The sequence below is a fragment of the Esox lucius genome, chromosome 1 (genome assembly GCF_011004845.1).
Source record: "Esox lucius isolate fEsoLuc1 chromosome 1, fEsoLuc1.pri, whole genome shotgun sequence".
Lineage (NCBI taxonomy): Eukaryota > Metazoa > Chordata > Actinopteri > Esociformes > Esocidae > Esox > Esox lucius.
Genome location: NC_047569.1, coordinates 31,066,335 through 31,354,692, shown reverse-complemented (window position 1 = coordinate 31,354,692; position 288,358 = coordinate 31,066,335). Strand labels below are relative to the sequence as shown.

General features: G+C 41.9%; 5 protein-coding genes across 17 annotated transcripts; 2 read left to right on the top strand and 3 right to left on the bottom strand.

Moving 5' to 3' along the window:
- The first annotated feature begins 54,159 nt into the window (after window positions 1-54,159).
- si:cabz01090165.1 (LRR and FN3 domain-containing protein) lies at window positions 54,160-188,747 on the top strand. Of its 7 annotated transcripts, XM_020051223.2 has the most exons (8): window positions 54,160-54,994; window positions 98,781-98,921; window positions 121,310-121,479; window positions 164,221-165,594; window positions 173,277-174,148; window positions 181,626-181,724; window positions 187,409-187,458; window positions 187,706-187,730. In XM_020051223.2, the coding sequence occupies exons 3-5, from the start codon at window positions 121,415-121,417 to the stop codon at window positions 173,833-173,835; spliced, it is 1,998 nt and encodes a 665-aa protein (XP_019906782.1). In that variant the 5' UTR covers window positions 54,160-54,994; window positions 98,781-98,921; window positions 121,310-121,414; the 3' UTR covers window positions 173,836-174,148; window positions 181,626-181,724; window positions 187,409-187,458; window positions 187,706-187,730. The 7 variants fall into 7 exon arrangements, with proteins under 7 accessions (XP_019906782.1, XP_019906738.1, XP_019906635.1 ...); XM_020051179.2 differs by lacking the exon at window positions 181,626-181,724 and having other exon boundaries at window positions 187,706-188,747; XM_020051076.2 differs by lacking the exon at window positions 181,626-181,724 and having other exon boundaries at window positions 173,277-173,926; window positions 187,706-187,741.
- A 28,545-nt stretch (window positions 188,748-217,292) lies between these two features.
- LOC105023076 (mRNA decay activator protein ZFP36L1) lies at window positions 217,293-220,295 on the top strand. The gene is made up of 2 exons (XM_010891975.3): window positions 217,293-217,416; window positions 217,795-220,295. Exons 1-2 carry the CDS (start codon window positions 217,363-217,365, stop codon window positions 218,941-218,943), a joined length of 1,203 nt encoding a protein of 400 aa, XP_010890277.2. The 5' UTR covers window positions 217,293-217,362; the 3' UTR covers window positions 218,944-220,295.
- An 8,905-nt stretch (window positions 220,296-229,200) lies between these two features.
- On the bottom strand, window positions 229,201-236,198 carry yif1b (Yip1 interacting factor homolog B (S. cerevisiae)). 4 transcript variants are annotated; one of them, XM_010891974.3, is made up of 8 exons: window positions 236,098-236,198; window positions 233,146-233,372; window positions 232,946-233,050; window positions 231,397-231,475; window positions 231,214-231,271; window positions 230,967-231,122; window positions 230,733-230,826; window positions 229,201-230,605 (listed from the first exon to the last, which is right to left on the bottom strand). In XM_010891974.3, the coding sequence occupies exons 2-8, from the start codon at window positions 233,362-233,364 to the stop codon at window positions 230,450-230,452; spliced, it is 867 nt and encodes a 288-aa protein (XP_010890276.1). In that variant the 5' UTR covers window positions 233,365-233,372; window positions 236,098-236,198; the 3' UTR covers window positions 229,201-230,449. The 4 variants fall into 4 exon arrangements, with proteins under 4 accessions (XP_010890276.1, XP_019906382.1, XP_010890273.1 ...); XM_020050823.2 differs by lacking the exon at window positions 236,098-236,198 and adding an exon at window positions 235,908-236,091; XM_010891971.3 differs by lacking the exon at window positions 236,098-236,198 and adding an exon at window positions 235,927-236,091.
- A 2,881-nt stretch (window positions 236,199-239,079) lies between these two features.
- si:ch211-136a13.1 (HHIP-like protein 1) lies at window positions 239,080-253,284 on the bottom strand. Its single transcript, XM_010891970.4, has 9 exons — window positions 252,755-253,284; window positions 247,710-248,356; window positions 247,319-247,462; window positions 242,956-243,284; window positions 242,659-242,785; window positions 242,313-242,458; window positions 241,878-241,959; window positions 241,061-241,143; window positions 239,080-240,926 (listed from the first exon to the last, which is right to left on the bottom strand). The coding sequence occupies exons 1-9, from the start codon at window positions 253,028-253,030 to the stop codon at window positions 239,758-239,760; spliced, it is 3,003 nt and encodes a 1,000-aa protein (XP_010890272.3). The 5' UTR covers window positions 253,031-253,284; the 3' UTR covers window positions 239,080-239,757.
- An 8,229-nt stretch (window positions 253,285-261,513) lies between these two features.
- LOC106023936 lies at window positions 261,514-280,413 on the bottom strand. Of its 4 annotated transcripts, none has more exons than XR_002195655.2 (3): window positions 279,802-279,947; window positions 265,365-268,392; window positions 261,514-263,670 (listed from the first exon to the last, which is right to left on the bottom strand). XR_002195655.2 is itself a non-coding variant. In XM_020040531.2 (3 exons), exons 1-3 carry the CDS (start codon window positions 280,160-280,162, stop codon window positions 263,585-263,587), a joined length of 237 nt encoding a protein of 78 aa, XP_019896090.1. In that variant the 5' UTR covers window positions 280,163-280,413; the 3' UTR covers window positions 261,514-263,584. The 4 variants fall into 4 exon arrangements, 1 of the variants encoding a protein (XP_019896090.1); XR_002195653.2 differs by lacking the exon at window positions 279,802-279,947 and adding an exon at window positions 273,342-273,449; XR_004575662.1 differs by lacking the exon at window positions 279,802-279,947 and adding an exon at window positions 273,338-273,438.
- Window positions 280,414-288,358: the final 7,945 nt, after the last annotated feature.

The following is a 288,358-nucleotide window of genomic DNA, read 5'->3' as shown; positions in this document are numbered from 1 at the left end:
CAAATCATGAGGCTGCCACCACCATGTAGATGTATTTTGCACTCATTAGACCAGGTAGCTCTATTTTGCTCTCATCAGACCACTGTCTCCCAAATGCCTTCTGGCAAACTCTAGCTGAGATTACATTTATTTACTGGATTTATTTTCCAGTCTCCCATAAAGGCCACTTTTGTGAAGCAAGGCTATTGCTGCAGTATGCACAATGTCTCACCCGTGGAAGACTGTAACTCCTCCTCAAACTTATGCAGTCGTGCAACGCAAGTTTGTGTGCAACAAAATAATTGAGATGGTGATTGACTACATGAAATGTACAGGTCAGTAACCTGAGCCTAAACTGTGGGACTTTAACATTGATGGAACTGGATTTTGACCTCTTTGATAGATTGTTCCAAGGAGTGAATTAATTAATGTAACAGCTGCATTTAATAAGAGGGTACCAAAGATTGAAGTTCTCTGGAGAAAAGATGCAAAGATGCATGCAGAGAGTCTGAGGAAAAAGCAAAAGAGACCATTTCCACAGTCCAGTCTGGCTTATATCCTAAAAACCTCAAGTTGTTGCAGCTGGATAGCAAACCTAAGGAAGGATCATGAGACTAGTTCTGAAGGATAATTCCCCTTATTAACTAGGGGAAACCAATATTCACTATTGAAATTGAGCATTTGGTACATTAAGGAAACTCTATGTGAGAAGAAAATTACAAAGTCTTGATTGAAGGGTTGATTCATATATTTCTTAGTTTACAGATCGGGGTCATTCTAGAAATGCCAGTGATCTCAGATTGCTCAGAACGGACAAAGGAACAGAAGAGAGTCAGGACATTTGTAGTATTACCCCGTTTCCAAACAAGTTATGACGCTGCGTAAAATGCAAATAAAAATAGAATGCACTGATTCATATTAGTGTCATAGCAAAGGTTCTAATACTGTTTTTTTGGTTCTTTAATACATTTGCTAAGACTTCTACACATTTGTTTTAGCTGTGTCATTAGCGTGTACCGTGTGAAGATTGACGAGCAAAAATAATTAGAATAAGGCAGTAAAATAAAAATATATGAAAAAAGTGGAGGTGTCTGAATGCTTTAAAATGCACTGTATACCCTAAATGCTTGTTTCCCATCATCTCATATTCTCACCACCCATGTAAAGTTTATACATGTATGTCAGTTCTATGTAGCATATCGTCACCTTACTAAAATAATGGCCCAAGTAATCTTTTCAGATCTTTTTGAAAATACAAAAATCTGAACCAAAGACTGACACACTCTTGAAGAATACATGAGTGTTGTCACATGTGCACACAGCCAGTACTTGCCAGAAATTCCTGCAGTTCCTTTAATGTTCGCTTTGGGCCTCTTGGAAGCCTCCCTGACCAGTTTTCGTCTCGTCTTTTCATCATTTTTGGAGGGACGTCTAGTTCGTAATAATGTCTCTGTTGTGCCATATTTTCTCCACTTGATGATGACTGTCTTCACTGTGTTCCATGGTATATCTAATGCTTTGGAAATTCTTTTGCACCCTTTTCCTGACTGATATCTTTCAACAATGAGATCCCTCTGATGCTTTGGAAGCTCTCTGCGCACCATGGCTTTTGCTCTGAGATGCAACTAAGAAAATGTCATGAAAATCCTACTAGAAAAGCTGAACTTTATTTGTGATTAATCAGTCACTTTAAATGATGGCAGGTGTGTAATGACTTCTATTTAACATGGGTTTGAATGTGATTGGTTAATTCTGAACACAGCCACATCCCCAGTTATAAGAGGGTGTGCACACTTATGCAACTAGTTTATTTTATGGTTTTTATTTGTAATTTTTCCCCCTCAGTTTGTTTTTCAATTGAATTGTTCACATTATAGGTCACATTAAAAGTGGAAAAGTTCTGACATGATTTATCTTTGTCTCATTCTTTTACATCACAAAAATCTGGCATTTTAAAAGGGGTGTGAAGACTTTTTTTATCCACTGTATGTCGTCTACCACTAGCAGTATCTGTAAATGTACTGTACTTTGAATAAAGGTGTTTCTGATTCTATCACCTCCCCTCTGTCTTTTTCTCTCTTTCCCTGTATCTCTCTTTCTCGCCCTCTCTAACTGTCACGCCCCCGGCCAGTCCCCTGTTCATTTCTGATGAATTACCAGCTAGATGGTGAACCTGCTGTTGTGAGTGAGAATACATTGTACTCCTGAATTTCCTTCACTAGAATGGCATACACTTGTCTTATTCCACCAAATATAGATAGTCTCTTATTGATAGCGAAGACTGTCTCATCCTGCTGGATAGCATAGACTACCTTATGTCTGCAGATAGCATAGACTGTCTGGTGTCTGTGTATGGCATTGACTACCTTGTGTCTGTGGATAGCATATACTGCCTGGTGCCTGTGGATGGCATAGACAACCTTATATCTGTGGATAGCATAGACTACGTTATATCTGTGTTTAGCATAGACTGCCTCATGCTTGTGGATGGTATAGACTACCTTATGTCTGTGGATAGCAACCAACGTTTGCTGTTTTTTGTTGCTGAGAAAAAAACAGCAACTTGCAATAGGGATTCATAAAAAATAAGATGTTATTACAAACATTTTGCTAAATAAGATTTTGGACTCTGTTCAGAGGTGCAGTGTTTTGGATGTTAGAGGTCTCATTGTCACGGTTGAGTAGAAAGCAGGGCACAGGTGCAGATGTATAAACAATAAACTCACGTTTTATCGCAGGGTTCAGAGTGTGGAGACACACAGCAACAATGACATCAAATAATGATTGACAAGAAACACTACGACAAAAGGAACTTAAGTAGGGACTTAAAAAGGGGTTAACGAAACACAGGGGAAACCAATCAGAATGACCAGACTAAACATAGAAACAGGAAAACTAGAATTAAAACACACAGAACACAGAACTGCACCGACCAGCACGGCACAGGCCATGAGCGGCCCGTTATACTCATCACCTCAATTGTAACATTTTTAGAAACACGCTTGTGCGTGTGTGTAAGAGCGAGTTGCAACATAAGAAAAAAGGAGTTGCTACTCATTAGTACGAGGGAGATAAATAATTAATCAAAGTAATGTAACTTCAAATGTGATTAATACAGTTCTTCATATACTCTGGCATGACACATTCTTGTGAGAAATAGCTAAGTCATCAGTCAGGTGCCTCGTGCTGTATATTCATAGTGGCAGATGCTGATCCCAGACAAGCTGGACAGGACATATTCTATCAAAGTTCCAGCAGAACCTATCATAGCTTTTGTCAGGTCACACAGGCTCACATAACAAGCTTGCAACATGCCTCAGCATAAATTGCACACACAGCAGTTGAATCTCTGTCCTCACTGAGTTGAAGCCCTTATCCACGTATGAATGTGGTCCTTTTGATATTATCGGACTGCTCAACAATTCCATTCATGTAATTTTGTATATGTAATATTGATCACCCATGGGAATCAAACCCACAACATCGGTATTTCAAGCATCATGCAACAATCTGAGCTACTTGGGATCAGCTCTGAAAACGATAGGATATGAAAGATCTGAAGTGATCGGGCCAAAAAATACATAGCACTCCTCAGCTGCGTCCAATTTTGATCTTTTGCACAATTATTCAGAAAACCTGTAACTGTCCGTGATTGTTTGCCACTGGTTGTGAAAGTGAAACTGTTGAGCCAAAAAACCTCCCCGAATGTTGTGTTCTAGGTCATATATGTGCAGATTTGTATCCTATACATTTATTTTGGAATGTCATTATGAGTGAATATCATAATGAGCCACATACCATCTCTAAAAATATTCCATTCACCCATGATCCATTTTCACACATACATTTGAGTCTGGGTTTGGGTCTGCATCTGCTATTGCAATGCATTGTAGGGTCCACAGACAGGTGCATTTGCCCTCTATCAATTTCCTACATGACTCCAGGTCAAGGAAGTGTGCAGCCAAAATCATTGCTGAACCTTGCCCACCTTGTCATTATCCTCTGGAAGGCACTTTACAAAAATATAAGGCAACCACATGACACAATTTAATTGAGTAGACAGACTTCTTATATCATAGATCTTTTTATTTTTCATGTGATACAATTAATTGAATGTAACATCACTAAAGCAGAGCTTAATATTTGGAACAGAAACCTTTGTTTGCAATTACAGAGATCATGTTTCCTGTAGTTCTTGACCAGGTATGCACAAACTGTAGCAGGCATTTTGGCCCACTCCTCCATACAGACCTTCTCCAGATCCTTCAGGTTTCGGGGCTGTCGCTGGGCAATACAGACTTTAAGCTCCCTCCAAAGATTTTCTATTGGGTTCAGGTCTGGAGACTGGCTAGGCCACTCCAGGACCTTGAGATGCTTCTTACGGAGCCACTCCTTAGTTGCCCTGGCTGTGTTTTTTGGACCTTGCGAGTGCTGCAGGATTTTAATCCATGACGGCGTAGTGTGTTACTAATGGTTTCCTTTGAGACTGTGGTCCCAGCTCTCTTCAGGTCATTGACCAGGTCCTGCCGTGTAGTTCTGGGCTGATCCCTCACCTTCCTCATGATCATTTATGCCCCACGAGGTGAGATCTTGCATGGAGCCCCAGACCGAGGGAGATTGACCATCATCTTGAACTTCTTCTAACAAGTTCAAACATGTGCAGTTAATACAGGTAATGAGTGGAGAACAAGAGGGCTTCTTAAAGGCAAACTAACATGTCTGTGAGAGCTGGAATTCTTACTGGTTAGTAGGTGATCAAATACTTATTTCATTAATTATATAAAAATCATACAATGGGATTTTCCAGATTTTTGTTTTAGATTCCGTCACTCATAGTTCAAGTGTACCTATGATATAAATGACAGACCTCTACATGCTATGTAAGCAGGAAAACTTGCAAAATCAGCAGTGTATCAAATACTTGTTCTCCCCACTGTACACACACACACACACACAAACACAGTGTATATACAAAATATAACTTTCTCTGGTTTTACTATTCATACAGTGAGTATAAAAAGTCTACACACCCCTGTTAAAATGTCAGGGTTTTGTGTTAAATAATTTTTCCACTTTTAATGTGACCTATAATGTGAATAATTCAATAGAAAAACTAACAAATCTTGAAGAGGGAAACATTTTAAATAAAATCCTTCCAATAACCTGGTTGCTTAAGTGTGCATACCCTCTTATAACTGGGTCTGTGTTCAGAATTAACTGGTCAAAATAACCCCAAAAAATGCATTGTTTTCAGACCTCAAATAATGCAAAGAAAACAAATTAATAATAATTTTTCAACAACAAAATACTAATCTTTTTACTTGGGAAGAGTTCAGAAATCAATATTTGGTGGGAAAACCCTGATTTTTAATCACAGCTTTCATGCACCTTGGCATGCTCTCCACCAGTCTGTCACATTGCTGTTGTGTGACTTTATGACACTCCTGGCAAAAAATTCAAGTAGCTCGGCTTTGTTTCATGGCTTGTGACTATCCATCTTCCTCTTGATCAAACTCCAGAGGTTTTGAATGGGGTTCAGGTCTGGAGATTGGGCTGGCCATGACAGGGCCTTGATCTGGTGGTCCTCCATCCTTGATTGACCTGGCTGTGTGGCATGGAGCATTGTCCTGCTGGAAGAACAAAAAAAATATCAGATTTGGGGTACATCAGAGCAGAAGGAAGCAGGTGTTCTTCCAGGATAACCTTGTACTTTGCTTGATTCATGCTTCCTTCACAAAAACAAATCTGCCCGATTCCAGCCTTGCTGAAGCATCCCCAGATCATCACAGATCCTCCATCAAATTTCACAGTGTGGCAAGACACTGTGGCATGTAGGCCTCTCCAGGTATTCGTCTAACCGTTAGACGACCAGGAGTTGGTCCAATCCTTATGGTCTTTTGCCAACTTCAGCCTAGCTCTTCTTTGCTTCTCATTGATGAAGGGCATTTTTCTAGCTTTGCACGACTTCAGCCCTGCCCCTAAGAGCCTGTTTCGAACCGTCCTCGCCGTTCACTTCACCCCAGCTGTTGTTTGCCATTCTTTTTGTAGGTCACTTGATTTCATCCTACGGTTGTTGAGTGACATTCGAATGAGTTGACGTCATCTCGGTCAGTGGATAGTCCTTTTCACCCTCTGCCAGTCTGTAGCTTTGTTGTCTCCAATGTCTGTTGCGTGACCTTTCTCTTATGAACCGCTGTCTTTGAAATTTTCAGTATGGAAGCAACTTGATCCCTCTGCCAGAAAAGCTAGAATGTATCCCTTCTTTTCCTCATTCAAAGCTTTTCTTTTCAACTCTTTTGTCATTTTGAATAGTAATTTTTTAAATTCAAATTACCTTTGAAGTACTACTTGCACTGTTTCTGCCATCCAGCTGGTCCTATTGCAAGAGGATATTGATGACCACAGCAGTGGTTTTCATACTTTTCCTTAGATTTGGTTCAGGTACTCACCTAATTAGTACCTCATTCAGTAAGATGAGGTGTGCCTATGTTGGCATTTTACAGACACTGGAATGGAATGGCTGCAATACACGTAGAGATGCTGATTTAAGAAAAATTAGGAGTGGTCTCTTAATTATTTCCAGAGCTTTATATATATATATACTGTATTCTTTTATGTAATTGTACAGTAACTTTTGTGTAATTTGTGTATTTCATCCTTATGTTGTCTACCACTACCAGCAACTTTATACCATGTAAAATTTGAAATACATGTACATGTATTTAGGTGTATTATTATTATTACTTCCAATGGGTGTTGATATTGCTTAAGAGCCAAATTCTGGCTCTTAAGCAAGGTGTTGATATTGCTTAAGAGCCAAATACTAGTAAATATGTGTTCCAACCAAATCGATGATTCGGTTCCACATGTTTGTAAATACCCTGGTAGTTTGATAGACAACCTGAATCAGATTGCAGGCATCTGTTATGGTTTGAAATGTCTTTTTGAGTGGACAATTTGATGACAGCCAGCATTCAAGTTTCCCAGTAAAAAATACAGTTCTGTTGGTATTACATGCATTATCCAGCATTACACAAATATAATCCAAATACTGTCTTATGGCACTAAGGTTTATAGCAACTCAAAGAAAGGCTTTAGCTGAGGCAAGTGAACCTGTACATCCACTGCCATAACATCCTCTCTCAGCCTAACTGGAATGTGCATCTGTAAGCCAATAGCAACAATTTGCATTCCTTTCCTTTTTTCTCTCCATTTGCATTGCTATCTTTTCTGCATGAGCTGTAAACATGTTACTACAGTGTCATGAAACGAATTATCCAAATGTGTTTTGGATATGGCCGAAATATTAATGTTTTCTGATGTCTTCACTTTTTGCTTGCTTTTTTCCTGACTGTTATTGGTGGCTGAGCAGAAAAATACATGCAATTTACGTTTAAAGAGTAGGCTACGGAGCTCAAGTTCATTGGCACACAGTCATTAATGCACGATAGCCCAAGCCTGCGTCCTTGTTTTCTACTGATGTCTGTTGCAGAGTTTGGAGTCAGAGGCAGACCTCCACAGCTAACTGCACTAATGGAGTGATGCTGCTCAATGGGAATTCGATTACAGAGTTGTATCTAGCAGCCCCCTCTTTATAGTGCTTTTGAGGTATTATGCATCTTTCCAGAGAAGAACATTTTAAGCTCTGGAATTACGGGGTTGGGGGGGCTGTGGATTTATTATTATAATTGTTATTATGCTAAAAAGGTAGGGTTTCCAAAGTTCTAGCTTCAACAGAAAGCAGGTTCCAAACAGGGTAACCAGCGCAAAAGAGAGCATTGACTGGGCTGTGCGGCACCTGGCTTCCCGTGTAGGTCGGAAGGCCAACAGACTGATGGTAGTGGAACAAAGAGCCTGGGCAGAGATGTAGGGATCGAGCACAGCCTGAAGGTAGGAAGGGGCAGTTCACCTTACTGGTATTGTCCAGGTTCACATTAAGGCTTTTTCACTATGGAAGACAGGGTAGAGATGACAAACGTGACGGAGAGGTCTCAAAGTAATAGCTGCCCTGCCTTGTCGAAGTCTACAGTTGCTCGAGGTTTCAAGAAGAGACGTCTATTAGACACATAGGAATGAGTGTTGCCACCTGGATATCAGAGGATTAGGAAAGCAGTGTGTGATCTGCATGGCAACGATTATAGAGACAGAGGGTGGATCTTTTCTACCTATATTATGTATCATTTAATTCCCTGAACCTCATTTGGCCTCTGAAATGCTCAGTGTTATCGTTTGGACATTAGGAAGACAATTTCAAGAATCCACCCCATTACCTAGCAGTGGAGTCTATTAGTCTACTGGTCTATCCCAGCCTGTCTGAAACTATGGGTTGTAACTAAATGTGGGTCACGACATGTCAGGGAAAATGTATAATGAATAAAACATTTTATTTATTAAGGGGAGAGACATGCATGTGTGCTTTGTGCCTCAACTAATATTTTTAACCTATGTGTTGCAACAACCCCGTTCAGAAACGAATGATGCACGTTGCCACTCGAATTCATCATTCTCGCTGATCGTCACTCACTGCTGTTACCAAATGGGCTCAGTCTATAGCCCTGCCAAAGGTTTTGACCGAAGTCAGACTTGCCACAAGATCTGTACCGTGGTCTTAGAACTGAAATGCAGCAATGTGTTCCTTTCTCTCGGTTTCAGATATTTGAATTAACGAGGAGCGTCCGCTGTGCCCACTATGTGGTAGCCTATCCTCAGGTTTAGGACCGTAACGAGGAGACCGGTGGTTTTCCATTTTGCACAAGGCATCTAGTGCATCTTCGGATATGAAACAGCAATGTTTCCTTAAGGTGTGCCAAGGTAAGAATAAAGGTCAATATGCATCATTTCTAGAAAATCAATACCTTCACGATAGCACAGTTCTGTTATCATTACAATAAATGGGGGATACTAATACAATAAACACTGTTAAATGATTTTTCTGCCATTTAACCAGGTAAATTGATTAGGAGCCAACTCGTATTTAACAGCAACAACCTGCGGGGAGGAGCCATTAGGGTTTCTCGTCTTTCTCAGAACATAGCTCTCCCATTAGCAGTCTGGGAATAAGAACGAAATGTTTCAGATGCTAGTCAGATGACCTAAACCACCAGGCCATCCAAAAAACTGCATTCTTGATAAACAGGCAAAGCTGTAATCACATGTCAACCAAAATGCTCTCCTTCAACTTTTCCTGGTTAATGAACTGAACACATATAGTTAAACAGAATGGTTATCCACACCAGTGTACACTATGCCACATCGATATTGAAATGCATTCCCATCATTGACTACCATAAATATTTATTTTATAAAATAATTCTGTGTTGCATCTTATAATGTTTCCCAAGACATTTAGAGCCTTCAATTTTATATGTATTTTTTTAATAAAAGAAATCCCCTTTGGCAAGGAAACCAATTATATTTTGAGACTTCATACTTTATAACTGCTGCTGATTAATTACATTCATGCACACAATAAGGCATTCCATTGAAAGTATTTAAAACTGTCCTGCCAAAATCTCCCATCAGAAGGTGATATTGCAGACAGAAAGATATATTCAGTATATCAGTATCACAAAGGCCATATTTCAAACCAATTTTACTCACAGACTGACATAACCCTCTTAATTTCAATGTATTCCCCCTCTGCCTCTGGCAAGTCACCTACATACAAGTACAGTCAAATAGTCCCATTCCCTCTGTCTTTTTTAACCTGAAGTGGGTCTACTCAAGTTACCACCGGGGGGGCTGCTTCAGTTCACAAGGCACTCGCTTGTGGCCAGATGAGTTGTGACAGTGCGCCGAGCAGAGGAGGCAAAGCTAGCGGCGGTAGGCATGCAATCTGTGGATTCTGAGTGTAGACCTTGACAGGCAGGAAATGTCACAGGCCGCTCCACACTACAGTCCCGCTCCACTGCCCCTGGGAACTCTTTCAATCTACTGCTAGCCCAACCCAGCCCTGGGTGATAGAACAGACCACTGCTCAGGACAGACCACTGCTCAGAACACCTGACATATCAACAAGGGAGCCAGACCTGGCTAGGGAGTCAAATCTAGAAATATAAACAGAGCAGCCTGACAAAGTTGCAATATAAAACTGTAGATGCAATATTTAACTAGGGATAATATTAACTGGATAGGAGTGTGGGTCTAAACAACGGCTATGTCCCCCTCTTCACGGGCACTCGTCAAAGTATTAGCAGTCTGGTAGTTTTCATGAGCTCTGCTCTCATGACACCAGAGACCCTGCAACCTAACCCTCCTTGTCACCTTGCTGCGTCTTTCCTGCCCCTTTAAATATCAGAAGAGGAAATGCACAGGTTTGTCTGCCTTGGTATTTGCAAAGGGCTTAAAGTGGCTTTTATAACAGCATTAGTGATGTTGTCTGGCTCCCAGGGAGAGTATAGACAGTGGAGAAATGTCAGATCATTTCAAAATGGGGCTCAGGCTTTCAAAATGAAGGGTGACTGACAAACGTGTGTTTTATCTGGCTAAGTGCAGCAACAAATGGGATACATCATACAGGCTATATCAACCTATTTCAATGGTGGTGTTGTAGTTTGATTACATTTACAGCAAAGTCGAAGAAAGGCCAATGGCAAGGTTTGTTTCAGTTCAGAATATTTCAAACTGATAATGGAATCCACAGGACATGTAATTTTAATTAAAGTTTTGCATGACAAATAAAATTCAGTATTCTTTGCATTTAAAATTCAGTTTTCTTTGCAATTAAATAACATATTCTGAGTCATATATAGCCCTGGATTAAGTTACTTACACTATTGCATGTCAGTAACTCACTTTCCTGTCTCTAAATATATGTTAACATTCACCAAAGTATTTACACAATTCTTTATTTCACTCTTAACATTACAGAACCTTTGTTACCTACTGTAATATACCATTTAAATCTGAAAATAATCAGAAATGCTTGACTCAATATTTTGTAGCTCAGACTTTGGCCATAAAACTGGAACGAAGTTCATCCTATATTCATGGATGAGCTTCCTGCAACTTTGTGCTGGTAGTTTGGCCACTCTTCCTGTGCAAAATGCTCCAGTTCTCCAAAATTTGAATGATGCCTCCCAACTGCTGTTTTCAGAACTCCGTTTTGAAGTATGATTTTGATCTGGACTCATTGCCAGCTTCTTTAAAACAGTCCAGCATTTTGTCTGGAAACATTCATGGGTGCTTTTTCAAGTTATGTTTTGCACTTCCTTCAACGGATGAACCCGGGAAGGTTGCAAACAGTTAAAAACATTATTCCACACAAAATCATTTTTTGCAGACTATTTTAACCTGTGTTTAGATAGATTTATATTTCCACCAAATGTTTTATTGTTTGGCTAGTTTTTAAGGCATCAATAAATAAATTCTGTCCTCATACGTATTGGTTCATGCCCTCCCAAGGCCTTGCCTAGTCACAGCCACTCCTGGCACATTCACTGGACAACCACAAAAATTGAGCTTGAAGGTACACATTTTTTATTGTATTGGCAGGTAAGGAGTCGGCACACAGACCAACTCAGGTTGACGTTGTTGCAGAGAAGAATTTGTCCTGATGTCAGTTGGGTTTGGGAATTAATAATGCCGGCTACTGTCAGAATAATTTACTCCATTGCGCTCTGTCTAGCTCTGCCTGCAGCAAACTCACAGACTCGATCTTGCAGAGTTTGTGTTTGTTGCACTGAAAATGGGCCAACCACAGAGAAAACCCTCGTCTCTATATAACAAAAGAATAGGGGGAACTCAGTAAAGTTTCATGTTGTGCACGGATGGTGTCTTTTGAAAGGTGTTAACGATGTACATTCCTACTAGATTTTTTCATACCACCTGGTTGAAATGTAATCATCAACATCATGATCAAGAACACCTGCTCATCACGTGGAAGATATATCAGAAAACAATGATCAGAGAAAAAACATGCCATAATCCACCTGTTTAGTAGATTTAGAACAGAGATAGCACTGGTGAGCTCAGTAAAGGTAAAGAACCTGGTAGATCAAGGAGACCTCTACAGTGGATAAAAAAATAAATAAAGATTCAAGCAAGTGATTAAAAAAACTGAAATGTGACCGACAGATCAAGAACACTCTCCAGGAGGTAGGCGTGGATGTGTCAGCAACTTCTGCAGAAGACTTCAGCTGAACTCCAGAGGCTGGACAGCAAGGTTCAAAAATACTTGTTTAAAATATTAAAAACAGAATGGCCTAAAAAGTACCTACAAGAGCGTTCAGAGTTGTGAAAAGGGGTTATAGCCAGATAAAATTGTTGATTCTGTGAACTTTGTTGAAAATTGTGATATTCTTTGCTTGGTATCGGTGCCACTGGAACTGGCTTTATTGTCTTAATTGCAGTGTTGTAGTCAAGACAATATGAAGTGATACTGATTCATGACCAAATCGAATTTGAGTCAAGACCAAGACAGTGGGAAATCGGGACCGATTCAAGACCAAAACCGTGGGGGGTAGAGACCAAGTCAAGACCAGGACCATGGGGAGTAGAGACCGAGTCAAGACCAAAACCATGGGGGGTAGAGACAAAATCAAGACCAGGGGCTGTGTTCACAAAATATTGTAAGACTAAAAGTAGCTCAGAACTTTCTAATTGAGAAGTAACTCCTAAAAAGAATTGGTGTGTCAGTCAATTTTAGGACTTTTTTGGTCAAAGAGTATTTCACAAAGTGTTTAGTGCTAAAAACAGCTCGTAAATCTGTAAAAAGTTAGTAGTAATCGAGAGAACTCCTAAGTCACTAAGACCAAATCTCAAACAATCCTAAAAGGGCTGCTGCAGGCAATACGCCTCGTAATCAGGTAGACGTTTTAGAAACATTTAATGATACTGAGCTTTTAACAAGGTATCACCTTAATCGTAAGGGTATTATGATTATAGTAGAGCTAGTCAGGGATGTTGTCACTTAACTAACAAACAGAAACAACCGAATAACATTGGAGATCCAGGTTGTGGCAACTCTACGTTAATTGGCCACAGGGAAAATGCAGCTATGCAGCGCAGACGAACTACGTATAACTCAGTCATCTGTCAGTAGAATATTACATCAAACAATAAACTTCAAATATTCGCCGACTTCAAAGAAACAATGTCGACATCATGGCCATAGCTCGACCACACGGTGTAGTTGCTGCTATAGATGGGACACATGACTGCAAAAACTATTGCAGCATCAAAAGATGAATGTGCATTTCTTTATGAGCTGCCATGCATATAAGAGGCAGAAAATTTGCTGAACATATCTTGACTAGTCAGTATATCATTCTTGGTTTCATGTTTAATCAGTGGACTACATTTTTATTAGAATGTATTTCAATATGGCAACATGACACATGATGAATTCACTGACAGAGACCCCTCCCCTATCAGCCAATCACTGTGGGCATAGTAAGTAAACTTGTTTGTGGAACACATCATATTTACATCATCATCCCTTTCTCATAGCTTAAGACTTCTCATTCCTTAGTAAAAGTTGGTCATAGCAGCTTTGTGAATAGGTTTTAAGAGGAAACTCTTAGCTAGGAACTTTTAGTTTTAGGATTTTCGGTTTAGGAGTCCTAGTGGTAAGATTTATTTTTTGTGAATGCGGCACCAGGACCGTGGGGGGTAGAGACCGAGTCAAGACCAAGACCAGGGTAATGTGAGTTTCCCCCCTATATACCAGTACTATTTCACAAGAACATAATGGCGTCTTCAGATATATTTTGGGTTAGTAACAGAAACATTAAGCTGGTCCTAAACTAAAATGCATTGTCAATCTCCATATAGTCTGTTTTTTAATCTAGGACTGAAATCCAGTGGCACCCTTGAAGATTTCAGTTTGTTTTTCAGTTGAATTGTTCACATTATAGGTCACATTAAAGGTGGAAAAAGTTCTGACATGATTTATCTTTGTCTCATTCTTTCACATCACAAAAACCTGACATTTTCATATGGGTGTGTAGACTTTATATCCACTGTATTTTTAATTAATGTCTTAAAATCCAAACAAAAGTAAATTGTATCCATAATTTACCTCAAAAGTGGTAGTAAAAAAAAAATCTGTTAATTGTTAGAATTATTGATACTGAGCAATACATATGACATGTTTCATAAAGAGAGGATGTTGATGCAAAAAGAAAATACACGTCACTGTTTATTTTAATACAGTATTTCTGCAAATACCCCAAAAGTAAATGGTGACATTGTGTTTTGTCAGATTTCAAATACAAAGCTTAGATAAAACTAAATAGAGCCAAAATAAGTTTGGCTGCACAGTCATAATAATTACAGCGGTGCTGTTTACATGATGTAAAACAAGGACTTAGATTACAGACACAATGCACATTCAACACATTAAATGTGGTTTGGCAAAATCTTGAGTTCGGTAGTACTATCCAAAAGGTTAGATAAATCACAAACCATCTACAATGCTTCAGTTAGCTAACTAGCAAGGAACAAAGCGGACACCTGTTCACATAATGTAGCAAAATCTAGCTAGAACCACAGTAAGTCGCCAGCAAGGTTTCTGAACTTCTTAATGTTAGCAAGCTAACAGCTAGCTAATGTCAACTTACCTTTCCTTGTGTTTTCTTTCCAGGTGACGATAGAAATTGGATGTTGTCCCTGCTGTCTCAGTTATTTTAATTTTGCATAACTTGCAAATGCCACTGTGCCCATTTTTATTTTGTTTTTGCACAAAATGTCTGTGTGCTTCTGGAAGGCCAACAGGACAATTGCTGACTTCGCTGACCGGACTGGATTTCTCATGCCACTTCGCTTGCATTTGAATTTACTGGTCACTTGGACAGTTGTATAGGAGGGAACAGTTGTGCCTTTCCCCGAATCATCTCACAGCTGTAGCGGACCAGGAAAAAAAACCTACTGCAATCATCGCTAGACAAAAACATGTAGTGGTCTTTATTGTGGAACTAAACATATTTCCTTATTTTACTAGCCTCAATGACCGAGACCAAGTCAAGACTAAGGATAAATGGGAGTTCGAGTTCGACACCAAGACCCATGATATCTGGTCTCGAGACCGGACTTTTCTAACCAAAACACAAAGCAGTAAGATTAGGATGGTATGGAAGCCGCAGTTCACCAAGTTTAAGAGTGCACACAGGGCAACAGGTAAGCAATACTTCCATCTATTAAGTAGAAAGCTACAGTAGCTGGCTGTCTACCACTTCGCCCGGTGACACTTAGGATACGTACTGTATAAAGCAATACACCTTCCGCCAGAAAGTCTATTAGCATAGGTCTTCCAAAGTGTACCATGTACGAAGCCTGCTAGATATTTTCTTGTTACTTGGTAAGGCTACAGTCATTAGCAAATTGTTTCTGCTATTCCCTTTGTACAGTAGATGCTAGAAGGCTTAAATTACAAATCTTTACATTAAGGCAAAAAGGCCTCCAAACATACCAAAACTGAGATCGCTGCATTTAAGGCCTGGCAGATACCCAGTATCTGGTGAGGTCAATCGTACACTTCAGGCTGTTACTGCATGCAAAGGATATATAACCAAATCTTAAATATACGTGCTTAATTTGGACATTATATTAAACTGCGCTAATAGTTTTATAGTTTTATACTTTTCATGCATATTCTACCTATTGAAGTGTTATCTTTGGTGCACAAAAACGCTAAAATACAAGCTGAGCATCTATACTTTAACCTTGGTAATTATTTGATTACAAATCCAAACTTTTGAAGTGTAGAGCCTGAAGAAAAAAAAATATTGCTGTCCACTGCATTCTGAGGGCACCTACATTACAGCTTGGGCCAGATGTGTGGTCAGATTTTCAGTTGTTTATGGTAGATCTGTTGAAAGAGTTGTTCATGGTAGAGCTGTTTTGTTTATTGTTTGAAAACAAAAAAGTGTTAATATTGTATTTTTCACCCAGCCAGCTGAGTGCTATTAGAGTAAATCTGCTCTCAGCAGAAATGGTGAATAACCAATTTGACAAAAATATTTTTTAAAGGAATCAGTGATTCAAAAGATCAGTGTATTTTAAAAGGAATTGCAATGAATGATTCAGGCAGTTTTTGGTGTTTTGGATTTCCAGTAGGTTTTGTGTGCAGTTGTAGGATTGAGTGATTAGTGCATATTTTGTTTCCCTTGATCAATTATTTGAATGTTTCAACAATATGCTATGTTTTTATTTAACCATATTGGATATTGTTAGCTGGATGGTATATTTGTATAGCTAATAGAAATTCAATTTCATTGAATTTCAGTAAATGTAATTATATTACCTGTAATTCAAATATAAATAGCAATTTAAACTGTTTCAGTTAAATTCAAGGATTCATATGTCAGTCAGAATTGATTGCTGGCCAATGGACCATTACTGCACGTTAGATGTCCAGGCAATAGGAGACGTAGAAGAAATAAAAGCGAGAAAGACTCAGGGTCTCTTCTGGCTTCCGTGGAGATGAGCTGGTGAAGCCAATAAAGGAAAAACAGCCAAAGGCACTTGAGGCTCTTGTGACACACAGCATTCCCTATATCCCATTCCCTTGATCCCCATGGAGTCGTTCACTGCTCCCTCATGAGTGGCAGCTTGCCAGGATGAAGGCAGCCATATTACAGCCTATTTCCACTTCGCTACCCTACTGCAAAGCAGATCTAGCTGCCTGCTAGCCAAACATAGTGTTATGAAGTCAGTTCCTCTGTATGCCAGTTTTCTCCACTGATAAGGACAACTCTAAATGAGGCTTGGGTTTTTTAAAAGGAGCAGCAGGGTTGGATATTGAAATGATCTGGTGATTATACATTGTGCATTTCCTCATGAGCAGCCTTTGCTGAAACGTCAGTAACCTGACCTGAGTCTCCAGACATTCAATATGACTGCAGTTCTGTTAATAGGCTCTGATCACTGATGTTTGAAAGCTGTGTAGAGTGGATTGAATCCCCAATTGAGAATTTAGCAAAGATTGAGAGTAAGCCACCAGATGACAAAGATCTTTCTCCACCACTGCTCAGCACACACAAAAGAATGCCCTGGCAAAAAAAAAGGTTCCATGATGCGTAAATGGGTAATAATACAATAATACACATCTCCCAAAGAAATGATGTGGCATGATGTTGCTCGTGACTAAATGAAAATTCGAATGATCCCGAATTCGCAGACTCTGGCGGGACACTGGCCTTCATCAGCATATAAGAAAGCAGTGTGAATTGGGTATTGGTTGAAATGGCTTCCCAACCGCCAGTCGCTACATTGTAATGTTGCTGCGGGACGTCTTTGTGAGCATACAGACCAGTCGGGCTGTCCCACTAGCCCTTAATTCATAGCCTAACAAGGCAGTTTTGACGTATTTTAACTCACTCATTACGATAGTGTCAGAAATGGCACTCCATTTGATGCTTCACCTTGCTGTGTTTTGATTGGTTTAAGTCAAATGATGACAAATGCTTTACACCCCCTTAGAATTATACAGCCTCTCCCTAAAAGCCAATTTCAAATGGTGGGTGTTCCTGGCTCAAAATAAATCTTATTGTTCTAACTGCATTATTAACCTGTACATAACACCAAGAAAGCATCTCGTAGGGTTTGTGGCGTATGGCCAAAATACCATGGCTGAGTGTTGTATCCAGGAACTCTGCGTTGTGTCATGCTTGATGTTCTTAGCCATGGTAATTGGCCATATTCCACACCCAATCGTGCCTTATTGTTTAAGTAGAATGCACTCTCTATGCACACTAGCTTCCCAATCGTGTGAAATTGAGAGCGACAGAATATTCTGTTTGCATGTTACCCAGAAAGGCATTAGATGGATGCACCAAGATAACTAGACTTACTGTCAGATGTGCAGTGAAAATTTAGATCAATGCTTTCAGCAGGGAGACTCTGGATTTCAATCCTAAAGTGTGGTTTGTAGATAGTTTTCAACGTACATTATTTAATCTGTTTGGGTAAAGGCTGCACCATCTTTTAGTTTAACACAGTTGCAGATTTCCCTTGGGACTCCTCTGCTCCGCGAGCACTGCCCTACTTTACTTAGCCTTGAAACAATAGCGTCTGAGCCGTGTCGACGCAGGCTGTGGGAAAATGCAGTCTAAAGCATACAGTTGGAAATCAGAGTCTGAAAATGTGATCAGAAGTGGTTAGATTTGTCAGGATGTATGTCACACTGCAATTCTCTCATCTGATAAGGATGTCTTTCTGCCAGGATTCAAGGGTCCAATTGGACCAACATTTCTGCAGTTACAAGGCACCAAATATGAGCTCTCTCAATGACAAAGGAATTCAGTAGCTTGACGTTTTGGGATGTCCTCAGATAGTAATTCTACGGAATTCTACGGAATTCTACGGAATAACTGTTCCGATGATGTCAAAGCACACGGCCTAGTATGACAGATCAGAATTGCTTTTATTCCCCAAATAGATTCAACAGAGTTGTAATTTATTAGAACTCCACTAATGTGTTTAATTATATTGCTATCGTCCTCCTGGAATCATATATATCAAATTCTACAATGGAAATATGACTATGCTGTTTTTGCTCCTTTAGCGCGTACTGTGTTGTGAGGGATGGTTGAAAATTAGTGTGCCTAACTAATGACACACAACTTCCTCAGAAGTTGAGTGCCCTTGGTAGGTCCAATCCTTGGGGATAGTGGGTTTGTTCTAAGAAGTCAACTGTGTCTGATCTAATGCTATCTCCCAATGACAAGAGGGGGCTGTAAGCTCTCCAGTGACTTTCTCCAGAGTGCAGAGGAAAGGATAGCGTTTGAATCATCCTCCTCATCTTGCAGTAAAGAGAAGTTGGCACAGGGCCAAGGTTAAATGAATACAGCAGAACTGTGGCTTGGACTGCAGCAGGTTGCACAAGTCTTTGTGACCAATAGATTGCCTTTTGAAATTGCACGTGGTAATCCTGTGTTGAGGAACTCTTGATAGAAGCCCAGAATTGCTTCACAATATTGGACCACATAATGTCATGTAGAAAAGGAGAGGTATCTTCCCACTGCATCATTCAGAAACATCAGCATATTATGGTAACTAAAGTGAAAAAGTGGTTGTGAAGCAAAGGATACCTGGTTGGCTGCGGTGGGAGTTTAAAAAGCAAAGACAAGTAAATGTTCAAAGAATTTGGTGCTCAGTTACCATGGGCAATCATGTCTTACCTTCCTACTCTTCACTACTATTACTACACCCTGTTGTGTTGTCATGACAACTGCAAACGTTGAACCAAGTGGTAATGGAAGGTGACTAAAGCAGTGGTACCGAGAAGGATTTCCTTTTTTTGTCCATATGAGAACTCTTTTCTCCCATCATTCCATCAACACCCTGATCTCCTCCCTGCGGACAACGTAAAACCCTTAGCAACCTTCCAATGCAATGTATTTAAAGCCACAATCAGCAGTTGTAACAATAACGAAGTGTTCCACCAACCCCTTGGTAACTGCACAGAGCTCAGCTTTTAGTACTTTTTCAGCCAACACGAACCAAATCTGAATCCTGTAAAAATGTCTATGTTTGGACAAGTAAAGGCTAATGTAGTTTTGGTTTTAATCCGAACCAACTACACATATCTATGTATAGTCCAAATCTTTGTCTGGAAAGACCAGACCAAACCTGAGATTGTAATGGATGTCTATATTTCCATGGAAAATAAAATCGTCCATGGACATTTCCATGCTCCAGAAAAATAGGCACCTGGCCATGCAAAAAGGCTGTGACCGGACCCTATTGCAAAGATGTCAAACTGATTCCCCAGAGGGCTAGTGTATTCTGGCTTTTGTTTTGGCCTTTCAGTTGGTGCCCAACTGAGACCAATTCAACGAGGTAGGTAATAACTAATTAGTGAAATATTCAGTCAATAAAGTAAAGGGAAGATCAAAAACTCATCCTGGAACCAGTTTAACACCAGAGCAAGATTGGAAGGACACCAAGTTCTTGGGCCTGTCAGGGCCAGGAGTTGACCAGCCATAGTTAATGGAGGGTACTGTACATGTACCTTTTTCATGAATATTCAAGTAAAACATGCATATATGTTATATGCTTTATATGTTTCGGGATCTAGAGAAAAACGCTCCTGAAGACTTTATATCATTTTGTTCCTATAGCAATCATCACATACCAATATAACCCAGAAATTGCTGTTACAACTAAAGATTGACCCCTTGATGGATTGCTGCCCTATGCATTATTTGGCCAACTGAAACCACCAAATGTAATTGGGAAACCTTTATAAACATTTGTCCTCTTCTCCATCCAACTCTTTATTTCCTGCCTCTTCTTGCAAATCCGTTTAACTCCGATGAACCCCGACGATCTCCAACATTGACAGGGCTTGTAAACTGGACAGAGATTTAATATCAAACGGGATATCAGCTTGGCTCCTTGGCCCGTGGTGTGCCGTATCCAGCTTGTTTGGCAGGGCCCTTCTAATCCGTGAACGTCATCTATCACTTAGCCACGGCCTTCATGCCTGTCAGGAGCCCAAAGTGAAGAGTCAATAGACAGTCCTTGGTGATGTGAATAACATCCAATACCTCAGGAAATAAACCACCTGGAAAACATCTTGAGAAAATATGACAAGCTCAATTTCACGCACCATTCCCAAAATGAACACACAGTTTGGGTAAATTATAATTAACCTGCTTTTATACGTCAGCAGTTGGAAATGTATGAACAATAACAGAGCATAATCCTTACGTGGATACATGGAGCAGTAGTCTAATAAGACCCACATGATCTTGGCAATATGTACATTGGTAAATGTAAAACCCGATTTCATTACATTAACTAAGAGTAATAGAGCTGTTAATGTGTGTGGCATAGCTTGTTGGTACCTTGTCACTTAATAGCCTTTCAAAGAGAAACTGGAAAATTACCATGCCAAGGTATGCAATTTCTCTATTTAAATCTGCACTTTTTAGGTAAATCTGACATGGCAGGTGGCAGAAACACACCTTTTCAAGAAAATCCGTAATTGCAGGCTATCTGTGCTAACTAAGCAAGTCATGAACAACGCAACACTACAAGAAACTTTTTGAAGGTGATAGAAAGCATAGGTTATGGATACAGAAAGAGTTGAAATAGAAAAGACTTAGATGTAGTGCAGTTTTAACTATTAATAGGATGTTTTTTTTTTTCTAGTCCATGGTGAATGCTTCCCTTCACAGTGCTATTAGTTACCAGCCAGCTTTTAATTAACTCATGGGGTTCTCACAGGATACTTATCTAAATTAACGTGCATGAGAAATATAGAGTAAATGTACCCACAATGCATCAACAAGGATCATACTACTCCTGCTCACTGGCGCTGATTGATCTTTGTCATACGATGTACGCATTCCCTGGACCCCCTCTGAAACCTCTTTTGAATCCCGTTCACACTATAGCTTTGAAGCATTTTGCAACAATTACTGGAGTCCATTGTGTTTGTCTTTCAAAGATAATTACTTCATGTAGCCATAGTCACAAATAATGAAGGTTTTGTCACCTAGCAAAGATCGACTTCACTGCAGGAATTTGCCTCAAGGTCTCCCCCGTCAACCCCATCAATAGGTATTCAGAGGACTTACCAAGGCAGTTGCTAATTACTATTTTTCAGTGGTACATTTGGAAACAGTTCAAAAAGTGTGAATAATCATTGCAGTGTCAAACAAAACTCATTGTACAAACTAAGGACTTGTAATTTCCCAAAAAATGAATACACTAATTAAATAGCCATAATAGTGAGCCAGGTTCAGTGGGCAGGAAAAGACTAGTGTCTGAAACTCACCAAAATGAACATTATTGTTTTTTGTTACAAAACATGTTGCTATATTTTGAAGACTATTCATGTACATTTTGCTCTCTTCATTTTTATTAATTTTCATTATATGTATCATATTTGAATCACAAAATAACAGGCATTATTCAAATAACAGGCATTTAATCTACTAGGCATATTGATAATACACGTCGTAATCCACAGACACCTGGAATGGAGAATAAACTGCTTTGGAGGGTCTTGACAAACACCATGCATTAGTACAGTACATAATGTCATGTCAGGCCCCTGAGAGGAGACAATTACAAGCGGGGAATCCTCAGGGCAGCTTAAAGAACTTCACGTCTGGGCAGTGGACTAAGGGATTCCCAGTGGACACTACTTAAGGGTGTTTTCAAACTTGGTCCCTTTAAGCCAACACAGTGCTGTTCGCGTTCATTTTTGGTACATTTTGAATGAACATTAAAGCCCTCAAATGACCACCTGAAACTTTCAAAATGTATGTATGGTTTGTAAGTTGTGTAAGGTGGTCTGCTATCTATTCGTTTCAAGTCCTTAATATGTTTTCGTTTAAAGTGCAATATGAACACAAAGCCTACCACCTTCACTTATCAGTTCCCACAAGAAAAACTGTGCTACTGGAACACAGTTTTGGTAGATTTGTGGCGCAGTAATATTCTACCAAGTATCAGTTAACCAATAAAGTACCTGTCCAGTCACATGATCATCCTACTGAAATTGCTGACCTCCCCAAAAACACATTATTTTTACAAATGTGGTCTCGTCTTGTGCAAAAGTAACCTAATCTCATTTTAGCAATATTTCCACCAAATACAATCTCAATGAAAATGTGTTTTATTGGGATGGAACCAGTTGTGACTCTTATTTTGTCTTCTACACCAATTATTTCCTTGCAAGGCAGGACTTTTTTACAGTCAGAAGGACATTTTTGTATGATGGTCATGTGACTGAAGTGCTCCTTTAATATTTATTATTTATTATTATTATTATTATCATTTATTTTAATAAATCCAAAAGGAAGTTATTTTCCTGAACAAGAACTGAAGACAAGGCTTCTCCTGCACTGTACATTTGCCCAGAGTGCAAAGGCCTAGGTCCCCTTCACAACATAGCAATGTTAATGAAAAAAATACAAAGAAACATTTTGAAGTTACCTGTCAAGAAAGGAGAGTTATTTGGCTTTTCTTTACCCAACAGTTCACATTTAAAAGGACTGAGATCAGGTAGTGGACTTCTTGAGTTTAGTAAATAGTTCCAGTACAGGGCAATGCATGTCAAGGCTTCATGCTTTTACTACTGAGTTAATGATGGACTGCCCGTACGTACATATTGAACAACATTTTTAGATCATGCAGAATGTCTGATTACAAGCGTGTTCACGACAAAAGCGGATGAGCATGCAATCGACAGCTATTGCAACCGACAGCTTCGTCAACCCTTGTGGACCACTGAACAACAGTGGGATGGGCAACAGACTGCAGGTGTGTGAGAAACATCCAAACATGTGCGGTCCAATTTATATGGACACTGTGGCAATAAGGGAGGCAGAACAAGGCTCAAGACATATTCAAGGTTAATGAGTGGGTAGCAATATAGTTAATTTCATGTGCCACCTTAATCATCACTAGCAAGACAAATTAGCATTGTGTTGAATCATTTGGTAATACTGCACTAATCCACTTCTTATTTGAACAAAAATGCTAAACAACAAACAGCATAGGGTCATGAAGTACCATCCTTTATTCCCATTGTTCAAATCCATTCGCGTTGATCCCTGGAGCCAATGAGATTGTTGCTGGCAGCTCCCCCCAGCAGCAGAAACCTTCTAAAGACTGTGCTGTTATCAAAGCTCTCCACTGCAAGGAAGAAAGATGTTCACATGGCCCTCCACAAAGAAAATAACTCTGGTAAAGACGGTCTGTGTGTGGGACAAGAGAGATAAAGAGAAAAGAGACTGAGAGAAAGAGTTAACGAGACAGAGATCCTAACTGACATGACTAGGGGCGTTGCAAAACTGGCATGTTGATTTCATCCATATCCTTGATTTACATTTGAGTAATTTAGCTGGCAGTCTCATCCAGAGTGGCTTGTATACATTATTGACTGTGAACATTTGTGTGTATGCAATTTGTGTAGTAAGCATGGCACTAGCATTGTCAGGATTGTGGATTGAATTGAATTGCACCTTTTAACATAGTTCCTAGGAAACCAAATATTACAATAATTGCCATGGGATGCTGACTGACCACTGGCAGTCAGGATATCCATTTAACGTCCCTTCCCATTTCCAATGCTTCCTCAATATATGTTAGCCGACAGGGGAGATTGTGCGTCCATTTTCATAGACAAGAAGTTTAGATGAGTTGGAACATATGGTATGTTGACAGACACATTAACCAATTAGCTGACCATTGCATTGCTGCGGGGCTGTATGTTTGTTTTGGCACGTTTGACATCCAGCTGTGTTACTGTTCACTCTTTTGTCCTGGGAACCCCATCGGTCTGATTCATCCCTTCTGTCCCAGAACGATGGGCTTTTTTCGGGAATGTATACTGTACATATAACTCCCAGGTTCTGACTCATTATTTCCTCCAGCTCCGCAGTAGTAAGGTGTTTCTAAGACTGAATCTTTCACAAATATTTACATACCTTTTCAACTTTTTTGGAAAGGAAAGAAAAAGGTGCAGTGGTCTCTTCATTTTTTCCGGAGTACATAGCCAGTATGGTATTTCTGTGAAGTATTAGATTTAACTATTGTAGCAAGATGATGCATGAGGGTCAATCCTATCCATCACTTATTGAGATGCTTGACAGCAGTCCCAAATAATTATTTCCTTACATGAATTCTTCGAGTCATCATCACTCTGCACAATACCAGCTGTGCTGTATAACATTGGTTCTTCACTGTCAATAAGGGTATGGTAGAGGAGCTGACTATCACAGCTATGCTATACTATGTCTGTTCTTCTCTGTAAATCAAAGTATGTAAGCGGAAGTACGTGTTCAGAAATCACACTCATCGCTCACAAAGAGGTGTTTGCACTTTGCTTCAGTAACTCGTGGGCATTTTTCTGCCCTGCTAAAATTGCTCCATGTACAAAACTACTGCTCCTTCTTGCTCCAATAATTGTTTTGCTTGTTTAAATAATGTAACTGCCAAGCCATCTACTTTTGCCATTATGTACATAACTATTTGTTTCTAAAGTAAGTCAAGCACTCTAAAATAAAAAAATGGCTGATGAAGGAAAAGTATAATGCAGGCCAGAGGATGCCTGAAGCCTGTAGCTGAGTGGAACTGGAGCAAAACTACAGCAGAATGTTTGGCCACCACTACAAACCTTAGAAACCCTGCCCGCGCACAAGCCAAATTACACGCCAAATTTTGTGCAATCCGCTCCTCTTCAGCTCCACTCTGCCCCACTCCGCTCTGATAGGCCAATAGGAGACCCATGCTGACAGGTCGCATAAACAGTATGTCACTGCTGTCCCCTGTAGGGAAAAAATAGAATAACTGATTGGATACACACACAAAAAAACTGTACACCAGAATCACATTATGACAAATGTATTATGCATTCAGAATGGACTGCTTAAAAGTGCCAGTCTGGTGTGGTAATCTGAGCTCCATATGGCACATGCCCCAGTGACAAGGCTTCGATCCCTGGTTCAGCCAAATGTCTTCGGTCCTCCTCTGTGTACTCTATCCCTAGCTTCTCCTCTCTGCTGTCTTGTCATTAAAATGCAAAAAACGATATATTAAAATGGACTGCTCCATTAAATTTGGGAAATGAGCCAAAACATTACAACCACTTGCAAGAACAGCGCAGACCCTCTGAGGCATGCACTCTGTAAGACCCCTAAAGGTGTCTTGTGGTATCTGAACTCAAGAAATTTGTGACGGATCCTTCAGGTCCTATAAGTTTCAATGTGGAGCCGCTGTGGATCAGACTTGTTGGTCCACACATGCTCAAATGGATTGAGATCTGGGGGATTTGGAGGCCAGGGGAACACCCTGAACTCTTCCTCACGTTCCTCAACCTATTCCCGAACAATGTGTGCAGTGTAGCAAGGCGCATTATCCTGTTGAAAGAGGCCACAGCCATCAGGGAATACTGTTGCCATGATGGGGTTACCTGGTCTGCAACGATGTTTAGATAGGTGGCACGTGTCAAATTGACATTCACAGAAATGCTCTGACCCATAACAATGTCTGGCCATAACAATGTGGCCCTTGTCAAAGTTCCTCAGGTGTTTAATCCTGCCCATTTCTCCTGCTTCCAACACGCTGACTGTGAGAACTGATTGTTCGTTTACCATCTAATCTACTCATACCTTGACATGTGCCCTTGATAGATGTTCTGCATTATTCGCTTCACCTGTGAGTGGTCATAACATTGTGGCACATCAGTGTAAGTCATCCGACAACAAGCTACAGTTTTGTACAAATTACGAATTATTCATAATAGTTTTTTGCTTGGCCTATATATATATTTATAGGCCAAGCAAAAAACTAGGCATGCAGCTTGGTGAGAAGGCAACAACTGTTGGCGCAATTATTAGAAAATGGAAGAAGTTCAAGATGACGGTCAATCTCCCTCGGTCTGGGGCTCCATGCAAGATCTCACCTCATGGGGCATCAATGATCATGAGGAAGGTAAGGGAACATCCCAGAACTACACAGCAGGGCCTGGTCAATGACTTGAAGAGAGCTGGGACCACAGTCTCAAAGAAAACCATTAGTAACACACTACGCCGTCATGGATTAAAATCCTGCAGCACACGCAAGGTCCCCCTGCTCAAGCCAGCACATGTCCAGGCCTGTCTGATGTTTGCCAATGACCATCTGGATGATCCAGAGGAGGAATGGGAGAAGGTCATGTGGTCTGATGAAACAAAAATAGAGCTTTTTGGTCTAAACTCCACTCGCCGTGTTTGGAGGAAGAAGATGGATGAGTACAACCCCAAGAACACCATCGCAACCATGAAGCTAGGGAGGTGGAAACATAATTATTTGGGGATGCTTTGCAGCAATGACTGCACCGTATTGAGGGGAGGATGGATGGGGCCATGTATCATGAGATCTTGGCCAACAACTTCTTTCCCTCAGTAAGTGTTTTGAAGATGGGTCATGGCTGGGTCTTCTAGCATGACAACGACCCGAAACACACAGCCAGGGCAACTAAGGAGTGGCTCTGTAAGAAGCATCTCAAGGTCCTGGAGTGGCCTAGCCAGTCTCTAGACCTGAACCCAATAGAACATTTTTGGAGGGAGCTGAAAGTCCGTATTGCCCAGCGACAGCCCCGAAACCTGAAGGATCTGGAGAAGGTCTGTATGGAGGAGTGGGCCAAAATCCCTACTGCTGTGTGTGAAAACCTGGTCAAGAACTACAGAAAACGTATGATCTCTGTAATTGCAAGGTTTCTGTACCAAATATTAAGTTCTGCTTTTCTGATGTATCCAATACTTATGTAATGCAATCAAATGCAAATTAATTACTTAAAAATCATACAATGTGATTTTCTGGATTTTTTTTTTGAAATTACAGACCTCTACCTGCTTTGTAAGTAGGAAAACCTGCAAAATCGGCAGTGTATCAAATACTTGTTCTATATATATTCTGTATATATATATATATATATATATATATATATATATTTATACATATATTAGTGCAGTTAGAATAGGTTATCATTACCCCTCTATTAAAGGTGCAAGAATTCAACAAAAACCTTGTCTTGATGAGGAAAATATATCTGCGCACAATAGTTTCATGTTCAACTAAAGCCTCCTTACTAAGATCACGAATCATCACAACAAAAGAAAAAAATGTGGCAAATTGCGGGGTAGCCTACAGTTAACAAAGAAATATATTTTGCTGTCGAATGCAGTTAACTGTATTACTCCACTGCTGTTACAAAGAAAATAACATCCTGTTGGAGTAGACTGAGGGATGATAACGGTGCTGTTGTGATATTACCATTCATCTCTTTTGGTAGCGCAACTGCGGAATGAGTTACCAAAACATGATTTCTTTGTAACACAGCAATAAACAATTAGTTTGATACATCCCAAAAAGAAAATAATCTACACAGTGGCAGCCCAAGAAGAGATTGGTCTACCTGGTGCTGTGAGACCAGGCTTACTGGAAGAAACACCAAATGTCTCACAATGGGGGTCCGCCAAACCAAGCGGGGGGCCACCCCATCAGCTCTCCTTCCTGCGGCTATGATGTGTGTATGTGTACGCGTACAGTAGGCAGTCAGTCACTGGTTAAATACAACGACAATACAATTACATTGTCAAAAATAGCCTTTAGGTAAGATAAATTAGAGTTGGATGTTTATTTTTTTCAATATTTAGCAGCAGCTGATATTAAGTAGTCTGTGCTTTTAATGATTATTTCATGCTACAGGGACAGCCAAAGAAACCTTTTGGAAACTTCTAAGCCTGTAAACTATATTTTAGAAGGATGTGACACCAACAATGTTGACTGGGTATATTTCTGTTGAACAGTGAACATTCATGGGTATGTAATCAACATCTTCCTGGTTCTTTCTGTTTGTGGTGCTGTGTGCTGCTTGCTATTAGCTGCTTAAATTGAGCAACTTGGACGTCTGCCAATTTTTTTGCCTTTACTTTTCACAACCTCGGTTACATTCTATACTCACAAGCTTAAAAATTAAAAATTTTTCATTACACCTTTTCCCACCAGGGCCCTATCAGGACATAAATGGAGCTACTCAACCTTGACCAGTCAAAGATATGTACACTTGAAAATGTGGTTCTAAAGACACTCAACACCGCACACTTGTGACGACTGTGTGGCGTGGCCCGCTCTCTCTCTTTCCAGCGCTCCACCTCTCTGGCATACTAACCCCCGGCAGGAGATGATGGCAGCAGCGCACCCCATGGACACACCTGCTCCTCATCACCAATTATGTTGTGTATACTGTTGTGCTCAAAAGTTTGCATAATATATGTACCATTTGTAAAGAAAACATGAGTGAGCAGACAAAACACGTCTTTAATTTCTTATGGGATTCACACATTCAACTCTAGGTCATGACAGAATGGCACAATCATAAAACAAAACATGGCAACAAAGAAAAAAATTAACTGACCCCTGTTCGAAAGTCTGCAAACCCTTAGTTCTTAATACTGTGTATTGACCCCTTTAGCATCAATGACAGCATGCAGTCTTTGTAATAGTGGTCTATGAGGCCCCAAATTCTTGCTGGTGGTATAGCTGCCCATTCGTCTTGGCAAAATGCCTCCAGGTCATGCAGTCTTTGGTCGTCTTGCATGAACCGCCCTTTTGAGATCTCCCCAGAGTGGCTCGATGATAGTGTAACCACTGTAGGGTGAACTTGGCCTTGTGCTTTAGGGTCATTGTCGTGCTGGAAAATCCAAGAACGTCCCATGCGCAGCTTTTGTGCAGAAGAATGCAAATTGTATGATGACATGTTGCATTCATCTTGCCATACATTTTCACAAGATTCCCCGTGCCTTTAGAGCTCACACATCCACAAAACATCACTGATCCACCACCATGCTTCACAGTGGGGATAGTATTCTGTTCACTATGGATCTTGTTGAGCTCTCTCCAAACAGCGCTCATGGTTGTGACCACAAAGCTATATTTTGGTCTCGTCACTCCAAATTACAGTGTGCCAGAAGCTGTGAGGCTTGTCAAGGTGTTGTCGGGGACATATTGTAACCAGGCTTTTTTGTGGAATTGGCACAGTAAAAGATTCTTTCTGGCAACTTGACCATGACGCTCATTTTTGTTCAATTATCGTCGTATTGTGCTCCTTGAAACAACCACATTGTCTTTTTCCAGAACAGCCTGTATTTCTCCTGAAGTTACCTGCGGGTTTTTCATGGAATCCTGAACAATTCTTCTGGCAGTTTTTGCTGAAATATTTATTGTTCTACCTGATCAAGAGATCCCTCAATTTTCCACTTCTTAATAAGTGATTGAACAGTATTGATTGGCATTTGCAAGGCTTTGGAGATCTTTTTATATACTTTTCCATCTTTATAAAGTTCCATGACCTTGTTGCGCAGGTCTTTTGACAGTTATTTTCTGATCCCAATGGCCCAGTATCTAGACTGCTCAGTGCAGAGCTTACAAACTCATTGACTATTTATACACAGACACTAATTGCAATTTAAAAAGCCACAGGTGTGGGAAATTCACCTTTAATTGCCATATTCACCTGGGTGTGTCACCTTGTTTGTCTGTGACAGGTATGTAAACTTTTGATCAGGGCCATTTGAGTGATTTCTGTTATCATTATGATTCAAAAAGGAGCCAAACAACTATGTGATAATAAATGGCTTCATATGATCACTATCCTTAAATAAAAGACAGTTTTTTTGCATGATCAGTCATTTTTCCTAAATCAATGCCAAAATGTCACAATTTCTGCCAGGATATGCAAATTTAAGAGCACAGCTGTATGCATGCCTTGTTTTCACCTGCACCTCACGGGTTATTGTGCCCTGTTATGTTTTGACAGTGTGGTGCTGCTGTCCTGCTTTCAAATAGATATTTAAAAGAAGTTAACCGTCTCTACATGTCCTATCCACTATGAATCAGTTTCTTGTTGTTGCTGTCTATTTGGGGTTTTAGGCTGGGTATCTTGATATGCACTCTGTGATAAAAGCTGATGTAAAAAGGGCTTTATAAAATGAATGATTTGAAGGTCTATTGAGCATACTCTAGGCCATAATCTCCCTGACATCCAGCACAAACAGGGAAGAGTACTTTAGTCATGGGTGTTAATTAATTGTTTGCAGCTTATAAAAAAAACTTTTAGCCAATCGTTAATGCACACATGAATGATGTATGAATAATATTTTTTGCGCTTTACAGTCACATCTATTTTGCCATTCATAGAGCATGTATTGCTAAGCGCTTCAGGGTAATTAACTGTGAAGTTTGCCACTTTCATTTACATCACCAACATTAAAGGCCTAATTACAATATCTATGCAATCAAGGTAAAGTTGTTTATATTTATTAATCCATTAATCCAATTCAGTTTAACTAGCATTTCTTTTCACTGCCAATTTTCGTCATTTCACCAAACCCCATACATCCCACTGTAACAGGAGTTATCATAGTCATGCAGTTCCCTGAAAAATCTAGTAATTCAGTCAGATCGTCAAGCCTAAATTCTGAACAATCCCATGTTGTTATCAGGCTCTATGCACCTGCAAAAGTTACCATACCAGTGTAACTAGGTAATTAAACTTGCAAAAGATAAAGAAGTTAATCTCGTAATGTTAGGTTAGTACCAGCTCATTTTACAAATCGGTCAATAAACTTGAAATGTTTCATTGAACATATAGCTAAATACAAGATGGTAAAGCAAGCATTTTCCCCTTATTCACTAATAAAAGAAATGTGCCTGCCAAATATCTAACAACAATAATTTCATGAAATTATTTGTAAAACCCTAAAATTAAGCTTTTATACATATGAAAGTAGGGTGCATATGTAGCTGTTTCTTTATACCTGTGACATTCACTCTAAATGTGAGATTGTGTCAATACAACACTTTTCTCCCATTTATTTGTTATCATAATTTCACACATTAGTAAGTAGTGTAGGTAAGGTAGTAGTGATCTCACAAGTAAAATAGTAAGGTTTAGTGATGACACAAATTAAAACCTGGTCAGTTTAGTTCGCTTATTCTATTTCAGTGAAGGACAGACTAAGGATGAACCATTTGTAGAGCAGCAATTATCAGCTCACTATTAAGGCAAACCTAAGTGAGTGAATCGGTGTGTGGTAGTGTAATCTTGTGTCCTTTTAGAAATCCGATTAATATTTCTAGTCTGACTTTTCCTATTATTTATCTATTTATCATTCAGGACATTGGACATCACAGTTGCCAAATGGAAAACTGTCAAGGTATTATTAGAGGATGGAATGACAGTGTGACACTGGGACTGGAGAAAGCTATATAGCTGTCATGCCTTTCCACGTATTTAAAGATTTTTTTGACATTTAAAGATTTGTCGTGGCTTTAAAGTTAAAAGATCATTCATTTCTCTTCTCTTTTTGTATCCATTATTTCCTACCCACAGAACAAATTTAGCCAGGAATCCATGTGAAAGTCATGTAGCTCGTTGTCAGCCCTCCTGGGGAAGTTGCCGTTCAGAGTTCACTACTGGACCTTAGTAGTTGTAAGGGTGTGATGTAATAGGTTGGATGACGGCACTAGGAGGTGTCGTCTTCATGGAGTTCAACCAATGAACGGCAAAACCTCTGAGGTCAGTATTTTTGACAGAAATGATACGATGGGCTAAGGGATGGTCCGCTAGCAAACGCAGATGTTCTGACTGGTGTCTATGATGAAACAAAATGGTCCAACTGGTCTTTAATGTACACATGAATGATATATGAATAATATTTAGGCTCTTTAAAGTCACATCTATTTTCCCATTCATAAAGTGTGTATTGCTAAGCGCTTCTGGGTAATTAACTGTGAATTTTCCCACTGTGATTTACAACACCGCCATTAAAGGCCTATTTATAATATATACGCAATCAAGGTAAAGTTGTTCATAGTTTTTCATGCATTGATCCAATTCAGTGTAACTAACTTTTCTTGGAGAGAAGACTGGTGTCTATAATGAAGGGGAACACAGGCAGATAATAGACAAACAGGCCATGGAGCCAAGAACACAAGAACTTACTTAGAACAATCAGAAAGGCATGATGGCCTAAAATCGCTAACCAGTGCAAAATAAAGACACAAACAAGACACAGGCACGAGAAGAACATCCAATTGTTTGAACCAAAAAGAAAACTAGAACATCTGAAAAAAAAGAATACTTTCAACAGAAAAAAAAAACTTTCAAAAAAAAAGAAGACTGTATCACGGTACCTTAACAAAACCAAATCATGAACCTCGGCTGCTCTGAAAAACCAATGGAGCAAGATACAGCCTAGTTCTAGAGACATTTAGATCTGCACTATCCCCTGTCTATGTGGTCTGAATCAGACACATCTTGTTGCGACTGACTGTTCTCCACTTCAAGCCCACCTACACTGGGTCCACAGCCCATTGGCTCCTGAGGGAGTTGTGCCTCCCATCTGGAAAGGTCACAGCCACATCACCAATGTATCTCAATTAAACAGCTTGGCCCCATAGCCTCCCTTAGCAATGCAAAACATGGTTGAGCGTGTTCATGTCGCATCAAGCATATCTTAAATATTCACAGGCTTTCATATTGTGCTTTGCATAAAATGTACAGTTGAATTAACTTTGCATACAAATATGTAGACACTGGTATGGTTGCACACTCTAATTGATACATTCAAGCACATGGATTGTTCAATTCAACACTTGTCCACATCGGGCCCAGTCTGGTGGATTATATTGAAGGATGTTGGCACAATGTTAGCACTATATATGACTCATATCTCTCAGGTACGCAAGTGCTAGTCTTCAGTGAGTTAGATTTCCTGTGATGCTGGCAGAAACACTAGAGACCTGGTATAAAATCTCTAGTCAGCCATTGAGACAATGGGAAGAGTTGGGAATAATAGTTTTGTTAGTGGGTGGTGAATACTTAGAGAGGACTACAAAGGTCTCTGTGTGCTGGGACTAATGCCTCTCCGAGGCAACACTAGGATGGGAGATTGTTCCAGATTGTTGTCCTGTTAGCCCTGTGTCTTCTTACGTGCGCTCGCACTCCTGTGCTGTGATGTTTCCTCGGGGTGACAGCAGCCCTATCTCATGTCTCGAAGAGAATCACAGATTAGGCTCTATCGGACGGCACCAGGCCCCTAGCATGTCTTTTAATGACTGGAGAGGTGAATAAGCTGTGGACAAAGGCTGGCGCTGCTTTGTTTTGGTTTTAATCATTAGCAGCCACTGGGTCATTCTTTTTTCATGCAGGGGAAAAACCCAACCCTCCCTCTTTTTGTCCCTCTGGTAGAGATGAGACTGCATGTTCTTGTGTGCTTGTCTATCTCTGGGTGTGCATTCTCCTAATTCTCTTGTACTGAAGTTCCAATGGAAAAGCTGTTATAATAAGATATAAATAAGTATGTGATCTGTGTGAAAACCCAATGAGCTTCGCCCAGAAATCTGATAATGCAGCCCTTTTCTCAAGATGCCTCAGCTACTCAGCTTTAAAATGAACCGAGTTGCCTTGGATTTCAAAATGCATTCGTAATGTTATTTGTTCATCCCTTTCAGTCCTAGCCACCCAGACATTGACCTCCTTGGGCATAGCCTTTGATGCTAGCTGTTGACTGAAGTCTTCACCACTTTTCAACCCAACCCATGGTATTGATATTGTCTGCAAAATAACTTCGATAAATGTATCTCCGCTAATCTGTATGTGTGAGCATGCTCCACTTCCTGGTGAGCAATGATGTGTAATTACTGCTGAAGGCAATGGCAGGTGAAACACAACACAGCTGCAGATGGAACCCACTATTGAATTAATTTAATTGGCCCCCAGACCTTGGTTTAAACAGGTGAGTTCACAGTCAGGCACCAATTATTAGACAAATGACAACAGTCAGATGGAAGTAGCCACTGATGGCGAGATCATTTCAATGGCACCTGTTCTGTGGAAGTTGTAACAGATTTTAATCAAAAGGACGTTATAGAGCGATGGTAGGCAACTTTGGTACTCACTTGGTCTCCCAGCTCTCAATTAATCACTGATTAGAAAGAAAGGAAGGAAACCAGCAGTGTTTCAGCCCTCCAGGACCAGAGTTGCCTACCTCTGTAGAGGACAGTAATAAGCTCACTATGGATCATTATTCCCATACACATTGTGACAGTTGGTGGTAATAATATATGTAGTGGCCTAGAGTGGCCCAGTGTTCTAGACCAGTGCCTCCAGTCTAAATGTCTCATTGCAGCATGGGTAAGAAACCAGCCTACTGTTCTTTCTTTCCAAATGCCAGAAAATATTTATTTAAAAAATATATAAGATTTTCTAATAACATAATTTCCTTAACATTTCCCAAGCTCTGAACTCTTCATTGGGAATTACTGAACATCAGCTAATTCAAACCGCAGTATGTCATAAATTGTTATTTAAGTCTAAAGTTGAGACTGGACTTCTCTGGAATACTTGCTGGAAAGCCATTGTTCAGATAATAAAACTCAATTCCAGGGTATTAGAAGAATGAGGAGAGAATTCCTCAAATGGTTTATCTGAGCTTTGTCCTTTCATATAAATTTAAACGAACTGCTGTGCAAGAAAGACCTTTGTATTTATCTTGTATTCACTGCAGACATGTTCTCTGTTTCCTTTCATTTAGAAAAGGTGGAATTTTCTGTGTTTATGTAGAAAAAATGTAATATAATCCCTTTTTAGATGTCATTTTAAAGCAGCAAAATGTGAAGGCGTGTGCAATGGGTGTGTAGATTTTTACTTGGCAATGTATATATATACTTTATGCATTTTCTTTATCTCATTCTCAACAGGACGAACGCAGCAATTCACCCAAAAGCAAAATCTTCTCCATGAAAAGGTAATGGACTGACTGTCATGGTTAGTTGGCACAACTTTCAATGCTCTCTTTGAGAATGGCAATGGAAAATGGCTAAACACAGAAAATTCAGATTAGACATATTTTTTTTCAAATTAGTCCTGTAGTCCAAATCAGAGTGACAAGCATTCCAATACCATGGTGATCTGGCTTTTCATGCAAAGTGCTGCTTGGTGGAATACAAAATAAAAATGTTTAGGTATTCCCAAAACCGGAATCATTGGAAAACATTAAAGTTGGATGGGAAATGGTGTGCAGTTGTGAGAAGATTACGATTCCTTTTTTCCAAAGAGCTATAATATGATTACAATTTAGAATTACTCTCTATGTGAGCATATGTTTGGCAGCAAACAATTTTGTTTTGGTGTTTTTCAAACACGCTTTGATTTGAAAGGAAGCACATTAATCACTAAAGATGATGACAAAGCAAAAGAAACTTCAGCACAAGAAATATTGAGAAACTAAGGAAATCTCTTGGGGCTTAACCGCCCCAAAAACGCGCTAAAATTCGTCAATGTCTGTCTTTCTGTGCCTATTTTATTTATTCACGACTTAATCTATGGGGTATTGTGGCTGTGGCACCAGTTAATGGGGTAAGAAAGGATGAATCAATGAACAATAAATCTCTGTTGGAAGCTGGTTCACATGAAAAATGTTGAACCCACGAACAAACATTGTGCTCCACTTCATAGAGAATTTTCCCATTATGGGGGTTATCCCATTAAGTGCAGTGATATCCAAAAAATTCTGCCTCAAACATGGTTTACTGGGAAAACAGATTCAAATTAGACTGCTGCCACAGCAGGAAGCAGAGTACACTGTTTGCTTACTGCTCAGCATTTTTATTCCATCATGTTAGGAAGGGAAGCAGTGCTCTCCGTGTGACTGTCCGTGTCAACAGACTGCACCTTGCATAAATTGACTTCACCTCATATTTAACATTTTTGTCAGTCTTGTTTTATGCATTTATAACTATATTGTCCCTTACTGTAGTAGTGCTCTCATACACTGTACCGACATTTTACTTAGTATACAGTGGGGAGAACAAGTATTTGATACATTGCCGATTTTACAGGTTTTCCCACTTACAAAGCATGTAGAGGTCTGTAATTTTTATCATAGGTACTCTTCAACTGTGAGAGACGGAATCTGAAACAAAAATCCAGAAAATCACATTGTATGATTTTTAATTAATTAATTAGCATTTTATTGCATGACATAAGTATTTGATACATATTTGATACACAAAGTATTTGGTACAGAAATCTTTGTTTGCAATTACAGAGATCATACGTTTCCTGTAGTTCTTGACCAGGTTTGCACACACTACAGCAGGGATTTTGGCCCACTCCTCCATACTGACCTTCTCCAGATCCTTCAGGTTTCAGGGCTGTCGCTGGGGAATACAGACTTTCAGCTCCCTCCAAAGATTTTCTATTGGGTTCAGGTCTGGAGACTGGCTAGGCCACTCCAGGACTCCAGGATGCTTCTTACGGAGCCACTCCTTAGTTGCCCTGGCTGTGTGTTTCAGGTCGTTGTCATGCTGGAAGACCCAGCCACGACCCATCTTCAATGCTCTTACTGAGGGAAGGATGTTGTTGGCCAAGATCTCACGATACATGGCCCTATCCATCCTCCCCTCAATATGGTGCAGTAGTCCTGTCCCCTTTGCAGAAAAGCATCCCCAAAGAATTATGTTTCAAACTCCATGCTTCACGGTTGGGATGGTGTTCTTGGGGTTGTACTCATCCTTCTTCTTCCTCCAAACACGGCGAGTGTAGTTTAGACCAAAAAGCTCTATTTTTGTCTCATCAGACCACATGACCTTCTCCCATTCCTCCTCTGGATCATCCAGATGGTCATTGGCAAACTTCAGACGGGCCTGGACATGCGCTGGCTTGAGCAGGGGGACCTTGCGTGCGCTGCAGGATTTTAATCCATGACGGCGTAGTGTGTTACTCCTGCTTTGTTATTCTTGGCTGATTCCTCACCTTCCTCATGATCACTGATGCCCCACGAGGTGAGATCTTGCATGGAGCCCCAGACCGAGGGAGAGCTCCTTGCCTATTGTCCTGTAGCCCATCCCAGCCTTGTGCAGGTCTACAATTTCATCCCTGATGTCCTTACACAGCTCTCTGGTCTTGGCCATTGCGGAGAGGTTGGAATCTGATTGAGTGTGTGGACAGGTGTCTTTTATACAGGTAACGAGTTCAAACAGGTGCAGTTAATACAGGTAATGAGTGGAGAACAGGAGGGCTTCTTAAAGAAAAACTAACAGGTCTGTGAGAGCAGGAATTCTTACTGGTTAGTAGGTGATCACATACTTAAGTCATGCAACAAAATGCAAATTAATTATTTAAAAATCATACAATGTGATTTTCTGGATTTTTGTTTTAGATTCCGTCTCTCACAGCTGAAGTGTACCTATGATAAAAAATCCAGACCTCTACATGCTTTGTAAGTAGGAAAACTTGCAAATACTTGTTCTGCCCACTGTATCTGGCATACTACAGTATACATTTTTTATACTCTATTCCTGGTACTGAATGTAATTTGACAAATATACTAATACTAATATAATTAGGTCCAGTAATATTTAGACACTGACACAATTTTCATAATTTTGGCTCTGTATGCCACCACAAAGTATTTGAAATGAAACAACTGAGATGCAATTGAAGTGCAAACATTCAGCTTTAATTCAAGGGCTTGGACACATACATGAAACGTTTAGGAATTATAACCATTTTCATAGTCAGTCCCCATATTTCAGGGGCTCAAATGTAATTGGACACATTAACACAATCATAAATACAATTTTCATTTTTAATACTTTGTCAAGAATCTTTTGCAGGCCATGACTGCTTTAAATCTGGACTGCATGGACATCACCAAACACTGGGTTTCCTCCTTTGTGATGCTTTGCCAAGCCTTTACTGCACCTGATTTCAGTTGTTGTTCGTGGGTCTTTCTGCCTTAAGCTTGGTCTTCAGCAAGTGAAATGCATGCTCGATCGGGTTCAGATCAGGTGATTGACTCTGCCATTGCAGAATATTTCAGAATGTTCTTGAGGCTTATGAATGGTTTGCCCCTTGTGGCGAACCCTCTCTATTTGCTCTCATGTTTTCTCTTTATGGTAGACTTGGATAAGTCCCGGTGGAGAGTGTTCTTCACTTGGCTGGATGTTGTGGAGGGGTTTTTCTTTACCATGGAAAGGATCCTATGATCATCCAACACTGTTGTCTTCTGTGGACGTCCCGGCCTTTATGTGATTATTCAAAGTTATTTTAGGTTTATAGAATTTTAATTATGATATAATCCAAGGGTGTAATAACAATATATATTGGGGGACACATCCCCCCAGGATTCAAATATGCTCAATATGCTCTCCCCCAATGTATTGATATATAAATTATGAATAAAATAAAAATGTGCTATGCTACAACAGGCTACAATGCATGCCGTCCAAAATAATATTTAGCAAAGATAAACATAATCATAACTAAACTTGCAATTAGTATTAATTCAGGTTCTAGTTTTATGGTTTCCTGCAGTTCTGCGAGTGGTTTGTCCAAATCGGTCCAAATGGTGTTGCCATACCTCAGTCTCTTGGATAGATAGGGCAACCAAGAGAACTTATTATGAAATAATTATAAGATTAGCAAAACCCTAAACTAATAGACCCAACTGGAGATGTTCTAACTGCAGGTCCAACAATAAAGAACATTGCTGGCCAGGTTACAATCATGGGAAGGGATACAGTTCATGTTAAAGGGATGTCAGATTCTCACCCTGGACTCAGACTTTCCACCAAAAGCTAAGCTAGCTGGCTTGTGTTATGTTAACTTGGAATATTGGTCACCATCTGGATGTCATAGTGACAATTAGCCAATTAGTTCTTCTTAATGCCCCTGGGATGCATAATGACAAGCCGGTGTGAGCGACCAGAGCACTGGTGTTCAATCAAGATGCTTGCTGACAGTGAGCTGGTTCCCGCTGGGGAGCCAAAGATGTTTGTGGGGCATGTTGCCAGAGGTAGCTAACATGGCCAACAATTTTCCTTTTAATACTGATTTCGGCTCAGATACCAGCTTACAGTTGGTTGTGTAATATAATTGGTTGTACCCATCTGGGTGTCAGTGGTACGGTCTATTCTGCAGGGAGTCGCAGTGTCCTTCGCTCCCATGTCCTGCAGCACTGCTGTCTGCAGTACCATAAGGGAAGTGACTAACTTTTTAGTTTGTCCAATATCTGGGTGACACGATGTGTTCAGTGAATCCTATTCTGTCAAATCCACTAACACGCAACTAGCTTGACCAGCAATTTTTGGTTCTTCTGAATATAATTGGTATTATTAGCAGATTTACTTAACTTGCACCTAGGCTAGTGTTCACTTTCCAGGATGATCTTCTCTATTGTAATGTGTCCTGACAAACTTTTCTGTGACAAGCAAAGTCATGTGTCATCAAGTCTTTCTATCAGATGTAGATAATGTAACAGGGAAAGTCGCAGGAAATAGACATTCGTTTTCAGGGCCCTGAAGGGCGTTAATTAACAGAAGTGAAAGAGGAGAGGGGAAAATCCCCTGGGATGGCTGTATTGTCCCTGAGGAGGCCTCACGCTGGCAGTTCAGTTGGAATGGGTGCACGCGGTCAAAACCTGGTCGTCCTCTGAACCCTCTGTCTCCCGGCTGTCTGCCTCCTGAGTATCCCACAAAGCTGCGGTATGAAGGGAGACTGGGATCACCGCCGTGCGGCTGATGCATCCTCATCAAATTCTTTATCATCTCCTTCTGCCTAGAGCTGATCTGCCTGGGCCTCGATATATCCGCCCTTACCGGGTCCTGATTTGAGGCAGCTGGGCAGGGGAGGGGCTGATCCTGTTAGCTGGCCCTGGAATGTTACAGAATCTGCCAGCTTTTTCCCTTTTTCGGGCATTGTTGCGATGTTGATTCAGGAGAAGGAACATTCGTGCCACAGTATTGAATAGGATAGAAAAAAGTAAGCAGCTTAAGGTAATGCAATACAGATACATTTCTGGCTACAGAGGTTGACCTCACTGTGCTACAGTGGCTCTCAAAAGTATTCAGACCCCTTGGACTTTTTATTTAACAAAAAAAATCAACAGGTAAAAAGTCAGTCATGTTAAAAGTGAAAAATAAAATCTGCAAATTGTTCTGAATTAATTAGAAATATAAAAAGAATATAATTGATTGCATAAATATTCACCCGCTTCACTATGACACACCTGAATGAGCTGTGGTGCAACCAACTGTCTTTAAAAGTCACGTAATTAGTTGAATGGAGTTCAACACCCTCCATACAGTGGGAATGTCTGTAAGTCCCAAAGGCATGTATGAAAAACTATGTAATGAACCCATCTGGGGAAACCACTGTAGATCAATCGAGTAGAGCTGGATTTCTTAATGATTTCTGTGCACGAACAACAGAAAATGAGCTTGTTTCATTGTTCGTAATGAAGTCAGGCCCCCGTTTGTAGGAATATCAGTGAGCACTTTGTTATACAAAGCAGATGAAGAAGTGCAAAAGGATTTTAATCTTGTTATTGGTGGAATAATCAAGCTCTTCTGCTAATGAGGTCTACATTTCAAAGCCAGTTTGTTAGGCCATTGTTAAAAATCTATGTCTACGACTTCCACATCTCTGTAGGAATTGATATTTTAATAAAGAAATGTTTGCACCATTCATTGATCTTTCACTTTAGCTTGTAATGTATGTGCCCTATCCTCGTATTCCTCACCCATCAAACACCAAACAAATAGGCCTCCCTGCTTTTTACAGAGGCCTTAGCAGTTGAGGATTCTTCAAAAGTTGAACACGATGCCTCACTTCTGGCTAATGTCCAGCTTAAGCGCTATAGCTAAGCCAGATGGGCAAAGCATGTATTGCAGTTATCAAGCAGAGTGGGCTGCTATTGATGAGCTGATCATTAATCACACACTTCCCGCTGCCCCACGTATTTAAATTAGGCTTAATCTTTACAACACTGGATTATTTTCGAAGCCATCAACACTCTTGTTTATTAATGCCCTTCTTGCCAGAATGCTATGCAAGGTTTTCGCAGATATCCTGCGTGCGCACACACATCCTGAGCATATTACTGTCACCAACAACAATTGACCACAGAGGCAAATGTGAGTTCGTCATTTGTCTCGCTCTACGCTGAAGTTGGAACTTATTACCTGGTCCAGATGTAAGCTGTGTCTGCTCTCTTACATATACCAATGTCATTTTCAATGCCAAAGGTGAGTCCCACATTCCTCTGTGATGCAACAAAATGTAATGTGAATCTCAAAGAAAAAAACACACAGGAAACCTTCTTCACATACAGACACATAATGATTAATAAGATCACAGTCATCCCTATCCTATGCCATCATTAAACAAAAAGACACAAACTTGAAACTTGGCAATGTGGGTGGATTGATTTCCTACCTGTTGGGCCCTGTCCGGGGCCTCCCCCAGGTAGGGCCACAGTGTCACCGGACCCCTCCGTCTCAGTTCCAAGGTCTTACGCTGCTATACTATTGTGCTGGGGGATTGGGTCAGTTCTCCTTTCCCACTAAGTTCTCCTTCTCCAGTATAAATCGTTGTTGATATGAGGAAAGCATTTTCAGAATTTTCCCAGTCTCCTCCTATTTTAATCTTTAGGAGGACATGAGGTCCTGGTCCACACCTGCGGAGTACCTGGTCTGGGGGGCCTGTTGCTGTCCCTGTCCTTGTCCATCTGGTCATACTTCTGACCTAGTCTAAATTTAAATAGATTTAGTCCACATGCATTTATTAATTATTCCAATTGGACTCTTAATATCTCACCCGGCACAGCCAGAAGAGGACTAGTTACCCCTCTGAGCCTGGGTCCTCTCTAGGTTTCTTCCTAAAATTTGGCCTTCTTAGGGAGTTTTTCCTAGCCACTGAAATTCAACACTACTGTTGTTTGCTCCTTGGGGTTTAAGGCCGGGTGTTTCTGTAAAAGCACTTTGTGAAAACATCTGTTGTAAAAAGGGCTTTATAAATAAGTTTGATTGATTGATTGAACGTTGTCAATAATGTTGTCAGTGAATTAAGAGAATGACAGGTGAATGTAAGGAATCTGTCAGTTACAGGCAGAGTAGGAACACAGGAGACACTGGTGATGAAGTCTGTCGATCTGTGAGGACAGAGGCTGTGAGAGTCAATAGAGAGTGGGCATTGCTATCCCACCATTCTGCTCTGCATCAACAGCAAAGAAACAGGGGCTCTCAAAAAATGTCGAGATGCCCAACAATATGCCATTAGAGGGGGGCACTAGTAAGGCTTGCTATTGTCCAATGGCATCAGTCACAGGCCAAATGTTCCTGACAAAGCTTTTCTGCCTCTCTTTGTTACTGACAAACAGCAGAGAGGAGAACAACAATTTAGTCTTGCTTTAATTAAAACCACTCAGCGGAACAATATTGTCTTCTAAGTTAAGACGTATTGTGCTTCTGTAATGAAATAATCTTGGAAAACACAACTTTTGCCTTTAAACAAGCGATTATTCTGAGTTCTGAGATAAAAAAGGGAACTTAGAAAAATGCGGAGTGCATTTGGGCGTGGTGCATTAAGGAGTAATGCTGATCTGAACTGCTAATGAGAATTGGGTGTGTGAATGTTTGCATATGCATGTGTGGAAATAGGCGTGCATGCACGTGTTTGTGTGTATGTGTGTGGAAAGGTTTACCACCTTGGTGGAGACAAAAATGCCACTAAAGATAGTACAATGGAAATTTGACCTTGTGTGGGGATTTTGCCGGCCCCCATTAGGATGAAGGTCATTTATGGCTTCGGGGGTTAGGTTAAAGGTAAAGGTTACAGTTTAGGGTTAGAATTGGGATTCACGTTAGAGTTAAGGAGAGTAGGATTTTGATTGGGAATCATGTTTGAGCTACCACTACTAATTGTGAAACATAAAATGCATGTCTGTTTGAGTGTGGATCTTACTGACTTAAGTATTTAACAGGGACAAAAGGTCCTCAAACTGTGGTTGAAAAAGAAAAATGGGACAAATGCATAATTTTCTCCTGTTCACATTATGGAAAAGGCTTGAGGTTTTGGCTTCATTGTGTGTGTGTGTGTGTGTGTGTACGTGAAAGCGTGAAAGCGTGGCCTATTCCCAGTTAAATGGTGCTGCTAAATAAATGCTAGAGGGGCGTCGATGGCGCAGGACATGGTCCCACCCGTTCTTCAGTCTGGACGATCTCTCCCTCTCTCCAGTAAATCTCATCCCTCTCTCCACTCCAGTGGCTCAGACCTAACAGCAAGAGCACATCCAATCCTCATGGATCCTGGGAGGTCAGAGGGAATGCCCACTGCCATCAGAGCAGCTAATCCTCTCACCCTCCTCAGGGGCTGCTGGAATACGTGGGTATTTATACTAAATCAACTGGAGCCTCTGGCCCACACGCCACCGACGTAGGGATTTATAGTTTGGGAACATAGACATTGTTATTGGCGTGCAGTTTGCCTCTAAGGTATGCGTGTCTAGCTCTGGTGTCATATGGAAACCAATACTGTATCTGAAGCTGATTTTTGTGACTCTGCACCTTGGCATACTAAATGTTTCAGGTGCGTCCTTATAATGTATCACGCATGCTGGTAACAAAGGACATGATTCTCCATTATGCTAATGATTCCTATTTAGAGTTTGGGATCATGACAGGAATATATTCAATGAAACTCCAGTGGGAGCAGAAAAAGCCTGCACCAGAATTGAAAATTTGTACTGAGGCGAGACAAAATAATTCTGCGTTTAACTTCAACTTGAATTACCCAAGGGTCTGGTTACAGATTCCCGTCGCAATATGCTCTATGAGTTTTCTTTACTTTGAGACAGAAAGTAACTCTGACTAAAGATCAGTTCCTAACCCTAACATCACTCAGTGTATAGAAAGGGATAGTTGGTTTTAAATGTCCTAAACCTTGGGAAACAAGAAACAATTATTTAACTGTGGAAACATAACTATAACATATAACATTCCAATAGAAATTTCCCCTTCTGCAGAATTTCCAATACTGCTAACTTGGCCTGAACCACCAAGCATCCTGCATACAGAACTCTAGGCTACACTAATTTACTCAGTGTGTCATGGCAGGAAGCTCTAAGAGGTACCATCCCAGACGGCACCAAGACTTTGGCACCAGTCAGTGTGTAGTGACACTGACTCGACCAGGCCTACTTTCCCTCGTCAATGGTCCCAATCCAACTCATTTGGAAGAACCATTCCCCCCCCCCCATCTGTCAGGCCAAGGAAAGTCACTTGGCACAAATATTCAGGCGATGAGTGACAGCCGCTTTCCACTGAGCAGGGATCAACATTCTTCTAACCTCCATTTGACCTCCCAAAAACCTCTTAACTCTGCCTTGTCACTGCAAAGTGGGCCATGGTCACACTCACTATCACTCTTATTTTGCTCACCGCCATCTCGCCTAGTGCCAAAGTGGGTCCTTTTAAAAGACAGACTCAATCTTGCTACAGCTATGGAGACAAATCCAACTCAACCATGTGGGCATATGGAATTTATATTATTATATTTCCAGGTTGGGAGGTGGTTCTATTAATACAAAAAATCAAATCAGGCTAGACAGAAGGCCCAGTCAAGACCCCAAATCTGCTTTTGTTGTAACTTTTGTGGCTGGGTATAAATGTCAATGAATAACTTATGTTTGTACCATAAAATCGCCTAGGTTTTAACAAAGAGTTGAGGGATCTCCACATAACACTCTTAATATAGGCTTCACCGGTTTGGAAGAACACAGGAGAAGGTTCAGAGGCATTTTAAATGTTATTCCGTAAACCATCTTACCACAGAGAACGGATATCAAATCAAGTACAAACAATGAAATGAATCAATGAAAAGAAGCATTGCAGTTGGAGAAGGCATCGCTGGCTTCACCTTAAACTCACCTTCATCTCATCAAGGTTACGGTTCCCTTAGCTAAACCTAAGACTCTGTTACAGCATCAAACATCTGTCTGTTTCAACAACTTAACTTCCCTCCGACCTGCGCCTTTCCCTGGAAACACATCTCAAACAAACGGAGCAAGAATTAGAAATGGGGAAGGGAAACATTGGGAGACGGTCACAATACTCAGTTGCTCAAAGAGTTAACACTCAGCTGGGAGCACCTGGGCCAAAGCATGCGCAGCAGTTAAGGGCATTTGGTCACGCCTGTGACAAACACTGGGGAGTCGACACACTCACTCTTGTCATCTGCGTGATTCCGGCTCCGCCAGTCACCGCGACCCTCTCTCTCGTCACATTTAATTTAGAAAGTGAACAGTGGTTGCTCCGCTTGTTCTTGGATTTCCTTAGCAAATCTGGTCCCATTCATGTCCTGATACAGCCTGTACACCCTGGCAGTGACAGAAACGAACAGGAGATTAGCGAACCATATCTAGGGACGGCATAATTAACTATAATCTTAGCTGTAATATTTTCTTTATCGCCCTGATCCTTGGCATTCCTGTGAAGCAGCGGTTTTGTAACTTGACGTGTGTCTGGCTGCAACATTTCAAGAGGAGGAAGCGAGAGGAAAAGCTAAATACAAAATGGATGAGGTTACACTTATCCTTTCACCGTAGTTCATTCTCCATAATTGTGCGAGAGCACATTACATTTTTGCAGTGTTCCTAAGTGAAGTGATATTCAGCATTAGCCAGCCTTATAAATCATTACAATGTTAAGAGGACTGTGTCAACCCAGGGTCATACAGGTCCAGTATGCTTTCTTGACCCATTGGAGACCTAACTAATGGGGTGTCAACTAAGACATACATATAGTGTATAATGAAGTCCCCTGAAGCGATTGGATTCAGTTGACCGTTAGTAAGGTATTGTGTGGGTCTAGACTCGAATGGCTACAGCATATAATATAGGCTCACCATACAGAACATTTCTGAATTGAACAATAAGTCACTTAACCCAGTAGGCTACAATTTGCATGGGGCTTGGACTGTAGAAAAGCATCACAGACTTCCTCTTCATACATATTTTCACGTTGCATAAAAACAGTCAGAGACTATATTTGAAAAATAGTCACCTCTTCTTTTTGGTTTTCGGGCCTTGTCCCTTGCACACTGAGATTTCTCTGGATTCTCTGAATCTTTTAATGATATTATTTTCCGTAGATGAAGAGATCCCCAAACATTATTCTTAAGTTGTTGCACTATTTGCCTGCAGTCTTTCACAGAGTGGTGAACCCCTCTCCATCTGTACTTCTAAAAGACTCATCCTCCAAGGGATGTTCTTTTTATACCCAATCATGTTACTGACCTGTTGCCAATTAACCTGTTTAGTTGTGAAACATTCCACCAGGTTTTTCTTCCAGTCTATTTCAGTCTGCTCTTGCCTCTGTCCCAGCTTTTGTTTTTTTTATATGTTACTGGCATCAACTTCAAAGTGGGCATACATTTATTTTTCAAGAAGCAATGATATTTCTCAGTTTCAACATTTCATAGGTTGTCTTTGTAATATTTTCTATCGAATATAGGGTTTAAATGATTTGCAAATCATTGCATTCTGTTTTTCTTTACAATTTACGCAGCAACCCAACTTTTTGGAAACTGGGTTTTAGTTAAGAGACATGGATATTGTGCCAAATCAAAGTTTATTGAACTAGACATTTACCAGTAAAAAACTGGACTACATTTTGTTCAGTGTGAGGTGTACAGCACCCTATACGTTTCAATAATAAAGACCTGTGTTTGTTAAATTTGCTGTTGCAATACATGCAGAATGTGGTTTGGCATTGTCTTGCTGAAATAAGCAAGGCCTTCCCTGAAAAATATTTTTTTCTGGATGGCAGCATATGTTGCTCCAAAACCTGTATATATTGTTCAGCATTAATGGTGCCTTTACAGATGTGGAAGTCACCCAAGCAATGTCCATTAATGCACCCCCATACCATCACGGATGCTGGCTTTTGAACTGTGGACTGATAAGCCGGATGGTCCCTCTCCCTTTTAGCCTGGAGGACGCGGCATCCATGAATCCGTATCTGTTTTTAATGCAGTGCTGCCTGAGGGCCTAAAGATTACAGACATCCTATATTGGTTTATATCTTTGTCTTTTGAAAACAGAGACTTTTCTGGATTCTCTGAATATTTTAATGATGTAATCTACCATAGACGATGAGAGGTCCAAATGCTTTGCAATTTTACGCTGAGAAACATTATTCTTAAATTGTTGCACTATTTGCCCACACAGTCTTTCACAGAGTAGTGAACCCCTCTGCATCTCAAATTCTGAAAGCCTCATCCTCTCTACAATGCAGTTGTTGTACCCAATGATGTTACTGACATGTTGCCAATTAACCTAATTAGCTGAGAGATGTTCCACCAGAATATTGTTGTGGCATTTTAAATGATTACCACATTGTTGCATTCTGTTTTTATTTCCATTCTACAGTGTCCTAACTTCTTTGGAAATGTGGGTTATAATTGCATTAATGATTTCAAAGTTATATTTGTGTGATTTATTAAATCAATACATATGGTTGGGATTTAGCTCAAATATACATGTGTTCAAGTATACAAAAAACAGAGGTTGTACTGTGGTTCTACTTTTTCACATGCCTGTACTGTAGGTAGGTGGGAAAACCACCCAGCCTAATCATATTAAATTAACCTTACTCAATGCAATAGCAAACAGCAAACTCAGTATTAAAAGACAGAAAAACTGAAATAGAAATTGCAGACCAGTGGACTCAATAGGCTTAGTGAATGAGGTGCACATGTCATCAACCTTTTTTTCAAAGTTGCTGAAGTAATCTGCCCCAAGAGGGAGGAAGGAGGAGGTGTCGGATTAAGGAGGCAAAGAGTTTCCAGAGGTTAGAAGACAAACTTGTCATTTGGAGAGATATGAATTGGTTTTAGTTTTCCTCCACTTTCACTCAGCTTCCTCCAAGACTGATCTTGGGGCTCACACTTAGGCACCCGAAGCAGGAGAGCTGAGTTGGCCCAGGAAGACAGTGGGGGACAGTGAGAGTCATAGGATGTAGAGAGGGAGGAAAGGGAGAAGGATTTAGCAGATTGGGAGAGAGTAGCAGATAGGATAGAGGTGTACTGAGTAATAGATGAGACAGAACTGGGATTGGGACAGCGCATGACCATACTGGAGCTGAGTTGGTAGGGTTGCAGAAAATCAGTACGAGATAGGGAGACAAAGCAGTGACAAATGAGCTGGTGGTTGCAGTGATAAGTTGACAACAGACTACTAATAAAAATGAGTTTACCGGCATTACCTGCCATGGAAGTGGGAGGGGACTGGTCAGTAGGAAAGGAAAGGAAAAAGTTGAAAAGAAATGTTTCAAAGGCAGATTGCAAGTCACAAGGTTGAAGTCACCCAGTAATATTATCAGTGAGCTGTTGTCACGAGTTCATCAAGGTGTCAGGTTAATTGAGGACATCTTCAATGCCATCTGGAGGACAACGCATGACAATAAGTCTACAGAACAACTCAGCGTTTCTTTTCTTCAGCACCATTCTTTGTTTTGGGCGCCAGTGCCGCCGCTTGACAGAATGTTGTTTAAATTGACCACTGAAAGAACTTGGAAAGGCTAACATTAACTGTTGATGCCTAGATAAGGTGATGCTAGTTTGGGAGATTAGAAATGCCTGTGAGCTCAACTGAGGTAGAAGGCCGGAAGAGTGGTATACTCTGAAGGCCCGTATAATCAGGAAATACCACTGCCATGAAGGGGTGGACCTGGACCGCGACAATATTTAGGTAGGTGCCACATGTCAAATTGACATCCACATGAATGTCAAGGCCCAGGGTTTCCCAGGAGAACATTGTCCAGCGCATCACACTCCCTACACCAACTTGTCATTTTCCCGCAGCGTATCCTGGTGCCATCACTTCGCCAGGTAAGTGGCACACACGTCCGCGGGCATCCAAGTGATGTTACAGAAAATGGGACTCATTGGACTAGGCCTTCTTCCACTGCTCCAAGGTCCAGTTCTGACGCTTGCATGCCCATTGTAGGCGCTTTCGACAGTGGGCAGGGGGCATCATGGTTACTCTGACCAGTCTGCAGCTATGCAGCCCCATACACAGCAGGGTGTGATGCACTGTGTGTTGTGACACATTCCTCCTGTAACCATCATTAAAATGCAGCCCTTGTCAAAGTTGCTCAGGTCTTTACTCCTGCCCATTTCACCTGCTTCCAACACGTTGACTACGAGAACTGATTGTTCGCTTACCATCTACCCAGACCTTGACATGTGCCCTTGTTAGGAGATGCTCAATGTTATTTGCTTCACCTGTGAGTGGTCATAATTTTTTGGCTCATCAGTGTCTATATATCTTATTTTGGAGTTGCTCTCTCTCTAATGGGAAATACAGAAGTTGTGGTTTAACCATAATATTTGTTTTTTTAGCAGGGTTTTCCTCATACAGTATAGCAATGTCCAATAGGAAAAATCCAAGCTGATAACTTTAGGTCCGAAATGTCAGACCTCTAGTATAATAACAGTGCTTATGGCTAGCCTTATACTGAGTTCCCAATTTTCTTGAATGGATGGCAAATGTTTGAGAGTTACTTTGCAATTGTGATAGCCCACTAGATTACTAACTAATCTTGGAAAAAGCAAAATATCAATTTATTTCATAACAAAGAACTTTAGACATATAATGAATGCTTTATGAAAATAGAAAATTACCAAAATGTACTAATTAGCATTGAATTCATCAAACCAAATTACATCTCATTTATTTTATACAAAACAGTATTACCATGGTCCAATAGAGAGAAGTTTAACTAATCATCTATTTTCTTTTGGCGAAGGAGAAACAAGCTTTGTGCCTATAAGAAAATCCAATATGCAGCTTGAGTTTGCCGAAGGTTCTCTATATGGGTTCTCTACAACTTCTCATCCATCTAAACCCTGGATATTTGTGGGTTTTGACATGCTCTATGGAGTGTCCTTGTAAGGTAGCAATAATGTTTTAAAAGTATTCCGTATTAAAAAATACCATGGATTTTAGAGGAATTCAGAACACACTTCAAATCGAATGATGTTATTAAAAGCTTTTTGAGGTTTTTCAAAAGCGATCAACCGATGAGCAGTATTAAATTCAGGGCAACAAGAATATGCCTCTGGGATCAAAATCTTAGTTGTCAGTTCAGGGTTGAACAATTAAATTTATTACAAAATGTTTCTACGTAAAAATAAAAAAAAACATTATTAAAAACATATATTGATTTTTTAGCACTTACATGCATTAGTCTTTGACATATAGAGTTAGGTACGGAAATATTTGGACACTGACACAATTTTCATAATTTAGCCTCCGTACGCCACTACATTGGATTTGAACTGAAACAACCAAGATGCAATTGAAGTGCAGACTTTCGGCGATAATTCAAGAGGTTGAACAAAAATGTTGTATGAAATGTTTAGGAATTGCAACCATTTTCATACACAGTCTAGGGGTTCAAATGTAATTGAACAAATTAACACAATCATAAATAAAATGTCAAGAACCCTTTGCAGGCAATGACTACTTTAAGTCTGGAGCACATGGACATCATCAAACGCTGGATTTCCTCCTTTGTGATGCTTTGCCAGGCCTTTACTGCAGCTGACTTCATTTGTTGTTTGTTTGTGGGTCTTTCTGACGTAAGTTTTGTCTTCAGCATGTGAAATGCATGCTCAATCAGGTTGAGATCAGGTGATTGACTCGGCCATTGCATAATATTTCACTTCTTTCCCTTAAAAGAAGTCCTGGGTTGCTTTCGCAGTATGTTTTGGGTCATTATCCATCTGTAAAGTGAAGCGCCGTCCAATCAACTTCACTGAATTTGGCTGAATCTGAGCAAACAATATATCCATTTACACTTCAGAATTAATCTGGCTGCTTCTGTCTTATCATCAATACACACTGGTGACCCAGTGCCATTGGCACATCCAGCCCTTTTTATGTTGCAGAGTCACCAGTGAGCTCACCAATGTACCAAACTGTTGTTTTGGCTCTTAATGTTCCTGCTATCTCTCTGATGGATTGATTTTTTTGTCACCTAAGGATGGCCTGTTTCTCTTGCATTGAGAGCTCCTTTGACCACATGTTGTGGGTTCACAGGAACAGCTTCCAAATGCAAATGCCACACCTGGAATCAACTCCAGACCTTTTACCTGCTTAATTAATGAAGAAATAACGAAGGAATAGCCCACACATGTCCATGAAACAGCTTTTGAATCAATTGTACAATTACTTTTGGTCCCTTGAAAAAGTGGGGGCTACATATTAAAGAGCTGTAATTCCTAAACACTTCCTCCAATTTGGATGTGAAACCCCTTAAACTTTAAGCCCATATTCATTATTTAACTGCACCTTGAATATATTTTGGTAAGCAGACAAAATAATAAAACTTGTGTCAGTATCCAATTATTTCCAGACCTAACTGTATAAGGTATTATTTTAAATGTCCACGTACAAAAAAATATACTGTATGCAATGTACACCTCTGTTTCCAGTACACATATTAATACCTCACATGGACTGCCCTCTTCAGTTGAAACCACATGTCTTCGATGGGTTTTAAGTCTGGAGACTTAAGGGGGTAGTTGATTTTGAGGCCAATTAAAAATGTCTTTTCAAGTGCACTTTGGGTTATTGTCTTACTGGAAGATGCATTTATAGACAAGTGTTAGCCTTCTGGCAGGGGAAGCCAGGTTCTAATACATTCTAGTGGGGCTTACTGGATAAAGATAATGATACTACTGACCTTAAAAAAAGGCCCATGACCAATGAAAACAACCAACCACATTTGACAGAAGGCATTAAGTCATTTTCTGCTTGTGCATTTTTCCTTCTGACGGCAACCCACCACTGGCTTAAACCCCACTAGCCTCAAAATGTTTTCAGACCCCTTCACTTTCTCCCAATTTTTTTGCCATCAATCCACACACAATACCCGATAATGACAATCAAAAAGCAACCATCGCTTCCTTAATAACTGACTCCACAATCTTCATTTATCAGAGGATTGACTAGTTGGGTTTATAAAATGATTGGTCTGAAAGCGTACATTGTGTATACTCTGAGGGCAAGTGGTCCCCTGCTTGGGCAGTTTCTTTTGGTGTCCCTCAAGGTTTGATTCTTGGGCCAACACAATTCTCTGTTTATGTTAATGACGATGCCCTTGCTGCCGGTAACACCCCCATCCACCTTTCTGCAGATAACACACTCATATACAACTGGCCCCTCGGTGAACATTGCCTACTGGCCGTGTAGACATCCTTTCTCTCCTGCCAGTCCTCAACTGCAGTCACATAGTCTTTAGGTTTCCCGAGAAAAAGCTCCTTCATAAGTTCGATGTAATTCAACACTCTGCCATCCACTTTGTTACCTCTGTTACCTTCAACACTCAATGTTGTGACCTTTACACCCTGGTTAATTGGCCCTCCCTTCACACGTGACACCAGACTCTATGGTACCAACTTATTTCTAATTCACTTTTAGATAAATGCTCCCTCCACCTTAGCTCTTATCTGATATTCTAATGGCAACCTGTGCCCCGAAAGATACTAATCTCTTGTTATTCCTAAAGCATATTTTCCTATGGCCGAAACTGTATTGCTACCAATGACTAGAATGAGTTGCAAAAGACTCTGGAGCTGGATGTGCTCATCTCACCTTACTTCTTAAAAAGAATAATTGAACTGGCTGCTGATTCTCCTGTTCCTATCTGCACATGTGGTCCCCGGTCCCACTGTATTTATTTGAAATCTGATGGATCGACTGATCTTCCTTGTCGATTCATTGCCCCAATCCAGGTAAAGCTAGTAGAAGCTTTGAAGTGGTGATCGCTGCCAAATCTTCTTCTACAAAGTACTGAATAAATGGTCTGAATATTTATTTTGATGAGCGATTTTTATTTTTCAACAAATTGACAAGAAAAAACTTGTTTTTGCTTAGTCATTATGTGTGTAGATTTTATGGCAAATAATACATGTAATAATTTATTAATTACGTCTATAACACAACCAACTGTGAAGAAAGTGATGGGGTCTGAATACATTCCGATGCCACTGAATGTTCCATCAGCCTTTTCCTCTGCCTTATGTTCTCTCTGCCATCTTCCTTATCCTAACAGAATATTTAGCTGAGGGAACATATTGCCGAGGGGAGCACAGGGCACAGCGAAAATATGGTTGAGAGAACATAGGGTTGAGGGGTTACACAGGGCTCCTCGGAGGAGACCAACATTGGTGCGTGTCCAAATGTATCTACATTCATGTCATCAGACCAAAGCGTCGTTTCCAATCCAAATGCCAATGCAATTTAACAAACCCCCATGGGTTTACATGTGTTGCACGGCGGAGGAACTCAGTACCCGTGTAATGATCTACAGTGGGAAGAGCATGCCTTGTATTCGCACGGGACTGTGATAGTAGGCTACTCCGTAAAAAGCTCAACACGCGAGGCGTATTTTGTGGTAATTAAAATTCACAGGCGCATAGCCATCTACATCAATTTATCGCCCAATCTCTCACGCGCGCAATTCTTTACTTCTATTACGTATTTAAGGGAAAAGACGCAAATTCTTCATACTTGTTTAACTAAACCGGTCCACGAATAAAGACATGGGATACGGAGGGGTGCGACAAGTTTCTCTCTGCAAACTACAAGTAGTGGTCAGCAAGCAGTGAGCCACGTGGAAAAGGCTCGCCTGAGGGAATGAGGACTGTGGAGGTAGGATATTGGACTGGGCGTGTCTGCCCCTGCAAGTTCAGAGTTGGGATTGCGTCTGTCACCCCACCAGCTCTCTTACCTAGGGTGATACACAGAAACCCTCTGGGCGAGTTGTTACGTAGCGTAAATCATTCACGCAGTCATTTGTGATTCGCCTAGTTGGCCTACCCACATTGACACGAATAGGATATCAAGCGACAGCGCTCCATTTCCTTATTAGGACATTCCTTCACTTGATAGGCTATTGCTTTATTTTGACTGGATGGATTAACAAACAGTGGTGGGTTTGTTGGTGGTTGTAGGAGTAGGAACCCTTCGTGGATTTTGGAGCACCGCGACATGACTGTACCTTGTATTTTGGACAAAGTTCAAGGTTACCGCATCATTTTTCCCCAAATGCATTTGTGATTGTTTTTGGATAATAGTCCCGTTATTTATATTCAATGGAATGTGTTTCTAACCATTGTTTGATTTATTTGATCTATTTGGGAACGGAGAACACATTTCTAAAGAACGTCGTAGCACGGGATAACATGTATTAATGCGATCAGCTTGTTAGTCAAGGACATCGTGCATCAGCTTGTTCGTCAGTGCGACGGAGGTGGAGAGGCATTGCCGCCCAACACAGTGGAAAACGAACAGGTTGAAGACCTCCCAGAGTAGCATTCGAGCATTAAAATTACATGTAGCTTTGTTATTCTTGTGTGCTTGATTTCCAGACCCGTGGCCAGTGTGCGTCCAGTGAGTTTGCAAGACCTCTTGTCTGGGTGTGCGTCTTTTCGCGCTCAGCCATTTCCCTGCGCTGCCCACTCAGTATTGAGTTCCTGACTGGCGCTGCTACGGAGCAACCCCTCCGCCCGCCGCCTCGGTTTCACCCTGGGCACTAGCGGATTCCTCGGTGTGAGGACAGAAGCGCAAAGTTTGACACTGATCGCTAGTCATCGGGCATTCTAGAGCTGCGTCTATTTCCTTTGTGGGACAGGAGAGGTCTGAAACCGACGAAGGTAGGCTAACTGATAACGTGTAAATCATGTTTTACATATGTTCAGAAATTAGATGTCGGTTTCTGCGACTTGGTAGACAATATCTCATCAGAAAAACCCGTACTCTGCAGCATACTTATAAGTTGAAGACACGAACAAATGATAACAGCCTGGAAGGCAATGGTTTTGCCAAAGTATGCAATCTAAGATTTACAATAATTGAATTACCTAATTTCGCTCGAAGGAGAAGATATGTTTTACATTCGAGGAAATAATGTAGGAGCGTGTGTATTTCAGTTATTTTTTAACTGGTTTACATTATCATATAACGTCTTTAATGCATTCTCAATAATGAAGAGACATGAGTGAAAAGCTATAACATGTTTAGCTGGTGTCACTTACTAAATGTGCTTAGTGGTTGTTAGTTGCCTTCTGACTGTCTTCATGGCATTAGAATGATTTAAGGGCGAAAGAGACAGCAAGGGATGTGGCAGATAACGTAGGCTACACTGAAATCAGATCTAGCACTGATTTCCCTGACCGACGTGGGTAGATGTTTTTTTTTAGCACCATGGACAGGGAATTCACTGGACGAGCCGCATGATTCTCCAATACAATGGACAGCTGCCGAGACCATATCCTTTAAACTTCACAGTTGTGGTGTCGCTGGGCGCTGACCTGATGTTTTTTTTTTTTTTTTTTTTACGCAGCAGCGTGATCAAATGAATAGTAATGCATGTATAGGTTATCTGCTTCACAAGAGATACCATTCGACTCACGCGACGTGCATCGATAACGTTCCTGTGGAGGATTACAAGGTGTTCTACTTTATCACTCGCACGTCACACCCACACATTCATTCTCACTCGCAAATAGACGGTCTCTCTTTCCCTCTCTCTCTCTCTCTCTCACAGACACACATTCACACACACACACACACACACACACACACACACACACACACACACACACACACACACACACACACACACACACCCCACCTAGTAATATACTCTCAAAGTACTTATGTTCTAATCTACAATGTAATTAAAACACAATCTAAGTCACTAATCTTTATGCATCAGTGATTGGGGCGTCTCTCTTTTTGAAGGTCATATCTGACACAAATCTGATAGCCTTTCAAAAATGATGACAGGTCTGAAACGTGCACTGATTATCATTTTGGTCCGCATTGTGGCAGCCTCGTCTCTAGACTAGCCAGCACCTATGGTGGCATATTGCAGTGCCAAACAGGGACTGATGTACATGCATGGCTGGTGCAGACAAAAGGGATTGGTCCTGCTTCCCCAGGGCTGCATGTTGTCCCTACCTAAAGCAAGCAGTCAGTCACCCACCAAGATGAGGAGTAGAACAGGATAGACCATTACTGTGGAAGAGAGGACCACAGGTTTACAAATCCTCTTTTGTTTTTCTTTATTCCCTCCCCATTTTAGACCGCCCCTCCCCAGCTCAGCTCCACAGCGGCTCATGCCCTTGGCTCTTCCACGATTTGCTAAGTGAGAGCTATGCGGTCCTGTTGTGTCTGTTAACATTTGAGGAAACTATGGAGTTTGGAGATAGTGAGCAGAGACCTGACAGGGCCCTGGTTTTGTGTTTTCTGAGACAGGATGTATTGGATCAGCTCCACTGCTAAAGCCTGCTTGATCCACAGAGTCTGACATCCAGCAGGCAGCCTTGTCTGTGGACTGCCCCATTTAACTCCACCTATAGTCTAGTCACACACTGGCATAGAACCAGAGACTTGTTGTAGGTTTAGCAGGTGGTTTTATCATAGTGCAGGTGCATTGTTGTGAATTGCCTGTGAGTATATATCAAGTGTATCTGTGGTGTATCTGTGTCGCAGCTCAAATGAGATACAACACACATGCAGTCACAGCTCAAAGGAGATACAACATACATGCAGTCACAGCTCAAAGGAGATGCAACACACATGCAGATGTAGCTCAAAGGAGATACAACACACATGCAGTCGTAACTCAAAGGAGATACAACCCACATGCAGTCGTGGCTCAAGTGAGATACACCACACATGCAGACGTAGCTCAAAGGAGATACAACATACATGGATTGTGGCTCAAAGATACAACACACATGCAGACGTAGCTCAAAGGAGATACAACACACATGCAGTCGTGGCTCAAAGGAGATACAACACACATGCAGTCGTGGCTCAAAGGAGATACAACACACATGCAGTCTTGGCTCAAAGGAGTTTCTACTTCATCTCAGCCTTCCCTTATTCCCATCAAAGATGAAGTCTAGGTACAGGTTAAGAAAACTTAAGAAAACGGGTACAGGTTAAGAAAACGTTGCATGGAAATACACCCTAAAATAGTCACTCATTTCAGTCTCCTCCCTGCTTTCAGGGAATGTAAATAGTGCCCTCTTATTCAACTCTTTTATAGACTGAACCCATGCCGAGGAAATATATAGATCTAAAAGAAGGACTTACGAGGTGAGGAATGAATTAAATGCAGGCTGTTTCTACCAACGTTGCACCATGAGGCATCATGAGGAATACGTCTTAAGCTTTCAGAGAGACCGCGGATAAATGGCACCCAATTATCTCGATCACCGTTGTGTGAACAGTGGGATGTTTGCTGTCACCATTAAGATAAAAATAGACTGTGTGGACTGAAATTCTGCAGCGTTGCAGCTGCAACCTAAACCGTATTGGTTCAGTTGGCTGGAGCTGGTTTCATTGTTTTGTGCCGGAGTAATCCTGGGTTTGGACACTTCTTGGGAAAATGAACAGTCTTCTGAACACTCAGTAATAAGGATGAAGAACTTTTCTGTTATTTTCTTTGTTGTTTTGTTCTTGGCAACATGTTGGCAGCTGTGTTTCTAACTGGGGAAGGGGTTATGTTTTGATCCTGTTTAATAATGAGTGAGTTAATTTTGTGTGATAAATTGTATGGGGATTTAACTTAAGGGCCAAAGGAATAGTCTAAAATATATAAACTTTGATTACACCGGTCCAGGCAAAACTAACTGGCACAAGATCTTGTGAAGGTGGCAGCCGATCAGAAGACCGGAGGTAAGGTTTACTAGGCTTTAAGGTCATTATTTCTGACCATCTGTTGGAACTGTCATGTTCATATTGTTTGTTTGGTAAACAGAAGTCTATTATGTACTCAAATATGAGTTTACATGAAGTCCTGGTTGATCCCTGGATGAGAGACCAGATGCTGCTAAAAGGGATGAGGCCCAGTAGTGGGAACTGGTTCCTCTGGTCTAAACATGAAATCCCAACAACCCAGGACAGTGAAAGGATTAGTGCAATGCGTAAGACCACCGTGAATGCGTTTCCTGGCTCTTTGATCGGTGAAGATTCCATTGCAGTTGTTCTAAGAGTAGGAGTGTTAACCCCGGTTCCCCGACTACATGGTTACTTCACACCCAGCTTCTAATTAGCTCATTCCTCCCCTTTTCTCCCCCCATAACACAAATAAATGAACATGTTAGGTGCTGTAGTACCACATGTATGTATGTAACTATTTCAATCTTGGGATCTGCACAGGCTCTTGGGAAACTCATTCAATCCTGACTGAAGCTACAGTACAAAATGCTCAGTGTCCAACCTCAACATGTGTCAATATCTAGACTCTTGCTGCAATCTTTTGCTACTTTGAAACATTGAATGTTCCTCCTGAAACATTGAAGGTCCTTAACTGACCTAACGTGCAAAATATGAACATTTTGTTGTGGAATTCCCTGGGGTTCCTTGAGCATGTCCAGGATTCCCAGAGTCACCACTCATGTTGAGTGTTGGCAAGACTCATGCAGAAAATGTTCCATTTTACATCTGTGGTTAGTGTGAAAGCTCTATCATGTGCCCATACACAATTTGATGCATTAACTAGTAATGATGTGTGTGGGGTTAATTCGCTGGAAATACCAATGCGGATGGAAACAAATACTGCAGAGAAGGACTGTGAGATTTATTTTCATTGAATGCTTATTCAGTAAATTAATGATTGCCTAGTGCGTGTTGGAGATGAGAGATGTACTCTTTAATGGGAACACATGATCATTGAATTATACAAACATATAAATCTTGTTACTTTTAGATATTCCCGGATATCCTTAAAAGTGGCTTGAATGTCTCTGTCCGTGGAACCATTGGGATTGAACTGTTGGTCCATCCGATATACAGTCATTGGTCTCTCTGCGTGAGTGATTGTATATGGCCATCACAACCACTGAGTTGGACCTAATTTACCCTTCTGATGAAAGTTTTTTTAAAACTGTGCAGCTATGCCTTGCTAGCCCTTTTCAGTTCTGAGCTAGCTGCTCGCTGACCCTCATCATTCTCCTCAACCCTTTACCCCCGTTCTGAACGTCACTGAGCATGGCTACCAAGCTCTGCCTTTCCCTACTAGTTCCACTGTCCTCATCTTCCACCATGTCTTCCCCTTTCTCCTCTCATTGACCACACCGGATAGAATGATGACTTTGGTCTTATCGTAAACAAACAAATGGTCAGAAAAGCTTTAAACGTTACATATATGTTCTTCACAAATATTTCTTCTGGTTATACTGACAAAACTATAATTTCCCATGTTTGTTCCTACTCTAATACCGTCATAAACTGTTGTTTGTTTAAAGCGGGACATAGCTTCTCTTTTTTTAAACTACGTTCCACTGTGCTACAATACACACACATCCTCTCACGTACTGCAGGTTACGACCCACATTAGTCAGTGCCTGCAGGCGACAAGCTTAGTTTTATGGATTTCAAACTAGACCGTGGTTGACATCATTACAGGAAATAATGTTGTTGTCTCCATAACAAGGCTGCGTGTGCAGTGATATGAGCTGGCAACAGTGGAAAGAGCCCGCTCCGTAAATGTCTTTCTAAGGATGAAATACAGTGGCTTGTTGGCCACCCCTGGTCAGAGGAGATACTCATTGGTGAAATCATAACAATAACACTGTCGTGGCTGGCATTGTACATCAGAGCGTAGATTGTAATCAGCCAGTAGAAAATACTCTGTGTTGAGATGAGAGGTCATGATTACCTTCCCCTCAAGCACATAAATCACTCCAGTGGGCGCAACCCGGCAGATCATATTTCCACCGGAGGCAATAGAGGTGTCTAAGATCTGCAAAGAGGAGATTGAAGTGGGGTATAATACCTCTTTGTTGTTTTCCCTTATTGCCGGCTAACAGGCTTTTTATCCATTAGAAATGATTAATAAACAGTACCGTGATGCCCTTGTTATCCAATCTGGTCTCTAACATGCTTGCATACATGGAAATGCACAGTGTCAGCTCCCTGCTGGTTTGTAAGTGAAATTTTAACGTGCCTTTCAATCTTAAATGCTTGAGTCCCTTTTTGCACCATTACTCAGTAAATTGATCAGGGATCGTGATGTCAAATCAATACAGCATTTTCCACTTATCATGTAGATGTGTTATATTTAAGATTTCCTTATGTCAATGCATCTACGAGCGGAGGTTAATAAAATTGACCTGGGCGTGTACATGCCTCTCCCATGCTTTGTTGATCAGCCATATACCGCTGGCCTCCGCATGCTGCTCGTCTTCTCACGCAAAGCACTCCTAACAGTTTTCATTAGTCAAACATCTTCTGAGGGTCGGAAAGAATTGGGATTGGTTCATGCGAACCCCCCTTCGAAATGAAAAGGAGGCGGTGCTCATGAACATTTCAAGCCAGATGGAAAGACCAATTGAATGTTATCTAGACCAAGCATTCACCACTGAATGTTAGCTACATTACATCACATTTAGCTGGTAATCAAGTGATGTTCATTATAAAAGCCGGCAAACGTACGCTTTCACAGACATTAGCAGAATTGCTCTCTGACGTAATGTGTTCCATGAGCGCCGCCACCTCTCCATTTCGATCGTGCGTTCATCTGTACCAATCGCATTTCTCTATGCCCTCAGAAGATGTTTGAGTAAGTAAAACTGGCATGTGCACTCAGCGCCAGGTTGATGGCAGAGGAAACAGATGGTTACTGGGGCCAAAGCAGGGCCGTATCTGGGATGTCAGCCTTTATCGGGCTGGTGGGTGGATGATGAGGCCATGATAGGGTTCTATGGACGATTGATGCCTGCATCCTCAAGCGCCTCCATCTATCAGCACGCCTTCAGCAGATAAAGGCTGACGGCCTGACGGTAGTCCCACTATTACCACAGGACGTGGACAGATTGCGGCCTTGGGTCATGAATTACAAGCAACCCGATTTTCTTGTTTTAATCTGCCCCCCCTGTGAGAGCCTGCATGATGGGTGCTCCTCCAGCAACCCTCACCCCGCCACAGCACCCTCTCATAGCCACCATCTGCTGCTGACACAGGCGAGGGTCTAGACCAGGGATTTTCAAACCACTACTCGCGCGGACCCCTTCTATGATTTTGACTACATCCAGCTAGCATACGTGATTGAACTTGTCATGTTATCAGCGAGCCCTCGATTAGTGAATCGGGCGTACCTCAAAGGTCCCTTAAAGTTGTGTGTGTGGGTCTGGGGAGGAATCTCTTTTTTTAGAGATGGTTAACATGCTCTCTCTGTCAGATCAACACCCACAAATCCAGGTGCTTAGCCGATGTGCGAGTTTCCGTAAAAGGACGTTGAGCCATCATCTAGCGCCAAGATGCATTCTATGAAAGGCCTACTTGAATTCCAGTGAGGGCACTCTTCAAGTGTTGCTCATCAAGATCTATTGTCTGTGCCTAATAGTCGTACAGCCTGTTCTCATCGCTTGCAATTATCAGGCATATTCCAAGTTAATGATCACTTCTCACAAAGGTATTCATTTAGTTGCCTAAAGAGAGAACAAAGCTGAATCGGTCCTGTATGTTCATCACATAGTTGTAATGGCTAATTTGTATTTTACCATTACCAAAGAACCAACAATAATGTTGCGGGTCTATTCACATGTAAAATATGATCAATCCTTCACAGGGTTGATGGCCCATTTTGAATGCCTACCTTGGTGTTTGCAGTTACTAAACATTTCAAATATTCCTGAGCCAATAGGAGGTTTGTAGGCATATGTTGCAATAATGATAGGCCTGTTCAAAGGGCTACGGATGTCAAACCTTTGTTGAAAAATAATGTAATTAGAACCAAGGAAATGCACTCTCTCACCTACAAAAATAGCACTACGCCCTTGGTCCCAGAGGAGAGGATTCAAACCCACCAGTCTAGACTAGACATTGACTGCAGGGGCATTACACAGAGATTCCTATTGCTGCGATGTAGTGCCAGCCTGGGACTCTAGCTAGGCAAATTGACTCCTCTCTCAAATCAATGGCTTTCATCAACTTGGACCCGTGAAACCGGAGAGGTCCACTGCATCCGCTGTTGACATTAGAAGATGGCCGCATGATTCCACCCCCGCAGCCTCACCTGATCACGAGGTTTTACTCTGGAGTGCACGGCTGCCGAGGACGTTCGGGAACCATAGCCGTGCTTCGCCGTTCTGCTGTGAGCACAGCGTTTCGTTTTTTAAGCACGAATGTGAGTGTCCCGTGTGAGGGTCCGACTGCCGTGGCCCTGCCTGCTACTATAGTCTCTGGTCTAGAGAGGAGCAGCCCAAGGCGTTCAGGTCCAGGTAGACACGGGATTGAAACATCAGTGAAGTTTTAATTAGCCTGTTCATGAGCACTGTGGCCCAGTCACATACGCAGATGCTGCTGCGTATTCATTGGAGTCAGTCAAATAATTCTGCGGTAAGAGGAAGTATGAACGACTTTGTGGTTTGAAATTAGTGGCGTTTGTTTGCAGGGGGCCGATACGTTGATCCTTGGTTTATGAATGTGGGGGGGAAAATGTAAACGCTACACGGCCGTGACAGCAGGATGAACAAGTTTAGACATGGCATCTGTACGAGCAGACGTCCGGCCACATCCCCATTTCAATTGGATGAAAATGTGACCACGCAACTGGAATTCTGACTGTCACATTTCCCCTGTGTGGTTGCGTGTGAGGATGTATTTAGTTTGCCGGCTACCATAAGTAACCAAAGATTATGAACTAGATTTTAATACCGAATTCTTTTTTGTATTGCAACAACCTTGGCATTGAAAGGAACATGTATTGGTTTTTTAGCAGCTTCATTGGACTGTGATAACATAAATCTGGACTCAATGATTTTATTTCTGCCCTAGACCTTGTGGTTCTTCGTTTGTACAAATTGAAGCATAATAGTAAATGGATATCTCCCCTTTCCCCACTTTTGTCACGAAATTCTCATCACATTTGAATTGAATGTTAGTAGCAATCACGTCATCCTAGCTTTGCTTCAGGGTGTGTCATAGTCTTCCTGCGTGTGTTGGAATGCAGTTTTCAATCTAATCTCAGTGACAAAGGATTGTAGCGGCATATCCATTGCTCACCCGTGCTTCAATATCCAAAGGCACAATGCACTCAAATAGCTTGAGATGGAGGACGACGGAGAGAGAGAGACTGAGGATTTGGAGCTTCTTGCTCAGATCTCTGAAACCATTAATTTTCTTACTTCACTTTGTCAGCACTTTGATATGACCTGCAGGCTTTCAAGTGCTAATCACTAATTTATGTCTCTACCTCTGGACATGCGACAAGGACTGATATCGCTCCATTCTTGAGATTCTCAGATCCAATACAAGAGGATAAAGAGGATTGGAGGAGATGATGGGAGATTCCTTGCCAAAGCTCTGGGTTTTGTGGCTTTAAAGCGTAAATTATGTTTTATACCAAACCCTCATACACAAAAACATGTTATCTTATTCATATCTTGCAGACCTGCACAAAAAACTTTTTCTGAAATAATGTGACCAGCATGAAATCATCATTGATTTAATACCTACTATATCAATTTACTCTTTTGGCTAATTAGTCTGGATAATTTGATTACCCCTCAGAACAGTGGACCAGTGAAATATGCCCACGATAATTAAAATCGACTTTTTATAGATCCACTAGTTTAACGAAAAAGATTACCTGAATAAAGACCGGCACACACACACACACACACACACACACACACACATACATACATGTGCCTTCTTCTATATGTCCTTTTATCTCATTAACCTATATATAACCTATGGCATTCTCATGTCCCTGTATTTCTAATAGGACCAAAGAGTAACCCATGTCTCAGAGTGCAAAAACTTGCCAGTGAATATGAGCCTTTTGAGTGTTGAGAGCTGCATCCCAGTTGAAATACTACACTTCACGTATTCCCCATGAAAGGTATCCTCATGAATTTTTCAAAGGAGGCTCTGCAATGCATTGTGGGTCAAACGCTCTAGGGAGAGAATAATGGTGGCTCAGCAAATTTACTTCAACCATTAATTGCTTCAATTGATCATCTGATCAATACCTCATGGCGAATATATTTTAGTTGGAAACCTCACATTCCTGTGATCCCGTGCTCCGCATCTTCTCAGCGTAGCCCCAAGCTCCCCATGTCACGAACAAGCGTGATATAAGCAGACGTGTCTCTGTAGATTGATGCAGTAACTACTTTCACGTGAGTAGATAACCGACACGGCTGTGGAGGCATGCATGGGGGCGGGGTCAATAAGGGGAATCAATCAGATGTCTTCTACTCTTAATTACATGTCTCTAATTCATTAGGACACGTCCAATGGGAATTTAAGTCATCCAGCATTTACTACGCATGTGCATTGGAGTACATTACATTTACGTTTCTGGGGTATTTATCCTGGAGCCAAACTGACGATAAGTTACTTTCTGAATGTATATAGTAAATGTTAAAGCCTAAATCAAGAATATCAGCAGATCTGGTCGCTTTGAAACAGCATGAGAGCATCTCACGGCGGATTACAATGCAGCGCTGGCAGATACGATGTAGGGCTCTGTTTAGACAGAGGCAAGGTCAAGATAATACATTTTTGTTGATCTTCTCCCAAAGTGCACAAATTGATTTCTGATGTCTCAACTGAAGAATTTTTCTGCTGCATCACTGGTCTCCAATTGTTAACATAGCTCAGGAAAAGACTGATTTGAAAACGTGCTTATAGAAAGAAAAGTAAAAGATGGAGAAAACTACTAGGACTAGTCTATAAACCATTAGAAGGGAAATGAGAGATTGGTTGCGAGAGGAGTAAACAACTTAACATTCGATCTACTCTTGCAAATTGCTAAACTGCCTGCCAAAGCTATCCCCCTTTAGTCAAACATTTTCATACCCCCCCCCACACACACACACACACACACAACCTCCTCCCCCCTCCTCTATAAGACTCACTTCCCACATAGCCTCAAATAAAGAAACAACCCTAGTGGCCTGCATTGTCATGGCTACAATTCTGCTCTGACTGACCCTCCAGTGTGGAATTTCAGAGGGGGCCAATTGGAATAAAACCTCAATACCTTTTCAAGTCCACCACCGTCCTTCATTCCGGCCTCCTCCATTTATCCCTTCTCCTTTTTCTCGCCATCTCCTTTTTTTTGAACACAACTCATTCTCTTTCACTGCATCCCCCATATCAGGAAAGCATCCACTTTTGTTTCCCTTTCAAGATGTAAATAACACATTCAATCAGATTATTGTGAGACTGAATAATATTGCTGGCTGACAGGTGGCATTTTTCTCTTTTTTCTGTCATCTTCCCTTGTTTGGTTTCATTGTTCCTCATGTCAAATCTGTCAACACTCCCACCCTCTCTTTCTCCCAACCTCGTTGCCATCACATGCAAAATTGTAGTGAGAGTGAGACGACTCAGGCGCAACGACACACAAGTCAACCAACACGGAGTCACTATATATTCATGTGGGCTAATAAGTAGCATAGGAAAGATGGGAAGAAAGAGAGAGAAAGGGTGACAAATTGGTATCAGTTTGCCCCACAGGAAGGGAAGCCAAGCAGTTTTAAGCTGATCTGTGTCAGGCATGTGGTAGACTGCACAAAATAAAGCTGAGAAACATGCTGTGGTGATTAATGGTGCGGTATGATAGTGCTGTATACTCTGTGATGGTCCGCAATACTGTGTGATGGTCCTGAATATTATATGATGGCCCTGTATACTGTTGGTGGTCCTGGATACTGTATGACGGTCCACAATACTGTATGATAGTCCTGTATACTGTTGGTGGTCCTGTATACTGTATGATTGTTCGCAATACTGTATTATGGTCTTGTACACTGTATGATGGTCCTCTACACTGTATTATGGTCCTCTATATTTTATGATGGTCATCTATACTGTATGATGGTCCTCTATATTGTATCATGGTCCTGTGTATTGTATGATGGTCCTCTATATTGTATGATGGTCCTCTATACTGTATGTTGGTCCTATATACTGTATAATGGTCATCTATACTGTATGATGGTCCTTTCTGATGTGTTGTGAAGGACAGAAAGCAGGAGGAGTAGGGTAACCTAGTTTCTGCATTTTCTTTTTTGAGCTCACCTTGCTTTCAGTTCAGGGTCCTAAAAGGTATCTTCTAAATGACGCTCTCTCTCAAGGTGACATGACTTTGGCTTTAGAGAGGTACTGTAGTAACTGATTTGGTTGGTCTAATATCAGCAAGCAGTCCGGAAGACATAGTATATTTCTGTGGCTTTTTCTTCCTCTTGGGATTGGTTGAGAAATCGCTTATCTGCAAGTAATCCCGCACGCTGCTCGTGTTATTTGGCATGCATAGGACTTTGAGTCTGTGTGTAATGAAACGGGCCCTTTATACCAATCAGATATGGCAGTAGCTCTGCTGATAAGACTGAGGTCATTACTTGCAATGGATTTTCTGCCCTGCGAAGTGGATTTTATCGAAGCTCAGGGACACCTTCCTACTCATTTATGGTGACAAATGCACCGCAGCACGCCAACTTGGCATGTGCCAGTTCCAGACATTCAAAATACCAGCTTAAGAGACAATTCTGTTTTCTGACACTTTAAAAGAATTGATGGAAAATCACCACAATATCAATCCGGTACACCTCTGTAGTTAAGAAGTCTTGATTTTCCATCCTTGCACTGTCTGTCTTCTAGAGTAAATGTAACATTTATTTCCCCTCCAATAAATGCATCTCCTACGTCGCCTCCATGCAGGTAGAGATTGAAAGAGCTGAACAGACCTAGTGGTGACAAGAGAAGTTCATTATGTCATGCAATAAAATGCAAATTAATTACTTAGAAATCAAACAATGTGATTTTCTGGATTTTTGTTTTTGATTCCGTCACTCACAGTTGAAGAGTATCTATGATAAAATGTACAGACTTCTAAAAGGTTTGTAAGTGGGAAAACCTGCAAAACTGGCAGTGTATCAAATACCACTGTACATACATGCATACATGTATAAATTCACATGTACATACATACATACATACATATGTATATACATTTACCTACATGCATAATATACATATATATGTACAGTACCTATATACATACATACAAACATACATACATACAACCATCTGTCATACCCTGTCAGTTGTTTTTCAGTCACTCAGTTTTCTTTGCAATCTGTATTACTTGTTCAAGTGGAAAGCTTTTGCTCATACAATCATTCAGTTGTTTATACTTTGATTTAGATGGATTACTTTTGAATGTATCATTATTTATGCTTATTTTAAATGTCATGTAATCAGGACACAAGTAATGAGGCAAATAGCAGTAAAAGCAATAAGGTAAAAAGCAAGAATAAGCAAAGCATTGGGTCTACTTTGACAGTGATAAATTAAGCAATTGTAGTGCTAAGAAATTAGTTGTTGCAAACTCCCGAGATGGTCTTGATATTGACTTAAATTATTCTCTTCACCTGGGTGCAAACATAACACAGCAAAGCCAATGCATTTGCCCAAAGATATGAAATATAATTTGTCGCACATTTGTGAGGAATTAAAATGACCAAATATTAATCATTAAGAGACATTACAACCAGGCTTTACAAGAACACAATTGTTACAATTCATGTTCATACTTTAAGGATGTCTTGAACAAACGTAAGCAAGCACATTGACTTTGTGGCCAGTCCACCCAGAATAGAAGGTCCACAACTGTTTTTTAGGTGCTACAGATGTAATGATGAATCATGGTTCCTGTGGACAGTTTCTGTAACACTTTTAAATGCTAAGCCATTCTACCTCTGGAAGGATCAGCACTTTACTCGTTTACTACTTATTAAAATAAGGCAGTAACTGTGAACATTGACCTTTTTATACGTTCCATTGACATCAGCATAAAAACTAGCCACGAAGTGTCATTTAATACATTGAAAATAATTACAGTAGGTTAATCCTTGATCCAAAATAATTTCCTTTCTCTGATCATGGTACTTAAGATGTGATTATAACATTGCATGGTAGAGTACATGTTACTTTACTTTTCTGCTTATTTCAGAAATGATTATGAACATATTATAGAAATACTTGGTATGGCCTAAAATGGCATTAATGCTCTATCCAGCAAGATCTGTATCCCATACAATGACAATGCAAACGAGGTCACTTCTTACAGGTAACAGGATGCAGTTCCATGAGCCAGACTGCACTGGAGAAATCTGATAGACCTTAGAGGAATGTGAAAGAGCCAAGCAAAATCAAAGCTTGTTCGGCTCAACTTTTAAAGCTACATTTCTGGGGTAGGCAGGAGGAAGGCATTCCTTTGATGAAGTGCAATGTCTCAAAGATTGTTGGTGCTGTGAGTTGTGTACAGGGATGCAGATGTCACTTCCATGCATGAAAAACAGACACGCGAAAGTGGAGCAAGTCAATCTATTCAGTAGTTTATTGAATGAGTTTCAGTCATTATATGTGCAACTTAACCAAGAAACGTTTTGAAACATGTTCTGTACTAGAATACATTTCAGTATGGTTGATTGGGTTAGAAGATGAGTGATGAAGATCCATGTTATTGGATGGACAGTGGTTGCGTGGGTTAGAGTGTGTTTGCTAAAGATTTAGGTTTGAGGTAATGACTTATCAAAGATGAATGTGAGCAACAAAGCAGCCTGCGTCCCACTGCTGACCCTATTCTGCTAGGCAGAGTTGGTCCTCGTCCGTCCATCAGTTGGAAATGGTGTTAGTGGGCAACTAGTGGGCACTCTTCCCTCAGGTCGTTAGCAGGTCAACATCCCAGGGTAGTGAACATCACTGTGCGTAGGTTGGTCTCGTGCTAACTCAACCCTGATCTTCCTGATTGATAGGGCTGTATGCTTGGAGAGAGACAGTCCAACAATTACTTAAAGTGTTTTACATAAGTTACCCTTTAAATTTGGATCGTGACCACATGTTCAGTGTTTGGATATTCCCAAAATCTTTTTTATATGTATTATATTATGCTAGCACTGTCAAAAGATTCAACTAATTTATTGTGATTAACTTCAAAATTGTCTGTAGTTAATCATGTCTAATTGCAGTTTTAGAATATGTTCAAATTTGGCTGAATATGAACAGTCTTCTGTTTTAAAGCAATGCATTAAGTTAAAGACATACTGTTTTTTCACTGTAAACTCCAGACAGTGCTTGACTTGGAATTAAATATGTGCTGGAGCTGTTTTCCAAATTACCACAATAACTATCTACTTGTTGCCAATGCAAATCTAACTTTTGTAGATGCGACTGTAGTCTCTGATCTGATAGTTCTACCATTTCCTACAATCGCTTTCTTAAATATTTTCAATGCATCATCATTTTGTTTCCAATAAATAGTAATTTAGAGAAAGTATAGTTGGCACATGTTTAAAATGTGTATCTAAAAACATGAGAAAATATCAATTAACACAATATGAAATCTGGCAGATATATGGCATTTTAGTTTAACCCAAGCCACCCCTTAATGATCTTAAATGCATTTGTCCTCTCATTACAGGACATAAGACAGGGTCCTAACCATCAATGGTCTGTATCCATGGTCTGTATCCTGCACAATGACAATGTAAATGAGGTCACTTCTTACAAGAAAAATTATTAAATACCACACGTTAGGTGACTGTGCTGGGGAATATAATTGAGGTATGTTGATTGTAGGATCTATGAATCAATTTTAGTATGGTTGACTGGGTTAGGAGATGAATATGGATTCAGCTAAAGGGAACCGTGAAAATGTCCAGGATGGCCTTGCAAGTGGCCTTATACTATTGGATGGATGGCGGTTGGTTGATTACAGTGTGTTTGCTAAACGTTAAGATAAAAGGCAATTACTGTTATCAAAGATGGATGATTGTCACAGCCCTCCAGTCAAGGCTGACCTTTTCTGCCCTGTGGCTTATTTCAATGCAGCGTTTATTCTTTTCAATCCATGCTAAGTCTTCAGTGGTTATTTGAAATTTAATGTGGCATTTACTCATCTCTTCTTGCCTTGGAATCTAAATGGAACCCAATTGTAAAATACATTTCCCACAGTTATTCCGAAGGCTAATCTTGTGCAACGTCAAAATAACTTATTTAGTCAGTGTTGTGGCAGGGCCAGCAATGCTAAATTGTATTATACATTCGTTCCCACCTGGCACCCCAGTCGACAGGGAAGTCAAACCACAGTTGCAATGAAAGGCGCTGGCAACAGCCTTTATCCAGCTGACACCTTACATTAATAGAAGATCACTATTCTTGGCCAACGAATTGGGACAGCTTGGTACATACTGGCGACGGTAAACTCAACAGACCTCGAAAGGCACTTGATTCCCCTGAAACCCTGGGCACATACAAAATAGATTATTTTTATTTTCACTCGGTTTAATACTTACAGCCGTCCTTTAGAGGAAGCATTATTGACATAGAATTGACAGTTGTATTGAAAATATAGTTTTGAAATAGACCATTTACAGCTTGATTTGTACAACCGTTCCAAAAAAGTTGGGACGCTGCGTAAAATGCAAATAAAGACAGAATGCAATGATGTGCAAATCATTTAATCCCTAAATGTAATTGAAAATAGTACAAAGACAAAATATCAAATCTTGAACCAGAATTTTTTTCTTGTTTTGGAAATATTTATATGTCCATTTTGAATTTGATGTCAGTAAAAGATTTTAAAAAAATTAGAACAGGGGCATGTTTATTACAGTGTTGCATCCCCTCTTTTAACAACACTCTATAAGTGTTTGGGAACTGAGGAGACCAATTGCTGTAGTTTTGGGAAATTTAATGTTTTCCTATTCATGCTGGATTTCAGCTGCTCAAAAGTTCAGGGTCTTTGTCATATATTTCGTTTCATAATGCGCCAAATGTTTTCAATGGGTGATAGATCTGGACTGCAGGCAGGCCAGTTTAGCACCCAGACTCTTTTACTACAGAGCCATGCTGTTGTAATACGTGCTGAATACAGTTTGGTATAGTCTTGCTGAAATAAACAAGGCCTTGCCTGAAAAAGATGTCTGGATGGCAGCATATGTTGCTCGAAAACCTGTATATATTGTTCAGCATTAATGATGCCTTCAGAGATGTGCAAGTCACCCATGCCATGTGCTCTAACGCACCCCCATACCATCACAGATTTTGTCTTTTGAATTGTGCACTGAATACAAGCCGGATGGTCCCTCTCCTCTTTAGTCTGGAGGACGTGCTGTCCATGATTCCCAAAAATCAGTTCAAATTCGTCACACCACAGGACAGTTTTCCACTTTGCCTCAGTCCGTCTTAAATGAGCTTTGGCCCAGAGAATGCAGCAGTGTTTCTGGATCTTGTTTATACCTGTATGTGGTTTCTTCTTTGCATGATAAAGTTTTAACTTGCATTTGTGGATGCAGCGACAAACTGTGTTCACAGACAGTGGTTTTTGGAAGTGTTCTTGAGTCCATGCAGTGATTTACACTCCAGAATTGTGTCTGTTTTTAATGCTGTGCTGTCTGAGGGGCCAAAGACCATGGACGTACAATATTGATTTTCGGACTTGTCCCTTGCGTATAGAGATTTTTCCAGATTCTCAAAATCTTTTGACAATATTATGTACCGTTGGCGATGAGATCCCCAAACTCTTTGCAATTTTATGTTGAGAAATGTTATTCTTAAATTCTTGCACTACTTGCCCGTGCAGTCTTTCAGTGGTGAACTCCTTGCCATTTTTACTTCTGAAGGACTCCTCTCTGGTATTCTCTTTTTATACCAAATCGTGTTATTGACCTGTTGCCAATTAACCTAATTAATTGTGAGATGTTCCATCAGGTTTCACCCCTTTGCCAGTCTGTCCCAACATTTTTGAGACATTTTGCTGGTATCAAATTCAACATGATCATATATACATGGTTATAAGGAACAATTAAAAAATTCTGTTTCAAGATTTGATATGTTGTCTTTGTAGTATTTTCTTATGAATATAAGGTTTAAATGATTTGCATTCTTTGCATTCTGTTTTTATTTCCATTGTACACAGCCTTTTTTGGAAACAGTCTTGTAATATAAAGTGTTTTGATGTCCACTTTCATCAATTTATTCATGATAACTTGAAAGAATATCTCTCTCTCTCTCTCTCTCTCTCTCTCTCTCTCTCTCTCTCTCTCTGTATATATATATATATATATATATATATATATATATATAGCAATAATATTGACAAGAACAAATGTTGGATTTGGCTGATATCTTTTGAACATACTTACTGATACTGATCTACTTCATGTACAAATGCTAAAGTTTCACAGTGGGATCTCCACTTGTTTTAATGTTATGTTGCATTTTATGCTGATGAATTGGCATTGTATTCAATGTAACCAATCACTTGCCTCAGGAATAAAATGTACAACCGGTGGTGGGAAACATTACTTTTAGCTTTTACTCAAAGCATTTACTTTACATGTGGCTTACTAGGTAAAAGCATAAACTAAATAGTATAACTACAGCTAAGAGGTATGTGTTCATACTTGTGATGTTACAATATAGTTCTGAAAGATGCATTTACTGTTATGCAAAATGTCACAGAACTCGGCTTTGTTGTGAAAAACCTTTAGAGAGTTTCTACGTTATTTAAAGACTGAAAATATACCAGATTTAACAAACAATTCATCAATTATGCTTCATACACAAATTTCAAATACATGTCAACAATACTTCCATTAAAGGATTATTCAGTGGATTAACTGATGTGAAAATCCGTCAGAACTCGGTGCGCATACATTACAGGTTTCCATGAGGGACCACTCAAATGCATGTTCAAAAAGGGCTGAGTCAAGCGTTGTTCCTCTCTCTGCCTCTGTCTCCCGTATTCTCTCTCCTAATAATAGCACAAGCAGCCTGCCATTTTTATGAGAGATAAAAGTAATGGCGAGTGGAGAGATAGGAGTATATTTAATGGAAGACACTGAGATGACCTTGATTTCCCATCTCTCTGCTTGCTACCGAAGTGCCCTTCAACTTCTGGAGGTTGAACACCCAAATAAATGAGCGTTGGGCTCCGAAATTAGCTAGGGGTTTTTCCAACCCTGCTCTTGAGTTATAACCCATCTATAAGGATACTACCACGGATGCCGTCTAGCCTTTATGAAACAATTAAAGTAGCCCTGTTTTTGCACATGTTGTCTGTTGTGTTGTGAATAGGTTTACAACTAGCTTAATGTTAACTCTCTTTTTAGCTAGAAATCATTTCTGCATACGTCACTATCATTAACAATACATATGGAAAATGGCACAATTATGCTAGTTGACAGACAGAGCCTACAATTAATTGAAAATGAACCTTAACCAAACATAACGTGCAGGTAAAGGACCAGATTCATTTTCTTTCTCTAAAATATCTAATTAAAGGCTGGCTGCTATTGATTCATAGAGGTGTATTCCAGTTGTGGTTTGTGCTGTAATTCATTGGAGAGGGCTGAACACTTGCCCCAGGCTGGGAATGAAATGTCTGAAAAAGACGTTATTGAAAACAACCCAGAATGACCCTGGAATATCCTAGAATGTGTAATGAATTCTTAAATTATGCTTTTAAAAACCTACTATTCAGTTTTTTCCTCAAACCTACTACTCTGTATTTTGAAGTTAACAATGTGTCACACTATTCACACCCATTTCAACTTTTGATGGATTGGTTGCAATGCAGAAGAAAACACCCTTAGTGTTTCTTTCATGCCTAATACCTTAGGTTAAATAATGAGGTCTCTTACCTAAAATGAATGAATGCACATTTTAACTGGAAATGGACCTTATTCAAGTGTTGTGCTGACTGTATTCGGGCCACAACTATAAATAACACAGATTAATGTTGTGTGCCTTAAGAAGAAACATAAAACTGATTTGGGTGCTGCAATGTCATTCCAGCAAAAAATTCCACATTGAAATTGTCTGGCCTTTCTGAAATCGAAAAACAGCTAGATGTGATCCAGACATACTGGAATATGCTGGCATTCTAAACCTGGGGTTTAGGGTGTTAAAATGGCAATGTATTATTGCTGGATAATTGCCAGGCCATGCTGAAGAAACTCCTTTGGTTGGCCCTACTTCTAATTTCCATCACTGTCACCCATTCCATTTGTGTGATAATACATCATTCAATTTATGAGAAGCCATTTACTTCGCCATGTTTCAGATTCACAACTGATAGGTCCTGATAATGCCTGACAGTTCTACCCTGTGCTCCTTAATTTATATCTAACACACCTCAACCCAGAGCAGGTGGGTTAATAGGTCTATTACCCAGTTGTTGTCAGACCTTGCCCCACAGATATTTAACAATTTTGTTTTAGCCCTGGCTCATCTGATTCACCTAGTCAAGGGCTTAATAATTAGTAGTTGAGTCAGGTGTTCCAGCTCTAGAATAGTTAAAATGCATGGAACAGCTAGGGGGTCCTCGAGAAGAGGTTTGAGAACCTCTGTTATACCAGACCCCAGATGGATTGCATGCACTGCACACCCACTCCAATATCATCTCTGCAATGGTATAAAAATAAATGGAATGGATAGCTAGGCTGGTGGTGGGGGCAAGAGTTTCATTTCTCTCTTCCACATACACTGGACGTCTTTCAAAGGAATTGGGAACACTTAGGATGAGTTGTGTACGGGACCAGAGCTAACGCAAGTTGTAGCCATTTCAACAAGAAAAAAAGCGTCCGTATCACCCGTGCTGCAACAAGCAAGCAAGCTGAACTGAGGCAGAAATATTGTTTGACACAAATATTTGTTTGGAAAAATCATATCATTTGTTGACTGCCAAAGACCTGAGCAGTTTGCCTGTATTGGAAGGTAATAGAAGATGGCACGGCCTGGACTGTAAGCAGGAAAAGGATGGCATAACCACCATATTTAACCAGAAGAGAGTGGAAGCAATTCTTGGACAATTCAGTTGATGTATATATATATATGTATCAGCTGCTCAGTAACAACAGAAAAACTGTTAGTGAATCATGATTTATCAATCTCTGCTTGGTTGCAGTTCTTTTTCAGGTAATTTATTTGCTAACTTACCTGTAGCTTTCTAAATTTTGAGCCTTTTTTTCTTTTTGATTCAGTTGTTATCATCTTGAATTTTTTGGTCGGAAGCACGATTACCGCAGCTAATTGTAAAATAATTTGGTTTCAATGGTTGGAGACTACAAAGCACATTTTCAACTAATGAGGTATGCTATATCAACATATGTGGATCGCTAATCTGCCGCTAATTGCCACAAAACACATTTATTTGTTTATTTGGATCCCCATTAGCCGACAACATGGTGACTTCCCGCCGGTCTTCCTGGTGTCTGACACTGCCAAAATGTCCAAGTACACATTACGGACACGAGAATGTAACGACAAGATTATATGATTTTTCTATTACTTCTCTTGACTGGGTGTTGCCTGCGGGTCACAAATGGAGCTGAATTGTTTATCCCGCATATTTATGCTGTTTGTAGCAGCAGGCGTTGCGGCAGACATCGAGCAGTTAAAAGAGCACATCTAATCTCTCCCACATTTAATTGGGTAAATAAGTCTTTGTCTTTCCACTCCAGGCACTGGTGTGTGAAGGGTAGCCCGGTGCCGAATAGCCTCCATACATCACCCAGATGGAAGTTACACATGGGTGGTGAAAAGAAAATGATCCCCTTAGAAGTGGAAGGGTTTCATGAAAAGTGACTGCCGTGCGAATGTGCTCCATGCACGGGGATCCTGCGTCGGCCTCCTCGGTGGCGGTCGCAGTGGAGCCGCCGCGGCCATGTCGTCGCTGATCTGCGGCCGTGAGCGCCGTTTTGATGTCTGCTCCATGCCGGCTGTACCATGAATACGCAGCCTCTACGAATTGTAAGGCCCGTGCAATTTGGACGAGCGATGGAACGTTTTCATGACGTTGTTGTTGTGTCCTGTGATGGGCGATGTGTTCCCTGTCGTCCTTTGCTCTTTATATGCCGACATCTGCATTGTCTACATGTTGGTTACGTGCGTCCAACCCCCATCGTGTCATTCGAAAAACGTCGGGACTTTTCAGCAGTTGTACTGTGGCCGTCACCTGATACTTACGCACGTAGGTATGTCACTCTAATAAAAACACAAAACTTCAAACACGGGGGGTAACATTAGGCGGGACGTGGACGTACACTTGTAAATGTTAAAGGGTTGAATTTGTCCTGTCTGTCCAGAGGGCTGAGTGAGGCCTTTAAAACGGGGGCCATTAATTAGAACCTGGGTCAGCAGTGACAGGCACTCTGTCTGAGGAGTCCGTGGCAAATCAGGACACTTTACCAGTTGACACACTTCACTGTTAAGGTCAAACGTGCCGGCGTCTGTTTAGATGATCCATGGACAGCCTTCCTTCTGACAATGTGCCTCTTAACATAACAGAACCCGGTGCACTTCAACGCCTTTATGTGCCACACCAGCACTCACATTCTAAAAGCCAATTAAAACCCCCGGCACAGAACAGGAACTGAGTGTTCTCTCAGTGTGTGCAGTCAATCAGCAGGAAGTGCTTATTTGGAAGAAATACAACTTCTGCACCCTTTCGGTTCACGTGGGGGACACGCCTTGGCGCCTTGGCGAGGAACCCACTGCCCTGTCACATGCAACGTGACGCTAGAAGGATGCAGCGGAAAACGCAGCGTCGGATTCTTCTGTGAAAGGGAGTGGAGTGTGTAGAGAAAACGAGGGATAATGGAGTTCAAACTGTGACTGTTGACTTAATACCGCATATTGTGACTTTTAATACGGGCCAACGTCTTATGAGGATTTACGGTAGGCATCGTCTGGAAGCTTAGGATAATGGGAGGCCAAAAGGTGGCGCTATGACAGTCCATAACTTCCTCTGGTGGTGTTTGAGGGGTATTATGACCCACCCTAATTACCCTACGCGGCTTTCTCTGCTAAATGTTACCATGAGTCAGATTTAGGATAGGATAATCCCATTGTTAATTTGTCAATGACAAGGCGGCTCTCACGTCATGTGTGTGAAAGTGACATGACAGTTTAAGGCTCTCTGAGTGAATATAACATTCTGTTGGATCAGTTACAAAGCAGCCATGCATAGGATATGATCCTCTCTCAAAAAGACTGGGTTGTCTCCCATTATCCAATTTGCATGAGCTACTGCACAGGCACCATTTTATTTTATAGGGGCTTTACTTAGCGCCGTTCAGAGGACTATTCTGCTTCAATCTGTTTTTAGCCCTGCCTCCAAACAGCACAATGAAGCCTGTCGGATGGGTGCAGTTAAATTGTTCATCCTGCAAAAGCCCCTTTGTGTCAGCTTGTGCTTGGGTGGCCCCATCTGGGACTTCAGACGTGCCACCATGCAAATGCTTTTCCACAACGCACCCTGCTATCACGTATTAGTTAATGATTAGTGCAAAATCCAATAAAGGGTTAATTAAAACCAGTGAAAGGATGGTACACTAGGTACTCTTTATGCATTTTTGGTGCATTAGTAAATGATGATCTTTGACCTGGTGGTGTCGGAGACAAGAAAAGTGTGTAGGGGTTGGTTGTCAGTGAGGGACCTGGACTGAGTCCTGTAGGGAGTGTTATACTCTGCCTGAGAACCAGTGAAGTGAAACAGTGTTTACTTTCAGTCCCAAAGCCTATGTACTCCAAAGGTTGGAGGAAAAGAGCACACCTTAAAACCCCTAAATAATTCACAACCATTGTGAATGCACGTGTTTCTCAATCCCTTCATCTAAAAATACATCCTTTGTCTCTGGGAAGAAAAGAAGCTGGGAAAGTGAAGGAAGATAACGATCAACGTTCTATAAAACTTTAATACCCGTTGTACCGTTGTTCGCTTTTGACGCAACTAAATCTGTGTTAAGCTTCGTCATTGTCCACGTCAAAAAACTAATTTGTCACCACCCGTCCCTACATTCTGCATTGTATTGATTTGTTTACTGGCAGTGCATTGAGATTTGCCAATTTGCAATGAGACACGCAGACTCCACACCCACATTTCATGAAAGAGTGATGAAGAAAAGATGCCGAATGCCCTTAATACCAAGATAGATTTTTATTCAAATCCTACCTACCTTTATTTAGAACAGGTTTTCAATTATTATTCTTCAATATTAAAAGATAGAAGTCAGCATTGAAAAGCTAAAGTAAGCTAAAGTAAAATATAAGACATACTTTAAGCCTACATCTGTAATTAAATTTCTTTCCACAGTTGGTTTGCTTGAAAACATGATTACAGTTAAATGGAAAATTCAGACCAGGTAATATAGCCAGGATTTTTACAGTGTAGTCAGCATATCGGTAACCTGTGCGAGGATGCTCTGTAATCTTGTGTGAAACCCCAACTTATAGATTTCAAACATGGCATAGATTTAGCCTGCGATTATGTGATGGATGAAAGACAAACTGCATACATACTGATTGGAAGACCAAAGGAAAACTGTGCATTTGGTGTGTGCTCTGTTTTTGATCCAAAGAGTTTTTGTCATTTTACATTAAAGGTGGCAGTGTGCTGAATAAACGGTACTGAGAGTGATTTCGAAAAGGAGTCCTTGAGTTGTTATTCGGAGAGTAAGGCTATTATTGTATTATCCACAGTGGACAACACAGCTTCCAGTTGATTTCTCCATTACTCCAAATGATATGTTATTGTGGTATAACATGTGGTCATTTCTCCCCTGAGGTGTATTGATAATCTAATGTTCAATAATCCATTCACACCACAATAGGTCAAGCTTTAAGGAAGATATATTGGCCCACCAGGTCCACCTTTCCTGAAGCATAGAGGTCCACCATATAGCAGCACTTTCCTAGTCCTAAAACGTGAAAGACACTGTTTCCCCGCTAAGTTTCCCTTGCACAGTTGAGGCGCATAAAGCTTTCACCTTCAAAATGATTGCCACTCTTTAGAAAGATTAGCAAAATGTCTGTTACAAAATTAAACAGATAAGCAATTATGTAATTGTCCCAACATATACAATGTTCTGTACATCATTAATGATTCAGCGGTATTAACCAAAATGATCCCATACAGAATGCTCCCAGATCCTTTAGATATGGAATGTGATTATGGACAGCGTTTTTAATTACATTTAAAGCATAGGATTTAAATGAAATTCAAGACTGACATGGACATTGGAAAACAACATTTCATCTTGTTTGATTTATAAAGCCTTTGTTTTCTCATGGGTGCCAGTTTCTCTGGAGGTGACTATACTGTAAATGTGTGTTAAAAATCCAGTTGTATGTTTAAAATCCAATCCTTCCTCTGGTTTTGTTGTAGAACATATACAATTTGGAACAGCACTGTAGTTTACAAATGCTACAAACATTAGGGTGATTTATACATCTAAGCAGAAGGATGAGACACAAGATACATTTTATTCAATATATAGAAGAAGCTCTGACATTAATTAATATTGTACATTAAGTATTTTGATAGCATGCTGTAATTCAATGCTGAAAACTTCTTCATGGAACTTCAATGGAGTCAGATTCTTCTTTGAATGTAGCTAGAATCATTCAGAGGATTACCTTGGGCTTTTATTTGCTTTGATAGGCAGACGCAATATAGGCAATGCCTTCAGCCAAACTAATAAATACACTAGACGTTCTGATCAATAACAGCTTATGGCAAACCTCTTTTTCACCGCCATGTTTATACTGCTGGCTTATTGTTGTACACCATTGACCTTCCCAAACAGAATGTCATGAGACGCTGTCACTCAGACACTGAGCAAAATGTTTGCAAGCATTTATCTCCTCAATATTCTGGCTTGCATGTGTATCTATTTGCCAATTAATCCGTGGCTGATGGTGTATTTGAACTGGTTTCTGTTTGACCTTAAGTGTTTGCGTGTGTTCTAAATGTGCATCCATAGCATGACCAGTCAATTTAATGGCTACAACTCTCCCTAACGATTGCTCTGCCAATCAATAAGGTGACATGTTAAAGAACTGAGGGGAGTAAGTATAGAGTAAACAAATAATAGTAGTGGCATTGCCAAGAGAAATAGAGCAAAACATAAATCGAAAAGTATTGACAGCAAATGTGTATGTGCCGTATGTATTTCAAATAAATAATTGTTGAATTTGAGAACAAATCATTTTTTGGCAAAACAGTTTTCAGATATGTTGTATGAAGTTCAATGATCACTACGCATAGCTATGCATATAGTGCCAGTTACAACATCATCAGGGAATGTTTGTTGGTCAAACATTTTGAAAAGGAGAAGATCAACATACCATTGGCCATAAAGGTCCTTGACTAATTTCTTGGTCAAGCAGTTTAAAGCTTGAATCTGGGCATATTTTGCTTTGCCAATATCTCTTTCAGTCTTGAAAGTCAGTATTTAGCGGAAAACATATAGCTCATACCATACTGAAATGCATAGACCATGTTCTGCCTTTTTGAATCAGTTGATTTGTACTCTAGGAGTTTTGAATAAGGATTTTTGAATAAGGTTGTTCTAATGGAAGATTTTAACAACAGTTTGGAAGACAAGTCTTGTAGGAAAACCCTTAAATGGATAACTGATATATTCAGCCCCAAACATCTAGGTGAAGTGTAATCAAGGGCGACTTCTATGAAAATGATTGACCTGGTATTCAGCAATAAACCAGAGAGACTAAATAATTCAGTATGTTTACGGAGCAGTCTGACCAGAATCATACCCTCATCCAGAAAAGCTTTGAAATAACAGGTTTCACTTCTCGCTGTTTAGAAAGCCTGAACAGCTTAGAATTCCTGTGGGTGAATTAAATGATAAAAGAAAATGCAATTAAGAGAATTAAATGGAACAATCTCATGTCCAGTGCAAATTTGGAAGCTGTCAGTCAAGTGTCCATCCATATTATAATAAGTAGTCTAATAAACTTGGCCAAAAGAGCACTTTTCCTTGGCTAAATGGAAATTTCTTTCTCAACATTATTGGTGAGGCTAAGGGATACAGGAATTTATCTGGCAGGATTTGAATCACTCACCATGGCAAGGAGTATAAAGGTAGAAACCTAAGAAGAAATCTACAGAGGATTCTGGCTCCGGGGGAGTCTATTTTGTCTAGTCCTCTATTGGCTGTGCCAGGTAGAGATTAGAAGATTACATGATATTTTAAATATGCTTCATGAAGATGTTCAACTGTTCAGCTGGATGGGTCAAAACTACTGTTGAGAGCAGATGAGGTGTGAACAGGTGACCTGTGACCAATGAAATCAGGAGTCTTCGAGACAGGAAGTCCTGAGGCGTGTTTCATGGCCTCGGGCCTTCCTAAGTTCCCAGAAGACACCAGACAAATTAGAGGGAGCGTACCTATGATCCGACTGGATAAAATACACCAGACAGACCCTACCTGCCCTGCACATGGACCGCTGCGGTGTAGATATGAACTTAAAGGGGTTAACAGGGAAAAGTCATAGTAACAACGCTAACTGCTAGTGAATGGCAGCCTAAAACAGGATGACGTTTGTATAACGTGGGTTGTGAACCCATACTGTGTTGACTCTGTCAAGGGACTGTCAGAAACCTTCCACGGTGGGCTCAGCGCCCAGCGCTTCTCTAGGGTTCTTTCTAGCTTTCAACTTTCTGTGATTTTTCCTAGTGATCTTATTGTTTTCTCTTTGACGTTTTATATTGGATTGATTTGTTGAATAACACTTATCTTGTGTTCGCCATAAAAGAGGATGCGAAAAGGTGAAGGTGATTATCTCACTAAAGAACCATCAAGAAAAATATGTTATTCATGATCATAAGCATGCCTTTTGGTGACAGCTTTTGAGATGTTTGAAATGCAAGACCTTTTCCTAATACAGCAACACAAAGCATTTGAGCACAGGTTTGCTTAATTCTGTTACAGCAATAGCCACATGCCAAACATGTGGCAAGTTCTGCATCTATGTCATTTCACTAAGACTGATGAACTTGCACATTGAACCCACACTAAACTTACCTTGCATGAGTGAGTAGTGTCACCCAATCTCAGCTATGATCTGGGCATGCCCCAAGGGTTGATTCCAGTGCCCCTACTTTGCAGTCTGTAGATTAATAATACTTCTTACGGCTGTACTCTCTGACGTTCAACTTTACACCAATGGAGGTGTTTTATGTGTATGTAAACCGCAAAAAAGCTCCAGATAAACTCACTGCAGTAATGATCCATGTTGTAAAGCGCCTCTGTTACTCAAGCTTACACCTCACTGTGAAATTCACTGCATGCTCTTCACAAAGAGGCCAACCAATGATTCTGAGCCAGACATCGACGTGTCAGGAGAGAAGCTCCAAGTGGTGTCCTATTTTAACCACCTTCAGCATCGTGCTCGTTTCCAATCTCTTTTTAAATAGCCGGTGAAAATGACAACAATAACTCTGCTACTTAAAATGCTGCTTGACTAGATGGGCCCAGGCTTGCCGCTCTACTTTAAACCCCATGCAGTCCGTCTACAAACAGACTCTCAAGGTGATGGAATTTGAAGCCCATGATCCACCATCACGGCAACATTCTCAGAAAGCGTTAGTTCCTGAGCTGTGAAAATGTGTGTCTTGTGTTCCAGATCAATGTGTGTCTTGTATTCCAGATCCTACACAGCCTGGCTCCCCTCCCACTCAGTAACTTCATCAGGCAGGAAACCTGTGGGCAGCAGATCCACGAGTTCTTTGTTTGTAAGAGCTTCCCAAGTCTGGAATGCGGTGCCTTCAGACTCACGTTAGTGCTCTGTACATGACCTAAAGACATGGCTGAAGGAGCATCAAATGGGTCGGCAGAAAAAAGCTCTGTGAAGCTGTTTGGAGTGGAGACATAGATGGTTGCTTGTCGTATGTTGCCACAGGACTGATGTTGAAAATGTGTCTCTTGGATAGAATTTCTCTATAAAAATATAGGTGATTGAGTAATCAGTCCATATACTTTTCATGTCTATCCCTTAACAACCAATGTGCACAATTGAACATCCCAAATTACTTTTACATTTTCATGAAATTAACGATATAATTATTATACACTTGGAGACAAGTGATAGAGACACAGTTGCTTTTCTTGACGTTGAAACTTCCAGTTTTCAACACGTTTGTCAAACTATTTCTAAATTATAATTATATTCACAGAATACCTTATTGATAACTCATGTGTGTAATCAGTGCTATGCAGAGACCTTTCGAAGGGCGTGTAAACAAAACTGAAATGACTTTTATTCGCTCAGACGGACAACGCGCGGCCCCTGGAGAAAATGACGTACGTTGTCAGGAAGTACAGGCAGTATAGATCAAAGGGCATATGCTCTGATCAGGTTTAGCCCTACCTGTGTTTGTCCCCGAGACTAGTGGTGTTAAAGAGACACTGTCAGTTTGACAGGACACAGTTCAGAGACAATCGATACGTCTCCCTTCCACTTCCTCATATAGTTACAGACATTAGTAGTTGCTGTGGAGACAGGTCATCATCTTGAAAGCAGCCCAGTGTTGAGTATTCAAAATAATTACAATGGATGAAAACCTAACACAGCAAATTAGCTTCATTACACTTGTCTTAACAATGACATTTAGTTTAAGTCAACTGCACATTCAGTAGTGAAATACTTCCTATGTGCATGTTTTAATGTGTCAGCTGAAGCAAGGGGTTTTTAGATTAATAAAGAATGGTATTCCATACTGTAAGCCGATCCCATTTGATATCATAATTGTATTATTTACTTCTTTCTAGCATCGACTTTGCTGATACTTTAGCTGCTTCTTTGAGTAAAGTGCATTTACTGCAACCGGGTTGTGTAATTGTCCTACCTAGCTATCTTTAGATGCATGTGCTGACTGTAAGTTGCTTTGGAATAGAGCGTCAGCTAAATGACTGAAATATAAATGTAAAATGGCACTCCAGATATATTTCTAAAACATTGTGACAGGGAAAGTGGTGACATCATGTCATTTTTATGTTGACATTTTTTTATTTATTAAAAAATGACAACATTCAAGTCATTTTAGTACTGGGGATTTATTTAACAAAAGGGTGGGGGCCGGTTTATACAGTGCATTTGGAAAGTACTCAGACCTCTTCACTTTTTCCATGTTTTGTTTTGTTACAGCCTAATTCTAAAATAGATTCAATTGATTAATTGTTTTTTACGTCAACCCACAAACAATAGCCCATAATGCCAAAGCAAAGTTTTGGGGGATTTTTTAGCAAATAAAAAAAAAAAGTAAATATCACATTTGCAAAATAATTCAGACCCTTTGCTATGACATTCAAAATTCAGCTCAGGTGGATCCTGTTTCCATTGATTATTGGACTTGATTTGGAAAGGCACACACCTGTCTACACTGTATAACGTCTTTCACAGTGCATGTCAGAGCACAAACCAGGCCATGAGTTTAAAGAAATGGTCTGAGGAAAATTAAGAGGGATCCAGACAGATTTTTAAAGCCATAGTGCTGAATAGTAATATTTCAAGTTTGGCAAAAGAAATGGAACCCGTATTTTGGAATGAATAGAAAGACACATTTTAGGAAGTTTCCATACATTCGTTTAACTCTAGTGTAATGACATAGAAGCCAAATGTAAGAGACAGAGACACATAACAAGAAAGAGAAAGTTACAGAGAGAGGGTACGCGAGTGAGAAAGAGTGAGAACGTTTATTTGACAAAGATCCACATTCTGGTGGGAAGGTCATCTTCTCTTAGTGACCGATTGCCGCCATACGGTCTTGGTTCTGCCGCGTACTACCTGCCCACCAAGGAACGAAAACGAGAAACAAGAGTGGATAAAACAATATATCTCTCCTGTTCTGTTTTGTCTTTTGTGTGTTAAGGCTTCTGTGCTAGGCTACCGTTTAGACATGCTTTTCTGACAGTTCCTCAGAAAAAGCACAATGTCTGCTCTGTCTCCAAAGGCTGTCTCCGACCCATCTTCTCCCTAATATCCTTCACCTCAGATGGCGCTTGCTGCTTGTGTTATTGTCAGTGCACCATTGATTGATGGCAGAGAATGCTGCCATTTTCCTTTTGCCCTGCAACGCTGAACAGTTGATGTTGTTGCAGGGGGCTGGAGTCCTAAAAGGAGCCATGTTTGCTCTACTGAATTAGGAAAATAATGCTGTGAAATACTATTTGCCATCTTTCTGATTTCTTCTGTTGTGGAGTATTTTCGACACTGAATGTTATATTATATAATGGGATCCTGACTGAACAAATACAACAAAATGTGTATTCTTATTTACTTAGTAAACAAAAGAACGTGACTTACACTAAAATGGTTTGTTACACTTTTCATTGTAATTACTGCTACCAAATGCTTCCAGTATGTTAATCGGTTTCTCTCGTGGAGTCATACTGGCCCAAGCTTCTATGCATAACTCAGGCAACATACAGTATTTGGTTTTTCAAGCATCCATTGCTCGCTTCACGTCCTGCCATAACATTTCAGCTGAATTTAGGTCTGGTCTTTAACTAGGCCATTCCAAAACTTCAAAGTGATTCTTTTCAGCCATGCTGATGTGGACTTTCTATTGTGATTTGGATCATTGTCTTGCTGTGTGACCCAGATGCATTTCAGCTTCAGCTCACGAACAGATGGCTTGACATTCACCTGTCAGAGTCTCAGATTCCAAGCAGAACCCATCCCACTGTCACCACCATGCCCGACCGTAGCTGCTGCTTAAGTGTCTTACTGTGGAACACATTTTCTTCCACAACAAAAACAAAACAGGCCAATTTTTGGCCAATATGGCTGAAAAACAAAACATTTAACATTTTAGAGTGGCCGAGTCCGGGCGTCTCTGTCTAAGGCCAACAGCCTAATAAACATTTCATACAATAATATAAACCCTGCTCTGAAAAAACATGGATGAATTTTAGGTTCGAGCTATGGTTACGTTCTCTCAAAGTCAACAAAACGTCTTCGTTCCAGATAAACCCAATGCTGTGTAGCCTTGTATTTGGTCCCTTAAGGTTGGTTGGTGATTTGTTGTGATTGGGACCGTGCCTCTGAGGTTGGCTTTTAAAACGAGCACTCATTTTGATAAATCAATGTCAGACCCCTGCTACTTTATATCTTATTCGATAGGCCAATTCTGGGAAATGTTAAACTGAAGTGAGTGTTAATTTACCATTAGTTTAGTTAGCTCACCTTGTTGCAGAACAATATGACCACCAAAATAAATGAATGACGCTGTCAGAGCGCAGCCCTTTCTGACAGCCACGCCACCAACTCAGAACGGTGCTGAGGCAAAACACACCGCCCCATGGCGAGATTCCCAGACATTGGTGATATGCTGTTACCTACAGTAATAACACAGCAGCTATTGTACTGCCAAAATTAATTAAATAGGCTATCAACCCCAGACTCTGCAAGAAACATAATAATACATAAATACACAATGCAAACAATTATATTGCTTTAACTAAAAACTGAAAAGAACAACAGATGCACAGCACGATATAGCCTCGATGCACGGAAGTCAAAAATGCACGTAAAGTTCATGGCCTTCTAAGCCAGCATTACTTAACTGGAATAGCTCAGTTAATATGCTCCTTTTCTGTGCATGATAAATCTTCGGCAAGGAGACGGTATAACACCAAACACCAAGTTTTTTGACATTTGTTTGTACAGTGAGTACCCCGGGAAATGGATAGACTCTCTCCGACAGTTTGGTGTGACTTAATGACCCCCAGCCAAATTGCTTCCTGGAATCCCTGCACATCGGAGGCTTAAGACAGCAATGAATTGTATCATATTCATCCCATATGGGAAACGAGAGGGTTTTTAACTGTGTTTCCGAGGGATCGGACCGATCCAACCATCCCCAATTCACCTCGTTATCCACACCCCTGCGTGTCCCGGGAGCCTCTCTCTCTCTCTCACTCCTCTTCCTCACTTTACCCTCACTTCACTTTCTATTCAAACCTCTCTCTTTGCATTTCTTTCTTCTGTCTTACTCAGAGACAGATTGAGGTGTGTACAGAGATAGTGACGGAGTAGCAGCTCTTATCTCTTGGCTGCTTAATCTAGACCTCAGAAGACAAATGGATCGATGGAGACTTTGTGATCACACAGTTGAGGAGCAGTGCATTGTTGAGGAGTGCCATGGATGTGTGCTGATTGAGGTATGCACCGACTGGGTTTTCAGGCAATGTGCTGAGGGTGTATCTGTCTGGATAACACAATACTCACCTTGGCGACGCGGCGATCACCTATTCCAGCACAGCTGGAAGAGTGTCATCGCCACTTTCACTAGTGCGCGTGCATGGAGATTACATGTTGGTTAGGCCATGTATGTTTTTTCTTTTTTCAGAGCTTTGCTTTTGTTCAGGTTTGATGGTGTCAGTGTGCGAGACTCAGGGACAATTACCGGAAGGAAAGAGCTCAGCCTGGCTGTGATGGAGCAAGTGTTTGCCAGATAAAACAGGGCTCTTAGCATAGAACATCAACCAGATTAACATACTGAAACAGGATTTGCAATGTGAACTTTAGATGGGTTTCTTTGTAAGTGTTAAATTAGTTGAGGTGAGAGACGAGGCTATAGGCAATTCCAGAGACATCTATTAAGAGAGTTTAGCCAGGTTTTAAAATTAAACTGAATTAATGTTTAAACTGTTGCAATGTTTAGCAGCACTAATCTGTCTTTGCTGTTGTGGTGCCAGCTAATTGCATTTCTGCTTTCTTTGGACATCTTCATAGGTTCTGAAATCGATGCAAACATTAAGAGCACGGTGCAAAAGATTGAATCATCACTTAGGAGAAAATGGCAAAGGGAAGAAAGTGGCACTCTTGCAATGTTTAGATAGAAAGCGCCCTGTCCAAACTGGTTCAGTACAGCTCAGTACTCTGGACCTGGGCAGGAGGTCGTGAGAGATGAGCCTGATGGCTGCTGTGGCTGAAGTCATGTGAATTTCCAGTCAAACACTCCACACTGACACTTACAGATGAAACTGAATCACAGCCAACACAACGTGTTCCACTGTTTTCTATGCACCTCGTTTCTGGGGTTTTGCCTTTTGGAAACCGTTCTCTGTTTGCAGCCATTTGGGGCAAGAATAGAGGGGGTTGTGGGGCTTTTTTAGCAGTTGGTAACATGTAACAAGGCTTAACCGTTACAGAGCTGACACCTTGAAAGGCAGAGGTCAACTATCATATGAGGCTGATCTGAATGGAGCGATGGAGACGGTCGGCACCATGACAGGTGCCATGTGATTTATGGGAGCGGCACAACGTCCACTCACTAATTGCTATTAGTCTGATAAAGGGTCTTACTGTTAGTCGCTCTGGATAAGATTATTTGCTAAATGACTAAAATGTCAATCTGGTCAAAAGTTGTGAGCTTTTGGCATGGAAGAAGGGAGACAAGACACAGGACGATGGGAGAACTGAGGAATTTAATAAGAAGCTTAAAGGACTCAAGAATCAGCGTAAAAAAAAAACAGGATACCAACCACAACAAGCAAACTCAATGGCAAGGAACGAATGTAAATAGGGAAGGTGACCAGGAACGCCTTTGAGAACGTGATGACTAACTGAGGGTTAAAGAAATATTTTGCAGTATGTAATGTATGTATTTTGCAGTATGTAATGCAAAGGTCCATGGATGGACCTTTGCATTACAGTCCACTGATATCTACGGTTTGGGAAATGTGTTTCGGTAACTTTAAAGTGTATGTCAACAGGGTTGACGTGCAGTAGGATTAGGATTTTATTCCATGTAAAAACTTGAACTTCTTAAAGGTAAACATCATGGTACCGTCTTCACATTTTCTCTCATGTTAGAAAGATAGTACCTTCAAGCAAAAAGATAATTACAAAATGAGAATGTCATTAAATTTGGATGTCATGATAGAAAGGCACAATGTTAGCTTAATCGTACTCCCTACAGAGTGAGCAGTGAAGAAACCAGCAAGGTTTGAAAGGCAAACAGTGTATGAGTAATTTATGTTGGATGAATGCTACCATTAGTGGTTGGATCAGCTCACTTACATCCTAAGATGTTCTCTGCCTCAGGAGAAGATTCTCAATGCAAAGCCTGGCATGCTAGCCAATGAAATTATGCAGACTAACCACTGGCTTTTTATGCATTAGAACTATTGCTTTTTTACAATTGTAATTCCCCCAAATCCTCAAAATGCATGCCGTATGTGGGTTGGTGTGTGTGGATGTCAGTGATGAGAAGATACGGGAGCTCTGATGCACTGTTCAGTTCTCAAAGCACTACTAAAACCGACATCAGTTTTCAACATTTGTAACTTCAGTGCTGGCATAGCAGGTGAGTAGTTACATTTGGGCCATGTGGTCAAATCCTGTTTGGGTTTAGAAATGATGTTGTTCAAATCATGTGTTTTATTTAGAGTATACTATGAAACTCTTGCCATTATCATGCAAAACAGCTGTGCCACTAAGTTGTATAAAAAATGACAGGGAAAAGACGACTTAATGAATATTAAACGTTAGATTTATTTCTGACCAGCAGATGTCACTGCTGGCCACTTTTTTAATAGCTGTGAGCAATGAAGCGCTTTTCAGTGCTTCATTTCATAGGCATCACACGGCATCCTGTTAGGCAGCACACGGCATCCTGTTAGGCAGCACATGTCAATCTGCTAGGCAGCATACGTAATCCTGCTAGGCAGCACACGGCATCCTGCTAGCCAGCACACGTCAATCCGCTAGACTGCATACGGAATCCTGCTAGGCAGCACACGGCATCCTGCTAGCCAGCACACGTCAATCCGCTAGACAGCATACGGAATGCTGCTAGGCAGCACACGTCAATCTGCTAGGCAGCATATGGAATCCTGCTAGGAACCACACGTCAATCTGCTAGGCAGCATATGGAATCCTGCTAGGCAGCACACGTCAATCCGCTAGACAGCATACGGAATGCTGCTAGGCAGCACACGTCAATCTGCTAGGCAGCATACGTAATCCTGCTAGGCAGCACACGGCATCCTGCTAGCCAGCCCACGTCAATCCGCTAGACTGCATACGGAATCCTGCTAGCCAGCACACGTCAATCTGCTAGGCAGCATATGGAATCCTGCTAGGCAGCACACGTCAATCTGCTAGGCAGCATATGGAATCCTGCTAGGCAGCACACGTCAATCTGCTAGGCAGCATATGGAATCCTGCTAGGCAGCACACGTCAATCCACTAGGCAGCATATGGTATCCCTCTAGGCAGTACACATAATCCCACTAGGCAGCAGACAGAATCCCACTAGGCAGCACACAGCATCCCGCTCTTTCCTCTTCCTTCTTCTGCCCAGATCTGCTTTTTTGGGGCCCTTTCATCATTCCCTGACAAGGCCTTATTCGGGGCAGGTGAGTTTTGTCAAGGATTGGCAAGTAGGTAGTCTGCGTTCAAGGGCCTTGGGGCATTGTGTATATATATTTGTGTAGATGGGGCCATATGTTTATCTGTGTGTTTATCTGGTGGTGGCATGTTTATTTTCGATATATGTGTTGTCCATTTGGTCCAGTTTTAAGCAGACTAGGTCAAACTGGTACTGAAGGTGATAGCCCATGTCGTGTTACTGGTGATGGTCTGGTACAGGGGGGTTGGTATTTAAGGTGATATCCCATGTCTTGTTATTGGTGATGGTCTGGTACAGGGGGGTTGGTATTTAAGGTGATATCCCATGTCTTGTTATTGGTGATGGTCCGGTACAGGGGGGTTGGTAATACACAGAGCGTTTGGAAAGTATTCACAGTCCTTTCTTCTTCTCCAGCATTATTTGAATTTTTTGCTAATCTTGGTGGGAAGAATAGATCCACATTCATACCATAAACCAAATTATTTATTTAAATAAAAACACAGCCCCTTTTTTCTTTTCTATATTTTGAAATTCGATCTGCCATTTTCTTCCACAGTAAACTATAATAGGGACTCTGAAGTCAGTGTAGGGGAAGAGAGAATGTAAGAACTATTTGGAATGCTAAAGAAATGTGATGCAATGTATTGACATATTTTATTCTCATTCCTTCCATAACCTTTGATGCTTTTTAAAAAGGATCAAACTTAAACAAAGAGGTTGTTGAGAAGAAGTTTCTACACAGTCATCACTGAAACCACACTGTGGGTAAAAAGGTACTAACATTAATATTTTACTGTACCAACACAACAACAGTGACAGCCTTTTCACTGTCATATTGACCTACGAGTCTTGGTTGACTGAGTTTGAGTGGCCCTAGGCCTGCCGGTGTCATGTTGAATTTGAAAAAAAACACTCTGAGGGGAGAACACTCCAAATTGCAAACCTTATGTAGTAGCAGTTGGGCTACTTTCCATGAAGTGGTATACTCTATGGCCCTTTACCACACAATCCCTGGATGTTAGTAGCTGAAGTGACAAGATTTACTGCTGACTCATGCATCTATAATAGCAACATCCTTTATATTCATTGTGTTATGACAGACAGTTTACCCAGAAAGCATTGAACTGAGATACACATGATTGCAATCTTGTTAATGTCTACCTGACTGCCTGTGAGAGAACAGAATACTAAAAAGGAACAAAACAGAGAAACTACACACTGAGTGAAAATATCAATAAAATTTCAGAAGTCAAAAGGGGCGGATGTCCAAAGAGACATATCCCAAACTGCCAGGACCTCCTTCACCTATTATTCTGATCCCAGTTCTCAGAATTGACAGACTGTCCAGCCCCAGACACACCCCTTTCCCCACTCCACTCCCCCCAAACACACACACACACACACACCCCACTGCAGAGTTGTCACCTATCACAAAGATGCCAGACACTGCTCGGGATAGATTAAGTCTTATCAAAGGGGACTGAAAGGAAGCCCGTTACCGTATGCCTGTCCCGGTGGTATCAGCAGAACGGGGAGTGCTCAGGGGAATCTGTTTTTAACATAGATCACTCAGTAGTTAGCATTGCTCCAGGGGGACTCAGACCCAGACCACCATCTTCTCCTCACTTCCTGTTAGTCACCGACGTGTCCGAGGAGAAACACCAAGTTTGAGAGGTTCCCGTCGAGAAAACCCAAATGCAAATGAGCTGTTGACTCACTCTGCGCCTCACGTAGCTCCTCCCATTCCAATCTGGTTCTGTAATGAAGCGTTTTCCATCACTCGGAGCGGGGTAAGAGTCTGAATCGAGTTCCCGCTCTTTTAAGTGGGGAGATCGATGAAATCACTAGAGCAGCGGCACACTGAGGCATATCCTCGGATCCAGGCCTTCTGTAAAACTATATTTAACCCCTTGGAGATCAAATCCGAGCTGGCTTCCATGAAATGGATTTCAAGGTTTAGGGACCATCCTAACATGAAAGTTGCCTAACAAAACAGTCTCCGTTTTTAAACTTGTCTTTCTCATCACTTCTACTCAGAAGCGGTGGGCCCTTTCCTCTGGGATGTCTTCATGTCCTGCGTCCTCCTCTCTATGGCTTCTCACTCTGCTCTCTGTGGATGTTCTGAGTGCTTAAGATGTAGGCCTCCTCCTCGCTGTACTGCACCAGCAACGTGGTCCCTGTTTTATGATCAAAGGGCTATGCTGAAGAATCACAAGGAAATTACTCCAATGAGGTGTTTCAGAGCTTGAAATAGTATTCCCATTGTTCTGTATGTCAAAGAATAGGCACAACAACACAATGGAAGACACAGCAAAGCCCTCGCAGGCCTTCTTCTTGTCCTGTGCACACAAACAAGTGTTCCTTGTTGACATATTTCTATGGAAAGTGCATTGAGATTTTCGTAACGATTGATGAATGTGACCGAGCTAGTACAGTATCAGTTGTGAAATGGTGGCAAACATCTGAAAAAGCTAATCATTGAAATACACGTCAACCACTTCTACAAAATTATGCCAAAAATATTAGATACCAACAAGTAATCTCAAAGAACAGAGAAAACATTATTGTCAGCTGTGTACCATTCAATATAATTGGTGTATTTTTGGATTGGCTAGGGATCTGCTTTTATTATGAAGCACTGGGGGAAGAATTTACCCACTATGCATGATGTGATTTCCCTTCCACAGCAGTGCAGGTATGTAAACTGCAGAGAGGTTTGAAGGAAATGCTTATTTTCTTTTATTTTTGCCAGACAGCGTAAGCGGAGCTGGCTAAGAAGAGTGAATGTCTCTTACTGAGTGACTGACTGACTGACTACCCCTTGTTAAATAGCGTAGTCTCACTAGCAATTGCTTAATTCTTATTATTATTCCTAAGAAGTTAGTAGGTACTAGTAAGCCTATTACTGGCTAATTAGCTGTTAAAACAGCCAATAGCAAAAGCCATACAGTTCATAGACACTATGGTGGATGTAAACTTAATAAGAAACGTTAGTCAGTTTAACACAATCCTCAATGGAGTCTAGCGACTGCGGAAATGTGTAATGCTGTGGTGTAGTTGTTAAAGACAGTACCTCTTATGTGGAGGACCTAAGTTCGAATCTATTGAGAGCAACGACATTTATTAATTATTTCTTGTAGATTCCACGATCCTCTTGTCTTTTCACTTGATGAAAAGTTATCGTCACCTTTATTGATTGTTATTGTATCAATGTCATTCACGAATGGAAGAAAAAAGTATGTTGTTTTGCCATGAAAGAAAAAAATACGTTCTTGTGCCATTAAATGAAATAGCTTTGGCAGACTTGCTAGCAATTGCTCAATTCTTGCTCAATTCAATTCTTATGAATGTAAACTTAGTAAGAAACGTTAGTCAGTTTAACTGTATCAATGTCATTCACGAATGACCAATTAACTTTAAAAATGGCCAGTGGGAAAAGAGGATTTGTTCAGGCTAGATACAAGAGGCTATACTGACACCCAGCAAATGTACAGCTCCATAGTGTAGTGGTTAATGACACAGCCTTTTATGTGGGCGACCCTGGTTTGAATCTCGTGGTAGCAACATTTTCTATTGCAGGCCGGCTGAACTAGGCTTACCTGGTTTCTTGTTTCTGCAGAGCCTCTAATCTCCATTTAACACTAGAAATGTCTGGTCTTGTTTTGAGTGTTACAGAATTTATATTTTTTGACTGATACTGAAAACAAATACAGTATATTACAAATTATGATTATATTATAATTTGGTTTGTTTATGAAGGTCTTGGGTATAAAGTAAAAAAAAACAAAAATATGAAAATGTTAAGTGTTTTCAAACCTCAGAATCAGATTGTTCTTATTCTATATAGTAAACATTGACCTCACTTTGAAAATGGCAGATATGTTTCAATACTGAATTTAGTTTGAGTCTAAATGAAACTCCCTATTGTTAATGAGATCTGTATGCCCTCTAGATGGGGAGTCTTTTATACCATTCGAGATTACTTCTGCTGGTTTTGAAAGCTCATTCCCTATATTTTGTATTATACTTATCAAGCAGTGGTTGAGTCGGTGCCAGCATGTACTGTAAAATGTATCTTGTTATCACTTGGGGCCATTTGTACCCTATCAATTGATGCACAGTCATTCTCTGTGACATCAATTTGAGTGATGCATGGCGAAACCACTCCTCTGATTGACTTCCGACGAATGTTCTTTTTATCTTGGAGTAATGTGGATCTTTTTTCCCCCTTTCTATGCAATATGTCAACTATTTTGAGAAACAAGCCCTCAACTTAAGTCTATATTCTCAGCTGATTGGTCTCAGTGAGAATGTGTCACTGTTTTGCTTTGAATGTAAAGCGAGGGCCAGAATGAAGAGATCACAAAGGAAGCATATTAGCTTTAAGAAAGTAGACATTTGGTCTTTATATGGTGTTATTCAGAGATCAGACATTGTTCATTTTCTGCATAAAAAACTCTAGCAAGATTTGGGTATTCACTGAGACATATAGGGACTGATAGAGCCATTTGCCTTTTGGATGGTTTTCACATCTTTGTGTTCTAACATGAGTTTTCATCTGTCAATGCAGCGTGGGTGTATTTCCATATCCATGTTCGTAAATTAGAGTTCCAATAATTCCTATATCAGCTTAATATGGGTATAAAGTAATGCAGGAATACAGGACATGCATACATACACTACTCAGTGATGAGTGAGTGGTACGTTTACCCAGTTAATGTACAAAGCTTTATAGTTTTGCAAAAACTGGGTGGGTTAAAATAACTACAGTTGGGAATAAACCATTGTGCTGAAGATCAGCATTTTGCAAGTCAATCCAATTTCATTAGGCTGTTGATGGCCTCCGAATTAGATTCAAATAATCAATAACTTGCTAAACCTCTATAACCTGTCTGTTTCCCTCGATGCGCCCCGAGATAAGCAATGCCACTCAATGCCCACGTTAAAGCCCTGTGCTACCAGCAATGCTGAAATCCAGGAAATGATCCCATCGCTAATTAGTCCATTATAACCACACTTTCCCCCCAGTTAGTCGCTCATTTAGATCTGCCGTGTGCTCATGCATGTAAATGGCTGTGTTTCGTCTGTATGTGTTTGTGTAAACATACAGAGAAGGAGAGAGACAGGGGGGGTGGGGGGTGTATAGGGGGTGGCTGAGAGAGCTAGGTGGTGGTAGAGAACATATCTTGGAGTTCAAGACCACATCTATTTAAAAATTCCTTTGTTATAAAGAGATAATATAAATACTAGCTTTTGTATCGGATACATTGCTGTGGGAAATCTGCCTGTGAGTTCCATCAAAGGGATCCTCAGTGATTAGCCCAGAGTGGAATGTGAGTGTTTACAGTGCAGAGCAGCACCGCTGTATATTTAGACACTGTAAATAGGTCATGCTCAGTGGCACTCTCCAATGTCTTCCAGCTAATATGGCTGTTTTGGCCAAGAAAATCAATCGATAGCCTGCTGCAAATACTTCTGAGGTTGAAAAAACACGCACCCTTTACTGTTCCAAAGAGCGCAAGGTTTTGTCTGTTTTTTTCCCCTCCCCAATTACATTTGCACGCCCACTCTTCACAACACGCTACAGCAATTGGCGTGAATTATCGATGTGCCTGTTGTAGAAGCTTGATGAAATTACAGACGGGAGCCTGTCGGTGGATTTGACCAGAAAGACTGACCTATTATTACTGCGCTTTAGACCTGGATAACAATAAAACATACATACTCCAAGTTGAGATAAAGACTTGATCCGGGTTTATTGATTTGAGCACTTATGAACGTAGCCTACGTCTTGCCGCAGTTGTTTGGATTTGCGTATGAATTGGTTCCACGGTTTAGTCCCATAAAGTATGAAATACAGACCCGCAGACAGAGTGAATGGCTGAGCTGGTCTGACAGGAAAGACCAGTCAGCTTGGGGCAGGTTGAACTGTGTTGGGGGGGGGGGGGGCTTGCTAGATGAGGCAAATGAAGCTACTTAATTAAGCAAGGAAACAGCCATGGCTTTAATTATTCAACACTTGCCGAACCTTAACTCAATACAATACTTACAGCCACGGGCAATATGGGCCCAGGAACACATCACAGCAAACTGCTGTGTTGTCTGTGTCTCCGTCCTCTCGCTAGTGTTCACGCTCTAAACAGAGGTTTGACTTCTACGTCAGACTGCACAGGTTAAAACAGTCCTTCCATTCCGGGCCAACAATGATTATTTTGTCGATTTCCTATACTCTCGGCTTCATGGTCATTATCTTGGTTGAAAGTTGTATAGGTAACTCCTTTTCATTAGTAAAACACGCACCTGGCTATCCGGTTGAATTGGGTAGCCCGTCCTTCGATTTCTCAGATCAACACACTTCTCACTTAATCGGTGAACCAAAAAAAAAAAAGCAGAAGAGATGTTACTTACCCTTGAAGTGGTCGACTCTTCTTCATCAGTTTATTTGAAACCACAACTAGCCATGCAGGAGGGTTCAGCGGGAGTCAGACCCAGCAGGGGGAGAAAAAAAATGACCAACGTCTGGAGAGGGCCCCTTAATTGAGCTGTAGACTAATTCCAGCCATGTCACTGTAAGGTGTGAGGGGAATATCAATTGTGTCTGCCTGCCTGGCTGGCCACTGGTGAAGAACAGAAAGGTGATAACGGATGAGCCTCGGAGACTGGGCCACACAGCTGTATTCAAATCACATTATCCCTGCTGAGCGAGTGTGCAAGGCTCTGTGCGTGTGAATGAGCATGCAGATGTGTCCGCATGTTGTAAACATACTACCGTGTCTCTGGCTGTGCGTGCTCACAGGGGAAACCTCGCATAGTTTCTGGGACCGCATGGGGCCCCTACGCGCGGTACATTATTTGGGCCCTTTTGCCGGAAATAGACAGGGGGCCCACAGGATGTACTCTATGAACCTGGAGCATCAGCTCGCCATTGGCCCCACGGATTGTGGACGGGCAGTGGAAGCCTGTGGAGCGAGATGGAACTCGGCCAGCGCTCTGATGATTTCCTCATTGATTAAACATCAGATATCAGGACTGTTTTTTGTTCCCAAAAGTTGATTATATAGTGTATACAGAATCAGGTGGAAGAGGCCAATATAGCCAAATGGGAACTTGCAAGCTCAGTGTTGCCTCAGTCAGCTTTCTACTGACTCAGCTTCCCTGTTTTCCCATTAGAAATGACAGCTTGTGGGCTATTTTGGTTTAATAATTCATAATAAAAATAATGTGTGCGATCTCCCTGCTATGTTCTCTTGACCTTACAATGACATTACCATACATCTTCTCAATCTGTCTCTGCTACATCACCCTACTACATCACACAATCCTCTCTTTACTCTTTCACCCTACAGTACATCCACTAATCCTGTCTCTGCTATGTCATCCTACATCCACTAATCACCTCTGAGACGTCACCCTGCATCCACTAATCCTCAATGCTACATCACCCTACGTCCATTAATCCCCTCTGCTGCGTCATCTTACGTCCCCTATTTCTTTTTCTGCTACGTAATCCTACAACCACTAATCCTCTCATTTTCATGACCCCACATCCACTAATCCTCTCACTGCTACGTCACCCTACATCCCTCTGCTATGTCACTCTACATCCTGTAATCCTCCCCCTTTTACGTAACCCAACATCCACTAATCCTCTCACTGCTACGTCACCCAACATCCACTAATCCTCTCACTGCTACGTCACCCAACATCCACTAATCCTCTCACTGCTACGTCACCCAACATCCACTAATCCTCTCACTGCTACGTCACCCAACATCCACTAATCCTCTCACTGCTACGTCACCCAACATCCACTAATCCTTTCACTGCTATGTCACCCAACATCCACTAATCCTCTCACTGCAACGTCACCCAACATCCACTAATCCCCTCTCTGTGTGGCGCTGCAGGGAGTGGACACTGAGAGAATAATTGATAGAGTTCAGAAACCAACAAACTGATAATTGCACTGCAGGCCATTATTGGCAGTACGACTGAAGAGCTGCAGCGGCTTGATGCCAAGTGTTTGTATTTTGGGGTGGCATTAGCCCAAGAAAAACAGCTCTGGTTCATCATTAGAGTACAGAGATGAATATGAGCACACACACACACTGAGTTAACCTCATGTTGCTTATCAACCAACTCCTTATCACAATGAGGAGGTGCACAATATAAGATTTGGAGAGCAAGGCGGTAAATCGTGATCTTTCGTTGAGTATGTTGATTTCCTTTTGCTCTAGTCATCCTCGTGGTGATACACCAGGGACGGGCAGCTGGAGCCCTTGAGGGGTCAGACTGGTTTCACTCTATCACCACCCCCCCAGCCGGCACATCTGAGGAAATTCATTGAATTTGATCGACTACAGGTGCCCATGTGGATGGTAAGATTGTCGCCATTATCTCACCAGAAACATGAAAAGTATTCAAATTCTATTGTTTCTAAAACTGTGGCAACACAGTGAAAATAAACAATGTTCCCACATTACCTAGATTACTGTGGTCAGCGAAGATCTGTGAACGCAAAGATTAATTGGATTACAGTCAATGTGTTCCGAGTTGGATTGTATGTAGATCAGTTAGAAAGGAAGACCTGATGGGGTTTGCGATTAGTCTAGATAGACATTTCTTTTTTAAACCATGTTCCTAGAACACAGGGGAAGAGGGGGATGATTGGGAAAGAGAGGAAGATAGAAAGGGACAGTGGCGAGAAGGGGAATGAGAGAACTGGGCAGGACATAAATGAGTTAAGATAAACATTTACACCATGCAACATTCAAAAACAACAATTTGGCTTATTTGAGGAAGCTGATCCTTTAATACATTTTTTTGAAACATTTTTGAAATATTCTAAATTCAGGGCCTGAACACATTGGCACAGTTCATATGCCAGCCCCTCAATGGTCCAGTTTACATCTGGACGTGATATTTCAAATTCCTCAGAATTTCATAAGCATTGCTTAATTCATATGATTGTGCCAACCTCAGCATGAAGTGTGAAAATACTGTGCTCTTCACTAACTACTAACTAACTTCCTTGCGTGTTGGTTTTATTGTGGAAATTTGCAGACTTGTATACCCCTTTCTCACAGAGTTTTCAACTTGAAAGAGAATAAGTATTGGACATATTTACTAATAGACTGACTTTGTTCCTCCAAAGTAACAAACTCAGCATCCTAGGGAGGCGGGGGGGCGACGGTAATGAGACATATTCTCCCACTGTAACCAGGGACAGGCGGTGTAAAGAGAAAAGCTCCCTCTACATTTCTACAATTGTTTGTGTCTCAACTTCTTTTTTTTTTTTTTACATTTCACAGCATTTATTATAGTTTCCCCACTGAGCTGGGGACCTCTAAGCAATGGCTTGTGAAATGGAAGCATGTTGCAAAACCAAGCAGGAAATGTCGCCGTAATTTAGCATTTACACACCAAATGAACTGAGAATTCATTCTCCATCTTAATAGGAGTGCCAACCATTGATGCTTAATAACTGCATTTCAAAAGGCCAGACTATAATATTGAATTTGCAGATGTGGACATTTGAATGCAGTAATTAAAATGTGCTCATTCTTTGCAGTCAAATGATAGAACCACACGATCCTTTTATGTCACACAATAATGAACTGTAGAACACTTACCCAAGAAGTACATATTTAATATAATTGAGGAAGTATTGTATGTGTAATCATTTATTGTCACACTGTACCAAATATGCGTAAGTGGTGGTCAATTTAGACTGTAATTAGAGGAGTATCCACACATCCTTTCCGGCACCTTCCTGCTAGGGCAGATCCGTATTGGATGAGTGTATAATACCATGATAGTACAGTTTTCGGTTTTGCGTGCGTATGTGCGTGTTTTGACAGTAAGCAGCTTGGGGCAGTACACAGATGTAGCTTTAAACTAGGTAAACTTTTTTCAGGGAATCGTGGTCAGGGATGGTGGCCGATCATAAACGCCACCGACTTGTTCTCCAATGCTTGCGAATTCAGAGACACGCAAACAAATCTAACCTCACCCCTAACCATAATCCTAACCTCAACCACAAAGGAAGCCATATCTAACCTTAACTGTTTTTGTTATCTAACTTTACTCCTAACCTAAATCCTAACCTTATAGAGGAAGCCATATCTAACCTTAATCAATCAAATTTATTTATTTTTCAATCAAATTTATTTATAAAGCCCTTTTTACAACAGCAGTTGTCACAAAGTGCTTTACAGAGACACCCGGCCTCAAACTCCAAGGAGCAGACAACAGTAGTGTTGAATTTCAGTGGCTAGGAAAAACTCCCTAAGAAGGTCGAATTTTAGGAAGAAACCTAGAGAGGACCCAGGCTCAGAGGGGTGACCAGTCCTCTTCTGGCTGTAACCTTAACTGTTTTTGTTATCTAACTTTACTCCTAACCTAAATCCTAACCTTAACTATACAGGAAGCTTTACCTAACCTTAGCTGTTTTTGTTGTCAAACACAACTAAATCAAGTTGACTCAATTAAGAGAGTGTTAGTTTCACTCAGTAATGAAGTATATGGGATTTTCACAAAGGTTGTTGTGAGTAATGAATTATGTAGTACTCAATAATTACTGTGTGGTAGACAATATTTACTTTGTATGTAGTAGACCAAACTAATTAGTTTGTAGTAGAAAATAATTACTTAGTAAGTAGTACACATTTCTTTCTTAGTATTTGGCACACATTAATTACTTTGTATGTAATACACATGAATTATTTAGCATGTAGTAGACATTCATTACTTAGAATGTAGCAGACATTAATTACTTTGTACAGTATGTAGTACACATCAATGACTTAGTATGTAGTATACAATAATGAATTAGTATGTATACACAATAATTAATTAGCATATAGTACACATTAATTACATTCAAACAGATGGGGTTTTATCAGTGGTATTATAGATGTTTCTGTGTCTGTTGTTTTCCGGAACGTATTTTAATCGGTCACTGCTCTCCACTATTCAACGCAGTACATTATTGGCATGTCATGACAGATTTTTCAGATCCAGATGTACATAGTAAAAACTGTCTATAATCAACCCCTCACTGCAGGCAAACTGAACCAGTTCTGCTGATTTGAACCCACAATTCACACTTCATATCCCATTACTTCATATGCCCACTGCCAATTTTGTGTAATTGTACGTCAATTGTATGTATTTTGTGTATTCAGTCTTTACATACAGTCCATCACTAACAGCATAATTACATCAAATACAATTCTGAGTGTGTGTAGTTTTAATTCAAGGTGTTTGTGATAGTCCAGAATACCTTCATACTGAATTGGAAACATTTGAGAAAACTGTTACATTGCTCAGTGAACGGAGTGAAGGAGCTTATACAGTGGATTAATTTAATTTTATTTACAATAGAAAATTGTTGCGATTAATATAGACTTTAATTCAGTGTTCAGTGCCTCTGTTGGACGCCCTCTAATAATATGAAAGGCCTGATATGAACATTTTTGTTTTCTTTCTTCTTATGCCACTTCACACCCATCCACATTCATAAAATGTAGATCAATGTTAAACCTTGGTGCAGAGACAGTTTTGTAATAACGGGGAAATCATGTCAAGAACTGTGCTATAAACTAATTATATTTTTCAACAGAGGTTGAAGATGTAGGGAGCATAGTCGCAGATTAGATAATGCCTCTAGAAATGAGCTGGGGGGTGATGGATTAGGGATTCTGAATGCGTATCATTATCTTTTCACAATGGGCATAGGGGTGGAGGCTGTTAGAGAGCTAGGGCTAAATTAGTTGGTCAGATAGGGCCAAATTGGTTGAGGTTAGATTACTAATGCATTGCATTTACATTTGAATCATTTAGTATGTGCTCCTATCCAGAGCGACTTACAGTAGCGTGTGCATACATTTCCGTACAGCCCACAACTCTGCGGTTTTCAGGCGTCCGGCTCTACCAAGTGAGCCACACGAGAAGAGCTGACAAGAACGCAGCACGGCAGTCCAGAACACATGCAAAGTCAAGTCAGCTGTGGGATTATTCAGTGAGTAGAATAGCTCTAGAAACAGAACTTATCTGAGTGAATAATTCGGCAAAGCCACACGAATAAAAACAGGCGTTTGATTTAGGAGAGCAATTGACCACGGTGAACATCACATTTTTAGCAGTAGTGATCGGTTTTAAAAGGCCTATTCCAGCGAGGCAGGGTTTCTCCATTGCCATTTGCTTCACTACTTATTGGCCGGTGTTCCAGAGGCAGATCAACGTTCTGAACCGAGGGGTGTGGCCTGGTTTAGTTGCATGTAATCATCTGTCAGGGCTCTGTCAAGCACAGCAAATCAATAGTTCCATCAACATTGAAATCAGCCTGAAAAGGTGCTTTCTCGCTGAGCAACCTTCTGTAGTTGGACTGTCTATGATGTTCCACTGTCTGGATATTCCCCCTGCTGGAGGATGGGAGCCACTGCAGGTGTCTGGAGCAGCCTCTCTGAAGGGAGGCCCGAGGAACAAGCAAAGCCTTCTTGGTGTGGCTCCAGCTGCAGAGATGAGCCTGTTATGGAGGGCAGATGTGGGCCTGGTCTGTCTTGGGGAAGAGAGTAAATGAGGCCTGGGGGATGTTGTAGAGGGAATTCAGGAGGCTGGTGTGGAAACTCAGCCTAACTGGATGTAGCCCAGTCAGTGGAGCATGGTGTGTGTCTGTGAGCGGTGGGGGTGTTTCTGGCTGTTCTCCAGTATCTGTGAGGTTCCCCTGGATATGGCAGTTGGGACTGTCTGTGGACATTGTCGTTAAGACAATCCAGGCTAAGAGTGGGATGTTGGGGAGGTGACTCTCCTGTTTGACATGTAGGTCCTGTCATTGGTCCCCTAATCAATGGAGGTGAAAGGGGTCAGGGTGGTTGGTTGCTATTTAGGTGATTGGGGAGGTTATTTAGGTGGTGGGGGTGGTTATTTAGGTGGTGGGGGTGGTTATTTAGGTGGTGGGGGTGGTTATTTAGGTGGTGGGGGTGGTTATTTAGATGGTGGGTGCGGTTATTTAGGTGCTGTGTGTGGTTATTTTGTTGGTGTGCATGGGTATTCAGGTGGTGTGGGTGGGTATTCAGGTGGTGTGGGTGGGTATTTAAGTGGTGTGCGTGGGTATTCAGAAGGTGTGGGTTGGTATTCAGGTGGGGTGGGTGGTTATTCAGGTGGTGTGGGTGGGTATTCAGGTGGTGGGGGGATTTATTTAGATGGTGGGGGTGGTTTTTTAAGTGGTGGGGTGGTTATTTAGGTGGTGGGGGTGGTTATTTAGGTAGTGGGGGTGGTTATTTTGATCGTGGGGTGGTTATTTAGGTGCTGTGGGTGGTTATTTTGGTGGTGTGGGGGTTATTTAGGTGGTGGGGGTGGTTATTTAAGTGGTGTGCATGGGGAATTTCCATATTCACCTGTTCATGTTTATTTGTACCAAGAAATTCCAGCCTTGCAACTCCTTTTCCAGGTCCTGGTTGGGGTTGATGTCAATTGGAAGACAGTTTCGTTCTTTAGTCTGTGCTCTTCTGTCCTCAGAGCCTTTTTGCCCTCCTCAACAATTGTTATTTTACACTATAGTGGCAGCTGCCATTTCTTTTCCATGATACAGTGATGGCGTTTGATGTAGGCGTGCTTAAGTTTATACTCCTGGCAAGGGAGGGCAAATGACATGGAGTACTGGATCCTGGGGAGCAGAAGAAGTGTGAAGGCTGCTGTTTGTTTTTTTTATCTCCAGCCAGAGGTTTGATTTGATCAAAGGTACAGACTGTATGCTCCAGAATTACCTCCAAAACTCTGTCACTGTGCTGCTATTATAATTATTGATATCACATTTAGGGATGGAATCAATATACATTTGCCTCATTGCTTGGCTTGTGTTTTCATCGTGTGTTTTTCATAGATAAGTCTATATTAATACATTTCTTATATTCTTATATTTTCTGCAAATCAAACTATTTCCACAAAATACACATATATTAACATTCCTCAAAAAAATTCACCAATGAAAAATTATACAATTTAAACAAAAATCTGCAATGGGAAGAGGAACTATTCTTAAGTGCTGAGGCTCATGGAATTTAAGTGTTAGATTTTGGCTTTAATTTTGACGTACCCACCCTTTTCCAACAAATGACTCCACAAACTCAGCTGGTGGAGAGATAGTGTCAGCAGTCCTACAAATGAGGAACATATCCTTGGCTTTATGCTGTCGCATACAGGCAGTTCAAACACTGCTTTGACTGCTGCTTGTGTTTCTCTGGGTAGCTTGCCAACAAACCACTCTGTGATTGTGAGGTCATCAGCATTAATAAAGCCTTGTTGTGAGGACTTTATGACTCAAGCTGTTTTTTTCTTCGATATCTCACCTAGAAACCCCTTAAGAGTTCTCCTACAGAACTGAGGTGAGAGATTTTGGGACATCTTTAGGTTGGTCAAGGCTAGTGGGACCAATGGGTTTGGTGCCTAATAAGTACTCTTTCATAACCCTTCTGGACACACTTCAAGAAACAAAATATAATAATAATAATAAACTTGTGAATATATTGGATACTTCATTACTTGAAATACCTCTGCAATTCCAGTAGTTAGAGTATATGTTGTTACTATTTCAGTGACTTAACTAGTTACACTATAATACGAACATCAGAAAAACATGGTCCCAGTTACAGTGGGGAAAACATGTATTTGATACACTGCCAATTTTGCAGGTTTTCCCACTTATAAAGCATGTAAAAGTCTGTAATTTTTATCATATGTACTCTTCAACTGTGAGTGACGGAATCTAAAACAAATATCCAGAAAATCACATTGTATTATTTTTAAGTAATTAATTTGCATTTTATTGCAAGACATAAGTATTTCATACATCAGAAAAGCAGAACTTAATATTTGGTACAGAAACCTTTGTTTGCAATTACAGAGATCATACGTTTCCTGTAGTTCTTGACCAGGTTTGCACACACTGCAGCAGGGATTCTGGCCCACTCCTCCATACAGACCTTCTCCAGATCCTTCAGGTTTCGGGGCTGTCACTGAGCAATACAGACTTTCAGCTCCCTCCAAAGGTTTTCTATTGGGTTCAGGTCTGGACACTCCAGGACCTTGAGATGCTTCTTACGGAGCCACTCCTTAGTTGCCCTGGCTGTGTGTTTCGGGTCGTTGTCATGTTGGAAGACCCAGCCACGACCCGTCCTCAATGCTCTTACTGAGAGAAGGAGGTTGTTGGCCAAGATCTGGCGATACATGGCCCCATCCATCCTCCCCTCAATACGGTGCAGTCGTCCTGTCCCCTTTGCAGAAAAGCATCCCCAAAGAATGATGTTTCCACCTCCATGCTTCACGGTTGGGATGGTGTTCTTGGGGTTGTACTCATCCATCTTCTTCCTCCAAACACGGCGAGTGGAGTTTAGACCAAAAAGCTCTATTTTTGTCTCACATGATCTTCTCCCATTCCTCCTCTGGATCATCCAGATGGTCATTGGCAAACTTCAGGCCGGCATGGACATGCGCTGGCTTAAGCATGGGGACCTTGCGTGTACCAATGATAACTTTACAGACCTCTACATGCTTTGTATGTAGGAAAACCTGCAAAATCGGCAGTGTATCAAATACTTGTTCTCCCCACTGTATTTCACCAGCAGGACTTTAATTAATCCGTGCTATAGAACATCTACATATTTTCAGTGGTTGCTTAACCCCTTAGAAATGCCGCACTGAAGTTCTTCTAATTTGGCACTCTATTATTACAATATTATAACATGTCCATGCAGATGTCATTCTCCTTAGGGGCATTTTTACTCTAACTTGTTATATCTGAATGAACAAGGCCTGCATCTTTACAGTTACTAGGTCTCTCGCTCTTTCTCTGTCTCCTCAGCAGCAGACACAAAAGATCACGCACAAGTAGTTTAGAATAACGCTGAAAGGCAAAACCGTGGTGTTCAAACTGCAGCCCCGGACAGTTTGGCCCGCTGCAATTTTATTAATCTGATTTTAATAAATTGTATCCATCAAAAGCCAACAATAACCGGCTAAAGAAAACTCTGCTGTTTGAGGGTGTGGTGTGTATGTGTGTGTACGTGGTTGTGTGTGAGACTGAGATACAAATATAGTGCACTGTGTAAGCAAGTTTGTGTGTGTGTGTGTCTGTTGTTGTGTTTAATTAATTAATACTCCTCTGTTTGCCCTTATATGCAGTACCAATCAAATGTTTGGACTTACCTACTCATCTGAAGGTAGGTGTTTTTAGCCAATACAAAGTGTGCGAAGTATGTGCAAAGCTGTAATCAATGCAGAGGGTGTCTACTTTGAAGAATCTACAATATGAAATGTCTTTTGATCTGTTGAACACATTTTAGGTTTTTGATTCCATGTGTAATTTCATAGTTTTGATGTCTTCACTATAATTCTACAATGTGGACAATAGTAAAAAGAAAGAAATCCCCTTGAATGAGTAGCTGTGTTCAAACCTTTGACTCATACTGTATCTCAGTGTCTTCCCTTCTGAGCTCATGGGCTCAGCACTATAAAATACATGATTAATATTTAATTAGTCTTAATATGATCTGATACAGGGGGTTGGAATTGGAGTATGTGTATGTATGTATCTATACATAGAACCAATGATTGATGACACTCGCTAGACCCTATTCTCTGGAGACGGCAGACAACTGATGCAGGTTTTTGGCTGCATTGATGCCCAAATTACTTATGTACATTAGATCAGATACAGTGTGTGACTATTTGACTAATGGCTTTAAAATGAATTAGGTTTCCCAATAATCACTGTGATAAACCAATTGCATATGGAGACTACTACAACATGTTATTAATATCATTCAACACTGCCTGATTTAGTATGGATAGCTTTGTCTCTCTGGTTTTGGAATGCTTTGTAACATGACGTGCTGATCTATATTTATGGCTACATTAATATTGGATTCACCATGGCTATGCATCATCCAAAGCAGAATCATCCATTTGGATGATACACAAACAGTAATGTACACTAGAATGAATCATTATCATCCTACTGGCTGCCCCGTTCAAATGGTGTCCTAGGGCATTTACATCAAAATACCTACTAAATGTCCTCATTCGTTATATCAGCTTTTGGCTTTTGTCATTTTAGCTAACTCAGACATGGTAATTTACCACAGCAAGATTTTTCTCCCGCCTTCCTGTCCTGAGAAATGCAAATACAACTTTCTTCCTGTGTCCTGTGTTCAGTATAAAGGTAGCTAGTTACACCAACAGCTATGGGACAAGATAATGGGATACATTTCAAGAAGCGTTGTTCTCTCTCTCTCTCTCTCTCTCTCTTTCTCTCCCTCTCAATTCAATTCAACTTTATTAGCATGACAGTTATTACAACCATATTGCCAAAGTTATAAGTACAGTAAGAAGGAGTCTACACGGTAGCAGCCCCTCTCTCTCTTTCTCTCTCTCTCTCTCTCTCTCTCTCTCTCTCTTTAGAAGTATTGTAGGGCCTCCAGGTTACCATCTCTCTCTTCTTGAATAAATATATATATTTTTTTTTTTTTTATATATTAACACATGGCTATCACTGTCCTCTTCCATTTTCAATGCTACAAACAGTAGTTTTTGTTATAATCTGTAAAATGTATCATTTAATTACAAAAAACCACTGGAGACAGGTAGCCTAGAGGCCCTATCATATAGCAATACCTAAAAAAAAAAGAGAGAATTATAGTTTTTTTTCAGTCTTTGACGGATCATAACTAGCTAGTAATAAGATTGTTCTCTCTCATTCTCTCCATGGTAATTTGTTTTTGTCTCAAACGGGGTGAAATAAGGTCGGTAGATTGCATGATTGTATATCCATCTGATGTTGGAAGACAGTTTGCAAAGGTAGATAAGAAATGTTCATGACCTGATGCTGTCAGACATTTCTAACTTTGCCAGCATGTTCCTTAGAACTCTCCTGTTAGTTGCATGCAGTTTTTTACGATGTTATGTCATTTATTTTGGGATTTATGATCATTTCAAACTATACGTTGTAGGTAGCACAGAGGCCCTATTCGATGGACCAATAATTTTATTATAACACTTCATCTGTTGTGGGAATTGATTAACTTATTATAGGAAATGATTAGATACAATCCATATTCATTACAAACAACTGTAGATATTTGTTATATTATTAAAAATATAGCGAAAATAACTACATTTAGTAAAAGAGGGCATCTTGGAGACCATACCCCTAACGCTGTTTTACAAAATGTACTAAAACTATGTCTAAACTGTGTTTTCTCTAAATTAGATTTAATGTTTTCTGTAGAATTTAGCTATTATGCACAATTTGTAGTCTGAATGAAAGTTACCTTTTTATTTTTTTGGTCCGATAATCATCCGTTTAAATCCCAATAGGGCCTCTTTGAGACCTCTCTAAATTCTAACCCTAACTCTATTTCACAAAATTATCTAAAACATATCTTAACTCTATTTTTCCAGCTGTATATTGATAGATGATTTAGAACATGCTATGACATAGCATGAGAAGTGTAAATGTAAACAACATCATTTTAATGTTCTCAGATAATAATACCTTTACAACCCAATAGGGCCTCTAGGAGACCTCTCTTAACCCACACCATAAATGTCCCTAAATGCACAAAGCAGACAATGCAGCAAAAACAACAATAGGTAACATTCCCAACCTGGTAACCTATTTACTAGACACTTGTATCTACAGTATGAATTTTGATGTTATTGATCCTGCAAATTACCCTTAAAATTGTTCATTTCATTTATATTGAACAACACCTGACCTCTGAAAAATATGAAAACTTAACAGTTGAGACAAGTGCTTTGGATATGTCAACAGTGGGCTATGTCTGAAGAAATGGGTGAAGTGGCTAAGCTAAAATGTCATTAAATAGTTATCAAGATGTATATACAATGAGACCGCACTAAACATGCAACCATACCAAAATAACAATAGGTAACAGTTTGGAACTTTTAAATTGTCAACTACATAGTTGTATTTATAGGTTGTAACAAGATGAGACAATTTTACTGTGGAATTCTTCAGTTATTGATCCTGCAATTTACCCTTTTAAATGCACAATTTATCCTTACGGAACGACCCCTGACCTCTTTGAAAAATATGAAAGCTTAACAATTGAGACTGGTGCTTTGGATGTGTCAACTGGGGGCTAAGTCTGAAGGAGTAGCTGAAGTAGCTTGCCTGTATCTTTATCTAAGGCCAGGATATGGCCAAAAATCAATAAAATTATTGTCAAAATCGCCATACAATTTTGACTGTTTGTGACTGCACTAAACATGCAACCATACCAAAATAACAATAGGTGACATTTTGGGAGGATTAAATCTAGCAACTCCACTGTTATCTGTAGGTTGGAACCAGATCAGACAATTCTTTAGTTAATGATCCTGAAAAGTAACCCGTAAAGCATTCAATTCATCCTTATGGAACGACCCCTGACCTCTGTGTAAAATATGAAAGCTTAGGAGTTGAGACTTTTGCTTAGAATATGTCTCCTGGAAACTAGTCTTGAAGTTGCTGAAGTAGCTTGCCTGTACCAAGATGCCGTTACTCTCTCTCTCTCTCTCTCTCTCTCTCTATTTCCATATTCAGTCTTTAATATTCTTATGTGGCCTGTATATTGGCTAACTTCATTTTGGGTTTCATTCGCCCTTCCAATGATGGGAGTTATCTTCAAAACAATCACGGTAATATAGATTTGCAAGGGGACCTTCTCTTCCCATCATATACCCAGACTGTAAAGCATTATCATGGAGAGTGGTGTGACTCACTATGCATGTTTATTTCTAAGGACATAATTAGTGTAAATACTGAATCCTTTGTTTTATATTTAAAATGTAGATCAATTGTTGTTTATTTCACACTTTAACATTTTGGACTTGCATATGTCCAAGAGGGTAAATACTTTTGGGAGTCCTTGAATAATATACATAGAGAATGGCCCTAGTAGGAGTTGAACCCACAACCTTTGACTTAGCTCATGCAATGCTTTAACACCTGAGCCACAATACATATACGCAAGCAGGTAGCCTACCAGTTAGAGCATCTGACCAGTGACTGACAGGTTGCTTGGTTGAATACAGTCATTAAGATGAGAAATCTGTCATTCTGGAGCGAGATATTTCATCCTAATTGTTCCCCTGGCACAATGTTGCAGGTTATGACTGGAAATAACATTTCAATCAGACATTGTTTACAGTTGATGACTAGAATTATTATTAAATACCATCCTGTCCATGGTGGGGGAAGCAATGTCAAGTCCGGCATTGAGAATATTGGTTATAACACCAGGTTTGTGGGTTTGATTCTGCTTCTCTGGATAAAATTGTCTGCCAAATGACAACATATTTCTTAGTTATTCCAAGCTGTGATTCTGTTTGTGAACGTTGTGGAACTGCTGTTCTAAACTTACAGTATAGTATATACGTATTTTATAACCTGTATTTAACTGCTTAGCTTAAGTAAAACATTTTAATTAAATGGTATTTTGTTACAATAAATATTTTTCTTAAGGGCAACTTCCACAGTTTTACTTCATGTAAACTAATTAGAGTCCCTTTATGGTTGTTGGGTGGGCTTGACAGGCTTTTTAGCAGGGTTGTCAACCCCCCCAAAGGCTACATTCAGACATCAACATTTTCTAAAACAGTCCTTAATCCATGGTTTACAGATGTGTCGATGCTCCCTTAATGTCAGCCTTCTATTGATTGGACACAGTTTGAAAGTAGATCCCTTATAATTTTTACCCACCCTCCCTTGTCTGAAATATAAGAGACAAAAAAGCACCAAGGCATCAATCTTTAGAACCCCGCTGTGATCAAAGCTTCCTCCCTGTTAGTGCATGGCGACTGGAGGGATGGAGGTCCCATCTCAAGGAGGAAGACATTTTCACAGCAAATAATTGGTAGAGTGGGAAAGAGGTCTTAGAGGGGGCCTGGTTGGTGTTCTGCAGGTGAGCGTTGCGTGTGTGACCCAGGCTGTGGGAGGTTGTCATCTGTGTTGAGGAGCAGTGGCGGACGAGAGCTCTCGAGAACGGCCATTTGGATTAAATGACTGTTCTTGAGAATCTGGAGTTTTCCCAACTCTACAAACCAGCACTTGTTCAAGATTACATGAAATGAATCACTCTTCTGGGTCTCTTAAATAAATAAAAAAAGTCAGGACTGCTTGCCTGTGAATCATCTTTCAGGGAGAGGCAGCCATGTCCATGCAGACAGTCCTTTTCTCTGCAATTTCCACTGAAGGTTAGGTTCAGTTCAGATTTGAGATCCAGCCAGTCTCAGTCTGAACTGACTACACAATGCAACATTATCGGGCTCTGTTCCCAATGCCATCCAACAACTAAAGCCAATCTATAGCTACACTTGTGTATTCATCCTCACCAGAGTCATTCATAATGCTAACCTCTTATTGAGAGTCCCTTCGTTATTTAAATGCTGGTATATATTGTAAGTATTCGTGAAGTCACGCCGTCCGTATAATTTCACAGTTATGCAAAATCCAATAACTGGCAGGAGACATTGGAGAGCATGTTGAGTCTTGAATGACAAGCAATCTCCGGTGATAAGCAATATGAGAGAACGGGCACGTTGGCTCCAGTTCAGAGGATATCTCATTACCAGGCCGAACCTTATCAACCGCACCTTGGAAACACCTCTGTATGCAGGGCACATCTTCGCTAGCTGGGATTTCAGCCTTGTTCTTTTCCCAAAGTTCGAATAATAATACTACTAATATTAATGATAGTAATAAACATGTAGCCTGTAAAAATGTCATGTTTAGTCACAGCAGAAGTAGTTTTGTTTTTTTGCTAGTGTTCAAAAAGGAGTATAACATAAAACTGGATGTCTGTTATACTGAGAAATTGCCTTCCTGTGTTCCAGGTCACATGTTTCACAAAAGGGTTTTTCTTAAAGGTAAATATCCCTTTTAAATGGTGTTAATGGCCCCTAATAAAGTCAGCTCTTTCCTTTCCACGGATACTGAATCTGTATTTCAGTGGTCCGTTTGAAATCCTTTACAAGGAAACCATCTGTCAGCTCAGTAGATGTCACATACACCTACTGTATGATAGCGTTATTTTTCACTGGATTTCCAATTGTACGTTGCCCAACATATTGACTGCATGGAATTCTGCCATGGCCAAGGAATTGCAGCCCTCTTTTCCAATGTCTCCAGATCTTATGACGGGCAGAGAGACGGCCCTGCTAAGAATGTCAAATTGGGTTTGTCTTTCTCCCTCCTACCCATTTCCTCTTCCCCTAGACATGGTAATGGCGCCACGCTACATCATCCTCAAGCAGACTGAACATGCACCTTGGAAGCAGCTGGGGCTGAGAAGAAGTGCAATACAATCTCTTCCACTGACTAGACTGTCCGGATGTGGCCGCACTTTTCAAAATGACTGCCAGAGATTTAGAGGATGATAACATTTTAACAAGGGATTGTGGTTTTTCTATCCCTAATGTTCTACATGTAGTCTGTTATTTTTTTTTTCTTCCATGTAGCAATACACCATCACTCTACCAGACAAATTAATGGGTGTACATTGTTAGGAAGGCAATTAACTAAAGAATGTATGACAGTATTTCAATTAAGTGCTCTTAGATGGGACTCTTTGGCAGCTGTATAAATCTCTCAGTGTCTGTCAGGTCAGATTGGAGAAATCAATTAATGCATATGGGGGGGGGGGCTTCAGCCCATACCTACCTCCTGTCAGTTAGATATTGGAGGTTTTGGGTGTCAGCTTCTTTAGTGGAGCTGACATTGATCACAATGAGCTCCCTCTGAAGATTGGAGGAAAAGAAGATTTTATTACTTAGTGTCTTTAGATTTTTTTGGTCAAATATGAGACACTATTCTCATAGCTGCAGCTTGATTCAGTGATATCATGAATAACAAGGAACTAGAGTGGTGCTTATTGAAAATGCTATGTGAATGACATGGTAGTCAAAGCACCTAACTTTGAGTGACATATCTTCATCCGTCACATTGTTACAGTATATTTTCATGTACATTTTCTCCTATGAATAATGAATTTGAAGATGTAATATATGGAAACGAGGGAAGCAGCATAGTGCACTAGGGAATGTTTAATTTATTTTCCTTGAAAAAGGTCTTCTTTTCAAAATGGGTTGGTAGAGATTACTCCTCCCTGGGTCCGTTTGGCGGCCACAGCTTGTTTCTGTTGTTACCAAATCTGCAGTCAAGGAGTGACTGTGTGATAAACCTCCCACCTTTTTTTCTCACGCCTCACTCCCATCTGCACCTCACTCTAAAAAAATAGGAACTACCAGGTCTCTGTTTGACAAGGCTTAACCCACACCCGTTATACCGAGAACGAACAGACATCACACTGCTTTGTCTGTCCTCTTTTCTACCTTTTCTGTTTCCGTTCTTCTCTTTTCCCTCTGAAGTACCGCATTGCTTCATGTTCAAACATCTCTTGCTTTGAGCTCAAGGTCACCTGCCTCCAGCCCACTTCACAGAGCAGAGGCTGTTGTGGCTCGACTAGGGCGACACCATTGTGAATCATCATATTAATTAATATTGCTGTGGTTGAAAGACAGTTTCAAGGTCTAACGCCTGCCTTATATAATGAGGGTCTTTGGCCCTGCCATTCAATGCCAATAGAAAGCTGTTATTGGCTATTTATGATATTAGATAAGCTAGGACGTATTTATATCCATTTACACATTTATATCCAAATATATCCATATTTTGTGGGACAGTCCTGTCGGGTCCGTTTGTGCAGCGTAGTTTGTTTTCGTCGTTGTGTACTTTTTCTTTCACCAGGCCATCCACCCACATGCATAGCTATCTAAATGAGGATATCAAAACTATTTACCGTTATTCTTTTAGTTAACTTTAACCCCAAAACCTAACCTAGCATTAATGGGAAAATCCATCATTACACACTATGTGGGGTGTGTCTCCCAAGATAGTTATGAGTGATTGGAGGTGAGTGATGACAGATTTTAGAATTCAACCAATCATTGGTTGTAGATTTCTACCAGTGAAACAATAGTACTTGCATTGCTTGTGGAAATTAACAATGTTAATTGCAGATATGATATGTTAATACCATATAAATGTATATATATATGTAAATAGAACAGCAGTGACAGTTCCCTTTTCCTATAAACGTATCCTTAACCAATAATAACAATAATACCTATACCAACTAACCAAATACTTACCCAAATGTTAAATTTCACCTTAAGCCTAATGCTTTGGATCATATCCTAACATGGATCATATTAATATCTCTTCAAAGGGCCACAGACACACATACAAACTCACTAACACAAACTGTCTGTATTCACTCTTTAGAAATGCAAGGCTGAGCTGAGGCGGCAATTTAGAGTATAAGGAAAACCAGGCATGCTGGCGGTTCTTGATGTCTGGATTGTAATTGAATAGAAATGATTGAATTACTTAACTCTAACTCGTCTAGTCTAGGCAGCTTTCCAAAGAACAGCTTGGGGTCCCAGGATTCCACAAAAAAAACACACTAAGAAACCAACACGATTACTATTAAACCTCTCTACATGTATTAAACCTCTCTACATTAAACATGAAATGGAACTACTTGGCCATGACTAGCTAGAATAAGTGAAGTGAAGGATGAATGTAAACCTAGATAGGTGGCAAGTCAATGCTGTGCTGGTTATAAGAATTCAGGTTTATTTTATTTACCATTTCCCATTGGCAAACATTTGTAGGATTTCTATGCAAATAAGAAAACATATTTAATTTGCATTTCAAGTGCAACGGTGCCTTTATTTTTACCTTGACTGAATAGACTAGCTGAGTTCACATCACTAATAAATGTTAGTTCATTGGTTCTTTGAGGCTGGCCACCGCACCTCTGTCACACAGGTAGAATTCCTATCCAAGGTAAAGACATGCTTCTTTCTTTACTGCTACTACTACTATTACTACTACTACTTCATAATAATCATAACATAATAATGATGAGTTATATTTGGAAAACTCCTTTTCACCACACAATAATAATCTCAATATGCTTAAACTGAAGAAGAGAAATGTCATAACAGATCTCCCCACTCGCCTAAGGCGCTCATTCGTAGCGCCAGGCTGTTGGAGCTTAAACTGAGCCGCTAGCTGACGAGCGGCTGGGAAGCCCCATGGGTGATTCAAATAAACCTGCATTGCTAGCACTGCACCAAGGCATCATTAGCAGTCATTTCCTGGTCTTTTCACACTCTATCGACACTCTCAGTTGTCCCAGGCAACTACAGAAGCTAACTGAGGTCGTCGGGTGAGTAAGCATTCGGTCACATGCGTTGACTTCTGTGACTTCCTGGTTGGAAAAAGTGGTAAAAGGCTAAATTAATTGGTATTGATGACCAGAAGGGCTCTTCAACCCTTCTAAAGCCATTGGTAGTGGTTACGATGAGACAGGGCCACAGAGACTTTAGGATGCGACAAAACTGGGGAACAAAGACAAAGGGGGTACAAAATGGGGGATTAAATGTACACATTTTAAGCACAAAATGCATAAACAAATACAAATGTAAAACCATATAGTAAAAGCAAAAATGTATGTACAGGAGAAAGAGTAGACCAGCTAATCAAAATGTGTCTTTTTCAGCAGGTGCTGCTTTAAATGCCCCAACATGGCGGTATGAGCCGTGTCAGAATATCCAAAGGCGTTGTCCGGGAATGAAAAGCCAGTCCTCCACTGCCGGGTCGTTTGTGCATGGAGCAGTTTGGTGTGGCTTGGCCATGGGCAAGTGGAGGTTCAAAGGAGGAGAGTAGATCAGACAGGTAGGCAGGTCTGATGCCATTTAGGGCTTTGTGAAGGAGAATTCTGTCTGATAGACAAGTAGTCAATACAGGTCAGCTGGGACGGGGGTGATGTGGCCAGCCTTATCTTTTGGTGTCAGGCAAGGGCGTAACAGTATTCTAAAGATGTGGACGCCTTTCCGTGTCACAACTGGATCCTATTCGACCAAGAAGAGTCTTTAAATGAAGCAATGACGTTTTACCGGCAGACTAATGCGGGCAATACAGGAGAGAAAGAGGGTTGAGTTTCACATCCAGGCTAGCGATGGCCGAGGAGAGGGCAATGAGGTGAAGGTTTACCTCAGGACAGATGCTGCAGGAGGTGGCGATCGGCTATGGGTGTGCCTGTCCGCATTGACAGTGTCGTTGGGGCAGACGTTGTGTCAGGCTTGGCTGTTTTATGTCCACCCGCGTGTCGCCTGTGTGGCAGTGGAATAGGACCATGCGCTCGGAATATCTAGCCCAACGGGATTGTGGGCCCTGGCACCGACCCTTGTGGGACTCCTCGGTTTACGGTGGGCACCTCTGATCTTGCCTCAGCGAGAGTGACACACTGCTTGCATTTTGAGTGGGAGGAGGTGAACCGGTTTAGGGCCGTCCCACAGATGGCGGCGCGCTCCCTCTCCAGGAGAACAGCGTGATCTATTGCGTGTTGAAAGCGGCACTGAGGTCCAGCCGAATCAGGATGGTGGGGGATCCTATATGCAGCCGCGAGCAGGTTATTTACAGCGTTAACCAAGGCTCTCGGTACTGTGCACAGGCCTTAAGACAGACCGCAGAGCATCATAAAGCTGGTTAGTGAGGTGTGAGTCGAGTTGCCTCTATCATCTCCAGGCCATTAGGAAGAAATGGAAGGTTGTAAATAGGCATACGGCAGTAAAGGGCAGACAGTGTACATAATTGTGTAAAAGTTGTTCTCTGGATTGAGGGCCAGGCAGATGGGAGTCCTTTTTCTCCACACAAAACTCTGAGATACCTATTGGGTTTCCCTATTTGTCTCCCACACCCTCTGTTTCTCATCTCGGATTGTTGATTTTGGAGTGGCATGCATAGGATTTGAGCCACATAGCTTGCAGGGAATGTTTTCCCCCTCTTTCTTTATCTCTCTCTCTTGCTTGCTCCCTCGCTTTCACACTCCTCTGCTTTTCCCTCTCTGTCTGTCTCTCTTTCCCTGTCAGTCTCTCTCTTTCTCGTCTCGCGCTTTTTCTCTGTCCATCGTTCTCTGTCTCTCTCTCCCTATCTGTCTCCCTCTTTCAGTCTCTGTCTCTTTACCATACATAAACATTTTCAGTCTTGTTTTCTCCTGAGTTAGCAAAACAATTTATGGGAGGTAAGGATGGAGGGTTACGGAGTTGGCTTGGACAAGGCTTGACTGGATTCGAAGACTGACAGAGTGCAATATAAGTACTTAAGTGAAGCTCTCTCTTTTTCCGTTCATGCCTTTGGATTTGAACGGGGGGGGGGAGCATCTTGAGAATTGTCCACTGAAGACTGATAACATTTCGATTGCCCTGAAGTCAGTGGGTTTCTTCTATCAGAGAGAGCACTGCAACACTGGACTTTTTTGACTTACTCCATTTTTATCGAGACCAATGTTTTTGTTCAGATACATTCTCAATGTTACCACATTCTTAAATGATTGTGTTTTCAATGCAGATGGACTAGCTAATTGGCCTAAATATCCTGAATGTCTTTTTAGGCTTTGGCTTGTCCATATTCTGTGGTGTTATAGGGTGAATTTGATACTGTGAAAAAAAATATATAAGGGTATTCAGACTCTTTATTCAGTACTTTATAGAAGGGCATTTCGCAGCGATCACAGCTTACTGTATTCTGCTTTGCACACCCAGATTTGGGCAGTTTCTCCAATTCTTTCTTGCAGATCCTCTCCAGCTTTGGCAGATTGGATGGGGAGCATCAGCTAACTGTGATCTTCATGTCAGGAAATTTACAGACTTGCCCTGAAGCCACTCCAATGTTGTGTTGGACTAGTGCTATATTTAGTTTTTGTGCTGAAAGATGAACGTTCTGTGCACTCTGGATCAGGTCCACTGTGCTCCATTCATCTGTCTCTCAATCATAACCAGTCTCTGCTTCAAGCTGGCCCTTCTTTTATCAATTATAAAATCTGTCTGTTACACAGCATAGTGTGTAGAAAGCGAGGGGGTCTGAATAATTTTTTAAGTACATAAAATGTAGGGATAAATACTTGCCTCTGGCTGGCAGCTGTAACAGTGGTGGCCGGGGACAGTGGGGCGCGTGACTGAGGACGGGGGCGCGTGGCCAGGGACGGGGGCGCATGGCGGGTGGTGTGACCGGGCACGGGGGTCTGCGTGGCCGGGGACGGGGGCGCGTGACGGGGGCGCGTGGCCAGGGACCAGGGACGGGGTGGTGTGACCGGGCACGGGGGACTGCGTGGCCGGGGACGGGGGCAGTGTAGGCCGGGCGTTGACACGCACACTGCATGTGTATGGCTGGGGTCACATTTTCAGCGTTACAAAACAGCCTATCACATGCTCAACACAAGAATGCTGATGGACAGAGCAGCTGTTAAACCGCTGCATCGCTCTGGAGGGCTGTTGGTGTGCAGTTTACTCATTGCTAGATGGAAGAGTGATTATTGCTTAGCCAGACGGCTGAGGGCAGCCATTGGGGAAAGCATTTCTGTGTGGTTGCAATTTTCCACTGCGCCAATCGATCTGCATCCATATCAGCCCTTTTGTTTTGGCATGATGTCTAAACCCTGGAGGCCTTCAACCCCTGGAACACACCACATTGGATTAGAAGCTCGGCCCATAATATAGTCCCGGATGGGTTAACGCAGCATTCTGCAAAACGTTCATCTAACATTTCTAATTCAATATTTTCAGAATGAATACTGAATCCTGTTGTATTGAGCTTAGAGATTAACATGGACAGGTTGAAATTCCTTTGTTGAACAAATAACAGCTGTGTCATCCACATTAACTGTGCAATCAAAAGGTCAAGTTACTGGGTCCTTGTATTTGTCCTATGCTGTGCAGAAGTATCTAATTTTGTGTAGGAGTAAAATGGATATGGGTTTTTGTTTTTGCCTCTCCTGACTATGACACCCTCCAGAGAGTAGTGGGATATTATCCATGGTAACTGGGGCGACCCAATCCCGAAACCACAACCAGTCTTCTAAAGATTTTGTTCCCGCCTCATCCTGACAGGGTTGTTGGTTATCAGGCGTCAATGTCCACTGACCAACCATCTGCTGCTGTCACCCGGCTTGTGGCTAGCTCAGGCCCTGAGACAATCAGGACCCAGTCATCAGGTGAATAAGGATGCCCCTACCCTCCCCTGCCCCCTGGTGGCGTGGCTCAACCTGTCACTGGGCCAAACTCCGTCTCCATACCTCGGTTACAGAGCGGACTGACATGGTGTCTGGCGCACGCCCCCACGCCCCCAGACACGCCTAAGAGGACGACCCTAGTGACGGTCATTGATTTGAGCCGACCTTGAAAATCTTTGCCGCGATGAAGACGCTAAGATACCAAATGAGAGGAAGAGGAGACGGTTCGAGTGTTATTACTGAGCAAACCGTTTTTGACCTTTCAGTGGTTAGCGATGTCAGAGGGCTGAAAAGCAACAGCATGGCGGGCTCGAATGCCTAAAGCTGTGACACGAGATAGAAGAGCTGTTCCGGGCGGACGTGAAGGCGCGATGGAGCGATAACAACAACTGTAGTACAAAAAAAAACGGTGATACTGTCTGGTGCTTGCCTTACCTGATCTGCTAGTGGAGCCGCACTCCTGCTTCGCTGGCCAGATGGAGCTGATTGGAGGCCGTGCAAGGCAGGCTGTTACCAGAGTGGAAATATTTCATTTGAAGGCAAAACCTCAGAGTAGGTCTGAGAGAGCAACAGGGAGTGGTGTGTGCACATACGGCTCGTCGGTCCGTGTTTGGAGTATGAAGTGCGTGCATGCGTATGAGTGCGTTCCCCGTTCCTGTTTTCATCTCTGACATTTGGTCTGATGCTGTCTCTGATTGATAGATAACAGAACTCACGAAAGTGACTAATTCACAACCCAGTCGATGCCTTTAGGGATGCAGGCAAAGGCTAAACAAACACGCATCCAGCCAACAGAGCTGAACATGCTTCAATATTCATGGATGAATAGGTTTAATCAAGTGTTGCTTTGTTTGTTTATTTGAATAGCAACATTTGCATGTACATGTGTCAGTTTAGACAATCGTACCAGGTTTGTTAGTTGCACACTGAAGGGGGTCTGTCATATTGTAGTGATCAGTTTAGATTTCCAGTTCAGGTCCTGTGCAGTGTAGCTGTCGGATGTTCTCCATAGGGTTTCCATGGCAGGCATAGAACATGCTAATAGTAGCATTTGTGAGCCCTCCTGAAGTCTGTTTGAAATATTCGAGCCCTGAAGAGCTGCAAGAAAAATTATGATGCAACAATGAGCTGCCAGAAATGTCAAACGAGCGCTTGATCTCACAGGATTTCTAAATGCAACCATTAACCAAATCCCCTGTAGCAAACCAAATATCCCCCCCGAAAAAGCTCCCAGAATCTCCTGTGTGGGAGAACAGCCTTATTGCAAAGCTCTGTCCACACCGTGTCATGTTTTGTCATTGTCTCCTGTGAATAAACAAAGCTACTACAGTCAAATCATTCAAATCCCTAGTGATTTTTCATTTCTAGTCAACAGAATGTTATAGGATAATTAATCTCCCACGTTGCTCACGCCTGCCGTATTGATGAATGAAAAGGAATGTGCACTCTGCTCAGCGCCGGCGGAAAACAAGCTTGTCTTGTTCTTGTGTATTTCCGTCTGTTCTTAGATGCACTCACCTGTCTGCCTTTGTCAGCTAGACCTTTTTAAGTAGACGTGTCTGTGCCAGTTGGTATTGGGTTTTTCTTTTCCTCATCTGTTTGTTTTTTTTCCCTGTCACTCACAGGCAGATTGGAAGTGGACCGAGATGAGCCAATGACAGAGCTCAAGGAGTCCTAACGCCGACAGACCTGAGTCCAGCCAAGTGGAGGCGACCCATTCGGACACTTGGATGAGAGCCCATGCAGTAGGCTTGTGTACGACAGCAAGTGGTGGCTTCTTCTCCGCCTACCTAAGGTAAGTGTAGCATCTTAGTCATGGCAGAGGTAATGCTCTACTCTCGGGTACAAAAACTGATGCGGCCGTGTTTATGTATATTTAGGTAATTCAGCCAACAACTATCCAGAATCCAATACCTTTGAAGGCATTCTATTCCCAATTGGTATGCTAGCATGCTAGTGTGACGATCGGAGCATACCTGACGTCTGCGCGGTCCCTGAACATTTGGACCCTGTGCCCCGACTTAACTGACCGACTAGCTTAGGAAACGTTAATGAAATAAAAAGCAACCATGATTTCCCTCCTTTAAACGAGTGAATGTGATAAATGACGTGCTAAGTTCCGCTTGTTACATGTGTATGGTGCAGCAAGGCTGTTGGTAATGGACCTGCCTAATGGACATTCTGGAAAAAGCTTAGCATATTACCCTCCACACACAGCCAGGTAAACACACTCATTAGTTGGATAGTAACACTGCGTGGGGATGCCGGTGATGAGTGTGTGCTTCTTCGGAAAATAATTTGTCACAAATGCAAGTGGCAGGAAGACTAATACACCTAATGAGAGAGTTGAGGCTAGATATTAGGTACTGTAGTGTCTGAATTCCTCTTGACTGGTGAGGAATTGTCACTGAAGTACACAGTGTGGTTAAGAACAGGGGTACTTGAACTTTCTTTTTCAGAGTGAACTCTTTATATTTTGTTTTTTTGAAAATCTCTTGCACTAGTTTTTTGCCACCAACAATACTTCTTTGCATTGACTAATAACTTCAAATTATTACCTTAAACTGCAATTCAGGAAGAAATGTAATCGATAAAATTAACATTTTCTATTGATCTTTCTCACAACCCTTTTTCTTTTTTTTTTTGTGCTGTCTCACTAAATAATCTGCACTCTCAACCTGTGTCTGGGAGCGTCCATATTCCCACCCCTGTATCCTAGCCTTGAGAGAACCAAGGGCATCTTCACCTCTGCTGGACCTGGGCAGTGCAGAGCTGGGCTCTGCTGTTCCCCTCCCAGCGGGAGATACTGGCCTGTTTTTAGAGAGGACCCATCTGACCCAATTCATATCGATTAGAATCAAGTTCGATGGCAGAGATGAAGAGACAGCTTGGGATGAAAACGTTAACTCCCCAGTCTAACAGATCCCAGGCTCTACAGAGAGACACTGTACTTGAACCCTTGCCAGATAATTTCTTTGCCACTTTCCCCCAGTGTTACTAGGTAAGATTCCCAGTCTGGGGAGAATGGAAAGACCCTAGAAAGTCAATATTGAGTTGATCTGGAAATGACTGTGGGTCCTTGAAAATCACTAGCTATATAAATCCCATGAATTCTGATTGATATTATTTGTAGTATTATTACGAATAGTAATAATAATAATAATAATAATAATTGATTATCTTAATTTGGCACACCAATGGGAAACTATACATTAATCCATTTCAATCTAACATATAATAATAATAATGATCTATTTAATCTGTCATTGTGTTTTCCCGTTCAAGCTAAGAAATCTTATTTGCCACTAATTCTTTTTTTAGTTTCTTACAGTTCTAATGCATTCCGCTTGCATTCTGAATATGCCTTTAAGATAGATGTGACTCAGTAAACTTGTTTTGACTGTCACTGCAATATTTTGTGATTTTGTGAATTATTGTGTGTGTGCATTTGTGCATTTGTGTGTATGTGTTTAGGTTGTACCGAGAATCTTAATGTTGTCTGTCCCTACTAGGAACAAGGCCATATTCCGTTTAGGTTCACGGTACACAAGGATTCAGATTCCTAATATGTGTGAGTGTGTGTGTGTGTGTGTGTGTGTAAAACATTTCAAGTAAACGTTATTCACCTGATTATCTCACCAATCAAAAGCGTACCAGTCTAAAGTTTGGACACACTTATGGGTGTGTGTGCAAACGTTTGGCTGGTACTCGATGTATAACAACTAAACCCATATCATAATAGTTCAACAATATTTGTTCCCTCATTTAAATGTGCTCACAAGCCATCGTTAGATACATAGTCACAGGCATTTGCCTAAGGCTTACACATTAATTACAATGGATAGGAATAAAATAAAATTGTTGGCCTCTGTTTGATTAATGCATTAATTCCGTAATGGGTGCAACAGCATAAATATTAGGGGCTCAGAGAAATCTAATAAGGAGTAAGAGCCATGAAATGTTGTAGCGGAAGGGTGGAATTATCATATTATGGAATTACTTAGTCTGAGGGCAAAGTAAATAGCAAGTGTTTACCGACTCCACTGTAAGAAAACAACAAAGCTGAGAAAAAAAAAAAAAACTGAAATCATTTAATCTTTCTCCGTACTGGCAAATCCACCGCTAGGCTGGATTAAAGGAGGTTGAACTCAATATTTGTCTGTGGTTCCAAGTAATAGGACCGTTTATATTCAATATCCGGCTTTTTACCGGTGGCGATAATGGCACCGGCTACAAGGGCTCGTTGCTGCGGTCGGCTGGGCAGCTGGCTGGCAAGGCGGTGGTGTGGTGTGAGGGCATGAGGCCGAGTAGGAGGCAGACCAAGAGCACCAGGCAGGCGGGTTGGAAGGGCAACCCAGAGGTGCCAGCTGTAGCCAACCAACCAAATGGCCAGCCGGCCCTCAGGGCCTTCCAAGGGACCCGACGCAGAGGCCCAGCGGTAATTAGGTGCTGGACATTCACAGATAATCCCTGACAAATGCGTCCGGCTGGAATCATAATGAAGCCCAATGCACATCATTTTTTCCTCCTCCATTGGCGTAGCAGCTGCCGTCTATGGAAATTGGATGGTTAGGAGGGTTTTAAATCCTCTTAATTTTCAATGAATTATTGCTGCCTTTTGATTTTCTATTCATTTATGCATTAAAGAGAAACACGGTCTAGAGGAAGAACGATTTCTGAAGGTGAAGATAAAACAGTAGATATCAATTAATTGTCATTTGTGACAGAGCTCGTACACATTGTGTAAAGATGTCAGTCCATCTCGTTCTACTTTCCAGAAAATGACCGGACCATAGTCACTCAAAATGGCTTCCAACTCAGTAGTTGTCTATTCAGTTATTCTAACCACATCGCCTGGTAAACGCACCTATATGTCGGTGTGGACCAGAGTGGCTCTTGTCCGAGGCCAACTAAAATTAATTGTTCGCAAAAAAAAAAGGGATTGTTCACAGTTCATCTTTGAGCTGATTGCTGCTTCATGACACCCACAGCCTTGTGGAGGAGAAGTGTTTGGGTTTCTGTGCACATCCACACTAGCTTATTGGAGTGAGTTTTTTCTTTTTTTTTCTTCTCCTCCATCTCTGATAATGGACTCACTCTATTGGTTAATGTTCATGCCTGTGTAATCTCTGGGGCCCCATCAGCGCTTATTGCAGTCTAGGGAATGCTGAAGGGAACAGGACAGGATGTAAAAGTGCACACTGGGAAACTAGGCTATCTATTGAAGAGTACACAGAAGGCAGAGCTCTGATTATACACTGTCCCCATCACGTATGGATTTCATCTCTAGGTGAATTATATGGAAATGAGACATCCTTTTCAAAGGCATGTTTATGGTTTCTAACATATTCACTTTAAATCATATTTTAATTTTACAGTGATAACTTCCCACCGAGAACGGAATGTGCCACTATATGAAAGGGCTGATCCCATTTCATTGACTGGTGTGCTACGAGCACATGCTTAAGATTTTAGTTGTCAACCGGTCATGATTGTAGACATTATTTGGAGACTCCTGTCTTATTCTAATTCTTATATATTATTTCATTGCAACTCTGCCACAGTATTTTACTCCAGGCCAGTGGTTCTCAATGTAGTCATGCCACGAGACGGTATGTGTGACATTTATTATTATTGTGATAATAATAAAATAATAATACAAATATTATAGACTGTTATGTGTTTGTTCAGAACCCCAAAAATGTCACGTCTTGACCACTCAGCAGCATTTCGATAAAAACACAGTTGCACATATCCAAATTAATTACCATAAAATTATTTATTACATTTTGACCAGTTTGGCAAAAACTAAAAAGATTATTCCTGTAGATATGGTATGTGTATACACCTACACTCATACAGTTTATTACTTTGTACTAAATACATTCAGGATTGTAACAGCAGAATATATGAAGGCGTAGGTCTTGTTGTCTTGATCTCTATGTCATAATATAATAATACTCATTGTTATATTATTACAGACAAGCTTTGGTTATAGTATATTGTTGAAGAGGCTCTCGTCACATTATTATACATCTGAAATCTCATTCCAGCTGAAAAGTCCCACCTTGCAAACCTATCATTGGTTCAAATGACAAAACCAGAGTGGCAACAGAGTTCAACCTATTAAAACAGACAGAGAAGTGCTGCACCTCAACCTCATTCTGAATGGAAATGTGATTTGTGGTGGGACATGGGGAGGTCCCTTTTGGACACAGTGTGATCCGAGTTTTTCAAGGAGCTTGGCCATTTCAAATTGGATGAGCATGTGACTGCATAGATTTAATAAAACATAGTGTAGTTGGTTGTGTTCATTGTAAGAGGAAAAAAACGTTTGCCAATTGGTTGAACGAACTGTATACAGTATTTCTGTCTCAGTCAATATAATGCAATATAATGTTTCAGGCCAGAGGTAGGAATAAGAGTGGGGCTTTTGAGAGTTTGAATTGGATGGTGATGATTTAATGGTGATGATGAGAGGGGATTGTATTGCAGAATAGAACTGGTAAGTGCTTATAGCCTGGACTTGGATGACATGTAGGCCTTCATTTAAATACTCGTCAAAGCATCAGAATATGAAATTGGCTGTGAATTGGCTTTGGCTTTGAAGAATAAAGTTCATCATTTAGAACAGACAGACTTAACAATGCACTTTCTAAACACGTTCGTGAATGCTTTTGAACAGTACTACTACACATTAGACTGGGGTTTCATTTGGGATATGTTGAGGGTATGATGCTTTTTCGCACCGTTCATTTGGGAGGATTCGGGGATATATGGTTTACCGTGATTCCTTTGTCTTGTGTTTGGTTTTGTAGGTAATGCATTTCAAATAGCCAAGCAACTTTTATTGCAGAAACCGTCACAAAATGATTGGTTAACAAATGCAATGCAGAATTTTTATGGATTTCCCTCCCACTAGTTTTTACATGAATATTACTTCAGAGACACCACCAACATCTTTGAAGGCTTTTCATCTACTGTCAGCCCATTCATTTGGTGTATGAGATATTGAGGGATTCTGCTTAGAGAAGACGGATTTTGAGCCCCCCCCCCGCCCCCAATCTCTTTCAATATCAGTTCTGTAGTAAGTGTGCATCTCTTATTATGGTTTCTATGTTCTAAAATCGTTACTTTGTTTTTGTGCAACCCGATGGCACCATCTCACCTTCGTTTACCCTCTATTTGTAAATAGAAAAGATAAGTGATTACACCAGTGACAGGTGATACGTTTGGCAGAACATTCAAAACATTCGTGTGAATGGTGTAGATTGCAACGTCACAACTGGCCATTTCAACTTGGTGTGATTATTGGAGATCGTGAACAAAGAGCCAAGGGTTTGCGTTTGCTCTTCTGTAGCCTACAGTGGAGACTGTCAGCTTCAGGTACAGTACACACACACACACACACACACACAGTCATGTGCTGCTCAGATTGGTCCTGTGTGTCTCTGTCACCAGTGCTGCTCTAGTTGGGCGTACAGACAGTAGTCTGAGGATCCCAGACGCTGGCTCCGTCTGTTGAGCCTGATTGCCCTGCTGGTGAGGGCATCCTCCATCTTCCACGCGCCAGGCCTCGCAAACCTGGGAGCTGTGATAGGAGCACCTCCCTCCTCTCCCTTGCACCCCTCTCTCTCTCTCCTTCCTCCTCCTGTGACGTGTGAGTGTCAAGGCAGGCCTTGACGAGGTGTCAAAACGTTCACTCGCCTTGCCAACCACGTCCCTCACAGCCAGAGCTTCTGTCGGCTCAGCCTCTCTCTCCTCCCTCCTTGCTCTCAGGCTTCTCAAACCCCACATACATCCTCTCTCCCTGTGTCTCTGACATTTGCCTCTCTGTCTGTTATGGGTTTATGTTGCTCTTACTTTTCCTTTGTTCATGTGCTGCTTTTGTTATTCTGGGCCAACCTTTATTTGCCTGTTTTTAACACGTTTGTGGTTACTCTACACCCATAGCTACTGTGCTGTGAGAAAATAAGTGCTTGTATTCGCAACAACACAAACGGCACTAGGCTCCATGGCAAAATAGTTTTTTTGAGCAGAGCATTTGAAAGACCTTCCACCTTGAGAGGTTTTCCCAGAAATCAGGTGAAAGTATTCTTGATGATGTACCTGTGTGTCAGGCACTGGCTGGGGGGCCTCTAGGCATCTCTATGTGCCTGGGGGTCACAGTCAGGTCCTGACCGCAGAGGTGCCTCTCTGCGCTGCAGTTTTTGTTCTCCCCAATTAGAGGCAGCTGCACTGCGTTGCCTCTAATTGGGGACCCTATTTAAGTTGCCCTTTTCGTATTTTGTAACATTGTTTGCTCTGTGTGCCTCAGTTTGCGGTTGCGCCATTTGTTGTTTTATTTTAGTGAGAACATTAAAAGGATGTTTCTCTTCAGTTCTGCTGCTTGTGTCTTGCCTGCCCTTGACCTTGACACTGGGTAGGAGAATAGCTTGGCTTTGAATATAATTTTATGAATCGAGAGATACCAAGCATTTCTTCCCATCAGAGAGACAGGCAGGCCACCAAATTGTGGACAAGTGATTTTAAAATAGGGAGAATGGTGCAAAGCAGAGAACATGTTATTCCGTAACAGTGGAGTTGTAATATAATGGACAGATGGAGAAAAGAGAGAAATAAACATAGCAAACATTTACCTTGGTTGTGGACTGAGAGACTGAGATGTAAACTAAACACACTCTGGTCACAAACACCAGGATTCTCTCATAGAAAACTGAATAATAATTCTTATTTCTGTGGTCCTCACAAAGAGAACAAGAACAAGTCATGCAATAAAGTGAAAATGAATTACTTAAAAATCATACAATGTGATTTTCTGGATTTTTGTAAAAATAATAAAAATTACAGACTTCTACATGCTTTGTAAGTGGGAAAACCTGCAAAATCAGCAGTGTGTCAAATACTTGTTCTCCCCACTCTATATCTCAGACACCACTGACACGATTTTAACAAACCTTGGTTGAATGATCCATCTTGGCGTAAATATCCAGAATTTACAAATTTACACTTATTGGCCCGAAGGGGCACTATGGTAATCAAATGCCCATAATTGCAGAACAAATGTGCCTCTGAAAAACTCACAGCATTCCACTATTGCAAATTATCTGAATAATACTAAAACTCTTATCTGCTTGTAGCCTTGAATTGTTGCTTGCAGCTTTATTTTCTCTGTCTGCCAGTATTCTGTGTGGTAGTCCTGTCCAATGTGCAGCTGGTACCATTATGTATTCAGTCAATTTGTTTATCTCTCTATACCAGTATGTTCATGACTGCAAAGTTTAGTTTTCCTGCATACATTTGCACATTAATGGAAGGAAAGTCTTCCTTTAGCCCGGATTTTTCTGCCCAAAATGACTTCTCAATGGAAAATGTCCTAAATTGTTGTGCGTATTTAGGACACCAAGACTTATTTGGTACATCATTAACCATATTTACTCTATGTCGTTCGCTGTTCCCCAAACCTCAGTTGTCTCAAGTGGCATAGAAGGACCACAGTGACTTAACCACCCAGAACATCCACCACTCCACACTCTTTTCTCCCAGTTCTTTTTCTTTTCTCTGACGGTTTCCAAGGCAATCTGTGAGTGAGGCTCTCACAGCCGCCGGGCCCATCTGTTTAAACACTCCGTGAAGCAGGCTAGGATTAGTCCCCGAATCCCTGCCGTACTGAGGCAGGGCTGCTCAGAAAGGCGCCGTCCATGTACATGGAAAAGGGATGATAATATTTCTATGGTCTGTGTTACCGTCAAACCTACCTCCCTCTTGGACTCTTGTGCTGTCACAACAACTTCACTCTAACCTTCATCTCCATCCCTCTACATTACCATGGTGTTGCCTTAGAGCTATCCCATAGAGTTCTAGTGTGGTTTTGTCCCACATTGTTTCCACACTGGGATTCCTTCCACCCAAATTCTGAACTTCGTGTGTGTGTGTGTGTCTGTAAACGTTCTCTACCATTTTGGTCCCCCTTGGGTATCAAACCCCCAACTCTGGTGTTGCAAGAGCCATGTGCTCTATCAACTGATCTAAACAGTGCATTTCAGTGAAGTCCATCACGAACTTATGTTAGAACACTTATGTTAGAATAATAAAGCCCAGTCATAAGGTTTTTGCACGATACACATCAAATTCATAATTCATTATTGTTATGTAATTGATGTTTTGTCACCAAGCAGATGGCTCTATTTACTGTGGATTACACTGTATTGCACACAGTGGGATTTTTCTTTTAATATAAATATCAAATACTGCAGGCCCTCATAAGGCTAGGCGAACAAAGTCAGTTAACTGATAGCCTACATCTGCAGAATGGCTTGTAATGGTGATTATAATCAGCCGATAAGGAGACGCTCTCCTCTTGAGTATAATTTCTCAAATCCTCAATTTGAGTTGAGAAAGAGCTGCGTACTTTTACAAGCTGCCACATCAGAGTAAAAAGCTATCTGTAAATCAATTTCCGACTGAAAAGCTAGTCGTAACAGCTGTAGGAACTTTCACGCACCACAAAATCTATCTGCTTGAGATAAGGATTTAGTTTGTAAGGTCTGACAAAAGACGTTTTGTCATGTTTAGGTTGTTGCAAATGTATTGATCTGAGTGGTGGCAGTGCAGAAACTTTGGGAAAAAGGTGGTAAATATTGTTCACATCGTATCTGCTCTCTTAAGGGCTGGAAAGGTCTCGTCTGATCTCACTGCCTCCTGCCTGGGCTTCCAGGGTAATTCAAAGTTTCCTAGTTCCAACTACCACATCAGTGCAGAAAACAGTCACACCATTTTACGTATAGAAGAAGAGTTATGTGCTTCAATAAGCTGTATTTCTGAATATTGATTCAGCTGCTGCTGAGCTCAGCTGAGCCAACATGATAATGTAGTGACCGCAGAAAAGAAGCTGATCTAAAAACTGATTTCTGATAACACTCCTTCTTTCCTCTGAAACAGCTTGAAACAACTTCAGGGACAAAGTTAAAAGACTCAACTCCATAGTAGATATTGATAAATCAAAGATCTATTCCCAACTGACTAAGCATATCGTAGCTGTCAAACATTTTGTCTTTAAATTAAACTGATACATTTGATGATTTATATTTGTCAACCTGTGCCATACTAGCATATGACTGTTTGCAGACCGATTAGTTAAATCTAGTTGGAATAGTCATTTCCAGTTGTGTGGGTAAGCTGATGATTGGATCATAGTATTGCATTGTGCCGGCACCTTACACAGTACATGTAGTCGATGAAGTTACATTCCCATATGGTTGGATAAACAAATCAGTTATGAAATGTAATCATTTTTGTAACAGGATTGGAAGTTGCATGCAATTTCGATCGCGCTTGAATAGCTCAGTGTATCAGCAAATTTGCATGAGATTGTCACTTGCAATTTGAATCAGCAAAATACATTGTGTGTGAATTGACACAGAATTAAGAGACAAATGATTAAGATCAATTCTGCCGTTTTTCACAGACACATTCAGGGGAACGCCTTTTAAAGCTACACAGAAGCAAGAATTGGATTAAATGATAAGAGGACAATGTTTTCGGCAGAAGGTTTCGTACTACTGTACCTCCAGGCCAACAATATCCCTTCGACAAATTAGAATGAAGTGTCATTCACTCTTTCCCCCTCTCACTTGATCTGTCTCTTGGTCTCTATCTCCTGCCATCTTCCTCCATCTTGCTTCCTCTCTATCCTTTGTTTCTCTCTCTCTCTCTCGTGCTCTCTCAGGTGCCTCCAGGATCCTCTGACTTATGGATCGAACCAGAGGTGGTGGGAAAAGAGCCTGCTGGCTTGTGTGCTGTTACTCTGGCCTCGCCTGCCGTTTTTTTGTTTCTCTCCGATCCAAGAATTAGTGATCATTGAAGGATCTTCTGAGCGTTAGACCCAGGAGACTATTGATCAGCCCTTAAGTTGCATCCGCCGTTGCTCTTCTCAGTTGGTGGAGTGACAGGGTAGTGTGTTGGCTAAGAGCAATGGGCCAGTAAACGAATCTGCCGTCTAGGCTTGACATTTAGGCTTGACGTTTGATCAAAATGACATGGATGGAGGGTAGCTAGACTCTGGAGCATTCTAACTTGTTTTAGACCACTTGGTGAAGGATGAATATGCCGATTGTTTACAACCCCAGAAAAACTTGGCAACTTAAATCTAATCTTTCACCACGATCCAGGGTTTTGACACAACCACTTTATTGACCACAGATCATGTCGAGTTGAAGAAATGTCTTGATTGATGTTCCAAACGGTTCTTTTGAAGTGAACTGTGACAACAAGCACAATATATGATTCACTTTTTCTTGCCTGATTCAAAGGGAGTAAACGTCACAGCATGCGTGGAAAAAAAAGTTGAGTAAATCAAAGGGACTGGCATTCTTATCTAGAGGAGTCACTTCAAGGGATCCACTGTTGTTCAGCAAAGGTCTACAGTTGAGCCCAGTTGGTTCTGAGGTGAACGTCATTATAATCACGTTGACACCATGCTGGGGGGAGGTAGCCCTCATTTTGAGGGATAGTAGCAGTGGTTTCTCATTTGAAGTGCTTGTGTCATGGTAACCCTGCATCTAGGACCCTCTGCACAGCGCATGTGAGCCTGGAACAACAACCAATATAAGTTGACCGTTAGGCAGTGACCCTGTTATTCTACCTGCTCAACCTTACTGAGTAAATGTTTGTCCTCTTTTCGTTTAAGGAAATCAAAACACTGGGAGGCGTGCAACGTTTGATCGTGTGAATGAAACACTTTGACTAAATCCAGCCTAGCCTAAGTCAGCTCAATTCATAATACAAGATAAAGGCTAATTAGCTAATATCCTACATTAATTAGCTGTGATGAAGCAGAAAAAGCATACAGTTTTGGTATCTCGTCAGCGCAGTATACAACCTAACAATTGTTTGGAAAAGTTCAAGTTTATGTTTAGCGATCAGCTGAAATGAGTATACTGAAATGAGTAATGTATTATGACAAATCCCCAGGTTTTGCATGTCTTGCTCTACTTCAATATGCAATTACCTGGAATGTGTTAAGGATGTCTACACAATATAAAACTGTATCTTGCCAAAAAATTTGTTGTAGTCTGAGCCTAGTCTGAGACACGGTCAAATAAGTAGCAAGACCCCACACATCAAGTTAATGAGGAAAAATGCTTCATGTATTTTGGTTTACTGCTGATATATTTGTTGGTTTATAAGTGGGTGATAACACAGGTCTTCAAGTTGTGTGGGTAAGGTGATGATTGGATCATAGTTTCTTCATTTTCAAAATGTTAGCTGTAGCTTACATTTCTTTTCAAAACCCCAAAAAACTATGTATGCCCTAAAAAAAAAAAAAGGAAGATTTGATCCTTTGCCAGAATGTGTAACAATTTCGCAGCGCTGTAGGCACTCCACACAGAGAGAAATTTGACCAGTCAGTCAAAGACAGTGTGGCCCCTCTGAGTCTTTCTGATGTAATTCCTGCATGGATTTTGACTCACATTCAATCAGGGTCTGGTCCATTCCGCTGGCATATTGGCTGGATTGACTGAAGTCTGATTCTTTAGAGGAACTGGGGAACCTTAGTAGAATAAGTACTTAAGAAGCTAGAAGACCCAGCTATGCCTTGAAGAACTTAACTGTCCGCTACCGTGTGAGAGTCCTATCGGAGTTATAGAACACAAAGGGATTGAGACATCAGTGACCTAATCAGTTATCTACCACTCGTCTGAAAGTAGAATTACATTAAAAAGAAAATTCTGTCAAAGGTGACTGACACCAACAATGGAATATTTGTCACTGAGTCAGATTTCTTTTATTGGTGCAGAAAGGAAAGTTACACATCCATGATGTTAAATATATCACATTATTATTAAGGAGATTCTGATATGATTTTGAGATGGATGAAAACATCAGGATTTTTATTACCAAAAACATGTGTCCTTTGAGAAACCATAATATATGCCTGGAATATGTTGACCTTAACTAGTATACTGCGGTATGGACAGAAGGAATATGTTATCATTAATTTGACACCAGTTACATTTGAGCTCTTATTGCCAACCAAAGATAAGATTGATACTGTGCAAAATGTCCACATAGTATCAGTTAGAGCAGTTTTAAGTATATGATGAATGTTTCTGATACTAAAGTGAATCGTGGATACTCTGCGATTAAAATGTCTATTTGCATGTAAGTGTCAAACACTGTCCCTACCCAATCATTTGCATTTTTCAAGAACAGATGCTGCAAGAAATAAATCATATTTCTCCACATCTGTTCCTGAGACAAAATTAACATTTGGTTTATCCTTCTACTGCACAAGATTTTCATTTTTATTATACTGGGCTACAAGTTATAGGGTTAGTTAGTGTCAGTTAATATACCATTTAACTGTTTATTTTACACATTTGGCATTTATCAATTAAAACAAAGCATTATAGCAGGCATTATAGTCATGTGAGCTATTGATCAAAACCCTGTGCCCGTTAACATGTGGTCACGGAGTTCCTCACGCTAATTATTCTGCCATCTGAAGGGCTAATTGGATGATTAACTTAGTCTCAACCAATTGCTTTTGGGTAGATTCATCAGTTTGATCAAATAACAGCTCCACACTGGTTGCTATTAGCCAATGTTTTGTGTACATCCATCGAAAGATTTAGCGATGGTATCATAATGTACACAGTTCTAAACAATCTCTTTTTTGATTGAGAGAGCTCGGAGATACTAGGCTGTAGTTTTGAACGAAGAGAGCCATCAAAAGGCGTCTCCTTGCCTCCGGTAGCCCAACATGAGACACTTTAGACTGGCTTACAGGCAGTAAGATAATTTCTCCTGCCTGGCAGTACCAAGGAAACCATAGGGAACAAGGAATCAGCACAGTCCATCTGCCACTACAGCCGCCCTGCCAAGACAACATGATACTCCAGCCCTCTCACAATTATTGGTATGTGGATCTGTGTGTGTGTGTGTGTGTGTGTAAGAGAGAGCACACATGTAATCAAGCAAGCAAATATTCAATGCTGGGAACTTGGACAGAGCATGCTCAGAGTGTACCTTCTGGGTGCCTTTTTCCACACTGATGTGCTCATTCCCATATCGTGAACAACAACAACAAAGGCACCATGGGAATTGCTTTGCTCCCCACCCAAGAGGATGAATTATATTTAAATATAGTTAAAATTATGTAAATAAAGACAGAAAAAAATGTCAGCTTTATTACTGCTTTATTATAATTTAAGTACATAAACTTTATTTCGAATTCTCTGAAGTAGGCACACGTAATTTTCACTTTTCATGTTTGAATTTTTTTTGTAGTGTTTTAGCATACCTATACAAGAAAAAATAGTTGGTGTTAAATATATAAAATCGTTGACTTTATCACCAAATTCAGATAATGTAAAGTGCATCTTTGCGTGTCTTTTGGCTGAGGCACTGTTCCCCCCTGTTCATCCCCCCTCCTTCCCCATCCTCCCACTGGTTCATGGGCTGGCAGGGTTCAGGGCTCTTGCTGCGTGGCTGTAGTGTTGTGGAGGGAGTGTGGATGAGCTACTCTTCAGATTGACAGCAGGTGGGCGAGCAGGGGCAGGCCACTCTACAGGCAAAGCCAGTATCATCTCAGCCCATCAGGCTTGGTTTTCCCTTCATTGATCCGTCCAGCACTCTGCCACAGTGAAGTCTTAATGAGTAGTTTACAGAGACACTTGGTGAGGGGGTAGGTGAGAGAGGGCCATCGTATCCAATTGCATCGCAGCAGGGGTTTGTTTTATGATGCTTTAATCAGAACAAAATGGAGAAGATAAACATTGCCGATAACCAGGGACTGCAATAAAAAATTAGATGGCAACTCTCTCTCTCTCCTTCCCGTACCGCCTCCCTCGCTCCCGTCCCGCCTCCCTCCCTCCCTCCCGTCCCGCCTCCTTCCCTCCCTCCTGTCAGTAATATATCATTGGTGTAGCTCTGTGGCCAGTCTGAGGGTTACAAACATGGGTTAAAAACATAAGAGGAAAGAAAGCAGTAAAGGTTGTCAGTAAAGCGAGACCAAAGCAGAGAGTTGTAGAGTCAAATGAATAATGTGTAAGTCTTATATAATAGCAAAGCCTAAGCCGAACCTGTTCAACAATATACCATCATTTAAGAAGATCGTCCATTTGTCAACTTATTCTCCTGCTCTTATTTCTTTCAAAATCGGAACTGACAATATTCAAAATATGCAAACCACAATTTCTCCTGGACTTACTATCAACAAAATCTGAAAAGATGTCTGAAAAGAACAGGGGTTTTAGTTATGAATAAGGCAAGAGACAGGGTGGTCTTGTACCATGTACCACATGTGAAGGCTGTTCTTAAGTGAGATGAATAGCAGATTAACTGAATTCAGAATCAGATTTGTTTGCTGAGTACGTTAGGGTAACAGTAAACATTGTAGAGTATGCAGCATACATTAATGCAATGAGTGGAAGTTACTGAGATTTAAACACCGGGTACATCCTTAACATTACCTTTCTGTTGCTGTACAGATAGAAATGTTTACAGTTCCAGTATACAATATGCATCATTTAAGTAATGTCACTACTCAGTGTCAACCTCAGTGATAAGGTGAACCAGTAAATATTGTGCTGCGGGTTGCTCAGGCAATCAGGTCAGGACAGCAGGATTTAGGCAGTATAGTGATGACCTCACACCAGTTTTGGTTAAGATAAGAACACACTCCACCAGCCTTAGATACCTTAGATATAGCCCTTCAGCATGGTATGAATGCCATAAACCACAGCCCACCAGGGTGCCTTTTTTATAATCTGGTTGCCAATTAAATTTTTTTATTTATCAATACAATTAGAATAGCATAAATACATGTGGAATGAGGTTTCTTATGAATGAGGTTCTGAGATATCTGCAGCTGGAATTGAGTTCCAACATTTTGACAAATCCCTTTTTACCTCAATTACTCACTGAAATGAATTCTGAAAAAAGCTAACTACAGGATTTGAGTAATCCTAACGTTTTTTTATATATAACAGCTCAGCTTGCCTGTTTAAACTGAAAATGATAGCTATCTTAAGTAGACATCTGGAGTGAAGTACAAGTACATTGAATGAATCATTTTATAGATATGAGCCAGTTAATTAGTCTAGATCTTCAAAACCTACATAGGCAATGTTAAATTTCATCAAGAAACACACAGTGGAAAATCCAAACTTTTTCAGCCGAAATTATCTTTAAACTCACAAGTCCAAAAACAGTTAAATTCTGTCAAATTACATTTTCCCCAAAATAGTTAAATCCACAGAAAAGAAAAGATTATCCAATTAGCATGTTTTGTTTGAAAGTCAGTAATCCTTTCCTCGCAAATAATCCATTGGAACTGGTATAAACTATAAAATAACTGTTCGTCTAACTGTCAAATAAACACTTTTTCATTATTCCACACATCACAGAAATAATACTGTCTCTCTCCAACCCACATTACCCCTTATTTAAAGGCAAGTTTTGATTATCATCAAACTTTTTAACAAAATGTTAATCTCCTTTAAACTTTGTCGTGGTTTTCTATAATGATAAGGCATCTTCACAAATGTTTTTGAAATGCTATTTGAACCTAGGCCTATAATTCATACATAACACTGTTCATTTAGATGATGTACTGAGATCAGAGTGGCAAACTACACAGCTCATTTCCACAAAGTGCCTTGCTTTATGAATGGGGAAATCGATTCGACCTTACAAAATAAAATTATTATTCTTATGATAGCCTCAACTACACAATTTGATGCTTACATTTACCCAGAGGACTCAGCCCTGTGGGAATTCTTCATCCATTGCTAAATCCATTGTCACTCCTTACTCCAAAACAAATTGCCTGCGCAGCTATATCGGATCAGTTTAACTCATCCATTTGAATACGTTACTGTATGTATGACTTAAAATTGTGTGATTTGTCCACCTCTATTCCCTTGAATATAGTGTTTTGACTGTGTTCATGTGTAACAGAGTGTTGTCTTTCAATCTTTATGCCTTGGGCCAGGTCTTCATTTCATATGAGAATTAGATCTCAATTCCCTTGGTTTTTCATCTACTTAACTAGGTAAGCAAAGGAGGAAAAACAAAGGGAAAACATTTTGTTCAAACAAAATTCTGATTTTTTAAAAGTTTTTGGCCTACATTATAACATGTAGGTCACAGTTTCACAATATGTTTTTTTTTATATTATCATATTCAAATAAATAGCAGGCCAGGGGTGAAAGTTAGACGATTTTTGGTCCAGTTTTGCATCCCAGCAAAATAAATGAAAACGATGGGCAATTTCAGTACAGGTGTTGTATTTTCTAGCGCATTAACACCACGAACATATGCACATTGAATGTTAAAAATAAGGCTGGAGGTAGACGCAGACAAAATGGCGGACGGTTGCTTGGCTAAAGCACAACATACAGCAGCAGTAAGCCCGTCAATTTAACCCAGGTGTCAGTTAAACCCAGGTGACAATTAAACCCAGGTATCAATTACACCATTTTGTTTGTCAGGTGTCTCTTTCTATTTATTACATTTGTGTTGCACAGTGCCTTGTTGGGCTGAACCAGTTAAATTATTAACAAACATATTGTGTGTGGGTAGCCAACATCCTTTTGAAGTGATTGTTTGACAATCAGATGAAAACATAATTACTGATTGTGTTTACTCAACTAAACAAGTTAATTGGATGAAAGTTACATAGAACTACAAGGAGATACTGAATCAAATGGGATTCTATATTAGGCAAGTTGATGTGCTGTTATTTTTTTATCCATGTATAATATCAATAAAAATCTTTTCACAGCACATTTCTACACATATTGTCTATTAGGAAACGTGTACATTAATCTAAAAGTCTGATCCATTTCAAAGGTTTTGTTGTGTCAAAAGGTGGAAATTTAATGCAACAGTCCAAAGATTTTAGTGCTGTGAAATGTAATTCATAAGAAAACTCATTTAAGAAAAATATTTAACTTAAGTGTATGTGATGACAAGTGTTAACTCTTTACCTAGGAAGGAAACTTTTTTTTATATACCTTTGTCTACACATTTCAAAAACAGGAGTAACATTTGTTGCAATTACAAAGTTTTTCTCCATCTGTCATATGACATTAAAGCCTACACTGTAGTGGGGCCTCCGGATCCGCAACAAGACAATTCAGCCTCCCACACGTTCACAAATGCAACATTTGTATAATATGTCATGAAAAGGGATCACAGTTAATGTCATAAGGCTCAACCTTTAATTACATGTTTGTGAAATTAAAACAATTAGAAAAATGTTAATATACATTTTACTAAACAAGAATATCGTACATATACAGTTTTCTATTTAAATGTTGCTTCATGACAATCTTTGAAATATGATTTAAAAGCCACTTAGTGTCCATTCTGTCTGTTAGCCACCAGAAGAGGGGACAAGGTAACTGGCAGTGACAGACTGACTGAGGGGCAGTATAGGCAAATGTAGACAACACGTCATGATAGCTAGGCTTATCCTGGACAGGTTGCTGTGAAGAAAATTCCTAGTTTTTGCTAGCGAGATATTTTGATGAAGCATATTTGCTATAGCTAGCTTGCATATTAGCTATTCATCTCTTAATTACAGAAGTAAAATAGTGTGTTATTTGGTCAACTGCACTAAAAATATGTCCATGCTTTAATAGTTATGTTATATAAACGGATGTTAAATTGCTTTCTACTGGCTATTGTCAGTTTTTGAAATGATCCAGAACCACAGTTTTCCAAACTCATCAGTGCTTGGGGCTACACATGAAAAAAAGCATTAGATTGAACCTATTGCTACTCTTTTCTTATAAGTAAGCCCAAATGCTGTTTGTAGGTAGCAGCTAGATGGCATGTTGAGTAATCTGCAATGACATAAAATAAAAACAGAAAAGAAACCAGGCAAGCCTAGTTCAGCTGGCCTGTGATTAGACAGAACAAAGGTTGATAATAATTGACAGAAATTGGAACATCTGAGAGGGGAATCAAACCGGGATCAAAACATTGTAGGGCAGGGATAACCCCACAAGACCACAAGGCTGGTAGTTGGCCCACCTCCATATAGTCTCCAAATACAACTTTTATTACAGCCATAACATTTTTGCTGAAATGATGTGAGCAACATAATGTTTATTAATGGAACTAAAGTGTACTTTTGTACAAAGATTACTGTAGATGGTCATCCATACAATAACAGTTGAATAGCTAACCACTACGCTATATGCACTACAAGGAAATTGAAAGCATTGTCTGAATCTCAGATTGCGTACTACATATTATGTACAAGTATGTACTTTGCAGATGACGGTGAAGTACATACTGAATAACTTCCACCACGAATAGCATCTATGAACTGTATGGCTTTTTGTAGCCAGTAATAATCCTACTGCTGTCTACTTATTACTTGGAATAGTCATAAGAATTGAGCAATTGCTAGCAAGACTGAAGATGGACTTTGCACTGCCAAAGCTATTTTATTTCATGGCACAAAGTGAATTTTTCTTTTATTCGTGAATTATATTGTTACAATTAACTATCAATATAGGTAAAAATAACTGCTTATTTTGTCAAGTGAAAAGAGAGAATTGAGGAAACCTTTCCTCTTTTCCTGGGCAAGGGGTTGAGATCACCCCAAAAAGCATGCACAGATGCGTATTTCGTAAATCAACCAGAAATAGTTGAAGTATAACCATAAAAAAGTTTTATTCTAGGCTTACTATAACATAGTAAATGAAAGTTGTAGCCAGCAAAGTTTTTGTCTATCCTGAACAAATCCTAATGCATAATGTGTTATGTCTGTGGCTCCGTTTGCTGGCGTGGAAGGCCGCATCTCTAATCATGATGTTATTTAACATGGGGTAGTCAGTCAGTCAGTCACGCACTCACTCACTGACTCACTCAAAAGGAGAAATTTGCTTTTCCTGGCCAGCTCTGCTTACGCGGACCTTCAAAAATTGTTCACCTGCATCAAATGATGGTTACAGTTACATATAAGGTGAACTAAACTTAATTTACATAGTGAAAATCTTTTTAAATGTAAAATATTTCAATAGCTTTCAAAGACTCAAATGTGCTCTCTGGAATTACAGAGGTAATGTGGATTTGGTACAGAAATTAAATCCTTTTGATCACTCAGTCTATGACTTTGAGACAAATTACATTTCTGCATCTGCTGCCAATAGCTGCTTCCTAAAAATGTGCTTCCTTACTATTCATTGAATCACAGATTGTCCCTTTAAACCTCGTGTCATAGCATTTCAGATGAAATTAGGTAACTTCTATTATGCATTCCCTAATTCTTGTAGTTAAATATAGTTTTCCACGAAAACATACTACAGCGGTCTCATTAAATGTCATTATGTATACATTTTTTTACTGACTTCTTTCCCAATTCCACAAATTGAGAACAATATAATGAATTACAATTCTCTAAGTTGTGTGTCCACCTGATTTTGATATATAATATAAAAATATATTTTGGGAAACATTTTGAGAAAATAACATAATTAGATAACAAATAATAACAAATTAGATAGTTTATTGCACATTTTCACAGCACTAAACAATTTTGTTAAAGGGCATTAAGCACATCATTTAAGATTTAAAGTGACATCAATTTGTATACAAACAAATTGGGAAGGCTTTTAAATAACATCCTTTTTAGTCAGGAAAACAACAAGAAGTAAGAAAGAAGTTAATAACTGTAATTAGTTTATCTGCATCACAGCCAGCACAGAACACCATGCACTCTCCTCATATGTGTGCCCCTGCAGCTGACAGTGAGATGAGACATGAGGTGTGCCTTTCACAAAGATAAGCACTGAACTACGGCCCGAAACTCAGGCTCAGAACAGCCAAAAGAACACAGGCTCAGCCCAGCCCAGCCAAAAGAACACAGGCTCAGCCCAGCCCAGCCAAAACCTTTCAGGTCCTGTCACCACTGTACCAGGACTCGACCCTGTCATTCCCTTTAGATGTCAGTCAATTCACTGTTGATGATTGAGTTGTAGCAGACTTGATGATTGAGTTGTAGTCATATACTGTATGGACATCAATGAACAGGGGGTACAGGAAGTGCATGAGAATACACCTGTGTTTAGGGTGGTATAGGGGATGTTGACCACCTTCACCGCCTGGGCACAGTCTGTCCTTAAGGGCACCACGCCATATAAAGATGAGCTCTAGTGGATAAACAGCATCATCTGTGGGGCTACTGGGTCGGCATGCAAATTGCATTGGGTCCAGGTTGGCGAGAGAGGAAAGAGTGTGAATGTGGAAAGAGTATGGAAGAGGCAAGTAGACTTATGGGATATAAATGGAGAGCACTGGTGCAATTATTCTGATGGAGAGAAAGCCCGGGAACAGAGGAGATTGTTGGGAGCATATTACATTGAAGTTATTTAGCAGGTGCTCTCATCCAGAGTGACTTGCGGTAGTGCTTACATTGTCGTACGTTTTCAAAATTGGCATCCATATTAATGAAACGCACTGGCGTTGCAAGCACCACGCTCTGCCAACTGAGCTGCACAGAAGCTAATCTGGCAGTTGGGATTTTTCCACTGGGCTCAGAGGGGCATGTGACTGCAGGCAACGTAAGGCCTATGTGTTGACATTCTCTCACTATGAGTTAGTTTTTTGAATATGTATTATGTTTGCGCTAAATCAGCTCTATAGCTGTGAATAGCAAGTAGCAGAAAATGTTTCAGGCATTATTTCTAATCTACTATTCTCGCTCGATTGTACAGCGTCCATAGTTGCTCAATTCCAGCCTTCTGACATCCAGAGATCATTTTTCACAGAATTTTATCTATGCGTTTTACAATACACCCCTTCATTCCACTGTGATGTCTCAGAAGGGTCTTAAACCTTCCCGTCTGTGTCGTGTCTGACAAAACTACTCCCGAAATAAACACTTAACCTAAGAGCACAATTCTATTTCCTGTTGACTGACCGTGGTCGTTTAGGTCTCCCAACAGTTATAGTCTGCGGGTCCAAGAGGGGCCTGATATTGTCCTCTAACAACCATTCCCGGGCCTGACTCCGGAAACCGCTATGTGACAGTGTTAGACCTCCTCACACCCCCTGCCATCAGCCGTCTTATCACCCGCACACCCACCGATGCTATGCCGGCGTCGTTGTCATTGACAACGCTATTTTCAGACCTTGGGCGGGTGCCATGTGCAAATTATCTCCACGTCGAGGAGACATAGAGTGTTTTAATATTATCATTACAATCACACCGACAGAGAGAGGGAGGGATGAGTCACTGAGCCCACCGTCTGTCAGCGCGGAAAAAATGGATGCTTAAATAAAACACATGCCAAATCGGCCAATGAGGTGAGAAAGTTATGCCTGGAACCAGAGCGAATATTCGGGGAAGAAATTCTAACAAATTCAGTTCAGCCACAACTAGATTCTTAGTCGCATAACAGGAAAAGCAGGCTCTTCAGATTAGTCCTTCTGTCTGAATTTGAGCTTGTTTTCAGTATTTTCAGTTTTGTCCCCGCATTGGCAAAATTTGTCCCCCCGTTGGCAATTTTCTTTAGCTTAATTCACGCAAGTTCTCTTTTACTTATTTCTGGAATTTTTTTTAATAATTTGCATTGAGGACAGAAGCCGTTATGTGGATCCCAAGGAGATTGTAGGACGCTTTGTGGTATTTAATGGACCATCTGCAAGGTTAGACAACATGCCGCTAGTGGTTGAATCAAACAGAAAAATGCAGAAATACAAACGTTTTCAGACGCCCCAGGTGAGACACTGACTGAGGCGTCGATCACCCTTTAACTTGGCGTAGCGACACTGTATCCACGACTGGCTGAGGCCAGTGCTGTTGTCCTGCCAAGAACAACGGGACTTTTAATAGACTTTCCTTTTGATTATTTCTCTCTGTTCATGTCGTTCGTGCTGTAGGTAGTTCCTGGCTGTGCTCCAGTGCAGTATGTCATCATTACAGCACAGTGTTCCAGGCCTGCCCAGATTCCATCGTGGCACTCCCAATGGGGGCACAGATCTTCGTAATTACAGCCTTTTACCCCGACTCCTCCCCCCACGCCACCCCGCTCCTCCTACGTGTCTCATCCTCTAATCTGAGGCCTGCAGACCAGTCCTAACCCCCTGCCAGCTCCAAAGTCACACAAACAGACTTTGCCAGGGAAATCAGAGAATAAACTCTGTTGAGATATGCGGAATGTACACTTTGGGCAGCCAAGAAGAGAAAGAAGGCCAACGTCTCATTTCCATAATTTAATTAATATCTTATCTTTTATTGTCCCCTCATTATTGGCAATCCCCTTCGAGGCAATGTATTTTCACCATGGGGGATTTCCTCCACAAGATGATTGTGTGAACATTGTTCTGGCATCCAGAGACTTGGACCTCAGGGCCTACCAGCCAATGAAACAGCCTTGCTGCTGTAGTATGTGTCTTTCTACTAAAGTGGTGTAAATCCATGTTCGGGGGAAAAAAGTGTATTTTTTAAATATGTTTCCAAACTTTCAGCGCACATATACAGTATTTTTGATTGGCAGATTTGAAATATTCACTTAAAAGCATACCAAGCCACTGAAAGTCAGTACTGAACTACAGTGAAAGATTTGCAATAAAGACACAACCTTGTGCAGAAGGGAGCATTTTCATGAACCTTCTATTACATATCTGTTTTAGAAAGAATGTCAGTGTTTCGATTCGGTATTGTACACTTTCTTCCTGAAGCACATTGACATTGAAGTTTATTTCCTGAAGCACACTGAAGTTTTCATTTTTATTACTAGTGTTTCGTTCATTATGCATCCATTAAATGGCCTCACTGTTCTGCTCAAACTGTCACAGACACCACAATGGCACACAAACCAATACGTTGTCAGTAGTTCTTTTTGTTGTTGTGACTGTATTGGTTTGGACACTTTGATGTATGTTGGAGTTTAAATACCTAGCATATAGCTGGTTGTACCTCATTTGCATATAAGGATTTTCTCCACAATGTTTGCATAGTCTACACACCATATGGTCCTGCTGGAGTCGAGTGCCATCCCATCATCCGGTGATATTTAGATGTGGCTTAAGGCACATTCATTTTACATTTAAACATATGTTTGTGTGCTTCTGTAGTGGCGTCAAAGTGGGACAGTATTTTTCTTTTAGGAAGATATTTACAAAGAAATAAAATGATTCATTTGATCAGTGTCTTTTCCGATCTAACAGTAGAACAATGTGCTCCATTGAAACTACTGTGTTAACATTTTCTTTAAAATGCTTAATGTCTATATATTAGGACATTACGTTAAGGAGTAAGGGACAGCCAAATTAAAACCACTTCTGTAGAATCAGCCATACTTTAATTTTACAATTTGCCTGGATTAATAATTGTCATAATCTGCCCAGAAGAACATGTCTAAGCTTAGTCTAAAGGGAGATTCTAAAATGTAGTCAGCGCTTTGTCCTAGACATTGTTTACAGCGCCTGCTACGGTTTTCTTCTGTTTGTTTTTAGCCCAACCATCCTCCTACAAAAAAGCTTCATGAGCTGCAGCAGGATACATTAATTACTTAAACACTTACTAATATCCTTGTTCTGTCCACCCTCAAACAGCCATTCATTGAACAAGTTAAGTAGCATAGCTACTTGTTAAATGTTATTGTGTGATATCATCGATAACATACTAGAAAGTGTGTATAGTCTTTCCATAATTGAAAGAAAAATACAGAGTCGGTTTTATCTTTTGTTCTGCTCTCAGAAATCACTGAGTGACTCACCAAATGTTCATTATGTCGACATTTAAAGCAGACAACTGGATACGATTTGATCTCCATTTCCTCATTGTCATAATCTCTTGGAGCCTACTTAATTTGTCTGTGCTTTCTGCAGCTGTGGCCACCCCTTGGGCAGACTAGTAATTTCCAACATTCAATTATGTCCTGGAATTTGAGATAAGTCTCCGCCTTCCCCCCAATCCACAAGCATAGATGGGAATGGCAGACATACTGGGTGTGAAGGGGCCAATCACCGATACAGAGGACTGATTCTCTCTCTCTCTCTCTCCCCCCCTTGATAATTTTGCATGAAGGTGGACATTTTAGGCCGCTCCTCTGTCTCCGCTCAATAAACATTGAACGGCCTCCTTGTGAAGGTGCCACAGTGTCATGCTTCACAACCCAGCCATAACTCAGCTCACAGGCTGGTGCTGGGTGGACAAACAGGTTGGTGCATCTCATGTACAGGCAGTGTAGTTTATGGTTCGGTGCTGGGCTGGCTGCTTCCCGTGCTCATGACTTGCTGGCCAGAGACACTCATACTCAGTACAAAGTGACATGTCAAAGTGACTGTCAGAAATCTTATCGCCAAGGTCGTGCAGCTTGTAAAAACATCAGAGTCAATTGACAATGCAAAGTTATGGTAGACGCCTGTAGATCCAAAATTGGGACATTTAGAAAGTGACTGCGGCGCTTGTAAAATATAATAGATGGCCTAAAAAAAATTATAATAGTTCTCATAAGACCTATTAACTCACTAGCAAATTGTCATCTTTACGTACACATTAGAATATACTGTAGGTAGAATGTCTCATAAAGGGCACTTTGCTTTATGAAGAATTAAACCCCTTTCTTAATGAAACATTGTCTCACACATCAGATAAAGCATAAGAGATAAGTGTAAGCTTAATATTAAATAAATAATGTGCTATGGTGGAAGCGTGGCCACCCAAGGTTGTCTGGCGCCAAGTATTTTTATAGCATTGGATAATTTGGATTAATGAAAGAAGATAATTTATTTAATGAGGGGGTTAGGGTAAAGGGGACAAAAGCCAAAGGACAATGGCACAGGGCTCAGACCCTTTAATGCGATGATGTGATGGGAGCAGCCCGGCAGCACTGTTACATAGAAGCTGAGAGTTTCACACGTTGAACGGCCTTCTGGGTCGTCTGGTTCCCTTTCTGGCACAACCTCCCAGTCCCCGGAGAAGGCAGCACTGCCTAGCCCTGGACCTATTACTGTGGAAAGCTAATCAAATCAGCCTTTTGCTGGGCAAGACACATTTTGAATGGATCGAAGGAGGGGAAAAAAAGTGTATTTCCATTTCCTTGCTGCATTTTGAAAGTAATCTGTGCTCAGCTTAAATGGACTGGAGTTGGAATGGAAATTGCAGACATCGGAGGGTCCGATGTTTTGAATGGGAAAATTTCAACTTAAAACTCCAGAAAACTTTTTTCCAAGTCAGCAGAAAACCGCCAGGAGTCCCAAAATGGCATCAGCGTAATTACCAGCTGCTCGAGGGCACCAGACACACTGCACCTGAGCAAGACAGAAACGGTTTGCTGCAGGAAAGACCTCTGCCCATGTCAGTGTCCTGCTCCGCAAATCATGTTCAGCTGCCAGCCATCCAACTGTACGTACACACACACACACACCACACTGTTTAAGGTGTGTGTCAATTATTCACAATCACCAGGACAACATCTGTTTACTTCAGTGTGGCAAAGGCCTGGGACCAGTTACTAAACACATTTTACGAGGTAATGAGATTCAACAACAACGACCAAACTTAAACTTCCAGCCTCTTTTCAGATCGACCCCGAAAAAAAAAACGACAATTGTCTTCGGGTGCTTTTTCGCACGTTTTCCAATCTAGGAATGCATGTACCGTGTCATACCCGATTGGACCGTATGCGTTCTCGACATGCGTGCGAGTGCAGGGAAAACAAAACAAGGTGTTATACCTGGCTGCGTGACACCTGTCAGCAACGTGGGCCTCCTGCAGCAGAGCCAGCCTGCCAGCCAGCCAGCCTGGCAGCCAGCCTGTTTTTCCAAGGTCAAAGCCTCCGCGTCATGCTGTTGTTTGTTCCACACACATATGTTCTCCTACCTCCACGCTGTCGTGTCTGGAGAAAGCAGGCCAGCCGAAATCTTCACCGCCGCTTCCACTTCCACCGCGTCTTCTGGATCCAGCAGAACGGCAGCACACGACACACAGAAGCCACTGTACCGCTGCAGATTTATCCCACCTGCCCGGGTGCCTCCGTGCTCTCTCTCTGCCAACCCTCTCTCTAGGTGGCGGAAGGGAAATGGAAGTGATTTTCTGAGAATTTACCGCAAATGTGGAGGACCACTTCTGGAATATAATGTGGGAGGGAGATCCCTATCAGTGCTCCTGCCTGCAGGGGAGAAACCCCTCTGGCATCAACGCCTCACTCGTCCCTGATGAGGCTCTGCTGTGTGAGGAAAGGATTAGCCAGTTTCAAGTGTCCCCCATTAATATCACATGTCTGTCATCTCCGTGATCTAAAATCAGGTGGAATGTGGGAGCCTGAAACTGAAAAGGCCCAGGGGCCTTGGTAGAAAAGCCCTCATCAAACATGTGTTCAAACATTTGTCCAAAAGGCCCCATGTTGTGTACATTGACCACATGCCATGTGTGGAGGGGCAGGTTCTTTGCGGACATGAATACCTACTGTTGGTGTTGTGTGAAGATGCCTAACTTAGCTTCCATTATGTGAGGAAATGTGAATGTGATCCACTGAACATCTGTGTGATGGAGCCGGTTCATTACAAGTAACATGCTACTGCGTAAACCTGTCGTGATATTATTTATGGACTAATTTTCCAAAACAAATTGCACTAGAAAGAGAACCACAGAGCATTGCTACTGTTATAACCTTGCTGTTATGACACAGATCCAAGCAAATCTTTACAAAATGTTAACTATTGCTTATTTAAAAAAGGAGGGCGCGTAATTTAATCATGTACATCTATAGCTGAATCGATAATGGCAACTAACATGTCAGTGGGATGAAACTCCCACTAGAGATTGTCATCTGTTTACCAGCCATAGAACTCAGCGGGATGGAGTTGTACATGTCTCCAACATGCTTGCATTACTCACTTATGCTGCTGACATTTTGTATAATTGCTTTGTTTGTTTTGATATCCATCAGCTCCTGTCCAAGTAACAGCTTTTTACTGGAGTCCACAGATAATGACCATAGAGTCCATAGACCGGAACAGTCTCACAAATGTAAATTACATCAACACAATCTAAAGGAAATTATATGGATTGTTTATAACTATACTCACTTACTTTTTGCTTTAGTAATTGAGGCTGGATTGGAGTTCAATCGTATTAAGACTCAATACAACAATGTGCGTTCTGTGAGCAGTGCTGGCAGTGACAACCTTTGTTCAATTTCTGTCCACCAAACAATACAATTACAATTGTGTAACTATTTAAAATACATTTATATAGCTGAATATATAGTAATAGCTGGGCACAGTTTATCAAAAGGTTAACGTTGTTTTACCGTTCACCAAAAAGTTAAATTCGATTACAGTTAATCAGTTATACAGTGTTGGGGTAAGGGTTACCAATTAGCGTTTCAGTAGTCAGGTAACGAGTAACTCAACTCGTTACCTGACTACTAACGCGTTAGTTATTTAAGTAATCCTTTACTAGTTGATGTTTTTTTCAAATAAATAACGCGTAACTCAATTCCCTGGGTGCAACCTACGAAGCTTTACGTAGTATTACATTTCTCTCGTATCAAGCGGCAACAAAGGACGCAAAGATGGCAGCACCAACTCTTCTAGATAAATGACATCTACATCGTTGTTACCCTCGCATACAGTATACCCAATCACCACGGTTGCTGTTATGTTTTGCTGTGATCAACTTGCCTGTTGGGAACTTGCCTGTTGGACAACCAAAGTTCGTTCAGAAATCATCCTCTGTTGGACAACCACTGTTGATCCCAAAACATTATTTCCAGGCAAACGATTGTTCAATCCAAATGAACAATAGCTGCCCCTTCAGAGCTATTAACAACAAATGATTAAGGAGGGCACTTAAATAAAAGTAATAGGGCAGCAGGGCTTGTTTGGGATTCACAAGAGTACGCTTTCATTCCGTTAATAAACGTTATGTAACCCACATTGTATTTGTATATGGGAGGTGTTAATAGTCGTCGTTTATATAAGAAGGTAATCATGTTCTTTTAGTTTATAGTTAACTAACATCTAAATACATGTTCTGTTTCTAAACGCGATTTTTCTGAAACATTTCAAAAACAGATTTAGTAACCAACCTCTGAATAACGTAATGAAACATGGATTATGCACATTATTGCAAAGAGATTTCAAAAAGGTATGTTTATCAATGTACAATGCTACAGTTGGTACTTTTGTTCCATTTGTTTACCATAATGGATCTATCTAATTTTTAACAGTCTGCACATAGGCTGCATAATAAGCCTGGCCTGAAAATGCAGAGGCACAAATTTATTGATTTAAGAGATTCTTGATAAAAGAACTAAACGCACATATTTTGGGGCATTATGTATTTATGATCAAGATAAGATTGGTCACTCTTGCTGTATATGATTGTCAGTATAAACGTTAACGTTAACTTTTATTATACAATTTTTTGTTGTTGCTCTAAAACACTTAAAAAGTACGACAAACAAAAAAAAATGTAATATTTGTTGCAATAATTTGAACTGTACGCGCTTGTCCCTGTTTTTCACTTTGATTCTTGACTTATTTTCCATCAAGGCGAGGCAACGTAAAGTGACTATTCGTTTTTTCGCCCCCAGTTCAACAATGATAGCCAATCCATTTCACAGAGAGAGCCATCCTTTGTTGTCCGATCACAGCTATTTGTGTGCTGTATTTGTTTACAACATACGAATAGCTGCTCGCCAGTAATACAAATGTCACAAGTGTACTGCAGGGAAATAAATGTTTGACTTTGAAAATAGCATAGATATTTAGCATCTAAATGTTTGGTCTTGTTCCACGCTCCGGTCTGATGCGAACATTTGCTTAGACTCTAGAGTGTTTTAAAATTATATGTATGACGTTTTTAGTTTTGCAGACTCAAGTTAACGGAATTTAAATGTAACAGACGTGAAATACTCTGATAAAGATTGTCACTAACTTTGTTAATTAATGATTACATGATGAATGGTTTGGTGCCCAATATAATATATAATATACGTATGTACATACGAAACTCAAAGAGACCTGGACAGCAACCAAACCCTGCAGATTAGGCTCCTGAATATATCTTTGTTTTTTTGTTTGTTTTGCCTTGATGATGGTAGATAAGTTATTTTGCATGTTATTTTTTCACAGTTATTTTCAGCAACCAACCCACGACCAAGGGTAAGCATGATTCTGCATTTCTATTTTGGAGCACAAAGCATCAGGTGGCTCTGTCGGAGGGCTTTGTGGTTCTTGTTTACACGCTGAAGGCCAGTAGTAGGCACTCTGGGAGAGAGGTATCCAAATCAGGCTACTGTGTTGCATCTCCTCCCACACACACAATGTCAAAGAAACCCTGGGAAAATAACCATGCTTGCTTGTAATCCAAAGGCCGCCAAAAGGTGGGCCAATATCCTACATTTTTCCGTATAAGAGAGCCTCTCGAGCTTCACGTTGAGTCTAAACACACATCTGTTCTATGGCAGGTGAGATTACTGTGCTGTCTGTGTGTTGTGTGTCCGTGCCTGTGTGCCTAGGCGTGTGTGTGTGTGTGTGTGTGTAGGTTTTTTGTTCTCCTGAGTGTGTGGGTGGAGAGGTAACGAACTGCCTTGTTGTGAGAGGGGCAGCAAGGGGGGAAAGAGAGGCTGTGTGGGGGAGGAAGAGTCTGTGTGGGTGAAGGGAGAGGCAGTGGGGGGGGGGGTAGAGAGGCAGTGTGGAGGGAGAGGCAGTGTGGGGATGGAGAGGCAGTGCGGGTGGAGGGAGAGACAGTGCGGGGGGGGCAGTGTGTGGGGAGGGAGAGGCAGTGTGGGGGGAGGGAGAGGCAATGTCGGGGGAGGGAAAGGCAGTGTGGGGGAGGGAGAGGCAGGGGGAGGCGGGGGGCATACATTAATTGACTGGACCGTGAGTCACCTCAATCTATTAGCAGTGAGTTCCTCAGACTACACTGGATCCAGTCCAGGGGGCCCTTAACCAGTCCTGCTTTTAACTCAAACCTTACGGAGTCTAAAACCAGTCCAATATAAAGACAAAAATGGGCCTGTGTGCTAGCACATAAGAAGGTAATTTGGTAACAAAATATTAACAAGGTTCAGTATTGATACCACATTGTTTTGTTTTTGTCCCTTCTCCAGTTCTGCGTACGCTACATGTCATTAAAATACAAGTGATCCTACAGGAAAACCACAGATACTTTTCAATTATAAAGGAGGGGAGTGGAAAGGAAGATGTAATGTCTGCCAAGAGGGGATAGAGAGAGTGTGAGATGGCAGAGACATTGCTTCCGTCTCAGCTGCGGCTCCCTGAGCTGTGCCGTTCCTCTCTCTGATAGACTCCAGGGCTAGCCACACATTAGCATTCCCATCCACACGAAACACAGCGCAGCAGTAGTCTTTGAAGGCACAGGATGTCAACAGATAGCAGCCGTTCTCTTCCTGGCTGAGGGGCGCTCGTCCATGAGATGACTGCCCAAACTGCAGAGAACAATCCTCTGCCCCATGATGAAAATAGCGCTGACAGGAGACTTGCACTGCCGCCTCTTAAAAGGTAATATTTCCAGCTGTCCCGGCTTCACGTTCCTACTTCTTTTTTGTCAAGCGGGGGGTTAGGCTGTAGGATGCAGAGGATGTGCTCTTTGAAAAAACGGGACAAACCTCACACAATAACAAAAGCACTTAGACCCTTGGAGCATTGATTTCACCCAGCACCTTGCTGTCAGCAAAAGATAAACGCTAAGTAGGATCGGGTTAGGCTGGTGGTGGGATGGGATACGTTCGGTACACTGTGCTTGGGAACCTGTCTCCGAGGACCACTATGGAGATTTCTCCGGAAGGTCCGTAGTCCCGATGCAGTCGTTTGGGACACGTATCATTGCTGGGATTTACGTTGGTGCTTCCAGAACCGACGTCCTTGATATATTCTGGGGTCATGAAGATCCCATGGCACTTCTACAGCCTGGGTTTTTACCCAGCTGTCATGGCCGCCTTCCCAGAGTATAATTCCAGTCCTTCTCCTCTCTGCTGCCATGACTGGTGAGTGGTGTGTGTTCTGGCAGAGACTGGCTGCCAGCGCGCACAGAATTGGACTATGCAGCCCCAGCATGGTGATACATCATACTGTATCTTATACAGCTCCGCACTGTGTTGTGTTCTCGACCTGAAGATTCGTCCGGTTTCTGTTGTCCTCCCTCTGAATGTGTATCGTACTGCAGTTATCGTGTCAGACGTTAAAGTGGTAACTTCACAGGTGGCCCAGTGATGACAAGCTCTGCAACTCCGTCCTCGCACGCCGATGCATTTAAAAAACACCTCTAAGTGGCTTCTGTCATCTTGATGATTTAACTTGAGGATGCAAAGTGCGATTTAAGCTTAGTAAAATTCACTCCGGGCTACGTTGTTCCATCCCTGTGCTTTTCCTGTCTGTGTTTTCACAGCCACTGGAATAACAGCCTTTGGCCCTTTTCTTCTACAAAGCAGTGTGTTTCAACCGGCAGCTACTACCCTGGCTGATGTTGTCCTGGGGGCACTTCAGGTCTGCAGACCTCGCTATCACGATAACATCAACAACAGCAACAACAAGATCTAAATCACGGCAGGTCTACAAAGCTCAGGGAGTTCAGCAGACTAGTCTGGTTTCTAATAAGTTCGGTGGGTTGCAGGCACTTAGCTGTTTACATGCGTACACTCTGACAGGCTTTAGTGTCACAAGAGACTGGAGCTTCTAACCACTGGGGTGATGGATAGCCTAGTGCAGGGTTTCTCAAACCCTGGTCCACGGACTGGTGCCGGCCTGTGGCATGTTCCTATTGTATTGATGTTTCCTTCATAGTACCTGAGGTACACGCGTTGCCACCGCGATGTCCGCTCGTTTGGGTTTGGCACGTATCGATCAATCACATTTATTTTATAATAAGCCCTTTTTCCACAGCGGTCGTCACAAAGTGCTTTTACTAACACCCAGCCTAAATCCCTAAAGAGTAAGCAACAACAACTGTGTTGATGCACAGTGGTTAGGAAAAAACTCTATAAGAGGTCAGAACATAGGAAGAAACCTTAAGAGGAATCAGACTTTTAGGGGTGGCCAGTCCTCTTCCGGCTGTGCTGGGTGAACATTTTCAGACTACAGATTGTAATAATTAATAAATGCATTGTGGGCTGTGTCCAGAGTCTATACAACATAATCCAAGTCATATGCATGAGCAGGTGGACAAGTCGGGGGGGTGGGGGTTCAGCAGAGTGGCAGCCAGAAACGCCAGGTATCGTCAGCTACTTGATCTGCAACCCAACCAGGAGGAATTTGGGCAGGGACAGCTTCGAGTCCTTTGGGCCCAGTAGTCCTGATGGGTCCAAGGGCTCACATCCTCCTAAGTTTTAACAGAACAGAACACAAGGAAAGTTAAACACCCTATTCTCTGACTCCGGCACAATAATAGAGCAGCTTAAAACTGCACTCACTGAATTCTATTTCACCCACAATAATTAGACTCGAGCACAGGAACGGTTTGAGCTATCAGATATTATGACCTATTCATTTAAAGGTATGAGTCTCAGGAATGCGTCGTCTGTTTCTCTGCAACATTTACAAGGTTTGTGGGACACGTTAAAAGAGACTGTGGCAAAATCGCTAATGAAAGCAATGCATGCCTTCCCTAACGATTCCCAATATATGATGCATTAACTACAACACGAAGATGTAAATTCATAACATTTGAATTTGGCATACCCACTTAAAAAAAACAGATTTTCTTTTTAGGTGAGATTATTATAAATCCTTTCCCAGGTACTGTGCATCAATATTCCTATTGCTTGCTCTTTGGAGTTTTATGCTGGGTGACCAATGCTGATGTGAAAAGTGCTTAATAAAATACATTAAATTTAATCAATAAAGCCAACTACACATTTTTATGCAATCACATAATTATTTCCAGTAGCTCCAATGTGAAATTGCCTGATGGACCATGTTATGACTACTGTGTGTTTCAAAAAACTCCATGTGTCTGGGCAATAGGTATCACAGAGAAACTGTAAAAAAAAAAATTAGAATAACGGCCAAAATTCAAAGGTGATGGCCAGTAGTTTTTCATATTCAAGCCGTGGGTTAAGACCATGCTTTGCCGACCCCTGGCCGTTCTCTGACACAAAAACAGGTTGAGAAAGTGTTGCCTGGTGGTCAGAGCATTCGACCAGTAACCAGAAGGGGACTCTTGAGGAAGACACTTAACCCGGGTTGCTCTGGGTAACAGTGTCTGGTCAAATGTACTGGTGTGTATGATGTGTGCATACCCGTATGTGAATGCATCAGTATGTGCCAGTTCAATTCCTGAATACTTCATTTGACAGGAAATAGAAGATTGACAGACGAGGGAGCTCCTAGTGAGAAGGGGGCGGGAGATGGGTGGCGATGGAGATCTCTGGAGGGAGACGCAGGGAGGGAGAGGTGGAGGACGGGAAGGAGGGAAAGGTTGTTTCTGTAGCTTCCTCACGGAAAGGCCAAAGCTGCTGAAATGTATGGCAGGAGGGCCACGGCCCCGTTATGAGTCCTAACGCTGTAAACAGTTACGGGACATAGCGGATAACCGCGCGACAGCTAGCCTTAAAAAACCACAGACCACTCTTGACTATCTGTTGCAAGAACGGGGGGGGGGGTCCAGTGACGGGAGCCGGGGGACAGGGGGGAGGACAGCAGGAGGGAGGAGGCAGGGTGCATTTGCCTGCCCGGTTAATCGGAGTGACAGAGGCGCCCCGGCAGCCATCGCGCAGTTGTCTGGAAGGGAGACGACGCCGAAGCTTCTGTCAGCTACACAAGATGTCCACATTGTGACTGGCACTTGTCTTCCTCCTGACAGACCTGTCCCCAGACCACCACCTAGTGCCCCCCCCCCCGTATATGTTATGACTGTGTGTTTGTGTGTGTGTGCAAGGGGGGGGGGGGGATGTTGCCGGCATGAACCCCCTGTTGTAGACATTTTGGCGGTGGGGAATTCAACCACCACTGCACTGCAAGGCAAAAACTACCGGTCCAGTACATTCACTGTATAGAGTAAAAATGGATGTCATTCTGCCTGGTTGTATGAATGTTATATTGTGTATAGGGACACAGGGGTGAAATGGGCACAGTTTTTTCTTATTTATGTTGACATGTTTGTTTTGGCTTGAAAGCAAAAGACTTTACCCTAAATTGATAATGATTGCTAAGAATCTGTCAAGCAGTAAGAGGGACTTAATAACTTGGTACCAGTCTGGCCGTAGGTATGTAGCACTGGTCCATTAACCGGGCAGTAAATGTCACTGTGATTACTGTAGATGCAACCTACATGTAATTTATTGGGCATGTTTTTTGTGGCACGGCTGTTAACTATGCACCTTAGTCCAGGATCACTGGAAAGGTCCTTTCTACAAAGGTTTCCTTGGCATTGTGGGTGACATACACCTTATTGCTGAAAAACAAAAGTTGGATGATGTCAGTATGGGTTGAATAAAAGCAGTCCATCCCTTTCCTAAAGTGTTTGTAGTGAGAGCATATCAATTTGAGGATGTATTGTAGTTTGAGGTAGGTTATGAATGAAAAGCATATGTTTTGGGGAGGGTGGGTGTATTGAGGAATTGGTGAAGTTCAAACAAGGCAAACAAGTAATATGTCGAATATTATTTAACCTACATTTGAGAGGACACGGCACATGAATCAGTGAGGAGGCAGTTGTACACAGGATAGTGTCGTCAGCATTTAGATAGATGAGGGAATTAACAGCTACATTTTTAAGGTGAACACAAAACAGGGTCAGCCCAAGAATCAAAGTATTGTAGATTCAGCTCGAGTTTTAGACAGGCACATTGGGCACAGTCAGAGGAATAATCCTTTGGGAAACTTAGATTGTTAATTATACTAATTGGGATGAGATGATTGATGGGATCAAAGTCTTCCACCATATCTTTTAAAACGAACCACTCCAAACGGAAAACCGTGGCCTGCTCTGAAGCCTGATAGAACACTGTGTGAACACTGATAGAACACTGTGTGAACACTGATAGAACACTGTGTGAACACTAATAGAACACTGTGTGAACACTGATAGAACACTGTGTGGAGAAAAAAAAAAGGTGGGTTTACGGTTTAACGGACATTCAGAGCAAGATTGCGATAGGCTTATTGCAGTTGGTGTCTAGCTTGTTACCCCTTTGACAAGTGGAATGACGGCAGCACCTTCCCAAATCTGCAGTATTTCACCCACTTGTGATGAGAGGTTGAAGAGGCGGGCTTACAGCTTTAGGATAAAAGGGCTCCAGATCAGTGAGGCCCACTGATTTGTAGGGGTCAAGATTTTGCGCCTCGTTCACCTGTACTGACTGAAAGGAGAAACGGGTGTGCTCTGAGGTGAAATTCACCAGGGAACGAGGGCAGCAAGACTGAGAGTGGGAGTGGGTAGTGCAGAGATAAATGCTTGGCCAGAACTGACAAAGGGTTTATAGAAGCTTTCGATCATTCTAACTTTGTCAGAATTTGAGTGCCTCAGGAAGTTCCGAAGAATAGGTTGTGCGTTATTTCCCAAGGATTTAGTGTGCAGAACATTTTAAAATGAAGACAAAGATTATGCTCCCTTGAAATGTTTTTTTAAAAATGTTTTTTCTTCAATTGGTTATGCAAGACACTGGTAATGTACAAGGGGGGGGGGGGGGGGGCTTGGCCTCACAGTTCTCAAAAGGACAACTACAAATAAATATAATGGCGAAGGAACATCAGAATGCTTTTCCAAAATTATTTTATTGTCCCTGTGGGGTCCAATCTCAGTCCTGACTTAAATCCGCTATAGATTCAGAGAGAAGGTTTGAATATATGATGTCTTGTATGATGTCGTTCTTCATGTGATAAGGTCATGGCTGTAATAATTGTGTGTGACCGCATAAGAGTTTGTTTAGAGATATCGAGTTATCGTCCACCGCCCCATACAGGTCTCTATGCAGGTGTGGAAGTGTGGGAGCTTGTGTCTGAAATGGTGAATGGTTTTTATCCTTATACAGCCACTCCCACCTCTGTCATAAACACTGTTTACTAGATAGGTTTCTTAAGATGTCTCTGGTAAACCCACAGAGGACACATCACCCGGTAATGGAACAGCTGTCCCACTGAACAAGCCCCTGGGGAAAGTTCAACCACCATGCTCACTCATAAAATGTCCCCGAAATGAAACGGAACACACACAATCTCATGAAAGGGATTACTTATGCAAATCAAAATGGCCAATTACATTTATGGCCAACAGCAATGAGTAAGAAACCAAACAACAAAATAAAATGTTTCCCGTTCACAAAAAGATAGGTGCGCACCTCATTAATTGTTTGCTTTCATTTGCACTTAGCAATTACACTGCAGTCAAAGACAATAGGAAGTCATGATTGTAAATTGTGTAGGAGGTTTCAATGGGTCCAGGTGGGCTTCCATGCAAGCCACATAGCTTGTGGTAATCACTATGCATTAAGAGCACAACCTGCCGGGCACCAGACAAATGCACGCTGACCCCTTAGAGACGCTCCAACACATTCCCAAAGCAAGTAATTGGGACTTATTTTATCTCCGCACTGCGGAGATCTCCATGGACGAGAAGCCCCCCACGCCGAGACGATTGGAGATCTGTTATAAATTAATTGGGCTGCCGCCCAGCTAGAGCAACGCCCGCAGCACGGCCCCTTAGATCTGGGGTCCACGGCCACTGCAGGGCCGCACAACGCACCGGAGTAACATTCCCTCCCCCCCGATCCCCACTAAGCCAGCCGGTTAAGTCACAAATGAGGGTCGGACATGACCCCCCCCCCCCACTAAATCTGTTGTAGTATTAACCGGAGAATGCCGGCCCGGTTAATGTGGACGACTCGTGTCCGTCCCCCGAGGCCGTGGTGCCGGACGGCATGGATACGTGCCTGTGTTTGCGTGGCTGTGAGGTGTGGGCACACAGACTTAATCTCTGGCCGTCCCCCTCCACGCCAGGCAGCCAGCCCCACGCGGTTGGCCTTCAGTCTGTCGGCTGAGCCTTGTTCAGTGACTCATGTCCTCCCGTAGCTCCCGGTAAACCCCGGTGACAGCAGCCTCTGTCCCCAGGAGGACGCCGGGAAAACACTGCGGGCCCTTGTTGTTCAAACACAGCTGCCCTACTTACTTTCTATTTGCAGTGCGGATCACAGGGGCGGTGTTGCCCACGCACTCAGCCCTGGGAAAAGCGCTCTGCCTTTTGTTTTCATGGGCTGTTTGCCGTGATCTCCGGCTGGCGCCTGAGAGAGCGGTGCTTTTAAAGGGGCGGAAGCTGGAAGGGACCGGTGGCGAGAGCAGCCTCTAACCCTCGGGTGCCGCGTGTGGTATCTCTCGGACCGCTCCCTTTGTCTTAGGAGAGGAGGTGCTGTGCAGGAGGAGTGGTGGGCCGATGCCTCCTCAGACATGTTATATGTTGTGCTGAGAAGAGGGGTGAATTCTGTAGGTGTCGGCGTTCGCTCCTCCTTATCTCAGTCTCTTCTAGCTGTCTGCCTTCTCTTTCTCGCCCTCTCTCCAACTCTCACTCACTCGTTCTCTGTGTCACTTTTCATTCGCTCTCCCAATCTTTTCTTTGTTCTTGTCTCGTTTCTCACACATGTACACACACACATAAATACATGCAGCGTTACGTCTTCTTCCAGGAGATTGTGTTGATTAGTGTTGATTGAGAAGGAAGCCTTTTATGAGAGTAGCATTTCCTCTAGCCAGCAGTTGTTGTGTGCAGCGTCTTTGCATCACCTCTGGTTATCTAATTCACAAACCAGTCTGAAGGTCTATAGAAAGAGTAGACTAAACCAGGTTTTAATTGGCTGATCTCTCCGTCGGTCCCCATCGACTGTAACCCTTAGAACCGCCCCTCAACATTATATTGTAGACTTCAAAGCGTGACTTCCTCAAGTGATTTAAAAAAGGGGATTTCTTTAAAAACATCACAGACTTACTTTACGTCCAAACTCGGCATCATTTTGGCGTGCCAGAAATAATATGGTCAGTGTTAACATTTATTTTGATTGGCGATTTTCACAATTTACAGCAGGCAACCTTCCTGTCTCCGCAAGACAGTCTTTCCTAATTGCTCCCTCGAGTGTGCAGTGTGGATGCCTCCTACACCTCTCCAATTTAGAAGGGTTGTGTTAAAAGTGGAAGTTCATTTTCAGTTTGCCCTTTGTATCCAATTGACTAGCTAAAATGCATTTTTTCCCTAAGATAATGTAGTCCTTAAATCATGGGCATCTTTATCAAGTAGCATGCATTTTGGTGACTCTTTACGTAGCATTCACACAGCATGTCTGGCTAGATCTCTAGTTAATGCAAAACCTCCATATGACATATGCAATATATTTACAAATGTCTAATGAAATGCCTAACAGTGCAAGAGGTTACCCACTCTGCTCCTTCTGTCAAGTCCTCATGCAGTAATCCCTCCATTAAATATTGATGGCGCTGGTCAATACTATGTGTTCAATGCTGTAGAATGGATTGAAAGGTGTTAAACTATGTACACAATTAATATTTTACCACAGGGTTTCGACCAGCATGCCCTTCTGTGACGGATTTCTGTCTATCACTGCTTTTCTCTGATGTGCCCAGATGTACTGGGCTGATACAATATTTACAGTGTTCATCGATTACTCATTTCCAATTTCTATAATTTCACTGCAGGATTTACAGTAAAGAAATCCTCATGCAATGTAATGTAATTCAACAGGGCAGACGTACTGTATGCAAGGCTTTCAAATCCCTCGAGACAAAACATTAACGTTATTATTTTCCTCCAAACAAAGTCTGTAATTACAATATGAGCCAACCAGAAGCACGAGTGCCTTCACAGTGATGGTTTGCATATCCTTTTAACAAACTACACATGATGCACTTCTGCTAGGACATTTAGCTGCGTGTCGCCTCGGGTTGAACTTATTAGGTATTTAAATGGCACTTGGCATCTCATTAATATGTATGCCACGACTCAAGTATACTTCACTTTCAAGTCGAGTGCTGTGGGCCTGTATGTCTAACGTGCCTGTGTGATGTACATAGTCCACCATTGTCATGCACCGATGCGGTACCTATTCTCTTAGTGCTTTCCTTAGTTAGTTGTTGGAGGTAATGGCTCTCTCTCCGGGGGTACTGTGACTTCTCATCCTCCCTATAATGGAGCGTGGGGAGCTTAGCCCTGGCTGGGCGCGTCACTGAAACACGGCACAGCCTTTTTCCTCTTCCTCTGATATATGCCACGCTTTAGCAGAGCACAGAGAAGCTCCCCCTTTCTCTCTCGGTCCCTGCGTCTCTCGCTGTGTGCGGCTCAATATCTCCCCCATCTGGCGGAGGGAGGTAAATGCATTTTTATGTCTTTCTTCCCCCTACCCTCTTGACAGTGCCTCTCTTTCATCTGCCTGCAGAGTAGCTCCTTGATATTCAGACTGGGTTCCCTGGCAGTGGGAAATAATTACTTTCATGTATTTCTATAAAAGCGTTATGAGAATGGCGTGGCGTGCACAAACAAACAAAGGATCTGTTATCAGATAGCTATTAGCTATTCTGGTGCATTTTGACATGTACGTTATTGCCTTGTGAAAACCTATTTGATTGTGTGCTATAGACGCATTGGGTGTCAGAGATCCATGTTTGGAGGTGGGGGGTGTTGTTAAGAGTGTTAAGAGAGCAGCGACTGAACTAGCGTTAGGTGTGCTTGTTTTCATACCTGAGCACACTTTCAGGAAACCTATCTTGGAATGGACTAGGTAACCTTCTTTGGATGAATGAGTCTGTTGTAGGAGGAGTTTCCTGATAAAGATGTAAGCATTTAGTTTTTTTAATTTGTTACATTTACTGCTGTATTCGCAGAAATGTTACAGTTTGTCCATAACAATGATGACAGTGTTTTTTCATATTAAATAAAAATTGTGAAACAAGGCATTTCATTTAACTGCCCTTTAACATAGACCAGATAGGAATCTAAGTGACCAATTCAATGTTTTTTCAGCATTATCTGTTAATACATTGTGAGGTTCAATCAATGTATTATATTAATCCATTATTTGGATTTGAAAAGGTAATCAATCAGTACTTTTTCCATCCCATTTAAAATTATATAAATACATGTAAAATTAAATAAAAAATAAACATGTCAACCAGATGATTGTTATTGTTGGAACAAATTTTCAACATAGACTAACTTTGAAAGGAATTTGTAACACAAATATTTAGTGTGATATCCACTACCAGACATAAAACAATTCCTTGTGGACAGCTCCTCCTGAGCTATCCATTTGTTTTGCCATTCAGCTTTTTAATCAAGCAAATGTTTGATATTTGTCAGCTTTTTAACCAAGCAAATGTTTGATATTTCTCACAAGTTAGATATTAAAATCATTTTAAGTATGATGACATTATCTCATCAGTGGGGTTTCTACCAAACAGAATAATTTTGGATGAAAAGCAGGGAACAGAAATTCACCTTTTCGCTAAATAAAATGGACTTAATAAATAGGTAAATTTACCTATTTCAGAATATCCCCATATACTCATCTGCATGGAGTTTTTTGTTGTTGAGCACTAGGCTTAATTTCTGGGCCCATAGAAGAGACAGAAATCACCCATGTTAGTGTAAACTTGAGGCAAAGCCAAAACGTTGTTTTTATGCCTAATGACGTCCAAGCATTGTCTAGCTGGCTTCCAATGGAGCTTGAAGATTGACAGGCCTGTTCTTTTATTCTTTTAGTGCTGTCTTAGTGTCCCCTATCCACCTTCAGAAGTATTGTAATAGTTCCATCATCCCTAACACAATCCACATGGGGAAGCAAGTTAAGAATTTGCTTCCCTTTGATCTTAGACCACTGTTCTACCTGCACTTGATAGCTTGGGACCCCTCCTTTCCTTCTCCTAACCTAGATATTGTTTTGATCGCTGGGAAGAAGTGGAGATCCAAACCAGAAGGGATCTTTATGTTGAAGGGACGTTTTGCCTACTTTGATCCACTGAGGGAAAACAATGACCTTCCCGGAAACGACGTCTTCAGATATATTCAGTGTAGGGACTACGGCGTGTATATAAACAATTCCACACTTTAGACAAAGCTCAACCATCTGTGTTTGATAGGTGCTTCAAAATGAGCCCAACATCAATCAAGCAAATCACTCAACCCGTCCTCCACAGAACCTTTTGAAGATAAATGGGAGAAAAAAACTGGACTCTGAAACGCCATTGTGGGATTAAGAGTATTGCTTGGAATACAGTTGCACATGCTTGATGAAGTCTAGACACTGTCTCTTGTAATTTATATAGACTGCACTACTCAAGGGCTAAGCTCCATAACATATTCCCTGACACCTCTTCCATGTGTGACAGGTTTTAAACCTCAGAGGGCACACTGCTTCACAGCGTTTTGCTATGCCCTACATGGGGAAAGACGGTATGTTACTCGTGGTGTCTGCATTTTATTTAACTTTGTTCTTTTATTTAAAAAAATATTTTTATAAGCATGTTTACATACACATGTATATTCGAGCAATAAAGGAACGAAAGGTGTGGTATATGGCGTATATAGCATGGCTAAGAGCTGATCTTAGGCGCATTGCATCAAGGAGTGTATTGACAATATACCACGAACCCCAAGGATGCCTCATTGCTTTTATGAACCAGTTACCATAAGAACCAGTTACCAATGCAATTTGACCAGTAAAAGTGATGTGATGTCTCAGGTCTCATATTCTATAGCTATCATCCAGTCAACATTCAGGATTTAACACACACACACACATATAACTGGTTTCTGTGTCATTACAGATTAAATTATCCAAGCATTAGAAAGATAATCTTTGAATGTTGATAACGGGCTGCACATTCAACCAAATCCTATCCACTAATACCTTGGTAATATATTGACTTATAAACCTGAGATCTAATAAACGAAAGTTAATGGCCACCCTTTGAGGTTATTGTAACTATAGACGCTTTGCCATGTAATCATAGAAAGTGTTCATAGTTGCAGATTTTCTAAATTATAATAATATGAACATAATCTCAAACAGCGTAAACCACTTGCCATATGTACTTTTAATGTAACCTCAACTGTAATTCAGGTAATTTTGCTGTGCTGTAAAATAAAACGTCCTGGCTATAGGAAATGCTACTCTCATAAAAGGCTTCCTTCTCAATCAACACAAAATGTCCTGAATTAAACTGTTTTGCTGTTAAATGGTTTCAAAATCAGCGTGTTCATAACACATTGTTTCATAACATGTATTTGTACTTGCATTCAATTACTATTCCCCACTGCACATAACATGCTTCCTTTCCTGCTTTCAAAGGGAGATTTTAGAAAATGTTGTTGCCCCAGTTACTTTATTCAGGACATTAGAGGAACTATATTGTGCTTTTTTATTTTACCTCTTTTGATTTGAAACCGTGTTTTTAAATTGTTAATAACACGGTTGCTCGTTATGAGCAAATGTTTTTAGTTGAAATCTATTGCATTAATTGTTCTAGATTTCATATAAAACACAGCGAACTTGTGAGGTTGTTGTATGCTCACAGTGTTTTCCTTCCTGTTGTCTTCCAGGAGCGTTGCCATGGAGAGTCTACTCCTCTGCCTGGCCCTCCTGGGTGTGCCCACCACTGCCATGCTGTGCCCCAAGCGCTGCACCTGCCAGAACCTCATGCCCTCCTACACTGTCCTCTGCGCCAAGACGGGCCTGCTCTTTGTGCCGCCCAACATTGACCGGCAGACCGCCGAGCTGCGCCTCATGGACAACTTCATCACCACCCTCCGCCACCGGGACTTTGCCAACATGAGCAGCCTCATTCATCTAACGCTGTCACGCAACACCATCAGCCAGATCAAGCCTTACGCCTTCGCCGACCTGCAGGACCTACACGCCCTGCACCTGGACGCCAACCGCCTCACCGTGCTGGACGACACCCACTTCCAGGGCCTGGTCAATCTCAGGCACCTAATCCTGGCCAACAACCAACTGCACAGCATCTCGGAGGGCTCCTTCCAGGACTTCTTAGAGACCCTGGAGGATCTGGATCTGTCCTACAACAACCTGGTGGACATTCCCTGGGAGACCATCGGCCTGCTGGCCAGTGTCAACACCCTCAGTCTGGACCACAACCTCATAGAGATGGTCCCCGAGGGCATCTTCTCCAACCTGCACAAGCTGGCGCGCCTGGACATGACTTCAAACAAGCTGAAGAAGATTCCTCCAGATCCTCTGTTCTTGAGGATCCCAGTCTACGCCAAGCTGAAGGGGTCTCCCCTAATGGCCCTGGTACTGAGCTTTGGTGGGAACCCGCTCCACTGTAACTGTGAGCTGGTGTGGCTGAGGAGGCTGACAAGGGAAGACGACCTGGAGACCTGCGCCTCTCCGCGGGAACTTGCCGGCAAGTACTTCTGGACGATCCGCGAGGAGGAGTTTGTGTGCGAGCCACCCATGATCACACGGCACACCTCCAAGATGTTTGTGATGGAAGGTCAGGAGGTGAGCCTGCGCTGTAAGTCTGTTGGGGACCCAGAACCTTCTACCCACTGGGTCAGCCCTGATGGAAAGCTCATAGGGAACACATCCCGCACTATCTGCTATGAAAACGGTTCCCTGGATATCCTCACGACCACTGTAAAGGACTCGGGAAAATTCACCTGTATTGCCTCAAATGCTGCCGGCGAGGCCACAGCGCCCGTGGAGCTGGTAGTGAACCCTTCACCACACTTTGACCCGAAGCTGGAGCCCGAGCCCGGCCCGTCGGACATCCCCACATCCATCAAGTCCAACGTCAGTGGAGGCCACGCCCGCACCGACCACCAGAGGGTCAGCGTGTCGGATCTCAGCTCGACCTCGGCCACGATCCGCTGGCCCCCTCAGAACCACATCCCTGGAGTTCGTATGTACCAGATCCAGTACAACAGCTCCTCTGACGACATTCTCATATACAGGTGAGCCGGGAAGCATCTCTGTGAGAGGTGATTCATGGACTAAAACGGTACCTAGACACAATGAAGATGACCAGTGTCTCTCTGTGGAAGGTGGTCTTCACATTACGTTGCATTACCCTGTAGGTATCTTTCCGATCGACAGTTCAGGGCTCCAAATGTCTCTTTGTCAAGTGCGTTTTTCAGAGAAGTACTCTGTCGCATTGATAATGAATTTAGTGCCTGATGACAACAAGAGTGCACTGTAAGTCGTGCCTTTATAAGTCCCAGAGAGCAGCGGAAACACTAAAGTATGATCCCTTCGGGGAAAAAGATTGACATAATGGGTCGGAATCAGTGCACGTATGTACCTCTTTCACCACACTAACCTAAAGCTGCCTTGCTGTTTTGTGTCTGTTATCTGTAATGGGTCTGGCGGTGGTTACATAGAGTGAGGAAAAACCCTTAAGAAGGGAACCTGTTGCCATCAATACAGTTCCATATTGACCTTACTAATATCAGACTAGTATCAAAGGACCAGCATACAAAGATATAGTGGACAGAAAGTTGCAATGCCTCAGTAACACTTTACCATTTACTGAATGGTTCAGAAATACCAAAGCACTTTGGAGACTTGTAATTGATTGTGTTTATGTATAATCCATGGACAATAGAGGTATTACCTTCAGTGAGAAAAAATATTACGTTTCCATGCTCCCAAAGGAAACCTAGTCAGCAGTGGAACTGGTGTAAACACATTACTCCACTGGAGTCCAATGCGTTCCAGAAGGCATTTGTTTGACAGATGATTTTCAATGAGGCCCAGCTGAGTTGTACTCTTCACCCCCCTGACTTTAGAAAAGAAAAGAATTGGTACATATTGGGAGTGGTGGTTTTTGAGCCTCCTCCATTTCAAAGATTCCAGAGGATGACTGACGCAGTGAGCATAAAACACCTGAAACATTCTGATTTACATCAAGAAGAAAGACAGCTTATTCAGACAGTTGCAACAGCCCTCTCTTTGTCTCGGTAAAAAAATGTATTAGAACACAACCCCCCCCCCCCCCCCCACACACACACACACATTCTACTCATTCTACTCAAAGTAAAAACCACAGAAATCGGTGGCCATTAAATTCACTTAGAGATGACTGCAAATCGCTTTCTTCTCTGAGGGCAATATTCTCCTCTTGAGCTTTCACAAGAGTTCTTTTAGCTCTCCATTCAGTGGCTTATTAGGTTTTTTGATAGGAGGTGCAGGGGGAAATTTCACTGAGTTTTGGAGACTTGACTGCAGCCCAAGACCATGTTATTACAGAAACATAGAAGCAAGAAAAAAACTGTACTGCCTTAGAAGCGTGGAGGATGGGCTTTTATTTTGCCCTGCCTAATGGCAGAAATAGCCAGTAAGCAAAGTTCCGTCCCTTACCTGTTTGTTGAAGCACTTCCCAGCACTTAAAAGATGGAAATTAATCTATTGATTCAGGTTGTTTTGTTTTTCATTCCATGGCCTTTTGACATTGCGCTGTGGAGTGATTCTCTGTTGAAATAGCCCTGTTAGCAACTAATTACCTTCAGGCTTATCCCAAAGGATGGATTAACAGGAAAAAAAGACAAGTATGAGAAGCAATTTGCTGTTAATTATGCAAAAAGCACAGGGAGGCCTTTGGTTTATGGTGGCACGGAGTAATCAGAATGTTTCTGAATGAATTTAACACACACAAGTTCTGCTCCTTGTGGACTGACGGTTGTATTCAGTTTGGGATCTGGAGGTGGATGGATTGCAGAAGGGATGCAGTAGCAAAGCATGGCTAATACACCCTCAGACACATTAACTTTGTGTTGAGAATGGTAATGGATTGTGAAGGTGTAAGCTTCTCTCTTGGCTTGGTTATTATCTCTACCTCCCTTACATCAGTTATCCACAAATCATTCTATTATTCTCTCTCACGCTTTTTCACTACAACACAATGGCTAAAAGTGAAGCACATTTATTTTCATACTTTTTTTTCATACTAATTTTTCTGTGCCTCTTGTAGTACCAAACCCATAAACAACACCAGAAAAAAAAATTTCAACCACCCAGAATGCCAACTATCAGATGGCTTAAAACCAACTTTTTGATAGTGCCAAATGGACTAAGATGGCGCAGATTCTTTTTTCAATGTAATCTGCTCACTGTTTCAATGTAAACTGCTCACAGTTTCATGGACACTGCCTTATTAACTAGTTCCCGTTTCACAAGCCCATTTCCACCTAAATGTAGTACATGTGCATTTACGTGCACTAGCACTGGAGTCCAGCCGAGCCCAGCGTGAAGGCACAAGAGCCCGCGCGAGCCAAGCCTAGTAAATGTTTATTTAATAGCTCAATTTTGCTGGACCGCATAAGCGGAACCTGCCTAGAAGAGCAAATGTCTCTTACTGACTGACTGAGTGGGTGAGTGACTGACTGACTGACTACCCTCTGTTAAAAAGCATAGTGGTTAGAGACGCGGACTGCAGAACGACAGATCCCGCGTTCAACTCCCGCCACAGTCTAAACAAATAATGCCTCAGGATTTGTTTAGGACAGACAAAAGCTTCGCTAGCTACAACTTTCAGTAGCTATGTAATAGGAAACCTAAAATAAAACAATTCTGCTGGATATTAGGATTTGTTCAGAATAGACAAACATTTTGCTTGCTACACGATTCTCTCGTCTTTTCACTGTTATCTCACCTATATTGATAGATACTGTATCAGTGTCATTCACGATTTGTTCAGGATAGACTAACTTTTCTGGCTACAAACCTCAGTAGTTACATTACAGGAAGTTTAAAATGAAACTGTTGACTGTTATATTGTGACTATTTCTGGTAGATTTTCAAATTATGTCTTAGGATTTGTTCAGTTTTATACAATGCTTAATGGCGTCTAGTGACATATTACTAGCTAATAAGTGTTTAAAACAGCCAGTGGCAAAAGTCAAACAGTTCACTGATGCTATTTGTGGTGGAGGTAAACTTAATAAGAAACGTTACTCAGTTTAACACAACAGTTAATGATGTCTAACGAAATATTCAAACTTGGCGTGATGTTAATGCATGACAACATTATATAATGTCAAGAGGTTATACTGACACCTGGCAAATGTATAGCTCTGTGGCATAGTGGTTAAAGACAGAGCCATTTACATGGGTGACCTGGTTTCGAATCTCGGGGAGGGCAACAACGATCAATGCTTTTTATTGCGGGCCGGCTGAACTAGGCTTGCCTGGTTTTGTCATGGTGCGGTGAGCAGCAGCGCCACCGTGCCATATATTCTCAAGTTCCCATATCACACAAACACATCCCGGACTGTCACAGGTCTCCAATCTTTCACACCAGGTCCCAATTTGTATCGTTTGTATGTGTTTAAATGTTTCCCCTCTACTCCCCACATTGTGGATCATTGTTGCTGCTGTGTCTGTTTGTATGCTGGTGAGTGTTGTTTGTGCTACTGTTTGAATGTTAGTTGTTAAGTTGAGTTGTCGTGCACTTTATTTTCATTCAGTCCTTTCATTCTGTATTGTTTTCCGTTCGTGTTTGGTTGCTTGTTTGTTTTGATTAAAACCCACGAACGAGAACTGCCTGCGCCTGGTTCCCTTGCCAACACTACACCACAACTAGAAGTGTTAACGGTTTCTTGTTTAACGAGCCATTGTCAATTACATATCATCATTGACATTAATATGGGATAACAATGTTAATTACAGCAAGTCAAAAAGCAAATTGTCAGCATTATAATTATTTTTAAAGCTATAAATCCCTTCTATAGAAAGTTATGGTTTTAGGAATGTGTTTATATCTCGACTACTTTCTATGCAGAATGCATAGGAAGTTAGGATAGTAAAGCAGCAGGTCTTTATTTAGATGTTCAAACTAGCTGATGTTCCTAGTAGGCTACTCTATTGCACAATATCTTGCATTTCAATACATTTCTCGATCAACAGGTGTCTTAGAAAAATCATGTGTCGAACACAAAATCCTAACACAATGAATATGAATTTTCCATAATCTGCAGTATTGTTGATGACTTAGATGATCATTTTGATTTTATGGTGTAGTTAGCCAGGCCTATCTGTGGATTGGTTGCAATGCTTGAATTATAATAAGTGATGAGTTTGGTTGTCGTGACCAGTTTTGGCAGTGATGACCCCTATGGATATGTTAAGACACTGTGCTCATTTTTGCAGATATTTCAGCACTGTACTGCTGTTACAGCTTGTTTGATCCGGCACCTCATTCCTTCTTTTACAGGATCCGCCTTCACTTTGGAATCCAGGACATGCATATTAACAAATTACTTCTAACACTACCATATTTACAAAAACATAATACATTTTTATGATCATAGAATTTAATAGTTATCCCTGTGAGCTGTTAAAGAAATCACTGAACCATTAAAATCATTATCTTAAAGAAATAATTAAATCATAGAGAGGTTCTACAGAGGATAGTTTTTTTCTGAAAGCAAAGTAAGACAAATATGGGCCATACTACAGAATTACACGTCAACAGGAGGCAGCAGCTTAGACCCCTAGACACCAAAACACGTTGCTCCCTGATACAACTCATACCTTTTACAAATGGGAGCCATTTCGAATGAATACAACAGCTCGATACGCTTCCATGGGACATTTTTGGATGTGCCTCTGTAATGGATCAGTTTCAGCTATATTCTCAGTTTTAAAATGAGCCGAATGCCTAAACGTTAATGGCTTGGACACAAAGACCACCATTCCACATTTTGAAGTAATAAAGTCTGTTGTGTCCCCTATTTAGTTGAATGACAGATTTCTGGCTTGGACATTCTAAGCTGAAATCACTAGCACACACTTCAGTGTTTCATGCTAAAACATTGTATGACACAGCCCAGTATAGACCTATTATGACCATTACTTCTACTGCCTCTATTACTACCATTTCACAGTCTTAAAATACTTGGGCTTAATATATCACAACCCCCTGAGCTGTTTACTACTGGAAACCAGTTACCAGTAAAATTAGAACAGTAACAATATATATATATTTCTTTTTTTGTGATGCCACTCGGAATCATGATCACATATACAGTATCTCACAAAAGTGAGTACACCCAGGGACAGCCCCACCTGTTGTCAACAGAAAGAACTGCAACAAAATTATTTTATTTTTATTTCTCGAAGATTACTTCCTATAATTTATTATCTATGAATATAGCATCTTCCTAAATTGCATATCATTTGTGTTAGGATTTTATTTCATGTTCATTGGTCCCTGCCTTGCTGCTTCAGACTGCGTTCTGCCGATTCGAGTTTGCAGTAGTGGGCCATAGGCTAAGCGTGAATGTGGGGCTAGCCCCTCTCTCACAATGCAATGTACATTGTACATGTGAAAATATTAATAGGCATTGCTCAGAATGTTAGTGTGATCAATGTAGATCACACAAATTTGATGCCAAGTGGGGCTGACAGCCGGTAGCCCCACTACAGCGTCATTTCGTATTTCACACCTGATTGGCTGTCAGCAGGCTTTCTTGTGCATCATCTTTAGAAGAGGCTTCCTTCTGGAACGACAGTTATGCAGACCAATTTGATGCAGTGTGTGGCGTATGGTCTGAGCACTTACAGGCTGACCCCCCCACCCCTTTTACCTCTGCAGCAATGCTGGCAGCACTCATATGTCTATTTCCCAAAGACAACCTCTGGACGCTGAGCACGTGCACTCAACTTCTTTGGTTGACCATGGCGAGGCCTGTTCTGAGTGGAACCTGTCCTGTTAAACTGCTGTATGGTCTTGGCTACCGTGCTGCAGCTCATTTTCAGGGTCTTGGCAATGTTCTTATAGCCTATGCCATCTTTATGTAGAGCAACAATTATTTCTTTCAGATCCTCAGATAGTTCTTTGCCATGTTCAACTTCCAGAGACCAGTATTAGGGAGAGTTAGAGCAATAAAACACAAAATGTAACACACCTGCCTCCATTTACACCTGAGACATTGTAACACTAATGAGTCACATGACACCGGGGAGGGAAAATGGCTAATTGGGCCCAATTTGGACATTTTCACTTAAGGGTGTACTCACTTTTGTTGCCTGCGGTTTAGACATTAATGGCTGTGTGGTGAGTTATTTTGAGGGGACAGCAAATTTACACTGTTATACAAGCTGTACACTTGCATTGTAGCAAAGTGTCATTTCTTCAGTGTTGAAAAGATGTAATCAAATATTAGCAAAAATGAGAGGGGTGTACTCACTTTTGTGAGATACTGTACATGCACAGGATTGCGTGCAAACACACACACACACACACACAGTGTCCTCCATACGGCCCTAACCCCTCTTGGCCTTCTGCTTGTAACATCCATATTCCCACCTCTAATGTGACAGAGTGACGGAGTGGTGACAGGAGCTGTGGCAAGGTCAGGTCTGACTGTGTAATAGAAGGGCTCCATTCCTGCCCCCAACACCTCCTTCCCATGGCCTGCGGAAGACCAAGCATTCCCCTCCATGTCCATCAAAGCCCCACCTGAGGATGTGGACGATGACATCTGAAGACTTTATATATGGGGCCTATTATTTTTTGACCTGGGCGACCTGCCTTTTTTCTACCCAGACAGTGTGTTAGGCCTAGGGCTAATGAAGTGGTCCAATCCTTCTGTGACTTCCACTAGTCCAGAACATGCACTAATGATGAGCGCATATGCACCGGGGCACAAAGAGCGTCAAAACTGCGCCCCCTGATTGGTGAGATTTCACCTTTCATAGTATTTTCTTCTCCAACTCTTTCTGTTTTTTTTTTCTTTCCAGGAAATGTTCACAGAATTAAGATTCACATTTAACATCATGAAACTTTTAGTTCAAAGCAAAGCGACGGACCGGAATGTGACCCAGACTTTATCTGAGGGGCGTATCCCTTATTCTCCATAAACGCATTATAATGTCTGAAAGAGGATTCAGAGCTCAACCAGGGCCAAGATAGGTAGCCGAGTAATGCTAGCAAGGGGGCTTCATTGAAACCGTAACCTATGGATAAGACTGGGCTGAGGGAGGGAACTCTTGGGCAGTTTGAATTCCGCCGTGCTAGCAGAAGGATTCACCCCACTGCGTGACCCCACTGCGTAATCCCACGGGAGCCTGCGTTTAAAAGAGAAATGTTGAATTCAGTCACCCATGCGGTCGCCCCGCGGGCATGCCGCGCATTGGAATTCCACTCCGTGTCTCGTCACCTTGGAGGCCGGGAGCCCCTGTGTCTCCGTTGATAAATGGAACAGATTTGCACGCTAGCCTTTAGTGTATAAGCAAGCAGCAGTGTGGGGGGTGGGGGCGCAAATAATACATACCCCCATCCCACCACACAAACACACAGACACAAACACAATGAGACGTACACACGCATACACACACACACACACACACCTTAGTGTGCGGTTTGGTGGTTCTTTCTAAGACTGAAACAAAAAAGGAGGAGAGGGGAGTGTAGCAGATTTGGGAGGTGTGTGTGTCTGTGTGTAGTCGGGGCAGTCGGGTTAAATGTAATCTCTAGATACTGAAAGTACGTTGTTGACTTCATTCCTTCCACAGGGGCTCTCAATCTTCTGCATTTTCTCGTATTATGGCAAGAATGTTCTCACGATCAATAACCTTGTTTTCTCTCTTCTGTTTTTCTCTCCTTTTCTCTCTCTCTCTCTCTCTCTCTCTCTAGGATGATCCCTGCATCTCATAAATTCTTCCAGCTCAGTGACCTGGCCTCCCAACGGGATTATGACCTGTGCGTGCTGGCTGTGTACGACGACGGCGTCACGGCCCTGACCGGCACCCGCTTGGTTGGCTGCGTGGCCTTCACCACCGAGAGGGAGTACCGCCAGTGCCGCTCCCTCCACGACCAGTTCCTGGGCGGCACCATGATCATCGTAATCGGCGGCATCATCGTGGCCTCTGTACTGGTCTTCATCTTCATCCTCCTCATGAAGTACAAGCTGCACAGCAACCATTACAAGCAGAAGGTGGCGCGCGTCAGCAACGTGTGCTCCCAGACCAACGGGGGTCAGGCGGCAGGCGGGGGAGGTCCCCCCGTGCCAGCGTCGTCCTCGGCCTCGGCCTCAGCCAATAAGCCTCCTGGACCTGTGGACAGGGTGGGGCAAGAGGGACCCAATCAGGCTTCTGAAGGGGGCTTTGGAGGACCCCTGAAAGGGACCACCGTGGTGGACTTGAACCCGGGGTACGGGAAGTCTGTGAAGGACGAGGACGCTATATCCCAATAACACAGGACCTTGGCCTGTCCCCACCCCTCCCCCTTTTTATTTCCTGGTGCCGAGGTTCCTCTGCCTTACCAAGGATTATCTTGTGTCCAAGGTAGGTGACTCCTGTCGGCCCAGGTTGCTCAACCAGTCCGGGGCTCACTTCTGTTCACTGACATTTTTAAAAGAGCTCGCGTCTGTGCGGCAGACGCAGTATTCGACCCGGTGACCACCTCCAGTCTCACTGTTCTGTTGCATACCAAGATCGGGCACACCTTAACGCCAATGAAGGCCTTGATGGTTACCAGCCAAGTCAAGTTTGCAAGCTCTGGAATAGGTAAAAATACATGGAGAGGCTGGAGGTCCCTGAGGAGAGGGTTGAAGTCCTCTAGTGTATCATGCAGATTTTGTGCATGTATAAGTGTGCCTCTCTCTGCGTGCTTTGCATGTGTCTCTGTAAACATATGGTCGCTGTGAGTCTACTCGCTGCGGTCACCCCTGCGCTTCCAGGCGCATCGCCGTGCAGCGTCCATTTCAAAGGGCGTGTCTATACAAAGAGCAGGACTCATGTTGTATAATATGCAGTTCCTCTCCAGATAGAGCACAGTCCTTGGTACAGCCGATCCAGTGCCGTTGAATTCCTGGTGGGCCATGCCAGACACATGAGCCTAATGGGGACCGGCAGTCGTCATGAAATCACACCGCATATAAACGCTAAAAGACAGCAGGCCATGTTCACGCGCTCCCCGCCTCCTCATCTCTCACTCTTCCTTACCCCCCGCCCACACACACACACACACACACCACACATACTCTCCTCTCTCTGAAACCAATCATATCTGCCTCTGTTGGCCCTGAGGTATTTGTTAATATCCACAGTATAGTGCAATCTTCTCCACATCTGCTCTCTACAAATACAAAATGAACTGAGCTGGGCCTGGGGCAGCTCTGCGCCGTTTTAAACACCATCATCAGTGTCTCTTCCGCCCACCCAACTGCATCCTGTCGTCTCGCGTATTAGCACAGTCAAAGTACCAGCGAGAGTTTGAGGTAATCTTTTGGGCTATTTGGGTTTTGTTATTTTGATTACTTTTTTTTGTCTGGCACACGGCAGACTCTGGCAGCGGCAGTCGGTTACGTTAAAACCAGGGTAGCGATTGTGTCTGGTTGGAAGGGGCAAGTGGCCGGCGCGTGCGTAATGGTGACCCATTGGGGAATTACTGGCAGTGCTGACTTAGTAGGCTGAGAACTGATCTACATTACGGACACTGTCTTCATTGACCCCATTGCAATTTGACCATTATCGACTGGTAAGGCAGTGAAGCAATCCGTGCAGCTTTCATTTGGATCAATGTTACAGTTGTTGAGTGGTTTATTAGTTCTGATTGCATTACTTTGCTTTAGCCATTTAGAAACACGCGTTATTTGTCTCAGATACCCAAGTTATTATACCTTGGCTACATCCGGTTTACAACCTCAGGGGCAGATTGGTTGCCTAGCGAATGCCAGATGGGCATGAACGTGTTTTTGGTGGGAGAGCTGGTTAAATCGAAAAAAGATATACTGTATCTCACAAAAGTGAGTACACCCCTTACATTTTTGTAAACATTTGATTATATATTTTCTTGTGACTCGTTAGTGTTACAAGGTCTCAGGTATGAATGTGGGGGAGGTGTGTTAAATTTGTTGTCATCGCTCTCGCACTCCCTCTTACTGGTCACTGGAAGTTCAACATGGCACCTCATGGCAAAGAACTCTCTGAGGATCTATTAAGCATCTGTGGGGGATCCTCAAATGGAAGATGGAGGAGCGCAAGGTCTCTAACATCCACCAGATTTGTGATGTCATCATAGAGGAGTGGCAACCTGTGAAGCTCCGGTGAACTCCATGCCCAAGAGGGTTAAGGCAGTGCTGGAAAATGGCCACACAAAATGTTGACACTTTGGGCCCAATTTGGACATTTTCACTTAGGTGTGTACTCACTTTTGTTGCCAGCGGTTTAGACATTAATGGCTGTGTATTGTATTATTTTGAGGGACAGCAAATGTACACTGTTATACAAGCTGTACACTCACTACTTTACATTGTAGCAAAGTGTCATTTCTTCAGTATTTACAAAACTGTGAGGGGTGTACTCACTTTTGTGAGATACTGTATATATATTTATTTTGGGGTAAATGACAGCCACGTTGCCAGCTGACTTTGCAATACCGTAGTCTACCACTAGCTGCACTGTTCCAACAAGTTCAATTCTGAGCATGTGTTAATATACTCACCACAAAAAGGTGGAGCTCTACTTCTTCCCTTGTGCCAAGATCACTAACCCGGTTAAGTTCTAAGTCAAATGCTCACAGGGACAGCCTATATTCCTACCGGCGTTGCCACCATGACTGGTTAACCTTTGAACTGTTTTTGTTCTTCATTTAACCCATACTTTAGTTGACTGAGAACACGTTACGATTTACAGCAAAGACCCTGGGAATGATTACAGGGGGCCATGTTATCACAGCAGGAGAGGTGATCAATGAGCCAATTGGAAGCTGGGGATGATTAGGTGGCCATGTTGTTGTGAGCGCAAGACTGCACCAGCATTATCACCGCTGCTCCTGCGATATGTGTCATGGGATCGGTAGTGACAACAGGCAAACAAAGGCAAAAACAATGCAAGTTGAGGTCTTAAGGCAAGACATCGGCTCTGAAAGTAGAAGACAGAGCTGTGTTTTGTTAAACTACGGCAGAGATTGCAAGGGAGTGGCCACTAATGCCAAATATGTATGATGACATCTGAGAACGGGATTCAAAGCACACATAAAGTTCAACTGTAGCCAAAGGAGCAAAGAAACAAAGACAGAAAAAATAAATAACTTGTGGATAATAAACAATTTGCCAAATATGCATTTGCTACTAATACATCACGCAAAAAGTTTGGAGAGCCGGAGAAAAGGCTAAGCTATAAATCAGTTGTTGCAGACATAGATTCTTAATGACTATGATTTTTCAGATTACTGTGAGTTAATAGAAAGTCTTTAAATGTTTTATGTTTTTATTCTCATTTACACTGTATAGGTCTACTGGTGCAGTGTTGTCTGCTGGGAACAGGTAGAGAAGTGTGAAATGTCAATTTGTGTGTTCTAGAGGCAGCTACTACCACTATTTAACCTTCTGCAGCTGTCATATCTCTCAGTAGCACGTAATGCTTTCCTTTGGAAGCATTAATCAATAACGGCAAGGTGCTGATAGTGTTATTGTCATTATTTGAGGAAAGAGGGGATGCTGAAGCTGGTGTGAAACAGCAGTATTGGGCTGGTTCAGCTGAAACCCAGAGTAATGTTAGTTTCTTTATCAACTATGATCAACTATATGAAAAGCCTTTGACAGGTCAATAAATAAACCAGCACATTTCAATTTCTCATCTAAGGCTCTGGCCTTTAAAATAATGTAGTACCTATAATACTACCGTGCCCAGGTCTAAAATCAGATTGATATTTATTCAAGTGCTGTTGCCTGATAAAATTTGTATGTTTACCAATGACTCCAGAGTATTAGCAAGACCAGACAAATTAGAGATGGGACGATAATTATCAAGGTCAGTAGTATTCCCACACTTATGTATTTGCCGCACATGGGCAGTTATACATAATTTCGAAAATAGTTTTAGATTAAAAATAAGCGTAAGAGCTTCTGTGCCCCTGTGGCATTTCTCAGCTAGCAGAACACCAAGGATTTATTTTCCTGTGATCAAACTCAGCGGAAAACCTTGGCTATTAATATCAGTGTACTCCTGCTTAGTTCCATAATGATCATCCGTTCCTCTTTGAGTTGTAGTAAGCGTGGATGTGTTTTCAAAGAGATTGAGCTTGTTACAATAAAATGGCAATTGAAGGCATCAACAGTTGCATTTTTACCAATAACAGGACAACAGTTCATCTGTCGAGGCAGTGAGGTGGCACTGTTCTTAAGTGTTTTTACAGTTTAACAGAACGTGTGTTTTTGAAAACATGTGGATTGTCAATATATACTTGTATGCTACAAACAGGTTTGCAATTCATGTCTGAAGATTGCCAGGCAATTGCGGTTAGATTGCCTGAAACTCCAATACACATTGAGTGAGACATGGTCTTTAGACATCAGCAGCTTCAGGGAGTATCTGTCAGGAAAGTGTTCCACGTAACTTGGGGAAGGTGGTGAAGATTTGCACCTGTTTACACAGCAAAAACAGTGTCTGAAATCTGGCCACACATCTCATTGATTTAGAAAAAACAAAGGTAGTTATAAAAAGGTGAGGAGAATTAGATGAGCAAGACGTATGGTTATGCGCAGGGTTGGGTAGGTTACTCTTTAAATGTAATCCGTTACAGTTACAAGTTACCTGTCCACGGTAACATAACTTTTTGATTACTCAATCTCAGTAACGTAATCGGATTACTTTTAATTACTTTTAGATTACTTTCATATTAAGAGGCATTGGAAAACAAATAGGAATAGCCTATAACCAACTGAACACCTTTTGCGGGATCAATCAATGTTAGAGTTTACATAGCTGACCAAAAGCTGAATTCACATTTTACTTTATGGGTTGTGTATACTACAGTGCCTTTGGAAATGGGTTTCTAAACCATTGCTTTTTACTTCACTACACTACTACGCTATCTAACAAATATTTGCCTAATCTATTAAACAATTCCTTTAAAAGTTATTCGGTGCAACTCGTCCTGGCTCGGTGGACAAGTGTTTTTCAGTGCATTTGACAAATAAACCTTGAAACTTGAAAAAGACATAACACCAGGTAGGCCTATTGCCTATCAACTGGCGCTTCCTCCGTTACTAACTGGTTAACAACAGGTTATGCGCGTCCACCTTTGCCCGCATGATGATCACACACACAACTGAGGCGCTCAATTCATCTTTTGGTTCAAATAACGATGTTTTTGTAAAATGAAATAATAAACTCAAACATACAACGTGTCATTATTATTTCGCGCAACTATTTTTTTTCAATTGAAGTAATCCAAAAGTAATAATACATTTCTTTCAAAAGTATCTCTAATCCGATTACAATATTTTAGTTGGTAACATAACGGATTACAGTTACTTTATTCTGTAATCTGTTACAGAAAAAGAAGAAGAGAGGCTGGTATAGTAGTATTTACAGCATACGTGTGACAACCATTCCAATGTGAGCTGAGCGAATTGTTACTATGAAATGACATGATCATCTTTAGAAGCAGAGATGGAACAGTGGAGCTGAAAATTAAAGTCAGCGGTTCCCTTTGCAGGGCTCAGACTGTTAAGTCAATTTCTTAAGGCTGCCTTTTAGTGGTGAGATAAAATCCAAGCTCCCAGAGGATTTGGGTGAATACCTTCCTCTTTATAAAATATACTTAGCTTCCAGAGAGTGTCAAAATGGTCTATAAAAGTTACATTTGCAGTAATCCAGTGGCCTGTTGTGAAATACAAGGAGCTTGATGAAACGTTCATGATCAAAGGAGGCCAGAGGGTCATTTTAGTAACTAGTACAGACTGATGCCTAATGTCTGGACTAATGTCCTCTACTCTGGCCCCAAGACAACACAGAGTTTGCTCCAGACAACACAATATTTCTAACAATGGTGCTGCCCAAAATAATGTCAGACACAGAGGAAAACCTCCTATTCCTCCACTTGTCAACTTTTCTCCTGGCCAATTATGTGTGAAACACATCTCACTGCCCTATATATCTCTGAGACATGATACACGCTACCTAAGTTGAGGTGTCCCTTTAAAATCCTCATTGTCCAGAACTAGCCCTGTGGACATGCGTTCTTAACTCATAGGTTAACCTCTTTGCGGGATAGAGAATTAACAGTGGTAATAAAATAAATAGACACGTTGAATAAAAAAAGTTCAGAAATCAAACAAGCAAAAATGCAGATTTCAGTGTCCTCAGTGCAGTGAGTCTTCTAACAACTTTAGATCAGTTTTCTAGGTAAATATTTAAAATGAGTGTCATTTGAAAGCGCAGAAGGCAGACTGCTTTATCAGCACCGGATTACTGGAGGATTCGGGTTCCTAAATTCCATATCATAGCAGAATATGAAGAATTGCAGGAAATTAGTTTGAAAACTGCAGTTTATGGCGGAAATATGGCAAAATGTTTATGTAGCAGGATTGGCTTTAACATGTCTGTTTCCTCATCCTCATGGCACAATGCGAACAATATCGACATCAGATGACCCATAAAACAGCAACTGTTTTCCTTTGCCCCATGGCTAACTGTGTATCACTGAAGAACGTTTTATATAAAACTGCTAAATGTGAAGAATAGCATTTTAAACTCTTTAAATTGTTCTCTCTGCACCATGGCAAATGCACAAGTTACCTGCAAGAAATATTCTTCCTGGGTCAAATTGACCCCAGTCATAAGTTAGAGGGTTAACTGATTGATTGTCCCTCTGTCCCTGTTGTATTCTGGGTATTTGTAGGTGTAGGTAGCAGCAGGCAGTTGTCTCTCTTTCTCTCTCTGTGACAGACCTGAAAGAGGTAGATGAGGAAACACCAGCCTTTAGACCCCTGTGCTCAGCATTCAGCTGTGAAATACCTGCAATGTCTGTGCATCCATAATTCATCTAGGAGCCAGCGAGAAGAGGACAGATCAGTCCCATGAGACCCTGTGTTTCTCACAGCTACACAATGCAGCTGACAGAGCTAACCGAAAAGAGGAGGAAAGAGTGGCGAAGGAAGAGACAGACAGAAGTTTCATAGACGACAGCAGTCAAAGAGCACAAAGAAAAGTATAGAGAGATTGCAGATATAAGATGTGGTATAGAGGGACCCCCACCACCCCAAAAAAAAAAGGTTTGTTGGATTTTGCTAAATACTTTTCATATTTCAGAGCAAGCAGGAAAGCTACATACTACTTCAGTTGTAGCTTTGTGAAACATACAGATTTAACATTATCCTTTTTTTCCAAAATGCCATGAATAACCTTCTTTGATTAATTATTTCTCAGTTATCAGGTATGAAATACAGGTGTCACATTTATATCAACAATCTTACATCTAAATAAACATTCAATGGATTATTAATTGTATACAACATTTTTGGTTTCATAAGTTTACATAACACCAGCAAGTCAGTGGTTTTAACCTAGAAAGAGTAACCTACTGTGCAGAACAGGACATGTTTTCTTTTCTTTTATTCAGCTAGCTAAGCACGGATCCAGGTTTGTCTGTCTGGAACTTAAACATTCAAGCCATGCCTTTCTGTTCATAAATTCTGCAGCTAGTTTAGGCAGACGGGAACATGAATCTAGCTAGTCTGGTCAGATTGGAACGTAAACCTATGTCGTAGCTAGAATCTTTTGGATAAAATACTGTAAAACAGTGATGTCGCCATCGGTATAAACATTATTGTACTTGCAAGCAATGTTCATGTTCATCCTACAAAACCTTGATAATTAACAACCGAATTTAACAGTTGTACAGCAATGTTTATAAAAAAAGATGACTGCAGTAAAATAGTGTATCATGCTAGCCAGCTAAACCTGTTGTCCCAAAGCTAACTAGCTAATATCGATTGCATCTATAGCCTGTGTATTAGTTGAACGGTCCAACATGACCAACAAAGAAATCGTTAACACATATTACAAATACTGAAATGATGACACCTTGCTACTTAGCTGTCTAAATGAAACAGATGGTGTTGTTTTTGTTATTGTTGAGGAGAACAATGTTGCCACCAGTTAGCTTTTTCTGGCCAGCTATCCCAGTAAAAAAAAAAAAAGATTTTGTATCGTTAGCTATATGTTCGTAAGGGTATAATTGTTTTTTCTTCAGGCCAGCAGTCATAGTTACCTTGAGGAAGAGAATGAGGGTTTTATCCCTTCCTTCTAGCCATGACCGAAGAACTGTAGGCTGCTTATTCTGCAACGACAGGTGTGCAATAAAATTCATCATTACATACAGTACTTACCAATGAATCACTGTGATATATGCATCACGAATAATAGTGTAATCCCTATGTGTAATACATTACGTACACGTAAAGATTGAAGTCACAGTAATCCATATTCAAGTGCTGATTGGTCAATAGGCTTAATTAATTTGTTAAATGGTGTTATTGTTAATTCTGCAGTGTAAAGACTCGAACAGCATTCCATAATGGTGGATTTTAGCGCTGTATTTCAAATTTTCCTCTTCTGGTGAATTTTCCTCCCACAATCACCTCCAGGCTGGCCCACCATGTCCACAGACCCCTGAACCTGAATTCAGACCTACCAATCAATCAAATCAAATATATTTTATAAAGCCCTTTTTGCATCAGCAATTGTCACAAAGTGCTTTTACAAATACCCAGCCTAAAACCCCAAAGAGCAAGCAACAACAGGGTTGATGCACAGAGGCTAGGAAAAACTGCCTAATAGGGTGGAAACTTAGGAAGAAACCTAGAGAGGAACCAGGCTCTCAGGGGTAGCCAGTCCCCTTCTGGATGTGAAAATGTTAAGAGTAAAATCGTGGATACTGTATAAAAAAGAGTGAAAGGACAGCCTTTTCCTGACAACTTTGATCCATGCGCACCAGAGGCTGGATGTTAGGTATCAGCCCATGTATTGTGCACCACAGGAGGTCAGCTATCCACTTATCAATTGGCAGTTTGTATATCAATCAATCAAAATTTATTTATAAAGCGCTTTTTACAACAGCAGTTGTCACAAAGTGCTTTACAGAGACACCCGGCCTTAAACCCCAAGGAGCAAACAACAGTAGTGTTGAATTTCAGTGGCTAGGAAAAACTCCCTAAGAAGGTCGAATTTTAGGAAGAAACCTAGAGAGGACCCAGGCTCAGAGGGGTGACCAGTCCTCTTCTGGCTGTGCCGGGTGAGATATTAAGAGTCCAATTGGAATAATAAATAAATTTCTCTTGGCTAAATCCAGAGTATATTTGATTTTAGACTAGGTCAGAAGTATGACCAGGTGGACAAGGACAGGAACAGCAACGGTCCCCCCAAACCAGGTAATCCGCAGGTGTGGACCAGGACCTCATCTCTTTCTAAAATTTAAAATTGGAGGAAACTGAGAAAAGTTAGTAGTACATCCCTCATGTCCCCCAGCACAATAATATAGCAGCGTAACACCTTGGAAACTGAGACGGGGGGGTCCGGTGACACTGGGGCCCTACCCGGGGGAGGCCCCGGACAGGGCCCAACAGGCAGGAAATCAATCCAACCACATTGCCAGGCATCAACCAAAGGGACACCCACCAACCGCAACCCCCCTGAATGAGGGCCGAGTATTGCTAGTAGCGTACAGCCCAACTGCACAAGTGCGCAATAGAGAATCAACAACAAGCCAGTGACTCTTCCCCCGAAGGGCATTGGAGGGAGGGCATCCCAGTGGCGACGAGAGCCCACCTGGCAAGACAGCAAGGGTGGACAGTATCAAGCCTACTGGTCACCTTCACGCCCCCGGGCCAGGCTACACCTAATTATAAACCGTGCTGTAGAGATGAGTTTTTAGTAGACACTTGAAAGTTTGCACTGAGTTTGCATTTCTAACCTTAATTGGCAGATCATTCCACAGGAGTGGAGCTCTATGAGAAAAGGCCTTGCCGCCAATTGTTTGTTTAGAAATTCTAGGTACAATTAAAAGGCCTGCGTCTTGCGATCTAAGGTTACGTGTAGGTATATATGGCTGGATCATTTCAGCAAGGTAAGTAGGAGCAAGTCCATGTATTGATTTATAGGTTAAGAGTAAAACCTTAAAATCAGCCCTAACCCTAACAGGCAGCCAATGTAAGGATGCCAGGACAGGAGTAATGTGTTCAAATTTTTTTGTTCTAGTTAGGATTCTAGCAGCTGTGTGCAGCACTAATTGAAGTTTATTTATTAATTTGTCTGGATAACCAGAGATAAGAGCATTGCAGTAATCTAATCTAGAAGTAACGAAAGCATGGATTAATTTTTCTGCATCAGTTTTTGATAGGAAGTTTCTAATTTTTGCGATGTTTCGAAGATGAAAATAAGCTACTCTTGAGACATATTTTATATGTTCTTCAAAGGAGAGGTCAGGGTCAAGGGTAACGCCAAGGTTTTTTACAGTTTTTTGGGATACGACCATGCAGCCGTCGAGGTTCACAGTGAGATCTGCTAACAACGCTCTTTGTTTTTTGGGTCCTAAAAGGAGCATTTCTGTTTTATTTGAGTTTAAGAGCAAGAAATTCTCTGTCATCCACTTCCTAATATCTGAAACGCATGCTTCCAAAATAGCTAATTTAGGGGCTTCTCCATGCTTCATTGAAATATATAACTGTGTGTCATCAGCATAACAGTGAAAGTTAATATTGTGATTTCGGATTACATCGCCCAGAGGGAGCATGTATAGTGAGAAAAGTAATGGGCCCAGAACCGAGCCTTGAGGAACTCCAAAGCATACCTTTGACTTGTCAGAGGATATGCCATCCACACTAACGAACTGATATCTTTCAGATAAATAAGATTTAAACCAGGCTAGAACATGTCCACGTAGCCCAATATTGGTTTCCAGTCTCTCTAAGAGAAGGGAGTGATCAATAGTGTCAAAAGCAGCACTAAGATCAAGAAGCAACAGGACGGATGCGGAACCTTTGTCTGAGGCCATTAGAAGGTCATTTGTTACCTTCACGAGTGCAGTCTCAGTACTATGATGGGATCTAAAACCAGACTGGAATATTTCATAAATGTTTTTTGTCTTTAGGAAGGCATTCAGTTGTTGGGAAACACATTTTTCTAAGATTTTTGAGAGGAACGGGAGGTTCGATATTGGCCTATAATTGTTTAATATGTCGGGATCTAGATTAGATTTTTTTAGAAGAGGCTTAATTTCCGCAATTTTTAGTGAGTTTGGTACGCATCCGGAGGAAAGGGAGCAATTTATTATGTTCAGCATTGGCTGACCTAGCACAGGAAATAACTCCTTAAGTAATTTTGTAGGAATCGGGTCTAGCTGAGAGTTTGTGGGTTTAGAACTCATTACAAATTTTGTAAATGTGTCGAGCGATACGGTATCAAAAAACTCAAGTGTCCCCATTGACACCTGATCAGGGAGGCTCCGGAAATTTTCCGGACAACCGAGATTTTTAGGACCATAACTATTTAGGGATTCAGTTATTTGTTTTCTAATGGTGACGATCTTTTCATCAAAGTAGTTCATGTATTCATTACAACTAAAGTGAAGACCCACTTCACATGCTAAGCTTTGCTTTTTTGTTAACTTTGCAACTGTATCAAAGAGAAATTTTGGATTGTTTTTGTTCGCCTCAATCAGGTTGGAGAAATAAGCTGATCGAGCAGACGTGAGTGATTTTCGGTATTGTACTGTACTGTCTATCCAGGCTAGTCTACATACTTCCAACTTGGTGGAGCGCCACTTTCGCTCCAATTTTCTGGAGGCTTGCTTAAGTGCTCTAGTATTGTCGGTGTACCAAGGAGCAAGTTTCTTGTTGCGTATTTCTTTAGTTTTTAGTGGTGCAACTATGTCTAATGTATTTCGCAGTATTGAGTTTAGATCCTCGATTTGATCGTTTACAGATTTATTTACTCTGTCATTTAAGAGCGAACTAGTAAGAATATCAAGGAATTTATTTGTAATCCGAGAATTTATAGTACGGCTTTTGAAACTCATTGTTTGGGGGGCAAGTGAATTTCTTGTTTTAACGGTAAATGTAATAAGACAGTGATCCGATAATCCAGGATTTTGGGGGTAAATTATTAGATCTACAATATCTATTTCTCGTGACAGGACTAAATCTAAGGTATGATTGTGGCAATGTGTTGGACCTGAGACATGTTGGATGAAACCCATTGAGTCGATTATGGCTTGAAAGGCTTTTTGAAGAGGATCATGGGGGTTTTCCATATGGATATTGAAATCGCCAAAAATTAGAATACTATCTGCCATGACTACAAGGTTAGACAAGAATTCTGGAAACTCATTGAGGAACAATGTGTATGGCCCGGGGGGCCTATAAATAGTAGCTATGTAAAATGATTTATCGGCCTGGTTAACTTTCATGAGTAAAACTTCGAAAGAATGAAACTCTGTGATATGTTTGAGAGTAAGTTTATATTTACTGTCATAAATATTAGCGACACCCCCTCCTTTTCGGGATGCACGAGGGATATGATCACTAGTATAGCCAGGAGGAGAGGCCTCATTTAAGGCAGTGAATTCTTTAGGCTTTAGCCACGTTTCACATAAACCAATAGCATCTAGTTTATGATCAGAGATTAATTCATTTACCGCAACTGCCTTTGGAGCAAGAGATCTAATATTTAGGAGTCCCATTTTGAGATGCGAAGTGATACAATTATTTTTATTTTTGACCGAGGTGGAGGAAGGCTTTATCTTAATAAGGTTGTTTTTGTTAGCACTACCTTGTTTAACTTTTCTCAGCCTGGAACGAGTCACAGTGGCAATAGGTAAAGCTGTACTAACTACTCTGGCTATGCTATTGACAGACTCCACTATGCTAGCAGGCTGGCTAACAGCCTGCAGCCTGACCTGCACCCTATCTCATGTTAAAGCTATAGGAGTGAGACTCCTGTCAATGTTCCTAGACAAAAGAAGAGCACCACTCCAGCTAGGATGGAGTCCGTCGCTCCTCAGCAGATCAGGCCTGGCCCTATTTCTGGGAGAGTCCCAAAAAGAAGGCCAGTTATCTACAAACTCTACCTCCTGCGACGGGCAGAACTCCGTTTTCAGCCAGCGATTGAGTTGCGCAAGTCTGCTGTAGAGCTCGTCACCACCCCTAGCTGGGAGGGGGCCAGAGACAATTACTCGATGCCGACACATCTTTCTAGCTAATTTACACGCTGATGCTATGTTCTGCTTCGTAACCTCTGACTGTTTCATCCTAACTTTTCTGGGATCTAAATGACCTAGCCCACCTTCTGGATTTCACCGCTTTCATGGAGCATGCAGACTCAGGAGCCCGGCACCATCAGCCAGGCTATTAAAATGGGCTGTGTGCATTGTATAACTGGGGCATCCCCCGACTGTAGTGCTGCAATCTTTTACAAATTATTATTTTGTTGGCCTCAAAGAATTTCTTGGCATAGCGCGCCGGAGGACTGTTACTATTAACATCAGCTAAGCGGTTTCCTCAGTAGCTGTGTGGTGGCCCTGGCATTGATCTTGTTGTTGTGTGGCCTGGGGTGGTCTGGGTGGGCAGCAGGTAGTGGTTTGGAGCGTTGGCCCAGGAACTGACATGTGACAAGATCTAATCCCTGAGCCAAAAATGGAAGAGAGAAAGCATTTGTGTTATTAGTCACATTACATTTCGGTTGGCATAAATGTAAAACTTTAATAATTTAACCCTATCTTGTAATCTAGAGTTGTTTTCCATAGTTTGGTGGGTTTGAGTCCAGCCAAGCCTTTTCGGCGTCTCTCCTTTTTACTTTCCTGTGTTTTTTTTACTGTTGAAAATAGCCTGTTGGGGCAGCCACATTGCCCAAAGTCACAATAATGTCTGCAGAATACTTGAGCCCCCCTTAGGTCAAGTGTTTTAATAAAGACTTGGAAGCTTAAAAGGTATATTCAGCTGCGAGGATGGCACTCTGATTCCTGTGTCCTTTCTCTTCCAGATTCACACAACACTCATGCTGGTCCAATGAGGTGGACGGACAGAACAAAGGTGAGTGTGGGGAAAGAAAGCTAAGAAAATAAGTCTACATGAAATTGTAATTATGCTTTAAAGTGCAAATTAAAAGGAAGAAGTGACCACACAATTGCCGTTTTACTCAGCTTGCTGAAATGCAATTGATTTTCCAACATTGTGATTCCCATTGTATTTCCATTGCATTAAATTGCAATTCCATTCTAAAGCAGGCATTGTCACTACTTCCTAAAGCTGACTCTCCATCTCTAATTGTCTCCCACAGGTACACCTCCCTGGTTCAAGAAAGTTTGAAAACAAGCTCACAAAATTATATATTTGAGGGACTGAAGCCAGGACCATTTTTGGGACTCGAGATAAATCGGTGCCAGTCTGTGCTCTTATGCAATTCGATTCAGAAACGGGGATGTAATCCGTCTCTGTGGAGTTGAAGGAAATAATGGATTCTAGAACGGGTTGTTTCTTTCAGGACTGTGTTGACTTAAAACTGGAAGGCTCACACTTGTCGTGGAATACTTTTTGGGAACTTCTCATTTGAATTGCCTATTACAGAGGATATCCATGGATGGTTTTCATGATGTGTTTTGGGTTTTGTAATGAAGCTCCACCCTCCTTTAATGGTCATATGCCAAAGGAATACAATAAAAGGAGAAGCTGATTTAGTATTTGTTCTCCTCCCCTTAGGGCCTTGGAAGTATTCTAACACCAATATGAAACTGCTGTTCAGTGAACTCTAGGGCACTTTATAATCTTTATAACCCTCTCTATTTCTCTCTCTATCTCTCTCTCTCTCTCTCTCTCACTCTGTCTCTCAAAACTATATGGACAACTGAATAGTATATTCAAAAATTATTAAATGAAATACATCCATTTTGGATGGTGGTGGGGGGAAAAAATAAATATGAATTTGGCCATGGATATCACAACCTGGCATGGGCTCTCAAGATGAGGTCAAAAGAAGCACCTGGATTGGTTTGGTTTTATTACATGAACTTCTAGCACAAGTACTGCATTGTGGTTTAATGAGATAAGTTTCATTCTGACACAAATGTTACAGAGAAGAAACTGACCCTGGTTTTGCCAATTGAAAAGATGGTCACACAAATCAAATACTCTTTTCCCTTCTTGTTGGTTGTGTATGTATTTGTATGTGAGATAAACCTTCACTCTTCTCTGATTTGATACCCATATTTCCTTTGAATTATGAAACAGTAAGAAAAAAACATGAGACAAGATTTTATGCTTTCATAGGTACAATATGTGGATTTATAAAGAAATAAAGTATTTTTCTTGAAGATGTGAAGCAACGTTATTCACATGATTTCTGAAAATAATAATTTCATAGAGTTATAATTGCATTCTTTACTTCACGAAAATGTTATACATTAGTTTTTTTATGATAATGTAATGACATTTAGGGCATTATCATTTTACCACTAAGGGTCGCCAGAGACTTTCGTAGTGACATTAAACCCCTCAACTCAATCCATAGAGATGGATAGATGACTTATTACACAGAGGTAATGCGTTTCAGCATGGACCGTGCCACTGAGGGCTTCCACCACTTCTAATAGTAAGCTAGGTGAGACTTCTAATGTGTAAAGTAGTAAAAGAAGGATCACTGGTTCATCCAACCAGCTCATCTGGAGGGATCAGTCAATGAATAATAATTAAAAAAATAAATGGAGAAGGTGTCAATAATGCTGTCAAGCCTCACAGAAGACACAATCAGACAGATACAGAGATTGTATGGCTGTCTGTGTCGATGACCCAGGCATGGATCAGTAGTGAGCCAGTTTAGGTAAGAAATATGTAGAAAGGTTGTAGTGGGCCTGTGGTGCTTTATTCTCACTTGAACCTGACAGTTTGGGGTAAGCTTCTGTTGTGACATGACAAGGGGTTATGCTGAATGAGCCTGTAAGTCTTCACCAGCTCCCTTCTTGTCCATGACAATAACATTTCTTCAAGCTGGATTTGGTGAACAGGCTGATCTGTAGCTACCAGCTTTTATCCCTAAACCAAGAATTTAAGATAATGTACTTGTACTTTCCACTGACTCTGTTTACATGTGACCTACTGTAAGTCACACTTCTGCTTTCCAGCCTGTTTTTAGACAGTGGACATGTTATTGTTAAAATTTGTTGTGTCTTCATGGGGTACTCTATGGAAATGTAGCTTTTTATTGACCAATAATATACCACAAAAAGAAAGTAGGTGTAGTACTTCAGAGAATTAGGAAGCGTGTCACATTAACAAGATTACATTGGAAAATTTGCAGAAATGTTTGTGCATCCCCTTGTTAGCATGTGTTTTACAGTTCATAAGATCATTTTCAAGCTAACAAGTGAACTGGTTCCAATGTCACGCATGGTTGTCTGCTTTGCTTCCATTATAGTAAATCTTAACAATTATTTATTTGTCATTTATCGATTCCAGTGCTTTTACAGCAGATTCCTATTTACCCTAGAGCAGATTTACTCATGAGATTACTTACTACATCTGTTTGTCTAAGAAAATGTTTGAATAGATTTAGAGCTTGTGAAAAAGACTGAAATTGATTATATTCTAGACAAAGTTCTAGATAACCTTTCACACTCTGAATCTCCCTTTCCCTCAACTAACGCAAACTTTTTTTTGACCTTTTGAATTGTCAACCTCAAATGAAATGACACAAGTGCTCCTGGTACAACTCTATCTCCTACATTATTGATTTCAAACAAATTACATTTGCAATTTGTGGTGCTGATCCATCCCATTTGAAGAGAAAAAGGGTTAGAAGACAATCTAACAACCATGAGAAAAACATACAACCTGAGGTAAGAACATAACCCTACATCTGAATTCCTCTACGTTTATAAAGGTAGGGCTATTTTGGTGAATTTAGCAAAATTGAGGAACAATGATAATGCAATATTGCAAGATGGGTAGAAATCTAACATCCCTGGTCTTTGAAGCTCCAAAAAAGGACAATGCAGAATACTAAACACCCAGACAGAAAGATCTGTTGGGTGTCCGTCTCTGCAATTTGCCAGTTCCACTACTAACATAAAAATGACAACAGTAACTCAGGCAGACAGCTCACATTGGGAATAGTAATACATTTTTAATATGAATCTAATCTAATATATGTATGTATGAATGTTTATTTTGGCCTAGCCCTGTGATCGTCTGTCCCTGAAAGTGAATGTACTATCACTTACTGATAGTATATGTCGGCTACTCAAGTCAAATGGTGGAGATTTTCTGATGATTTTAGTGATGACAATGTTCAGGCAAAGTCTTCAGATTGTATGATGCAAGATGCTTTTGTTGGATGTGGCTGAAGGCAGTTTTAGAATGCACTGGATTTCTCTGTGGTCTCTGAGTATCATCTGTCTTCCGTAAGCCATTTGAAATGTGTGGCTCAATGCCCACGGTCGCCCCTAAGCCCCCCAAAACCGAAGCAACAGACAGCAGGAGGTCTGTTCAATGACCAAACAGAAAGCTCTGATACTCCCCCAGAAAAGTTGCCTCTTACCATGTATTTGAAGTAGTATCTGAGGTCACCTAAAATGAGAACTCTAGTGGATGACCACAGAAATCCCTGTGACCCTACACTCAGTCTTGTCTGAGGAAGAATAAACAATGGAGTGTAACATCCAGGAAACCTCCTGAAGTAATAAAGACTTCCTGTGAGCAGATGAAAGCAGCAGTGATGTTGTTGAGTTGACACACTGGGAGGACTAGTAGGGAGCATGGATGAAAGACCCCCACTGTCAGATGCCAAGAAGCAGCCGTCGCCAGGGAAACACCAGAGAAGAGAACTACAAGGTTGACACTTGGTACATCCGTGATTCAACTTCCACCTCTACATCTGACTTAAATGCATATTCATCTAGGAAAGAAAGGCTGAGCAGTCAGTGTCAGGTATCTGGGGAAGGGATGTTGTTTAATTTGACAATGTGCTACATTTTTCTCCTGTCATGTTTGTCAGACAAGGTTCCTTGGGTATTCTGGCAGATAATTATTTCTTCAAAGTTTCCCTACCTCACATCCTATTTTTTCTATTATTGTCACAGAATATTGCAAGTGGCATATTAGAAACCTCTGTAGCATAACCTGGGTTTGTCAAACTCAGCAAAGACTCAGGCAATTACTACCTGGGTGCTTGACTTTCTGTTCTGCCCTCTAAATCTGGGTGAAGGGCCCGAAGGGAAGCTGTCGCTTAACTCTGTTGGGCACCAAATTAGTGTGTGCCAATTTTTTTTCTGTCTACTCACCTTGATCCATTAGTGAATTCTTCAGTTATTACAATGACAATTATTACATAAGACAGACTCATAAGACAGTTTTTGGGTAGCTTGTGGGTGTCTGTGTGTGTGTGTGTGTGTGTGTGCGTGCCTGCACGCATGCACTTGGTCCTATGCATTTGTGTACATTCATGCAAGGCATTTGTGCTTGAGGGCATGTTAGCAAACGCGTTGATCTTCGGACAATTGACATTTCAGCGGAAGAATCCACGCATGAATACATGCGGGCACTAATTTATCTCCATTGTGAGCGTCAGCATTTCTCAGGGTCTGTATCTGGAGGTGTTTAACCGGGCCTTCCTTTGATGCCGTCCCCTCGAAGTCCCGACGGCGAGTTTACGAGCTCAATGGTCCTTTCACACCAGCCAACATCTGTTGCCTTCTCCACAGACCCAGGAAGGACATTAGTGGCAATAATGAGCTGAGTCGGAATCTGTATAGTGCCGGGTGAGAGGGGCTGGGGGAGGGGCCGAGGGGAGGGGGATGTGAAGGGAGGCCGTCCCATCACACTTCATTACACCCACCCTGCTTTACTCCACTTCAAGGGGAACTTCATCCCCAAAAGCAAGACCCCTACCTGGCTCGGGACAAAAGAGAGATTAGGCTGTTGTCCCCTAGGAGCAGAGCAGGCCCCTGCACATCATGTGTTTCCCCTCGCTTTCTCACTCATCCATTGAGGTGTGCAGTATTCAAGGTTTTGAACTACACTGGAATTTGTTTTGTTTATTGTCATCTGTATATTACCCATTTTGACATACACCACTATTGTCCTTTAAGAACTCCCTCTGATCGCGAAATGAATTGAGTAGGAACTAAAGTGGAAGAGGCAATAGTTAGGAAACATATCTGTCCTGCTTGTTGACCTACTACTGATGCAAAATAATATTTCATGTCCAAACCTATTTATTTGATTATTTTCATGAAATGAATATACTCAAACTGAAATCCATCAAAAGAAAAGTACAGATTAATATGCAACTTAAATTAAGCCAAAAAAAGAGGCAAGAGGGAAGTGACAAATCTTCCCATTATTTTGGATTGCACATTGAAGTATATGACCACTGATTCCTATTATTCGCATTAGGCGCTCCAATTGTCCAAGCTAATTCGTCATTCATTTCTGTGTTTTTTTAACACATATTTTGCTTTTGTGACATGTGCCCAGTGGGCTTGCTAGTGACTTGCAGAAACATTCATGTCTTTGGAGGTTAAGGACATTGTTTTTGAGGAGTTATACCCGCAACTGTTTAACGTGTCTAACTTCATCACAATATGCTGGCAATTTGTACCTCCAATTCTTCTAATTTTCAATATGTTGCGGAATTATTTTAGAAAACAAGATACGGAACACATTTTGTGAAATCATGTTCTTTCACACAATATGAAACAAAGAGAAGGGTAACAAAATGTATTAATTGCTTCTAATTGCTATGCAAAAAACTCAGTGATAATTATGGTCACAACCTACCATTGACTCCAAAGATAATACCAGTGTTGAAACCATCTTGATCGAGTCATTGAAACATCTATGGACCATGTATCCTTAACAACGACAATGTTAATACATTTCACTTCATCCTGTAGACCCTATGAGCCAGGTAAGTACAAGGAAAACACTGAAAACAACCAGAGGTAATGACAAAGTGTGCCTTTTCACAATTCCAGTTGCCACATCTCAGCCCAAATCATTACATCGAGATGCTTTCAAACCTGGTAGCACCAGTGAACTCGGCATAGCAGCCCCATGTTGTCACGTGTGACACAGTCATGTTTCAGTGATTAACATGTAGAACGCCATTCAGCAAGTGAATGTGCAATTACAGATTCCTTGTAACGGTGGTGTAATATCTGATTCAAAATAACCTCTACTATGTTGTAACTTAGTAATTAGGCTAAATTAATTTCAATGTTACCAGGAATGGTCTAAAAGGAGATATTTAAAGTTGCAGTCCATAAAACAAGCCAACCACAAAACACAGCACAAAAGAGAAGAAACAAGTGATAGTTAGTAATCAGGTGAATTAGGTAAATCTGCAGTGTCTGCGAGCCCACACAATGGAAGAGGGACATTGGCCCAGTGTGTGAGCGTTGTCTCTTGGCTCCTCAGTCTAATTAGTGTTGTTGTGGGACCCAGCCTCAAACACCAGGGATGATGGATGCCCTGGCCCCAGGGCCGGGAGGCTGACCCCTCTGTTGGCAGGGGCCGTGTGGGGGCCAACTGCCAGCTGAAAAAAACTGAAAGCAGGACTTAGTCTAGAGCCCCCCCCCACACCAGACTCACAACCACAGTAGTTATGCACACATGAAGGGACGAACTGTCAACAGGATCTCATAGTCTTATTTCAGTTTTCGGTGTTCATCTGGGTGAGGGGCGGCGGGGGGGGTTGTTGTTAATGTCTAGGGGTGGAGTGAAATTAAAGCACTATGGGTTTTTGGTCTTCGATGGATACGAACCCATAACCTTTGGAGTCAGAGTCTGATGCTGAATGACCCATCCACCATTGCCTAGTAAACCATTGGATTGTTTTAGATGAATAGCCTCCAATGTGGGGCTCGGTCACCATATACAATGGAGATTTTACCAACAAAATGCTCTCTATGCGGGAAGCCTGGTCTGAGAACAGTGAAGAACGTATACAACAGGTGTGATGAGGGATGTTGCTTCCGGGAGCCAGAAGTGCATTCAAACCCTCTTAGGCTAAACGAAAGTGATTCAGACATCTATGGGTGGCATGATTATGGCAGTATTGAGGTGCACTGTGACATACAAGAGAGACACATTCACATCTTTCATTCTTGAAACACAGCAAAGTCACTGATGTCAGTGTACCCTGGGGCTTTTACAAACAGAAAGTGAACATGAGAGAGAGATATTCAAACAGAAAGACAGACACACAAAACAAGAACATGGCTGTTAAAGGGAATAAATATGGGCCTATTTAAAGGGCTTGGCCAGAGGGTATATCTTTCGCAGTAAATGAGCAAGATAATAGACTATAAGGTCTTCCAACATTCAGCTGGCTTTAAATGATCTTTTACAATTCCTCTATTGGGATCCTAGGAGTAAAGTATTTTCTAAGAGACTATTTACACTATATTTTCCAAGGTATCTGAGATCTCAAGCTGCTAAATTATTTAGTTGTGTTAACTTGCTTTTATCACTCACTTGAGACACAACCTTCTGAGGTAGCTATTTTTCCAAATGAAATCCCCTCGGGAGTTTTTCAGACTAGAGAAAATGTCTGAGGTGCTGCTATCGTTCAAGCAAGACATCTATCACTGATTAAAAAATGAATGTTTAAAGTGGACTGAAAGTAAAGTAACTGCTTTTCTAAAAAACAGTATTTTAACAATTAAATCACACCAAATAAATCAATGAAAAAACACTGTCAATTAAACAATTTCTGTTAGATAATAGATCATAAAAATGAGGGATCCTAATGTCTGAAAAGAATTGGCCCTCTTGCACTTCAAATAACTCAAGGTCTCTGAAAATAAATTGATATAGATCAAAGTATTTGGGCTCCACAATTTTCTTTTTCACTGTTAATATTACAGAACTTTTGTTTTTGATTCGAAAATGATATTTCTTTTTAAATCAGAACAGAAATGGCATGACAAATTATTGCTCCCTAGTGCCAAAATCACTGTAATCGGGTGCTTATGTCCATAGATGAGTGTCCTCTACCCAGCGCAATTTCTTAAGATCTGTGTCCCGTATGCACGCAAATGCATACTACGTACACGTCAATACTTATACGCATTAGTCAACACACGTTTGGCGCTGCTAGCGTGGACCTGGAGGGGGCGCTGCTGGGGTGGACCCGAGCGAGTCTCTTGTCCCCAGCAATTTTACCCTTTTCCCTCGAACCCGACCAAAATAAATTCACCCTCTTGTTTACATGACATGTTGTGTTTGAAAAATAGAACTTCCATATTAAGGTAACTACAGCAGTATACATCTACTGTATTTTAAATCGTTCATCCTCTCTAGGGTATGTTTCAAGTATGACAAACAAAATATTGATCTTTTTAATAAATGTGAATAAATAATGATAAGAAATGTGTTAAATAAGGTTGTAGGCCTATATAAACAAGCAGATCAATTCCTAGTTTAGTCAGAATTACTAGGAAAAGGTCCAGAAAACGGAATAAAATGTATTGAATTGGGAGTCGGATATTCGGATGAATTTGTAGATGTGTCAGGATAACTACGAAAAGGTACGGCGAACAGAATTAAATGTATTGACTTGGGCGTTGGATAACCGACACATTACCCACATGCAATTGCATCACAATATGACATAACTCTATGAGATCATATACAGTGGATATAAAAAGTCTACACACCCCTGGTAAAATGCCAGGTTTGTTTTTCAATTGAATTATTCACATTATAGGTCACATTAAAAGTGGAAGAACTTCTGACATGATTTATCTTTGTCTCATTCTTTTACATCACAAAAACCTGGCATTTTAAACTGGTGTGTAGACTTTTTATATCCACTGTAGGAGCACCTGTACTGGTAGTTCGGCCCAATCTACTCATGCAAAATGCTCCAGTTCTATCTGGTTTGAAGCTGCCTCCCAACTGCTGTTTTCAGATCTGTCCACAAGATCTGAATAGTATTTAGCTCTGGACTCAGAGCAGTCCAGTGTTTTGTTTTGAACCTGGGATTCCTGGGTGTGTTGTGAAGTGTGAAGTTTGTGATTTTTTGACAGAGCCCCAGCTTTGTGACAGTTCATTTAGCACTGTGCCCCAAGATGCCTTGCTATTCTTCTGATTTCATGATGACTTGCACACGTTCAAGGCACCCAGTGCAAGAGCCAGCAAAGCAACCCCAGAATATCACTTAACGTCCTCCATGTTTGACTGTTGGGAAGGTTTTCTTTTCTCTGTCCACAGAGGATCTTTTGGATAGGAGATCCACATTAATCCTTTGCTCTTCCATTATGGTTTCTCTTGTGGCAACATCCAGGGAGGTTGGCTACAGAGGCATGAGGCTTAAACTTCTTGATGACAATATTTACAGTGGAAACAGGTACATCAAGTTCTCTGGGGATGGACTTGTAGATTGTCCAGGCTTGGTTACAATTTTGTGTTTGGCCTTCTTGAGACAATTCTCTGGTTTTCTTTCTTTTTTCATGCTTTTTGCTAACACACAAGGACACAAAACAGGAGTATGAGTCCTTTTCTATATTCAAACCGGTTGAATGAGCGATTTTTATTTTGCAGCCAACTACAACTTAACATTGGGAAGGTCAGGTCCAAAGTAAAGATGCATCACCTGTTAGATGTAGACATGCTTTGTGGTAGAGGATAGCATAAGCTGATGACAAAAGCATGGCCAAAAATGTAGAATGTACAATGTAGAAGTATAATGGAATTATTTCTAACTACTACCAGAAGGTTCCAAAAATTTTGTCTGGGATATATTAGGATTCCTTTATGGAATAAGCTAAGTTTTAGCAAATTGTTCAACTGCACACCAAAGAAATACGTGGATACAAACAGTTTTTTGAATTTCAACAGGTTTCTCTTCAAGTTAGTGTCCAGGGTACCAATACTTTTGTCCACAAAAGTATTGGCAGTGGTAAGCCAAATTGTGGTAAGCCAAATTTCTGGATGAAACTTGGCCATAAATAGTTTGCAAAAGGAGTGGGTTTGGTAATGGGAATGTTTCACAAAATATTCTGAATAATTTCTATATTTTTAATTTAATTTAATCTCATCCATATGTGCAATAGCTGTAATTTGTTGCAAATCACAGTATTTGTAATTTGACTATTCAGCATGATTGAGGTGGAGGAAGAAATGAAAAATCAGCTACTATTCAGCTCTGAGTAGTAAAGTGTATTTTATACGAACACGTCTGATTAATAAACATTTCTATGTGCATGACGAAGCCCATCAATACGCTGTGGAAATGATTACGTAACATAAGAAGTGTTTCTCTCGTTTACTCTTTCTCTCGTTGTGTAGAAGTGCTCCATGAAGGGAGGATATTGTTGTTGCGAAACAGGTGTCAACCAGGAGGGATGTTCCTAGCCGGCCCCCTACCCCAGCAGCACAGAGACACTGACTGACAGCCTATAATTATTGACATTTCAATTGCTGAGTCAAGGCAAAGCCTTCATAGGTCGTTGTCCAGTCATACTGAAAATGTTACCCCAGCACACACACACACACACAAACACACACATACCCACACCCAACCTAATTCAGAGGGGAGTGACTAAGCACCCTCCATTTTAAGAGCGTTCATCTGCAAGGCTGGCATTGACAACCACTCCTCTGTAATTATCGTTAGTGGCTTGAAGAGAGGATGCCTGGACCTCAGGCTAATGGTAGCTAACGAGTAAGAACCTAAAAGTGTTCAACCAAAGGGGGAACTGTAGCCACAAATGAAACTCTTCTGTTGGCCCAATTATAGGAGAGTTGTATATAGCACATGAAGGCAATGCAAAATGCTTGTTTTCATTAAAAAAAGCTGCATTTGTGGGTGTAAGTGTACATGTTAAAATGTTATTGAGCGTGCAGAACATGTCATCTTGATATCACGATGATCTGTTATCAGAGTGCATTCAAAGGGACAATAACATGGTAATAGTCAACTAGTAAAATTGTATCTATATAGACATAATTGACTAATGAAAATACAGTATGTTTGTTTAACTCTGAAAGCAGTTATTGAGCCGTCAAAGAGCAGACTGCTTTTAAATTCCTCAGAACCATGAAGGAAAACCACTTTTGACTCACAGCCATCCTGTCTGGGTGAGAAATTGTTTTTAATGAACTGTATAACCATCCAGCATCGTGCTGATCCCCACTTCCTGCATTCAGCACACAAACAAAGAGACAACAGACAGAGAACAAGCTGGCTTTAAAGTCAAATGAAGTGGGAAGCTTTGCCAGCTCTGGTCCTGACCCAAGTCCTTCCTGTCAAGTCCTCTGCAGATAACAGGAGCTCAGTTTATGGAAACACAAAGGGATTTAACTCACAGCCTGACTGAAGCAGATGCTCAAGGAAGACTGCAAGAGAGACATAGACTGCAGGTGGAAAGGAAAAAGAGAGAGACTACAGGTTGAAAGGAAAAGAGAGAGACTACAGGTGGAAAGGAAAAGGAGAGGGACTGCAGGTGGAAAGGAAAAAGAGAGAGACTGCAGGTGGAGACTACAGGTGGAGAGGAAAAAGAGAGACTGCAGGTGGAGAGGAAAAAGTGAGAGACTACAGGTGGAAAGGAAAAGAGAGAGACTACAGGTGGAAAGGAAAAAGAGAGGGACTACAGGTGGAGAGGAAAAAAAGAGAGACTGTAGGTGGAAAGGAAAAAGAGAGAGACTGCAGGTGTAAAGGAAAAAGAGAGACTGCAGGTGGAGAGGAACAAGAGAGAGACTGCAGGTGGAAAGGAAAAAGAGAGAGACTGCAGGTGGAAAGGAAAAAGAGAGAGACTACAGGTGGAAAGGAAAAGAGAGAGACTACAGGTGGAAAGGAAAAAGAGAGACTACAGGTGGAAAGGAAAAGAGAGAGACTACAGGTGGAAAGGAAAAAGAGAGAAACTACAGGTGGAAAAGAAAAAGAGATCAAATACAGGTGGAAAGGGGAAAGAGAGCATTACGATGGAGGGAAGAGAACTATAGAAGAGAGAGCGACATGGCAGTGGGGATTGATAGAGCATTGGGGAGTGATAGAGCAGTGGGGAGTAATATAACAATGGGGAGAGATAGAGCAGTGGGGAGTGATAGAGCAGTGGGTAGTGACAGAACAGTGGGGAATGATAGAGCAATGGGGAGTGATAGAGCAATGGTGAGTGATAGAGCAATGGGGAGTGATAGAGCAGTGGGGAGAGAAAGAGCAGTGCGGAGTGATAGAGAAGTGGGGAGTGACAGAGCAGTGATAGAGCAGTGGGGAGTGATAGAGCAATGGGGAGAGAAAGAGCAGTGGGGAGTGATAGAGCAGTGGGGAGTGATAGAGCAATGGGGAGAGAAAGAGCAGTGGGGAGTGATAGAGCAGTGGGGAGTGAGTGTTTGCGATGGAGACAGTAGAGGGAAGTGTGATGATGAAGAGTATGGGACTTAATGGGGAGAGGGAGTGAAAGATGGATGGGCGGTGGGAGTGGGTGAGAGGGGGGCAATTGGGGAGGGTGAGTAGATGTTATCATTATTCTATAAACCAATCAGAGAATATGCTGCAGATTTAGAAAAGACCAAATTGAGTTGTTTAAAACTTGCGGAGGGGTAGGTATTCAGAAGGCAGGTTTTGAAGCCTGTTAATGAGATCACGCAGAGCAACGATTGGCAGTCAGGGACACAGGGGTTAAAACTCTGTTAGTATCGGCTGTATTGATTAGCCTTTCTAATCCCTGGTCCTTTACCACGGCATTATGGGAATGTGGCACTCCAGTCTGACTCTACACATCTGTTCCTCTAACTGACACTGCCTGGTGCCGTATCAGTGTGAAAGTGTGTGTGTGTTTGCGTGTGTGGGTGGGTGTGTGTATGAGAATAGTTGGGGGTATTTAGAGCAAAAATAAATAAATGACACAACGTAACTTAAATAACATTTTATTTGTGCTTAATTATCAACAGGTGTAAACTAACAGTGAAATGTTGATATTAAATAAAAAATATGATACAGTAAGAATGAATATATATAAATGAATAGCAATGTGAAAAATAAGAATATGAACCAAAAGGGGCTGAAGGAGGAGATGGTTGTGTAGTGGTGTAGTTGTGTGTATGTGTGTTATTCCACGATCACAGGGCTGGGTGAGGGGGCCGTATTTACCAATCATCACTATTGGATGGCAGGCTTCAAGCAGCGTGAGAATCTTCTGACCTGCTTTGTTGTGGAAATGAAATTGAAATGTGTGTGTCTCAGTGTGTGTGTGTGTGTGTTTGGGCAGAGAGGGGGGGCACACTCTGGGGACAGTCTGTTACACTGTAGCAGGGGGCTGTTGCATTGTCTCTGTCCCTTTAGTGCTAGTGTTAGGGTTGGGGGGGGGGGCAGATAGGGTCAGCACTGTTCCCGCAACATCCACTGTTCAGAGCTCAGACCCGTATTGGACAGAGGAATTAGTTCTACATGTTGATTGAAAGGGTTATACACCAGAGAGAATACAGTGGGAAAAAAAAACAGAAATAGAAAGAGGATTATCAGAGGAAGACAAAACCGATATAATGTTAACTGAATAACACCATCAGCATTAATACAACATTCATGAGGGGAAAGACATGCACCGTGGTAGAGAATATCAGATGCTGACGACAACAGCTTGGCCCAAAAAAAGATGCACAACTATAATTGCAAACTCAGCAACAAAAAAAGAAAAACACGACAAAAGACAACAAAGGCGTAATGTATTTTGATCATGGGTCGTGGGGAGGCAATTAAGAGTGGGAACAGGATTACAGGTGACTCATTGTTTCATGAGAGATAGCTATAAAAAGGGGGGAAGGAGAAAATGAAGGAATGATCAATATTAATCAGAGATCGTTTGTCTGTAATTACTAAACAGATGCACCAAATGAGCTTCACAGGGAAAAATTCCCTTTTTAACAAAGAATTCAACAAGAAATGGCCACACACTTCTAACGCTGCGAAGTGAAAGTACACCTGTGAGGATGGTCTTACTGCTAATAGTCAGATACTGACAATATTTCCCCGGGCAACGAGGTTAACGAGTCTCACATTGATCACATTTTCATTTCCGCAATGATAGGACAACGCCGTAACAGATTTTAACTAAAAAAAGCAAATATCGGCAGTAGACATTTAATGGAAGTAGAAAGCTCTTGCTATGGGCAGAGTCAAAGTTTGAATGGAAGAGGAACTTTGAAAAGAGATGGCCGTTAAACCTTCCATCCTACCCAGCGGTCAAAGGTGCCTCTTCTGCCTGACTGTTCCTTGCCTGGGAGATTATTTGGCACAGAATATCAGCTTTTCAGCATTCACACGCCTGCTATGAAGACTCAGCTCCTTGTTCTCCCCTTTTGTGACCCTCGACCCTGGAGTGAGAAAAGGGGGGATTGTGGGATAGGTGCTGGTGCAGAAAAGCAGCTGTGAGAGGTCAGAGGTCGTCGCCTCCAAGGACTGCAGCGTTGCCGTGGCTCCCGGCTTTGTGCCGCCAAATCAATGCGCTGATGGACCATGAAACTCGGAGAGAGGACGAGAGGCGGGGAGGTGGGGTGGAGAGAGAGAGGGGATCGAGAGGGGTGTTAAAGGGGGGAGGGATGGGTGGAGGGGGAGGGGGTAGAGAGACAGGAGAGACAGAGAAAGAGGAAGGGATGGAGGGCAAGTGAAAGGGAGGATATAGTGAAAGAGAGAGAGAAAGCAATATACAGAAGCAATAAAAAGGCCAGGATAGAGGGATAGAGGGATAGAGGGATAGAGGGATAGAGGGATAGAGGGATAGGAATGGATTTAAAGAAGGAGGGAGGGATAGAAGGAGCTGCTAGAGAGGATGTTGAATGGAACTGTTACTCTAATTTAAACAGGAGTAAACCAATTGAGACCCAATCATTCATCTTTAATATGACCTGTAGATCAATCGAAGAATGTTGGGGCATGAAAAACCTTAGGAGAACAGAACCAATGTACCAACATTTGCCATTGGCCTCAAATCCCCTAAATGTTACTTGGCATCCAAACAGTAAACAAAAACATCCAGCGCGTAACATGTCCTTCATGCTCTGTAGCTATCTCAAGACACATTTCTCACGGCCTTCCCAGGTCATAGTCCAGTTTCCACAAAGTGATGGGTCCTGAAGTCCATAAGCTATAGTCCTCCTGGCACGCGGGTTAGGGAGCGACAAAATGCTCCATTGTGTGGGCAGAGCCAGCGAGACCGGCGGGGGAGAATGGGCCGGGGGGGAGGAGGCAAAGAGGGGGTCGCTGGTGGAAGTGAAGGATATTTAAAAAAAATGAGATGCAGAATCATTGGAAGAAGCCGACCAAGTGAAAGGCAAACTAAGGCTGCAAGTCGGTTGCTAGGGAGTAGGAGCACATGCCACCGAACGCCCAATGCTCACACACACACACACACACACACACCAATTGTCCCCAACGGAGCCTTGTAACGTAGTATTGGCCAGAGGGGCAGTGCAGAGGCTGCTGGGAAACAGACGAGTTCTGGGGCGGGTTCCTGATCACAACAAACAAAGAGGGGGGTCTTGGAGAACCCCGCTGCCATAAAAACATCATTGTATGAAGCTCCCCAGAGGACACAGCTAAATGGCTGCTTTTCACTGTGCAGAATACCCCACTGGGAGAGAAGGCTTGTTGTATGGGGTTGTTGTTTTTAGAGATTTATGTCATTTTTTTCTCTCTCCCCAGGACACCCCATGCCAGTGTGCAAAGACCCTGGGGGCAATTAAGCAACAGATAATTAACTTCATTGAAAATGAGTGGTGAATGGCAGCGTTCTTGTAGCCGTGCTCTGGTCTTGAGGAGCTCCCCCAGACCGGCGAATGGAGGAAATGTGGAAAGAGGAGCCCAGGCGGAGAAGACGGACAAACGCCCCTCCGATGCCATAAACGTCGGCAGAAATGTCAGACTGCGACGCACTTCATGAGATTATATGGTCAGGAGATTTTACATATTGCACTGTAAGACAGAATCAATATTGATTATTATCTATAAAAAAAAATTGGTATTCATATCTTTCCTCTGGATTTTTATTTTTAAATAAATGGCTGATTACATGTTTCCTGCTTAAATATAACATAGGATGTAAACAAAATACGATGAAATAAAAGTGCCTCAATAGAATATGGATATCTATAGTGGATATCTTTAGTGGATATCTATAGTGGATATCTATAGTGGATATCATAGTGGATATCTATAGTGGATATCATAGTGGATATCTATAGTGGATATCTATAGTGGATATGATAGTGGATATCTATAGTGGATATCATAGTGGATATCATAGTGGATATCATAGTGGATATCATAGTGGATATCTATAGTGGATATCTATAGTGGATATCTATAGTGGATATCTATCGTGGATATCTATAGTGGATATCATAGTGGATATCATAGTGGATATCATAGTGGATATCTATAGTGGATATCATAGTGGATATCATAGTGGATATATCTATAGTGGATATCTATAGTGGATATCTATAGTGGATATCATAGTGGATATCATAGTGGATATCTATAGTGGATATCTATAGTGGATATCATAGTGGATATCATAGTGGATATCTATTCAGGGAACCATTATTGCTTTTCTACTAGCATCAACGTAATTAGACCAGGACTTCACTTCCCAAAGCCTACGTGGCATTTTCTGCCTTTTCCCCACCCGTTTATATCTATACAAAAAGAATCGCATTCAGTAGAAAATGAAACAGAATTGTTCATAACTGAGTGCTACAGGGATACGCTCCATTTCCACCAGTCTCAAATCTCACTGGGAAAAGAGATGGCTTCCCATGCAGCGGCTGCCCCATTTAGTTTGCCAGTTTAGCCACTTTGTCACTGGATTTAGCACGCCTTCAGACCTTCCTGCAACTTTTATTGGAAAAACAGTTTAGCTACATTTTAAAGCTACCCCTGAGACTTCAGGTTGTTTTAGCAACTTCCCTGTTTGTGTCTAGCACTAAGCTGAGCTCCGCTTTGCTGCTCCTCTGTCCCCTTCAATTTCACAAGGCTGCTGTGGTGTGAACCCTCCAAATAAAAAGAACATTTTCTTTAGCAGTTCCAAAAATTACTGTCTGGCAACTTTTAGTAAGAAAGTTGGATTTAATAAAACACAGGACAATAACTGTATCAAACAGGTTGTTGCAGTCTTGTGAGTCCTCAGGCATGTAGTCTGGCAGTTCGAGCATCTGACCAGAGACCGAACGTTATTAGATCAAATCCCTGAACTGGCAAGGTGAAAAATATATGTCCCTGGGCAAGGTAGTGACCCTAGTTGCTCCCAGGTCATTGCTGAAAATGAGCAAGCTTTTAAAGTCATACTAACCTTGTAACAAATCTGTTGTTTTGGGGTAAGAGGGCTAAAGAGTTGTTTAGTGCGCTTTTCATGCCTTGAAATTTGATTTCAATGAAACAACTAGTGACTAGTTACACATGGATTGCTAAACAAATTGCATGAATATCAAAAATGACTGAAGATTCTGGTAATTTTTAGTTCAGGCTGATTGCTTTGCAATTTCATGGTGCTAGATCAATACCAAGCCAATGGTAACCGATGCTAATCCCAAACTCAACACACATGACAATGTCTTCTATTATTGGTGTTTCAAATAGTGGCAGATTCAGAACAGCCTGACCAAAGATTGCAGAAAATGAAAATAGAGTGAAGATTGATCAAAGGCATGCCTTCCATATGTATTGTTTTGCCAGGAAAAAAAACATATACACTTACATACATATGTTGTAGTAATGACCTTTTTGGGTCATTGGCACAAATGTTACCTTAAGATTTTGAGAGGACATATGTTTCTTTTTTCCCATTGATTTGGAAGTTCCCAGATGTATTGCTCCAGTGGGCCTGAACCCTCTGGGAAGTGATAGTGAGAAACAAAAACCCTGCCTTACTAGCCTCTTAGCAGCCCTTGCTCACTAGGACAAACTCATCATAAGCACTATGGAATGATTCTAATGTCGACAAAATATACTTTTCCTAAGACTCAGTATCTACATTTTTGCTTATATATTTTTCTTCTAAATTCTCGCTCTGTAGTTGTCGGGTGGCATGTCACAAGAATCTCATTGTGCAGGGTGACACTGTGTTGTTCGGTGCATTTGACATAATAAACCCTGAAACTTGAAACTTTACATGGTCCAACCACACAGGACACTTTATTTCTTCTGCTTGTTGGAAAAACATTTTAAATACGACTTGTCTACTACAATACATCCCATATGGTTAGCGTAATGATTAAGTTACATTGAATCTGGGAAGTGACAGCCAGATGCGTCCAGCATGGAAGCTATCCTTGACACCGTTTTCCAACCTTAGACATCAAATTTAAACATACTCTTGTCAATCTGCAGCTTTTGTTTTGTTCCAGTCTGAAGTAAGACATTCAGTTCTCTCTTGGGTCTTGCCAGATAGGAAAGGTCCACAGTAAAGCTAACACACAGACTTCATAGCCTTTTCTGGGCCCTAGATAAGATATGGTGGAGCCCCCCCCCCCCACACACACTCTTTTTGCAGTGTTTAAGTTAAAATGATGAAATTCTACTTAGCTTGCCTTAGGGTTTCTTCCATTCTTCAAATACATAATTACAATGACATAGTCTAGCGTTGTAGGTCCCCTGGGGGCAGTAAAACCCTACCTGCAGTCTGTGTAAAGGCAGACATAGAACTGGGACAATGGTTAGTTCAGGAAAGTAAAAAAGAACTAACCTGGACCAGCAAATCATATGGCATAATATTTAGCTGTTGGACACTATTTGGGGTGTTTTTTCAGTCCTATACATAATTAAAACTTGGGCAGTCACAGTTTTAACAGATCCTCTTGAGCTCACTAGCAAGTTAGTTTCTTCACTGACGATTTGTTGTTGAAAGGAGAGCTGGACTTCGCTGTGATGTCTGGATATCGAGGTTTGTTTGCAAAAAGGAAATGTAGACGGGCCATTTCAACGAATTCAATCTTGTGAGGATCTTGAATCTTGTTAGGAAATTCCCTTTCTTTTAGCACATATGATATGTTAATACCATATCAGTGAACATGTGGAAATGCCTGCAGCCGAACATGTACCAGAAACTCTCCACCATACCACTGGAAGAAGCTTTGTTAAATCACTTGTAAATCCTCACAGGATTTTCATTTTGAAACCTCCTTTCAGAGCTCTGTAACAGTATTTATTTTCCCATTGATTCTCTTTCCTTTTCTCATCAAGTGACTCCCCTGTTTGCTGACAGCTGGCGTTTGGAAATCCCGCCAATACTGGCAGCAGCTGTCCACTCCACTCTGGAGCTATGTAAGGCGGAAGAGAGGAGGTTGGCGCGCCACAGTTATCAGGCCGTTACATGCAGACCACACATAGAGGAAGTTGGTGGAACACAGCACTAATAAAAGCAGATCTCCTTCGGCAACTGTGGGAAGGGAAGGCCTGCGTGGAACCCAGAACACGTGGACTGGAGCGTAACATGATTAGGATAAGGGCCATGAACTTGGCTGGAGGCATGTTGAGTGTCAGAACAAAACCAGTCTTTACTGAAGCAGCCGCTGGCTGAGAGACAGATCTTCTTGCTCTGCACAACAGTCATCATTCAGTCCCAGTAGGTTAGGACGTCCACAGCCACCTTCCACAACAGTCATCGTTCAGTCCCAGTAAGTCAGGACGTCCACAGCCACCTTCCACAACAGTCATTCACTGAGTGGTCTATTTAGATGGTAAATTCTCCTCTTACATCCCTCCATTGATCCCATCTTTTTCCAACTCAGTTATCTGTCCTACATCTGAATCCCGGCAGGCGTTGTTCTGTCATGTGTGTCTTTATCGGGCAAACAAACGGGAGTCAAAATGATAAAAAAAACTAAAACAAATGTTCCATCAAAAGACAATTGTCTTGTGGTGTCTGATGCTTTTTTTGGCGTAGCCGTCATTAAATCACATCTTCATGTTTATCTGGAACCCCGCATGTGATTCAAGCTGGGATTAATTCGAAAAGCAGTGTGTTTACAGTGTTCTTACTGTGCCCACAAACTTGCCCTATTGCCCAAATGAGGGTGAAACCTGCAGCGCGGGTCACCCCGGTGGCATTTTGAGGATTGCTAACAGGGACACGACGACCAGTCGATTTGGCCGTGCAACAAACAGCAACTGCATAAACACTCCGTTACAGGTTTGACTGAACCTGAACCCTGATCTGTTTATAGTCTCTTCAGTCTACAGCAGCACAGACGGAGGTTACCCCACACCCAGCGATGTCGTTGTTCAGCTAACTGACAGTGGTTGGAGCCGTTAGCCCCGAGGCACTCACCCGTTACGGCTGGGCTAACCGCAACATCTTGCATAGTGGATATCATCATTTGAGCGAATGGAAGTGGGCATGGAGGGTAGAATGTTATCAGGACCGTAAACCTACACACAATGTAACCCCACTATGCTACCACATCCACACAACACAATTCATAATAGGCAACAGAAGTTCTCCATTTATGACAGGTTAACAGTCACATGATCTGTGTGTGTGCGTGCGTGTGTGTGTGTGTGCGCACGTGCATGCGCGTATGTGGGTGTGTGTTTGTGTGTCTCTGTGTGCGTGCGTGCGTGTGTATGTTCATGAGCACATGCATTTTGGCTTTAACTTTGCTCTATTTGCCAGTATGTTTCCACAAAGTTAAATCATACAAAGCTATATCATACAAAGCTATTTCATAGCACGGCAGTCAGACAAAATGATAACAGGTCTTGTGTCCTCAATAATGTCGGTCTGCATGTCCAGACGATGCAGAGATGAGCCAAGGCAACCCAACCAGCTCCAGCCCAGAACCTGTCCCATCGGCCCGGGTCCAGCCCCCTGGGGCTCAAATCACCAGACGACGGTGGCTGCAAACCTGCCAATGGTGGGCACATGTTGCACAAACGGACCACCATCCCCTGTTCACCCACAGGACATGTCCACAAACCCTTCCCGCCACACAGAATACCCAACAGCCAGCCGCTTCATGATTTCACCAGCCTGTTAATCTCAAGTGCTGAGCTCATTTAAAAGGGTTGGAGAACCTCCCTGGCCGTCCACAGGGCCTCACTTTAAAGTCTCTACACAGCGACGGGCGCTGAGTTACGATGTGCCTGCATCTACCTCTCCACTGCGGGACAGTAACGACAACATTAACAGTAAAAAGGCCTGCGTTGAGTTTTCACTGTACACCTCCTGGGTCCTCGGGGGCCGGATCAGTGAAATGGATGAGGGCATGTGTTGACCTTGGCCCTAGCCAGCGCTGCCAGGTCTCCGGGAGAGAGAGCAAGACCCGAAGTCAAATACTCTCAATCCCACCTGGGGCAGAAAAGTTAAAAGGATAGCCATTTAGTCTGAAGGTCTGGAACATTTCCAGAGTCTGCCTTCACTAACCCCACACATTTTACCCTGTGTTTTCTCACTTTGGATCTAGGCCTAATGTTGACATTCCAAACATTCGGAACAAGTGCCAAGCAATGGGCCGGGCGACCGGGGGGACTTTCAAAGAAAATACATATTGGGGGGGATATATTTTAAACCAAATATGAAGTCACCTCGTCCGAAGCCAGAGAACATAATATCAACAGTGCATACATTGTTTGTTTTCGTGTAATGTGTCCAGGTGCACTCTCATTAGTTTCATATAGAATAATAACGACACCATGTCCACGGGTGAAATCCCCACAGTGAAGCTTTTCAACCATGTCCTCGTTCATGGAAAAGGGCCCAGACATTCCTGACAGACTCAAAGATGAAACAGTCCTCAAGTCATGTGTTACATTTAGTATATGAGTGGTGATTTACATTGCTCTATAATGTTCAGAGTTTATTATTAAAATGTATTCAGTAGCATTCCGATATTCCGAATGGTCCGGATTCATTAGTCACATTTGTTAATCCCGCTGTTAAGAAATGCCCTGTGTGGACATCGGGAGGCATGACGAAAACCGAGCAGGAACAGTAGACGGGAAAAAGAATAATGCTCTGGAACGCCGGATTAGCCTAACGACATACATGATTTATGTTTAGCACACAGGAAAAAGGGGTCAGGAATTCTCACAGGCGACCATGCATTAATTAACGTGATTTAGGCCAAACATGTTTACTCCGATGTTCTGACAGTCATGGTTGGCTTCTTAGCACGGCGCTGGCCATCCGCCGTGACACCAAAGTTACACCAACGGCACACAGACACGAGGTTGGTAGCCTGTGAACACAGATGGGCCACTCCCACCTGCTACAGTATTGTAGGTGTGTGCTGTTTCTGAGGTGAGCATTTCCTTCGATAATACAGGCTGCTTCCTTGCCACCATTGCTGAAATAGAGTCAGTGCAAAACCACACGGGGGCAGTTATGCTGGTGTGTTGTATTTTATGTGGCCTTTGGATTACTTTCCTTCAGACCTAAATTATGCTGTATTTTTTCTTGCCTCCATTAGTGTATGTAGAACAGCAGAAATACTGAAACATCAAACAGTTTCAGTATTACTGTGAATCCTCAATGATATGAAATACCAAACTTTTCTCAGGGCTTGTTTACGTTACGCCACATTTTCACGATGCTAGATCTTTTTGTGGTGTAAACTTTTTGTGGTGTAAGCACCACATTTTCAATGTGAGAGACCCCCAGGAGGATTGTTCATTTTCAATGTGAGAGACCCCCAGGAGGATTGTTCATTTTCAATGTGAGAGACCCCCAGGAGGATTGTTAATTTTCAATGTGAGAGACCCCCAGGAGGATTGTTCATTTTCAATGTGAGAGACCCCCAGGAGGATTGTTCATTTTCAATGTGAGAGACCCCCGGGAGGATTGTTCATTTTCAATGTGAGAGACCCGCGGGAGGTTTGTTCATTTTCAATGTGAGAGACCCGCGGGAGGTTTGTTCATTTTCAATGTGAGAGACCCGCGGGAGGTTTGTTCATTTTCAATGTGAGAGACCCGCAGGGGTTTTGTTCATTTTCAACGTGAGAGACCCGCGGGAGGTTTGCGGGTGTGAAGACAAGTTTCTGCGCAGTGCGCACGCATATCGCTGGATGTTCCCACAATTAACGTCCTCAATCCCACACCACATGCATCAAACATGCTGTCTCGTAATGTAAACAGGCCCTCAGTCTCGTGTGTGCAGTTTGTTACCCAAAAGCACATGGCGGTGTACCAAACTGACTGTTGGCCTGTAAATCTGGGGGCCTTAACAGGAAGAAGAATGTGTTGTCAACAGCTGACAATGATGGGAGTACAGACAGACGCAGACAGACAGACAGCACGCAGACAGACAGACAGGGTAAAAAAAAAAAGAAAAACACAGCAACAGCTGCTCAGGAGAGGATGACTGGCGAGTCTGGTCTCCTAACCACTAAAAAACACCTCATGCATTCCCATACCCAGGGAACCAGGCGGTCTTGTACGTGTGCGTGCGTGTCTGTGCACGTGATTCCTGAAGTGCTTGTATGATCCGTGTGTATGGTTGTGTACAGGTACAGCAGTTGCTTAGTGGATTGATGTGGTATTGATGTGTAGATTGACATTGGCTGGTATACTTATATGGGATTGAGCGACGCTAAGTTCGACCTGTTGCTGTTAACCTACATTTTTTCAGGGCTAACTGTTACGTTGATGATTTGTCCCACATTGCTTCAACAACTTTGACATACTGAAAGCCAATTGGCTATGTAGTGTTTTTTTTAGACATTATTTTTTTTATATATACAAATCTAGATTCTGGCAGTAGAAACTGCTCTGCTGATGAAATAACTAGGGCTGACAACACCGTAGTAAATCAAACTGTGTCGATTCTCCATGGACAGCCCTGGTGTGTCACATGAGCAGTTGGCAGGATACGGCAGGGAAGCCCAGGAACTGAGTCCAGCCATATTGGAGCTGTTTCCTGGAAACCAGTCTAGGGAGTAAAGGGAGTGGAGAGAACGAGGGGGTGGCACTTTAGTGTCTATACGCTTCTGTAAAATCTGTGTGTGTGTGTGTGTGTGTAGGGGGGGTGTTTTTGTCAACTCTGCTCTTACAGACTCACATTCCACAGTGTCTCGTCACTCTTACTGGAAAGAGGAGCTGCATGGGCCACTGTGTCCAGAGGGACTTCCCTCCATGAACGGGCTGTCATTATTCCTTATGTGGGAGAGGGGATTTTGGAAAACCTTTAGGAAGTGGAGCAGAAGAAGGAGTCTCCAAGTAAAGAGTCTAGGTCACTATGAAACAAGGCTTAGTGAAAATGGCAAATTAAACGGGAGTTGTGTGTAACAAAAGACAAAGGATTTGTGTGAGGCCAGCCACTGAATGTTTGTTATACACAACGTTTGACTGAGGCCTGTGATCTATTCAGTTTAGTCATGTGAATCAGTTCTCCCATGTGTACAAAATGCTGTTTGTGCTGTATTGAGCACAACAATATTCATCAAGGTATTCGATTTCCTTAACTGCATTTGTCGTCATCAATATTGGAAAAACGTGTGCTATCACAAAATGCCGGACTTGGTGAAACAAACCCGCATCCCCAGAAGCCGTGCAGTACCGTAGTGACTCAATGTAAAGGCTCAAACCCACATGAAACATTATGTTTGACCCCTCAATTCATTAGGTCACTAAAAGCACATCTGAACTTAGACACAATCTAACACATCTAACACACAGAACTGAATGGCGCACCCAATCGACTATGCAACTCTTTGGCTCAAGACGAACCACTAACAAATGCACATATTGGTGTTTATCTTGGGAATTAGGCCTCTATGCTTATGTTTACATACAGTGCATCTAGGTGAGATAGTCCTCTGTGATCCCCCTATGAACACAATGCAAACCCTGTGTAACAACAGAAGGCATTGAGTATGCAAACAGGGCCATTGACATCCATTCAAGCGAACCCATATGGAAATGCCCAAATTGATAGCCAATCCATGAGAATGATCAGGCAGGGAGGGCTTGGGAAGTGTGTTTTAAAAAAACGAATTGTCAGTGTCCTTTAATCTCCTGCCTGATTTACATGTATTTTGGGGAATGCCGAGCCCATGACTGCATCTCAGTAGGGTTTGCGGGTGGAGTGCATTGTCATTTCATGTGGCGGTGTCTTCCTAGCAGTGGGGCTCGTCAGCATCATTCATTTGTTCGTATCATTAGTGGAGGCTTTTATTTGAAGGGACGCTTGGGGCACGGCCGATGACCGGCGGTTAATCACGTCGAGTGGAGCAACAGACAAGCTTTTGTCCCGACTGCAGTGTGTCTTGCCGAAGTGATCACAGGGCAAGGCTGCGGTATACCTGCTCTGTTGACAATGTAAAATCAATGCATGCATTATAATAAACGGAATAGTGTGATATTAATTCATTAAGTGGCCTATTAAGGAAGTAAATGTATTGACTAAACAGGGACTTTGGACTTTGAATGTACTGTGTTTCAAGTTGACTTCGCTCTGTAATATTACACTTTAATCCACGTTAAGCCAACTAATCAAGTCTGGATTATCATTCTATAACACGTATGTAGATGTGGGTGAGTATTCAGCATTGCTCAGGATACATGTTCACTTGGGAAAACATAAAGCCTAAAGTCCAAACATGGTCCTACGTTAGTAATGAAGCTAGACATTTAACATGACGCTTGTGCTCGTCTCTATAACTCAACGTGCCCAAATCTGAACTTTGAAAACAATCAAATTATTTTCAAAAGAGAAATAGGTACAGAAACCGGAAGCATGTGTATTCCACCTGCATTGTTTTAGGAGCTAAAACACAAACATTTCCTTAATACAATGCGTATGTTAACAACAAAAAAAAAAGGTCCAAACATCACAGGCATTTGTTCAACAAAGAACCGGTGACTACGTGTGGGTGTTTTACAATGTTCCCGCTCTGTTGACACTCTAATCCTACACCTGTGCGTGAATGTACAACAGTTTACCGTGACACTGTACCTTCATGTTAAATGAGGGGGTTTGTTTGTCCTTGTGACTGTGGGAACCCCACGTGGCCCTGTCCCCCAGAACGACAGACTGAGACGAGACTCTGAGGACTTTAAACACAAGACAGAGGCCCATTCCCACATGTATATGCGCCTGTTGCTGTAGCAGTTGACTGCTGATCCATTGACTCCCCCCCCCCTTGTCTGGGCTCTGACGTGGTCCTCATCTCATCCCCCTCATGGCTGGCCCTCCAGACCACCAGACATGTCTACTGCCAGGCCACGGCCAAGAACGTGTTAATCTGAGCCTCAGAGCGCAATTTCGGCCTGGCATATGGAGGGTCACAACAAAGGACCTCTTGTGAGGGGCACACAAAGAGGGCAGCCCAAGCTTGTATGGGGGGCGAATGCTTTGGGGCGGGGTTTGGAGCTCCAACCAGGGCTCGGTCCCTGTGACAGGGGTACTGGTAACTCCAGTGAAAAGGGAAAGAGAAGTGGGGAGAAGAAGAAGGAAGGGGTCACAAGGACAGTTGGTGTGATACTAAAAAATGACACCGTGCAGGCCATTTCAGACACAAGCAGCAGAATGGCTTCCTTCTCAACAACAGGAAAGCCAGCGAGAAATTGCACACAGCGGCATGGAATGATTGTGTTTTCTTTCAATTCTTTAACTACATTAACCATTTGTTCTTTGTTGTAATTTATGCATTTTAGCATGTAATAAATTACGAAGTAACGTCAAGACACTGTTTATTTCTAAAGACAAAAAAAAACATGTTGACACAATGCTTGTCAAGGTTTCTCTCCCGTCAAATAACTCACATTGACAGTTTCAACAGTTTCCCCTTGTTCCCCGTGACAGTCTGTCAACCACAATGGCTACATTAAACATCCATTCACAGAATCAGTTAACTGTACTGGTTGTGTGAAAACACCCTGTCTAACATTTCATGATTGCAGACTAGCCCGACCACCAGTTTTCGCCCACTTGTTTTACTCTCCTGTGGGTAGTGTGGCCTGAACAAGGCCAAAACCTCACTCTTACCGTTTATGCTTCCAATGCCCCGATAGCCGGGCCGTTATCATGTGTTATGTAACAGCCACCACACAACGGAATCAGTTGCTGTGTCACTCCTTCCTGCAAGAAGAACAATTCATCTACCAGCAATGATTTGGTCAGATAAGCGCTGAGACCAGACTGCTACAGCAGCCGACCACAAAGGCTGTACGGCAACCGCTAAGTACCACAGTTATTTAACCATGCCCACACCTTGACTTCCATGAAACACTTGATGTTTCTTTTTTTCCTTCACTGAGACAAAAAAGGGGCCTAGGTATTCAGACGCCGTAAAGACAGACTGACCCAGTGACGGTCAATCGCAAACATGAGAGATTGGGCGATGGTTACTAAAAACAGCCACCCTTTGTGTGAAGGGCCTGCCATTGTAACCACATTGTCTAATGAGTAACTAGCACCTCACCCTCGAGCCTCAACTATAGATTTGTGCACAGGAATCTGTGACCGAGACCTGCTGGAATGGAAGACATTCAGCAGGGCCACTCTGAGGCAGAAGACCAAAGCTGTCATCTGCATAATCCCACTGTCGGCCAGCTGAGCACCATCGCTCAGGCGTAATTGGTGGAACCACACCAGGCTTCGGGGGGGGGGGTGATTGTGCCCTTATTAGTGCCTCTTTTCGGAGTTGGGCCATCCATCCCTATGTGCTTTAACTCTCTCTCTGCCGGGGGAGGCCACAGCACGGAGGGCCCTTCCATCTTCTCGCCACTTCCGCAGCCTTTTGGAAAACCAACCAGAGAGAAGTGAAACATTTTTAGGAGAATGACACACGTGCACACTGTCTAACAGGCAGATAGTGACATGACATGAAGCTTTGAAAGAACGTTTAATTAGAGTCTCTGAAGCAGTGAATAAGACTCCTGCAACGAGACCTCATCTAAACTGAAACGATACCAAGTGTCACAGGGCAGGCTGGTTTCTCGCTGTTGTCATTAAAGACAACCGACACTGTTTCCAGCCATTGTGTAGATAGACTTTAATCTGGTTTACTGACACTGTGACTTGACAAACAGCCACCCTGGTTAAAGTTGTCTCTTCGGGCTCTAATTAAACAACCATTCTCCTTATCTTCTTCAAAACAACCAGTGTCATTCTGGGATAGCAGGCTGTTTGTCGGGCCCTATCTCTGTTCTAACAGAATGGTAAGTGTTGACTCTACTGTTGACGATAAGGGATCATAGTGGTTTAAAGGGACGGTGCTTTCTGTTGACTACAAGGCTCTATGTAAATGTTTGCAAAGAAGTGCTTTGACCCAGGCAATAGTCATAATGAAATAGGTCTTAGGGGCTGTTTTCGGGATCCATGTCATTACACGTCAGGTACAGGGTGGACGATTGGTTGGCAGGTTTCATGTACATGCAGATGGGCCACGGTTTAGTCAGTTCGATTTTTACATCCTTTGTAAGCACAGGTAAGAGGAAAAGCGCAATGCATTGTATCGTCCGTAGAAGGGGTCATTGACTGCAACATGGCCACCCTCAATGTCCTACATGACAAGGAGGTGTGCAAATAAGATCAAAAAAAAGTTTCTCCGGTAGGCAGAGAGGGTCACTGATGACCGAAGAATCTCGCCACCTGAACTGTTTATTTCCACACACACACTCAAAAAAAAAAACTATGCCCGCCACATCAAGTCCACACTGTTAAGTAGATGGCTGCGCTGAACTGCAAACAGAAATCTGCTAATTTCCCTGCACCTAGAGATCACTGAATATACAGATGCAGGAAAGGTTCAACTGGTAATCTGTAGGTATGATTATACTAATTTCCCATTTGAAATTCTGTGTTCACTGGATTCTTCTGGATTCTGTCCCTGTATGTTGTCCAACAACAACAACACCATAACAATAGTACAATTCTGATTAACACATATTCTGATTTGCATATGTGTGAGTATTCTGTGTGAAATACAAAGCCCTGTGAACATAAAAACTAAATTATTAGTTGGACTTTTCTACGAGGCCTCAGGTAGACTGTTTCTGTTCTTTACATTATAGCTTATAAAACATAGGATATTAAGCTTTTAGTCTGTCAGCCGATTTGTACTTGGGGAACCTGTTGCTGTAATTTCACTCCGTAGTTTCCTCAGATAGGTGAATATGTAATCAGCCCTCTGTTTTCCTGTAAACACTCAAAACAACAGGTACTACCATCCCTTCATCTCAAAAAATACCAACAGTTAAACTGCCTCCTATACTACACCCCATACCAACCCACTTCAATCCACACAAACAGCGCAGGCCTTTGAGCTGAGGGCGGGGCTCTTGTTGTGGTTTGTGCTGGTGTTGTAGTGGACATTTACAACTCAATACCTCTAAACACAATCACAGTTCAAGGGCATTTTGTCATCCCGCAGAAATGCTTTCGTATTCAAAAAAAAAAAGTGGACTTGTGTATTAGACTATCGTAGCTCTCAGTACAACAGGCCAAAGAGATGAACGTGCTCACAGTTGCATGTGGATTACTTTGACTGTTAATTTAGCTGGAGTACATGCTACCACAGGAAAACAGCAATTGTATTTAATACATTTATGGCTTACATATACTGTTTCACTTTCACATAGGCAACTTCTACAACAATGCCCGTTAAATTACCAAAAAGTAGACCTATTTCTTAATATGTCAAATGTAAACTATTTCTTCTAACTACACCAACATAATCCAAATGCTGTAAAGGTTGCTGTTTGTAATTATGTTTTAACTATGAGGTAGTAGGCTATAGGCATAGGGATGGATAAAGTTGGCGTAAACAGATTTGTTTAGTTATGGGGAAATCAACGTGAGGGGGAAGAGATAGAACTTAAGAGGCGTCGTCGACGCAAGACACGCCTTGTATTCGAAATGTAGGCGGAGCTAGGCCTACTGAACTATTTATCGGGATTCCAGCAGAAAGTTGAGCAACTTCAGAAGCGCTTTATTTGAGTGTCCTTCTGCAGCAGCACAGAACACACTCAAGAAGTTGGATAACCTGCCCGAGGCATTAGCACAATGCCATCCGACTTCCTAACACCATTTTTGGAACTGGATGATGAGTTCTGCAAGGTAATTACACCCAGGATATAAGATAGTGCTACGTGAGACGTAATATATGAGGCCTGTGTAGACTTAAAATATAAGTTGAACTTTTATTGTATTCTAGATGTATCACAGACACAAAAGTATCATTTATCAACGTTTTTCCTGAAAATGTAAAAAACGCCAACTTAATTTAATCCCAACAAATTTACCGTATCCCAATTATGGTTCATTGCTTGAAAAACAAGTATTATAGTTATTTTCTGGATTTTGACATGGACCACTGTGTTTACCTTCAGTTTAGGCTACAGCTTATTTGGTTTGGCATATTCATTTCATTTATTATTTTAATTGTATTTCACTTAATATATTGGAATGTGACTTTATTCATCTCTTGTGTAATAGAATTTCCGTGGGCTGGACATGACAGATGTCTCACCAGCCACCACGCAGATGCAGCGCGTCGTGGGATTTCAGCGTAGACACTCGCTGTGCCCTGTTACCCTGCGCAACTCAAAATTCAACAGCTGTAGTGTGGACCCAGTCGGAGAGCCTGCCTGCTGGGCTCTTAGCAACACTACTACCCAGCAGTGGGGCCTGAAACACCAGCAACAGTTGCCCCGCTCGTCTCTCAACCACATCCCGTTCCGCGTGGACCGTTCAGTCAGCATGATAGAGAGCCATGTTAGTAACTTCGGGTCTTGCGAGCAGCAGCTCCTGAACACCCCTCCTCTGATGCCCCCACCTGGCCTAAGTATCAGCACCAGCTCGATGTCATCTCCAAAGTCCCTCGTCCTATCCCCTCCCATCTCAACCCGGTACAAAACCGAAATGTGCCGCACTTACGAGGAGAGTGGCACCTGCAAATACGGAGCCAAGTGTCAGTTTGCTCACGGCATGGATGAGGTGCGGGGCTTGAGCAGGCACCCGAAGTACAAAACCGAGCCTTGTCGCACATTCCACACCATAGGATTCTGTCCATATGGTGCGCGCTGTCACTTCATCCACAACGCGGACGAGCAACTCGGGCCCGACGGTGGACCGCCGCCTCAGCGACAAAAAATGAGAGAACGCCCACAGCTGCTGCGTCACAGCATTAGTTTTACTGGCTTTCCCTCAACTCAGGGGATGAGCGGATTCCACCCAGTTCCAGAGACAATGCATTTCGCTAGGGCTTCCTCTGTATCACCCCCGCCCTGCACAGATAGCCCAGAACTCCTGTCCCCATTGATTCCCGAGCCTGCGACACTGAAAAACAGCTATCCGTTCTCTGCCGATTTCGGAAACGACCTAATCAATAACAACCCTCATTTTTACGCAATCACTGACTCAAAGTACCAACCTGTCTGTGCGCAAAAGTCAGCCCCACAGAACTCCCACCGCAACGCCTTCACATTCACTGGCCTGCCTGCTCTGCGGCGGTGCGCTTCACCTGACTCTCTCTCCGACCAGGAAGGCTACACCAGCTCGAGCAGCCTCAGCGGATGTGAGTCCCCTGGCCTTGAGGGCAGACGTCTTCCCATCTTTAGCCGCCTGTCTGTCTCAGACGACTGAACTTTAAATGTGTGCATATTGCATTATCATCCAAGCAGAGGTAGTTCTGCTCTATGTTGTAAAGTTATAGCCGACATATTTTTGTTATCATAACGTCCATGTATACTGTTGTATACCCGTTTTAGCTATTATGGGTAACTCGCCTAAGCTTTACGTTATCTGTGGTGTCCTCGCTGACATATTCTGTTGAGGAATTGTCTGTGCCCCTTTAAAAAAAATAGGTTTACTTTGAGCTTGCTTGAAGGACACAGCTATTGTGCACGTGTGCTTCTTACAATTTCAACGGTCTTCCCTAGACTTGCCTTTTAGCATGTAACCAAAGCATAGTATATTCTCCAGTAGGCCGAGATAATGTTGAAACCTATCCCAAGATGTACTGTAAAGAAAATATAGCCTTTAGTAAAGGCATTTAATTGACAGTATTATGAAGTAGTCTAACCATAGGGCTTTTGGGGTATTTATTTATTGTTTTCTGTATGTTTTGCAGAGTTTGTTTATTAAGATTGTTATGCATTTGTATATGATGCAGAACATGCTTTATGTCTGCCTTGTTTAAGCTACTATATCGCTTTAGAACTTTCAATTGCTGAAGTGTAGACCTAGCCAGGATCATTTTGAATACTATCTAGTTATGCCAATGAGAGCAATACTTGTATTACCAAGTTACCTTATTCAATCAGTTAATACGCTTATTGTGCTCACTAGTCATAGACAGTTAAAATAATGTGTTAGGTTTTTCGTATTTACGTACCCATCAATGTGAGAAATTATATTGGGTTCATTATTTGAAGACTTCTTTCAAAGCCCCTGAAATATTAATCTAGTCTTGCTCAGTAAGACAGAATTCCCATTGTATGATTGACATGATCTTTGGTGTTATGTGAGGTAATACCATAAACAACCAGGTGTATTCAATTACCATTATGACAATGCATGTGAATATGAATTACGTCAACATCTTAGTTTCTTGCACACATTTATTAGACAAATAGTTAGAGATTTAAGATCGATGAATTACTATGTGTATTTTATCTTAAAATGAACTTTTCTTTTGTGAACCAAGGGCTTATGTTTCTGCTCGTTTTCAGTAAGAAAGGACCGTGATTGTCTTTATGTTTCGGCCTGAAGTGTGACAGAAAAACAAACAAGGCTTTGCATTTGTTAACTTAACTTATTTATTTTTGTTTTTCAAAACAAAAAACTATATTGTGTTGGTTTTATATTGTGTTGGTTTTATATTGTGTTGGTTTCTATAATTTAAGTGCATTGTTTACATTCCGTGGGACCTGAAGCCCTGTTCCTATCTTAATATATTTTACATGCTTGGTTCAAAATAAAACTCTTGGAAATGACTCTTACTGACTTGTTGTACTTAGAGGCACACTTCAGTTGCCATTACACTTACGCAATGAAGTCATATTTCACCCCTTGAAAAAGCGACAATAACACATGCATTTGTATACCGTATGATGCTTCCTAAGGAGATAATGGTAGGAGAAAATGTTTGTAATGGAGATCGAACAATAATAGCTCACTCCAAAACATCCCAACATGTTACAAAATGATCCTTTGGTCACACACGCACACAAAAGACAGAAAGGAACAGAAGTTGGGGTTTGGTATTGTTTGTCTTTGTTCCGGCATTCTGGCGCTGGCAGACTAAGAACATCCCACTGCTGAATAATCTCAGACAATAGCGATTGGCTATTCTATTGAAAAGCGAGGGGGGGGGGGTATTGAATGAAATAAAAAGGCATGGGGCTTTCCTTTAGAGTGCAGCCCTTTTGTAAGGCTGCTCTCCCTTTCTTAGCAACATCTGTATGCTAATTCTAGCTCATGGAAATGGGCTGAAGCAGAGGAGGGCGATTTGCAAGTCCATTGAGGAGTCATAGGTCCAGGGAGCAGATTTATTGCGGACTAGTGGAAGGGGGTGTACAGGCTTTCAGTTCATTGTCCTAACGGTTTACCAGAAAGAAGAGGGTTGTGTGTGTGTGTGTGTGTGTGTGTAATAAGCCAAGATCATTCAAGCAATACTTTCAAAACATGGAAGAGACTGAAACAATACTGTTCAATAGCCCAACCATAATTAATGAGGACTTTAATGCACTCGTAATATTCTACAGATTTGTATTTGTGTTCATTGATAACACACTGACCTACTTTTGTTTAGAAAACTCTTTTAGTGACATAGTTGCCAATAGTGGTGATATCATAACTTTAAAGTGAAGATATTCTTTGAGGCTTATGTCGTTTGCCTTTACTCCAGGCCCCTGGTTTATTGCACTGGTGCTGCTCTCTAGTGGTAAAGGGAATAAAACATTGTGCCTTTGGTCATTGTCAGCGGTTGTGGGCAATTCTGTATACACTTTCAAGTTTTCACTGGACGCAACCTTTACAATAAAATAAAGTTATTTTAATACACTTGAATATATTAAGGAGTAGTGGACATCGTTTTTATGGATCCATAGTACAGAACTTATATAAACTAGCTCAGTGGCATTAGGATCCGAAAAGTGTGTCAAAGATGAAGTCATTTTCATACAAGGATCATATAACATGGGGAAATGTCGATGTTGGCAATGTATTTACCATTGACGAATTTCGCCCATAATTGATGATGCTCGGATAAAAATGACGCATTAATTCTCATCTTCAGTTCGCCTATTCATTGCATATACACTCACCTAAAGGATTATTAGGAACACCTGTTCAATTTCTCATTAATGCAATTATCTAATCAACCAATCACATGGCAGTTGCTTCAATGCATTTAGGGGTGTGGTCCTGGTCAAGACAATCTCCTGAACTCCAAACTGAATGTCAGAATGGGAAAGAAAGGTGATTTAAACCATTTTGAGCGTGGCATGGTTGTTGGTGCCAGACGGGCCGGTCTGAGTATTTCACAATCTGCTCAGTTACTGGGATTTTCACGCACAACCATTTCTAGGGTTTACAAAGAATGGTGTGAAAAGGGAAAAACATCCAGTATGCGGCAGTCCTGTGGGCGAAAATGCCTTGTTGATGCTAGAGGTCAGAGGAGAATGGGCCGACTGATTCAAGCTGATAGAAGAGCAACTTTGACTGAAATAACCACTCGTTACAACCGAGGTATGCAGCAAAGCATTTGTGAAGCCACAACACGCACAACCTTGAGACGGATGGGCTACAACAGCAGAAGACCCCACCGGGTACCACTCATCTCCACTACAAATAGGAAAAAGAGGCTACAATTTGCACAAGCTCACCAAAATTGGACAGTTGAAGACTGGAAGAATGTTGCCTGGTCGGATGAGTCTCGATTTCTGTTGAGACATTCAGATGGTAGAGTCAGAATTTGGCGTAAACAGAATGAGAACATGGATCCATCATGCCTTGTTACCACTGTGTAGGCTGGTGGTGGTGGTGTAATGGTGTGGGGGATGTTTTCTTGGCACACTTTAGGCCTCTTAGTGCCAATTGGGCATTGTTTAAATGCCACGGCCTACCTGAGCATTGTTTCTGACCATGTCCATCCCTTTATGACCACCAAGTACCCATCCTCTGATGGCTACTTCCAGCAGGATAACGTACCATGTCACAAAGCTCGAATCCTTTCAAATTGGTTTTTTGAACATGACAATGAGTTCACTGTACTGAAATGGCCCCCACAGTCACCAGATCTCAACCCAATAGAGCATCTTTGGGATGTGGTGGAACGGGAGCTTCGTGCCCTGGATGTGCATCCCACAAATCTCCATCAACTGCAAGATGCTATCCTATCAATATGGGCCAACATTTCTAAAGAATGCTTTCAGCACCTTGTTGAATCAATGCCACGTAGAATTAAGGCAGTTCTGAAGGCGAAAGGGGGTCAAACACAGTATTAGTATGGTCATACCATACCATACCATCTTCTTCCGCTTATCCGGGCCGGGTCGCGGGGGCAGCAGTCTAAGCAGGGATGCCCAGACTTCCCTCTCCCCAGACACTTCCTCTAGCTCTCCTGGGGGGACACCGAGGCGTTCCCAGGCCAGCCGGGAGACATAGTCCCTCCAGCGTGTCCTAGGTCTTCCCCGGGGTCTCCTCCCGGTGGGACGGGACCGGAACACCTTCCCAGGAAGGCGTTCCGGAGGCATACGAAAAAGATGCCCAAGCCACCTCAGCTGACCCCTCTCGATGTGGAGGAGCAGCGGCTCTACTCTGAGCTCCTCCCGGGTGACCGAGCTTCTCACCCTATCTCTAAGGGATCGCCCGGCCACCCTGCGGAGAAAGCTCATTTCGGCCGCCTGTATCCGGGATCTTGTCCTTTCGGTCATGACCCAAAGCTCATGACCATAGGTGAGAGTAGGAACGTAGATTGACTGGTAAATCGAGAGCTTCGCCTTGCGGCTCAGCTCTTTCTTCACCACGACAGACCGATACATCGACTGCATTACTGCAGAAGCTGCACCGATCCGTCTGTCAATCTCCCGCTCCATCCTTCCCTCACTCGTGAACAAGACCCCTAGATACTTAAACTCCTCCACTTGAGGCAGGCACTCTCCACCTGAGAGAGTGGAGAGTATTAGTATGATGTTCCTAATAATCCTTTAGGTGAGTGTATATATACAGCTCCAGAGAAAATGAACAGACCACTGCACCTTTTTCTTTCCTTTCCAAAAAAGTCGAAAAGGAAGGTTTTGAGTGAGGAACAGAAGGGTTAAAATCAAGAGACCACGGAAAGCTTCTGTTCCTCTCTCAAAACATTATTTTAAAACTTTTTTGGAAAGAAAAGAAAAAGGTGCAGTGGCCTCTTAATTTTTTCCGGAGCTGTATATATATATATATATATATATATATATATATATATATATATATATTGTTTATTGACCAGCCTGGCAGCTATACAGTCAACTGTCAAGGTATTTAGACTGTAACACTTTACCACATTGGATGACCCACTTAAAATGTTGTACATATTCCTCCCATATCACGGTACCAAAATTACAGAACGGTTTCTTGTCAGACAGGTTTGCATGTTTTTGCATCGTTAGGGGAACAAAAGCGTCTATGTCCAAATACTTGTATGCTCTAGTAAACAGTGCTATTGGTGTGTTCTGCTGCCTGTCTGTAGCAGCTAGGAGAGGCTAAGAGGGCCAAGAAGCCATGGGGGAGAGAGCGTGAATGATGGGTGCACACTAACAGGGGCCAATATAGATGGAGTTGGGCATCACAGAGGAGCAACACAGAGGAGCATCACAGAGTAGCATCAAAGAGGAGCATCACAGAGGAGCATCACAGATGAGCATCACAGAAGAGCATCACAGAGGAGCAGCACAGAGGAGCAGCACAGAGGAGCAGCCCAGAGGAGCATTACAGAAGACCAGCACAGAAAAGCAGCACAGAGGAGCAGCACAGAGGAGCAGCACAAAGGAGCTCAGTGACACGCATGCACGCACATGCGCATGCACATACATGGAAATCCCAAACCACTAAATGTCGCCATTGGTGCCATAAAATCTTTTACTAATAATTCTAACTGCTTTATTGGCGTCACCAGCTGTATATGCATTGGGAGAGCTGCAAGCCATTCAAGTTATATAGACCAATATTTCTCTCCAGAGATGTGGTGCATAGAAATTGTACCACAATTTCCCCACTCTACACCATTTCTCCTGCAGAACTGTTTTTAGGTGAAGGTGTGGGGCAAATCCTAAAACCTTCTACAACATAACCTTCACCTTGCATTTGCTAACTTAATCAATTTGCTATGATGCATTTTCTTTTCCCTGGGCATAAACTAACATGTGATAATTACAAACCCGATTCCATAAAAGTTGGGACACCGTACAAATTGTGGGTAAAAAAGGAATGGAATCATTTACAAATCTCATAAACTTATATTTAATTCACAATAGAATATAGATAACATATTGAATGTTGAAAGTGAGACATTTTGTAATGTCATGCCAAATATTGGCTCATTTTGGATTTCACGAGAGCTACACATTCCAAAAAAGTTGGGACAGGTAGCAGTAAGAGGCCGGAAAAGTTAAATGTACAGATAAGGAACAGCTGGAGGACCAATTTGCAACTTATTATGTCAATTGGCAACATGATTGGGTATGAAAAGAGCCTCTCAGAGTGGCAGTGAAGTTATGATGGGCAGAGGATCACCAATTCCCCCAATGCTGCGGCGAAAAATAATGGAGCAATATCAGAAAGGAGTTTCTCAGAGAAAAATTGCAAAGAGTTTGAAGTTATCATCATCTACAGTGCATAATATCATCCAAAGATTCAGAGAATCTGGAACCATCTCTGTGCATAAGGGTCAAGGCCGGAAAACCATACTGGATGCCCAAGATCTTCGGGCCCTCAGACAGCACTGCATCATATACAGGAATGATACTGCAATGGAAATCACAACATGGGCTCAGGAATACTTCCAGAAAACATTGTCGGTGAACACAATCCACCGTGCCATTCGCCGTTGCCGGCTAAAACTCTATAGGTCAAAAAAGAAGCCGTATCTAAACAGGATCCAGAAGCCCAGGCGTTTTCTCTGGGCCAAGGATCATTTAAAATGGACTGTGGCAAAGTGGAAACGTGTTCTGTGGTCAGACGAATCAAAAGTTCATTTTGGAAAACTAGGACGCCATGTCATCCGGACTAAAGAGGACAAGGACAACCCAAGTTGTTATCAGCGCTCAGTTCAGAAGCCTGCATCTCTGATGGTATGGGGTTGCATGAGTGCGTGTGGCATGGGCAGCCTACACATCTGGAAAGGCACCATCAATGCTGACAGTTATATCCAAGTTCTAGAACAACATATGCTCCCATCCAGATGTTGTCTCTTTCAGGGAAGACCTTGCATTTTCCAACATGACAATGCCAGACCACATACTGCATCAATTACAACGTCATGGCTGCATAGAAGAAGGATCCGGGTACTTAAAATGGCCAGCCTGCAGTCCAGATCTTTTACCCATAGAAATCATTTGGCGCATCATAAAGAGGAAGGTGCGACAAAGAAGACCTAAGACAGTTGAGCAACTAGAAGCCTGTATTAGACAAGATTGGGACAACATTCCTATTCATAAACTTGAGCAACTTGTCTCCTCAGTTCCCAGACGTTTGCTGTCTGTTATAAAAAGAAGAGGGGATGCCACACAGTGGTAAACATGGCCTTGTCCCAACTTTTCTGAGATGTGTTGATGCCATGAAATTTAAAATCAACTTATTTTCCTCTTAAAGTGATACATTTTCTCAGTTGATGCATTGATGCATTTGCCACAAGTCTCTCTGAAATATTTACCTGAATTGTCTATTTCAGTGACTACATCTAAAGTCCTTGTAACTCTACATGGCTTGTATCATCAAAAGACAGGGCACTTCCCCACGAATTTGACTGTAATAATGGGTGATAAAGATTTCACCATGCTTCAGTTGTACTGTTGACATCAATCAGTGTAATTTTCCATTGTACAAAAGAGCCCAACCCTTTTGGGGACACACATGTCCCATCTCATGAAACCATGACAATGTAATTATCTTGGATTGTAATTAGCGTTCGACGTCTCTTGATGACATGCAACTCTACCATTGTGATTCGCAGGTGCATCGTAAAATAAATCACAGTAATTCTCAGGCCTAAATCAATAAACACAATATTCTTATTATTAGCGAACATTTTATTTTGCATTGTAGAAAAGGGGTCATTCGACCCAAACACCACATTAGAGTTAAGGAAATGTTCCAACCAGTGCGAGACAAAGCAGAGCACATAAAACGTGGCTTCATGGTTTTATGAACAGAAGCCTAACATTCATATAATGAATTCTGACATCCTCTATATTAATTGAGAAGGAGAGCCAAAATCCCATCTCCCTGCATGTTTACTGCCCTGCTGTTCCATCTATAGCTGAATAAACTGCAATTAACGCCAATAGTTGAAGTGGAAGAACCATGCAAAGCACCATGGGTGTCTTCCTTCCTTTTATGGTTATTCATACTGCTCATAATTTATTTTGCAGACACAGAAAGATTTGATCATGTCCAGCAATTAATATTTTTTCTCACGATTACAAAGGTTTTGTATCCATTAGGTCTGCCTCTTCTACCTTCTTAAATCCGACATTCAGTTCTGTTTTGCAGAGTGCTTCCCTAATACATTTTGACGTTAGCTTTTTTTATTCAGCTGAGGATTTCTGGGTGAAAATATCTAGGAAGCCTCAGAATATACTAAACACTTACAATGCACTGTCTCTTAGCCTACATTTGTCTAGCTCTCTCACAAACACCTTTGTATTTTCAAGAGAGAGCTGAAATGTGAATGTATTGAACACTTAGCACAACTCTACTGTAGTGTCCATGACATCATTACAGTGGTATTACTCTGTGAAGGTGTGTTCAACACAAAACCTGACAAAACCAAAGACAAACTTGACCTGATATTCTATTTAGACAACCCACACATTTATTTGTCAATTTTCAATATAACATTTCCTGCTTCACCATTTCATTTTGAACAATAAACAATACTTCCTAACAAGAACATTATGTCAACCTCTATTTTAATTATAATTAAATATTAATTAAAAAAAAGCCTGTTTCCTAAGTCAACATGAGAGATCTTTGAGCTGTTCAGTACCCCCAGCTTTAGATTGAGATGCTGAGATTAAATGCCTAGGCTGAAGTTAGAAACAAGACTGGATCAAGAGATCAGTAAACATGTTCTGATTCACTATCTGATATGTCTCCACTGTCACAATGGAAATGTACATAGTGTATTCTAGTTCTGAAGAGCCACAGCCTTTCCACCTATAGCAACATTCCAGTTATACAACTTCCCACACCAAAACATTTCCTGTTTGGACGATGCCCTGACAGACATGTTCTCTATAAAACTATTTTCAGGGAGTCTGCGGTCTAGGAAGAATTTCCAAGTAAACGCATGGCCCAGACAATCTGAGTTGACAAGATCCCTTTTTTTTTGTCTTTAAATGACCAATGACACAGAGCAGCCGCATGTGATGGACTGTTCTGGAAATCATGAGGTAAACAGGGAATGGGAAAATAAGGTGACGCCAAAACAACAGTCCCAATTTGCTTTGCTCAAATAGTACTTCCTGGTTTTGGCAATATTGCATTGTGGGTATATGTAAGAAGCTATACAAAAATATGTGAATACATTTTTCTAAACTCGTGACCACCCTTTGTCGCAACCCTTTAAGATGCAGCTGATCTTACAGTATGTTTGTAATCCCTTTTCAAGACAGTGAAAGGTCCTGAACATTTGGACATTCTACTCTACTGGTAGAAATTGAGTTCCCTGGCTAATGGTGCTCATTTAGAAGCTTTACCAATGTCTGCACAATGACAGCATGACAGCGTTCTACATGACAGAACTAATAGCATAGCCTGTTACTGTAACCCAAAAACATTACCTCATTTAATGTTAGGATAAATACTCACTTGTGTCCAACATTGAGCACTATAACTAAGGACATAACAATAGTCATCTACATAAGGGATAGTATAATAGCATAGTTCAACATTACAGTAATGGGCACAAAAAAAAAAGTCAGCATTTTAAGATTAAGAGCTCCCTTTTCATTTAATCTGACCAGAAGCACACATTGAGCGCACACGAGCGCCAATTCCATTTAGCACATTCCAAATGTTTACACTTCTAAAATCAGATGAAAATAGTTTGTTTGCTAAAACTAATAAGTTGGCATCAAATCGAAAGTCATGCGTGTACTTAAGCAAAAAAAAACTCTGCATCTCCCAATGTATCTTCCATCAAGAACATAACCCCTATTACAAATGAAAATCAACTAAGGTTTCGTTTAAAACAAAATCTAGATTATGCAATGGCCATCTCAGTCTCCAGATTTGAAATATTGAAAACCTGCGGTTTGAAACACAGATGGCTGTACATAAATGCAGGCAAATGACAAGTTTCAGTTTCCAAGATTCCTCTCAATATACCTCCTCATAAATAGGCTTAGTGATGTTCTTCTCTCAAGGTGGGGCATTATATGTATTGAAAACCAAACTGTACCTGACTTCAAATGTTACTATTTTTTAAATGTTATTTACATGTTAAATAATTCCCACCAATTGTATGATTTACCATTTAAATTGCATACAACATCCCACTAATTAATCATCTTTTTTATTAAGATCCCATTGTAGCCATCTGGTACACACATCTATCCTTTCAAGACAAAGTACAAAATATAAACGCAACAGAACAAATGGAGCTACATAACAGTCAAATAAAGCCATCATGAATCAGTATTCCAGTTTCAGTTTATTTCACATGTTGTAAAAAGCACAAGAGAATCCAAGTCATTACGTTTCCACACAGCAAATGAGGCATGGCTAAACAAAACTGTAGTCACATTTCCGGTAATAATTAGGTTTACATTTAAAATGTAATGAAACTATCAAAACTCTTTCCTTATTTCGGTTTGACCTCAATATTAATAACCGTGTCATACGCTAATGTATTTTGATCAAGCGTCTTAAAAAAAAAAATAGACACCTTTAATTTAGCCTTCAGTTTGCAGAGTCTAGACATCAGATTTATGGACAAAAGGCGTTTTCACTATTTAAAAACGTGAAAACATAAAATGTATGTAACAAATTTGAGGGACTCAACTCAGCAGGACAGCAATTTTGCTAAGACATCAGTTCTTGCAGTAGACACTTAGGCCTGAGATGGACACAGAGCCAGATAGCCCAGCAGATGCATAAATCTGAAGCGTCGGCTCGCAATTTCCATTTCCCATGAAGGGATGAAGCCCAGAGGTCAGGCAGAGGAAGCCTACGGAGCAAGATTAAACTGGGCACACGTCCTGCAGACTTTCCCAACGATAAAACATCGGATCTGAATAGTTTCCTGTAACAAGAGAATGTTATCCAGACTGGACAACGCATCTTTACCCTTGTTCAGAATGAGTGCAGAGCGATTGTATTTATTGCACACAGTAGGTGTTGAAACATGCACAAGCTGATTATTTGCGCAACAGAATATTGCTAGCTCGTATTTTCCTCTGCCCGCCTCCTTTTCTAGGTTTTGCCTAGTCAGCTTCCAGAGCCTGCCATTGGAAACAAGATCATGCGGGCTATGAGGTTTAGTTATATATATATATAAAAAAAAAGATCCTTACATAGGCATTAAATTTACCTCAACTATGCTTTCTTCCATGACTCAGTCAAAGCTTCGACATTCACAACCCCAACTAGACTGCTAACATACAACCACATTCACAGGTGCTTACAAAACATAATTAACAAATTACACAATAAACCCATCTTGAAAAGCCATCCAACGGTCCTTCTTATGCAATCGCAAAAAAAAGAAATAGAAAAGACAGCCACTGATACACTTGTGCTGAGAGACTCGGCCATCCGTGCGTCTTCATTCGATCCGTGCAGGTGTCCCGCACCCCCACAGCGAACGGCGGTGGTCAGAGGACAGCCTCATCGTCCCATTGAGAGGTTGTGTCTTGACGGATGAAACGCTCGGCTTGTGGTCCTACCTGACCAGGTGATAAGTCGACCAGTACATAAATACAGGCTGGGCAGCGGCGATGGACATGGTCAAGTACATCCGCAGCTGGTTCCTGGCCCCACGGACCAACACGCCTTGGGCCGCGGCCTCAGAGAGGAGCTTCAGTCTCAGCGTGCGGATCTGAAAAGACCCAGACGGAAGGGGGCCAGTCAAGCTGGTGAGAACCTCTGTTTGGTAGCCAAAGCGCTGGCAGGAGAGATTTTGCAGAGTATATTCGATTCCCAAGCAAGCTTTTCCTGTTACTCACCATGAAGACGAAGATGGATATACAGCACCACAACATCGCCAGGTAGTAGCCGGTCGGCCCGAACAGTAACCCCGCCACGACCCCCACAATCATGCTGCATTTACAAAAAACAAAAGCCATCACAATCCATCATCGGAGTTCGCACATCAGGTGGGATTCAAAAGCAGAAGACATCAATGTGGACAGATTGATCAATCATGGTGCTAAAAACGTGAGAGCCAAGGCCATCCTTACCCCACATATTTGTACCCAGAGAAGGCAACGAGGTCTATAGTGGTGAGGTCTGTGTTGACCGTGACCAAGTAGAGACTCAGGAGGACCGCCAGTACCTCCATGATGAGCCACACCAGGGTGGAGCTTGCCTGCATGCCCAGGATCTCAGGGCTAAACCTAGACACAGATGGGAGGTTAGGAAGATTCCCGTTCCAGGGTTTCTCATCCCCCCAGGGTTTCTTATCCCCCCCCCCCCCCCCCATTTTACCTGTTCTGCGTTCCAAACGCCAACCCAGCCACCAGGATGTATGTGATAAAACCCATCGCTGTATGAGGAGGAACAATTCAGACTACTCAGATATAGTTGTAGATATTCACATCAACACAATGGTAGGCAGTCAAGTGGCTTTGGTTTAGTCATGGTGGTCGTCTGGGGCCCAATCTCTAATACCTGGAATGTACAAGTCAGGAGCGTTGATATCGAAGCGTGGAGCCACTGGCGTGTCCTGCTGGTAGCTCACTTCCCAATTCTAAACCAAACAAACCAAACAATCAAACCAAATAATCTTCTTTACATTACTAAAAGAAGTTGTACAGCAATAGAGCACAGACTAACACTGGGGTCATTGTGTGAGTTGTAGCCAATCAGCTCCTTTTTAACTGCAACCGGTACCTCAAAAAGGAAATCTGCGCTGAATTGAACCTACGAAATTCCCATCCAATACAGTCAGAACATGGTCATTATTTTAGAAAATCAATACTCAACCCAATGAGAGGTGGACCAGAGCCGATTCCAACTAAGTCAAAGAGGGAACTGGATCTGAAGTGTGTCAGACCGAAATGGACATGAAAAAATAAATCCATCTGATCTCATTTCTCAGCAAGCCCCCTCGTAAGAGTGTTTTTACCTGCCTGACATTAAAGCGAACATCTCACAGACATTTACAGTGATTGTGTGCATGGTGGGAGTTCTCAGCTGGAAAGAGATTGTCAATGGGTACACTTGGTGACTGGACTGGCTCCTCAACTCAAACCTGGGCTTCTCAAAGGATCTTCCAATCCCAACAATCTCCTTTTCTAATCTCAAAGGGTTCCTCAGTGTGAAAATGCTACATTTTCTTCAGCGGAAACATGACAGACTGCCTGAACACTTCAACCTTCAGCAAATACAGCCGTCTGTCTCGACACAGGAAAAAGCGAGAACCCAGTTGAATCAGTGTTGCAATGCAAGTTCACTATAATGAGTTCTCAGCACAGAGGCCGACAGGCAGAGAGATTAATGATAGCACCTGTACAGAACCAACTGCAATGTAGGGTATAGCAAATGTGATTGGAAGAAATTAATGTTTTTACAGTTCATTTTCAGCTTTTTTAAGAGAAATTTGCACACTAAGCAGAATTTAGTACATCAACTTAATGGAATAGATTTGCTGATTGATTAAATTCAGGGTTTATTAACAATAGCTTAAGCCATGTTTCACACAGTACATTTATTAACATTACAGTTTAAGTGTCAGTTGTAACAGTCAGCTCTTTTAAGCAGTGTACATTTAAAACGAAGCGGAATTGGATCTGTGAAATTCCCATGCAACGCTTAGTTTCGCGCCACGCACCCTCTGGGGTACCACGCATCCGTTGCGAAAAAGCCTATAGTTGGTTAAACAAACCCTATCACTGTTGGGAGTTCAGACTGGCTGTAACTTACACATACGGTAATTTTGATAGTAAGCAAGTGAAGAACCGAAAAACAAACAAGGAAAAAATTTTTTTCCATAAGATAATTTAGTAGCAGGTCTAATTTTCAGGGATACAGTCATGCACGTTTCTCCCCCCATTAATCCAATGGCCGAATATGTTCCATACACAGCCAGAAGACAAGCCCCGGCCCTGGGGCAAAACATCAGAAAGAACGTGGTCGATCCGAGTCCAAACACAAGCAACACCAACAGACGGCGACCAGATGATTAACACTGCAGAACACGATGGCGTAGAGGTAGTACCTGGTGCATGTAGGGGAAGACCAGCAGGCCCAGCTTCTTGCCCACGTACAAGGTGTCCACAGCAAAGTAATATTTCAGCTTAGAGATGGGGAGGAAACGGTCCAGCTAAAGATCAAACACACAAAACACTTATTTTCGGGGCTCCGGCCACTAAACTAACCGGCAACACAGCAGGACATCCTCACAACCACAAGTCGTACATTTTTGTCAACCAAGTCTTTGCCATGGCTGGCCAGGCTGCTTCCGTATGCCACGGCCAGGTTGGACATGGGGTCTGAGAGGAGGGTCTGGCCAGGGTAGGCCATAGCTCCAACATCCTGCCCTGGGGACCCGGCGGCCTGCACCCCAGGCGGCACACTGGTGTCGTCAAACAGCTGGCCGGAGTTGGCCCCATCCATAGTCGTGTTCCTCATCCTCATTTTAGGATCTGTCACACAACAAGAAAATTAGTAGAGGATACAGACTACAAGCACTGCAAAGCCATGGGTACCAAAGCGGTTATGTGAAATGACAAATAACAGGCTTCCAGTGCGTATGAAGGACAACAACAAAGCGCTCAGAGAAGCAGGCGTCGTCTCAGTGGGGGTTGTATCATGCCCAAGAACAGCTCTCAGCTGTGGCCTGTTTGTAAATCATCCCATCCCCTTGTGCCTTATTGCTTAAATAACATAGCAATGAATAGCCATGTCTGACTAGATGTAACCAATCATTCGGCCTGTTTGGCATATTAATGGAATGCACCTGCGTCACATTGTTGCCATGGTCACTAACATTCTATAGATGCTGCAGTCATATTGATGACCAGAAGTTAACAGGGGATAATGACTTTTGACTAAATTACACTTGGAAATAGAACAACATTGCTGAAGTAGACAGATTGCAAACATTGTCATTAGAGATGCTAATGAGATGCTAATGTTACCTACCTAAGATTCGGTGGAGCATCTGAATATTAACTAGCTAGTTAAATTCAAACCTCATAGGTAACGCACTTTAGACCAGACCCTCAGCTCCCATTGAGGAGGCATTGAGTAGAATGCTAGGTTGGATATTAAAACATTATTGAGAGGAAACATCCAATCAATGATATTCATGTCTATTGAGTTCATAGTTTAGATGAACCCTGCATTCAGCAGTCTGGTGGAGTTTAATCCCCTGAGAGGAAAACGGTCAAACACGATCACACACTAAGCACAAGGACAGCAATACGTCAGGCCGGCCTCTTCCCATCAATGTATGCTTTGTCCTTCTTCTCAAGACATCTAATGGCCTGCTCTGCGGACAAATATCTGTTAACATGAAACAATGAGATCCCTCAGAGATCAGGAACCTCTTATAAAAATAGATTTGGCTAGATGTCAGCAAACCCAAGCATGATGTGGTCAAAACAGAGAAGTCAAACAAAATAAGGAACATTTAAATTTGAATATCTTTCAAGTTGCGGTCAACTGAGTTAACCCTATAGGTTTAAAACACGAAACAGTGCTTTTTGCAAACCTGCCAACTCTACAGTCACATGGCATTACTCTGTAAATTGTTTCCTATACTTTACAAGTTAATCAAGCTGCTCCATCAGAGCATAAAGGATATGCCCATTAGTTTGCATTGAGTAAAACAATGTGCCTTAAGTAGCTAAACTGTACAAATACTGAGCAGAATGACTGACCAACTCAGTTGCTATAGAGGCTAATTACTGAGCAGACCAGGCAGTGAGCCATAAGACACCACAAATTTCAAGTTTGACTGCACAAGACGCTGCCTAATTGGGGCACCCAAAAATAGGATAACTATTCCCAGGAAAACTGGGAACTCTATAGACACAAAATCTAGAGGGGGGGAGGGCTGAGAAGTGAGTGATCTTCTGGTCAACTGTTGGAACTCTAATCACTTTAAGTGTTAATGCAGAAGAGTGTTGAGAATGACTAACATATATTAGAGTTGGCACCCATACAAACATCATACAACAACAAAGGGTGAAATGATCATACAATAGCTTAAATGTAGGATTACTTTTGCTGGGGGTCAACAGGGAGTTTCAAAGGACCCAACAAGTAATCTTTCAGTTCCAAGTTTCCTGTAGTTTTACACATGCAAGGTGGAAGTGTTTTTGGGTGCCTCTACTTTTGGGCTCCACTCACAGGGCAGGGAGCAATAACTAGACCAGAGATCTAGCTTGGATCAATACATATAAGGGGCGAGTCTGGGTGGATTTTTTTTTGAATGCCGAACTGACACTGAGCAGTCACATATATAAGACACACCGTTATATTTTAAAAATAAAATTACGACGACCACTGTAGCGTCATGGGGACTTGAGTGCCCAAATGTAGATGCAATGTGCCCAAATGTAGATGCAATTTACGCACCACGTAAGGTAAGAAAAAACTACTAAAGAGCAAATAGTGACCCTCCAGTACCTAGCTAGCTAACGAAACCTGAATAATGTAGCTAACGAATAACGGGGTTCTACGCTGGCCAGGAGCAGCTCACAGTACAAATGTTTGCATTATCAGTCTGTGAGCAGATACCATAGAATACTTCTTGTCTTTACATGTAAGCACTTCTAACTAGCGCTGTATAGAAGCGTCTGTAAAACAACTTAAATGTAAGATCTACGTGAAACATGACAAGCTAAATCGTGCTAGCTGATGGCTAACATTAACTGCTAACTCTGTTTGCACAGTCATGAGCAATGCTTGCTAACGTTAGTTGTATTAGCAAGAAGATACCAGCTATAAAAGTGATATAGTACTATTTAAGTTTGTTAACTACTGTAACATTACATAGCTGGCAAGCAAGTTACCCATCAATCTGCATTGTCACGTAGCTAGCTCGGTTTGCTATGCCAATGAGTGGAAAGGGAGAAACTGGAGCCGGCTATTTTTTAGCATTCCGGTTAGGTTCAAGACAGTCACTAGTACAGTACTGTAGCTAGTTGGCTTCAGTAATCAATAAATCTTACCAATAATACTTCAACGTACATAACTTACGCTGTCTGAACCCACTTTGGGTTGCTGTGTAATCCATTTCCATCAATTACTGGTAGTTGAGGCTGTTGTCTAAGTGAACCATTGAGCCATAGGGGTTTCAAAAGAAGCTATAACAGATCTTGACAGTATCAAAGATGGCCGACCGCTATTTCCAACACTAACCTCATCCCACCGAGATCGTCGCAGTTGGACGGAAGTGTCGAGGGTCTGGAAACGGCATTACATCATAACAGATTGACTATAGAAGTAAAAAAACGAAAGTCTGTTCATATTTCAAAATGCGTATGGTATTTAGTAGTGATAGACAATCCGATTATTTTTTGGTGCGTGTCACTCCTGTCGAATAAAACAAAATGGTTCAAAATGGTTAATAATAAAATGAACAGACATGAAAAATGACCAAACCTCCAATATTAGGCCTAAATAGTGATGAGTTATGTCAAATCGTGAAATGCATGTTCAAATAGTAACTACACTATAGATCTTATCACCAACGTGATACGGTTCCCAACGTCCACCTAAAAGAGGGTGATTTTTGTTCACAAACAACCGATCAAAACTATCTAAAGAATAACGCTAGTTTGGAGGTGGACGATAATTTTTCAAAACTGATTTCAAACCTATGGCAAAATGACAATTGTGAAGGGCATAGGCCTACTACGCTAGCTGGAAGTTCTGTGGTGTTTTCTTGTATTTTGTTCCCATATTAAAGATCAATCTGTCGGTTACTTATGATAACGGCAGAGAAAAGAATATAGCAGTGTAAACAACATTCTTTATTTTACTGTTGACTATAGTCTATATATACACCTGGTAAGTAGGTATATGTAGGCTACAATTTGTGGCCTATGGCTCCCAATACAAGCGGCCTAGATTGTTTTTTTCTCCGTAACATCAATACCCCACCATAACGTTAAGCTATTGGAATGTCGATTTAAAGCCATAATGTTCAGGGACCAGACTAGTAATAAATTACTAGTTGTGCATACTCATTTAAGTAGTGGCGATGAAAAGTGTTGCTGAGACCCATGTGGATAAAGCCCATGATAGCCCATATCTAGAAGCCGCAAATTGACACTGCAAGCACCGCACGAGGGCGTGTCCTTTGTCTTTGGGATTCATTGTGAATACATCCCCTCCTATACTGGTGTGTGGGGTCAGTTATGGCCTAGCTAGCTTAATAACATCTAATTAATATCGTCTCCCTTAAAAAACATAAGAGTCCTACCCAGTGCCTGCTCTACCCTTTTGGGGTCCCTAAACAAAATGGAATTTGGGACCCTCTCTTCCCAAACGGTCGGGGGCCCTAAGCAACTGCTTATGTTGCTTATGCTTGGAGCCAGCCCTGGTCCTGCTGACGGCAATTCCTCCCTTTTCCTCCCCCCATTACACCCCCAGCCCCCTTCCCTGACACTGTCATACCACAATTCTCTCTGCACATCATACAATTCACAAAATATCAACACATGTTCCACTGTTTCCTTTACTGGACGCTGAACACAGTATCATCACTCCCTATCAGTCACAATGTACCATTCAGCCCTGCGTGTCCAAATCTCAGGGGTCAATCCTTACCACCCGGAGGAGAGCCTTCACTTCCCGTTGTCCCAGGAGGATTTGTACATCCACCCCCTCTCTCCTCCTAGCCTCCTCATCTTCTTGTTACCCTCCACACCAACATAGGCTGGGACCCAACACAACAACACCACCATCTCCTATCCCATCAATAAAACCATCATCTCGACTGACAAATCTCCCCTATCCGACCTGCCAGTCGTCACACTACAGCTGAATCAGAGCAAATCACCACCTCTGAGCGGCTTCACCTCCACCACTCATCTCAACCCCACAAACATGTCCACCATCTCAGCCGTGTACAATGACACATGGTCTGTTTGGCGGCTACGCAATTTGACCCCAATATAAACCCCTGCCCCTACCCTCCCACTGACCTGGTCCTTTGAGGCAGCCATATACAACCGTAAAAAAAGCAATACCTGTTGACAATATATTACACCTCGACTCCTCCCAATACCCCTTTCCCTCGATCATGTCCACATCTATATCTGGTTTAGGAAACAGCTATGGAGGGACGTTCCCCAGGGCAACTGCTGACCCAACCTCTCTCTCTCTCCCAAACAACAATCAACCACATCCTGCTCTATCCTCCGTCCATACTCCCTCTGTTCTTCCACTCATCTCTCACATTGAGTTAGTACTTTTCCATTAAACGTATTGCCCTGTCAGTGTGTGCTTAGTGCGCATCTGCATCATCTACTTCTGTTTCGATAGTCCTACTGCACTGCACAGCAACGCACACTTTGAAAGAAATCCCACACGTGGGACACCCCACGAGCTCTGCATCCTAGTCGGCAAAGGAGGCGCAGCCGTGTGGATTGCGCTCCGGAATGGATAGACTTTGGCCGCAACGTTTGTGTCATGACTCATTCTGTGTTCCCAGTCTTGGATGCAAGACATATCAATGTTTTTCACGCCAACATGTCTTCCATGTTTTCTCCCCCTAACTTGATAATTAAGGTGTCCCATTAGCAGTCTGTTCAAATCTGACTTCTCTGTGGGACCGCCTATGGGGATTGTCTTTCCTTCGCTATGCTTCAGTTGAACTTCTGTAGGACCTACGTGTAGCTAAACAGTTTTTTCCAGAATAGAATATTTGCCTAATGATATAAAAAGCCCACTATGACAATTAAACATTTTTCCAAATACAAAATAATGGTGCATATGTGATCGAGTAGACAGTGGGACTCAATATATACAACTGATAAAAATCCACTTTAAAGGCATTCCAACACAGTAGCTCATCTGTTGGATCGGACTACTTGCACCTAAATAGGATTTCAAATTGTGACATATAGTGGGAGGGTCTACTGTAGCTATTTATGTTGAGTAATGGTATACTTCCATTTAGAGTCTCCTCCTGCTTTGTGGATAACTGTTATGCGTTCCCCTGTTCGGATGTTGCATGCCCAAATCAAGGCTTGGGTGCCATCTACTGTTATCAACTGACAGATCCCCAAAACATACAGTATATCTGTACAGGCCGTGTAGGTGCATGCCTTCTGGGGTGCTAAAGGGAATGAGTGATGGTAGTCTATACTTGTGTAGAAATAAAGAGGCAGAATGTTCTTGAAATCTAATTTTATTAATCTCAAAAGGTACCCTGTACCTTAAAAATTGTTCGTATTGGTTAACACTTGTCAAATGCAGTTGCTTGTTAATTTTAACTTCAATACTCAGATATTTTGAAGTTGCCATTTGGTTGTAATATACCACCTTACACAGTTTAACCAATCAGCAAGCAAAACATCTCAGTTTCCAAGTTCCAGCAAGCACTTGAACATGACAAAAGCACAAAATGTCCAGCATTTTACTAAAATATCTTTCTTATCGCTTTTGACTTATATCACTTTATTCTTCACATGTTGAAAAAAAATTTATACAAATGAAAAAGGAAACGTCTTTGAAGATGTTACGATTGTCAACTGATAACTGTAAAAGAATCAAAAATCCCAGCAGAGGGCAGCATTGTAAAGTGATTTCTTTTTTCTGGGAGGGAGGGTTTGAAAGGAAAGGGATGCTGCCTGTGAAGTAAAGGATCAGAAAGTCTGGTGAACAATCAACAATTGCTGTCAATCATACAAAATTATATTTGTGTGTGTGTGCTGTGAACATGTGTATAGTGTGGGAGAGTGCTGAGATCTGTCTGACCAAAGTTTGTGCCCTGATGCACAGAGCATAGAGGGAGCTGCTGGTTCAGCACAAGAAACCAGCATTTCCCCCAGTCCGACATCCTTCAGATCATTACACATCCTCGTCATGGTGGTAGCCACACACCACACCCACGTCCTCATCGTGGGCACAGTTGTGCTTGCCCACCTTTGCCCGTTTGCAGTCCAGTAACGTCCTCTCCGTGCCCTCACACTCCACGTCGTCCAGGAGTATGCTGCCGCCGCCGCCCCCAAGCTCCGCCCGCTTGGCCACGCGCAGGGCCACAGGAAAACCCAGCTGCCGGCACACCACGGTAGCCGCTTTGCTGTTGAACAAGTCGTCACACACCGTTCCCCACTCCCCTCGTATGTAAATCTCCACCCGTCCACGGTCCGACAGTTGCTCAGTGCTGATCAGCCGCACTGACCCGGTCCGGTGTTTCCGGCGCCGTCTCTTCCCATGGCCCTTCTTATTGACCCGGTTCCCTGTGGAGGTGTCCACCTTGTGACTCTGGCCATTTAGGAAGTTGTCCTCTGCCTTTGGGATGGTGAAGCTGGACCTCAGGGACTTAGATGTGGGCTTCGGTGAAGCCGTCCAGTACACTGGCCTCGGAGTGGTCTGAGGCCGGTTTGTGCTAACCCCTAGTGGTGAGGGTCTGACTGTAGGCCGAAGTGTTGGTTGGCTTAAGGCTGGTGATGTGGGCTGAGAGGGCCTTCTGGATGGAGTTGTCACAGGTGTTCCGGGCTTCGGGGTAACAGTGGTATAGGATGAGGTTTGTTTCTGCCTGTAGGGAGTGGTGGCATTGCCTGGCCTGGCCATTATGGGCTGAGTCCATGAGGTGGTTAATGCAATAGTAGCGGTGTCAGTAAGCCTCTTCTGCGTTGAGGCGGGGTTGAAAGGTGTCGTTGCAGGTTTAACCGTAACCCTTGTCCTTGTAGGTTTAACCGTAGCCCTTGTCATTGCCGGTTTAACCGCAGCCCTTGTCGTCGCAGGTTTAACCGTACTCCTTGACGTCGCAGGTTTAACCGTAGCCCTTGTCCTTGCAGGTTTAACCGTAGCCCTTGTCCTTGCAGGTTTAACCGTAGCCCTTGTCCTTGTAGATTTGGCGGAAGTCTTCGGCTTTGTATTTGGTGGTCTGCGGGTAGGTTTCATTGTAGTAAAGGGCACGGCTGCTGGAGGAGTAGGGAAGTTGGTGGTAGCTTTTGTTCTAGTGGTAGTGGTGGGTGCTGCGGTGGTCGTCGGCTTCTTGTCAATGACAAACTCTGTACAGAAGTTGTAAAGCGAGAGAAACAGCCTTTTAACTTCTAGCTCTCAAACTGACCAAGATGTGTTGTGCTATGACTAATGATAGCCTGCAAACGCAGAGTCACGCATGTTTGTTTGTGGTGTCACTTACGCTCCTTCGGGTGGAAGTGAATCAGCTTGCCCTTTATGTTGACATGTGTGGGCTTGAAGCTGCATTTGCCGGGAGGTGCTCTCCTAGATGGTTAGAGGAATCCATCAAAAAATCTGTTAGAATTTTGTGATTACTACAACTTAGGTGAGTAAGGTTTTGTCACTATTCAGTGGCCGTTTAGTTCGTTAGTTAGCAACTTAGGCTATGTTTTGTTTAATTTTACAACCATAACACTATCCTTAACCCCAGTACTGCAATACCTAGCTTTAACCCTAAAGTTACATTTAAGTTGTGAAATATCAAATGTTCTGTAATTTCATGATAGAATTTAGCACATTTGTAACTGATTATATGTTTGGTTAGTTCATTGTAATGTACCCTAATGTAACAAAACATGAAATTGACTGTTACAGATTTACATAATATGTCTCCCCTGAGACCAGGTTGGTAATAACCATGTCCCTATTTTCATGTTATATCAGTAAGAACCTTTCAACTGCATTGAAAAAGCTTGTGGTTCTCAGATAATTTGCAAGATGGGAGTGAGATTATCAATAATTGGAAGGAAAATAGAAATTAGTCAAAAGTCAAAAATCTGTCAAAAGTAGGTATGTTCTGGGAATCTGCCATTAATCCCAAAAGGCACACATGTTTTGTTTCCCCTGGACTTTATCTTGTTTTACAGTTTAGTAATTTAGCTGACGACTTTATCCAGCGTGACTTACAGTTGTGATTGCATACATTTCCGACCTGATCGAACCTACAACCTTTGGCGTTGCAATTGCCACACTCTACAACCTGAGCTCGGTTGTCATACCTGGATGGATCTATTATCTTATAGATCACCCCCGCTCTGGCAGCCGCACTGGGAGCTCCCGTTGCCAAGAAGTACAGCTCACCTAGAAATGAAAGGGAAGACAGAGCTAAGTAACAGAAGAAAGACAACACTGTCAAAATGAAAAGAAGATTCTTAACACGTTCTTCACTTAAATTAGCTTTTAAATCAGGTTTTTGGGGAAAATCATCAAGCTAAAGAGCCTGTAGGAAGTGGTGCTTTCTGAAGCTTAAACTGGGAGTTATATTTTCTTAAGGAGCAATAACATCATGTAACAACTGAGAGAAGCGCTTCGTGGTTATCTTGGGTAAGTGAATTCCTAAGCAGCATCCTCTTTAATGGACTTTTCATGTAAGGAAGAGTAGGAATAAAAACACGCAAAGACAAAAAACATTCATAGATTTTTGCGAATGTTACCTGCCTCATCTTCAGCAAAGGAGATGATGTATTTGTAATAGCTGTTGATAAGTTTGGGGAATTTACACGTCTGGCCTTTTCCCATGCAGATCTCCTTGTATTCCCAATCCCCTGTGTTTCCATTCTCCTTCAGTGACATTAGACGTCTAAAAGAAGACAAGGAGTCCCTCAGCCTAATAATCCTATATTGTCATGCATTTCAGAAATGTGTCTGTAATCCTTCAAGTTTTATAGCACTGTATTTGTGATTCAATATCTATTTTCAAGGCATAACCATCTCTGAAACATTTGAAGTGTATTACATTAATAAAACACTGTGTACACGGTAGGTTGTTTAAACACACACCCACTCATGAAATCCCCAAAAATGTAGAGGCCATTGAGATTGGGCATCTGGCAGCCGCGGTATACGTAGCCTCCAGTGACCGACTTCCCCAGTTTGTGGGGGTAAGCAAAAATTGGCAGGACGTCATCTGAGGACACAAAACAAACCATGTTACACATCCATCTTTGCTTTGATAATGGGCTGCAGGAGTTTTACTGTTCTTTAAGGATTTCTTAAATCGGCGAGTAATGAACCGATGTTTCACAGAGAATCAGCCTGGCGCTTGGGCCACAGTACACCTGCAAGAAGAAGGCTCACCAAGAGAGGAGTTACGACACAGCGTGTTGTCATAGCAGGAGAAGCCCTCTTTGGCTCTCCAGCCGTAGTTGCCACCCTTGACTATGAGGTCCACCTCTTCAAACTTGTTTTGCCCAACGTCCCCACAGAAGAGTCGGCCATGGCCCTGCCCGGTGATGGGATCACCGCGGTCAATGGAGCAGCGCCACATGTTGCGTACCCCGTAGGCATAGATCTCAGGGAGGGAGCCCTTCTCCCCGATGAACGGATTATCTGACGGGATGCTGTATGGGTCCAGGTTGTCATTGTGGTCCACGTCGAGCCTCAGCACCTTCCCTAACAGAGTGGACCTACAGGTATATGTACCGGGTTAGAGAAGGAGAAATTGTTTGCTTGTATTATTGCATCGACTAGAGTCTAAGTCGCAGTGATATGGAAGGATTTATGCTTCGAATCCTTTCATTTTTAGACATCATTTTTACGAACAGTCTTCAATGCTTTTTTTGAGTGCTGGAAGTCATGCCTTCGAACTGACCCGTTCTCTCACTCTCTCGTTCTCTCTCTCTATCACCCTCTCGCTCTCCTTATATAGACATGCCAGTATGTAGCCCACAGCGTCTTAAGTCAATATTAGCCTTCACAGGCTCCACAACCCTCACGTCCCTGGCCGTCCAGACACTGGATGTCAAGAAGCCCTCTGCGCATCTTTCTTCTCCTGTGGTGAGCTGAAGGGGACATTTCCACCCAATGCAACTCAAAAAGGCTGACTTAGGAGTAAACAAGGTAAAGCCGTGGTGTAAAAGTCCCTCTGTCTTTCCATGTATTCATTTTATACAGTATAGCTATACTACCCAAGCGAAACATATATATGTTTAAAAACACTTAATATACAGCTCCAGGAAAAATGAGGAGACCACTGCACCTTTTTCTTTCCTTTCCAAAAAAGTCGAAAAGGAAGGTTTTGAGTGAGGAACAGAAGGGTATGTGTGTGTCTGTAGAATTATGTGATTTATTAGGATTTACATACATTTAAAATAATCTGCAATTAATATTCAAGGGATTCAAAAGTAATAAAAAAAGTCCAATCAAAATAATTTTACAATACCTTCCTTTCCTCCCTCCTTGGCATTCAATTTTAGGCCGGAGAGTATACAACTTTATTTTAGCATTTCCAAAGTACGCGTTAATCTACACTCGGCCGACAGATACATAACCTCAGCCAGACAGCCACTACTTGTACAATGTTGCTAAATAGTAAGAACCATTACACTATTAATCATCAGGATTATGAACAGAATGGCCAATATTCTACCTCAGCTCAGGCCTTTAGAAGGACTGGTAAACGTCCTATTCCAGTCCAACCGTACATGACAGTGGTGATTATCATGTGGAACGAAAACAGCAGACGTCATTCAACAACATTCTCTGCAAATGTTATATTTGGCCTGGCTCTGCAGGTCTAGACTGGCCGCTGACCAGCGTTCCTACAACCGGATTGGCACAGTTGCGCAATGTCCTTGCCCGTGATTCATAATAACAGTGCACACTAAGACGTAGACTGAACAATTCTCACTGATGTTTGTCCTTGAAGAAGGGCTTAGAACCTCTCACGATATCACTGTGTGACCAATGCTGCCGTTTAGTTCAAACAGTAGCAGTAGAATTCCTTTGGTAACACTGAGTTATTACAGAATAGCCCTTTGCCACTCAGTAGACTCTGGGCACTGACAACCACTGCTCTGGCCCCTGCCAGGTGAAAACTAAACTTCTAGTGCCAAGCCACATATTCTAAGCAACTGTACTGTCTCTGTATGTATGAATACAGTGGATATAAAATGTCTACACACCCCTGTTAAAATGCCAGGTTTTTGTGATATAAAATAATCAGATAAAGATAAATCATATCTGAACTTTTTCCAGACGGAAAAAACAAAAATCCAGAAAACCCCATTGTATGATATTTAAATAATTAATTTGACATAAGTATTTGATCACCTACCAACCAGTAAGAATTCTGGCTCTCACAGACCTATTAGTTTTTCTTTAAGAAGCCCTCCTGTTCTCCACTCATTACCTGTATAAAAGACACCTGTCCACACACTCAATCAAACAGACTCCAACTTCACCACAATGGCCAAACCCAGAGAGCTGTGTAAGGACATCAGGGATAAAATTGTAGACCTGCACAAGGCTGGGATGGGCTACAGGACAATAGGCAAGCAGCTTGGTGAGAAGGCAACAACTAGAAGAAAAACCATTAGTAACATAGATTAGAATCCTGCAGCTCATGCAAGGTCCCCCTGCTCAAACCAGCACATGTCCAGGCCCGTCTGAAGTTTACCAGTGACCATCTGGATGATCCAGAGGAGGAATGGGAGAAGGTCATGTGGTCTGATGAGACAAAAATAGAGCTTTTTGGTCTAAACTCCACTCGCCATGTTTGGAGGAAGAAGAAGGATGAGTACAACCCCAAGAACGCCATCCCAACCGTGAAGCATGGAGGTGGAAACATAATTCTTTGGGGATACTTTTCTGCAGAGGGGACTGGACGACTGCACCGTATTGAGGGGAGTATGGATGGGGCCATGTATTGCGAGATCTTGGCCCTCATTAAGAGCATTGAAAATGGGTCGTGGCCGGGTCTTCCAGCATGACAACGACCCGAAACACACAACCAGGGTAACTAAGGAGTGGCTCTTTAAGAAGCATCTCAAGGTCCTGGAGTGGCCTAGCCAGTCTCCAGACCTGAACCCAATAGAAAATCTTTGGAGGGAGCTGAAAGTCCTCATTGCCCAGTGACATCCCCGAAACCTGAAGGATCTGGAGAAGGTCTGTATGGAGGAGCGGGCCAAAATCCCTGCTGCAGTGTGTGCAAACCTGGTCAAGAACTACGTATGACCTCTGTAATTTCAAACAGGTTTTCTGTACCAAATATTAAGTTCTGCTTTTCTGATGTATCAAATACTTATGTAATGCAATCAAATGCAAATTAATTACTTAAAAATCATACAATGTGATTTTTCTGGATTTTTGTTTTAGATTCTGTCACTCACAGTTGAACAGTACCTATATAAAAATGTGAGACTTCTACATGCTTTGTAAGTTGGAAAACCTGCAAAATCGGCAATGTATCAAATATTTGTTCTCCCCACTGTACATAGCATTGAGATTCATGCCTGTCATGTCGAATGCACAGGGGTGGAGGTAATTAGCACATGGCAATCCTTACCATTTTACCACTGACAAGGAAGGTCAGAGCATTCTACTTGTCCTATCTACATTTTACCGGAAAATACTAAACTTTAATGAATCAATTTCTTATAGTGTTGTGCAAATTTCAAGAGTTTTTATTAAAGTATCCTTATATGGTCCAGGGCCAGTTCCCGTCTTATGGATTTTTGAGAATTTGTAATCAAATATATATGAAATGCAGCCCTGATTCCAAAAAAGTTGGGATGCTGGGTAAAATGCTAATAAAACAGAATACAATGATGTGCAAATCAGTTTCCGGCCCAATATAAAAACATAATTCTATCACTTTAGTATCCCTTAATAAGCTGATAGAGTGGCAGTTGAATAATATATTTAACAAACACACCAAAAGGCAGATTGTGACCTGTGCCAAAATACACCAAGTACCATTCTAAGTAAATGTACCCAGCATTTACAGGTGATTCATATGGGAATGTTCCCCTCATGTGCATGGTGGGTGAATGACAGCAGCAGTATTCTTCATTCCAATAGAGTCTACTCTGAACATACCTCACATGTTGCATTTTAACTTTACCGTTCATCTATCCATTTTAATATGCACATTTGCATCTTTGTATTGATCCATACACTATATACTGCATGTTTGTCACATACTGGTCAAACTGATTGTTTTTAACAACGAGGAAATTACATTTGGTGGTTGCACCAGCCACAAAATTAAAACAACATTTTGATAACAAATCTGGCCCTTGGTTGGAAATGGGGAACTTTCACAGCCAATCACAGCATTGGCGAGTAATCTGTACTGTGAAACAACATCATTCCACTATTACAATTTTTTTTAAGTATTAGAAAATACAACAGTTATATTAATATCCCATGTTTAGAATCTGTAAAGGTGATTCAGAGCAGTCTCTTCACTGTAGCTTCTATTTAAATCTGGTGTAAACAAGTTATGTTTATCATTTAAAAGTTAAATATTAGCCTTTAGGTAAACTTAGATGAACCCTTATTTCTAAGAATGTCCTTCAACTACTAGCTCAGTATGGACTAATACAGTATCTCTAGCTATCCTGACCATTACCATTATGCCAAATTACTAACTATCACCCTTTAATTGATCTCCTTGGACTCCTTTGAACTTTACAATGAAAAGATCACAGTGACTTACTTATTCTGGGAGTTCCCAAACTTGCCAAAGGGGTCCCCGGCTCTTCCCCCATCACCAATGAAGATGTAGAGGTAGCCATCATGCCCAAAGAGAAGCTGGCCCCCATTGTGGTTAGAGGCTGGCTCCACTACTTCCAAAATAGTCCTACAGAGAAAAGCGTGTTTGACTAGACATCGCTAAATTAGAATTCAATAGGAAGAGAATGGTTCCTGGTCTCCATTTTAAATTTGCCGGTTATGTTAGATTTGTACTGTTTCAAAAATGTAAAGACAGGCAATTGAATAGAGCCAAGGACACTAGATGTTCTGCAGTGCTTGGCATTCTGCAGTGCTTGGCATTCTGCAGTGCTTGGCATTCTGCAGTGCTTGGCTTTCAGCATGTCTTCACTTACCTCTCAGAGGAATGGTCCAGCTGGTTCATGTCATCAGTGGACAGTGTGAACTCACTGATGCGGATCCGCTCCTCTTTCTTTACCGACACAGAGTAGTAGACGTAGGCCTTCCGCACCACCGTGAAGCGTGGGTGGAGGGCCATGCAGAGGAAGCCCCTCTCGTCCCCCGCCCAGGGAGAGGTGAGCACGGCCCGTGTCAGGTTCAGGAAGGGCCGGTCAATGCGGGAGCCATTGGCCAGGTACGTCCACACGTAGCCGAGCTGTTCGGCCACAAAGAAGCGGTGGGTGCCGTCGTCGGCGTGAACCATGGCCACCGGGTTCCTCAGGCCATTGGCCACCTCCTGCAAGCACAGCTGCACACAGCCCTCTGGGTCGGCCCAAACGTCTCCCAGGTTGGCATTGAGCTTATCATTGGAGAGCACATTTGGGTAGCAGTACTCCCTGTCTTTGAGTTCCAGCAAGTCGCAAAACTTGTTGCGGTCCTCCTCTATGCCCGCTGTGGCGTTGTTGTCAGTGAGCAGGCTGATGGTGTAGCGACACTGTTGCCAGAACTCAGTGCAGTAGTCACCGCACAGGCCTGGCAGATCCCTCATGGGTGTGTTAGCATCCTCAGCATCATAAAGGTGGGCAGCGTATGGAGAGCACTCCTGCAAGAGGGAAGAGTCTTTCTTAAAAAAGGGTTGATACTTTGCGGGCTCGCAGTTCACACACTTCATTCTCGGTAACCATTGGCGCACCGCAGTTTCAATGGACCCCCCCCGCCCCGCCCCGTCTAGAAAAATCAGCAACGGTCGGAAGACTTACGGCGCAAGCTTGTCAACGTCACGTGTTTGGCAGAGGACAGACAGATGACACATGCTAGTGCTGCACATGGGCCCCCTAACAACTTGTCAGTTTCAGGAGTCCTACTTTTTAGGCTTCTCATTTTCATAATAAGCAATGTGCCTTAGCTGTGGGCTTGAGCCACATGGTTTGTGTGAATTTATATTCAGACTTTTAAAGCATATCCTAGAGGTAAATGCAAATGTGTGATACTATGCAGTTATTTTGATTTCTGAAAAGAACAAAGGTTATATAAAAAGTCTTCAGCAAATATTTTCCTCTCAGTACTCATCGGACCAGCTGGTAAATGTCTAGCTTGCAACAAGACTGGTTTAAATGCATCTTGGAAAATCAAATTGCTTATAAGTCAAAAGCCACAAAATTACAAGCATTGCACTGCTGGTAAACCATTGGGACAATTATGCAAAGCACAGAAACCACTCTCCCAGCTGGTTTTGAATTAGGCAATTCTGGTACCAAGACTGATTAATTACATACTGAAGTCTGAAACTCAGGAGTTATACTGTACACTGTAGTTTGGCAATCATTTGTTGCCATGTAAAAACAAGATTCATTTTCTCAAAGGTATCATCAAACAATGAAAAAAAACTTTCCACATGAACAGCACTGGCCAGCTCAGAGTTGAAATCTGTTGCTAACCATACATTGCTGGGTGATTATGCAATCACATGATTGCCAGGCAGTGATGTAAAGTCAAAGGGAGTAATCTGGGCTTGATGAGTATCATGCACAGCAACACCATATGTCTGTGTTGGGGGTTTACAACAAGTAGCAACTGACAGATTTAGGAATATATCTGCTATGAAGTGCATAGAAATATCTATGCAAGGCCTTGAATTTAGTGGGTAGAAATATAATTTTTAATGTCCTGTTTGCTTTGGATCAGGTATTCTTCAAGGATGTATTATGTTCTATTCATCCTTCCCTCAATCCTGATGTGTCTCCCAGTCCCTGCCTCTGGGAAGCATCCCTATAGCATGATGCTCCTGCCACCATGTTTCAGGGATGGCATTAGACAGGTGACGAGCAGTACCATGTTTTTTTCACCAGACGTGGCGCTTGTCATTTAGGCCTAATCATAAAATTTTGTTTTCATCAGATTAGAAAATATTTAAATTCATGCTCTCAGAGTCCTTCAGGCGGCATTTCATATGTCTCTTACTCAGGAGTGGTTTCCTCCTAGCCAGAGACTTCTGACAGAGTTTCACATCTCAACATATAAACTCTGTAGCTCTGTTAGATTGGGTATTGGATTCTTGGTCACCTCCCTGAGTAAGGCCCTTCTTGCCGGTTTTCTTTGTTTAGCCGGACAGCAAGCTCTAGGAAGTCTTGGTGGTTCCAAACTATTTCCATTCCACAGTGATGGAACCTGCTGTGCTCCTGGAAACGTTCAATGCTTTATCAATGTTTTTATAACGTTTCCCAGATTTCCCCTAATGCCTCAACAAACATCTATCTCAGTGGTCTACAGAGTTGGACTTCATGGCTAGGTTTTTTCCCAGATGTGCACTGTGAAGTTTTGAACCTAATATAGACTAATGCGTGCCTTTCTACACCATGTTCAGTCAATTGACTGTGGCATAGAGGGATTCTAATCAAATTATAAATACATTGTAAAGATTATCAAAGGAGACAAGATGCATTTTAGCTCAAGGGTCATAGTAAAAGGTCTGAATAGTAAAAACATTGACATTTTTTTTCTAAACGTGTACTTTTGTTTTAACACACATCATTATTACTTTGATCTTAGCATATCTAGATTTGGCCCTTGTTCAGGGTTCATGTGTATCTGCAGATTTAAAATGTTTCCCAGCAATCTCCTGGCAGGGTGCCTCCCCTTTCAGGTCATGCTGGGTCCCATTTCCTTTGTACATGCCGTGGAACTGTCCAGAGAAATCTTATCAAAAGAGCTGTATTCACTAAACCTATTCAAAGCTGGATTGATTTCATTTGCTTAAGTCCAATCCAAGAAAAGTGTATCTCTGAATGTATGATGCTATTGAGCTACGCCAAGCGGACAGAAACCTCAGAAGCAATTACCCTTCTAAGGCTCTCTGTAATAAACATACCAGCGCTACCCCTAATCATATATGCTCTTGTCTATTTCAGCCCCAAAGATCAATAGGTCATTGTTGTTTTTTGCCAGGTTTCATCTCATTTTGATATTTTGTGTTGACCAAGTGTTCTACTGCATGCAGCACTGATAATGGTGTCAGTCACTTAACTGGAATGTTTTGTGTGCATCCTTTGGAAAAACTGGGTAACACTTCCTTTGGTCCCAATGCTGCATCTGCACATGCTCAGTAACCCAACAACTATCCACTAACCCTAACCTTAACCCTTATCATTCTAAATGTAAACTGATGTTACCTTAAATGGCAGCCATTGCCTTAAGCTGCTTATCAACAAAATAGTTTGTGGACAGTTTGACCATCTGTAGAGGAACTCAAAATATAGTGCAACAAAAGACTGTAATTTAGGGTGGCGGTGGGCCTCTTACAATAGCAATCGGCCAAACTTAACTCCACGTGTCTTTTCAAAGAGATTGCAACCAGATGTGATGTTTCAAAATGTGAACCAAGTCCGGCAGTCCTGCGCGTGCGCTCCCAGAAGTACACCGTAAGACGGCAGTAAAACAGTTAAGTACAGTGCAGTGTGAGCTGGCCGGGTTAAAACAGCGTTTCTTGGTTTCCTTTCCTCCATGAGTCACCGTAGTCAACATAAATACATTCAAAGAGACCTCTAAGACGTACCTCCTCCCAAAAGGGTTGGATGGTGAAATTAGTGCCTGTGTGCTACATCATGTTCGAGGTCCACGTTGCCACATTCAACATGAGTGTGAGCGCTTTCTACTTCGGACACTGGGAAAGTGGTATGAGAGAGACTACATTGAGTTGATGGTTGATGTCTAGTCTAACCATTTGTTTTGTATGCCTGTAGTCAGTCCCTTGCTCAGTGTCCAATTACTTCAGCTGGAGTCAACTCTTCACCTCACCCTCCCTGCCTCACTCCCTCCTTCCAGTGGAAATATGATATATCCTGTTCCGTAGCCGGTCCTCAAAGGGCCTCATCCCAGATTACAAACAGCCCCCTGTATCTTTGATAACTGTCTGGACAAAGGGCATCCTTGAGCAGAGTTTACCCTGGCTAAGTGGCAGCGGCGTCAGGTCTCCTGCCACTGACCACACAGCCTCTACCTCAGCATGGTTCACAGGAGAGCTGAGGGCCCAGAACCACAACTAATTTCCACTGGATCTCAGTCCGAGTAAGGCCAGAGGCCACATTCAAATGATCTGCCATTCTCATCCTTGGTTGAAGAGACAATTCAAGGCCTTACATAGTCCCTTGAACTGCACATTTGGAGAAGCCTGGGGTATGTAATTATCATGAGGTTCACGTTTCAGTAGTGAATGGGATGTAATGTGTATACAAATTTGAATGAAATGCAGATTTATGATTCATCCAGTAACATTGAGTTATTTAATAATTTAAAGTAAATCCAATATAAACCATGCATTAGCAGTTGTAACGTATTAATCAGTGAAGTATAATAACTGGTGGTTACTTGCTAAATATTGACCAAAACTTTTTCCAAATGCACTGACACATTCTAACCCAATTTACGCCAGGATATTATTATTCAACTTTATTTAAATGGCTGCACAGTTAAACATGAGTTATTTTCTAATTTTCTAGTTTGATGTAATGATGCTTGTTCCCAGGAACCAAATGCACTGACACATTCTAACCCAATTTACGCCAGGATATTATTATTCAACTTTATTTAAATGGCTGCACAGTTAAACATGAGTTATTTTCTAATTTTCTAGTTTGATGTAATGATGCTTGTTCCCAGGAACAGAACATTTTACATACAGTTCAAGTCAAAAGTTTGGACACACTTCTCTTGACTGGTACTGAAATGTGACCCATATTTGATATCCCGATCTCCTTGACAGATTTTCACCTCACGCAATTCACCTTCTGTCCAACTACTGATTCTGTGTATATTCAAATTGAACTTTTAAATAAATTATTTACCAGCAGGTATAACTGCTAAAAGCCTAGATTATTTTGATGTGGCAGACCTATGAAGTATTAAAAACGAGTCGTCAAATTATATGACTGCAGAAAGTATATCTTATTTGCACGTTGTAGGAGACATTGGCTAAAATCCACTTAGGTGACCGACTTCAGTTTACCTGACAGAGGATGGTACGGATGTATTTCGCACAGGTCACGTAACCCAAGTAATCAAAGTGGTCCATGATGTTGTAGAAGTTCTTGGAGATCTGGTCATCTTTCTCCAGGTCACAACAGCCAAACTTTGCATATTCCTTGCAGAAGACCAGAGGCTCCCTTGGCTGGAAAGGGGGTTTATAATCCAGGCACTGGGGGTGTGTGTTCCCTTGCCGGGGCACAAGGAGGACCAGTGAGACCCACAGCAGCTCCAATCCGTCCACACTTACCCTATTCATGGCAATGGCAGGACACCCCGCCACCTGTAGGGACAGACGCAGACTTCCAAAGGGTCTGTGTGTGGTGTTGATTCAGTCCCAACACTGACGCCTGACTGTGGAAGAGCCTTCCTGTGTTTTCCTCCCTACATGTGCTCCTTCACGGGACAAAAAAACCATCCGGTGGTGGCGAGCAACAGGCCCTTTCATTCAGCAGTCAACCCCTGGCCACCACGCCGCTTCTACTCTCACCCAGATCCTATTACCCCCCCCACACACACACACACACCCCACCCCCCAACCGACTCACCCGCTCCCTCCTCCCCTTGCTCTCCCTCTCTCTCGGTCAGACACACGGCATTCTTTCCCAGTGCAGCGTGTCTGTATCGCCGAGCTGAGGCTCCCATCCCCCCTCCGCATACTCAGCCTTTTCTCCTCTTCCCACTCACCTCTGTAGTCTGCCCCACAGATACACGGAGGAAACGGGAGAGTCGTCTGGGCGGTCGAAAACGACCCGGGACGTGTGCTGGAGGAGGAGAGCAATGGATTCTCAGCACACCACGAGAAATGCCGTAGCCTGCCTTAAAGCATGTCTTTATGACAGTGTGCAGTTATGTTATGTTATGTTCGGAATGGGCCTCTGCCGTCATTCAAGCGGCACTCAGTCACATGAAATTGGTTTAAAACCAACTATCTAAAGTGATCAGAGGCAAATATAAGACGAGACAGCCTTTGAAGCGCTGCTGCTGAATGCTGTATCCTAGATCTAATGGGTATACAAATGCCACTAGCATCTGTCTCTCATTTTGTCAGCCACCCCCTTCCCATGTGCTTAGCTTAAGATCTCATACATTAATACTGCACGTACGTGTTTCTTTGCTAACACCTTAGGAACAGATAATGTCCTCATCCAATTGCACATTTTGAACATATGGATATTTTCTAAAAATGGCTATAGTAAATAAAAAAACAGCTCACTATAACAACGGTACATTTAAATGTATTCTATAGTTTTTCTTTTTCAGACATTTTAAAGACATTGTCTGATTTCTGTTTGCTTGTGAAATATCTATGAGTCTTAGTGAGTCACAATAAGTGTGCAGAACCTTCTGGGAATTGTGATATGTGCAGCCAATTCTCATAAACAATTCAGATAGACAGGATCCAGGCGTAGCCTGGCTCATGGCTTTGAGGAAAGATTATCTAAGTAATTTGGTTGCCTGATTACTCTGAATTTGTCTGCTGGTCTATCGTTCCCTACATTCTGAGATTGCCATTGTTACAGTCTTTGGGTGGTGTAATACAGATGAAGGGTGTTGTACCACAGAAAGAAAACACAGTAGGGCAAATCATAGTATCAAAGCCTATGACACATTTTCAAAAGGCTGTTTTACTTGTGTTTTCTGTATTCAGTTTCTGAGACAATATATTTTTGTTGTAGACATTTTTAATGTGTTGTATACTCATATTCAAAATTGCTTGTTTCGGGAGGAGATATAGGGCAGTCTTCTCCGGCAGAAAAAACAATAACCTTGAAACAAGACAAAGAAATGGAACAAGTCCCATTAATTGCTCAGTTGATGTACAGTTTTGGATGTGAGTCACAGACATTAGATATCATTCAAGTGATGGAAGGCCAATTATCTAATATCTTGTATTTGAAGGGATGTACACCTAAATGCAAGTTTTGTGATAAACAGAAAGTGTTTGATTAGCAGAATAGCTGTACTATAAAACAAAACATTCTGAATTGTGGTAGATGTTTTTTCACAACAAAAGGTTGTGAAGATTGGGTGTTATTGGGTGTTTCAATATAATGTAAAAGGCAGCACCAAAACACCAAAGGATGTATTTCATGCTTGGCAAAAGTCCTGGGTTACCTAAGAAAATGTCTAAAGCAAGTTTAAAAACAATTATGAATACAATGAAAAGTAGCAAAGCCTTCTTTTATAAAATAACTCAGTGTGGTCTCTCTTAGAATGCAACCTGACTTTGCGTGGCCTCTCAGGCTTTTTGCAGAACTCCCTACATTGTGGTGTTCAATTTTCATGTTCGCTTGGACAATCGGAACTGAACAACAGATTATCTTTAGCGAGACGGTGAGATAGAGAAACATCGCTCATCCAAATGAAAGGGTGACCCCTTGTGTTTGGGGGTTTGCAAAACCAGGAAAGAACACAAGAGACTGATGCTGTTATGTTATGTGAGGACGCTCAAATCTGTCAAATACAGGCTTCAGTCTAAAGATTACGGCACCCCTTGAATCTATGGCTGTGTTGTGGTTTGCCATGGATACTATGACCACTCCTCTCTGTCAGGAAATAAATGCTGTCGCATTGGTCTGTATCTCCAGTTCCCATCTCTTCCTGCCTGTTTCCTTCTGATTACCATCTCAGGGAGGAGTGTCCATTCATTTACGAGACAACGCAGGGGCAGTGAATGTCATGCTCTAACGCCCCCCCTTCCATCTCCAACCTGAGAGCCTGGCGGGGTGACACAGGGAGAGGGTGCGTTCGGCTCACACGGGAAAGTGATGAGTGTCTGGGCTCGTTCAGGGCCAAACAGTGTGCCGGGCTGCTCTTTCAGAATGACACGCGGCTGATACCACCTTTTAGTTTAGTATGACTAAGCATGACTTCTTCGGAAGTGTTGTTTGGTTTAATAAACAGTGACTGTGTGATTGTTATACATTTACAATGTTGGAAACAAGTGGTCATTTTAGGTATGAGATGTAACCGTCTGAGGTTTTTGAGTGTTTTGGTGGCTATCTATTGTACTATACTAGCCCCTGTCCTATCCCACACCTCTCTATACAGACTCCCTCCCATGAGGCCCAAGTGGTCTTGTCTGTAAAGCATGTCGCTTGCAATGCCAGGGTTGCTGTTTTGATTGCTGTGGGGAAGTTGAACTGAAACTGACACCCTCACTAGATTCATATAATTTGGCAGACTGTCTTATCCAGAGCAAATTACAGTGGTGAGATCATGCATTCTCATAATCTTTCACACTGATCCCTTTCTACTAATCAAACCCACAACCCTGGGGTTAAAAGTGCAATGCTTTAGCGATTGAGCTACAGGAGAGATGTTACAAACCGTCACTCAACGTAAAATGTGAACAGAGCTCTCCATTAGTCACCTAGAAGCCATCTGATTTCAGTGTTGTAGTATTCAAGCACACAGTGCTATACTGTTCCCATGTTCTCTACTTTATAAACATGGCATCGAATGCCCTAAAGTGTTCTCCCTGAAGATACGTGTGTTGTCAGAACATACCGCACAAACCCTGTGTCTAATTTTACAGTGTTATTCAAACTGACTTTAGAATTTAGAATCAAAAACACACTGTAAAGTCTTACAGTAGATCCTGTTGAGATATTGTTTCCAGATTACATATTATGTAACGCAGCAGAGCTAAGCTAGTTCCCACTAGATTGTTCCAACCCAAAAACAGCAGGTGGGTTACTGCTTTTACCTCGTGTTTCACCAAAGTAGATCTTAGAAATAAATTATGAGAAAATAGAAAAGTGCCCAAACGGTGCATTTCCAATGAGGACTTACCCCAGTGTTTCAAAAAAAGGTTGTGGGGGCAGTGGAAAAGCACCAAAATGGCCCTGAAAAAGCCCAGTATATAAGCTTCAGTCAAATTGCTACTGACACTGATTCCTATTTCACTTATTTTTTATTAGATAGATAGGAAAGACACATTAATTTCTTATTACTGAATAAAAGTCACATTTGAAACAAAGGGGCATTATCTCTAGGTCACTTGAGTGTGTCTGTGCCAGAACTAATACCACTAGATGTTAACCCTTCAAGTAAAGTTGCTGGGGCTAGGTTTAACCAATAAAAAAATAAAAAATAAATGTACGATTTAGAAATTGGAATAACATAACAATGCTTAACAAGCTGTTTTGGTCTATCTAGCTTGGACAGTTCAGGACATACTGTTTTAGTGTTAATTAACATTAATAATTCAAAGAGGTTCACATTTAGATCACCATAAGCCCATTTTAAGTTGGGATAGTGAAAACATGTGAAACAAAGTTTGTTTTGGTCTCTCTAGTATGAAAGGTCTAACAGATACTAGACCAGGGGTGTCAGGCAGGTTCCATCAAGGGCTGAATGTCTGCAGGTTTTTGGTTTTTCCTTTAAATTGGTTCCCCATTCAGACCTAAACAACCAGGTGAGGGTAAACCTAACCAATTAGAGACCTAATTAATCAATCAAGTGCAAGGTGAGAGCGAAAACCTGCAGACACTCTGCCCTCCGTGGGACCGGTTTGACACCTCTGTACTAGATCATCTGTGAACATGGATCTTCAGGTCTTCCCAAAGCCTTTCACTGGTGTTGAGTTCAAGCTTTGGCTAAGACAAGCCCATTCATAGACTGGTCCAAAAGCCACTCCAGCATTGTGTGCTTCAGGTTTTCACTGTGATGAAAGATATATTTTCTCCCCAGTGTCAAATCCTTTGCACTCTGGATCAGGTTTTCTTCAAGGACCTCTCTGGATTTTGCTCTGTTCATCCTTCCCTCAATCCTGACAAGTCTCTCAGGCCCTGCTTCTGAGAAGCATCCCCAAAGCATAATGCTCCCATCACCATTTTTCACTGTAGGGATGGTATTAGCCAGGTGATGAGTGGTACCTTGTATTTTGGCAGACATGAGAACTGCTAGCTTAATTTTTGTCTCATCAAACCAGAGAATATTTTTCCTTATGTTCTCAAAGATCTTTCATGCCTTTTACCAGAGATGGTTGTCCTTCTGGTAGATTCTACTATTTCTACAGAGAAACTCTGAAGCTCTGTTAGAGTGCACACTGTGTTCTTGGTCACTTTGCTGACCAAGGGCCTTCATGCCCAGTTACATAGTTTGTCCAGACAGACAGTGTTAGGAAGAGTCTTGGTGGTTCCAAACTATTTCCATTCCACAATAATGGAGCCCACTGTGCTCCTGGGAACATCCAAAGCTTTAGCAGTTTTTTGTAACCTTCCCTAGATCTATGCTTTAACTCAATTCTATCTTGGAGGTCTATGCAGAGTTCCTTGAACTTTTTTTGTTCTAACATGCACTGTTGAGGAGAGGGGACAGGATACATCGGAGCTCAATTTGGAGTGTTATGAAAAAGGGTCAGAATACCTTTGCACATAAGATTTATTTTTGCTTTCTCATTATGGGGTATTGGTATAGATTAATGGTGAAATAATTTATTAATAATTCATTAATAAACTCCACACAAAATGTGGAGAAAGTGAACAAGTCAATAATTCCCAAGGGCACTGTTCTGTTAGTATTCAATATGAAGTCAATTAAGAAATCCAAATTCAAGGAATCTCATTAAAGTCAATGAAGTTTTAAAAGTGTAATAAACGTTAGGTATTTAATGAGGGGGGTCAAAGAATAAACCTCCTGCACTGAGAAGGCACTGCACTGTGAAGGGACTGCTCTGAGAAGACATTGAACTGAGAAGGCACTGCACCGGAAAGCACTGCATTGTGAAGGGACTGCTCTGAGAAGCCATTGAACTGAGAAGGCACTGCACCGGAAAGCACTGCACTGTGAAGGGACTGCTCTGAGAAGACATTGAACTGAGAAGGCACTGCACTGGAAAGCACTGCACTGTGAAGGTACTGCTCTGAGAAGACATTGAATTGAGAAGGCACTGCTCTGGAAAGCACTTCACTGTGAAGGCACAGCTCTGAAAAGACAGCTCAGAGAAGACTGCACTGAGAAGGGCAGAATCTTCTTATTTGGTCATTACATTCTCGTTATCTTTGTCAATAAAACCATGTATTGTGAATATAGTAGTTGTTGGTTTGTCTTTTGCATTCCTACATTACAGACTAATGAATGAATAATTGTAATTTCTAGGTCCTACTTAGATCACCAGATCATCACCAGGGCATCACCAGAACAATATCATACAGAAAGAAATGCTTTTCATATTACTCAAAAAATTATATTAAGTCACGCCACCTCACCCCATAAGGTTAACAGTGAAAAAGGTAATAAGTTACTTGTTGACACGTTACTGCAAAAGAAACACCAACCAAACAACCACTGAAGTGGAAACTACTAAGATGAAGCTTAAGATGGGGAGACCCAATTTTGAATACTGAGGCAAGAGTCTGGAATGCAGGAAACTGCTGAATGATTTACAATTAAAGATTACGTTACCTAAGAGTCCTTTAAAGTATCCCAGAGATTATTAAAAGGCTGTATCTGGGAAGCTGTTATAGTACACAAGAAAAACTTAATAGGTGGCAGAGAAATAACAATAATTATAACCTATCCTAGGATCCCATCATTATAACTCATTACATTTCGCCACAAGACACCCAATGGCAGGTTTCACCTCAAAAGACCCTTGGGATTAGTTACCTCGAGAGTGAGGGCGGTATTTTCCTCAAGAGAACCGGGGCAGTATTTGTAACACGGCCAACATGTGAATGTGTAGGATGATTGGATGTGTCACAAGGTGGAGAGTGGCAGGTTCTATGGACTGGGGTTAGCAGGTCTGGTAGAGACGTAGGCAGGCGGGATGAAGGACTGTTTCAGTAGTTATTCTGTGACTCATAAACACATGGCACTTAAGCATCGAGGCACATTATGATTTCCATTCTTGATTTGAATTTCCCTCAATTGCACTTTGATAAACACACCAAACATAAACCAAGGGAACCAAAATGTTTCTGGGTCAAGTCCACAAGGTCTTTGCACTCTTGGCTTCTCTGTGGGCGGCTTCCTGGAACAGGAAAAACAAGTAGGATTTAAATGCACTGAGATCTCATGACCTTTCCATTAATCATTGAAATCACATGAAATTGGCAGTGTTATATGGACAGATTGCATATGCATCTTAAGTATTAACACAACATATAAGCAAGTCAAGTTTTTAATCGAGCTTTAACAGGAAGTCACTCTGGATAACAGCATCTGTTAAATTACTAAAATGTGAATGTAAAGCGGTAGAGGGTAAAGCTGGGCATATCATCCTCTGTTGGCAGATCCAGATCCACAAAGCTTATTGTCCTCTTTGTGTAGCAAAACCTTCACCATCAAATCTTAGAATTGTGTATATCATCACCACTTTCACAATATATGTATAGATACCAAATATCAAGCAATAGATGAAACATTAACATTTAACATTTTAAATTTGTAAAGAGAAAATGTATATCTAGATAATAAAGATGTAAAGTAACTTAAGGAGACTACAGAGTAGCGTGTGTATGACCATAGTACATTGAGAAGATACAGGGGAGATAAGCCCCCTTACACAAACACCACACAGGTAAGAGCAAACAGCTCCCACACACAGTTCCCACAGACACCTCACACACACAGTTCCCACAGGCACCTCACACACACAGTTCCCACAGGCACCTCACACACACAGTTCCCACAGGCACCTCACACACACAGTTCCCACAGGCACCTCACACACACAGTTCCCAGACAGCTCACAGGCACAGCTACCGCACACAACTCACACAAACAGCTGCCACAAACAGTTCACACACACACAGTTCCCACAGACAGCTCACACTCAGACACACAGTTCCCACAGACAGCTCACACTCAGACACACAGCTCCCACAGACAGCTCACACTCAGACACACAGCTCCCACAGTGGGTATCCTTAGATACCCTCTCTACTCAGCCGTAAATCATTTGGGAGCCCTAGTAGCTCAACTAAAGACCACAAATCTTTTGTGCAATATCAACATATCACTTGAATGGTACTGATGGATGAGACAAGACTACGTCACAAAAAAATCCTGTCTCTCAGGAAAACCTGAAATGGTGGATTATTTTGAAGGTCAATGTTATTTTGAAGGTCAATTAATTCTAATCTCCCTTCCCTCACACCTAAACTATGACACCAATGTAGATGAAAATGTACAAATCCAATGGATCTGATGTACACAACATGTTCCCTGACTCACATCATGAGACCGCCTGGTCACATAAATTGGCACACTTCCTTGGCTGCTATTGCCAGTGAAAGACTAGACAAGTCAGTGACGGTGGCTAGCTAAGACAGGCCGATCATGCTCTGGCACAAACAAATTTTGACACATTTTCTAAATGTGCTGTTGTTCCCCTTTAAGGATGGGAAGTAAAAGGATGCACAGTAGATGATGAAATGATGCACATATGTAATGATGTAATTACCCACATTGTATGTGAATATTCCCAGCATGCAGTGCGTGTGACACTTCCTATTTTGGATGGGATCATGGTTTCTGATTATATACAGTTTACACAACTATCACAAATGAAAAACAGTTAGAAGTCAGAAATCATTAAATACGTTTGAAGTTCAAATCAATTGCTTTCCAGATGAATATGTAAAGGGTTTAGGCAATTGAGTGTGTGATAGCAAGATGGTTTACAGGTACAGGGTCCTCTGTTATAGACATAGTTAATTATGGGGGGATAAAGTATAACACCGAAATATACAGAAAGATGTTTAAGCTAAATAACATTAAGAAAAATTATTTATATTAGGAAGCAAGTTTATTGAATTATACAGGATAGCATATCATGAGGTTAAATGATGAACATACTTACAATATAATATTATAGATGATACATTTCTTTATCAATATGATTGATATAACGTTTACAAAAAAAGTGAGCATTAGTTCTACATACAAAGTAATTCAATATCCAATCAATATTCCATGAGATAAAATCATCAATTTTACACACTTTGTCCCTTACAAATTCAAGGGACAGATGTAAAACAACATGCAAACGAGCTAATTAAACTTTATTTGTTTTATGCTAAAACAAAATACCACAGTAGAAGTTGAAAACCTCGGATGATGATCATTGTTAAATGAGTTGCAACACACTCCTAATGCATTTACCATGCACATACTGAGCACAGTGCGCACATCAATTACTCTTAGAAGGACCAGGCATTGAATCGTGGCTCCTGTAATGCAAACCATCTTCTAATAATGACTTAATCTTGTTATTCCACTTACTGTGTGTTAGTCTGTAATCATGCGAAAAAAGAAACCTTAAAATGTGTTTATCTGTGTAGCATCTAGATCAACATGTATTGTCCTGTCAGGACCATATGGAATATGTTTTGTGTATGTGTGCGTAAGTGTGTGAGCTAGACTAAGAAAAGGGGAGAGAGTGAGGGAGAGAAAGTTAGTGAGTGAGTTTGTTTTGGTTAATCTAGCATGAGAACAGACCTGAGATCTCATGGTCAACATTGTGGAAAAAAACCCTCATTACTTCAACACACAGGCTTTGTATACACAGGCAGACAAATCTGTGTTTATTTTTATGAATTGGTCTTCTGATGTGATTTGTCAAAATAGTAGCAATCAAGGTAGCCTGTACCGACCGTATTATTTAAATCTAAAGAAAAAACAAGAGGTATTTTAATTGTACATTTAGGGAAAGTCAAGAAAATAAAAAAAGAATGTAATTTAATCCCTGACCTGAAAATACATAATTAAACAAGCCCAAATAAATATATTTCCAATTATTTCCACATCTGACAGAGCGTCACATTTTCCTTACTGTACAAACTGCACAAAATATCAATGAAATGGAATCTGATCTTACACCACATATACCCAATCCTGACACAATGTGCATTCTCCATTAGTTCAAATGAGTTCTCTTTAAGTGCTGTCTCAAAAGACCAATTAGTAAACAGCTTATGAGAATCAAGTTATTCAAGACATAACAGCCTATGTGACCTCATTTCCGTTTTTTCATGTCCAGTTGGATGTTTTAATTTTTTTTTGTACATGACCTGCAACTTCCCGACAACAATGTTGACACTTAAAATATCAGTATCAGGAAATGATCATTTTGTATTTGTTACACTATAAAGGACATTAGGATGCTAAAGTACCCTTTCCACTACTACTAAGCAACCCCCAGGTTTCCTTTAGTGTCACACAAAAGCCAGCTCATGAGTTATGCAAACATGGACACACATTTCATACATCTCAGTGTGCTACACTTCACAGGCTACAGGTCTGGCATGGATCATGAAACAGTGTGCACGTTGAGAACAAAGGTTTTGAAAAGAAATCCAAATGCATTATTTGGGTGACTGTGCAGCAGTATATTAGGTACTTGTAACACAACGCTTATGCGACTGAACGTGGTGAGCACATTTCACTAACGGGGTGACTGTATTTAGCTAATAGCCTTTTTGGTCATGTACTAACTACATAGTGGTAATCCTGACCCCTACAGGGATGTTTCAGAACTGACAACATCCCTACTGGACGCTACAGGATGCACAGAAGAGAAGAGCCCAAGGATACAGAGTCAGTGGTGTCAAGAAATGTCCACTCAGTCATTGGAATGACGTTCTTTTCAAGGTGAAGTTTAAGGTTTTGTCAGTTTCATGTCATGGGTCACAGCACTTACATCACAAAGTCCACAACAGTTAACCTCAGAGTTGATTTTGGAATAATAGGACGCTAGTTCTGTGCCTCCCCACCAGGTCTCCGTATTCCTCAATGTTCCTGCCAGACCTTGTATGGAGATAATAACGGGCGCCATTATGTGTCACAGACCAGGGTCGCATTAACTGTCTTTGTTGACCTTTGTTGAACTTAGGGGACAGGAACTCCCCGTATACACCCCGGGAGGCTGAGGAAGGACGGTGAATTCTGCAGAGAGAGACACAAATCATCCACATGGTTAGGAGAGTGAGTGTCCCGCAGCACCCCAGTCAGGAAGCATTGTCATATCTCTGACCTAAACATGCAGCGTGGCCTCGTTAGCCAACGCAACACTCCGCGGAGGGAACAGATCCGTCGGGATGCTTAGTGCCTGATGAGGACACAAAGAAGAGAACTGAAGTCATGTGTTCTGCTTTAGAGCTGAAACGCAGGGTTCCACCATGGCGAAAGCATAAAGGGACACCCACTCTGACTTTAAGACAGACTGTATTTACATTTTGACGTGGACCGCCAGTCCAGGGCAATGGGCAGTATATACTAGGGCTGCACGATATATCGTTTCAGCATCGACATTGCAATGTATGCATCCGCAATAGTCAAATCGCAAAAAATACGATTTAGTAAGGTAAACATATATCAGTCAACAATATATATATTTTTCTAATGGAAAACTAGCATTATATCTATCTGATATAACGTAATTTACTCCGATTTATGGGTTATTGGATACACAGTTTATTATTATTATTTTAAACACGGAGTTCGTTGCTGCACGTGGTTGACATGCAGGCTCTGCATGTCAACCACATATATATTTTTTAAACCTCCCATTTTGGGTGGGATGTGTAATATGTTGCTTATACGTACGCGCGTAACGTATAAGTAGATTCACTATCACTGTGATACACAAACTGCACATTAAGTGTTGGCTCACACTGAGCTGGTGCTCTGCTGTTACCCTCTCTTAGGAGTGAATCGTTCCCTTCCCTAGCAACGGCCCAAATATTTCTAGCTGTATGCGACGGGAGAGCTGTGTGGGCACGAGGTGCCCTGCCTCGGGTCGGAGGTCAGCGCCAACGCAGACGCCACAGTCTAGTGCTCGGCGCGGACCGCTGGATGGGAAGGGAGAACAGGGGAGATATGAGGACAGGACGCTCGGTGGGAAGGGAGAACTGGGGAGATATGAGGACAGGACGCTCGGTGGGAAGGGAGAACAGGGGAGATATGAGGACAGGACGCACAGTGGGAGGGGAGAACTGGGGAGATATGAGGACAGGACGCACGTTGCTCTATGGGCTGTGATTAAGAAGACTTCAGCCCCCTCTGGGACTATAGTGGGAGGTCCTTTGTCCCTTATTCTACAGCTCTGGCAGGAACTACAGGAGGATACACGATCACTGGTCTGCACATGTAGTCTGCAAGAGGTGCTGCATCTAATGTTTTATTCATTTCTGAATTGTAATTTCGGAAAATGTCCATGACATATTCGCATTAAGGCTGGAACGATGGGGTTTCACAGTGTTACATACATGGAAGTGATCGGCTGTGATTTCTGTGTACTATGTAATGTGTGCCAGTGGGCTCCCCTTTTCATCCCAACCACCTGCAATCAAACCAATGTCACGGCTAACTGAGGTGTCACAGTCCGACACACCACAAATCCTGCTGAAAACGCATGTTTTTGTTGGCATATTTGAAGAAACATGCCTGGGTTGAAAATTGCTCATAAGGAATTACAGACTAGAAAAAAGAAAAGATGGACAAAATAACAAGAGCATTGATTATTGTTGATTATGAATCATCCCTCCGAATTCCCCCTTCACTGCAAAAAACAATCCCCGCCTACAAAGCGATCTCAGTTGAGAGTCACAGGTGACATTGCAGTCTTGTTCATAGCGTACCCGTGGCGTGCAGCCGTGACAACGTAGTGTCGGATGTCCGGTGTCCGCGGTGCTCTGAGGAGTGTCCGCGGTGAACAGGCCGTTGGAGGGTAGGAGTCGGGTAAGTCCGTTCAGGCACATAGTTAGAGCCGTAGACAGTGGGCACCGGAGCCTTAACCAGTCCCACGTCCAAGCACACAGCCGACCCCATGACAGACTCTGTTTGCAGCGGTTTTACCTGACTGGGGTTACTCACCTAGTCCATACCAGTGTTGGCTCACAACAGTCTCTGTTTTGAAGGAACTCTCGAGGGGTGACGTATAATACGAATTTGTTAGTCGATAATGATTGTCTGTCGATAGTTATGAAGAACCACATACCGCGTTATACGCCACAAGCGCTTATTGTAGGAGTTTATTGTAGTAGACAACTCTTTAGTGTTCCCACTGGTAGGTGACCTACCTCTCTAAAGGCCCAGAAAAAGTCTGCTGAGACATGTCACGCTGAATACATCTCCCTCTGGTTCTGATGAACTCCAGTGTACTGTGAGATCAGGGCAATTAGCTGTGTTAACGGACGCCTCAGCCAGACCTCTGATCCTAATTCTATCCATATTAAAAGATTTAATTCCCCTTCACTGGCTTCAATGAGGAAAAAAAAAAAGTTTTCTATTCACTTGCAGAAAATGTTCCGTAATGCGAGGAGATGACATAAAAGCTGGCTGTTCAATTCTAATGTAAACGCACTCACTACTCTCATCTCATTTCCTCCTTACCACTCAGCTTCCACGAGTGGTGATTAAATGAGACCCAGTGAAAAAATGCGTCTCAAGCACTATCTTTGTTCAGAGTGGCCGAGGTGATCAGATGGGCTGTGATCACGGCAGAGCCGCACAGAGGTCGATGTCCGCTGCAGGAAAGAGGGAGACATTACGTCTCATTACGGCCCTGCCGTTTGACAGGACCGTGGTCCCACTCCACTGGGCTCATATGAAACAGCACAGAGCTGCTGCAACCCAACCAGCCCCCTCCACTGTGTGCATGGACCCAGGAGCCTGGGACACACCGAGGTGGAGATTCTGCCCGCCGGGCGCAACGACTAAAAACCAAATGTAGACAGTGGCAGGGTTTATTACGAAGAGAAACTGTCTGACTGCTCGCACTGCGGTGGTTGGGTCATTTGGGAATGTCCTGCAGTGGCTAGCGGCTGAGTGTTTAAGTGGGATCCAGTTGGTGGTCATGTCATTTCACATAATGTCGTGGGTGAGGATGTGTTTGTGTATCACTCTCTCGCTCCACAACATTGGTCACAGACCCGTTATCGCTGCACACCCAGCCTGGTACAGACCCGTTATCGCTGCACACCCAGCCGGGCACAGACCCGTTATCGCTGCACACCCAGCCTGGCACAGACCCGTTATCACTGCACACCCAGCCTGGTACAGACCCGTTATCGCTGCACACCCAGCCTGGTACAGACCCGTTATCGCTGCACACCCAGCCTGGTACAGACCCGTTATCGCTGCACACCCAGCCTGGTACAGACCCGTTATCGCTGCACACCCAGCCTGGTACAGACCCGTTATCGCTGCACACCCAGCCGGGCACAGACCCGTTATCGCTGCACACCCAGCCTGGCACAGACCCGTTATCACTGCACACCCAGCCTGGTACAGACCCGTTATCGCTGCACACCCAGCCTGGTACAGACCCGTTATCGCTGCACACCCAGCCTGGTACAGACCCGTTATCACTGCACACCCAGCCTGGTACAGACCCGTTATCACTGCACACCCAGCCTGGTACAGACCCGTTATCACTGCACACCCAGCCGGGCACAGAGGACGGGTGAGGGGAGGTCAGGGTAGGTGAGGGGAGGACGGGTGAGGGGAGATCAGGGTAGGTGAGGGGAGGACGGGTGAGGGGAGATCAGGGTAGGTGAGGGGAGGACAGGTAAGGAGAGGTCAGCGGAAGGGAGGTGAGGGGAGATCAGGGTAGGTGAGGGGAGGACAGGTAAGGAGAGGTCAGCGGAAGGGAGGTGAGGGGAGGGTAGGACAGGGGAGGACAGCTGAGGGGAGGACAGGGCCATAACGGAGAAGCAGGGGTGCAGTGGTTCCATTACCCTGGGTGGTGGAGACAGTGCCAAGTCTACCCCAACCCCCCAGGCCCCATAACCCCCCCCCCCACCATCTGTCACACCTCACTCCACTGTTCCTGGAGAGGGTGGCCAGCCACGGTGGGAGCAGCTGACTACTATAGGTGTTATGTATCCTACAAGGTTAGTCTCATTGAGGTATAAATAGATTTTCCAATAGAGTCTTGGTCCAGGGCGGCATCGACACATCTGTTTCAGACAAACGGGGACACCACATCGACCAGACAAAGGTCTGTCGTGGTGGTCTCAAAGCTCAGGTTATAGCAGAAGGGATCAAAGACCTCTCAAGACGACCTCTCGGTGGTCCCTTCAGTTGGAAAGCATGAAGAGGACTCACTCATCTGTGTAACATGATGTCTGCTGGCTGAACTCGCTGGCCTGATTTATTACGAAAAGGACAAGACACATCCACACACAGTTATGTTTCTCACTTTAAAAAAAGAACACTGGTAAACACAAGGGTTGGCTTTCTCATGTCTAGTCTCAGCAGAACCTGTTCTTCACACTACAGATCAGCCAAGGGCTGTGGTCTCACTATCCTACACCATTAACCCTCAACACAGAGCTTCAGCTGTAAAATCATAGGTGGACTCCAGACAGTTAAACACGGGTAGATTGAATAGGGAGAAAAGGAGGTGCCCGGGAGGTTCGGCTGTGTGCTTGTAAGCGGTGGGTCTTAGAAGGCACAGGCACAAACCACTGCTACCACCACTATGTTGCCGATAGTCGCAATCACGGCTACCCAAAGCCAGATGGCGTCACTGGAGTACTTGCCCTCTTCTTCGGCCTCGGACGGCCGAGAGAAGTTGGCGTTGAGGTTGGACGTGGAGGTCTGGAGGGACGTGTTGCCATTGTAGGGGGAATCCATGAAGGCCCCGCTCACAGCTGGGAAATGCTAAGAAACAACGGGGAACAGAGAGGGGTGAGACAAAGGCCAGAGTGACTCCATAGCAGACATACGAGTGGCTCCTAAATAGCATCTGGAGGCTAACTGAGGTATCAGAAGACTGATGGAGTGGTTCGTGACGCGGTGCTGAACAGTGTGTTTTAAAGGGCGCATCAAGGAGACAGCAAGAGGGGGACGGGGAATAGGACAGGACCAGGTAGACATTGTTGATGCTTAGGGAGCATCTCATCGTCCTTGTGCATGATCTGAACGGAAATGCCCACAGTGATGTGAGGGGCAGATGGGGGAAAACATTGGAACATTCCAGAGCATCTGGTTAGTCACTGTGTTGTTCCTGCCCTGTGTCCTAATCTGACAATCACAGCTGCATGACCTATTATACAACAAAAGGCACAGCAGTCATTAAGCCATTCTCTCCCCCATCTCCCGTGGGACTCACGCATGTTTGTTTGGAAGATGTCCTCAAATATCTCACACAACGCCGATCACAATGAATTACAGCCGTGACCGTTTTAAGGTGCAGAACATGAAATCATCGGGATCTCGTGACCAGAGCATGGCACGATGAGAGCTGCGACTTTGCCGCTGTGATTCTTGTGCGACTGAATTCACCGGACCAGAGCGCTTCTGTGGAGTGGGCGCATACATTTGTTTCCACTCTGTCTACTCATGTCGTTTTCCATCTTCTTCGCCTCCCTTCATATCACCTGGCTTAAAAACACACATCCATTTGTCAGTCGGCCCACCCAGCTCCAGACGGGACAACTGCCCCCCCGCCGCCCCCGTGACGGCCCAAACATCTCACTGTTCCCAGTCCATGCGCCTCACTGCCTTCCAGTCTCCATGGGAACAGGCTTGATTAATCAGAAGGGGACACGTTCATCAATCTCTCCTCACCGTCTGCCCCTGGTACAAGGAGCGAGGAGCTGGAGCCTACCAGAAGGTGCCATCGGCCTCCACCGCACCTCTAGTCAGGAAGTGATCAGGCAAAACGAAACATCCAGCAAAGTTGAAATCTAACAGCTAGATTCCTGGACTCCCCATGCAACCACTTGACTGCTTCACCGAGTAAATAACGTTTTACTGTACTGTTTTTTACCTCTTGTAAATTATAGAATGGAACATGTTAACTCTCTATCATTCAAATGCACTTGGTTCCACCTCATTGGTGTAAAAAGTCATGTGACCTCCATAGCGGTTGATAACAATTGGACCAGTTTCTGTCAACGGGCACGATGTGTAAGCTACTGTGAATGGACTCGGAGGAACAGGCCCACTGATGCAATCAGACAAATGAGGCAGAAGATCCCTTTGATTGGCTCACAACGAATTCTCTTTGTCCCAATGTCAAACCCATTTAAATAGATAAAGGGAAGCAGCAAATTAACACTTGAGATTCATCGACAGTGACCACTGGTCTCAAATGCAAGAGGAAAGAAACCTCTGTTTCTGGTCCGAGCATGAGAGGAGATGTCCGCTAAACAACTACGCATTTAATTAAGTCATCCCTGTTCTATGTCAGTTTGTTATTAAGGCTGTGAGCAGCACATACTGTAGGGAGTATGAACCCCTCAAGGCATCCAGAGAGGCATGATGTCATTACAGGAAGGATAACTGTTGAACAATACCACCCTAAGGCATGATCAGCGCACACACACACACACACACACATTTAAATTAACAGCTGTTTTGCTTGCTCAGAAGCTTTTTCTGATAAGGTTCAGCCACTTTCATATGTAAGTAAAGTTGGCGATTGCACAAACATCAGGCAGCGGGAAAAGTTGCAGGGTGTGAGGCAGCATTTGGCACAAAACTTAATTTCAAGAAGTAACAAATAAATGGACAAATTGTATACTTTGAACCAGTTTTCCTCAATCAGGGTGTTGCTGCAGGTTCTGTCCTCCTCTTGCCCAATTAGATTTCTTGAAGTATGATAAATATTATGATATTATGATATATTACATATGTACATTTATTATGATAAAAATTCAATTATAGTTCAACCTTTTTAAACAATAGAATGTCATCATACCTTTTAAGATCCAGTGTTTCACATGGTTCGGTTGTGTGTGTGTATCAGGGATATCTACAGACACCAGAATCGTATTCTTCATCGAACCAGCCAGGAATCAGTGGTGCTCTCTCTAACACAGTCTACTTTAAGATGCTGAAATTATTTAGAATGAACCTGCGAAGGACATGACCTACTTTTTAACAGTTTTTTAACTGATTTGTTTGACAACAGATGGAAACTGCATGACTGGCTATGACCATGTCACATTAAAAGGTAATACATTTTTTCTATTTAATTAGGCTTCACACCCACAGCATTAAAATATCTTTCCCTTTTGTTTTTGTCTAACTTGTTTGTTCAAGAACGGTCCTTCCACCTCATATTTTTTATGGACCTTCCTGTAATGTCATTTTTTGCTGCTTGTTATAAAAACTATTTGAAACCAAACAAAAAAATGTACTTGCAGGCACATGCATAGATAGGTCACAAGGGGGAAAAAATTGTGAGAGATGACTGTTCACTCTGTTGATTACAATAATGAGCAGTCAGCCAGATAACATCTCTGTCACCTCACCAATTACCAGTAAAGATAAAGGAGACAAATACTCAAACCCTGGGACTCTGAGTCTAAAGGAACACACTAAACAAGGCCATATATTATGGGAGATAAAATCCAAGGCAATATCTAATATGGATTGGAACGATAAACCAAATGGAATATCCAGACCGTTCAGATATCATCTTCTGAGGTACTGTAGATTATAAAATAGCAACTCACACACGAACACACCCAAGGGCAGTGTGAAAGATGATAGTATGTACCATATCATAAACGTCATGGTTATTCATGCATGCCTAGTAGCATTTACAATTTGACATGACATTTTAGTCATTCAGCAGATTATCCGGGACCATTTACAGTAGACAATATACACATTTAATTATTTCATACTAACTGAGATTCTTACAGAGATTCTTTAACTGTCTGCATTCAAGTATTGTGCAGCCTGATATTATTTCTTCTAATATCAATGACAGCGAAGAAGAAAACTAAGTGAAGTGACTTGAAGGAAAACTTAACATCTTCATAAATCTCTAAATATGTATATTTAATTTAATCAAAGTGCCAAGAGATGAAAGGAAGGCCTGAGAAGACACTGGAAAGCTTGTCATTTCCCTTCATGTTTTCCTAATCCAAGATGGCCTGACAACAACCCATCAACAATTTCATCTGCACCAACAACTCTATCTTCAAGTACAGCTATATCTACAACCTCATCTACAACATAACTCTTGTTTGTTTGCCTTTGGTTCGCAAAGTCACGCTTCTAATTACTTCGGTCACACGACCATCCATCTGAAACACCCATCTAGCTGAAAAGATTCATCTTGCATACCAAACTTCATCCTACAGAAACAGACCTGTTGCACAACTGTAAAGCTGCATTTTGACAGTGCTTGGCAGTGGTCTGTATGAGACAGGGAGGTCACTTTTAGACAAGGTGAGATCACTTTTTGAGATCAGCTTTTGTTTTTGAAAGAGCATAGACATTTCAATGGGGTGACCTAGCGATCGGAGTGTACTTTTAAGACATTTGGGAAATGTGAAAATAATTCTCAGTAAGGGCTGGAATAAATCAAAACTGCATTGTGCTATTTATACAGTAGCTTATTTCTCAAAATGGCTCACAAACTGGTCTTATGTACTGTATAAAACCCTCCAACAAATACTAGCTTGTTGTACCACCTCACCGCACAGGTACTGCTAAACTTCAAAAATGAAATGTGTGTGGTCACCGAATGAATATTGTAAAATTAAATAAAACTAATGAATAATAAATACACAGCATAAATATAGCTGTGGCTGGTTTGAATGAATCACAGCCTTGCTTTTAAAGATCAGCACACAATCTCTGCCAAATGATTTATTTACTACATCTTAGTTTTCACAGCGGGGAGTTGACTGACAGGAAAAGGAATGTTGTCAACGCAGCACTGTTTTTAGTTATACTTAAAAGATTAAAACCACCATGTAAAGTCATGAGAGTCAAGCTATTAGGCTGCCGGCTTAGCCTTCTTCACCTATGTTTTAGAAAAAACAAGCTATGTTTTAGAAAAAACAAGCTATGCACAACATTTCTCATGAAAGTTCAAGGAGCAGTAACCTACAAGCTGCTCTTTAAACACACAGTAAAACAATTATCTCCCTAATCAGCATCACTCGGTGAGAGGTCAGGATTCATTAATAAGCACATAGAATCAAACAAGAATCCCGTTCATGCTCCGCGTCCAACATAATATTTCTTCACCCAGCCAGAGTCAGCAGGCAGGGAGATATGGGAGAAAATTGAGACTCAAGCAACGGTGGAATGTCAGAGTTCAAGACTGCTGACAGAGACAAAGTCCAGAAACACATGAGGTGCATACAGATCCCATCACAATTCAGAGGACGCAAACTACCTGTTCTGTGAAAGTCATGCACCCCAATGTCAGCCAAACAACCAAGTTAAGTGGGGTCAAGAGGATGTAGCGGGGACAGAGAGGGGATGTAGCGGGGACAGAGAGGGAATGTAGCGGGGACAGAGAGGGGATGTAGCGGGGACAGAGAGGGGATGTAGCGGGGACATAGAGGGGATGTAGCGGGGACAGAGAGGGGATGTAGCGGGGACAGAGAGGGGATGTAGCGGGGACAGAGAGGGGATGTAGCGGGGACAGAGAGGGGATGTAGCGGGGACAGAGAGGGGATGTAGCGGGGACAGAGAGGGGATGTAGCGGGGACAGAGAGGGGATGTAGCGGGGACAGAGAGGGGATGTAGCGGGGACAGAGAGGGGATGTAGCGGGGACAGAGAGTTGACCCAGCAAGAAGGGTGACAGGGACAACACATACCAGGGAAGGACACAGTGGGAAAAAGAAGTACCTACTGTAAGTAGGCTGTTTCGGGTGGACTTCTCTTCCTCGTGTTGTGTCAGCGGAGGCCTGTGCTATGTGGGCTGTTTCATCCCAGAGATGGAGATTTACTCTACTCATACACTCAGCACTGAGCCACAATTGGACCACAGACTGTGTCGTGACTGTGTGTGTCTGATGAGGGAGGGGCAAGGGAGCGGGGCAACGGGATAATCAGCACACAGATTAGGGTCAAACCATATCTACAGATTTGCCGGTTCTTAAAGCTAACTTTCTGGGAAATCTGAACTCCAAACAAACAATATCCACGTGGTCATTTCCCCAACAACACTGGATCTGGGAGGCCTACAGCCAAAGACACACTACAGTTGCATTATCCTACATGCACCCCCCTCAACAAATCCTGATGTGCTCAATAAGATTCCTGGCACAGAAGTTGCTGTGGGCTTATTTTTTTCTCAGGTGGACATATTGTGGAAAATATGATTACGGTGTAATTACTATGTCAGATGTGTCCATGTTGACCATGTGTTACAGTAAAGAAGGTGGGATGTCAGGCCTTAAAGTAGCAGTAGTAGTAGCAGTATGATCTTAAAGACGAGAGTGATGGAATCTTACGAAAAGAGCCTGTGTAATCTGCAACAGTCTCAAAGCCAACATCAGAAGTTAATGATCAGGAACCAGAGGAGAAATGGAGCTAATCTTGGATAAGATATGGGCCCAACCTAAGGCTTAACTGATCACCCAAGGGGTCAATCACGCCAGTCAAAAAGGTACACATTGGTGTTCTTACTGTGCAAGTCAATGGGCAAGGTTTGACAGACATATATTTTCAGATAGGGTTTGGTTTCCCAATCCATGTTCTTGCACAGATATTAGCATTTCTCAAACATTACAATGAAATCCTTCAAATTATCTAAACATTTAATGTCAAGTTCAACAAACGCATTTTGGGAGATTTGAAAATGATGTGAAGAGTGAAGTAATATCATTTTATTTGGACATAGTGGGTCAAAACTGCTATTAAATGTACCAGGGAAATAAAGCATGGTTTGCAGTTAAAACCTGTCCAAAACCTACTTACAGGGGAAAGAAACCAATATGCTTTCTATTAGAATGAGCTCTCGTTAATACAAAGGTTGGCAAACTAAGACCCGCGGGCCGAATCCGCCCCACCAGGCATTCCATCTGGCCCATAGTAAGTAATATGAAGTTCTGAGGGGATGCAAAACATAACCCATCAGCCCATTCTTATACTTCTGAATCTGAATGTAAATTATTTAGACATTATAATGGACCTACTGTGTAAATGGTTCAATTACTTCTCTGGCTGTGAAATCATTTATGATTAACAAATTACAAAACAAATGTGGCACTCCATTTACTTTCAACATCCAAATGTGGCCCCCGAGGCAACCTGTTTACCCACCACTGCACAAATATGAATTACATATGTTATCACAAAAATATATACAAATATTAAGTGTATTAATTATGTAATAGCCTCAAATCTATGAGTAATGTTACATTGTCAACATCACCACAAGTACGTCTGCCACTGTCATACATTCATGAAAGGGCTGGTGTTAAAAATACATTGACAACCACATAACGAAAAAACCTACTTTGCTGCAGTACATAGAAAGCCTCTTTACCAGACACAACATTTTACAGTGCAATTAGCAATTTCTTAAGTGCTGTTGAGTGAAAGAAATGTCACCCTCTTGTAAGCTTGCCTCCATGGCCCCCTTCAAAACAGGATGGGGAAAATCTCAAGTCTTGGACACACTACTGTTCAAAAGTTTGGGGTCACTTAGAAATGTCCTTGTTTTAAAAAAATAGATATATATTGTCCATTAAAATAACATCAAACTGATCAGAAATACAGTGTAGACATTGTTAATGTTGTAAATGACTGTTGTAGCTGGAAACGGCAGATTGTCAATGGAATATCTACATAGGCGTACACAGGCCCATTATCAGCAACCATCACTCCTGTGTTCTGATGGCATGTTGTCTTTGCTAATCCAAGTTAATCATTTTAAAAGGCTAAATGATCATTAGAGAAAAAAAATTAATATGTTAACACCACTGAAAACTGTTGAGATGATTAAAGAAGTAATTAAAGTGGCCTTCTTAAGACTAGTTCAGTATCTTTAGCATCAGTGTTTGTGGGTTTGATTACAGGAAACTGTAGATTTTGTACAACAATGTATACCACTTCCTTCACAGAACAGTGCAAAATGGCTCTAACCAGAATAGAAAGAGCAGTGGGAGGCCCCGGTGTAGAACTGAGCAAGAGGAGAAATACATTAGTGTCTAGTTTGAGAAACAGACACCTCACAGGTCCTCAACTGCCAGCTTCATTAAATAGTACCTGCAAAACACCAGCCTCAACAGTGAAGAGGCATCTCCGGGATGCTGGCCAGAGTTCTTCCTCTTTCTTCTGCCCATCTTAATCTTTTCTTTTTCTTGGTCAGTCTGAGATATGGCTTCTTCTTTGCAACTCTGCAAACCCAAACACTACAAGGTAGTGTACGTCCTGGTGTGGAGCCTAATCTTTCAGTGGCCCCGTCTCAAATTTCATTCCAGAACAGTGATTGACAAAAACATCCTGAGGGCGAAAGAAAAAGCATGTGTGTTCTCTTTTATTAAAGGGCCCGTGACCCGTTGAAAGGAAATGCACTCTTAACATGACAACTGGATGGATTTAACCTGGGGGGGGGGTGTGCTCACTGACCCATACTTCCATGAAATCTAAAAACCCACAGTGCTATACAGTGGACGGTTACAGTGAGCCCATACACGTGCACACACGCATACACACAACCTGACACACACACACAAATATGGTCTTTCCACTCACTTTGATCATGTGTGTCAGCGCTATTAAGCTTTACTAGACACTTCTTCTGCATGGCAAAACTGCGGAGCTGTGAGAGAAAGACCACTGCATGAAACATATGTCTGGGTGTGTGTGTTACATTGGTGGGAGATGTGGCCGGAGACAGTCTTTGTAGTCTCACCGGGTTCCTCGGTTATGGAACGTTACCACACTAAAAGCTTAACAACGACATGGCGATAACACACGTTCTTGAAATTAAGTCAAAAATGTACGGTTACAATTGCCGTTTTCCCACTAAAACAAACACGTTACTGCACACAACCTCTCAAAGGGTTCAGATTGTGCAGTCTTAGGTTACGTATGTCAAATGGCTGTTCCATTGGATGGTGCGTAACCATGGTGACTCCCCTATACAATAACATTGCAGATCTCCTTGCTTATTAGTGTGTATGTAAACATTCTGTATGCAGTGGAACAATGTCCACGGGCATATACCGTGGACATCAGATTCCCTAATGCACCCACTCATCTGTCCATGGCCGAAATAGCTCCCAAATCCTCCATCTCTTCTCTCTTCCTGAGCACTGTGTCCATTACTTCAGATTATCGGCTGTGAGTATCCGACTGATCCCTGTCTTTTCGTGAGGGAGTTAACAGTACAGGGTTTTGGTTACCACCGGCGTGCCATCTCCTCAAAACAGGCTCGGCAGTTATAGAAATCGCTTCATCTGCTCCTTTGTGGTACCTTGGATTAACGCCATGGCACATCAACTGTATTTGATTGCAGTGTGAGCCAAATTAGGAGAAAAAAAGAAATCACCATGCCATTGGTTTGATCCTAAAGAGACTGGATTGGTCAAACTTGAACCAGTGCAAGGGGTGAAAATAAATCCATTTTGCAAATCAATGGATATTATTCTTAAAGGTTTCTTCACTACAAACTCTCTTAAGACATTAATGGCCAATTTCTTTCAAATTACAGTTGAAAGTTATAATGATGCAATTAGCATAGATTATCAGCATGGAAACATTTGAATCACGTTGTATAACATTAACTTGCTGACGTTTTTCTACAGTGACTCAGATTTGTATTCCTATGTTCAGAAACTACATCTCAGTTGCACCCACTTGGTGTCCCAGACCTAAATGAATACCTGATTAGAGGGTTGCCATAAGAATCCTGGCCAGAGTGGAGGTCCAGAGTTCAGTTTTAGGGGGTCTACATCTAGTAATTTATGCTGTTAATGTAGACACTCAACAATAATGCAGGGCTAAATAAGGATAAATACTCTGGGATTTGAATAATCTTGTAAACCCACCCACTGATAATGAGGTGTCATGATGTTCTAAAGTTTGCAGGGCAAATGCCAAATTACCAAGCAGTTCAACCTTTTCTTTTTACAATCCTTCTCAGGTGCAGTGTGACTCATTTCGTTCCATAGTTAAACGCTTCTTCATCCCTCTCTACACCAAAACGCAATGTGCCACATCTATAAGTCCACACAGCACACAGGAATTCTGGGTTGGAAAGAGCACGGTCAACAGGGAGGTCTGGTCTAAGGCATGTAAGCCTCACTGATTCAGCCCATCCATCTGCTGTGATGGCCAGAGGACAAAGGACAGAGGACAGATGAAGCTGAGCAGAAGTTCACAAAAACCCACCAGAAAAACTGACACACACACACACTTCTTCTCATCATCTCTTCCTTATTAGGCTCTTTCTAAATCACATTCTTTCCACTTTCACTAACAGGCTCATCCGGTATATGGGCCCACACACACACAAAAACGCACGTACCTACACGCACACACACTCAGAGGCCGACCGTGGGGCAGTGACAGACAGTCTCTGGAGAGGGGATGACCTAGTAAATCTCAAGTGTACTTCAGAGGACCTCCGATTGCACGAGAGGTCACTGTTGGCTACCATGTGTTCTGACTGTGAGATGTGGTAGTGTCATGTAACTGTAGGTTGCTCTATATCAGCGGAGTTCTAGGACCTCTGGGACTTCCTGGACAATCAACAGGGCATAGTTAAGAAGACTCACTAGACCATACATTTACTGGTAAAATGGACTCTAGGATTACTCTGGGCAGAGCAAAATGCTGTTGGTGGTAAAGTAACAGATGCACTGCTCTATAAGACCATCTACTAAATAAAGGTTCGGAATCACTGCTCTACAAGACAGTCTGCTAAATAAAGGTTGTGAATCACTGCTCTATAAGACCATCTGCTAAATAATGGTTGGGAATCACTGCTCTACAAGACAGTCTGCTAAATAAAGGTTGTGAATCACTGCTCTATAAGACCATCTGCTAAATAATGGTTGGGAATCACTGCTCTACAAGACAGTCTGCTAAATAAAGGTTGGGAATCACTGCTCTATAAGACCATCTGATAAATAATAGTTGGGAATCACTGCTCTATAAGACCATCTGCTAAATAAAGGTTAGGAATTCCTGCTCTAGAAGACAGTTTGTTAAATAATGGTTGGCAATCTCTGCTCTACAAGACCGTCTGCTAAATAAAGGTTGGGAACCACTGCAGTATGAGACCATCTGATAAATTACATTAATGTAAAGGATCTCTGTAGTCCCACATACACTAAATCTTCACAATTCTAAGCAAAATGTGTCAATACAAAAAGTAATGCCACTGTTCTCATGTTAAACTATTAAATAGTATAATATTCCTTTTTAAGAATAATTCCAAAGACTCAATCGCAAAGTACAAATGGTGTTTAAATTGTGTCTATCAATTTTACATTTAACAGTAACTGGGTGTCTTATTCTGTTAAACACTGGTTTTATAACAGTTGGCAGCAGAGCAGATGCTCCATAACATAGAAGTCCATGCCCTACTTTAAGTATCTCATTAACACCCCACCACTTGATTATAAACTGCCTTAATAAAGAGACGTTGATTAACTTATCAGCAGCTGTCATCAAAATGTCATTATTATTTCTAGTTCGATTTTAAAGTGCACTGATTGTTTTCGAGCCATATATAGGCCTACCCAACAAAAAATATAAACATGCAACCATCCCAAACGGATTTTACTAAGTTACAGTCGATTTGAGGAAATCAATCAACTAAAATAATATCATTACGCCCTTATATGTGGATTTCGACAAATTACTTTTTTGTGGAAAATGTATGTGATCTTTTTGTCAGCTTATAAAACATGGGACCAACACTGTACAAGCTGCGTTTACGTTTTTCGCTTATACCTTTTTATATATTTATTTTAACTGAAGAAGGCCGTCTGATGCTGAGGAGCAGAGATGTGGTCAAGGAACATTCTGTGAACTATGCAGTGCCTCTCGTGGGTGAAACCCCTATATAATTTCGAGGATGAGTTGACAGGGACACAAGTGATTAGAGCAAATTGCAAAAATTACCTGTCCATTTGCTTTCACAAAACTCACGAGTGCGCTGGGAACGCTTCAGACAAGAACTTAGTGCGCGTATGTTGTTTCTACGTGTCTGCGTCTGGCAAGACGAATCACCTTGTCAGATAGAGGCTATTAAAACCTAGAAGCAGTAGCCTTGTTAATTAGTAGTATTATTTATATATATATATATATATATATTTTTTTTTTTTTTTAAGAAGAAGCGGATACAATACCTCACATGACACCGTTTGCCGGCGTTAGTGACTTCCCCGCATTCATTATCCGGTACTAAGAAACAGCCTCAGTCTGAACCACAACGATCCCCACGTCGCACCTGCCGCACGACGCTGCGCATGCTGTCGGTCACCTGTCTTCTTCCAAAATTATCTTCACCTGTCCTCAAGTGACATACAGCAGGCTGTTGAACCCCAGATTATACGACGAGCTTTTAACAAATACCCTATCCTAACAAATGTTCACTTCACCACTTAAATTCGGGCAGGCTCGTTAGCCAATACAGCTTGCTGTAATTTAACTATAACGTGAGCAGAAAGGTTTACTTACTTGCGCTGCCATCAAGGATAACTCCATCATTAGGTTACCAGGGTTTCGCTAGTTAGCAGCCAGGCTGTTAGAAAGTATTAAATACACTAAGCGCAGATTTTTGGTAACACTGTATAAAGGAAAGCTTTTTCTTCAGTGAGCTCTCCTCAGTAGTGCACACTACGCTTCGAATGCTCTGCGCGCTCTTGATTCGTTTCAGTTAAAACGCACTTCATGAAAGAGCCTTTCCCCCCTCTACCAGAGTAGGCAAAATTCCTGCTGCAGGCGTGCAAGACAACCTTGCAAAATTATTGATGCAAGTTCGCCTTTGACAGTTAAACTCTTTGACACTTTTACCCTTCACATCCCCGTGCTCTTTTACTTTTAGATGTTTTGAGGGACGAACATTCTATTTGCGATGGATCCATGCATAATGTATTTGTGTTTGAGGTTATTGACATGAAATAGGCAAGCTCTGTCACTAGGGAAGGCTGTCTGACTTTGTTTTGGTAAGTGTTGTTTTCTTTTTTTCTCCCCTTAACATTATAAGAGCAGCCGAACCAACATTAATAAGCTTCTTGCAAAAGTTCGAAAATACATCTGATAAGTGGTTTAATATGATAGAGAATTCGGTTAAATATTTAACAGAATGGGTTGTCAAAGCTAAAACGGCTTGTCAAAAGGACTAGGAGTGCGCAGTTTTTTCTGGACAAATGAAAGAAAGTTGAACCCAACAGAACATGAGAGAAAATAATGCTGGATATAGGCAGTTGAGAAGGTTTTGCCTAGGATAGGATAAAATTAACAAGGTTTTAACAATTTGATGGTTCAGTAGTTTCAGAAAGTTGACTGCCTCTGCACAGATTGTAATGGATAAGTTGTGTGATGCTTGAAAGGAACTGGGATTTTAATCCAAGCCCCTGGTCACTGACCAGGAGTTTGAATCCTTGACAGATTACCTTGAGAGCCAAGCGTTCTGCTGAGGGGTTCGCAAAATGATCAAATCTGGTCATGCTCTGGCAATACAATGTGGGGTGCTTGCAATTGTGGTTGTTGTTTGGGGAATGTTGTGTCCTCCAGCACATGTGTTGCAAAATCAAATTTAACATCACACAAATAGGAAGGGATGAAAATAGGTAAACATGGAAAAGGAATGTTTTCATTCCTTTTTTTAAAATCTATACTGCCCTGGGGTGAGTGGCTGTGCAGTAAACAATGGGAACATATTGGCCCTCACTGTATGGGAAAGATTAAGGATCTCCTCACTGGGCCCCATCAACATAAGTTTACATTCAGTTAATTTCAAACAGCCATCCTTGTGCATTCATGGACCTATGTATATGCCCACTGGGCAATAACTGATTGAATTAACGTTGTTTTCATTGAAAATCTATGTTTGGCTGTATATACCGTAGTAGAAATCAATGTTTATTTCTCTTATATATACAGTGTTTATTTGTTGCCAATTTCAAATTTTTTACAACATGCATGTGTGTGTGTTGGACATGACTCTGGCCAGGTAGTCATGAAAATGACAGTTGGTTCTCAAGTGACTTCATTTTGATATGGTGCACAGTAATGTTTTGGTGTTGCTGTTGTTTCCAGGTGCTAGGAACACAAAATGGAGAGACTTTGAAAGTGCCCTGCTAGAGAACAACAAATATGAACCGAGAGTCCAGATAATTGAGTGATTAACTAGTTGGCCAGATGGAAATGTTTTACAACTACACTATTCATTCGAGATGTTTGAATACAAAACAAGCAATCATAATTATTTACTGAGTGATCCATGGGACAGTCCACATGCTTTGAGAACATCTGAAGTCTCAATGGTGTCTAGTTTGTCTGTATTTTAAAATGTTTGTAACAATACAACTGTAACTTTTACCACAGTTCTTAAGTTGACTTTCTTGTAAGATGGTGTGACATAAGCTTTTGTTTTAAATAGCACCGTGTGTTTGTGATAAAAACGTTTTGGTTTACTCTTTGTGTGACTCATGTGAATCCGTCAACATTAGACATTAGAATGGAATGTTTGCAGTTTATTGAAAAGCGTAAATTATTCTGGAACTCATGAAAACACACTCACACATATTCAATATTTACACATTTTCTTGTTGTTTATACAGCAAATATAATGCAAAAAAATCTCCCAGATGTTTTGGTGTGGTGATGATCTGTTTTCCCATATTAAGTTTCAGGCCGATGCCATAGTGGTTGAAGAATCTGAACAGTAACCAACAAGTAACCAACACAGATAACTGTTTATTTACAAATAAATATTGTCACTGTTTTGCCAATAACCTTTGCATAGTAAAGAGATAGTGTTGTTGCTGGTCACCATTGCAAAAACATGGAATACCCCTATCCTCATCATAACAACCAATCAAGGAGATTCTTTCCAAACTCCCACAAAGCCGGATGCTTTGTGGTATTTATTTTGATGTGTTTTTGTAGCTTTTGTGAATGAGTAGCAGTGATTGCTGGGGTATGTAAAGGCTTGTTTTTCCTCATTAGTCCTTATAGGAGTCAAGGCCTCCACACAGCTATGGGCAATGTTCATCAGCTAGACTGTACAGTAAATGACTGGCCTTGTTATAATGCTTCAAGCTGCAGCTCTTCTTATCACTACGTGTGTTTCAGGATTTGCTGAATTAATATGCAAGATGTTACGGTCTTAATGTTAAATAACCTTTGCACTGCAGTAATGCAAACATAATGTGGCATTCACCACCGGCTTTCTAATTTCGGCAAGATATGTTTAAAATTATTTTTCATTTCAGAGCATGAAGATGTATTATTTCCCAGTATGTATTATTCCATTTGCCTCCAGGGGCTGTTTGGTTTTTCAACATGACTCACTTTAACCTTTGTCTGCATAATAACGTTTTTCTGAATAAGGTGCCTCGGACACTTACAAAAAAACGTGTGCGCATATATATTCAACTGACCAAAATATGAATATTTACAGTTGTACCTTTTTTACTTTGTAAATATGTTTCATTTTCCTCAAAATACATAAATATAAGCATTTGAGTGAGTTAGAATTCATTAAAATAAAAATATAGATATATATAAAAAATAAATAAAATAAAAATACCTCAGGATCAAATAAAGCATTTCGTTTTTTGAGGATTGTAAAATACTGCCAGTTTGGACTAAGATTTAAGGTTAGGATTAAAACATATAAGAACCAACCCCGATCTGTTCTGCATTCCTAGAAGTATTAGGGTTGTGGCAATTTCAGGATCAAATGGGGCACTATGATTTTAATGGGTCAAGACACACGTCCTCCATTAGAGTTTTCTATTGGCACTGAATAAAATTGACCAAAACACAAACAACATCAATAGGATGCACTTGAGGGTGAGTGGTTGATTACAGCAAGCATCATGCTTTTCTCAGTGATGTGCATCAAAGTACATCACCACAGGTCGATTTGTGAATTCAGCTGGCATGCAGGCATGAAAATCACAACAACATGAAAATTACTCAGAGTCAAGGGGTATGTGAGGATACAGGAGGATATATACAGTATTGTCCACAGCTGCCCATCTCTTAACAGATCAATAGTATAATTGCTTTGGAATTGATATAATCACACACAGTACAAGACAGACATGATTGTATATAAGATCATTCTTTTTATTTGGTTCATTTTTCATTTAACTACAGTGGATCTAATAGATTCTAGAGAATTTCCCAAAAGAGTTTGTAAGCTCCAGCTGATGCTTTTTCAGTGTATTATACTGTTTGTGCACTGAGTTCTGCATGAGTTGGCACTTCAAGCAGTCTGGGACTTTGACAAAATAATAGTTTTAACTTCCTATTTTTGTCTGGATGTGTAAAATGTTGTTTATATGGGCATAATATATCATTGCAATCACTATTATAGACACATTAAGTCATTAAATTCCAAGTTTGAATCTGGGTGGTTTTAATTACATAAGGCATAAATTAGCGCATATCCACTTTGATCTCTAGCCATTTAATGTGGAACTAGCTAGACAAAATAGTTTTCAATAAACAATTCATGTAGCATGTTGGAGTTAGACCAAAATTGCCAACTGTCCCTTTAGACTTCTATTCCCATGTTGGATCTCTGGTGTGGATCTCTTTGTCATGTCGGTTGGGAGGATGTGAGTGGGCACAGTTTGGTGCTGATAATGGGTGAAGGAGCTGGATTTTGACTCGTTTAGATTAACTTCAACTAGTCAGTGAATGAATGTAACAAATTAATTTAATATATAAATAGAATATTGCAATTACGGTGGAGACCATGTTCTCCACCGCCATTGTCGAAGCGGCCGCTCGGAGCTGTGGCCGTAAGGTCTCCGGTGCCTGTCGAGGCGGCAATCCCCGAACCCGGTGGTGGACACCGGAAGTAAGGGATGCTGTCAAGCTGAAGAAGGAGTCCTATCAGGCCTGGTTGGCTTGTGGGACTCCAGAGGCAGCTGACGGGTACCGACAGGCCAAGCGGACTGCAGCCCGGGTGGTGGTGGAGGCAAAAACTCGGGCCTGGGAGGAGTTCGGTGAGGCCATGGAGAAGAACTATCGGCTGGCCTCGAAGAGATTCTGGCAAACCATCCGGCGCCTCAGGAGAGGGAAACAGTGCCCTACCAACGCTGTTTACAGTAGAGGTGGGCAGCTGTTGACCTCAACTGGGGATGTCGTCGGGCGGTGGAAGGAGTACTTCGAGGATCTCCTCAATCCCGCCGTCATGTCTTCCATTGAGGAAGCAGAGGATGAGGGCTCAGAGGTGGACTCGTCCATCACCCGGGCTGAAGTCACCGAGGTGGTTAAGAAACTCCTCGGTGGCAAGGCACCGGGGGTGGATGAGATCCGCCCTGAGTACATCAAGTCTCTGGATGTTGTGGGGCTGTCTTGGCTGACACGCCTGTGCAACATCGCGTGGCAGTCGGGGACAGTGCCTCTGGGATGGCAGACCGGGGTGGTGGTCCCTCTTTTTAAGAAGGGGGACCGGAGGGTGTGTTCCAACTATAGGGGGATCACACTTCTCAGCCTCCCCGGGAAAGTCTATGCCAGGGTTCTGGAGAGGAGAATACGGCCGATAGTAGAACCTCGGATTCAGGAGGAACAGTGTGGTTTTCGTCCAGGCCGTGGAACACTGGACCAGCTCTATACCCTCTACAGGGTGATGGAGGGTTCATGGGAGTTTGCCCAACCAGTCCACATGTGTTTTGTGGATTTGGAGAAGGCATTCGACTGTGTCCCTCGCGGCATCCTGTGGAGAGTGCTTCGGGAATATGGGGTCCTGGGTCCTTTGCTAAGGGCTGTCAGGTCCCTGTACGACCGAAGCAGGAGCTTGGTCCGCATTGCCGGCAGTAAGTCAGACTTGTTCCCTGTGCATGTTGGACTCCGGCAGGGCTGCCCTTTGTCACCGGTTCTGTTCGTAATTTTTATGGACAGAATTTCTAGGCGCAGCCAGGGGCCGGAGGGTGTCAGGTTTGGGGACCACACGATTTCGTCTCTGCTCTTTGCGGATGATGTTGTCGTGTTGGCCCCTTCAAGCCAGGACCTTCAGCATGCACTTGGACGGTTTGCAGCCGAGTGTGAAGCGGTGGGGATGAAAATCTGTACCTCCAAATCCGAGGCCATGGTTCTCAGTCGGAAAAGGGTGGCTTGCCCACTTCAGGTTGGTGGAGAGTGCCTTCCTCAAGTTGAGGAGTTTAAGTATCTAGGGGTCCTGTTCACGAGTGAGGGAAGGATGGAACGGGAGATTGACAGACGGATCGGTGCAGCTTCTGCAGTAATGCGGTCGATGTATCGGTCTGTCGTGGTGAAGAAAGAGCTGAGCCGCAAGGCGAAGCTCTCGATTTACCGGTCAATCTTCGTTCCTACTCTCACCTATGGTCATGAGCTTTGGGTCATGACCGAAAGGACAAGATCCCGGATACAGGCGGCCGAAATGAGCTTTCTCCGCAGGGTGGCTGGGCGATCCCTTAGAGAGGGTGAGAAGCTCGGTCACCCGGGAGGAGCTCAGAGTAGAGCCGCTGCTCCTCCACATCGAGAGGGGTCAGCTGAGGTGGCTTGGGCATCTGTTTCGGATGCCTCCGGAACGCCTTCCTGGGAAGGTGTTCCGGTCCCGTCCCACCGGGAAGAGACCCCGGGGAAGACCTAGGACACGCTGGAGGGACTATGTCTCCCGGCTGGCCTGGGAACGCCTCGGTGTCCCCCCGGAAGAGCTGGAGGAAGTGTCTGGGGAGAGGGAAGTCTGGGCATCCCTGCTTAGACTGCTGCCCCCGCGACCCGGCCCCGGATAAGCGGAAGATGATGCTATGCTATGCTATATTGCAATTACAGTACAGAAATCTAAGATTAAAAGTTCTCAGGAGATTTAAGATGTTTGCAAGAGCAAAGATGCAGGCAGAAATTAGGAAAATACAAGAGAGAGCTTCCCCAAACCCGGCTCTGGTTTATATTCCAAAAAACGAAAGTAGTGGGGGTTTGGATCGCTAAACTTAAGATAACAAGACTAGTCCTAAAGAATAGACCCTCTTATCAACTAGGGACAGATTCCAATCCTGGCACTATATTGTAAAACAGTGATCTACTCATGGTTCAAAATAGGGTGAATAAGACATGATCTTAGGTGCTGTAGTCAGACCAGAGCTAAATATTTGTAACACATAAACCTTCTGATAAAAGCACACGACCAGACACACCAAGTTTAGTCTAGGATGATTGAGCGCATAATTATAAATGAATATACTAAATTATGAAGAATCATTGAATATGAGCGTAAACACAGAGTTTCTTTTCGGTTCCTTCACGGGCAGAAGAGGAACCTCCTCAAGCATTTGCCCCGGTCCGGATTTGCACGCAAAGCCTTGAACATCTGTCGGCCACGGTTATGTTGTGCGGCTGAGGCACGACTGCACTGATTACAGTCTGTCAATGTACAGCATGTGTTCGATCCTAGCACGCAAGGAGCTCCTTGGTCTCCACACATCACAGGCAAAACGGCTATGACAGCGATAGAATGCAGTGGGATAAAACCCCGTGGGTACCTGTGTCTGGTTGGGATTAGGTGAGCTTTATCTTGCTCTACAGACCCAATGTGTTGGGACCAGATATTTTTGGAAAAACTTTTTTTTTTGTTTACTTTTCAACAGTCCTGATAGAGATGTGGTTTGTTCAGGGGTGGGACTTATCAAAATAACACCAACCAGCAGGCTTTGCAATCATTTATGTTCAGTGTTTTCCTGTGCTTTTTGGTATTGGTAGCGTCCAGAGCAACTTAGAGTAGATTACCTGATATTTCTCAGGTTAACAGGAGCCCTTGCCTTGCTAATGTGTTTTTTTCATTTTGCAAACCTAAAATATCTATTGTAATTATATAAAATGCCTTGCAAAATTCTCCTATATTTAGCAAAAATATTTCATTGGAATTTTTGTCCATCTGTGTCTATTGGTACTCCAGTAGCTCTAATAGTACATTGTGACAGCAACATTATGTTTGTCAAATCAAATAACTCATGAGAAAGAAACCAAGGAATAGGCAATACAGAAAACTACCACTTTGCAAAGTGTACTTTCCCTTCCCTCCTGATAGTTTGGTGACACTCCAACTTTCAGGATACAACGCCCTTGTCACATAGTTTGAGGACAGACATTGATTCAGGTTTTAATGAATTTGACCCGAAACCCATTCATCTTGGACAGAAAGACAGATACAAAAGATAGCAAGAAAGGAGGTCTGAAATGTCCTGAGTCACTCAGAAAAGGCTCTCCTTCAGTTCAAAAGACAGGATGCAACACGGCCCTGTGTATTGCAGGGTTATAGAAACCCATTGTGCATAGGGGACCTGTCACAAGAATCTTATACAACTTCAAAGGGTTTCAAGAGGGAAAAATAGTTCAACAAACATCATTTTGCTCAAACTAAACCTTTCCGACCTATCATTTCAGACAGCCATGGTCATGCAACAGCAAAAAGAAAAGCATGGGGACTTAGGATGTGTTGATGCTGGGCTTCTGCGTGACATAACTTTAATGTGTTCTTTTTCTCTACATGCTCAGTAGTGCATCCCTTGTAGGAACAAAGACAAGATGATGTCTTCTAACTAGGCCAAGGCCATCCATTCATCACTGTAAATAAATTGCACAGACACTGCCCGTAGATACATACTAGAAAATACATTTCGATGTGTGTCTGTACATGAGAGGGAAAGTGCTGTGAACCAGACCGCTTTAAATTGTCCTATGCTGCCCTCCATACGTTGA

What these genes read in the sequence shown, in the direction of transcription:
- yif1b (XM_010891971.3), bottom strand. Translation starts at nt 235,978, where the DNA reads ATGGAAATGGATTACACAGCAACCCAAAGTGGGTTCAGACAGCGTAAG. An exon ending in GTTCAGACAGCGTAAGTTAT is followed by an intron (nt 233,373 to 235,926) that starts GTACGTTGAAGT and finishes GTTGTGTGACAG; the next exon opens with ATCCTAAAATGAGGATGAGG. An exon ending in AAGACTTGGTTGACAAAAAT is followed by an intron (nt 233,051 to 233,145) that starts GTACGACTTGTG and finishes TTTGATCTTTAG; the next exon opens with CTGGACCGTTTCCTCCCCAT.
- si:cabz01090165.1 (XM_020051179.2), top strand. Translation starts at nt 121,415, where the DNA reads ATGAGAGCCCATGCAGTAGGCTTGTGTACGACAGCAAGTGGTGGCTTC. An exon ending in TTCTTCTCCGCCTACCTAAG is followed by an intron (nt 121,480 to 164,220) that starts GTAAGTGTAGCA and finishes GTTGTCTTCCAG; the next exon opens with GAGCGTTGCCATGGAGAGTC. An exon ending in GACGACATTCTCATATACAG is followed by an intron (nt 165,595 to 173,276) that starts GTGAGCCGGGAA and finishes CTCTCTCTCTAG; the next exon opens with GATGATCCCTGCATCTCATA.
- si:ch211-136a13.1 (XM_010891970.4), bottom strand. Translation starts at nt 253,030, where the DNA reads ATGAATAGGGTAAGTGTGGACGGATTGGAGCTGCTGTGGGTCTCACTG. An exon ending in TCCGTACCATCCTCTGTCAG is followed by an intron (nt 248,357 to 252,754) that starts GTAAACTGAAGT and finishes TCCCTCTTGCAG; the next exon opens with GAGTGCTCTCCATACGCTGC. An exon ending in TCACTTCCACCCGAAGGAGC is followed by an intron (nt 240,927 to 241,060) that starts GTAAGTGACACC and finishes ACTTCTGTACAG; the next exon opens with AGTTTGTCATTGACAAGAAG.
- LOC106023936 (XM_020040531.2), bottom strand. Translation starts at nt 280,162, where the DNA reads ATGATGGAGTTATCCTTGATGGCAGCGCAA. An exon ending in TATCCTTGATGGCAGCGCAA is followed by an intron (nt 268,393 to 280,132) that starts GTAAGTAAACCT and finishes GTTGTTTCTTAG; the next exon opens with CATTTCCCAGCTGTGAGCGG. An exon ending in GTCCGAGGCCGAAGAAGAGG is followed by an intron (nt 263,671 to 268,271) that starts GCAAGTACTCCA and finishes CTCTCTCTGCAG; the next exon opens with AATTCACCGTCCTTCCTCAG.
- LOC105023076 (XM_010891975.3), top strand. Translation starts at nt 217,363, where the DNA reads ATGCCATCCGACTTCCTAACACCATTTTTGGAACTGGATGATGAGTTC. An exon ending in TGGATGATGAGTTCTGCAAG is followed by an intron (nt 217,417 to 217,794) that starts GTAATTACACCC and finishes CTTGTGTAATAG; the next exon opens with AATTTCCGTGGGCTGGACAT.